Consider the following 288,358-nt stretch of genomic DNA (forward strand, 5'->3'; position numbering starts at 1 on the left):
AAAAATAAATTAGTTCAAATAAATTAGACAATCCTTATTGTATGGAAAGCTCTAGAGCCTTTTGTCCAAAATTTTTACTGCTTAGTGTTCAGTGGCTCTCACTGAATGCAGTCATCATGAACCGCTATATATTTTCATCATATACCCTTGAATGATAAGAAGCCTATGTAGCCAGGGAAACCATGTAGTCCAAGTCTATTTATAAAAAGTGGCATTCAAAGGGCTGATGGTAATGTTCACTTTACTTTTCAGGGCTGAGATACCACTCTGATTTCTAGTTTGGTGAAAAGAGTATCTTTGCTGATACTACAGCTTTGTTTCTCTGGTGTATTTGCTATTTTGTTCTGGTACTGTGACCATACCTTCAAGTCTTTCTTCCCCTCACCTTCAACACTTTAGCTGGTAGTTCTTCTCCTCACTCACCTTGTATGCTACCTCTCTAGAGATGGCTATCCAATCCCCTCCTCTGCACATAAGCCCTTTGCCATCTCCACCTTAGCTTTCTTACCTTCCCTCTCTTAGGTCTGGGAGATATTTGTAGAGGAATGTCAGTGTAGTGAAAGATTTAAAATCAATCAATACCACTACGTAGCTGTGAGTTTAGCAGTACTTCACCTGATTAAAGCGTACTTGGAAAAAAAGAGGAGAGGAGAGGAGAGGAGAGGAGAGGAGAGGAGAGGAGAGGAGAGGAGAGGAGAGGAGAGGAGAGGAGAGGAGAGGAGAGGAGAGGAGAGGAGAGGAGAGGAGAGGAGAGGAGAGGAGAGGAGAGGAGAGGAGAGGAGAGGAGAGGAGAGGAGAGGAGAGGAGAGGAGAGGAGAGGAGAGGAGAGGAGAGAAGAGAAGAGAAGAGAAGAGAAGAGAAGAGAAGAGAAGAGAAGAGAAGAGAAGAGAAGAGAAGAGAAGAGAAGAGAAGAGAAGAGAAGAGAAGAGAAGAGAAGAGAAGAGAAGAGAAGAGAAGAGAAGAGAAGAGAAGAGAAGAGAGAAGAGAGAAGAGAGAAGAGAGAAGAGAGAAGAGAGAAGAGAGAAGAGAAGAGAAGAGAAGAGAAGAGAACGCTTATATGAAATTAAAATTATTTAAAGGTGTTTTATTAGATGTAGCCACCAGTTAAGGGAGCTTAGCTGCAGATTCACTTAATTGCATGGGTGTATCTTTTGATGCAGTGATTAAACCTTACTCCTGAACCTCATTCCCCCACTTCCCTGAATTTCCACCCTGAATATCTCCTGTTAATCACTTCTTAAAGTTGGTAACAGTGTTCAACTCTTCTTTAGGAAACGCTGCTTCTCATCAGTGATGAAAATGAGCAAAATTGCAAGGGCATAAAGAGGACAAAAACTTGATGGATATTTTTTACATGGAAAAAATTTTCTGTCACACCATTCTCACCCCCTCCTACACTGTCTTTTGAAGGCTGACAGTCCTTTCATATACTGCACTTAGAAATCATTTCTGGCCAATCAAAGTGACAATGACAAAAAAGCTCTTCACTTCAAGATACATCAGTCATCTGCATTGTTCCTGGCTGGGTAAGAATCTGAACATGGAAGATACGAACTTGAAAACTGTTTCTGGATTAGTGTTAGCCCTTAGTAGAACTTTAGGATTCTGGGAAAAAAGGAAGGAGAAGAGAAAAAAAGAAAAAAACAACCCCAACATCAAAATCAAAGAATTGCTGAATTTGAACAGTCAGGTTTGCGGAACTGACCGAATACATTGAAAACACTGCTGTGATTACCATGCTGGGACTGGATGTTTCTGCCAGCTGCTGCACTAACTTTCAGAGTGCTGCTGACTGTACTGCAGGAGGAGGGAAATTGCTAAGCAGAACCATAATCCCTGTACAGTGCTGTCCTTTGCATTGGCCTGTGCATGCTTCACCACTGGTATTATTCATGGCAGAAATAGCTGGAAGTAGATATTGCATTATGGCCCCAAATAGAAATGAATTGTTGGGGTTTTAGGACACTTAGCCAAAGTGCTTTTTTTTTGTGTGAATTAACAATCGAACAGAAAGAGAGATGCTCGGAAATCTGATGGGTCATGTGGTGTGTGATAAATTGACAAAGTGTTTTCTGTAAGCATCATGACCACCTTTCAGATGACAGTATCTTCATGCCACATAATGTACTCAGTATGGGCAATGGTTTGTGTCCATGAATTGGTCAGCTATGAATCATTTACATCTTAATAAGCATTATGTTAATCACTTTTCTTATTTTAATACAAAATTTGAATAAATCCTCTATTTGCTGTGTTCTAGGCTTTCACAATCCGGGTTTATGAGCAGATGATGGCTGTTATATACTGTGAAATGAGATCACAGGACAAAAATAGAAGAAAAATATAGACAGACATTTCTGTGAAACTGAAATTAATCTTTCTGCTGAAATCGGGTTACGGACTTCTTAACTATTTGACACACATTTATTCCAATTAATTTCAATTACGCAAAAACAAATGTAAATGAATATTGAAACATCGATAAAGGAACCGTACTCGTTGTCTGTGATCACTAGGCATGATTTTCATCTAAGGTGATTAGTGGAACTTGTAGACAGTCCACTAAAAATTGCAAATTATCTCTCCTAAACAATCAGTTACATTGGGTAGGCTTCATAATATGACAGTCCTTAAATAGATTAATATGCTTTGAATTTTCTAATGAATGTTGGCATGTACATGTTACTTTTGTTAAGACAGTTAATAATGCATAAGAATGGAGAGTCTGCTGTTTCAGTTCTGAACTCTTTCACTATTTTATGTTCCAGAAAGATTCACACACTAAAATCTTTAGAAATATTTACTTCTCCTCTTGTTTTCTGGAGGATCCCTTGCTAATTTCTGTATTGTGTTCTTCTGTGAATTAGGACCTGCTAGTGACAGAAACAAACAATCTGGATCACAGCCCATTTAGACAGTTATCTGTCCTTTCCATCAGAGGAAATCTGCATCATCCTTTGGATATATTGTTTTTTGGATATATTGTATCTTGTTACATTGCCTGTTCTCTATAGTAAAGACGGTGCCAATAATTCATAAGAATGTGTGGGGAAATGTATGCTATAGTATTCATGCAAAAAGAAAAAAAAAGGTGTGTTCTATAGGTCTGAGTCAGATACTTTGTTAACATCAAAATGTCAGTTTGGGATATGGCTGTACTTCAGATTTCAGTGTAGCTAATATAGATAGAACGAGCTTTTTTACTGAGCTTACCCAGCTGCTGGTTTGCCGTTTAACATTGTCAGCACAGAACTGAAGAAGAGTTAATTTATGCTGCTAAGTGATGTTATTGACTATTACTTTCGGATGCTACATTTTAAGAGGCTTGAGAATTTTATTTAGTAGTAGTAGTAGTAGTAGTAATTATTAGTATTAGTATTTTATTTGACATTATATTTGACATATTATTTGACAGTACTTAGGATCATGATGTTTCATTGTAACGGAAGTAGGTAAAGAGCAGAGTTGAAGCAGGGGAGAGAAACGAGAATGCAGAACTACTGACTTAGTGATACATACCTAAACAAACTTACATGTCCCTAAGCATAGATGTGTTTTAAACAAAATTAGAAACACATGTATATATTACATTTTCAGTCCAGGATCAGAGCATTTAGTCCAACAACTCTGAGTTGGTTCCTGTTAAAGTCTTTCATTCAGAAAAGATAGAAGCAAATGAAAATAAGAGACTTGTCCAAACATAAAATATTTTGAACATAGGTGAAGTAAAGAATAATTTCTTCATCCCTACAGCCAGTCATCATGTTTCTTAAATCAACATGTTTTATCTGCCCCAACATTTCTTTTGTCTGTTTAATTATTTGGCCTATTGTAACACTGACCAAAATAGTCTGGTGAAATCACACTTAACTGTTTATTTCATTTTATTCAGGCAATAAGAAAAAACTTACCATAAATGCTGTTGATGAGGCTGGAGGATATCCTCTGTCCCAGATCTCCAACAACTTCAAAACCACTATTTCTGGATTGCTTCTTCCTCTAAAATTAGCCTTGAAAACATCTGATTCAGCACATCTGGAGAGGGAACCTATGTGTTTAATTTTGTTGCTTACAATTAACACAAATATGACCTTCCTGTAGAAACCTTCAAAAGCATCTGTATTTCTGCACTAAATATATGTATGAAAAGTAGGCATTTAGAGGGACTTCCTCCACTGTGCACCCAATAATAGTGCTTCATAGGTGTCTAAATTAAATAGATCTTTTCCCATCCAAGTATAAGGTTATAGGATAAGCCAGGGATCTGCCTTTCCCTACTCATTTCAATGAGAAATGTTTCTCTCTAATGCACCACCCACAGCAATAATTGTAAATGTGCTTTCTTATTCTGGTCTAGACTTTTTAATTTCATGTTTTCCTCTCTGTTCTGCTTATGAAGGTCAGCGGAGCCGGCATACTTTTTTTTTTCTTTTTTTATATCTTTCTCTGGTAACTTGTCAAATTCATATACTTCATGCTTGCATCCAGTTTTTCTATCTTTCAGTTTATTTCCTGTCCTGCCAACAGCATTTTATTTCTGTGGAGCCATAAGCCAATGTGATGGTAGTTAATGCTGAGTTTAGCTCGTTTCTAACTCCACATGAAAAATGCTTCCTTCATCTCTCATTTAAATATTTTTTTGTCCTCTGTTTTTAACAGTGGAATCTAACAGATTCAGTGTTGCTTCTTGTGATCCATGTAAAAAGGCACATTTTATAGCTGGATAGTAGTTGACCCTCAGTACCTTTGGATTTATCCCTTCTGAAAGCTTTTCATTGTTCTGTTAGTTTTTTATTATCATTTTTAGCCAGTACATTCTACATCATGATCTTTATGGTAAACAGTATCCTAGTAACAGAAGTAATTGGCTGTTGAACTCAGAAAAAAATATTAGCTTGCATTGTATTACAACAAAGAGCAAGGCTGGAGGCAAGCTTACAAATATCTGATGGACACAGCCTGAAATTATGGAATGGGAAAGGTTGGAAACACCTGGCATTTAAAACATATACAAGATTTTTGTTTTAGAGAAAATTAAAAATATTGACAGTAAGAGTAAAATATTATACATGAATCAGTCTGTGTATCTTCTGTTGCAGAAGGGTCTTACTCAGCAAAGTTCCTGGACGTCGTGGGATGATGAAGACAGCTAAATTGCAAGCCCATGTTCAAATGTCTTGCTGAACTAGGATCTTTCTGCTCGTATTCTTACTAGATATGTACTTAGTCATGTGATAATACAGAATATTAAGAACTAAAATCCATTAAGGTGCTGCCACTAGTTATATACCCAATATAATGCAGGGTAAACATTTTTAACTTAAGAAACAAGCTCTAAAAAATGCTTAGCAGATGGAGCCCTAAAGTAATTTTTCAGGCATAATTCCAAGCAGTTTATTTGTTTGCTTGGCTAAGAAGTATTTCTGAAGATACAAGAAGATGGAAAATGTATGATATGCATATAACAATGTAAACTTTTTAACACGGCAGGTAAACATTCACTATAGTAGAGATTGACAGTTGTATATTAAATGTCATGACTTTTTTCCAAAAGTTGAGCAGTATTCTTCAAGTCCAGTTCTTTCAACACAATCATAATTGATGTTAACAGAAAATGTAAATTGGAAAAGATCTTAATTTACTGTTGGTAAAACTCTATTCTAATTGAAATATCTCACCCTAGTAAAATAATTAAAATGTTGATGTACAAAATGATTAATATGACCTTAAAAACAAATTTCTTGACCTTGTATAATGATGACACTTCTTTTAAATACTTTCAATAGGATATTTCGTCACTGATTTGCAGAGCATGGTGGAGACAAAAAGAACTGAAGGTCAGAACCAAAAAATAAGCAAACAAACAAGCAAACAAACAAGCTTAGCCTTTAAAAAAGTGCTTTAAATGAAATTCAGGCACTTAGTTGTAAAATTCTGATTGTGAAAATCTCCATTTGGGTACTGTTGAAAGCATTTAAATTTCATACATGCCTCACTTTTCAAAGAAGATTTTAAAGATTCCAGGAGACAGAAGTGGGATTCAACTCCCTAAACTCAGATGTCTTGAGATTTATGCTGTTTATAGTGGTTATCCTATGCTTTTTTTTTTTAACTATGAAAAAGCAAAAAAAGAATATTCTTAGGCATGACTGATATAAACTTTATGCAGCCATACAAGCTAGGCTAGACACATCTTGTTTTTCTCTCCCCTAGGTAGAAATGGGGGCGAGCTCAGCTCTAGATATCTTCATTGTAGGTGTGTGAACTTAAATAAGATAAATCTCAGACCTACAACTGTACTGCTGCCTACAGTGATTTCTAAGTCCTTCTGGAGCCAGGGAATACATCCTCCCTACGATGTCTAAGGACTCTGATCCTACTTTCAGAGCACTCCTGGCGATGCAAGAAGAGGTTCTTCCTGCACAAGCACAGCTTTCTTTCAAACCCTGGGATCAAAGAAGACAGATAATTCTTTTGAGCCTTCCCTCCTCGACATTTTTCTAGATAGGACATACAGTTAAAACAAAGCATCCCTAAGCAGCTGGCTGGGTGTGAGAAGAGGGTGGGCAAGGAGAAGCACAACATACTTTCTGCCCTTGTGCACAAGCTTTGCTGCTCTGCAGGAAAGACTCCTAGACCTACTGGGTCAGGGAGTGAGTAATGGTGACAGAAAGTGACTTTATAGCCATAAGGTATGTCTCTCTCTGCTCCAGAGGCAATCTGTGTACTTCATGTGACTAAAAATACTTAATCAATCTTGAAGTTTTGTAGCAAAGCTGTCATCACAACCCAGGTGAGTGCCCTTACTGCTAGGGAATATTACCCTCTTCCTGATTCCCTGGATTTAAAATTGTTTGCTACTCAGTGGTACAGTTTCAACCAGAAGATGAAGAGTGATTTTTTTTTTATTCCCAGCCTGTATACTTTCCTACATCTTGATTTCATCCCTCAGCCTCCTGATAAAATTCTTGCCTCCTCTAAACTGGCTTGTAGATGCACGCTCTGATGAACTTCACAGCCTTCTTTTTTTAATAAATAAATAAATAAATAAATAGGCACCATGCAAGGTTATCTATTCCCATTTGGTCCACGGACTCTGTACCTTCTCCCCTAGCAGAGCAAGGCCAGCCAGTATGGAATGAGATTGTGGCTGGGGCCCACAGACGGTTTCAGAAGGTGGAAAGCAAGCCTAAGGCCCCAGTTTGTAAACCTACTCTGCATCCCCTAAAAGGTATCCTTATTCTAACTCTTTCCTGACTATATAAGCCTTTGGCTTTGCCAGGCTATTAACATCTTTGTCAGGGACATGGACAGTGCACCCTCAGCAACTGTGTGGTTGACACCAAGCTGAGTGGTGTGGTTGGTACTCTAGAGGGAAGGTATTCCATCCGGAGGGACCTTGACAGGCCAGAGACATGGTCCCATACAAACTTCATGAAGTTCAACAAGGCCACATGCAAGGTCCTGCACCTGGGTCAGGGTAATCCCAAACATAGATACAGGCTGGGCGATGAGTGAATTGAGAGCAGCCCTGCGGAGAAAGACTTGAGGATACGGGTAGATGAAAAACTGAATATGAGCTGGCAATGTGCGCTTGCAGCCCAGAAAGCCAATCACCTCCTGGGCTGCATCAAAAGAAGTATGGCCAGCAGGGCAAGGGAGGTGATGCTCCCCCTCTACTCTACTCTGGTGAGACCCCACCTGGAGTACTGCATCCAGCTCTGGAGCCCTCAGCATAAGAAAGACATGGACCTACTTGAGCAGGTCCAAAGGAGGGCCACGAAGATGATCAGTGGGCTGAGTACCTCCCCAGTGAGGACAGGCTGAGAGAGTTGGGGTGGCTTAGCCTAGAGAAGAGAAGGCTCCAGGGAGACCTTATAGTGGCCTACCAGTACTTAAAGGGGGCCTACAGGAAAGATGGGGAGGGACTCTTTATCAGGGAGTGTGGTGATAGGAAAAGGGGTAACGGTTTTGAACTGAAAGACAGTAGATTTAGATTAGATATGAGGAAGAAATTCTTTACTATGAGGGTGGCGAGGCACTGGAACATGTTGCCCAGAGAAGTTGTGGATGGCCCATCCCTGGAAGTGTTCCAGGCCAGGTTGAATGGGGCTTTGAGCAACCTGATCTAGTGGAAGGTGTCCCTGCCCATGGCAGGGGGGGTGGAACTAGATGATCTTCAAGGTCCCTTCCAACCCAAACCGTTCTATGATTCTGTGAGTCTATGATTCTACAAAACCTGAAGGTTCAGTACCCTGAGAATCAATTGGATAAAAGTTTAAGCCACAACTTATGTTAGAGGGTTGGTGCCTTATGACTCTCTCTGTACTGATCAGCAGAGATTTACTGTTAGCAAGATTTCAATGAACAGCAAAAATTCTGCTCCAGTTTTCATTACTTTCAAGACAGAAGAGGAACTTTGGCTTAATCAGACACAATTCCTCAGGAGGCTCCTACAGCATTGCTGCCTTTCTACAGATTTACCTGACAGTTTTATGGATGCAAACCCTTTCTTTACATGAAAAGAGATTGTTATACTGTTAGATCAAGGTGATCATCCATTAAGATCCAGACTCTGGCTTTAATCTCTGTAAAAAGAGATGTAAAAAGGTGTAACAACGTTTCATGCAAAGAAAGGATTTACATTCATAAAACAGTCTTAGGTAAATCTGTAGAAAGGCAGCAATGCTGTCTGCATTGCAAAGTGAAACTGTGAATCTTTCATTGCAGTGAAACTGCATTCCAAGATGGGTCTGGAGAGCAAAAAGGAGAAACACAGGAGATACCTGAATCTGAGTTTAGGTTTAAAATGTGAAAATGGCATCCCTCTACATAGTCTGGTACTGAGTGTTTAAAAACTGATGGGCAAAACTAAGTGTCTGCAGCTGCACATTAATGCAGCTGCCTGAGCTCTAGCAAAACACTTTTATCATTGTCATTAATTTCCAGAAAGGGCAGAATGCCATCTAGCTGCTAGGGATGGGCTCTCGCGATTGAATCTTGTTGAAAGATAGATAATCAAAGAAGGTTGTCATTCAGTAGCATAAATCTTAGTATCAGAGAGGATTTCCCTTTATTTTTAGTAAGTATCATAGGGAAGAAGGATGGGGCACAAAGCAGCTCCTTTTGCAGAATACTATGCTTTTTAAAAGCTTGGTGAGTGATGACATATCACTGGATGACTGTGCTTTTCATGTGTATCAGACAGGCAGGTGTTAGGATCTAAAATTCCGATTCTAACAATCTCCCTGGAGCTTAAACAGTTATCCAGACAGTGGCATTAATCAGTTACTTCCCAATGCATTATATATGACAGTGTAAGGTTGACAATTACACACCAATCAGCACATTTGCCTAAACCTGAATATTTTGTCTGTTTGGCAGGAGGAAGTATAACATAAAAGATAAAAATAAGGAAAAAATTAAAGAAGTTCTCACACATGGTACAAATTTCTAGTATTCTTTCTATCACTACCAGCACAGGCAAACCATTTTTAAAGTTGTTTTTTTTTTTTTTCTTCATAGCTTGTTTTTTCATTTGTGAGCAATGAAGAACATACTAAACCAAAGTTATCCTCTTGCAGCCCAACTTGAGTCCATAAGGCTTTTGAGATGTTTTGTGTCTAATCTTTTTTAACAAATATTGCTACCCAAAGCAACTTCATATCAAATTGTCTTAAAATAAGTGTCACAATGAAGAGTTCTGTCTTATAATTTCAACTACTTCACAGTATTTTTCACATAAATAAGGTACAATAAAATATTATCTGCATACTAAAGCATAAAAAGGCTTTATTATTTGATAACTGTAGAATAAATAATGTTGGAGGGGTACTTGTAACTGAGCTGACCATATATGCTGAATTTGTTCTCTTCAAATATAGTTTTCTTTTTCAAGGAAAATACCTGTGGCACCATTCTTTTATAGATAAGACTAACGTTAATCTACATAAGGAACCTAGCATGATTTATATTAAAGGAATGTTTTTTAAGTATTCAGGAGATGCTGTACAAGCATTGCAAAGCCTATAATCCATATCCTGCAAGGTCTGCAATGTTTCATAACTTTGACAGTACAATTAGAGATGTGAGGATAATCAAGTCAGTTTTTATCTTACTAGCCAGCATAGTGTAAGCTTCAGTGGTAGTCTGGAATTCAGCATCTTGCCATATGCATAAGAAACCTTCAGTTGCTGAACCTTTTGTTGGCGCAAGCTCATGCTCTCAGTACTGAACTAGCAGGTTAAGCTATTGTGAGTAGTCTTAAGAACAATTTGCAACATCCTTTGTTTGCTGTACAGGTGAAGTTTTAGGCAGATTCTTATTGTTTTTGACATAAATAAAAGCTACCAAGAACACCAAAATGTTTTGGAAAAGCCATGGTGTTTCCTGGACTCCCTGAATTATTTCCAGTTTTAGCAGCCTGCAAAACTGGACTTCCTGAATTATTTGCAGGTTTAGCAGCCTGTAAAACTGGTAGTCCCTAGAGCCTGGCTCAGGTCTTCTAGTCTTCCAGGGAACAAAATGCATGACTGTTGCTGTCTTAGACCCAGAGTTTCAGATTAAGATCTGTCACTTCCTGAATGATGATTCAGGAGTAGCCTGTTTAGTCTGTTTACTCAGAGGCAAGGGGTCCTGCATCCTGTGGGCCCCCAGCAAATTTCCACCTGAAGTCTGACACTGAAGGATACTGCTGCAGAATACACTGCAGTCCAGTTGGCCGCAGAGGTGTCCTCATTCCTCCTGGTCACCTGCAGTCCCTGACAGACCCAGAGGAACCAGCATTTCATACGCCTCTGTCTTCAGGTTGGAGATAACCCCTGGAAACCATTTGCTCCCTGGTGGTTCCCAGTGCAGAGTTTTGCTATGCCAGCCTTTCCGCCTGCCCACACGGCCGGCCACTCTGCTCGTAGTGTACTCGGGAAGGATGGACTCCTCTTGAAAGTGAGCTCCTCAACCATATTTTGGATGGTACGCAGGCAATGCCAGACGAAAGAGAATGACAGAGAAGATGAAAAAGCCTATCTAATGCACAGAACTATCATGTCCTAATGTAAGTAAAAAACCCCTATGTTTTAATATATGTACTCTATTAGAACATAGGATTTTTGTAGCTATGCTTGCCCACTTTTTTTTCTTTTTCCATTTATTCCTCTATCAGGTGATATCTTATGTGAAATTTTCTACATTGTCCACACATCTGAACACCCAGATCTCACATTACTACAGTGTGAAACAAGCTGTTGCTGGCAAGTGATGACTCTTACTGAGCTGTGAAGGAGAGGGACCATACTCACTCAGTTCTCTGCAAACTTTCAGTTGGATTTCAGTAAGCTGACACCTATCTCCAAAGGCTCATATTTCCCCTTTTCTTTTTCTTTTGTTTTCTTTTTCTGACACAGTAATTTGAGGCAAGTCAGGACATCTTAATTTTTAAGAGCCAGGAACCTGTGACATCCAGTCCCTGAGGGGAAAATACTATTTAAATAATTCCATGTAGTCTCCCATGTCTGCTAAAAGAGAGAATAAATGTAATTAGAAAAATGCAACTATCTTTCCCTGAATCCCCAGTGTGCATCTTCTTTAGCCCTCTGTTCGCTCTCCTCCAGGCCCCGATCCCACATGTGCTAAACAGTAAGCACAGAACTTATCTGCAAACCTGAAGTTAAGGGTATCTTATACCTCCTAGTATAGTGGGATCTTATACATCCTAGTTTTCCAGCTCTTAAACTATACCTTCTGTAGAGAAGGTGCCTTCTTGACTAGAAAGCGCACCTTTACCAGCTTACCACTTTCAGCATTTTTTGTTCTTTCAGTATTCCCAACAGTTAGAGAAATACTGTTACCCTTCTTTGGGCACAGAGGAGGAACTGAGAAACAGAGTTAAATGACTTGCTCTGGGCCATACAGGGACTCTGTGACTAACTAGGATTTGATACTGTTAAATAATTCTGTAGAGGAATACACTTTCCTCTGAAGCTTAACTCCCAGTTTCAGCTGACATATTCTACAAACAGGCACCATGTTACAATACCGATGCTCGTTAAATGATAGATTGAAAGTCAGTCTCAAAGTACCAGAGCAGCACATTCTTCTTGAGCCTTCCTTGTTAATAAATTGTGAATCACAAATATCCCGTCAATAACCTGTTGTGAAAAACAAAACTTTTCCTTGTTGGATCAGGCAGTGCCATTACAAAAATGGTATATTGTGCTTCTCAATTTATTTTGCAGATAAACAAGACTACTTTAATTACCATGATCTGATGTGACATCTCCAGAACAGAAGGTACAGTACTGAAAGGTATAATATATTTGCAATACAGGGATGGCTTATTTTAGGCATTAAATGAAATGGCATTAACATAGAGTATAAAAAATACTGCCCTATTCTTAATAGAATCTTTCTTGAGGGAACAATTTTAAAAATGGATTTCAGATTTTACTGCTTAAGTCAAAATATTAAATGTTGCACTAAATTATATTTTGGAAAATGTGAAGCTTGTGCCACAAACAAGAAATAACTTTTATTATTCAGGGTGTCTTGGGTGTGTTTTAATTTCTTAGATTTCATAATGCAAAGTTAATCCTTGCCAGACCTTAAATAAGTAGGAGGTTAGCAGAGTCATGGAGCCCTAAAAGTCAAATCTTTTCACAGACCACTTTTCATTTTCTGATTGATTAGGCCAAAATAGCCATTGTGATCAATATAACAAGCAAATAGGAGGACTGAGTGGCAAAGAAATAGGTGAAAAAGTATTTATTTGAGGTGTGTGGACATTTTAAGAAAGGAGATTAGAGAGATGGAACCAAAGCCAAGGAGGGTATAAAAGAAAGGCCATATTCAGGCAAGAAGAAATCAGAGCAGTAGAAAAATTATCATTTTTGATACCTCAGTCAGGCAGCACAGAACAGCTGCTGTGCCTAACAGAACAAACAATTCTTGCACCTGCAGAAAGAAAAGAAATAATGGGAACATAGCATCTTCCTAATGAAAAGAAGTTGATGTGGATGTCCTTGATAATATAAATTGAGGTCCCTGTTAAGGTCACAGCCCAGCAACTGTGGGAACAAAACAGATCCAATGACACAAAAGACCTTGTCTGAGTTACTGCTGTATACCTAACACACAACATATTTTCTCCCATACCCATCAGCAGGAATATTTGCTTGAAAAGTTTTGTGTAAGCTGCAGCAGAGCTGTGGGAGCTGGAGAGAACATCCCCCTGTACCGCGGTGCTTAGTGCCAGGGCAGCTGGAACCCTGGCTGCAGCCTGGGCTGCCTACCCGCTGCAAGGGGAGGCACGGAGGCACCAGCGCCATGACCCAAGGGGTTTTTGGGCCACGTGGTGAGGACCAAAAATTTGGGATGCATGGATCCTGCCACGATGTCGAGAGGCAGCCACTGATCACTGCAGAACAGTACTTGTATTCAAACTGCAGGCATCTTTCTACCTAAGTTTATGTATGTAGTACATTCAGTAATTAAGTAAAGCAAAGAGGGAATTATGCCACATGAATGGCCATCTGACAGATTTCCAGGTACAATATAAACAGTCCTGAGTGGTGGAAATACCTGAACAGACTAACTTTATCAGCATACACAGGACTTTGCTACCTACAGACAGCTTGCAGAGCACATACTTAAGATACACAATCATGAACACAAGGTGAAACGTCAAAAATAGGACTTCAAGGAAAGACCACAACATTTCCCAGGACAGGCATCTGGATATTGTTGACAATGAAATTTTGAATGAAACTGCAGCAGAAAAATCAAATAAAGCCTAGGTTTTACAGACAGAGAAAAATACCATATATCACAATATATTTTTATAGGACAGGCTTCAATAGTTCCCAAGAACCAGGTCACAACCTTAATGTTGGCTGACTGAAGCTATTGCATTACTATTGTCACAGATCACTTTTGCATTAGTGATGTGCTTATACCACCAAACAGATTTTAAAACATTATAATGTTGGAATTAACTAGCATTTTCTGATAAGGAGCAAGTCACCTTCTATTATCAGGCATCAAATCATTTTAGTATTTTGCTGATATGTTTTCCTCTGGTACAATCTGCCAAAGAAAATAGCTTGCCTGCCTGTAGAGTGGAAAGAAAATGTGACTGAATAAGATGCAGATAAAAATGGATACAGAAATTAGCCCTGAAGTACTCTAGATTTCCCAAGGCCTTGCTAAAAACTCAGAGACAGTTATATTTGGCTTCAAGTGCTCAAGCCCAATTTTTTTCTCAGAAAATGGTAGATCCTATTCAGAGAGTTTAAATGATGGCAAAGATATTTAAAGGAAGACCAAATTTTGTTTATTTGTGATGTGCACTACATTCATCAGTGGTAGAATAGGTATGGTAGATAGATAGATAAAGATATCTTTGTAGTATCATGTGAATTTGGAACTCAGATATCAAGTATGGACCAAATATTTCATTTTAGCAATCATTCATATGACTGTACGGGTGTGTCTGTATCAGGGATTGAAGGATTTGTGGGTTTTGGGGGGTTATGAATTTGGCTTGCATATATATATATATGGAGACTTATGGTACACACTCAAGTATATGACTGGTGCACTTGAAGTGGCTTCCTTTTGAAACAAAGGTTGCTGCCATGCAATAGGCAGCTAGGGAGCACCATTTTAATGTGGACGCAAGGTCTTCTGCTACATAGCTCTCTACATTTTTATGGCACATGCAATGTTAGATTGTTGGCAATCTGTTTATTATTTCATATCCGTGATGCTTGTTGATAGAGATGCTGTTACAGGTCTGCTTCTTACCTATCTGTGAGTTATCAAATTATAGTCACAGGTAGACGTCTCCACTATTATCTCTCTATTTTTAATTACTCAGTGCTATGTCCTACTAACGGTGGGTAATACTTAGCAAAAAGGACAGGAAAGTGTGCATTTAGTGGTTGTAATTGACAGAAACTGTAGGTAAATTCCTTGCTGTGTAAGAAAAAATCTGAAGCTGAAGATGTAGAAAATGATCTCATCTAGAAAATGCCTACAGCCTACCCATTTGTAGATGAGGACGGCAACATGTGCTTCATACTGATCCTTGTATTATAAAGACAGAAAAGGTGTGTCTTGCCCTCCTTCTCTTGGCACATTTTCTTGACCAAAATTATCTTCTACTGCAATGATGTATTTAAAGCCAGGTCCTCCTATATAACAAAATCTTCTGAAGGCTAGTACTGCGGTGGTTCAAGTCAGCTACCTACACTCTCTTGTTCCAGTTTCTGAAAGGGAATTGCAGCTTGTTTATCCTGGGTGCACCTCTGACAGACTCCCTTCTGAGTCATAGTCACAGTAACAAGACTGAAAGAGAGATGAGCAGCATGGCTGGAGCCATGGTTTCCAGAGAAGGTTGTCCCACGACAGCTGGTCAGGGACAGCATGCAGGGATCTGGTGTGATTGTCTACTGCTAGGTGTATGACCCTGAGGATTTCATAGAAATGGCTCTCCGTTTCTGGAGTCAGCGGGACTCTCTCTTCAGGGTCTCTGGAAAGATCGAAGAGCAGTGGGGGATCATGCCGTGTGATGAATCCTCCATGGCAGAAGCAAACATGAGAATCGTAGCAACCATTGGAGTCTTCAGGACTGAAGTTTGGAGTGAAGAAGAAGACTTTCCAGACAGATTCGCCTGCAAATTACAGACACAAAACAACTGGTGATAAAATGACAAACTAAAAGTCCCCCAGTCTTATGAAACTCTAATTTACACCATGGGAAATCAGTCTTTTGGTACAACCTCACCCTGTACAGGAACTGCAGTATACTGAAAGAGTAAAGCAAAATTGAGCAAAACAAAAATAAGCAAAACATGGCGATTTTCATACTACACATATTTATGAAATAATTATGATCATTTCATTTCCTTGGAAGAATTCTGATTAACTAAATCATAGAAAACTTAAAAGAACTTTGCGTCTTTACATAAACAGTGCTAAGAAGATTTGCATAAATATTTACTAAGCCATTGTACTGTCTTCTTCAAGACTTATTAAAATGTACCTTTGCCCCTTGACCATATCTAGACACCGTTGGATCATGTCTGCTTCTCATTTTGCTAATCAGAATAATTTCATCTTTACCTTTTTCTCTCTTCCTCTCTCTGTTGTATTAACCCATTGCCCTCTGCCACATGCTTTCATTGCAAAAACCTGGAGACAAAGTTTCTCGTTTTATTAAATGTGATGACATGAAAAGGTATAATGGATGCTAAATTCCTGTCTTAGGCCTCTAGATGTTTTTTTCAAAAATAAACAACTGTTACGGTAGTACAATTTGTAGGTGACATTCTGCTTTGTAAAATGGGAACCAAAGGTCTCCATTGGTCATTTTCTCTCAGCTTAAATTGCTGTGTACAGAAACTGAACTGTCTGCAGTAGTGTAACTTCGTCAGTATTTTCACTGTTTAAAAATACTAATTATTTCCTGGATTAAGAATAAACAGATATCAGTTGGTTCCTTCAGAGAAGCACTCTTGAACAGAAGGTACACTGGAGAATCTGAAAATACTTAACAAGAAAGGAGTAAACGAAAAATGGCTACTGTTTTCCTCAAGTATCACAGAACAGACAGGGAAGGCAGGAACAGACAGGCACTTCCAGGGAAGCACACCATCCTCCTACAGCCAGGGAAGCATGCAGTTCTCCAGAAATGGACCAAAGAATAATTAATTAGAGTCAAATTCTGTACTTTATTCTTAATAAAAGTAGGATACTACACAGCTGAGGTCTGTGATGTCAGACTACCTACCCACTTGAGTCTATACAGACATCAGAAATACATATACATCAGTAATTTGCATTCCTCAGCACCCTGTTGTGAAAAACATCTTTTGTATCACCTCATTTTTTTAAATACTGGGGGAAAAACTCTTTTTGGTATTTTGTTGAATCTTGTTAAGTTCACAGAAAGCTTGTTAATCTAGTAAGAGTTTGTCCCAGATTTATGTGTGCTACAGTGGTTGATATTCATTAATCAATTAATCAATTCAACAGAAAGGAAAGCACTAGAAAATGCGAGGAGAGCAGAGATGAACTGTTAGATGCCATGCTGTAACTACCTCACACTCAATTTTTAAAGATAAAAACAGGTTTAAAGAAAGAAATGTTTCAGCGGACTGAAGAGTCACAGGCTGCAGTTCTAGTCTATAGCATGAATTTAAAGGACAGTAGGTGACCTTAAGATTCTTTACAACTTCTTCTATCCCACAGCATTTTTCACATTATAAGAGATTTTACATTTAGGAACCAATTCAACAACAGAGCCTGGAGACTTCCAGTTCACTTAGTCTGCACTTAAATCAGAGTCGGAGGGGTGATGCTTATTATACACATTAGACTGGGAGAACCCTCTGAATGCTGCTTGGAAGTCAGCAAAGGGGAAGGAGCTTTAAAGGCTGAGAGTGACTTGCTGCCACAGACAATAGGACGTGGCAGGCTTTAAAAGGCTCTGGCTGTGACAGCAGCAGTGACATAGTCTTACTGGGGAAGGGAAGGGAAGGGAAGGGAAGGGAAGGGAAGGGAAGGGAAGGGAAGGGAAGGGAAGGGAAGGGAAGGGAAGGGAAGGGAAGGGAAGGGAAGGGAAGGGAAGGGAAGGGAAGGGAAGGGAAGGGAAGGGAAGGGAAGGGAAGGGAAGGGAAGGGAAGGGAAGGGAAGGGAAGGGAAGGGAAAGCAAGGCAGCATTCCTTCATCTACCTTTCCAATAACATTTGGAAAGGTTGGTTTGATACTTGAATTCTTTGCTGTTTTCTCAGAATTAAAATAAACAAACAAATTCTAACACTCCCCCTTAAATTTCTTTGAACTTATGCATGGAACATTTCCCAGAGCAGAAATATACCTCTCATTTACTGAGATTTAGAATTTATATTCTGGGAAGGTATGTAATTCTATACTAAGCATTCCTTCAGGCTCTTTAAAAGTGTTTAATTGGCAAGATGGACAATGAAGAACAGAAAAAGCCAAAGGGCTTTATTAATCAGTGCACCATATGCCTTTGTAGACCATGCAACATTTGCCCCACCTGAGAATTTGATTCAGGGCACTATAGCACCTTGATATAAGAAGAGCAGAAAAAATTAATATAGCTATTAAAATGTCAACTAAAAGAAATTCCAGTAAGGCCATGCACATGAGAACTTTGTGGTCAGGTTGTCTGACCACACATCTATCTTTGATGGTACACTTGTGCTGAATGAGATTGAAAAGAAATTTTCAGCCAATTTTTTTTGGTGTTGGGCATTGTAGCATCTGGCCAGTTCAAGGGCTTACAGATAACAATATAAAGTTGGGGATTCTGAATTAATGCAAGTCAGTACAAGCAGCTCATATAGGTAAGACATGGGGAAAAGAAAGAAATAAGGAAGTTGTACCATGATTTTTTTTCCCCACAGAATAAAGAATTGTTCAGGTGTGCCTATATACAGAGCATATGACGTTGCAAAATCATGCATGGGGTTGGGGACAGGGCATGTGTGACATCACATCATGTCTGAATCACATCACCAGTGTTTTGAAGAGCTGATGCTAGTTTATCAGCTATGTTGCTACATAATGTCATGATTATACCATGCAAAACACTGAGCTCCGGGAGAGCAAAGTCTGTTATTGTGCAATGTTCATCTGTTGCACTGCAGCGATGTTTCAGCGAGGATCTGGAACTTCATGTGGTGCTGGAGGAACAGCAGCGCAGAATTTAACCGCCAATTTCCTAAGCACTATAAAAACTAAAGCATATCTGTCAGTGTCTGTGGCGGTGGAGCAGCCAGCGTAATATACTAAGAGACATAAAGAGCTGTCAGACTTCTACTCTGTAAAGCTGATGAACTGTATAAGGCTTAATATTAAAAAGAGAGATCTCTCTCCCAGTCTTTCTCAGCTGATATAAAATCTCATTTTGTCAGAGGGTTAACTACAAGGATCAAATTAATCTCTCGGTAATTAACGATACCTTTGTTCTGCAAAGCATCTGGATAGTAAACTCTCTTTTTATGTAAAGGTAACTACATGTCTCTTCCTCAGTGAAGTTGGTAGTAAAATTGTCAGGGCTCCCCCACAGTAAAGTATATCAGGTTCCTTCTAAAACAGCAGGCAAACCCTAGGATTGCAGCACCCTTCAAGATCCTTTCCCAATGCTTCACAGCTACTTTATTTTGCGCCCATTTCTCCTGCAATTCTCCAGCTCTCTGAATTGTCCAACAATTTCACCTATTCACCTCTCAGAATACCCCTTTCCTTTTCACATTAAGAAAAACAAAACCTACAGAAGTTGCACATATAAATAGTCTCAAATTAAAATAGGTTGCAATCAGTTCAAGCAAATCTGCCATTAACGTAATTGTTCAGAGTTCGATCTCCCTGTCAGACTCCTCTTCTGTCTTATTATCCTTCAGCCATCTATTTATCCGCTCATACTCATACAGACAACCGTAGCTCCAACAGACAGGTAACAGCCGTGAGATTAAATAAAAGTCTCTCAGGAAGATATATTAATATTTCCAAGATGAAGTGACACACTGGATATGGATGTCATTTCTGTGATAATAGCACTGTTCTTAATCACTGATGGCTAAATGGTGTTTTTGATAAGCAGTCCTTGAAGTGAATAGAAGCTATTGCTGTGTTATTGCCTGTACCTCATTTTTACTGCATTTAATCTATGACAGTAGCTTTATAGGATTGCTGCTACTGTCATCTCCTTTGTTCATATCATTTTGTTTCTTCTTTCTGTAGAAGAACAAGTTAAACAAGTCTGTTCTTCACTGTAAACCGGGGAGCTGGTCTCTCCTTGACTTCAGATGCCTTTGAGTATAACCCTTTGAGCATAGCGTACCAGTGTAAATTGCCCACAGACTTTTCCTGTATCTCAAGTGTGCTCTGCAGCCGTTGTCAGCTCCCACGCTCTAACTCACGCCAGCTCTTCCACGTTTCTACAGAGTAGCAGATGAAAGCTGCAACTCACTTGAAAATTACATTCTTCAGATAATTGTTGTTATTGTTAGATCGAATCCTTTCTTCCTGCTTCCTATACCTTTAGAGTCATTTAGAATTGTTAGGTTTTCTGCTAATGTTATATAAAATAGGTATCACACATGTGCATGTATTCAGCTCTTCAATAATTTAACAATTTAGAAAAGGTTTTGGCTGCTAAATTATTGTAGAACTATATATAGCACATAGAGAATACTCTTTTGTTACTATAAAGAAAAGATACATATTTTTATGAGTATGTGCATTCCTCAAACAGCTGATAAAAATCTGCTATTTGAGTTAAAAAATTTGTAACTTTATTGTTCCTCCAGTGAAAATTTGTATTTTTTAGATACTTGTTTTAAGTATCTGGGTATGTTACAACATTATACTGTTATACCACTCAAAAGACAGCACATTATATCCCAATGTAGGTAGAGAATAACTGAGTGCTAGTCAAAGACATAATGTTAGTTTATGAGAATCAGTTGTTGCTAGAAGAGACTTGTGTAAAAAACTGTGCAGAACATAAAGTATTTGAGGTAAAAACATGAAAAAACCCAGTAGTAGCAGTGATGTTAAAATCTTAAGGATAGAAACTGCAGTGTTAAGTATCCTCTAAAACAGAAAGGATTGCACATTGGTGGATACCTAATAATCATACTGAACCACTGCTGGAGGAAAAATACAAGACAGAGTGAAACCATGCTCAGGCTGCTGAAGTCAAGACAGAAGTCTCACGGCTGAGCTCATTATCTAGAGTAAGTTCTGTGGTACGAGAAGCTTCCACTGAGTTCTGTTCAAAAGTCAAGATTATGTGCTGAATGGTAGCAGCTGACAAAGAATTATTTTCCTGAATTCTTCATCATCATTTTCAAAAAGAATTGATTGATCGTTTACAGTGTTTTCTTTTCTTGTTGAAGAAACTCCCAAATGGGAAGAATCTGTGGGTATAGAAACTATGCTGCTAAAATAGGAAGTGCTATAATGCAATGTCATGCCTCATGTTTGGAAGTCTTAGTTAACAGCAACATGGAATAATACATGTTGCCCTGGAAAAAAGTTCCATCCATTGTAATTTGATGCACATAATCCAGACACCTGCTAAAGATTTGTTTGAAGAATCTATTTACTTGCTGAATGGTCCATGTAATTTTCAGTTCATGCAAGCAGCAGTTGATGGCATGCTGAAGGCAGAAGATAATGGTACAAAAAAAATTACTGGTCATTTCCAACCTATATTCAAAAGTCCTTGAAAACAGAAAAGGCTTATTTTATTGCTTGTGAGAGAAATAGTATTGGTTTGCATGTACTGGTTTCCCACTGGAGTCAGTAAGAGGTAGAGTTAAGAACCGAGAGCACAACACACTTAAGAATGTAACAAAGCATAGACACTTTGCCAAAGATGACAAAACCCAAAGAGAAACCTATTCAGAATTGTGGTTTGTCTTTTGTGCTTTCTGTCCTTCAAAAAGGTTTTATTAACAGAAAATAAATTGAGGACAATCATTACTCTCCTACATAAAGTGGATGCAATCATTCTGAGCGAAATGAACAGATCTGCAAGATTCAGACAGCAATTTTCCTGATACCGAGCAGACGTACGAGACAAAGATGCAAAGGAAGCCCTAAGCACTTCTGTAAATATTTTCAGACAAGTTTGAACCAACCAAAACCAAAACCATCCCCAGGAATTTGTTTATAAATTATTTTCTCCAGACATTTTTCAAAATTTGGATGTAAAAAAACCCCTTTGACACAGAATGCTAATGAAGTATTCCAAATCATTAATCTGAAAACTGATAGCATGTTTAACCTTTAAATAGCAAGAAGAATAACTAAAAACAAAGAAATAACTATGCAAAGTTACTATAAAAGTGAAAAGTAGAAATTTTGTAAATGCAGTAGCCTGGAATTTTGTGCACTGCCAAAGAATACTGAATATTCATTTGTTTTATTTTAAAAAGTTGAGGACAAAGGTGAATTATGCTTCCTTCCAGCTGTCTCAGATAGTTGATTTTTTTTTTTTTTTTACTTTTAAAAAGCTACTAGGATATTTAGGAAACCTTCTGAAAAAATATTTTTGTTTTATTTTGAAAAGTGAATCAGTTAAGCACAAATGACAACATAGAGGAAAAAAAATTGAGTTAAAGAAAGCAACCATTTCTAAGTGATATGGTGCAGAAATCTCAGTATCAGTCAGCCCTAAATATTAAAAAAAAAATTCTGAATGACTGAATTTGTTTTTTATTGGAAAGACTATAGTACCTGTAGTTTAGCATCTGAAATATATGACAATAGTTTTTGTCCCACTATTAGAAAATGTATGTCTTTGCCAGAATCTGAAACTAGCAAAAGGTTACAAATGGTGTTAAACTTCGGGGTGAATAGCTGAAAGTAAATAGGAATTTGTGTCCTTTGCTTTTATTAGAAAGAAAAGTTGGAAAAATTGTGCAGGTATTAAGCCAATTAGAACTACAAAAAAGGATATTACCTGATAGCTTGTGGGTGTTCTAATACCCAGTGTTTCAGCTGGAAATTGAGTCTTGGGGGGCATAGAAAAGTTTAAACCTATTTCATTAAGTTCTTACTAGACTATCATTTGGAGCCAATACATTTGAAGAAATGGAAAGCAGAAGTTTACTGACGGTCTGTGATGCAGAATAATGTGACTAACAAGCATATGTTCAAACAGTGCAAAAATCCCTCAAAATCCTGGATTAAACCTAAACACCAAAAGTACATATCACAGGATTTTCTCTTAAAGATGATCAGCAGGGACTCTTATATAAATTTATTCCTAAGAAAATTTCTAGAAGTTTACTTTCTGTTTTCACACGGACCTGTTCAAGGTTAAGTTATTTTGGGGAAATCCAGCAGTTTGCCAGTGTGGACCTCTGTGCAAAAACCAAACTTCATTTCACAGTTCTCCAGTCAGCACGAATGCTTAAGTTTGAAGAGAAGAGTTTTGGGAAAGCAATGGGAATATTTTCTTGTCTTGATGGTATGCAAGATGGTGCAGAGATCTTCAGCTATTCTCCAGATGACAGTAAGCGATGGAAAAAGGAAAGAACCTTGACTCTCTCCTAATTCCCAGCTTTAAGGAATGCATGTGTGTAGCATAGTGAAAAACAGGCTTTACCCTTCTGAAGTACTATAACCTGATAAATCTTCTTCCTACTAAAAACAAGAACAGAGAAGGGTCTCCTGGGGCTGCAGATGAGATGAATACATTTTAACTGTTCCTTATATAGGACTTAAATGGAGAGGTCAGTATTGTTTTGATGAAAGGTTACTTCAGATCTGTCAATACAAAATCATTTTGGCTACTAAACTCTGTTCAGTCATGCATGAAGTAAACAAAATAATCAAAGGGTTTTTACGGTTTTGTTTGTTTGTTTGAGTTTTTTGGGGCATTTTTTGTTTGCTTTTTGTTGTTTTTGTTTTTGTTTTTTTAATAAGGAGTGGTTCACTGGATTGGTGTAAAAGAGGTTTGGCTTGTGCATTCCATACTGCACACATTCCTGCCCCTTAACCAACTAGACTAGGAAGTTGGGCTTATGTTCTTATTATGATTAGGAATAGGGTAAATATTTTAGAAGAAGGTCAGGATTTCCCCCCCCCCCCCCCCTTTATTTGTCTCCGTCTCCCAGAGTAAGTAGGGGAATGCTGGTAGGGAGTGGAGCACTGCAAGTCCCAGGGTATAAAGAGCTCTGCCTGAGCCTAACAGTAACTCTGCTGCCACTGTCACAGAGCAGAGCAAAGACAAGAAAATACTGTAACAGTATTTGTCATGCTTGTCAGGAGAAACACTTTCTTACCTAAAATATTGTTCGCAGAAATGTGTAACAGTCGATTAGGTCAACTTTCTTGAGCTTGATATAAACAGTTTCATGATGTCTGTTCAAGCTAGAAATGATCTTCTCCCCTTCGGCAGTTATGTTATTTCACACTTACCAAGTAATATGCCCATACTGTGTCACCCAAATTCAGCTGCAGCTGCTCTGATATGAGGATCAAGATAGCAAATTAAAATACTTAATGAGATAGTTTAGGTAAATGACACTTGATGCTTGTTCTGCTTCCTCCAGCTGTTGTGGTTGAAACACTGAACACAAACTAGGGATTTGGGAGACCATTTGGGATGCCTCCATGAAATGGGCAAGATCAGCTAGATAGAGAAAAAAAAAAGAAACAAGGGGGCAAACAAAGATTGAAGATGATGCTCGCAAAGCAAGTTAGGAAGCAGGGGAAACAAAATATCTTCAATAATCAAGTAGATGAAAAGATCGTAATGGACTTCAGCAAGAAACAGTAATAAGTGACTCAGTCGTTTGATACAGTGCAAAAAGGTATATCTTCTTGCTATTATCAAAGAAGAAAACCAGGAGCAAAGAAAGAAGCCAAAAAGAACTTAAGAAACAAAAAAAAACCCCAAAAACCACTTGTAAGATAAGAGACTTCTCTAGAGAGAACAGTGGAAGTGAAGGAACTTGTGAGACTAAACAGAAAAGGCAAATGACAGGAAAACCCTCATGAGGGTCAGAGTTTATTAGTTTCTGCAGTTGCAGAAGGGAAAGACTCACACAACGGTTTGATCAATTAAGAGGATCAAAAGAAGTTTCACTATCAGTGAGAATAGAAGCTCAGAAATGGGGAGGGAAAGAGGAATAAACGGATGGGAAAAGGTTGAAAACAGGGTAAAAGGACATAGTTCAGAGGGGAGAAAGGGGCTGCTCTTTGTCCAACAAAAATGTGATGTAAGTAAACTGAAGACTCATGAGTTATTACTGAAGGAAAAGTGAATTTTCTCCCGCAACCTACATATTCTGAATTAGATACTTGATGCTATTTAGGTCTTTCATGGGATTGGGTAGGTGAACCAGTGAAGAACAGACATAAATCCACATCATGCTGACACTTCAGTGTTTTTCATGCATGGTGACCCTCAAAACCAGAAAAGTGGTCTGCAGTATTTGCCTTCTACTGTTGAGGAAACCTCAAGAAAAAACTTTGCTGTAGACTATAACATGCAAATGTGTAAATATCAGTAAAAGATATGTCTATGTATCTATGGAAACTCGTTACTTACTGTTACAAATTTCTGTGCAATTTCTTTGATAGACTGCATCGCCACTGCATGTTGCTATTAAGACAAAGGCTGGTGACAAAGAATGTGATTTAATGAGACAATGAAGTTGCTAAAGTGATTTTGGGGAAGGGCATCTATGCCTCCACATTAAGAGCTGCCCCAATCACCGACAACATTTACCTGTAAGAAAGAATAAAAAGATTCTCAGAGAGCTGATAGCTAACAGACAAGGTAAATGACTGTTTTAGTCTTGTGTTAAAAGGAAAATTGAACAAGCTAAGCAAGCGGCATTTTCTTAATTAGATTTTTAAGATCTTTATACCAGTGTAACTCAAATCAAGATCTGTCTCTCATCCATGTTTTTCTTTTCTGACCATTCTTGTCAGTTCTTTCATGACACTGATGCATGGATAAAATGCTGTTCTGTACTATAAAACCAAGTCACTCTTTGTATTTTACTACTCAGTTTAACTTGGCTATCTTATTTATTGCATATTTGTAGACATGCCCTTATCTGAACCTCTGGATGAGGAACAGGCTGAGGTACTCAATGCCTTCTTTGCCTCAGTCTTTAACAGGCAGACCAGTTATCCTCAGGATACTCAGCCCCCTGAGCTGGAAGACAGGGACGGCAAGCAGGATGAACCCCCCAAAATCCAAGAGGAAGCAGTCAATGACCTGCTACGCCACCTGGATCCTCACAAGTCTATGGGGCCGGATGGGATCCACCCGAGAGTGCTGAGGGAGCTGGCGGAGGTGCTCGCCAAGCCACTCTCCATCATTTATCAGCAGTCCTGGTTAACGGGGGAGGTCCCGGACGACTGGAGGCTTGCCAATGTGACGCCCATCTACAAGAAGGGCCGGAAGGAGGATCCGGGGAACTACAGGCCTGTCAGCCTGACCTCGGTGCCGGGGAAGATTATGGAGCGGTTCATCTTGAGGGCGCTCACAAGGCATGAGCGGGACAACCAGGGGATCAGGCCCAGCCAGCACGGGTTCACGAGAGGCAGGTCCTGCTTGACCAACCTGATCTCGTTCTATGACCAGGTGACCCGCCTAGTGGATGAGGGAAAGGCTGTGGATGTGGTCTACCTGGACTTCAGTAAGGCCTTTGACACCGTCTCCCACAGCATTCTCCTAGAGAAGCTGGCGGCTCACGGCTTAGACAGGTGTACTCTGTGCTGGGTAAAAACTGGCTGGACGGCCGGGCGCAGAGAGTTGTGGTGAATGGAGTTACATCCAGTTGGTGGCCGGTCACGAGCGGTGTTCCCCAGGGCACAGTTTTGGGGCCGGTCTTGTTCAAGGTCTTTATCAATGATCTGGATGAGGGGATCGAGTGCACCCTCAGTAAGTTTGCAGACGACACCAAGTTGGGCGGGAGCGTTGATCTGCTGGAGGGTAGGAAGGCTCTGCAGAGGGACCTGGACAGGCTGGATCGATGGGCCCAGGCCAACGGTATGAAGTTCAACAAGGCCAAGTGCCGGGTCCTGCGCTTTGGCCACAACAACCCCATGCAGCGCTACAGGCTTGGGGAAGAGTGGCTGGAAAGCTGCCTGTCGGAAAAGGACCTGGGGGTGCTGGTCGACAGCCGGCTGAACATGAGCCGGCAGTGTGCCCAGGTGGCCAAGAAGGCCACTGGCATCCTGTATCAGAAATCGTGTGGCCAGCAGGAGTAGGGAAGTGATCGTGCCCCTGTACTCGGCACTGGTGAGGCCGCACCTCAAATACTGTGTTCAGTTTTGCGCCCCTCACTACAAGAAGGACGTTGAGGTGCTGGAGTCCCTCCAAAGAAGAGTAACGAGGCTGGTGAGGGGTCTGGAGAACAAGTCTTATGAGGAGCGGCTGAGGGAACTGGGGTTGTTTAGCCTGGAGAAAAGGAGGCTGAGGGGAGACCTCATTGCTCTCTACAACTCCCTGCAAGGAGGTTGTAGTGAGGTGGGTGTTGGTCTTTTCTCCGAAGTAACAAGCGATGGGACGAGAGGAAATGGCCTCAAGTTGCGGCAGGGGAGGTTTAGATTGGATGTGAGGAAAAATGTCTTTACTGAAAGAGTGGTTAAACATTGGAAGAGGCTGCCCAGGGAAGTGGTTGAGTCCCCATCCCTGGAAGTATTTAAAAGACATGTAGATGAGGCGCTTAGGGACATGGTTTAGTGTGTGGTGGTGTTGGGTCGACGGTTGGACTCAATGATCTTAGAGCTCTTTTCCAACCTCAATGATTCTATGATACTATGATTCTATGATTCTCTGCTGATTTAAAAGAAAAATGACACTAAATGACATGATCCTAAAATTCCCAGTCAACTTCAAGAGACTCCCATAGCGTCATTCCTGACAGTTAGCAAATATTAATGTTTTTCACATTGTGAAAAAGGTGGCAAGGCATTTCTAATTTTAAATTCAAGGTACTAAGTAAGATTTACTGCTCATCACTATGCTGCTACTTGGTATGCAATTTGACAATCTGATCACCTCACCTAACTTTGGATCACTGCAATGTGGAGGTCTTTATGTAAGCTAGTTACCAGCCTAGCTTACTGATCTGCTTCTTACCTTTGTTAGAAGTCTGCTTTAGGGTGAGAAGAATTCTGCTTGTTTCTCTTTTGATGACAGTGATTAGCTCAGGTTAGCTCAGCTGTAGGTGTTTACACAGTAGACATCTACATGTTGTCATCACCATCCTCAGAATTTGATACAAATCTGAGGTGTCAAGAGCCTTGAGGGCACTGAAGAGCCTCACTGGCCCCACCCAGCCCTAGGGTGGACCCCCATCCACGCACCCTGCCTATGGACCAGGATTCCCATTTCATCTCAGCCCAAGGCCATCAGTCCCTGCCTGAGTCATGCTGCAGGAGTGCCAGTTCCCAGCCCTGTGTCTGGATGGCCCTAGGTTGTAGCCTTTCTTCCAGCTCTGTCTGTGCTCCCATCTCCTCCTAGAATCATAGAATCATTGAGGTTGGAAAAGACCTCTAAGATCATCGAGTCCAACCATCAACCCAACACCACCATGCCCACTAAACCATGTCCCTAAGCGCCTCATCTACTCGTCTTTTAAATACCTCCAGGGATGGGGACTCAACCACTTCCCTGGGCAGCCTCTTCCAATGTTTAACCACTCTTTCAGTAAAGAAATTTTTCCTCACATCCAATCTAAACCTCCCCTGCCGCAACTTGAGGCCATTTCCTCTCGTCCCATCGCTTGTTACTTGGGAGGAGAGACCGACACCCACCTCGCTACAACCTCCTTGCAGGGAGTTGTAGAGAGCAATGAGGTCTCCCCTCAGCCTCCTTTTCTCCAGGCTAAACAACCCCAGTTCCCTCAGCCGCTCCTCATAGGACTTGTTCTCCAGACCCCTCACCAGCCTCGTTGCCCTTCTCTGGACACGATCCAGCACCTCAACGTCCTTCTTGTAGTGAGGGGCCCAAAACTGAACACAGGATTCGAGGTGCGGCCTCACCAGTGCCGAGTACAGGGGCACGATCACTTCCCTACTCCTGCTGGCCACACGATTTCTGATACAGGCCAGGATGCCATTGGCCTTCTTGGCCACCTGGGCACACTGCCGGCTCATGTTCAGCCGGCTGTCGACCAGCACCCCCAGGTCCTTTTCCGACAGGCAGCTTTCCAGCCACTCTTCCCCAAGCCTGTAGCGCTGCATGGGGTTGTTGTGGCCAAAGCGCAGGACCCGGCACTTGGCCTTGTTGAACTTCATACCGTTGGCCTGGGCCCATCGATCCAGCCTGTCCAGGTCCCTCTGCAGAGCCTTCCTACCCTCCAGCAGATCAACGCTCCCGCCCAACTTGGTGTCGTCTGCAAACTTACTGAGGGTGCACTCGATCCCCTCATCCAGATCATTGATAAAGACCTTGAACAAGACCGGCCCCAAAACTGTGCCCTGGGGAACACCGCTCGTGACCGGCCACCAACTGGATGTAACTCCATTCACCACAACTCTCTGCGCCCGGCCGTCCAGCCAGTTTTTACCCAGCACAGAGTACACCTGTCTAAGCCGTGAGCCGCCAGCTTCTCTAGGAGAATGCTGTGGGAGACGGTGTCAAAGGCCTTACTGAAGTCCAGGTAGACCACATCCACAGCCTTTCCCTCATCCACTAGGCAGGTCACCTGGTCATAGAACGAGATCAGGTTGGTCAAGCAGGACCTGCCTCTCGTGAACCCGTGCTGGCTGGGCCTGATCCCCTGGTTGTCCCGCTCATGCCTTGTGAGCGCCCTCAAGATGAACCGCTCCATAATCTTCCCCGGCACCGAGGTCAGGCTGACAGGCCTGTAGTTCCCCGGATCCTCCTTCCGGCCCTTCTTGTAGATGGGCGTCACATTGGCAAGCCTCCAGTCGTCCGGGACCTCCCCCGTTAACCAGGACTGCTGATAAATGATGGAGAGTGGCTTGGCGAGCACCTCCGCCAGCTCCCTCAGCACTCTCGGGTGGATCCCATCCGGCCCCATAGACTTGTGAGGATCCAGGTGGCGTAGCAGGTCATTGACTGCTTCCTCTTGGATTATGGGGGCTTCATCCTGCTCGCCGTCCCCGTCTTCCAGCTCGGGGGGCCGAGTATCCTGAGGATAACTGGTCTGCCTGTTAAAGACTGAGGCAAAGAAGGCATTGAGTACCTCAGCCTTTTCCTCATCCTCAGTGACAATGTTCCCCCCCGCATCCAATAAAGGATGGAGATTTTCCTTGGCTCTCTTCTTGTCATTAATATATTTGTAAAAACTTTTTTTGTTGTCTTTAACGACAGCGGCCAGATTGCGTTCTAGCTGGGCTTTAGCTCCTGCTCCTGACTGGACTCCCTGGATGGGCCCTGAACCTGAATCACCACGTTGCCTAGCTAGGGGCTATTGGTGGACCCTGTTATCAGCACTCAGCTCTGCTCGGGTGCTGGAAGAAGTTGCTCTGTCAGTAAAGGCACTGCCAGTTCTCAGGTCACTTACAGTTCTGTTGGAGGCACTTTTAGAGTGAATCATCACCCCAAGATAGAGAGTCTAACTTCTTGTCTCTCCAGCATTCTCTAGTCCATCTTTAATTTTGCTTTCTAAGATCAAATAATTATCTACAAGGTGCTGCTGTTTATGAAAGATCCCACAGTGTTCATAGATAGTGCATTAGTATTCATTAGATAGTGCATTAAACATCTCCTCCTCTCAAATATATGTAAAACATACATATTTAACTGATGTGGCCAGAAAATACAGGGAGAGGTTTGTCTTCCTTGTTCGTACACATTACTTCTGTATACTTTTTTAAGTCTTACTCATCCTTAATGATCATTCAGTAACCTTTGAAATACAGTCACGAGCCACAGTACATCTGCATTGACTCTGCTTATGTGATGCCTGTCTCTCTCTCATATTAATGTACGCAGTTTCCTCTGTTCCAGTTGTAGCAAATAAGAACAAAAGCTCATTTCAGATATTTCAAATGAATTTTCTTTTTGTCATCTAATTCATCCCCCTGCCACTGCACGATTGTTCCCTACGATGTATTTTTTAAGAGTCCTCTTGATGGATGGTGTCTTCTATTGTAACTTTTGTGCTACTATCATTCATTTCTTTTATTGCGGAAGACAAAGACATTTTATTGGCACACTCCTTTCACTTAGTGTTTTATCTACTAAGTTTTTCAAATACAAATCCTTCACGAACTTTTGCTGGAGTTTAAATAAAGATTTTGGTGCAGATGATTGTCTCAGAGTTCATTTGGTTTACCCTATCCTTCAATTGCCTGTTGCCTTGTCTATTCTAAATTCCATTTCTACAGCTTTTGTAGAGTTGTGGTGCACCAAAGTGAATGTTAAAATCCCTGTGAATTTACTGAGAGGATGATTTCATCCTGTTTGCCTTCAGTTCAACAAAGTATTTCTACCTTAGCTTAAGAATACAAATAACAACTTCAAGCTTAAATTTAGCAAAGTACAGTGTAAACTCTGACTGAAGCTGCTGTGTGCTCAACTAATTGTTTAAGCAAGGATCTACATATGCTCCTCAGCTTCCATCCTACTTCAAACTATTTGAGAAAAAAAAATTGAGTAAATTATTTTTTCAGCAATCTGTGCTGTTGCTTAATAAAACAGTTAATAAAACCTGTTTTATTTTTTTGCTACACTGATACTGATGGATACACCGTGAGTGATTTATTTAATGTTGTCTCAAGGTCTATAGGGAGAAGAAACCTGAATCAAGTTTTACCAAGTCTATGACAAGTGTCCTGTTCACTGGACAACTCTACCTTGTAGAAAAATCAATGTTCAGCATTCAGATCTTGCCTCCCTGAAGATTAAACTCATGTCTGCTTAGCAACATCCTCTAACTCCAAACATAAATTCCTCAGTTACTCAAGTTCCCATTGGTAAAATCTTGTTGCCTTTTCTTCTCCTGGCATATACATGGATATGAATACATGACATACTACCTAGTATATGCAGGTGAGTCCAGGTGTTTTTGAGCTATGTGGTGCATGAACTTGGGTGCAGTATTTGAATAAAGCCCTTCCCACCTCTTGGGCCTGCTGGAGAGATTCAGCAGCATAGAAAAGTCCTACAGAACGTCCAGAGTGCTCAGCTGAGATGTAATCAGCCCTGGAGTGAGTTCACCTCAAACTTGAAGAAAGCAGCAATGGAGCTAGGAAACTCCAGCCATTGTCCTTCATTCCCTGCATTATATCTCCTTATACTTTTATGTGTAAAAAAGACAAAATTGCTAGGACTTCAGGCCGTGTTTCATTTCTCTCCTAAAAATGACTATAATCCAGATCCTAACTTAAAACTTCTAGCCAATCATTTTCATGGGCCATGAAGGGTGGGGGTTTTTTGTTTTGTTTTCTTTTTTCCCCATGATACATGAGTGGCAAAATGAATTCTGACTATTTTTTCCCTCCAATCTCTGAAGCACAGTTGAAGGAGCATAGATAGACCGGTGCTGTGAATGAGGTAGTAAGGACAATATTTCTTCTCTTTGGCTTGATCTCCTATTTTTAACTAACTATAATTCAATGTAACAATTCTAGCATGCCTCAAAGTATCTTTGAAGAGGGCACTTATGTCACAAACTTAATCCAACATTTATTATTATTTATCACGGCACTACAAGATCCAGGCTCTGTTACACATGACAGTTTCAAAGATGAGTTAAACAAAGACAGCCTCATCCTTGAGCATGAAATCCTACATCTTTTTACTGGTCTAAGAGTGTGTTCCTGTAGATTATGGTTTCATTTAAGGGCTTTAACCCATTATTTAAGGAAGTAATATAAATAAATGGAATATAAAACAGCTTGCAGTCTAAAGTAATACAGTTACTCATTGTACTTCCTTGAAACTACTGAAAATGCTTTTGGCATTACATGACAAGATATAAATTCTATATGTGCCTTCACTCCCCACTGCAGTTAAGAGTGATGACAGCACTCAAAGGATATTGTGAAATACAAACATCTGCATACTGGTAGTTGTTTTTTGGCTTTTTGGAGCTTACATTCAATTTTCAATTCATAGTTCTGCAAACTCAGTCTTCATCTCTCGATTTTAGCTTGTTTCTTTGTCAAAATACTCTTTAAAGATCTGTGACAATAGTAACGGTAACAGAAAACACCAGGAAATGTTTTCCTATTGTATCCACTACCGTAGCTCCTTCTTCTATGCATTTTTATGCTATTCTCCACAAGGCAAGTAACCATACACAGATTCCTCATCTGTTGCAATGGAAAAGAAAATGGATTACATAAATGATTTTCAGTTGTAAACCAGGTTTGTTTTAGCATTCAGCAGTGGTTTGCAGTACTCCATTCTGCTTCATACTATAGTGCATTGCACACTGACAGACATTTACCACAACCTCAGTCTAGTGATTAATTAAAACATACAAATTCAAGCAAAGTTTACAGGGTTGCTTAACTTTCTCTTACACTTCCAAAGATGTCTCTAACTGGCTGGCATTCATGCTGAACATGCCCAAGCTTAAACTCTGTTTCTTTACTAATACTGAGTCGGTATTCCTAACCAAGGTCTTGGCACTTAGGCTGTGTAGATATAAAAAGGAACCTGAAATTCAGTTAGGATTAGAGATTAGGAAATCTCCCAAGCAACCTGCATTCAAATTGAAGTCAGGCCAGGCAGATGGACTTGGTAAACAATTTTGCTATCACCTTTTCCTCCCCACCTTCACTTTGAAATGTTTTCCTGTCTTGCTGAATCTCACAGGTCTGTCTAGTTTTACCTTCAGAACTTTGGATCACTACTTTCTTCTTGTCTATCTAACATAAAAAGACCAAAAACTTAAATGTAAAAAAGGTTGTCTGCTTCCACAACCACCTTCCCAAGAACAGACCAAAGTTTGTCAGAGGAGGAATAATATGCCCCTGTACAGACATATTACACAGCCATGCGGATCCTTGGATGACCAAGAACACAGGTAGTTTAAGCCTTCCTAAAGATGTTCCTCTCCCTGCCTGAGACATAATGTGTTCTCATACACCTTTCCAAATAGGTAGCAACCGAAATACCAAATCTAAAAATGAATAGTGGTAAGGATATATCTGAAGTCAATTTAGTCCACAAAGTGAACAAATTGCTTGAAATTGGTTAGGAAAGACCAAGTATAAATGTCATGGGAACTTTTCTTGTGTGTCTAGGCAGACACTGCATTGATGGGCTCAGCCAAGCACTGAGGTTCACATGTCGATGAGGCACAAACTTGTTGCTGACTCTTTCATGCCACGGCAATAACACAGAATTATCAAGCTTGACAACATGAAGAAATGTTTAGCGGGGAATACTCAGGCTGTTGTGCATGTAGACACTGTTCTTCTTAGTTGTAATCATTTGCCAACATCTTAAGTTTGAGGAGTATCCACTAATAGAATAATCCTTTGCAGCATTCAAATAATTTACACTTAATTTTCTCACTTGATTACAAGATAACAATTTATAAACTTTTTCAAGTTTAAGCTATGTTAAAGAGACATGGTAATATGTTGACTGTTGCATATTTTCTATCTTCAAAATATGAACACTTCTCATGATTACTTATAATTGGATTAAATGCTTTGAAAGATACGTACTTAAAAATATTCTGTGAAATACGAGTAGTATATTTACTTTTCTTTAGTTCAACCTGCTAGTTGCTAAACTTTCAAATATACCTCTCAGAACCTAGTTCTATTTTTTTTTTTTTTGGCCAAAAATCAGTATGTCATAACTATTTAAAAGCACTGGCAGAAATTAAAGCACTTCCTAACTGGAGACCTGAAATATTTTGGCATATGAAAGGGGGAAAAAAAGAGGCCTTTGATAATGCTTAGGAGCTACAGGTATTGTATAATCTGTTTAGTATGAGGTTCCAAAATCCAGTTAAAGCATTTCTCAGCACCTTTTCTTGATTATTACAGCCTCATTGTGAACACCAGCACAGTTTTCTAAGACAGCCTTTTGTTGCCACTACATAGTCCTGGTGTTTTGAGCTACTTGGCATTCTTGAGATCACCAGAACTTCTAAATGACCTAGCAGCTCTGCTAGGGCAGAGCTGAATGAACTGAAGTGGATGAACGAACAACCTGTATTCTTGTACAATATTTTGCAATTCCCAGTTACTTTTCTATCCACTGACTGATTATGTTTCCATTGACCATGAAACTAAACTGAGCTATTTGTGTTCAGTACTTACTCTTGTGCTAAGATAAGCCTAATAACGCACTTTGCAAGATTTTCAGAAGGATAAACCTGCAAACTGTCAAAGTATGATATTCAATAGAATAATTTTAGTTGTAAAAAAACCTGTAAATGTTGCTAATTTTGATAAACCCAAATGTCATAATCCAAATATTTCAAGTATCATAATCCATTTTTCACAATATTTCTACAGCTAAAGATAAACTAAATATTACAAACTTTTTTTCCATACTAAAAAGATAAAAATAGAGAATGAAAATCAAAATAATGTATGTAGTCTCAAAGTTTTCCTTCAAAGTTTAAAAGTGACCATTGTAAATAGGACTCCAAAGAGAATTCTATGTGCTTTCTATATTTGTTTAAAAAAAAAGTCAGCTATTCAAACTCTCAATTTCAGTATGACACAACAGCTACATCTTCTTCTCTCCCTCAGTCGCTTGATTCTAACCTTGGTCTTCTTATGCTGACCAGCTCTGTTAGGATGAATTCTTCCAGATGATACTTAGGTTTTTTTAGCAAATTCCAAGCTTTTATGGCAAAACTTCCCTCTCACAGCACAATTCAAACCATCTTCATTTCTGTGAAACGTGTTTCTCCTCATACTTATGCATAAGCTCATGCCTTCATGTCATACATACAAATAGTCCTTACTGATGGAACTGATTTTCTCTGGAAGAAAAAGTTTTGTTTCTCTTTGGCTTTCTTCTAAGTTGCTTTTTGAAAACTGACCTGAACACTCATGGGCTGCAGTTGATTCTGAATCATAAAGATATATCCTCTTACAGCCTCTGACTACAGCTGAAAATTGGCTTTAGTAGCAATTGTATTGTTTTCAGAATCCAAAAATCTTTGTCAACTATAAATACTACAAGTAATTTACCACTGTCAGTATCATCCTCTATAGGTGCAACTCATAACTTTAAACTTTTATATAATACTTCTGAATCAAAATTAAGTTTGGGGATTAGGCTTTGAGAAATCAGACAATAAAAACATGATATCGTATAGTGCATCTGATGCAGATAAAAAATGGAAGGGGCTTTCATGCAAAAAGCATTGCTTTAGCTTCTAAGTTAGGTATGCTGCATAAAACAGAGAGGGAAGTGCTACAACAAATTCCATTTTTATATAAATGCCTTAGTATCTACAGTCTACATACTGTAGGCAGGAATTGCATTTTCCCTTAATACAACATAACCATGTCTAGGACAAAAAAGTAACAGCTGATTAAAAGCAAACAGCAATGTAGTTGCAACAAATCCACATTTGCTAGGCTGAATGTTGGGATAATTTGAGAGATGAAGAACAGAAGTAAAGAAAGGGCATGAAAGTGCCTCTATGACCAGCTGTACGAAAAAGAGTGGACCAAGACCCTAGTTGGACTAAAGATTTGCAGTTCTAAGACGTCGTGGCCATGAGGAACTAATGAGTCCTAATTTTAATGTTTTCCACAGTGTTCTAGAATTGGAGAAAAATGTATTCAAAAGAAACTCCACAGAGTGTTGAGACACCATTTTTAGAGAATAAGTAATTCTTCACTCAGGTTTCTTTACTCACAATGTCTTGTCTAGCATTTCTACCTCACACTTTTGTAGTGCTAGCCTCAAAATCTTCATGGGGCCATTTATACTTTGCTATTCCCTCTCTCTACTTAACTTTGTATATATGTATCATGGTAGTGCTTTAGCAGCTCCACCAAATGATTAATTAACAGTGCTGGCTTTTGGAAGATATAAAGTATTTAGAGTTTGGAATCGGGGGGGGGGGGGGGGGGGGGGGGAGGGGAGGACACTTTGTCTGTTCAGAAAAAAAAAGAAAAAGGTGTGAATCAACTCAAACCTTCCAAAATGACAATTCTATAAGGAACGGCTGGAGTAGAGAATTACATTTGGTTTGGAATCAGCAGCAGCACAGTAGATCAAGACATTGTTGAGCCCAAACTATAAAGCTTTGCTGGCTGAGTAGTTTTGCTATCAAGGATATGAACTGGTGCTAAGGTAACTATAATGCTTTTAGGACTGAGATTCAGTCTCCATTTGTCACTGAACAGGACTATGTGGATGGATCAGAGCTACGGACTGAAAACCTGCCTGTACATCATCCTATGACATTGAAGAGAGCCCAGATAATATAATTAAGTTAATCTTGAAGACTCTACTGAGTCTTGAAGACTCTACTCTTCTCACTGAGCAAGTGAGATGATTGAGAAGCTTGCTTCTGTGATATAATATCATTTAAAAATTAATGTACAACAGACAAGTAACAGGTTGTAAATGAAAAATTAGCACACACTTGGTAATGACAAAATTATCTTATGGATGACCAACATTTCCTAATACTAAAAAGGTCAGCCTTTCTTTATTGCACTAGTGCTAATTCTAAGTGCTAAAGTATCATGATCTTTATGGGATTTTGATGGTCCTGTTGACTTTTAATGTTGTGACTGCACCATGATTTCTAAGTTACCCCTCCTCCTAAGAATGGTAAAAATCTGTTTTGCTTTAAAATGCCAATGTTGAAGAGGAGTGAGTGAGTGAGTGAGTGAGTGAGTCTCACAAATGTTTGCATTAGTCCCCCACATCTAGGAGACCGCAGAGTCAATAAAAAGTAAATGCATTATATTTATTATTATGCTGAATATGACTGTACTGCAGCTGAAGAATTATTTTCAATAAATTTTTGGGTAAAACTTTGAATAAATTTGAAAAGTGTCACAATCTGTAGGAACTTGTTCTATACTACTTCATGGACTTTGCATTTCTACTAAGAAGTCATTGAAAGAACTATGACAAAAAACTACTGGTGAAATACAGTCTCTTTCAGTTTCAAAAAGCTTTTACACAAATCCATCTACAAAATTTCCCTACTAAGAACAACAAAACAAGAAACAAATTTAAAAAGCTGGATTTTTTTCTTCCTTTTAGCTTTAGGAAACTCTGGATGTCTTAACAAAAGATACTTGAAAAATGTAATGCATTATGTATCCTGTAATAGTATAATTTATAGTTTGAGATCACATAAAAAGCTCTGAAATCAACAGAAAGGTTGATTGTTTGTACTGGGATGTGAGCTTTTCTCAGGCTGAGAACATTTACACTGATTATTGAATATTTCTGATTGTGTTGTCTTTCCAAAGTACTGATCAGGACTTGCATTCAGAAGCAACTACACAGTACAGAGTGCACATCATCCACAGATGCACACTGGCCTCCAGCCTAATACTGTCCAAGTGCACCCACCCTCCAAGCACCCACTGTTTTCTTCTATAATTATTTCTTCTGCCTGCCATGGCAAGATCTTTTATGGCATACTGAGAAGTCATCTTGCTCTTGACAGTCAGGTTTCCAGGGAATTTCTCTAATAAACAAATACTTTGTCTTATTTTCTAGGAGTAATAGGATGTCAGAGGCTGTGGCACACAGAATACTCCATGTGGGTTGTGCATGCATTAACTACTTCCCTTGAAGAACATTGCCTGAGACAACATATGCCATTTGAATCTGATTTTAAAAATAGGGTGAATCAGCACTATGATCTGAATGTAACACGCAGAATGCTGCAGGCTCATATCCAACACTAAACTAAAGATATTTTTGGAAGTGTAATGCTCCAGAAATTGTTAAAGACCCACTTTTTACGTTACTTGGTAAGCTGAAATTCATTTTTGAAAGTTGCAGTGCATTTTTATCTACTCTTTTATGTAGTTGTTGTTATTTATATTTGTTTTGACTACTGTTAACTATAAATAGATAAAAAAATATCAGACAGTTGTTCTAACTCAGATAATTTTTTTCTATTTAAGCGTTAGCTGTGCATTATACAGAAAAAAAATGCGTAAGATTTTTCTTTTGTACTGTCACAAGTGTATGACACAATATCTGACAGGAAGCCATTCAAGCTGAAGTTTAAATAATACTGAATTAGCTACTTTAAATGCCTTTGCCTTTATATGATCACTGAAACCTGTCAACCTTTCTCTGTTCACTCTGTTCACTAAGAACATTACTAATAACTTGGATTCAATAGACGAGTATGTTATGGTTGCTATTTTTATATGAAGAAAAAGCACTATGATATGATCACTGAAAGTCTGTGTGTATAATGTCAAAGGACATTTACCACGGTCTTTCACTGGGGCAATGACTGTCTGACACAAAAGTGTTCCTACATCAATTTTACTATGACTAAAGTCTATTCTTTCCAGCTAGAAAGCAAAAATTGTTGTGATAATAGGAAAATCTTACTCCTTCAAATTTTTATCCTTTCTTTCTTATCCTCTCTCATCTGTTCTTTTCTGAGAAAAGATATGAGGTTGGTACGATAAGATTTGATTAAAAAAAGATATTTCTTTTTAAGAAAACAAAATGTTTCCTTGACAGCAGTTATAGTCACATGGTAGTATTATCTCTCCTTTTGAAGATGCTGTACAAAAGAAGGTGGTTCTGGATCAAACTTCTATTAAATTTACCTTCTTTTGTATTGTTAAGCAATGAAAGGAAGTAACTATAACTGCTGGCATTCTCAGGGTCAATGTGAATTCTTAATAATCTGTAACAGCATCCTCTAAGTCCTTTGTTCACCACAGAGAAAGCAAGTAAACCATAAATGGAAAAAGCTCCTCAGGGAAGCAAGCAAAAGAATAGGAAAAAGTGTATGGGTTCTGCCAATGAGTCTACTGTGTATGACAAGCACATCCCGCAGTTTATATAGGAAGTTACCATAGCATTCTTTCATCGTATGGCAAAGAACTCAATGAAAAAATTATTTTCCTATTACTAAGAAAGTAATGAGAAGGAGGGTGGGAAACCCACTTACGAGGCTTCAGAGAATGTGTGAATTGAAATTTCTTGTTTATATTAGAGAAAGTAGAATAAATATTTAGAGGTATCTCTAACATGCCAAATATTTAGCAATATCTCTAATATTTTCTATTTTAGAGAAAACAGAACTGTTAATTTACTTCATGGATGTCTGAATGATTATGTTTCTTAAATGCTCTAAGAGGACTGAATAAGAAAGGGCTGGAACTTTCAAATAGAAGCATATTGTCACCACTTACACTCCAAAATATCTCTCACATACAAATTAATGCATTTCCATTTGCTACTGACAACCCCTAGCCTCACCTACCCTCACACTGAGAACTTGACTGTAGAAAAAAAAGAATTTTAAACTGGTTCTGTAGAGCTTCACAGAGGTTTCCCATTTTTGCTACCTGCCTAGACTCTGTCTCCTGCCCCCTCTCTTTCTCAGGACAATATTGTGTTCACAAGTTAATGTTCTTTAAGTATATGAATTCCGTTTACAGTTTTTAACTATTAAGACTCAACGTGATATTACCAAAAATGAAGCTAAGAATGGCATTGTAAATAATGCAAGCCCTCTTAATTAATAAGGCAACCCTTATTACCCCTTAAAGTATGCATATCATAGTCCTTTCGAGAAGTAAGGAAAAGTACAAGGTATTCCTCTTGTTATTTTCATTTCTTCAGAAATAGGTGTTATTTTAATTCCATTTCACAAGAAAGGTTATACCTGTCCAAACCAGAAGTAGTAGCAAAATACTGTGAGGATTATTATTTCTTTATAGTACAGACTGTATCGCATTACATTTTTCAATGTTTATTACACAGGTTTACAATTAATTTCCTCCTTATCAAATGAAAATTTTGTGCACAACCAGAGGAGCCTGAAAGATGCAGTAGTTCCATTCAACTGTAGATTTGCTCTATATCTGATGAATTCTCTCCTTATAATTAAGTTGTCATAGCAATGGATTTTTAATAGTACTGATTCATATGCCAGTAATGTTCTGGAGACGGAGCTCTTGATAGTTTTTTAGTATTCAGTTATGCTAAATTATAACTTTAGCAAATACACAAGTACTGGTCTACTTGCACTAGCAGAACATGTGATCAGACTTAAATTAGGCCAAAGCATAATCGGACATACACAACTAACAGAAAACTACATAAAACTTTGGGTGGCTCAGCTCAAGACAGAAAAGGCAAATCCTACACCTGCCTTGTTTTAAATGTAAATGTTTCATGATTAAAAACCCCTAAATTATTACAACTTACTAGGCAGAAAGAAAAGTTTTGGTTTGGTTCCCCCCCCCCCAAAGGTATTGCTTCCGTATATTGGTACATATATGGTACACCAGGCAGCCGTGGAGAATAAGCATTGAAAATGAGAAATTGCAGTACTTTTTGCTGACTCTGTTTTAGCATGTCTTCCTCTCTATATTTTTAGCAGATCAATTAAATTACACATATTTACAAGGTTTCAAAATAACAGGAAATCATCCTCCAAGGACTAGGACTGTATGTCTTGGCTGTTTCCAAGGCACTTATAGCAAGTGTCAGCATGCACGACTCTGTGAGAGCAAGATATGAATCATGAGCAAAGAAAATTGCCTGATATTTCATTCCTTTTTTAATTCAGAATGTGAAGAATAATGTGCATTATTTTTTAATATCAGGCAAAATATAAGTGAATCAAGGAGAGATGAAGAAGAAAATGGTGTTAGTTTATTTTCTGTGGCTGGGAAAGAGAAGGAGGGCAGAGAAAGATTCTTTTCCTCATGTCTCTCTGGAAAGGATAAGGCTTAAATTTTGAAGTGTTGGTTGAGAAGAGTATTACGTAGCACACATCCTCTAAATGCTCCTTCAAAGGGCAGATGAAGGGGAAAGTATATTGTGAATGCAGTAACTGACCTAACTAATATGTCTTAATGAAGATGTGTATTGATTTGGTTATGAGGAATGCTTAGCCTCTAAATATATAAATGTAAAATGGTAATTGTTCACCCTGAAGTTTCTGACCTTCCCTGGATAATGTGAGAAACACACCTGCTTAAGTCAGACTTCAGAAGCTTGCAAGCAAGGGAAAGGTGTGCAAGTACTATAAATTTCACATACGCTAAATTTACCTGTTTCATATATATAGCTTAAGAGTCAAAAATTAAACCAAAACCCCCTTTTTTTTTTCAGACTGAAGCACAGTGGAAATCTAACAGTGGCAAAGATAAAGTTACTAAGGGAACTGTGGAGTGATGGAGGCAAGAAGGTACCAAATGATTAAGCAGAATTTTTGCTTCCCTTTCACTTCCTGGTATATGCATTTTTCCTTAGGATCAAAGTTAATTCTACACTTTGAGTATCTAGGTAAAAAAGTGGAATACACAAGCTGAAGCTGACATACAAACTAAGACTTCCCAGAAAATAAATGTAGTAAGAAATATAGGAATATATGCACCTTTACCCTTTATTTAGAATGGATTGTACTTTAGTTAATAAATAAATAAATAAATAACATTTTCCTTAGCAGTTGTAAGCTTTCTCTTCTATGAATTTCTGGCTGTTGCTGCTTTCTTCTTCAAAAAATGCAACTTCAAAATTAATAGAAATCACACATTTAATGAAGGGATCAGCAGTTTTTAATGTAGTCTCAGACTAGTTGCACAATTGGGTCCTTTTAATAAGGGCCCATCACCAGAGCAGTGCAGAAGACGCTGAACATAGCTGGGGTTATTAATTTCACACTCTCGAGGCTCAGGTCTAGTGAGAGGCAGAGCTGGGCAGCATTTGGCCCGTACGTACAGGCATAATCTGCAGGTAGCATGTTTTTACACAGTTCCAAAGTAGTTGTGGTCACACTAAACTAGTTAACTATCTGGGGAACACAGATCAAGAACAACATAAGTCTTTCCTGGTCTAAAAGATCATTTACAGTACACAGAAAGAAACAACTGTTCCTGATGACATTTTTTTCAGTAATTTCCTGATTTTTCTTAGACAAAGAATATCACCTCTTCAAGACTATCCTTAAGAATATTAAGTATCTGATTCTGGCAGTCCTCTGTGAATTGAGTGCTATTTGCCTGACTACAGTCATTGGCAAGGTGCAACTAAAAGATGAGAGATGCTACAGCCATTTCTGGATACTGGAAAATGTTTGTGCTCATGGAGGTGTGTGGTACTTATTTAGGCCATGAAGTGTGTTAGACATGGAATACATGTTGAGATAGGAATGGTGATCAGTTTATACCCAAACCCTGAAGACTTACAGCCTTGTAACTGATAGTAGTAGCATGCTGAGGTTAAGTGAAAGTTGCACAATTTTCTAGCTTTCCAGTCTGTCTGTAATGAACATGGCCTCATTCACCTTCTTGGATGTATTCCTAAGTATAGGGAATGAACTGTTGCTATAGGATACTTCTAATCTAGTTCTTTGCTGCTAGGCAAAAGCTCTGCAACATTTTGAATTAAATGTTTGAAATAATTGCTTTTCCAGAAAAACAAAAAAAAAACAAAAAAAACCAAACCAAAACATTGCTTTATATTTCTGCTTTACTTGTGTTCATTTTCATATACTAAAATATCACTTAACAGTAGCAGAAATAGTAACTGTGGATGGACTCTGAGATTGGCTGTAAAGATCGAGTTGTGGTGGGAGGCTAGAAGACAATAATACTCTAACTAGTAATACACTTTGAATTTATCAGTTGCTTCATACAGAGCTGCCGAGATATCAGAAGAAAAAACAGCCATACTCATTTTTCCACAAGTACCCACAGCAATGCTGATAGTATCAGGTGCGTACAGCTGTAATGCAAGTATATTTATCTCTATACAACAATAACACATGGGAGAGAGATAAACAGGGGCAAACCTCTAGCTGACTGCAACAAATATCTTTACAAATATGATTGCATTATCTACATGGAAAAGGCATTTTTGAAGACCTGGGACTGGATGAGTAAGAAAGAAGCAGGCATTGAGCACTCCCAGGGGACCGGTACAAAAGAGAGTAGAGAGGAGTATCTGGCTGTTGCCTACTCTTACACTACAATGTAAGCTGACAAGGTAGTATTTAAAAAACGCTTCCATACAAAAATCAGCCCAGTGTTATGAAAATGTTATTGACAGGTTCTGCGTGGGCTTTCTGTTTTGATTGCCTTGGAGGAAAGATAAAGGGAGAATCACAGTCTACATTTTTGCCCCTCAAGTAAATACAATAGACTAGCCCCTCATCATTGCTCCCTTTCATTTCCCATTAAATTCACCTTCAGTGAATAACAAAGCTGACCCTTTCCTCAGACAAGGGGTACTTCATCTTGCAAAGGTGTATGTTTGAGAAAAACAGCTTCTCTGCCTGCTTGGATTCTTCTCTCCTCATCATGACACAGAATAATCTCATCCAACCTCAGATCCAAAATGGCACTCAATAGCTACATCTTCCAATTGCTTGGTTCTTCCTTATGATTATTTATCAAATGCAAGATATACAGGCAAAGTAGTGGTAAATAAATGTTATATGTAATACTTTCCTTTTTCCTAGTTTAAAGACCAAGACAGGTAGAGAGTGAGCCTACAGGTGACCAAGAAGACAAAGTTTCCAACTCGTTTTAAGTTTGCACATTAAGTACCAAGCAAGTCCTTTCCCAAGGTACTTAAACCAAAAAGTGCTACGCCAAAGCCTGTCCTGGATCATCATTTTGAAGCTGTAACACAAGTCGTCACTTTGAGTGCCAACAGAGATGAGACAAATGTGTGTTTGACTTCATTCAGCAGAGATTTTTAAAGAAAGGGAAATACGCTTTGGTTAATGTGGAAGTTACTACCAGAAACAGCAAGTTGTTAGTTAAAAAGGAGCAGATAATGGGAAATGCTTTTTTCCTTGGCCTACAAAGTGGAATTATATCGCTGATAAAAAGCATGAAAAGGGACAGTTTAATACCGTATTTATTTATTGGATAGTTATGACTTTGACTCAGTGATTCTTCTATACTTTGCTAGCTAACAAAAATGGCCAGGCTGACGTCATACTTGTGCTGTTACTCAGCAAGCCATGCTATTACCTCTACATTTTTAGGAAGATGTAACAGTTAACCTTGAATACTTCATTCCGTAACATAGACTATCTCTCAGGGAAGTTTAAAAAAAATAGTTTCAGATACCATAGATCTCAGTATTGTATTGATATGGAACATTAGGGCATAGCAACAAACTAATGTCGAACAGTAAAATGGTGAATAGGAGCATTCTAGCAAAAAGAAAAGTAAAAAGAAGGAAAAAGGCTAGATATTGTAAACAATTTATTTGTTACTATAGCCCAAGGCTTTTTCCTGATTCTTTTCAAGCTGCAATAAAAATGATATGAAATATTTAAAATGTGAACAGGCAAGTTTACTTACTGTTTCCTGGATGCCAGCGCACTGCATTTAAATATGCATTACAATAATGGAAGAGAAATTCATGCTTGGATCGGGTAACTTTTCCTTGAAGTAAGGGCATCAGGTCATGTCCATCAATAATTCTGAGTAAGAAAGCATTTCAAAATCAGAAGAATAACCCAAACCTCACTTTACTCAGAAGATATTATAACTCTGCATTTCCGCTCCTTAAAAAAATAAATCTTCCTGTTATGATCTGAATTGCCACTTCCAGTTGGTCAATTTGGAGAAAAAAATTCAGGTGCTCTTCCCCTTTGATTTTTACATTATTTAAGGAAACATTAATTTTATATTTTGCCATTAGGAACAGTTGCTTCCTCAACCCATTTTATCTTTTTTCTATTTTTTTTTTTCTGAGAAAGTGACCAGACATATGTGAGTAAATTGCTACAACACAGTCTTCCAGGTATACAAACACATATACCTGCTCAAGCTCTTTGGGAGTAGGCTGGCTGAAGTAACCCTAAACCAAGAAATATACGCTGTGCTATGCTAGCATCCCCAGAAGTAATGGTAAGAACTTGTTGTGGTTTAACCCGGCAGGCAGCTTAACACCACACAGCCATTTGCTCACTCCCCGCCAGTGGGATGGGGGAGACAATCGGAAAAAAGGTAAAACTCATGGGTATAGGATAAAGACAATTTAATAGGACAGAAAAGGAAGGAATACTACTACTACTACTACTACTACTACTGATAAAAGAATATACAAAATAAGCGATGCACAATGCAATTGCTCACCACCCACCGACCGATGACCAGCCTGTTCCCGAGCAGCAGTCACCACCCCCTGGCCAACTCCCCCCAGTTTATATACTGAGCATGACGTCACATGGTATGGAATATCCCTTTGGCCAGTTTGGGTCAGCTGTCCTGGCTGTGCCCCCTCCCACCTTCTCGCTGGCAGGGCATAAAAGACTGTAAAGTCCTTGACTAGTGTAAGCACTGCTCAGCAACAACTAAAACATCGGTGTGTTATCAACATTATTCTCGTCCTAAATCCAAAACACAGCACTGTACCAGCTACTAGAAAGAAAATTAACTCTATCCCAGCTAAAACCAGGACAGAACTCTGTCCAGCAAATTATGCATGCCAGAATTTAACACACAACTAGTCATTTCAAAATTGAAAATGAACTATGTTTAAATGTGTGTTTATCAACAACACACACATACACGCATATATAAAATCTCTAAATGCTGCTGGACAATTTTGATCATGCTTTGAAGGAGTCAGTCAATTTACATCAAAATGGAGTTATAAAATAAGCAAGGCATCTAAATGTTTCCATAAATTAAGCCTTTGAATTGCTGGAATCAGCTGGTGGGGGAGAAATCACAATCTGCATTTTTGACCTGGTGTGAATTACAAATTTTACAAGAAGTTTTATAGGAAATTACTTTTTGCTGATATATAGACTAGCAAGTAATTATTTTTTAAGCATTTTGAGCAACATCTCACAAAAACTCTTTTGAAATTTTTAAACCCTTTAATGTCTATGTTAATTTTCATTACCACGTAAACCCCTTTTCACATTAGTGTAACTATTACAAGACAGGTACTATCTTCACTTTTTTAAGCCACGAGCTACATATGACTAAGAAATTCTTGGCAGCAATTGGATGCAACAGTACCATTCTGAGTAGGATTCTTCTCAAAGGATGGGCAGGAAAACATACCGGAATTCCTAAAGTAATGTTGTCCGACAACTCTGCTTTCTGAGTGCATCCCTGTCTGGGGGGGTCTGTTGAATTAGGGTCTTTCCCACTCTCAAATTGTTATGTTTTCTTGCTTGAGTACGGCACTCTTGTCTCGCCCCTGCAGGTTTGCCCACTATCAAGCTGAGAGCAGGACAGGTGCATGTCTATTGTACACTTTCTGTTCTACAGCCTGTTGATGGAGAAAAGGGTGTCTCCAGTAATATGTCCACTACTCTGGCATTCCCACGTCTGCTGGTTTCAGGAGGGGTATATCAGCCTCTTCTTTCTGATGACATTTTTCTTCTGTAACTAGGAGCACCTCCTCCTTCCCTTTTTAACCTGCTCCCTCCTCGTGACTGAATCCTAATTGTAGTCATTTCTCTTATTTCTCAGGAAGAATTCAGTGGAGTGATAGGAATTCAGCTGCTGTACCTGAGATGCTTCAAGCTAGTCCATGGCATCCCATTCTGACCTACCATGAAGCAGCAATTATGGCACCTAATCTACACAGAAGAATCAGAGTGGAACAACTTGCAAGTGGAGGTTACATGAGTATATTGGGATTTCTATCAAAGAGATCAAAATAAAACATCAGTGCTTAGTCTTCACTCAAGCAATATGAAAACAAAGTGCATACTATCAGCCCACATTAAGAACAATCTGAACTGCTTAGGTTCGGCAGATACTGCTTGTACGGGATCTCTCAGGACCAGTCTGACTAATTTTTCATGTCTTACACATGTCCTGACCTGCCATTTCCTTCAAGCACTCAATGAGTCATCATTAGCAGAGTGTCTCTGCTCACCACTGGTTTTCCTCATGTGGATTCTGGATGCTTTGTGCTCAAAAGCTGTTTGTGTATGATAGATGTGGTCAAAGCATATACATATCAGCAGGTTTCTCCACTTACTGGATTTGGATGGCAACAGAGTTTAGGTGGAGGCACCTTGCTGCTGAGACTTGGGTATCTCCTGAACAAGACAAAGCACAGGGATGTAGGAGTGTCAATAAAGCATCTTATGAATTTTAGAAGTCCAGTAGTTTTTTTTTATCAGGCTGCAAAACTGTGTAAGGGATTATTCCCACTAACTTGGTAGAGAACAGAAAAATCCTGTGAGAAAAGCCTAGCTGGCATTTTGATGTGTTTTGTTATACTAAGCAGGCCAAGGTTGAGCTCGTAAAGTTTAAAATAATTTGCACTTGCAGTTTCTTTTTCTACCACATTCACTCAAGCAGAACAGAGCCCTTTTTGATACATTTATTTTTGCTTTTAGTAAATAATTCTAGGCCATGATTTGACAGTACGTTGCTCTTGGTGGTATTCTTTTACCATCATGTTGCTTGGTGCTTGTTCTGCAAGTTAAGCTGTATTTACATGCAATGTTTCTGTAAAATATATCAGTATGTTAATATGAAAAGAGGCAACATACTACTGTAAGTAATGACAAAAAAGTGCTTTTAAAATGTATTTTTTTCTTTTCATTCTCACCTCTATCTTAATAGACATCACCAGAATGTATAAAACGCTCATGAGACTTTCTCTAAGACAGAGATAACTACAGAGCATACCTGTCAGAGGGTAACTGTGCCTCGGCAAGTTTGACTATGGTAGGAAATATATCCATGTTACTTGTTGGCTCATCAATATAGGCACCAGCTTGTATGACTCCAGGCCAACGGAGAAGCCCTGGCACACGAATACCTCCTTCCCAGTTCATTGATTTTCCACCTGAAAAATGAAAGTTTTGCTTGCCAAAAAATCTATTTCTTCTCAGAAAAATACCCCCCCAACATTCAATTCCAAATATTAAACATTCTGTCTAGCTAGAATCTTTTCATTAAATGCTTTTATTTTATTTTTAATTTGCTAGGTTTAGATTTTCCACCTACAATCAGTACCTTTCTTATAGTAAATCTACTGTTATGTATTAGACAGACCTTATAAAATGTATTTAGTTTACAAAAAAAAATTAAATAACAGCTGCAGGAGATAAAAAGGCACCTTGCTGGAATCTTCGTATAGAATTTGGTCTAGATAGTGTGCCACATAGGTATGTGAAGATATAACCAAAAAACAGGAATAAAAAATAAATTGATGTATGCCTATATGTCTGAGGTATGAACCCAGAGAAGACATATATTTTATTAAAAATGGTGCTTAATGACTTTAGATAGAAGAAAGTCCTAATTTAACTATGTTATTGAATTCTCCAATTCAATGCATTACGAAGAAATTCGCTACAGTGATGGTAGATCTCAGGACGTTGTGAAGACCTTCTCAACTTCTAAACCAGCACAGCTGCATCAAATACAGTATCAACTGATTGCATTCAACATTACATTGCATTTCCTTTGTTTCTACAATATCCATCACTGCCCAGTACTCCCAACATCTTTGGAGAAGGGCAATGTGTTTATTCTAGGACAACATTTCTACCATTATTTAATATATGATTGACAAAACTCTATATGAAGAGCTATCACAAGTACTATTATTAATTCTGACACAGTCATGTGACTATATACAGCACTTCAGGTTGATCATTGAAATTAATATATCACTTGGAAAAAAATATTTCTGGTAAATGCATGGGTTTTGGACGTGGTTAAGCATGGTCTGGGCCAGGAATTTACAACTAAATTGAGATCGTTTTATATAATAGAAATGTCTGAAAGAAGAGGAACATATGTGTTGAACCCCCGCCACTAACTGAATCCAACAGTAATTCATGGTTCAAACAAAAATACTATAAGCCTATTTTTCCTGTATCTTACTTTTTCAAGTGAAAAAAAAAAAACCACAAAAGAACAAAATATTACAACAAAGTACATAATAGTTCTGTCTTCTCAGCCTCTTAGACCTTCAAAGCACCACACAGATTTTAACATCTTTATTGTCAAGACCAGGCCTTGCCATACATACTATCTTACTGACTCCTCAATGATCTTTTCTATTTCAGCATCAGGGGATTCAGAATCCACCTGTTTTTCTACAGGTTTTTCACTGCTCAATAAGGTTTTCTACAGGTTTTTCACTGTTCATAAAGGTAACTGGCAACTTCAAGAGAGAAAACTATCTTTTGCATAGAACTTTACCCATTATACACATATACAGTCTTGTAGCTGAAAAAACTTTAGGTCATGATTCTTTGTTATACCAGATTTTTTTCTTACTTTTTTTTCATGGGTTTTATCAGAATTCATAATATTGAATAGTCAAGGACACATGATTATCTAGTCTGACATCAGAAAACTTAGACTTTCTAATATCCAACATTACATCAAGCAACAATCTTTGCTTAAGTTGTTGTTGGAAAGCAGTGCTGAGTTCAGAGCTCCACAAGACTATCCATCCTTTAAAGCAGTCTTAAAGATTTACTCTTGTCACTGTGTCAAATGTGATTCCATTCTCACCGTAACGCACGTGGCTACCTAGTCTAAAACTCAGGAATGAGATGCATGGATTATTTTTATTCACATTCTTGTAAAAAATACGATTTTCAAAACAGAAATCTAAAGAAAATGTAGGTTTAAGTTTATAAAGGTGTTATTTAGTGAGGTTTAAAGCACCTGTCATTAAAGCACATCACAGTGTTCACCCAACAGTATGCGGATGGCACGTTAATACGGTTAGTTCGACACCAGTGTAGATATCAATAGACTGTGTGCATCTTCTGTAGAAAAGGTGACTCTATCCATGTACAACAGTCAGTAGGATTTTAAAAGTTTGGTGGGGATTATGTGTTACCTAGCAGGAAAAGTGTCAAGATTAATATCCTGGGTTATGGTTCACAGAAAATCCTGTTGAGTGGGAGTAGTTAAATCTGATTAAAAATCCAGGAAAAGTGTAAGGACATAAAATTACAGATATCCTCAAATTAAGATATTTTTCAGTGAACAATTATGCCAGGGAGATGATTTAGTTCATGAGCCGGATCCTAGTTCTGTGTAAACATCACAACAGCTTGTTGGCTGGACAGTATGGACAGATAGAAAACTCTAAGAGCTGGTCTATACCATACGTAGCTTTAAGTGTAAGGTTCCTTTTATTTCTGTATATCTGTCTGAACCTAGTAACAGTGCTAGCTAGATTGGATTGTTTAAATAAATTCTCGATTTACTGTTGCCTCCTGTGTAATCTGAAGAGAGAGCAATTTCAAGGTAAGTGGTGAATCCCATTCCTACACGTGTTGCAATTCTTAAAACCTAGATATTGGATCACTTTCACAGCTCATAGGTTCCCAGTACAATTTTCTTGAATCACTACAGAACAGGACAGAAAACTTGCACATTACCCAAGCACAAAGGGAGCACTCGGTAAACTCTGCCTCCCTGCTGTGAGGTATAAAAAGCAAAATGGACTCCACAGCAGGGCTATCTCCTCACTTATGTCTATGAAGAAGTGACTGCTGTTTTCCTTTCAAAAGACTAATTGTAGCACAATTTTTTGATATCTCTGGAGGTTAGGAATAGCAGGGAACCAGAGCAGGAATTACAGGTCATTGCAGAAGACTGTCTTCTATTATCTATGCCTACGTGGTGTTCATCTTTATTAGAACTGTGTTTAGTGACATCACTAGAGTTGCTTAATGCCATTATACAATTACAAATCCCTTGATATATATTGTCTTTAAAGCTCTAGCTGTTAAACATCGTTCAAGCTATCTGCATTCTTTTTTCCTTAAAAAATAAATCAAGGTTTCACTACTAATGCTTGAAACATGAAGCAAACATCCAAATGGCTAAAATATTTGAAGGAAAATAAAAAATCCATAAAAGGTCATTATTTAAAAATAAAATCTCTTGCTATTTCAGGATCTGACTCATTAGTTTTGCATTTTGCTTGGAGCTGACAACACTGAAACAGAGAAAAAGTAGTAACCTAGTAGTCTGTATGCCTGGCAAACCCTAGGCAGCCTAGACATATATTATTTTTGTTCTCTTAAATTCTTCTAACAATGTTTTTAAAACAGCATAAAACACCCCAGGCTGTATTTTCATGCTTAGCTATCTATGCTTTCTGAGTAGTTGCACCCTTCAATGTTACATTGAACAATAGCCTACATTCACCTCTTCTGAAAAATCTGCAGGAGCAGGCAAAGTACAGACATAACTCTCTGCAGTCATCCACAACATGATGTCAAATTTCCATTTTAACCTCATTTCAAATCTTAGCTAAAATAATATTTTTTTTTCTCCCTCTGATTTAAATTGACTGCTATTACCTAACTCTGGGAACAAAGCTTTTACAAAAGATGATATATAAAAGAGAACTCTGCGGTATATCATTATTAATATTTTGAATGATGAAAACCATTTAAAAAACTTTCTTAGATCACTTGGTTGATAAACATACTACCCTTTCCTTCCTCCTTATATTCTTCTAAAAACAAAGCTTCCAAACCCAATTTATTCTCTTGAATGATAGAAAAATACAAGGAAATTAATTACTCTACCCATCTGTAGTGGACTTTATGCTACAAATATTGACAATCAAAACTGGTTACTATTACTAAGGTATTGCTTACCTTATAAAGCAAACAGTTTCTTTTCAATGGCAAGCCCATTCTTTATTTTACTGATTTTTAATCTGTTTCATGTACTGCTTTTGTTAATTTTCAACCTGAGCTGTTTTTGTACAGGTGAATCTAATAGATATTTCTCATTTGAACATCTTCTCATCTGATCTTTCTTCCAAACAAATGAAATTGTCTCTCAGGATATTTTCTGTTTCCGTCAAAATTATAAGATGGGTTGATTATTTAAAAATCTGGATCACTTCAGAGAGAATATAAAAATACAGTACATTTGGAAAAAAGGTCAATTCTTGCTCTCATTAAAGTCAAAAGTGAAACTCCAACTAATATCACTAAATATGCAATAGTATAGTTCCTGAGGCCAAAGTAATGGTCAGTTTGATTTCTCCGTGGCTTACAGATGGGAGAAGGTTTACTAATACCTTCAAGAAACACTGCTGAATGAACTTATCACTGCAGTATATGAAACTGTATAAAAATAATAAATTTCAATAAGATATTAGATAATTGATTTTTCCAGTCCTTATTTAGGTCTCACAGATTTGCAGTAGATATGATTTAAAAAATCAGCATCTAAGTCCTTAAGAAACATTCATTTATTATTTTTCATGGATATTAACAAAGTAACTATGAATATATCTATTTCTAAGGCACAAAGCACTCAAAATGAATGCTGTTTAAATGGTTTGCCATTAACAGTGTTTGACTCCATTTCCACTAGCAGCATAACTCATGACCCACTCTAGCAGCATGACAGTAGCCAAGTGCTTGTATGCATTGTGCTAAATGCTTCATAAATACAAAGACTGTTCCTAATGTGCCGGTCCAAGGTACAGTCAAAATATATTTAGCTACGTGTCCAAAAGAAGCTGACAGTAAGAGCAGAGCATTAAGAGATGCAAGGAGACTCCATAGAAAATCCCATATGTAACAGAGTGGGATAGAGGTCAACAAGTGATAATGAGGGAGGACTTCCACTGTCTGCATATGTACTGGTGAAACAGCATAATGAGAAAAAGTGTAGAGAAAAGTTTTTAATGCCTTCACTGTTTACTGTTACAAAGTATGCAACAGGAGAGACATATTTTATAACACACAGAAGCTAATTCAAGAAACTAGTCATTAAGCAAGTAAATAAAAATTACCACAAAAATAATTAGATTCAATATCTCAGAGTAGTGAAGAAGAATATAATGGCATCCTTTAGACCAGTCATCTTAAGCTGCTTGTTTATTCAATGGAGAGGATATTCTATTCATCTGTTTATTCTAGTCATCGTATTCTAAAGTAGAGATCTAAATATTTCAGAAAATCTAACCTTATTTCTGTTCCTAAAGGAAAGCTAAGGTGACTAGCTCCAATGGACACACTTAAATTGCAGATGTCATACTAATGAGAAAGATAGTGAAAAACACCTAAGAAGAAGTCAGTGCAGGTATCGTGGATATCACATACAAAAAGAATACCTCAAAGTTCCATACCTTTTAACAGAGAAATGTCACAGAACTGGGGGGGGGGGGGAGGGAATGCTAGAAAAATTACATAGAAATTTTTAAGAAGAGACTTCAGTAAAACACAATAGTTTCCATATTTCAATCTGAAAATGTTAATATTAACAGGATTAAAAGGACCATAATTTATATGTTATAAGTCATAATAACTTGTATGTTATAAATAACTTAGAGGTTATAAACTATATATAGTTTATAAACTATATATAGTTTATATAGACTATAAACTTATATGTCAATATGTCAATATATGAAAAAGCATTCCGTGATCTGGTACGAACGATAAAGAGCTAAATAGGAAAATACATAGAAACAATGATTTTTCAAAAAAATGTATCATGATCTGGAAGTTTCCAAAGGAACTAACAGGCCCAAATGACTCAAAGGACCCATTGGTCCAATAGGTCCACAGGAACTACTAGGTTTCTGAGAGAAACTGATGATTTCTCTGATCAGTTTCTGATCAAAACACTAAGTAGCCAGGAAAAAAATATATTATCATCTATGCACCCAGGAGTCATTCAGGAGTTCAGGTAAGAAGGTGTTGAGTTGTTGGGAAGAAATTCTTACTAAAATAGACACTTTTTTTGTTTTAGAGTCTGTATCTAGATTTAAGCCTTTGAAAGATCTTTGACAAGGACCTTCAGGAAAAGTTTCTGGAACATTAATCATGGGTTAGGAGACAAAAGGTTGTCATGAATCAAAACCTGACTAACAGGCAGGAAACAAAGATAAAACAAACAGCCTACAACACTTTCCAAAAAAGTCAATAGTAAGCTACCTTGACGCTACTCTGTATTAAGTCCCTTGTTATTTTATTATATTTACTTCAATTTTGGAAAGGAGGTGAGCTGTGGAATTGAAAAATCCATGTATGACACAAAGTATCACAGGTTGATCAAATTCAGAAGAAAAGATAATGGACTTCACACCAAGTTGGATGAACAGGAAACAAGATGCAAGTTCAAATTCTGTAAAAATATTTGCAGTACAATGAACATTAGAGATAAAAATAACTGAACTAGGGTCTGCAGTCTTAATTATTCATACCGTAACCTTCACTGCATACTAAAGAAAAAGGACCTATGCAGAGACTAATGCTTAATGCACATCTGTAATCAGTAAGATACAAAGACAACAGGCAGTCTATAGGATGAAATGGATAATATTAAAAAGTGAGTATATAAACAGGCAGTGATACTTCATGACAAAGCCCAAAAGGCAATACTTGTAGGGACATTTTAAAAGAATATATTGCACAATTAGAAATTGTTCACAGAAGAAAATAACAAGAAATTAGGGACAAGGAAAAACTCATCAGTGAAGAATGATGAGAGAGACTGATGAGACAATTCTTTTCTGAATGAGGTATTAAAGGGAAAGAGGCACAATAAAAGCATACAAAACAAAGTTAAGCCAGGGAAGGTATAATAAGTTTTCCCTCCTTCATCCTCTATCAGTGAGGAAACAGTACTAAACTTCAAGATGTTCCACGAAATTTGCAACTGTCCCATTTCAAAATAGTCAATGAAAGCACCGTGTTCTCATTGCCAAAGAATTTAGGCTATGCTAAGAATTTAGAAAGACTCAAAGTGGGATTCTATCTTTATATGATGAAAATTTATATAACTAATGCTAAAACTCTTTGTAGAATCTAAATTGTCAGGATTCACATGTTAAACCAAGGTCATACTATCTAGGATTAGGAGTAGATTTTCTTAGGGATCTTCTTTATTCACTACACAGCTCCTGCATCTTCCTCCAAGGCTTCTGATCCTGACAACTGTCAGAAAAAGGCCATTGGAAAGAGACGCTGTGATTTTGATCCATCACTTCAATATTACTATATAATGTCTTCTAAAAAAGGATACTGAAGAGATAAACCAGACTGTGTATGACAGCATCTCGTTGAACACTATGTTAGCTCTGGTTTCTAATTTCAAGGGCTATCCAAATTTATGGTGACTGTTCCACAGTCAGAATCCAGAGTAATAAAACCTTCAAATAGCAATTTCCCCTTTTTGCATTCAGTCTTGCAGCGCTAGTCTAACTCTCCAAACTCCTCTTAAATTTTATTATTGGTGCTCATTTGGCTGGATATCAAGACAAATTAGTGAGTTCGAGTTGAGGAGATTTGTTGAGAGCTTTTGATTTTAGGGCAGAACCAATTATTGCTGAGCATACTGCTCCAGCTCTGACAAGAGGGTTAAGTGGCTTGATTCATATTTGCATTCACGCAGCACTCATGTACAAAAAGGTAAGTAGTGGAGATTGTTTAGCAGAGACAGGGAGAAAGGACGTGCATGTCTCCCAGTTTTGTAAACTACTCATCAGATGAAGCAAATTGCTAGTGCATGCACACATGAGCACAAGCAGCATAAAGATCGTCCTTTCGCTTTTTTAGGCACATTGCTACATCAGTGCCTGAGACTTAGGGCTTCACAGGTCTGGTTTTCATTAAATCTGCCAGAGATGTATGGACTGCTAACACTTTTTGTTGTACATGACTGTTAATATGAATAGAGTCTTATGCATGAAAATTCCTAATTATGCAAATAATTGATCAGTTCCACTTCAGCCCTTTTGAAAATGATGCATAATATACCTGTTAAATTGAGGACTGATATGGAAATGGAGAGAGTGGAAGATAAAGCAGAATTCATTGTATTTTAAAATGGTAAAAGTATATTTAACTGATTGCGTGGGTCGTTTAATTTCTTTTTATTTTATTAAGAAGGTTTCTCATACAATAATTATTTTGTTTCTTATATAGTGATTATTTTCTATCCCATAGTATATTACAACATTTGCCAGCATAGCATAGGTGGTAACTGTAAACGACACAACTCATCTTAAAAATAAGAAGCCCCATCACTCCCCAAGTAACCCTATCAATCAGATTTTTTATTAATTCAGGTAAGATCTATTTCAAATTGTTCTCTATTCTGTAAGTATGAATAAAAAATTTTGCAAGGCTTGATAGAAAAGAGTCCATTTAATCAAAGTTCCTCAGGAAGGCATATTCCCCAGTGTATTTGTCTTTTTTTCCCTCCTCATCATTTATCCTGTATCTTATGTCTGGCATTCTAGAAGGCAAACATTTTTCAGAGCTTCTAAAACACCTCAGGCTATGCCTACAGCTACAGATATGTAACCATATGGTTCCTTAATTACTTAAATCACTATGTAAGGCCTATGTGCTAATGTTCAAGACACATTTCACTCTGGTGTTAGCCCAAGGGGACCCATCTGATAGCTTGTAACCTCATGACTTTGGCATTGCTTGCTTTGCTTGTGTAGCATTTCCTTCGTAACTCTCTTAAAATATAAGGGTCATTTCTCAGACAGATACCTGCTGACTAAAAACTGTGGAGTCTTCTTGCTTGAAAACCTCACTGTATTGTTACTGCTCACTGTATATGTCTAGCTTTGTTCCTTTTTGCAGTTTTGCAGATGATACAAAACTGGGAGGAGTGGCTGATCCACTGATGGTTGTGCTACCATCCAGAGGGACCTCGACAGGCTGGAGAAATGCTCCAAAAGGAACCTCATGAAGTTCAGCAAAGGGAAATACCAAGTCCTGCATCTGCAGAGGAATAACCTCTAGCACCAGCAAAGACTGGGTGCTGACTGGCTGGAAAGCAGCTCTGCAGAGAAGGACCTGGTGGTCCTGGTGGACAACTAGCTGAACATGAGCCAGCAATGTGCCCTTGTGGCAAGGAAGGCCAACAACATCCTGGGCTGCATTAGGAAGAACGTTTCAAGCACATCGAGGGAGGTGATCCTTATTTTCTGCTCAGCACTGGTGAGACACACCTGGAGTGCTGGGTCCAAGTGCAGAGCTCCCCAGTACAAGAGAGACATGGACATACTAGAGTGAGTTCAAAGGAGGGCCATGAAAATGCTTAAGCAGTTGGAGCATTCGACATATGAGGAGAGGCTGAGAGAGCTGGGACTGTTCAGCCTGGAGAAGAGAAGGCTCAGTGGGATCTTACCCATCTGTATGGATAGATGGATTTACCTGAGTAAAAGGACAGAGCCAGGCTCTTTTCAGTGGTGCCCAGTGACAGGACAAGAGGCAATGGGCACAAACTGAAACAGAAAACTCAATTTAAACATAAGAAAAAGCTTTTTTTACAGTGAGTGTGATCAAACACTGGAGCAAGTTGCCCAGAGAGGCTGTGGAGTCTCCATCATTGGAGATTTTCACAACGTGACTGGACACAGCCCTAAGCAACCTGCTCTAGCTGACCCTGCTCTGCAGGGGCTAGGACTACAGACCTTGGGAGGTGCTTCCAGACTCAACTACTACGTGATTTTGTAGTTCTGCAATACTACTTTTTTAAAAAAATCATACCTAAAGGCAATTTACTTCTTCCTCTCTACAAATAAAAGTTTCAAGTTTGGTAAAAGACTTTCTAAAAACTGCTGGATTTCTTTGATCTTGTCCCCTGAAATATGAGGGGGGAAAAAATTACACAGCCACTTCCTAGTGAAAGAATAAAAATAACTTCATCTCTCGTAAAAGGACAAGAATATTCACTGCATTTCATTCAAAATAATAGAACCAAGCATTCCAACCCTATTTCAATAAGATTGAAGATTATTAAAAACATTTTGACATTCATTTACCTGATGCTGTGTGTCCACCACTTGCACACTGGAAAACACTGTTTTCTGTAGTTTGTCAGAGGGAATCCTTTCTTTCATATTTGACAATGTTGTCTATGAGCAGTCTGTGACTGAATAATCATAATCTTCGATTATGACCAATCCGTGACTGAATGTTATAGCCATGCTATCAAGCAGAATTCCTCCATCTCCACATCCTTCATTCTCTCATCCTATTATCCTATTTCCTCTTCTTGTTCTGCCTTTCTCAAAAATACATTGCTGACAATAATTATGTTCATCCCCATGTTGGAACCATGTTCTCAAAGGTATCCAGTGGTGTATTACATTCCTGCTGACCAAAGGGATCACCATGCCAGGGATATGGGAACGGACAAAATGAAGAAGGCTGTTTGCTAAGTTGGAATTTTTCTTTCTACAAGATCAACATATTGCAACAAAAGCAGTACCTTTCAGTATTGTTGTGTGATATCACCAGGATAAAATGTATTACAATAAAGTAGACTTTAAACATGTTAAGCCTTCACAGAATAAACAGATTTTGGAGTATTAATCTCCTCAAGACCTGCACTAAAAGAATACAACTAAACTCTGTCCTTTCAACTAAAGTCTCTCCATTTCCACATCAGTCTTCAATTCAGTAAGTGTGTTATGCATTATTTTCAAAACTTTCTTCTCCAATTCAGTATTTTCTGCTTGAAATCTTGTCCTCTTCTGGCTGTTGTTGAACTTGTGCATCCCAAACTCAATTCAACTAATTTTTCTTTTTTCAACCTAAGTTTCCTTTTCTACTTTTTCTGTAATGAATACACTGGACTCTGTTACTGGCTCCCCCACCACCACCATATCCTATCTTCGTGTGTTCCCACTCACTCCATGGTGTTTAGCTCCTATTTATGATTCCTAATGGCTCACAAGCTACCTTTTTTACCTTTCTATTCTGCTATCCAGCCATTATAGTAAAGTACTATGAACTGACATCCTTCCAAAACTGTATCTCTGCCCAGTTCAAGAGTACATTTGCTAGTCTTAAAACTCCACAGAGCCCTGGCTGAGTATGTACTCTGGTTGAGCTGCTGTATTTGACAAGTAAACCCCTTATATTTACTGCCTATGTTTGAATTTAGAATGACAGTTATGAGAAGTTTACTATTAAGGAATCAAGTTTTGACCTTCTTGGCCACAGAGTACGTTACAGTTTTGGAGCAAAAACAAGGAGATGATAGTTTCTGCCACAGTTTTCAAGAATCATCAGAGAATGTTCACCTTTATATATGCCATTGTATCCTCCGTGGACTTCTCCAGAACTGGAGATTTCTTCAACATGAGCCCCTTGGTCAGACGTAAAGTATACAAGAGTTTTATCACTCAGATTATATTTCTCCAGCACATCCAGAATCTGCCCTAAAAAAAAAAAAAGAAAAACACAGAAAAAAAGAACAGCTTTAATGTCTTCAGGTGGCTTTTTTCATTAACCTTGGCACGTGCAAATATTTTTGTCCTTTTGCCTTTTCAAGATCGCTTTCCATCTAAACATTATTATACATAGCAATTGGCACTGTGCAGCATACAGTAGGGGACAATTGCACAAAGCTTGTTGCAATCAGGACCATGGTTCGATTGCTGCAGGGTTTCTTGAAATACAAAATGAGAAGATTTGTGCACATCAGAGAAAAGGGCTAACCCACAGAGAGCCAGTGACCTTTGGAAGCAGTTGCTCTCAATCAAGGAAACCCCTCAGCAAGAAGATTCAAACCGCTGAGGATATCTGAAAGTCTCAGCATGCAGAATAGAGCTAAGAGTTTGGGGGTAAAGCTTTGCTGCCTAGCAACCTATAGAGGCAGCATGGCAAAAATCTCAGTGTGATGTTAGAATAAGACATTCTAAGAAAAAAAAGGAAGTTAATGTATGGAGTGCCTCTGGAGACCACACAGTTTCATTATCAAACCTACTAATTAGTCCCTAATTTCTCATCATATAAGAACAGACATTGACTAAACTCAAAATGTGCAAGGTAATAAACACACACACGTGCACATATTTAAAAGAAGAACACGGATATGCTCTGAAACTCCAAGGCACTGTGGGCTCACATTTATTTTTCACAAAGGGCTCCTCACACTACCTTGGCACTGTGGAGAGCCTTGCAGTGCACATAAATTACATTTAAACTTATTTAGACTGAGTTCTTTAAAGAGGGTTTCTGTATGAATGAGAGTGAAGTCGCTCTTTGTAACTTGCTCCAGTGAATTTTATACTGATCAGGAATCTAAAATTATTGGTCCTGGAAACCGAACAAAGTATAAGAATATACTTCTTCACATCAGCCTGCAAATGAACTTTAACCTTGTCCTTTAGGGATCCCAGAGCATATAAAGATAATTCTGTCTTCACAACCTTTTTATCTTTATTCTTTTTACTTAAACATCCAAGAATGGTCCAAGTTGAATGTTAATTTTGATTTGCTCACCTGTCCACTAAGAATTAATTCATCAGCTGATGCCCAATTATTGTGTCAAAGAGGATGAGATAAGAACTTTGAAATACAGAGCCTTCTTTAATGATTTTCAGATCATCATTTCTGTTACTATGCTCTTTTTTCTGGATAAGTAGCTACCTTACCTTATTGCTACTATTTCTACTTGTCTTTTAATGTTATAGCATTCTAAAATTCCCTTGTTAAGAAGGTTGACTGTTTTCATTTCTCATCAGCTCAAATGACTGGGTCATGAATAAAGGAGCATCGGCAGTTAAATAAGTGATACCTGTCGGTCTTATTTGTAAACTAGGAGCAAAGAATAAATGTGAGAGTAGGAGAATTTATTTATGTAAATTTTGAAACCTTGTGGGAGTTGAAATTTCCCAACAGAGCTGAGGAAAATCTGTTACAAAGGCTGACATTTTAAAGTTGGTGGGTTGAGGGAAAATCATGCAGATCCATCTGACAAGCCATCCCTCTTGCTGCAGCAGGTGGACTTAGTGCCAGGAAAAAAAGAGGCAATTTCCCATTGGCTTCTGAGATTGTTTGGAGAATGTACTTGCTAAGTAATTATAATATGCCTTGGAAAGGTGGCAATGATGATAAAAAAGTGGAGTATATAGATAAATTAGGACATTATGTGTGGGTATTCAGCCACATGACCTCCAGAGTTCCCTTCCAACCTGTATCAATCTATGGTTTTATGATTCTATGATAATAATAATAAATAGGATTGCACAAAGAAATATATGTGCAATGACATGCAGAAATGAATTTTTTTTTTACCTACACAGTTTTGCTTGATGAAATTGGATTTTCAAATTCATCCTGTATATAAAACAAATGAAAATAAAACAAGAATCCCACTCAGTACATGACATTAAATGATCTCCGGTGATCAGAGATATCTGCTGTCATTCAGTAATGGCCATTTTGATTTCCTAATTAATCTGGGAAAAAATGAGAAGCAGTGAAAAATGTCTCGCTATCACAATTAATTAAATAAAGCAGTCATCATCATGATGACTTTTTCTTTTTCCCAAAACAAGGTTGAATAGCTTGACTTGGCCTGAAAAAAAAAAAAATTCTGACACTCAAATGTTCCCCATTTCAGAAAAAAACACCCCAATAAAATGCATAGAAAGTCTCATCCAAAGCTTGTTGAACTCAATGGTAAAACTTCCATTTCCTTCATTTGGATTATGAAACACAAAGAGGATTGGCTACATTAGGGTTAATTAACAAATGCTAAAATGACAATTTATTTTAACAAAAACATTTTCCAGTACAGATGGACTAATAGTGGTAATTCAAATAACACTGTTGTCAGAGAATGGCAATCACAATGCACTCACAGAAATGAAGCAAAACTTCCATTTCTATTTTCATCTTGAACACTGACACCTTCTAGAATGAAAATTATAAATAAGCAAAAAAGTGTGTGCTACGAGGAGATAAGCCCCAATAAAGTGCATTTGAATGATGTGGCTACTGTTAACACAAGCAATACATTCACTTATTAGCGTTTCTAAATGGTAAACAATACAGAAGAAAAATGCAAAGAATGTGTTGTGGATCTCTATGAACAGATATCTTTCAACATGGAATATTATATTAATTTTGGAAGCAAATACTACAAAGTAGGCAAAATACATCCTTTACTGTTTTCTTATAACAATTTAATTTCTTTTTTACTCTAACTCCTCCACTCTTATTATTTCTGTAGATTTCACAGAGACTTTAAATTAAGTTAAAATTGATGTATAAACATTCCCAGGCAATGCCAGTTAATGAACAAGGAGGGGTTTCATCTAACCTATTTTAGTTGCCTATTTTGGAAGAGGTGAATCACAACTGCAAAAAGGCCTTTTTTACCTGTTGGCTAAAAAAGAGAAGACAGGCAACTAGCTTAAAAATAAATACCTTCATATTAGACATCAAGGACAGTAAGATGAATCCTACCCAAAGTGCTAGACATGCAACTACCTGAGCAACACACTTTAATGAGTGTTCTGAACAGATAAATGACGTCTGAGTAAGAGAAGATGGTAAAATTGTATTGCTTCACCCATAAAATATGATTGGAAGGGTATCATATGTCATGTGCTCTTGAATTACAAGAATGGGGCTTCAGCTGGCTTAGTATCCCATTTGAGTCCCATTGCTGGTTGCAGAAAGCAATAAAAAATTTAAAAGACTTTTTGGATGTAAAGCTTTTATACAGAATATGAAACTGTAGGATAAATAAGCCAAAACACTGGGAAAACTGTAGCTCTGTTCAAGCAACAATAGCTTGCTATCCCCAGTGTAGGAAATGATCAATAAAAATGGAAGGATTCTTGACTGAAAAGACTCACTTGAAAGCCATGTTCTAAAAAATTAACAGCTGTACTGATCTCTGTGGATGCTACCGTATACATTTTTTCTGATTTGAACAGAACAGATTTGGAAAGACAACATTTCTGAACAACAAAATCAATCTAAGACTGAACGAGCTGCATAATTTCTGAAGCTACTTAGCAACTAGAATTTCAAATCAAGTTTCTCCTACTATTGCCATTCTAGGAATGTATACCCCAACGTAGGTGGCTAACATTGTAGCAGACAAAGGCATTAGATCATTCAACAGTTTTCCTTCATTTCTATTTTTTAAGATACAAAAGAGATTAAGGGCAGCATTAAGATGTTACTTGTTTTAATTAGTATGTCAATGTTCCAAAATTTAAGTAAAGTTTCCTCCAAAATATAGAGGACTGTTCTCTACATTCTGTTCTCCACTCTTGCTTCAAGCTATGTTAAATTATAGAGTTGTTTCATTCTTAAAGTGAAAATGCCAGTTTCAATGGAGTGATAGCCGTGTGAAAGCAGTAAGAGCAATTGACTCTGTTCTTTAGAAGGAAACTGAGTGCGCCATGCCACTATTCAACTTGTCTAACATAGCATGAACGGTAGCTGAACCAGCCTCTCTAATGCTGAACATAATTTCTTGGAGTTTTGAACCATGTAAAACTCCTACTGTACTCATCTACATTAAGATATAGAGTTTATAGAAAATGACTATTCATTTGAAAACGAGGTACAAACATTGAAAAACAATAACGTGTTTAAAAATGTGTTAGTGATTTGGAAAATTGTTCAAAGGTTTAGTCAAGCAAGCATATGAACAAATGCATTTGATTCATAAATTAGCTTACTGTCATTTGAAGTCAATAGGACAGAAATGTTATTTGTATTAATTTGAAATAATTTAGAGTCTTGCTGAAATTATGAATAAAAAGCTCTAGAATACAGAATACCTCTGTGTAATCTAGGCATTAGGACAAAACAGTCTCTCTATTAGTGAGGAAAGCTTTAAAGCAGTTTGCCAGATTTGAGGAAACAACAGGATTCAGAAGGAGGGTTAAGGATCTGTCTCAGGGCAAGACAGTTGACGATAAAGGGAATTCCTGTAAATATAACATTCTTTTCCCACTCCAGCAGACTTTCACATACCTCTGTCGTATCCAGAAGGTTACAGTAAGCTTGAGACAATTATTGGACAAAGAGTGATCTGGGAAGATGAGCCATCACATCTCTGCCTAGAAGAGGCAGTTTGTTTTTTTGTTTTTTTCGTTTTTTTTTTTTTTTTTTTTTATTTGCTGTTTCAGAATTCCCTACTGATACTAATGTGGGTTTTTTTAATAGCATCATTAACCAGAATCACAACTAACTTGTAGTCAACTGAAGGGGTTCACCTCTTGTGAGTGGCAAGCCAGGAGTGCTTTGAATACACACATAAACTCCTACAAATTAACCCTACATGCATAAGTATGTGGAAGCCCATACTTCCCCCAGAAAAGATATTGATGCCATTCAACTTTATAGCCATTACACAGTAAACCTCTTGGGACCCTCTTCCTACTACAGGGGTTAAATTAAGGTAATTCCACAGTCCATCATCTCTTCAAGGCTCAAAGGCTAAGATTTTCACCTTATGAAAACTTAATGTTGCAACTTCTGCACACCATCATTCACAAGCTAACAATCATTTTAATCTCTATGTTGATTTTGTGTGATGAAAAAAGATTCTTCACTTTTTAATGCACTGATCTGATTACAAAATCCACTGATTAAAACCTTAAAAACAGGCTTAGTAACTAAGACCAAGACACCCCTATCTTAATTTTAGCTTTTGTATATTTCAGGTTATAAATGTGCAAATGTTTCTGTGGTATGCTCAGAGCCATCCAGTTTCCCCTTGATAAATATGTAAATCAGTTTGTCTCTGTGGTGGGGAAGTAATTATCACTTTCAGACTTAGTCATTGAGCACAACACTTGAGGTAAAGATGGAAAATAATAAAACCATTGACAGCAACACAAGAAGTGGCTGCACATATGGTGAACAGTACATAAACTCTGCACGCAACATGTTTAACATTCAGAGCTAGAACACAACCACTGGAAAGTGGAAATTCTGGGACGAAGCAATAGATTGATGTTACGGCACATTATCTAGCCAGTCAACAGAACACATCCACCTAAGAAGAGGAGTGATTCTACACAGAGGAAGCATTAGCATATGAGCCTCAAAGGTGAGAGTGAACACTAGTTAATATAACTGTTTCACTAGCACATAAAATAAATGCATAACTAATTACAAAATATGTAATAACTCATTCAGGAAGAAAGTGGAGTGTAGATTCAGTGGAAAGTCTTGAATCAGTCCTACTGTGCTACCACTAGTTTTAAAGTTGTGCTGTGGAAACAGCCCATACAATGAAGTTTTCACCAAAGTACAAAGCTGGAGTCTCAAATGTACTAAGTTCCTACTACGATAGCTTAGTGGGATCTTCAATGTCAACAGGACATTCTGCCAAACAAGTAGCGTCTGGTTCTGAGAAAGCACATCTATATTAGTGTTTTAATTTGGATCAGGAGTGCACATTCACAGTAAACCCAGTCATGGCCACTTAATATATTTCTGTTTGCACAGCAAAGTCCTCTTGGATTTCGTGACCTGGATTCCTTTCAGATTAAACTAAACTCGAGGATGGACTCCGGGAATGCACCTAAGGCACTCGCACTACGGATGGGCATTCAGTCTACGGGACTGTCGCGGATGGAGTGAGACTGCACTTCACTCGTAAGAAAGAAGCAACAATACTTTATTGATAGGAAACAGTGAGTTAAAGTGTGAATTAACAAAGTTCAATGGTAAATGCGACAGTGAACAAGATTCGATGGCAAGGTACACTTGATTATTTACTGCATAGAGGACAGGGTCAGACAAAACTGTCAGGGATACCCTCCCATTGAGTCATGAGGTTCAGAAAGGACCCCCTTGCTTTCTAAACTTCTCAGAGAGGAGTTTAGGTGCGGCTGGATCCAATCCTAGTCCCAGACTTGGTCAACAGTTTATGTCTAAAGGATTATATATGTGCAATCAATCCTTTATATCACTTAGCTAAGATTTCAAAGTTTAGCATGCTATTAGTCACTTACCGAGTATCTGTTGGGGCAAGGAATCTCTCAACCTCGAGGAGTAACCTTGAGAGGCGTCCCTACTCAAGGGGAGATCCAGCCGTGCAGCCCGCTGCCATGCAGCAGCGCTCAACGGACCCTGGGCTTTCCACTATTTATAGAATAAGATGATTGACTTATAGTCATATTTGCATATCAGCAAGTCATTTGACTCACTGCTCCAGGCAGCCCTTGGCTACTGTGTTGCCATCCCTCCCCCAAGTCCAGCATAAGCTGGATGCAGCCACGACGACCCCCACTGGTGGTCATTGCTTACGCAGGGCAGGGGGAGCGCACCGCCACAGGGACCACAGTGGAGCTGGTCTGAAGCAGATTTCCTGTCTCTGCTGGTGTGCTGATAGTCTCTCTCCAGCTTGGAAGACGGTTCAGACCTGCCACTGCTGGCAGTTCAAAACATGGTCGCACTGATGAATCCTACACGGAAACTGTGGTGCTAGCACAGTCAAGCTCCACCTGTGCATATTCTAGATACATAGAGGGTGGGATTTACATACAGTGTGCACATCTACATCTGATATAGTTACTATAAACATTTTTTAAAGTCAATGAAGCAAAAGAAGCATTTTCATATGCAGGTCATCTATCTTAAGGTGAATGAATTTGGCCGCAAAAATTCTGATTTCTTTTCACAATGAGGTAAGGTGAGGTAATTGCCCCAGATTTAACTACCTACAATTATGATTCAAATCAGTAGTTATTAGGCCCAGATAGTCTGTAGAACATCAAACACTTTTCTGTTGGATTCCCCTAGACTCAGGGTGAGACATGTAAAATCAGTGTAAGGGCTAGGAGAAGGGCAGTCTTTTTTTAAAAAAAAAACAGGGCAGCTTTGGTGTGGGGTAAGCTAAGCTATCAGTATGAATTTGCTTTCTGTTCGGATTTGGATTGCCATGTAATTGTAAACTTGTAATTGGCTTGTGATTGTTTATATAGTCTTATAAGTATAATGTGTCTTTCAGACCCTCAGGATAAAGTTTCAGCGTAGTGCACAGCAGATTAGGCATGCACTGCTTAGCAGCTATGAATAAATCAACCAAATTTTGACTTATAATTATGCATAAGTTTTTCCTAGAGAGAAGTAACACATCTCTTATTTTTCTTATTCATATAGGGTTCAAATTATTTTGTAAATGTGAAAGTTGGAATGATACTTTACATGTGAACAAATACACGTGCATGATAAAGCTCAGAGATAAGATACCGCCATGAAAGTTGTGAAGACCTGTAAGTATAGCTGCAATATAGACAACGCAGGATGGAAAAGTTTTCATATTTACATCGGTCCTACAACACTAATGATGGATCATTACAGGTCAAAAGTGTAACTATTTGGTGGCTATCTCCTTATTAGTATTTAAATTAGCTAAGAAATGCATTGCTTGAAATTCACTTTTAGACCTTACATCTGTTGAACATAAAGCTATGTATTACTAATGTAAATCTTAATTTTTAGCCTGCTTAAAATGCTAAAATATGAGAGGTGGTCATGCAATTTTAGGAAGGTCCATCGCATTTGCATTTTGCATGACAGCTATGATAACTTTTTCAGTAAATTTGCATCTTTATTCTGCACACATCTGAGAATAAGACGCCATTTCACACATACAACTAAGATACATAATGCAAAAGACGCTGTCTCATTCCCCACTTCAGATCTCCCATTTTTTCTTTCAAATGTTGGAAGAGATTTGTTTAGGTAGGACCTAGGCAAACTGTAATGACAACCAAAGGATGTTATTCATTTTTTAATTAGACGGGCAGGTGAAGTTAAGGCTTCAGCTATTTTATCATTCCAATATATGCCAATGGTGATTGATTCAGTAATTGTGGGGTGATAAAAGAAACTCTTCTCTATATCTTCAAAGGCTTAAACATTTATTAACATCAGAGTCAGTTTTAAACTGAATATGTATATGCTCTTAGATCCAAATGTATAATGCCAAAATTTTGCCAGATTAAAGTATGAAGAATTATGAAGAATTTAAAACAGGGCAAGTAATTTAACCCCACATTTCAATCCTCTGCACTTTTCTGAAAATTTCAAAGTATTTGTCAGTGTGTTTGTTTCATTTTTATAACTTTTATTAAATAAAATTGGAACTGTGATAAAATTGGCTGATATTAGAGCCTAAACATTTCTTGTCTTTCAACAGCCAAACTTTTTAATCTTTTCTGAATTTGGGAGCAGGTTTTAAACATTTGCTATAAATCATATGCCATAAAGTTAAGAGGAGTTTTATCAAGATTGAATTAATATTCCTCATGAAATCTTAATTCTTTTCATTTCCTAGCTTTCTGATTTTAATTGTGCAAATCTAATCTTACAGGAAAGTAGCTGTGCATTAACCCACCGCCAAAACAGAAGATGCCTTTTTTTCCCCTTGACATGACCATCACCATGCACACTTGCTAATTCACCTACCTCTCTAATTGCTTTTGGGCAACTCAGTGGCTTTTGTGCCTAAGTACTGCTAGACACTTGAAGCCTACTGTGGAATCACCATCTCCAAACCATGCTAGCTGTGAATGAATCTCTGTACAGACACTGTTAATACCAATAAGAAAGCAAGCCTGACTGTGAAAGTTGTCCTCAAGGGAATTTTCCACTAATGAATCTAAACTCTGGTCTGTCTTCTCTAGATGACATTCTGAACTTAGGAAAAAACAACAAATAAATTGAAGGCCACAAATCTTTCTTTATGATTCAGCTTTTTTTTCAACTTACTCTCCTTCTTTCTCCCTCCCCCCCCCCCCCCCCCCCCCCCCCCCCCCCGGTATGTGCGTGTGTTCAGTATGACAGCATCTATGCTGATTTAAACTCCAGAGGATCCTTTCAGAAGGGAAGGCAAATAATTTTTCAGGTCATCCTCATTGGTCATAGATGACTAGCTTAGAAGATTGCTCACTAGCTTATGAAATGGGACTTTGATCCCTTAATTCATCTAAGTGCTCTTGAAAAAATATTCCCAGCCTATTCAAAAAGAGCTTTTGTTGAAGTTTCAGAGTAGTATTCAGTAGCACAGCAGATGTCTACAAGAAAAAAAAAAAAAAAATCTGCCTTTTTCTGGTTCAAGGCCTGGAAAGAGAAATATGTCACTCTCATCTTAAATTGGTTTGAAAACACTTGAGGTCTCTGCTTAGGCCAAGATGTATTTGATGCCCCCAAGACATGGTGGGGGCATGAGATCATGGAGGGCTCTGAGATCATCAGGCCCATTTCTTTGCCTTTTCTCTACCTAATTCTTACTCATGAATAAAGCAAATATGTGACGTGTTAAATTACTAATATAGTTACTAATCTGACTTTACAAAGGTTCAACAATATGAATGCTATGTGTCGTTTTGTTTGTAACGGGAAGTTACAAAAATGGACATTTGAGACTTTCCTGTGTGAAGGCAAGACAGATTTCTGGAATGGCTCTGCTTTGCATACAAGGATCACAGTGAGATATGGTTTTTAGGATAAATCTGAAGGCTAAATTTGAGATAAGGATGGATCATTCACGTAGCAACACCACAGATCAGCTTAAATATTAACACAGGTACAAGGAACAAATTAATCTAACTGTAAATAGATAGTATTTGGGGAAGAGTTATTGCCAAGGTAAACTCCCCAAAGCACAGATGGCAAATAACCACTGGAAGGCCCCAACTAGCACGTTCTTACTTATGGGACTAGCACTATTCCTACGGATAGAGAGACAGGTACAGGGTTAGCCCCTCCCTATTAACATATTTTTTTAAAGGACTAGTTCTTTCTGAACCTATAACAACAAATCTATGGAAGTTGTACATAGATAGACATCCTTGAACAGGAAAGGTTTGAAATCTCCACATTTCACATGAATAGTTCTGTAACAGACTGGTGTTTCAGTGTCACATACAGAGAGAAGTAAGTACAGAACAGCAAAGAGATTTCTGCTCTTGAAGGCGCTGGAAAAGCACAGCTAGCTACACTCAGCAACTGACTGTATCGTTATCAAGATTCAACAATTAAATACAACAACAGTAGGATAGAACATTTGCATACGTTTCCTGAGAGTGTATTTATTATATCCATGCCTCTTATTTAAAACAATTACTTTCTACTCTCGTACTGTGTATTCCTAAATTTAATATAGAACAAGGGAAGTAATTAAATGTCACATCAGAAAATCAGTTTACATTCTGAGAGAAATGTGATCTTATTCTCTAGTACTTTTTGCCAAGGAAGTCCTCAAAGCTCTTTTTAACTCGGCCATCTACTTTTTATGAGCAGCATTTGGGGTTATCGCAACAACTAGTTGATGAACTACAACAGAATCACACAAAAGTTGAAATGTGAATGGACTGAGAAATTTGGGATATGGGGCTTGACTACCTTAGCTCTAAATTGGCAAGAATATTTAGGATATGTCCCGTATAAATGTTTTAGTTTTTTTTTTAAGGACAACAGCCAACGTTGTGCCCTATTAAAATAATACTGGTAAAAAAGCCATCATAGCAGCACTTTGCCCATAACACCATGCTAAGATGTTCAGACTTTGTCCTGTAGGATGTGCTGTGGTGGATACAAAGGAACTTACAGTATATTTTGCTCTGTCCTGAACCACATCTTTTTATGTTGTTGGAAACTCTGGCCCCAGTCAGGACTTTATGAGACAGATGGGACATTTCAGCCCACTTTCAGCTGCACAGACATCATCCTTACCTTTGGCTTTGGTTTTCCCTCTACTTTCCTGCTAATGGGCATTTGACACTTGTATGGTGTTGCTCCCTGCCTCCAAGCTTCTGGCAGCCACCTCTGCTTTCCTCCTCTGCTGTGCCAGCTATTGTTAGCCACATACTTAGCACTGTCTTGCACATATGAGAAAGGTGGACCATTTGTTTACTATCTTTCTGACATTATGGTTAAACTTTGAAACTAAGTATACACTTCTTCTATTACATGGTTTTCACTTTTTTTTCCTTTTTATTAAAAATAAATCAACAGAAAATACAAATTGTTTGGAAGGTTGTGATGCCATTCTTTTCAAAGAATAGCAACCTTTTCATACAGCATCCATAGCTGTTGACGTCGTCAGCCCAGTTCTACTGACTTCAGTGCAGTTACATCATCCTATGCAAACAGAAGACCTATCCCAGTATGGTTGAAAAGAACAGATATTTATCAGGGTATTTTTCACCTTGCTTAGTCGAGTGACTGCTTTCTTCTTTTCCAGCCAAGTCCCTAAAAAAGTCTCTTTTTAAAAAACAAAAGTAGTTTGAGGGACCTGGGTATCTGCCAACTAGAAACACTTCTATATTGCTACATAAAGATCCTGATCTTCTTAATTTAATCTCATTCTCTTTTGGATTTAGGAAGATAACTTTTTCAACTCTTAGGGAAGAATAACTAATACATGAGTTGCATGGAACTGAGAAATGTTTATGTATAAAAGGAAAGTTTAAATTAAATAAAAAAAGTTCTGTTAGCTCATCTAAAAAGAAACACCTTCCAAAATGAGGTGTAATATTAAAGTATGTCAAATTGATATCACCCTTTTTATCTCAATTGTATGACACTTTTGTTCCGCCTTCTTAAAACCTAGTCTTTCCAGAACTGCTTAAATAATGATGTTCCAATAAGCTATTATCAATAGGGACTGATCATTGTAGGAGATACCAAGTAATGAAAAGCAGCCAAGTGGAGGGAAAAAATACAGTGTAATCTCCTGTGACAATCCATTGCGAAGAACTAGCAAAGAAAAACAGCAAAGAAAAAAAAAAAAGAATAAATTATCTGCTTGTGGCATATGAGGAGCTGACAAGAAAAGAAGACCAGATTCAACTCTTAGATGAAAGTGCACCTCTCTCACATCAGGAAAGCAAAAATTTATTTAAAGGAAGATAAAACTACTATTGCAGATATGGAAATACATTAAAGTTATCCTGACTAATTAGTTCGATGGGACTGTTCATATCAATATGGGAGAGAGGAACCTGGTGCTAAGGCTCTGTTTTTGGACCACTGCATCATAACCATATTGCTATATGTATACTACTGGATGGGCCAAGATCTCTTTTGAAATCTAGGGAAAGAAAAGAATCTACCAAAAGGGAAACAAGTCTCATCTTCAGAGATGGTAACAGACCTACCACAGACATTTTGTTAAAATCCATTTCCTGGCTGCCACTGAAGTAGCTCAATTATGTATGAAAAGTTTAATAAACAGAACAACCCTGTTTTCAAACATCAGTTATCAAAGCTTCTGATATCGTCAAGGTATTATATTTTTTTATCTCTTGTTTCTGTTTTAAGGAAAATGCTATTTACTGTTTAACACCCATAACAAACTTTTGAAAGCATTCATTAAAGGTTTCTTATCTATCCAAGTTGTCAGCAAGAAATTGAATCACAGACTTCCTTAGCTGACAAAAGAAATTCTAACTTTAGATTTACAAACTTCAGAGGTAAGGAGTACCAGAATTTTACAACATGATCATCTGAAAAAAATGTAATGACAATGGCTTCTTTATACTTTTTGACATTACACGTTATTAAATGTTTCTGAAAGTTTCAGTATGATGTGATGATTTTACAAAGATCATAGAATCATAGAATCACAGAACTGTTAGGGTTGGAAGGGACCTTCAAAGATCATCTAGTCCAACCCCCCTACCTTGGGGAGGGACATATGTCACTAGATCAGGTTACTCAAAGCCCTGTCCAACCTGTCCTTGAACACTGCCAATGATGGGGCATCCATAACTTCTCTGGGCAACCTAGTCCAGTGCCTCACCACCCTATTGTAAAAAATTTCTTCCTTATGTCCAATCTAAACCTACCCTCTTGCTGTTTAAAACCATTACCCCTTGTCCTATCGCAACAGGCCCTGCTAAAAACTGTCCCCATCTTTCTTCTAAGCCCCCTTCAGGTATTGGAAGGCTACAGTTAAGGTCTCCACGGAACCTTCTCTTCTCCAGGCTAAACAATCCCAACTCCCTCAGCCTTTCTTCACAGGAGAGGTGTTTCATCCCCCTGATCGTTTTTATGGCCCTCCTCTGGACCTGCTCCAACAGGTCCATGTCTTTCTTGTGCTAAGGGCTCCAGAGCTGGACGCAGTACTCCAGGTGGGGTCTCACCAGAGCAGAGTAGAGGGGCAGAATCACCTCCCTCCACCTGCTGGACACCCTTCTTTTTTATGCAGCCCACGATACAGCTGGCTTTCTGGGCTGCAAGTGCAATTTGCCAGCTCATGTCCAGCTTTTCATCCACCAGTACCCCCAAGTCCTTCTCGGCAGGGCTGCTCTCAATCCCTTCATCCCCCAGCCTGTATTGATACCGGGGGTTGCCCCAACCCGGGGGCAGGACCTTGCATTTGGCCTTGTTGAACCTCATGAGGTTCACATGGGCCCACTTCTAAAGCTTGTCCAGGTCCCTCTCGATGGCATCCCATCCCTCAGGCATGTCAACTGCACCACTCAGCTTGGTGTCATCTGCAAAGTTGCTGAGGGTGCACTTGATCCCACAGTCTATGTCATTGATGAAGATATTAAACAGTATCGGTCCCAATACGGACCCCTGCGGGATGCCATTTGTCATCAATCTCCATCTGGACGTTGAGCCATTGACCATTCCTCATCTACTGAACAGCCCACCCATCAAACCCATCTCTCGCCAATTTTGAGAGAAGGATGTTGTGGGGGACTGTGTCAAAGGCCTCACAGAAGTCCAGACAGATGACATCCATAGCTCTTCCCTTGCCCACTGATGCAGTCACTCCATCATAGAAGGCTGCTAGGTTGGTCAGGCAGGACTTGCCCTTGGTGAAGCCATGCTGGCTGTCTCGAATCTCCTCCCTGTCCTCCATGTGCCTTAGCATAGCTTCCAGGAAGATCTGTTCCGTGATCTTCCCAGCCACAGAGGTGAGGCTGACAGGTCAGTAGTTCCCAGGGTCATCCTTTCTACCCCTTTTAAAAATGAGTGCAATGTTTCCCTTTTTCCAGTCACCAGGGACTTCACCTGACTGCCATGACTTTTCAAATATCATGGAGAGTGCCTTGGCAATTACATCAGCCAATTCCCTCAGGACTCTGGGATGCATCTCATCAGGTCCCATAGACTTATGTATGTTCAGGTTCCTCAGGTGGTCACAAACCTGATCTTCTCTTACAGTGGGAGGGACTTTGCTCCCCCAGTCCCTGTCTTGAGGACCATCTGCAAGGAAGAGAGGTGTTCCAGCCCTCTGACCATTTTCGTGACCCTCCTCTGGACCCGCTCCAACAGGTCCCTGTCTTTCTTGTACTGGGGGCCCCAGAGCTGGACGCAGTACTCCAGGTGGGGTCTCACCAGAGCAGAGTAGAGGGGCAGAATCACCTCCCTCGACCTGCTGGCTACGCTTCTTTTGACACAGCCCAGGATACGATTGGCCTTCTGGGCTGCGAGCGCACATTGCTGGCTCATGTCCAGCTTTTCATCCAGCAAATTGAACAGATAAATTACATCTGTTTGAATTGTAAACAAAGAAAAAAACTTATTCATTTATTACTTGCTTAATGTGTGCTCTGCTGTTTTGTGGTGCCAAAATCAACTGTACTCTGGATTAGAAGCACTTTGATACCTTTCACACAGCCATATACTATTCACACACACAGCTATACTTTTCACATTGCCAAAAATAGTATCTTCCATGACTTTGCTAGAAATGCTGAGACATCCTGAGCTACTAATTTACTTCAAACATCTGGCATTAAGTTATCTTTGGCTTTGCAGGAAGACAAAATTCATATTGCTTTTCTGGGCCAGGCCATTCTTTAAGATTAAAGCACATTTACATTTGTATTATTTCTTGTTTGCCTGCTTGGTTTTGAAATTCTAGTCTGATTCAGAAATAGAAGTAAAATCAATTTCTAACCCACGAATATCTCATCCACTGAAATATAAGAGCCTAAAGAGCCTAAATCCTTTATCCTCATAACACAGAAATGGCAGCAATACTTTAAAACCATGTAAACTGAAGCATCTAAGGGCCAAGTTAATCACACATAATTTTAGGCAAACTAAGTGTGACATTACAGATGAGTCCATCTAGTAGTTTGCTAAAAGGGTGCTTGCTGAAAAAGAATGATGCTTCTCCTCTTTCTCCTCCTTTCTGCTTTCCCTGGAAGCTGGTTAGGAAAAAGGAGGTAAGGGAGGGAATGGTGCTCTGCCTCCCCTCTTGTGGTAGCAGCAAGCTGCAAGATCCACTGAAGCTGTGGAATAGAACTTCATGCTGGTCTAAGGTAGGGATTTGATTACCCTGGAGTCTCTCTCTCATCATCTCAAGCAAGCAACTCAGCCTTTAGGGGTCAGGTGTTCCTTTGGATATTGAGCTTACTACTGTAACATAAAACCTGTTGGGTGTTCTCAGGGTTACTACAATGTGCTCTTCATGAGGAAATGTTATAAAGAAACTTCCATGGGTGGACAGGGAGAGGGAATGATTTAAAAAGAGAAGTGTGTATAAAAAATACAAGAACTAAGCCAAAAGAAAGAGAAAACAAAAAGAAAGCATTCAAAATAGTAAAAAATACCCTGAGTACACTAAATGAAATATGCACCCCCCCCCCCAAAACAGTAACATTAAAAAATAACAGGTAGGAAAGCATAATAAAGATTCAGTATCAGTTTTTCTTAAACAGCACCCTAAATTGAAACATAAATGCCTTATTTTACAATCAAGTAGTGAGGGAAAAAGCTGGAGAACAGAAAAGTTATCACTTTACCAGCCTGCTTTTCAGTAATCACAGCATCATTACTCTAGTGCTTTCCCTAACCTTAAAAATTTCATTATTTAGCTCATTATTATATTTCATTATTATACAGAAAGTGATAAAAAAACTTTCTGTAATGCAAAATACACAACTGGTTTCTAGAAGAATAATGGTCTTTGGTAGTATTACCAGCCTGCCTATTATATAGTGTAGTTGTTTTAGCAGTCAGATGTACAATTGAAAAAAAAAAGAAACAGCTATAGTCAATAAAAAGGCAGTTCTACCAACCTCATCAATAAGAGCTTATTACCACCTGGAATTTGAGCCTTGTGATTCAGCAGTTTGAAATTTCTGCATGGCAATTCACTAATAGGAACCAGCCTGTTGTTGAACAATAGTTTACAACACAGAATTGACGTTGTCATAAGCTTTATTGTATGATTATTGTTTTCATTGAGAATTAGTTCCCCTCTTTTTTAACAGTATGGTCTCAAAATAATTAACATACATTTCAAAAGAAGCATGAAAAAGTTTCATGTCTCTCTCCAAGAAACAGCAGCAATGATTTTAAAAGAACCTCTAGGATTCTCAGTATCATCACTGAAACTGAAATGCACATGGTCAGTTTTAGTTTTTTTCTACAGTTAAATTGAGATGCAGCCAGCTATGAATAAATGGTAAAAGGCTGGAAGACATTTCCTGAATCATCACAGAAACTGTTCATACCATTATAGTTCACATGTTGGTGAAGGCATTTAACTATCCTTAAAAAATATCACTTAATCCCCAAGACCAGAAGAAAACCTGAGTTCCTGAGTCTAGGTGCACATTCTAACCATTTCCCACCTTCAACGTGGATCAAGACCTGGAACGATAAATGACTTGCTTTCCCACCTTCCCCATTCCCATGCCAGCTGAATTGAAGGCCTAATGCTTTGCTATAGGTCTAGAGCTGGATCAGTGGGTGACTGGCAGCAAAGCTATAACTCAGTAGGTAAATCTGAACTTCACCTCTGTGCCTCAGTTTTTCTTCTGAGAAACAGATTAATGAGATCCCCCTATCTTACAAAGATTTTGTGAAAATGCTTATTTGTGAATCTGTTATATACTCTAGCGAAGTAGTACCACAGAAAAGATGAGAGATGTCAAAGAAATCTGTCTTCAAAACAGAACTTCAATAGTGTGTGTTAAATAAAACATGAGAATTCATATTTAACAATGACGAATACAGCTACTGTTGAGTAGCTGCTCATTAAGAAGGCACTCTGTGATGAGGAGACAGGGTTCCAATGGGAAAAGAAATGGCATGTAAACATATGCTTAAAAACTGTACCATAAGACACAAGCATAGGAAGACTGATTTTTCTTATCTTTGAGTATTTGACTTCATAGTCTTACAATATTCACTCGTGCCTTCTGCATGTTTGTATGAATGTGTAATTATTCACAGACTGTATCAGTTATATTAAGGTACTGGGTAATCCACTACAAAACTATCTGAAGGTACAAGGAAGGGAGGTGGGTGGGAAGGTTTAAACGCCCAGATTAAAAATCCTTAATATCTTTAGTTTCTCTGCTCCTTTGTTTCATGTTTAGGCTTCTTTCATAGAGATGTAACTTCTGCCAGCAACATCCTTCACCTACTAGCTCAGTTGCATCCTTTATCAAAACCATGAGTACAAGCTTTATAAATACCTACACAGATATTGCTTTCAGTGTCCAAGTGTTGAAGAAAAAGGATGGCAAAATCATGTTCATAAGTCAGTGCTGAAGGTTTCAGGTTCACAACAGGGACACTTTCACCAACGCGAGCAAAGGGAGCTGCAAATCATGTCTCTCTCTGCCATCCTGATCCCTTGCTCTGGGTGACTGACTTACTAAATTCCTGTAGAGTTTCTCTGGGACAGAGCAAATGCAATTCCTCTTAACAGCTTCACAGTATCTGTGCTAAAAACGTTGCTATGCAGAGGCACTCCACCAGCAAAATCTTTAGTAGTTTCCTTTAAACTGCTTTCCCAGTCTGTATTTTGGAGATTATCTACAATTTGGATAAAGTTAGCCCCGTTCAGTTTCCTCATTGCAACCTTCATCCAAGTATACATAGAAATCACTGTATTCCTGCAGGCCAGTTTTGGCTTAAATCTTTACTGTGTTCTTAATCCCACTGACAATGACTTTCCCCACCCACCTTAAGCAAGGAGCAAAATCCAGCCATGCCATTTATATGTGAAATTAAACTTTAGGGGCAAAGGTTAGACAAAAGTTTGGTAGTGCATTTCATTACAGAACTTCCTATCCTCACTGCTTGGAGAGTCGTTGGGATTCTCTTATCCCTCGCTTATCTAAAACAAGCATTGAGCTTTCTCCTACTAATGGAAATTAGCTTGTCTCAAGAGCAATGCTAATTTGTTCACTGATTAGAGCATTTTGATCACAATGTTAGATGTAATTTTACTGTTTCTGTATTAGACCCAATTTTCAGAGGTTCATAGATAATAGAAAGCCTTCAAAATTTTGAAAGTTATATGATTACATTTTTGTAAAGTAAAATGCACAGTGCACTAACATATCTTGTGCTGACAATTTAACTCCTGCAATATCAGGTGCAAATGAAATCTGTTCAGCAGCTGGCAGCAAATTTTGAACAACACAGCACTACTACCACAAGCTGCATTACACTGAAGTTTTCCATCACGGAATGTGCGTTACTAAGACATTATTTAAACTTGACTGATTAAAAAATGCTATAGGAATGGCTGCTTAAGATGTGCTTTGTAACCTTGTAAATAATGTTTTGAGAAGGAGCTTTGCTGTGTACAAAGATGTAATATAGAAAAAAGAAACTGTACTTAAAGAGGATTAGGTAGCTCAGGAGGCTTATCATAGTGGAAGTGGGAGTCTTTCATCACTTAGTCACCTCTTAAATTCAGTCCTGTTCAGTAGCGACTGAAAGTCATTGCTGCTTAGTGCCACATGAAATGAGTTTGGGTTTTAGCCCAGACCATAACTGGAAAGCATCCACATCATAAAAGGCAGAACGACAAATGTCTTTAATCTGCACCCTTATTGACAATTCTCCCACATCTGACCTAAAGAGCGAATGTGCTTCAAGAGCTTAACTACTGTCTTAGCTGAAGAAGTAGTTTTTTCATGTCAGGGTAAGCACAGGGTGGCAGAACAGGGTGGGAAAATGCTGTTCTCATCACAGAGTACCTTTATCGGCTGAATACCTTCTTCCTCAGAGATGCTGGCTGAACATCTTTCATGATAACAAAAACGGCTTAAAAATAAACTTTCTGGACTTGAGACATATACCAGTATAAATTCAGGAAAGCAAGGTCAAGGAATGCACCACTTGCATCAGGCATCACTCTCCAGATTTTTAGTTCCATCTTTAGGTTTTCAGGCTCATCTAAGTTTATGTCACATTCATAATAGCTGGATAAAATGATCTGAGCCCGATTATCTGCCACTTCTGATAATGTGGCATCATTCTGCTTTGCTTATCTTTTAAATCAACTTTACACTGTTACAAATGACTACATCAGGTGAAAAGCAAGGATAAATTAGGCTTATCTCTGCATACAAGATTTTTTTCTGAAAAAAAAAAAAATTAAGGATAGCTCACTCATTTTTTACTCAAAGCAATAGGAATTTAGTTTTTTTTCCTTTCATATTATTAATGTTTATTTTGATTTTTAGCATAATTCAGAATTCTCAGAAAATTTGTGGTACATTTTTAGATTGATCCTAATAGAGTAGGATTCTAAATAGAGGTTGAAAGCATACATACACTGTAAAGTAGAATAAAGATGTAAGAATTCACAATAACAGCTGCTAACAATTATATGTAAAAGAAGAGACACAGATTTCAGATGAAACTTACCAATACTGTGCTGTTTCCTAGAAGGAGAATAGTTACTGCTTAATACAGGAAAGAAGATTAAAAAACCCCAAAACATCTAGGAATAAAATTTCAGGGCAGAATAACTTAAAATAAATATTAAAACTATATTTTAATTACTTTTTAATTAAAAATAATAAGTCAAGTTTAAGAACTTATAGGCTTGTAAGTTTAAAATAATCATTTTAAAATGAGAAAGAAAATGATTTTACTAAGAAACTGAAGACAGATCACATGCTATTATGAAGGCATACAAAAACTGAGAAATTGGGGGAATTTAACATGCTTCAGAACCTCAAGAATTCTTTGGCTGTAACATTTAGACCCTTCTTTTTGTTTTGTGAATGCTTTAGACTATGATACCTTCATCAGAGCAAAAATTGTACTAAAAGTCTGGTGGGCATAGTTCAGTTTTCTGTCTCCTAAATATTTTACAGTTTTCCAAAAGTAGCTTTCATATTGTTTTTGAAAACATTTTTTCATCTATTACTAAAGCAGTGGTACATCTATTACTAAAACAGAGAAAAAAGCCATAGGGGTCAATAAAAATGTTTTATATTAAATTGGAATGGTTTCCACTTAGACCCTTGATTCGCATCACTCCAGAGTTGAACAGAAGTTAAAAGTAGATGACATGATTAATCCACATACATTGCGTATTATCTGTTTAACCATGCACACATTCATCAGATAAAAGGCATATAAGCATTTAGTTTTTATCATCACATTTAGGCACTGTAGGAATTAAGAGCCACAGCATAATCCTGCACATATGCATTGATATAATCTCTTTTACAACACTGGGAAATCTAATTACGGAACAAGTAAACTAGATGTTTCCACAAAGGTCTGGAGTTGACTTGGTGGAGCTTTTGCTCTTCCCTTCCTCTTTGAAAGCGCTGTGTGAAAGATACACGTTTAGAGATAATTTTTAATCATGATAACAGCTGAATCAAAGAAAAACCGTGTGAAAAGTGGTCTGATTTTCAGTTAGTCCTACTAGATTGTAACCTAGCTGGCCTTTCTCAATGAACTATACTTTACTTCTGCCTTGCTGTATTTCATTATAGGCCACATATTGCCCCACAGAGTTGTGTAGCAGAGTGTCACAAATGCTTTGACAAGTCATAAATGTTTCTCAGGTAAGGCTCAATTTATTCAGATATCCAAGGTTTTAATTATGTAAGTACTTTCAGTTAAAAAAAGTTAAGCACTGCATTTCCTTCTAAGGAAAACCTATTTAAGATATCATTAGCATCCTCAAAATTTGTCATCACTGTAGTAACACAGAATCACAGAACTCTTTGGGTTGGAAGAGATCTTCAAAAATCATTCAACCGCTCTGCCATGGGCAGGGGAATCTTTCACTAGACCAGGTTGCTCAAAGCCCCGTCCAACCTGACCTTGAACACTTCCAGGGATGGGGCATCCACTACGTCTCTGGGCAACCTGGTCCAGTGTCTCACCACCCTCATTGGAAAAAATTTCTTCCTTATGTCTAGTCTAAATCTACCCTCTTTCAGTTTAAAGCCATTCCCCCTTGTCCTGTCACTACAGGCCCTGCTAACAAGTCTCCATCTTTCTTATAAGCCCCCTTTATATATTGAAAGGCTGCAGTAAGGTCTCCCCGGAGCCTTCTCTTCTTCAGGCTAAACAACCCCAACTCTCTCAACCTTTCTTCAAAGGAGAAGTGTTTCATTCCTTTGATCATTTTTGTGGCCCTCCTCTGGACTTGCTCTAACAGGTCCATGTCTTCCTTGTGCTGGGGACCCCAGAGCTGGATGCAGTACCCAGGTGGGGTCTCACAAGAGAGAAGCAGAGGAGGAAAGTATCATGAAAGTATCTTGCTTCTGTTTGCTTCAGTGACGAGTTCCTTGGTTCCTCTAGACTGACTTTTAGAGGTTATGTCTGATTTTGTTTCAAAATATGAATTGACTTTCGTGAATAGCTTTTTTCTTTTCTTCAGCATCTGACAGGCTCACAGAATGGTTGAGGTTGGAAGGGACCTCTGGAAGTCATCTTGTCCAACCCCCCCTGCTCAAGCAGGGACACTTGGAGCCCAGGACCCTATCCAGATGGCTTTTGAATATCTCCAAGAAGAGCTACTCCACCACCTCTCAGGGAAACCTGTGCCACTGCTTGGTCACCCTCAGAGTAAAAAAGTTTTTCCTGGTGTTCAGAGGGAACCTCCTGTGTTTCAGTTTGTGCCCATTGCCTCTTGTCACTGGGCATCAATGAGAAGAGCCTGGCCCCATTCTCTTTGCACCCTCCCTTCAGATATTTACATACATTAATAAGATCCTCCCTCAGCCTTCTCTTCTCCAGGCTGAACAGAGCTCTAGTCCCAGTTCTCTCAGCCTTTCCTCATAGGAGAGATGCTCCAGTCCCTTAATCATCTTCTTGACCCTTTGCTGGACACTGTCCAGTAGCTCCATATCCCTCTTGTACTGGGGAGATATGGAGTTACTCTCTTCACATATAACGCTACCAAACCTTTTAAGATATTTCAAACACAAGTTACATGTAAGATGCATTGGGATTTATTTCCATTCCTTTTCTTCTACTTAACTAACATCAGATGATGGTAATATTTTCTTGGCATAACTTGATAGGTCAAAAGATAATGGCAGAGAGGCAGTTAAGTTTTTTTCAGCTTGCAGGGCATTCACATAATAAAGATATTCAGACAAGGCCCCCACTCTGCAGTTACCTAGCTTGTGCCAGACTACAATTTCTGAGACTTTTTTACACTTAAGCCATTCAGTTGTGATTGCTCCACAAAGGATTAAGAACTGATATGTAGTTTTGCTACTGTTAACAGAACAATAAACAGCCATTTGCAAAAGTGGTGTTGAATTAGTTTGTCTTCACACAGCTTGCAGGCAAGTCTACAGGGGGCTCCAAAACTCTTTGCAGTGATCTGTTTTGGATTAAATTAGTGTAATGCAATTTACAGCAAAAACAATTTCTGAACATATCCATTTCTCTTCCTATACTCAATCAGGAATGAAGGAATGAAAGAAGAGAAGAAGGGAGGAGGGAAGAAAAGGATAATATTGCATTCATTCATTCATCATTTCTTTTTCCACTTTTAGACTGTAAGATTATTTCATCTGCTCTCATATGAATTATAATTAATAGCATTAATAAGGTGCTTAGCCTACATTGAAAGAAAATTAATGTTATTAGCCAGAGAATAACTCTCTAAGGCATGTCACATGCAGTGATATTATAACTGTGAATGCTTTAAACATTGAATTCTGTTATACACACATCAGTATGCAAAAGCAGTAGACACACATGGTCCCAAAGCTTATCCAGAGACTTTGTATTTCATATTTTTGACAAGAACTGTTATCATACTCTTCAGTATTGGTTTAACAAGTCACAAACATGAAAGATTCAAAGGAGTATTTTATTCATGTGTCTTACAGGTTTTTCTCCTTCTAGCATGAAGATTGCCTTATAATTGAATTATTGTCCAATTAGGTAATTGATTCTCAATAAATAAACAAATGAAAATGGAGACTTGTCTTCTATTTAGAATTCTCAGTCTGAGTGAACTTCTCTGTCTTACTAGAAAGGCTATTGCTTTTTCTCTTGCAAATGGCAGCTAAAGTCTTCTTTCTGATTCCAGCTGATCTCTCAAATCAGGAACAATATTTCATTTGCATTTCATGGTCCAATCTTGATACAATTTTTTCATCACTGGTACCTGACAGTCCGAACTTCTACTTTGAACTTCTCTCCTACTCTTTTTTTTTTTTTTTTCATCCACAAGGGTTTTCCACAATATTTCCCACTCAGCAGATAACACATTGTAAGTTTCTTTTAAAATTGAGTTGAAGTTGGTGTTTCTTTTCCTACCAGATGCCAAATATTTCTGATGTTGTACTATAATGCAGTTTTCCATACACTCATTTTTAATTCCTATGCTTGTGTTGTCTTTAATTAGAAGCTTTTACAGCATGTTGTTATATCTGGGCTATTTTGTTCTTATTGCCCTTGCAAGTTACATTCATCTATGCATAAATACTAATTTCTGTCTAGTGAATGATAAAACCTCCCTTTGTGGAAAGCTTATAGTTTTCACTTTTTCAGCTTTTCCAGACAATTTTGTTTGACTTTTCTACTGTAACATCTTCAGAGGCATTCCAAGAAAATACTGGTTACTGACATCAGCAGTACAGTGAATAAATCTACTTTGTCTGACACAGTTGATGCATTAAGACTGGAATTTTCAGTGGAGGTTAATGGAAATAAGTACTCCCTTCAATTGAAAAAAAAAAAAAAAAAAAAAAAAAGCTATATTATTCCTCCAGACTCCTTTGGAAATGTCAGCCATAACTTTTTTTCATCATTCTAATAATGGAGGAGAAAGTAACCGAGGAACTAAACACATTTTCTACCTCGGAGCAAATACGCAATCTGTCAACAGAGGAGTCTTACAAGACATAAGCAAAACCAAGTAACCAGACCCCCCAACTGAAACAAAATTTGATGCTTGTATACTAGTTTATGACAGATGAGGATCTGTTTCCTGATTGATTAAGCTAGCTCCGCTGCCCCTGATGCTCCTGCAATGGATTGTAAAGGACAATACATGAGGAAACTCATGTGTCTCCTCTCTGAGTTTGTTCAAAATTACTATGTTATCACCACTAAATTTGTATCTCTGATTTATCCCAAGCTTTTTTAATAATATGCTTCTGTCCTACAGTTTGGTTTGTTTGACACATCTCCTAAGAGCTCATTCTGGAAGAGAGCAGTGGTTTTCAATCTGTTATCACCTCTGCATCATTAAATAGTCTGAAACAGCAGCACGTCAGCTGCCTTGGTTTCCAACTTGCTGTTTAAACCCCAGAGCCACGCTCCTGAAGGAGACAGCAAAACGTAATGGCAGCAGCAAATGACCAATTAGGTTGGGATAAGCTAAATATCATGGAACAGAAAAAGAAATAGTCAAATCAAACGCAGATGGTAAGACCAGCTAATGCTCAGTAGCTTACTACAATGCGGATGCAAACAGAAATGACAACACATGCATACTTTTATCTAATGCAGGCACTTCGTTGACCAAATGCTGGTGGCCACTGACAGAAGTGATAAAGATTCAGGGTGTAATACAACTGGAATAAAAGCCACTCTCTCTTCACAAAACCTGATTTACAAAAGAGTTTTTTCTGTTATCTTCCACATTGAAAACCTTTCATACTAAGTGTATCACAGTTTCCCGCAAGGGTTTTCCCCATTTTTGCAAATACTGCACTAAATACATTATGAATCACTAAATGTACTGTGCTGCTGTTTGTCCCCTACCTTCTGCAACTAGACCTCTTGATGCAAAATATGCAAAAAAATATACATGATGCTTAACTACACATGCTTGCATAGTTTAAAAATATATATGCACCAAAGCTGAATATCTATTTACAGCAACTTAATAAGGAAGCAACATTTTCTTGAAGAAAGCCACTTTGCACTGGGCTGTACTGAGAACAGAATCGACTTGGGGTATGTAATGTGAGCTCATCTTTAGCTCCTAATACTGCTGTTCTCCAATATGATTATTTTAAGATCTGAACTGTTAGTTGTTTTCACAGGTGATTACATCTGGAATCAGAGATTCATTCCAATACATCTAGAGATAAGGAAAGCCTGTTGAAAGATGTAACTGCTTTCTAGCCTCAGAGAGAATGGAAGGCTCTGAAGGGCAAATTGTTTGGTTTTGACTATTCTTCATGAACAGAAGTGGACCTCACCTGAGTGACTTCATTAATTCAGAGAACTCACTAAAATAATCAGCAAATTACTTTTGCTAACAGTGCATATTGTAGTCATTTTATTTATTATATCAATATCATGTGGTCACTTTTCGAGTTAGTATATTGTTTTATGAGGACAACCTGCAGAGGCCAGATGGCACCCAGAAGCTCATGGGGTTGGATTCAACTACTCTGCTTCAAATGTCCACAGTTAAGGTGTCCATATCTCTGCTAAGTCCATACTGTACAGACTACCTTCATAGTCAAAGAGAACAGGCATTTATAGGACACAATAAATTTGGTCATAAAGTAGATATTACAAGAGGTCAGATTATTGTGCCTTTCTTTCCCCTAAGTATAAAGGACAAGTATGTCGGATATACTGTAGACATCTAAATTACAGAAGTCTGCATTTGGTGGACATGAATGCAAGTCTTCCATGAATTCCCTCCATTGATGTTAGAAGCACATGTAACATACCTACACTCCAGTCCATTTCCTCCACTGCATCCCCATATAAACCATGCTTGCTTTTTCCTCTGAAACTTTCTGAAGCATATAGAGCGGTATGGACATGAAGATAAGACAGGACAAGAAGAAATGGTGCATCAGTATTCCTGGAAAAAGAACAAAATAAAACAAACCCCCAAACCCTTAGTATATTTTATAGCAAAATTTCTACAAAGAAATCTTTTTACAGTAGAGCTCAAAAAAACCCCAAAAAACAACCTCACTAAAAAAGAGGAAAAAGAATACTATAACTGATTACAGGGTAATCTGGAGCACACACACACAGAGTAAAAATGCAATTCTTAACTGTATACTGAATTGAAAGCAAAAATAAACTACAAAATCTAACTAATTACTGTTTGCTATATATATTGAAGGAGGACTTGTTCAAAGCCAGGAACCTAGAAATTTCTGGCTACAAGCACCTCTCTTCATTTTACAAGTATGTATTTAAAGCCTGAATAAAACTGCTGTTCAAAAACATACTTTCAGAACTACATATATATGTGAAACACAATTGCCTTCCTCACAAGGTCATATGGAAGCTGATCAACTAGACTATTATGAGGACCAGGGTCAAACATACCGTAATATCACTGACTATGTCAAACCAAGTATACTAGTACTTTTCCTCCTTCTTTATCCTGGACTAAGGTATATGACCAAATCTTCTCCTGCCATTTAATGCTCTGTGTGTGTATGCATGTGATCAGTACACAACTCTACAAGTATGTTGTACCAAAGAATAAGTAATCTCAAAGTACATACTAATATAAAGAAATATTTTTCCTTGCACAGTAATGAACAGTCTCCATTGTCTTCAGTCTATTTCCTGAACTGATACAAAAGAAAGAGTGCAATAAATAGACTCTTTGTAAATTTTGCTGTTCATGCGATCCGTCAACACGATATTATGATCAGTTCCAGCAGGTTGTAAAAGCACAGTTCAAGTAAGAACTTTTTCTTATGCATTATTTATAGAACTTTACTTAAAATTGTGCAGTACTAGCCAAATTTACTGCTATATGCTCTAACAGCATTTGTAGTACATTACGCATATTGTAAACTTCAGTTGAATCACAAAAGCACTACCCAGAAAACTTGTCTGGATCTCACCTTAAAGCACACAGATAATTACAGAGTATTTCTGGCTTTATTTACCATATTTTCCCTCGCCAATCTGTGGTGGATAATACCTGTGATTCACGTCAACATCAAAGGGAGACTATAGATTTCCTCATGCAGCTGATTCACCCACCCTTTAAAGGTGGATGCACATACTGTTTCTTTAAAATGAAAAAAAATTCTAACCTTTAGAACCTGAAAACAAAGTCTCTTAAAAAACCGATTAACATTATATCAATACTTTACTCTTAATGAAAAATAACTAGGTTTAATCTAGTATATTTATGATCCATTTTTCCTCTCTCCTTGGTTGGATCTGTTTTTGCACAAGTCACATGCTTAAAGCTTTTTTTTTTACTGGCATAGGCAGCAGTACATAAACAAAAAATGGGAAAATTTTATCCAGATTACTCGCTTGATAAGTGTGTTTCTGACTGGGACTTTTTCTTCCTAAAAAGTTTCTACTTTTTTAAAAAAATGACAGAATAAATAGAACATTTTTCATGTGGAAAATGGAAAAAAAAAAAAATTTGAATTCCCTTCAAATATTTGTGCATGCATCCTGTATTATCTTAGTATTATAAAGTACAGATTAAAAAAAAAAAAAAACAATATTTTTCATAAAAGATAAACTTTCCATGAAGTTGTGTTTGTTGCTATTTGAGAGGTCATATATGTGAGAACCTTTCATTACTGTAGCAACAAATAACACAAGACTTCTGAGTCAATTAAAAAGACTGAAAATGTCAGCACTTCAAGAAAAAAAAAGTACACTTTTAAGTTTAATATTTCATATGTATATTAATGTAACACTGACCTTTCATTAAAGAACATTTCTGCAAGGCAGCTGATTTTTGTTTTACAACCTGCATTTTTTACTGCATGGGATTATCTTTGACTTCTTCCTTAAACACAGTTCACTGAATTGAGAGTAATATACAAATTCTAGGGTAAACCACCACAAAAATCTACTTTATACTTATAATGGTGCAGGCACAATTTACTTTTCATGCAGACTGCCTTGTTCTAATGTCACAGAGATAGTGCATACTTCTAAATGTATATCTGTATTGCTAAAAGTGAGTATCAAAAGCCTCCACTTTAAATGTTATTTTCAAGAGATAATAACACAGGTCTGGGTTTTTGCTTTTAAATTGAACTGACACAAAGATCTAACTTTCATGAAGAGTCATCGAATCAATGATTGATATGGAAGGGCACTACATCATTCTCTCTTTGCAACTCAAATTGACAGGTTCTGATTGACAGCTCACTGTCAGGTGGAGAAGTGTCTCACCTATTAATATCCTATAAAAGATCACAGGCAGCTATTTATCCCCTGCCAAAACTCTTTGAGGAGAATCATAACTGATTACTTTTACCATGACCTTGAAAATGGAATGACAATATCAGCTAGTAGGCAGGAGAGAAATTTGACAGTAACAGCTTAACTCCTGAACCACTTCAGTAAACAGCTCCTTCAAAAACATATTGCCACTATCTTTTACACAGTTCAAACACAGGGAACTTCAGTTTCAAAAGATCTGAGATTCACTTACTCAAATACAGTAAACATTTTTATCTTAACATGAATCACAGAGTCTTTTCAATTTACTGAATAGCCAGAGAGATTACACATATCTGACATAAGACATCCTTTAATGTGTGCTTAACTGATCTTGAAAACATCTAAAAGCATCACGTTGCTGGTGACTCCTCTGCATATTGCATAGTACTAGATTCTTCTTTTTTAGTGCGAGGAGTCTTTACGTTACTCAAGCATTCAGTTCAGGCTGGAGCTGTAAAACACAGCTTTAAAGTGGGTGAGAGTGCAAGTTACAACTAATCTGACTCTGTGCTTCACACATGGGTCTTTTCTCTTTTTTCCTGCAATTTTGCTCTAAATACTTGCATTGAAAACTCCTTAGGTACTTTTGTTTGTTTTTGTGTGCATTGATGTTAATCTGAGACCGCTGCAGCAGAGCAACAGGTGGGGCTCTGAATTTGTTGGCCTGTGGTTGTCAAATCAAACTGAGATTTCAGGTATGATTCTGTACTGGAAACGAAATGGGAACATGACATGACAGGGCTCCATTTTACTTTTTCACAATACATTCTAAATTAACCTTTAATATGATGGACAGTACAATTTTTCTGAACAACTTTTTTTTTTGCTAGGTGTGAAATTATCCTCACATTCTGCCATAAAGTACATATTTTTAACCCGTTAGACCACTACACCCCCTATACCAGTGGAGGTACTATGATTCACAGCAGCTGACTATGAAAGCAGATAAACTTGGCTTTGCCTGAGCTGGACAAACACTGTGCTGTGTTAAAATTGGGTTAACAATTATTTCTGTAATCCCCAAAGTCTTATAAATTACAGCTAATTCACCCATAAGACTGAAATAGCCTGCGAAGAACTATTTTAAATAGATATAGGGGTAAAATATATTACCTCTTATAAGAATAAGTACACATGATTTAATAAGACTTATTCAATGAGAATATGTCATTTTCACATAGCCACAGTACACCAGAGTCACAGCTAAGATGAAAGAAAACAAAAATGTTCCAGTATATAATCTGAAGATACATTTTCAGCACAAATGTGTAATAGTGTGTCGATGCAGGCAGATGCAAACCTAACTTTTCCTTTCCTGTAACTCTCCTTTTACTAAAAACATTCTCCTTATTCAATATCCCCCCAGTGGATAAATTCATTCAATGCTTATTCCCCACGGCTCCCTCCTCTACTTCCAGATTAGATCACCAATTAGACAGTGCTCTTTGTGACTGGAGTGGCTGAATGCACTTCATTAAGCCCTGTTCCTGCAGAAGAAAAAGGTATACCTTGGCTTAGTTGTATCAAAGCAGGACTTTGTCCTACTACCCAGATTTCGTTTTGCTCTGACCGCTAACAGTGCTAAAATCCTTGTTAGCATGAAAGAATTCATGAATGAATATTTCTGTACCACTCTCTTAAAAGACACACCTTAAAACACAAATCTCATATTTTCAAAGTTTTTCAAAACCAGAAAAGAGAACTCCAGACCATGTGGGGGTAACTTATCAAAACCAGAAAAGGTGTTGAAAATGGAATGAGAAAGGGGGGGGGGGGGGGAAGTAAAAATATGGAAAATCTGACTCTTTCTAGAAGATATTAAAAGTAGGACGTGTTACTACTATATCTGTATTTTTGAAATGATTCTTCCATGCAAATAGCCAAGATACTTTTGACATCCCTAATTTCATGCCTATTTCTTCCTTTAAATGCTTAAAGTACACAACTCATACGTTTTTATTTCCTTTGTATATAACCTTTTTTCTCCCCTTCAGAAAGTACATTCTTGTAAGCATGGGGGAAAAAAAGAAATTTCTCACCTACTACAAATTATTAAGTTTACATTACTAAATCCCTCTCCCCCACAAAACTTTGGAGCCCAGTATACTGATATACTGCTTTTTAGAAGTGTTCCATTTAAAATGCAGTCTGTCACTCACTGCAGAACTAGTTAGGTCCTTAATCATTCTTAAATGACTTAAATGACTAAAATCTTCCATTTTCAGATGGCCTTAAAGTATATGAATAAATGTTTTAGCTCTTCTGTTCAAAAGGAACAAGCAGAGGGCTGAGAAAAAGGGATGAAGATCCAGTAGAGTTGTTATGATTTATAATTTACTACCCTTTTTTAATATATGTGCACATATACATTGTGTATACAAAGATACACAAACTCCTCTCTATAATTTGTATTTTGCTGTAAACTATAAGGAATCTTCTTGTAGGATTCATAAAAACACTTGATTTCAGAACTCTAACTCCAGTACAACATGCCAACTGCCTGATCTTAAGACCTAGTGATATATGGAAAACCTCTAAACCACAGCCTGCTAGATTACATGAAAGTAAATTTGAATGTGTGTTGTAACAGTGTTTCAAGGACTGAAGTAGAATAGATAAAAAGAAAATAAAAAATGTATTAACAGACATTACAAAATTTTGATTATGGCTATGCAATCTATGACTGAAAAAATAAATCTGCATGAAAATTGTTCAACATCATCTTCATGACAGCTTTTGAATATAACCATGTTTGTATGCAAATACTGTTTTCCAGAAGTTAGATTTCATTAGGATTTTTTTTTTAAATATTATTATTGTGATCAGCTATCCAAAATTGTCAGAGAGGTATTCTGTATCATAGAGTAGTACTTTTGTGTTGTTAATTTCTGATACGTTAAAAACAGGTCTCTGGCATTTTCCAAATTTGGATTGTCTGTGCAGTTGGTCATTAAAGGACATGCTGAAGACACGAGTGACAACCACATTGAGCTTAACATGAAATAATTAGCATCCATTTGACTTTCAAATATATTGTAATGTCTAGAGAGTGTTCTGATAGGTTTACACTATGTACACACAGTTGCTCTTGGGAAAAAGTAATTACAATTAATGTACACTGAGCAGACCTGCCCACTTACAATTAGGGTGACCAACTAAATTAGTATGTGTTTTCACACACTGGATCTGACACTTGTATATTGTATATATTCTTCTCCAGTGCCATTTCTGAGCATTGAGTATTGTATTTGCTCTCTTTCAATCTACCTAGGAACAAATGAAAACAGTAATACACATATCCTAGACTAAGGAAGAACAAATACAATATCAGCTCTCCAAAAACCAGACCAAAGTAAGTATAACAGCACATAGCTATATGCTGTGAAGAAATTATAAGAAGACTTGACAAATACAAAATCTAATAATTATATACATGGTAAGAAGTCATAAAGCTGACAATATGACCGTGAAATAGCTAGAAAAGAGAATAATGTCAGGAAGTCCATTGCCTGAACTCTGAAGAACTTATAAAGGTAATATAGGTAATAGGTATAATAAACTTACTTAGATAAAACATTTATGTTGTAATTGTTTTATATATATAACTATATATGCATTCATAGGTATTTTATATATATAGCATAAAAGGGCTATATAGGAAGTACCAGTGCTGTTGAAGATTGGAGCTTCATTATATATTTATTGTAAAGATAATTAACCAATTAAAACATGCATGATAGCTGATGATTTGTAGTTTGATGATAAAATGTATTAAGAACCAGTGAAGGCGAATGACTGAATTCTTCAGAGTCAACAATTCAGGATTGTTTGAACTCTGGTATACTTGTACACAGGGATTACTGGTGTACAGGACTGAGCTTGTTACTTACTGTATTATTTAAACAAAAGAAGCCTGTATGGCAAAGCAAGTGTTGAGTCAAACGTGTGGCTAAAGGAGGGTTGAGGGAGCCTGCTCGCTGAAAGAAGTGGAACCACAAGAATGCCGTGGAGCTTCCAAAAACCTGATGGCCCTTCACTTATGAGTGCCAGATGTCTGCCTGCTGCTGCAACCTGGTTGCCTTTTGACGGCCATTCCCCTACAAATGGCCAAAGTCAGTACATTAGTCATAAAAGCAATGGTCTGCTGGTGTACTGGAGTTGACAGGTATGAACTATATAATGTCAGAACCAGTGTGTCAAAGCAAATATTGATTTTGTCGCTCACGCTATTATATGGGACAGATCAGTTCAGTGAATATTAATCTAATTACTCCTATCCCCAGGAGCAAGTTTTATGGTCATATACTTTGCATGTGAATTCACTACAGGGCACAGTTAAGATTGCTCGAATGCCCTAATTGCTTCTCAATGCCTTAATGTGCTTGGATATTCTTTAATTTAACATTGACTCTGAATTGTCTGGGTTATAATTCTTACTATAATTGCAGCATTCCTGGTACAAAGTTTATTGTAAATTACAAATATGTGCTTGACTTCAATTTAACATCACTTTTGTCTGGAAACTACATTGAGAACTGAGGCCAAGTGCCCAGCTGATGTGAAGCCACTTACCTCCAGCTGAGTCAACAAAGCTATGCTGACTTAGATGATATATTGTCTTCCCAGCTCTAAACACTGACTAAGCTATACAGTAACACTGTGGATGTTATGAATATTAATAAAGTTAAAAGAGTTACTAGTTTTCTAGCATTGATTTCCAATCTTGAACTCAGCTGTTTTGGGGCTACCATTTTATTGTCATTGCATTGAAATCAATGAAACATTCAGAGATATCCAAAACATTACAAATCACTACAGGCACATTACCTGCTTGTAAATCACGGAAGAATCAGCCAACATATAGTTAATGTACTCAAGAGTCTTTTAAAATCACCAAATGCTTGGTCACTAAGCAAATAACTTCTCAACAATTTTCAAAGGGCGGTATGTGTGTGTGTTTGTAGTAAACAAAGTACTTCACTGTTAAATTAGAATGCAGATGAGAAGGTATCTTTATACCTATCACCATTGCCAAGAGGAAATAAAGATGGTTTAGTTTGTTTATTTATAAATACTCATGAGAATGTTGATTGTTGGGAAGACTTACTTACTTAAAGAAATTTGATATAAAAACCATTTTATTTTGGTATGATGAGTAGAGATGGCTACATCAAATATTTATAATGATAAAAATGATAAAAAAAATGCAGTATGAGTTCAAGATTTTAGATAAACATTTTTTCTTGCTAACAGTCTTGATGACTACTACTGCATGCACTCATTAAATCTAGCAAATTTAGCCTCTGATTCCTTGGTATAAGTTTTCATTCAGCAGTGACTCCATGTGAATATATTCACAGTAACCACCTGGTACATACTTTTTAGAATAGTAATTAAGGGACTTCTTATGTCTTAGAACAAGTTTTTGCTTTTGATTAACTATTTATCGAAATGGTGCAACCTGTTTCAAAATTGACCGAGAAAAATACTTTGGCATATTTTTCAAGAAGTTAAACGGATTAAATATTTTTGCCGCAAATATACTGATTTATATTTCAGAATATATAAATGTATACTGTTATGATTTGATCCTATTAAAAGCCCTGTAGTGACAATTATGCCAAAGTAGCTAACTTTGCAAAAATGAAGAATGACTTAGGATGATTTTGTACATCCAATGTTTAGGTGACCCAATGTGATGGCTGTTCAAAAAAACATTTATTTCCTAACTTCTGTAAATCAAATCTTTTCAAAATGAATCTGGCATAAAAGTGGAGGCATCTAAAAGGACAGTAACTTAAAAAATTGCCCTTATGAATGCCATTTTATGGATGCATCAAATCAATGATTAAGAACAGTTTCCAATTCCAGAAAAGTCATGGAATAGAATCATAGAATCATAGAATCATTAAGGTTGGAAAAGACCTCTAAGATCATCGAGTCCAACCATCAACCCAACACCACCATGCCTACTAAACCATGTCCCTAAGCGCCTCATCTACTCGTCTTTTAAATACCTCCAGGGATGGGGACTCAACCACTTCCCTGGGCAGCCTCTTCCAATGTTTAACCACTCTTTCAGTAAAGACATTTTTCCTCACATCCAATCTAAACCTCCCCTGCCGCAACTTGAGGCCATTTCCTCTCGTCCCATCGCTTGTTACTTGGGAGAAGAGACCGACACCCACCTCGCTACAACCTCCTTTCAGGGAGTTGTAGAGAGCGATGAGGTCTCCCCTCAGCCTCCTTTTCTGCAGGCTAAACAACCCCAGTTCCCTCAGCCGCTCCTCATAGGACTTGTTCTCCAGACCCCTCACCAGCCTCGCTGCCCTTCTCTGGACACGCTCCAGCACCTCAACGTCCTTCTTGTAGTGAGGGGCCCAAAACTGAACACAGGATTCGAGGTGCGGCCTCACCAGGGCCGAGTACAGGGGCACGATCACTTCCCTACTCCTGCTGACCACACGATTTCTGATACAGGCCAGGATGCCATTGGCCTTCTTGGCCACCTGGGCACACTGCCGGCTCATGTTCAGCCGGCTGTCAACCAGCACCCCCAGGTCCTTTTCCGACAGGCAGCTTTCCAGCCACTCTGACTCTGTATTGTGCTTTCACATAATTAAGTCACACCACAAAAGATTTTTCATATTTCAAGTTACATGAAATCCTAAATAATGACAGTCCTAAAAAAGCTACATTTTTTTTGAAAAAAATTTCTGAAACATGTAAACATAAATAGTTTTTAATTTTTTCAGAGAAAATAATGACATACCTGATAGAAAAAAACAGTCACTCTCACTAATAAGATTAACTTCAGTCATCTTTTAAAGGAAAAAAATGATGATAATATGTAATTACATATTCCTCATGCCCACCAGTTCACATCTTTTTTCTACTTTTTCGGAAACATCATCATTGTGAAATGCCAGCATTAACATAGCTAGAAACCTACCTTCCTATAAGCTGCACGGCTTCCTTTGTCAGTCTCTGAGTAAGGTTCTCATAGGATAGCGGTTGCTGGATAATCTGATGGTCCCTCATTAAGAAGCAGTTCAGGTGTCGAAAATGATAAAAGAAAAAGATCAAAACCGCAAGTGAAATAGCGGTTATTAACAAGCAGTAAGCCAATGCTTGGAAAGGTACTTTGAGGAGACCAATGTACTGTACTATTGCCAAAGAGACCAGGGTGATTCCAGCAATTTGGATTGGGATGACAAGGGATTTCTGGACCCCTTTTAAAAACACGCTGCCTTGGCCAGGTTTGCAGTCTCTAAAATTGGTCACGGTAAGCCCATAAAAGTAATCAAATCCATGACTGAGGGGGTGGTGACAGAAGTCATTACTACTTTCACAGTTCATCCCAAGATGCCACTTTCCTACAAAGAGAGAAGGACAGGGAGTATTTTTTGGTTAAATCATCAAACTTATAATGTGCACTATTCCAAACTGTTACTATCTGACTGATATCCTCCACCCCCAGGATTTATTGTGCGGATCCCTATTTTCTACCTAATCTTTCTTTATGCCTTCATCAAGGACTTTGTTTCATGTCTGCCTCTTCGTTTTAGTTAGAAATAGTTTGGCACACCTCCTGATGGAGACCATTAATTTCTGAGTGGGCTAGCAGGTCACTGAAGAACAACAGAGCCCTAACAGATAGTTAACTTTGAAAATGAAGCCTTTGTGCATGTGTAGTCATAAGAAAATACTGTTTTGTAGCAGCTACTGCCAATACGGAGTTATGAAATATCCTTTCTGAAATTTTTCTGGCAAATCATTCACATTTGACTAGTTTTTTTTTTTTTAAAAAAAAGAAGAAAACAGTAACAAACAGGAAATAAATCAAGAACAGTGAAATTACCAAGGCATTTATTATTTAAATGATTGCAAAATCTCTGAAATTGCCAAACTCCCTCACTGTATACTTATATATAGTGAGGGAAATTATTTTTTAATTTATATATACTTTTTATATATATAAATTAAAAAAGAAACAACAGTAACAAGTAAATTACCACCAAATACTATCTCTCACAGCATTTCGTCTCAGTAGGAAATCATTCTAATTCTGCAATAACGTTGGACACTGACTGACACAAGAAAACAGTAAGTCTGATTTGCATTATAGTAGCATAATCTATGTTCATGCTGATTACAGTAAGTATTTAGATAATTCATTCTGTGACTCAGGTACAACCCCTTACCATATGCTTATGCATCAGTTAGTGCAACAGGCCTAACTGGTAGCTGTTATTTAAATTCAAATGCATAATTAAAAAAAATTCAAATTCAGTTAAGCCTATTGACATAAATTATGGCTAGAGCTATGCTCTTTGGTCTCAGCAAGGAAACGTGTTGAATATTTGACAAAATGTGTCACCCTTGACAAAACAGATGACAATATATATTGCTGGGCCAAATTTTATTTATTTTTTCTGAATCAAATACCTAAACATGACCAGCATAATTCAGGGGTTGTGATCTTAAAAGAAACAAACAAAAAAACCCGCAAACCCAGCAAGTCCTTAACCCCATAACCTAGCCCAAAGAAATTTGAAATATTTTGCTCTAGAGACTTCAGGATACACATGGTAGAAAGTACATGAAAGGCATAAAGCATATACAGAATTTTCCCCTTTCCCGAACCGTCCCAGCTTTTACACATCTGTAAGAAAGAGTCCTGATGCAGGCAGTCCTGAGCATCTCCTGGGTCTAAAGAGCAGCATATCCATCCTGCACTGCTGCCTTTGGCTATGACAAATGCGGGTACTGCAGTACCAAAGAGGGTGAAGATGGGGGTCAGTTCTGATTTTTTGAAATAGTACCTAGCAAGTGAGCTCGATGTCATTATTTCTCTTTCACAAATGACAGAACTAAGGTATGGGTTGGCAATGTCTAAGTTCATCCGTCAGCAAAGGTGGAGAAAAATACTACAGAAATCATGAGCCTAATTGAATGCTCACTTGAGAGTCCAGTTCTCCTCGTACATCTCTTGATGGTCTTAGGTTAGAAATACCTTCTGTATATCATAGAAGCAGGTATGAAGGCATTTTCAGGTCTGCTGATGTGTCAGTGGAATGGAGGCCTCTACAGCTTTCTCATCCCATCAGAAGTTTTCCCACCTACTGTCAGATGGCTCCCCTCACCCGAGGCAGTATTCTGCTTTCCGTGGGCAGAATGGCTCTACTAACTACTTTTGACATGGTCCAGTGAACATTATTGTGGCCGATTACAAAAATAGCAATGCAGACCACTGTACTGATTTTTTAGATGTTATAATGGTGCCATAAAGGGCTAGCTAAGACTGCAACTCTGAATTTCATTCACAGGAAGAAAAGACACAGATTTTGGAAAATAAATGCTTCAATGTTTTCTCTTAGGTTTACATGACTGTCTTTATGGAATAATCATAAAGCCAGATGTGTAGCAAGGTCAGCATGAAACAACTCTCATCAAGTTAAGTAATTGAAATAAAGGTAGAGGCTTATAATCACAAATATAAATGATCTTAAAGCTTTAATTTTTAATTTTTTGCTGTTATTTGTCAATCTCAAAGCACCTATAATTCAGTAAAAAAATATGAAAAAGAAACCCAAACAAGTTAAATATACTTTCAAGGTCATTTATTATGATATAAAGAAGTTCGTTTAAACTGGATCTCAATAAAACTAGACATTGCAAGCCAGGACAGAAGAATCTTGCAACAACAAATTAGACAGGGGAAAATATAGGACCTATTTTTATCACAAGGGTTTTAGCAAGCACAACAAATTGTTCAATGTCAAGATGAACTTGCGCCTCAAAAAAAGATTTGTTCAGAAGCAACTTAAGCCAAACAAAGCAGAGATCAGGTTAGCTGGGAAAAGCAACAGAAGCACAGAAAGACACAATTGCCATTCTCAAATGGCTGACGAGGTAAGTTTGATAGGTCCTGCGCTACTCTGAAAAACCAAGTGATGACTGGGTCCACAATACATGTTTTGTTTCATTCCTTGTGACAATAACCGCTGCCTTGAGCTAGCATTTTAACAGATTATTGTAATGTGCTTTACACTCTGGGGCCTTTCTGAATCTGAGAGCAGTGCAAAATGCTCTCACCTCTTTGCGAAGTGAAGCTTCGTAGTACGAACACTTCACACAAGCACCATACACATTTCAGCAGACTCTACCAAGCTTTTGAGTGAAATTTATGCTGTTAATTGTAAATTACGAGTACCTTAATAGTTTGAGACTTAGGCTTTTTTCCCTCTCCTTCTGCCACAATTAAGATTTCTGCAGAGCAAAAGCAATGCAATGAAAGGCAAGTGGAAATGAGAGGCAAGTCCTATTCAGCCAAGAAACTTCTTCTGGGACTCAGTTTTTCAGAACCCAGAAAGCTAGAAAAATCCATGTTTTTCCCTCTACTTTCTCCTCAGACAGTTGAAAAGGGAGCAATCTGAAAACTGAGTTATATATACTGATATATTTCTTTTGGTATGATTTTGTGCTCTAAATGGTAAGATGCAAGATGCAGAGCAAGATGCAAACAAATATTTTATGTGCTCAAAGAAATATATGTATAAGATATACATAGCAATAATAATATAAAGTACATATGCATATATTATTAATACAATCAGATTTTAAGCTGTTCTATTAATAACTCTTCTATTAAACCTACTTCATAGACTCAGCCAATCTTGTGTTTCTCACTACTGTGATCGTGTGTCCAAATATTACAACAACTTGTTCTGGAGGAAAGATACAAGTCCCAGTTTATCCATTAGTATTTTAAACTTTGGAGATGAGCTACATAGGTGGATTTTAAACTTCTCTAGATAGTAGACAACACACTTGGATAACAGTACTGAGGAAAAGTTGACCTTTACTCAACTGTAATTGAGTACAGCAGTAGTTAAAATAATACCCATCTACTTTCAGTGGAATTTTTGCATTATGAATAGCTATTTCCTACAAAACATCAACATTTCTTGCTACTCTCCAGGATCCTCAACTGGTGAAATATTACATATTCAATGCATCTGCCTTTTTTGAGAAAACTTGGTTTTGTTGCAGATCTTCTGACTGTGTCTCTTCCTGCCAGATCTATTGGATGTCACCTTCTTTGTGTCACAGGGGAAAAAAAATGAGGTAAAAAAGTGTACCTGTAAAATAGATTTATAGCTGAAATATATTTAGGGACGTATCAAGCAAGAGGAAGCATATATTCAGAGGAGGGGAAAAAAATTAAAAGGAAAGGAAAATGCATTTAGGAAAGAAAAAAATGTCCTTAGAGACTAAAGGGGAAAGAAACTTGGCAAAAAAAAGAAGTGACAGTACAGGCTTGAGGAACTGAAAGGCTTCAAATTACCCTTATGCCAATCCATCACTGGTGCGGGATTTGACAATTAATTGTTTGGGAACTGCTGAGTTGGACTGAACCAAGCAAAGACTCCATGACCTAGACCAATATGATGTGATAAGAATACCAGCAGAGGCAGCAAATGGGCTGGTTGGGAATCAGAGTCTGTCTATCTAGTCTTCAAATCTACATAATTTTTCTTTTTGTCATTTACATATACTTTATCCTTTATTTTAATGCACTTCTTGATTTTTGGAAGCCTTCATTATACACTAAGGATATGATAATATTACATCTTATGGTTTCATAGCTATCATTCAGGCCACTTGGAAGAATTGTTCATTAAGCATCATGGAGATAACTTCTGGAGATCTAAGTGGCAAGCTGTCATGTTGCAGTGAAAGCAGTTAAAAAAAAGAATATTAACTAGGTCAGCCCCAGAAAATGAGTTGTATTACAGTGCTTGTTACAAACAGAAAAATGATTTTTTTTTGCATCTTTAGTTGAATATGGAGCAATAGGAATTAACTCCATGATGAACATGATGAATTATGAATGGTCTTTTTGCACTACGGTTCAAATGCACCTGCACTAAATATACTTCTGTTAAGATTTTCTTGTTTTCTGTCAGAACATGAAGGCATTTTATACTTATAAGACTGTAGTATAGCTAAGTAGGATTTTTAAGTTAGGAACATCAACATTAGTTATCTACGTAATATGGATATTTTCTGAACAGCGGTGTGAATTGTTAGCCTTGCTAAACAGCCTGATTTTTAAACAAAATTACTCTGAAAATTGCGAGCTTTTGTTACATTTAAAAACCAAATTGGGTGCATCCAGCTTCTAAAAGAATGTAGTAACATTCCAGTATGATGTTCTCTAAACAACTACTTCCTGGCAATTTCAGTACGGAAACGTACATTATGTAATACAAGTTGTACTTCACAAAAATCTTCTAAAATATAAGCAGTGTGGAATAAGTCAGTGGCCAAATTAGGAAAAAAAATCACGTTATTTAAATGCTATACCTTTATGATATTCATTCCAATTCTGTTTAATATTCATCTGGTGGGATTCCTTTTACCCATTACAGGGTATTTATGCTGCAGTTAGGTGTCTGAACTATCTTCATAATGAGAGAGAAACACATTTTTGTATTAAACATCTACCACAGGATGAGACAAATTTACTAGAAATGCCCATTTCTGTCTGATGACTAAGAAGAGAATCCAGACGGTTAGCCCAGGTACTACATTATCTACTTTATGGATATTTGAAAACTGGTGAAATGAATCCCACCACTGTGCTGACTTGTGCCCTGCGATCCATCCCTCATTGTCTCTCTGTTGTAATCAAACTCCTCTTTATACTGAAAACTTTTCAAGAGCTTGACTAATTTTCAATTTGTTCATGTTTCTTCAGTACCTTGCACAATGAGACTATAACTACGCAAGTGAATCAGACATACTTACCTGATCAGTGTTTCACATATGCATGGGAATGTGCTCAGCTTTGTGCCAGCAAAATAAACTCATTATGCTGTGGGGGAAAAAGCTTAATGCATACCTTTAATAGCCTATATGGAAAGCTAATGTTCTTTTGATTGAAATTAATTAAAAATAATGCTGTGTATGTATGCAATTTTACCTATTAGAGCTGTTGCATAACCTCTCTGCTTCAGGAGTTTGGAAAAAGTTATTTCTTCAGAAGGAAGTCCCCCAGAAGAGGCGGAAAATAAGAAGACACCAACTCGTGAGAAGGCGGCCATTCCTAAGTACAATGAAAATGAATGAGACTTGGATAATATAATGAAACAATTTCCATTCATTCTTTCTGCATGCACTTTTTTACTTTAGGTGGTGTCACTTAAATGACATATTACCACCAGATGCTAAACATTGCAAGTGGCAGATACAATCATCCATTTAGTTGAGTGAGGTCTTTTCTGTATTGACACCAGAAATTGAGAAGTGGAGAAAAAATTTTCTGCTTATAACTGCGGGGCCAGCCATCACATAAACAGCTGCAGCCCCTTCTGTAGATGTTCTAAGGTATAACATATCTGAAAGAAGTTGAGCTTGCATAATTTATTTTTCTTGTACACAGAGAAGGAATGGAGCGAGGTCACTCCCAAGTTCTACTCTCAGAACTTCCGCTTTCCTCATACGTGGTTTTCTACAAGCCTCTAAGGTTATTTGAGAGAAGGGAGTTGAAGTAGGGCAGTCTTACAGCTGGGCATGTAAATATCATTAAGTCAAAAAAGAGCAAGAGAGAGTCTGATTCTGGAAACAGAGTGCGTAGGGCACTCAGCTTTGATGGGAGAGGACCAGTGCTCCAATGGCACGAAGACACATCATTCAATGCACGCAGAATGCATTAAAGCAGCATCAGGTATCAGCTAACAAGACAACATCTAAATAAGGCACAGTAATTTCTATATACTGAGAGTCTGAGGAACACAAACTTGAGCTTATAAACTACTCTCAGGATGAGGAACTTGAGAGCTCAGGTTCATGAAAATTAGATTACTAGGATTCCAGATGAGAGCTGGCTCCGAGTATAGACAGACAGAACACAGAACATCTACGCAAATCTGTGCAGACTTCTCCAGGAAGTCTGAATTATGCAAATGGATGATTGCAGTGCCAAAGTTACATGACTGATGTAGACAACCGGAATCTTCCCTCAGGTATCCCTTGTGGTTAGATGAGAAAAAGACTCGTTAGACTGGTTTATTAGAGAGCTCAACCTACCCCTCAAATGTTGACTTCAGTTTTTCACCCCAGCTAGCTTTACTGATCAACAGTTTAGGTAGTTTTAGTCATCTATACATATCTATACTTTATTTATTATATATTTATTTATATTTATTTTTATGTACTTTGATCTCTTGTAACTGAAATCAGTGTAATTCCCTTAAGTTACCAGAATGAAAGTACAGAACCATGATTTTGCGGGTTTTTTTTCATCATTACCTTTCTATGAGTTTGTGTCTCATCAAATACTGCATTTTGGAATAGTTTTCTTCAGCTCTATTAGCAGGAGTTTTAAATTTCTAACATTTTATTCCACAGCGTGATTCTAGTATCTTCTATAATAATCCTTTACTAGTTCTTCACTGATGTTTGGAAGTAGTCCATACTTAGCAATTTCATAATTTAATTAAGACAATGTTCAATTTTTGCACCTACATGGAAATGATTAAGTATGACTGAGAGCAGATCAGTTAAGAAAAAAATCATTTCAAATGCTGAATGTGATGGATCGTAATGGAAAGTGACCTGTGGCTTTACCTACAGTAAATATTAATAGCAATATAGCTGTAACAGGTATATAAAATTTTCCTTTGCAGCTGAATGTAATGGAAAATTTAGCAAGTTATATTAGCTGGCACTTTTGCAGAAGCTTGTTACTTGATTTGAATGAGCACGAACATATCAAGTAGGCTCCAGAGTCTTGCTTTGCCTTCATTCCCAGAAGCAAGGACAGGATGTTTTATCACTAATGAACAAGTGATCTTATTAATGTATAATGATCCTTGCTAAAAATGATGTTAAAGGAATGTTAAAGTTGCATGTCTAAGCACTGAAGGGCTCAGTTCCAGCACACTAAAATAAACAGACTGGATCCCTACTGACTCAAATGGGCTTTGGATCAGGTATTTTAAAAGTAAGAGAAGCTATTAAATGCATGTATTCATAGGATACTTAACACTGTGTATGGGTAGACATGGAACAAAAATACTTAGAAAGAAAGGAGATTTTTTGCTTTGTTCTTCCCAGCTTTAAGGGCTGCTGGAATACCTTAACGAACTGTCTTTCCCCCCCCTCCCCTGAAAAAATAACAATTTGTCTAAACCAAAAGGTTTTGTAGAAACAGAAATGTCTGAGCAGAAGGATTCACACTGGCTTCTTCCACTGTGTCTTTCTAGATGCATCTCTGTGATGTTCAACACCCAGGCTGCCCACCAACATCCTGGGAGCGGCCTGAATGCAGCTGGGGAGGCAGGCAAAGAGCCCACGGTCATTTGGACAGTGGAGGAAGTCGATGGAATTTGTCTGCTCCTTACATTAAATAACCACAATCAGATTTTTTCCTCAGTATTTAAAAAAAAATCTTTTTCTCAATTAAAAAAACCCCAACTTTATTTTTGTGTTAACTCTTCTGAAACATGAAAATTTCATAGAATCATAGAATATGGAAGATTTCAAATGTTGATCAACTCTGCTGAGCTTGTTTAGTCACTGAAATGAATACCTAACCCAGTAATGATAAAAATATCAAGAAAGGCCAGAATAAAAATTGCATACAGTTTACTGCACATAAAATATGATATTTATATATAAATAAAGTAATGGGATTTTACCTGATCTGATAGGATATCGCCCTGTCAGGAAAGCTGCCCTGCTTGGAGTACAAAGTGGGGATGCTGCTATGTGCTGAGTAAGTGTCACTCCTTCCTCTGCTAGCTTGTCAATATTAGGGGTTCTAGAAAAACATAAGCAGGAAAAAAAATAAAAGAAGACACAGAGATGATTATTTGGAAATGGACGTGGTGAGAGCAAGGCATCCGAGGCAAAAACTATCAGGAAAATCAAATTAAGACTTACTGTATGCAAATTATCCAAACCATGGTGGTGTTGCAATTCTAAACACTGTCGTGTCAAATATTTTTACATTAGGTGTCAACACTGAACTGAGACACTGTGGCATTGTGCCAAAAATCTCTTTCCCCACTTTCATCTACTCATCATGGTCAGTACTACACTGTGACACCTGGACGTGTTGTACTGCAACCCTTTTTAATGCATTCCTTGATCCAGAACTGTAACTTTGCTACTTACATGGCCTTTCTGCTTCAGCAATGGGGAGAGGAGAGACTGGAGAAAGGTTGTGCTTCCTTACCCCCTACTTGGTGTCACTTCTCTCTTTCCCCAGCAAAAGTTTTTTCAGGTAGGGGTAATGTTGTGTGGTGGTATCAGTTATTAGGAGAGATTCAAACAGTCATGACTCTGTGTTAGGCTCTATATTAATGATGTTTACATGTCTGACATGACTATGTCTGCAACACTAGACCCAGGAGCACATCCAAGTTTCCATATCTGCATGGGAAACTTGTCTGTGACCTGGCTCATCATGCAGATGAAAATTGGTTCCTGGAGGAAGAAGTCATGTGCCCTTGGTTCTACAGAAAGAAAACTAGGAATACAGACTGGTCAGGAACTGCAGCACGCTCCAATAGGTCCCTGACCTGGGATATTAATGACCATGACCTCAAGGCACACTAGTGCTCCCATCATCTAAGTCTGAAGAGTCAGAAACATTAATTATCCTCAGCCTTCTTTGCTATCTATAACATCACCTACTGATAACTAGCAGTATGGTGGAATTTCTTCGTACTCCAAAGATCTAATTCTGAATTGTCACATGAGAGAACATAGATCTTGGAGGAATTCTGGTCTTGGGAGGGGAGTGATCCAAGCAACAGTGTTGTATATTTTTTTTCCTGTTTAAAACTAGAAGCCGTAACTTGAGTGATTTTTGTTGAGTTTGAGTTATGAGGAGTTTTTACTTCCAACAAACTTCAGCAGGAGCAAGAGTATTTAACATTTGACAGGACGGTGCTTTTAGTCTGAGTGTTGTATTTAACTTGATCAAAGACTTTGCACCACTGAAACACAATGACTACGTACAACCTGTGCTGTTTACACAGCCATCATACCTAAGCTGGTAGTAAGGATCATACTGGGGAACACTGCTGAATTACTCAGATATATTAACATTTATTTTAATGAATTTATTGACTGAAGCATGAAGATAAATGAAGGAAAAAATCAGCACTTTATTTCCAGTTGGTTAGTGACAAGCGTGTCTCAAATCACGAGTGCTTCAAAATATGCTTTATTCATAGTATTTCTGTCATGTATATTTTGAAAAAAAATTGTTGATTATACTTTGCTTCTCTAGACCTACTCTTATTTGGTTGGTTGCTCAATTCTCTCTTTATGATGCAACTTTTCAGCAGGATAAATACCTCAGAAAAGTCTTTTTTTCTTATTAAGAAAAGAAAACAAAGATCGACTATTCTGTTCTCTGGAAAGGTGGTTAACTTTGGTTACTTATAAAGAATCTAATCAAATCTCTGAATGTTTTGGTGTTTTTAACTTTACAAATCTAAAAAACTAAAATATAAAAAACTAAATTTAAAAAAAAATAACTAAATAAAAAAAAAAAATAAAGCTATGACTCTCCCAAATGTATCATCATACCTTAAGGTTCTGTTCCCATAACATCCAAGGTCTCCAATACCAAGATCATCAGCCATCAGTAAAATGACATTGGGATTTGAAGCATGGTGGGTATCGACACTGTTTATGGCACACTGGCAAATTATTACAAATAAAAGGAGTCTCATCTTCTTCCTGGTGTGTAAGAACAGGTGGAAAACATAATAGATAAAGACCTTTTTTTTCATTTGACTGTTAATTTAATCTAAACCTATTATTGCCCCGGATTGTATAGTAGAAGAGAAAAAGAAAATTAGATTGTATGTTTTTATTTGACTTTTTTTTCTCAAGAGGCTTATTATTTTCTCTGTCATATTTTTTAAAAATAAACATGCATCTTTTAGTACATAGCTAATCTTTCCTTCCACACCTTTACACAGATGAAGCCTTTAAATAATGACAAACAAAGAACCAGTGACAACCTTAGTGACAATACTTTTGCATACACAGATGCACTACACAGCAGTAAATCATAAGAGCAAATAAGGCTTTTTTTTTTTTCTTTAGCTATAAATTTGATTTGAGGAACACAGAAACTAAAATCATTTAAGACCAAAATTTCCAAGGTTCATTGCAGAAAAAAAGTTCATCAATTCTGCTACTGAAGTATTTTCAGCATTTTCTCTTCAGCAAGGGAAAAAAAAAAAAATCTGCTGGAGTTTCTTGACAGGAATGAGTATTATGGCAAAGGGGATGAAGAGATGCACTGCCAAATTATTGAAAGGAATGTTTAAGAAAAAGCTCTTTATAAACTTTTTAAATATCAGGGCCTATAGCAAAATTATGTAAAAATATTTGATATCCTATCACAATGTTCTATAAACAAAGCTCATGCTATATCCAACTTAAAACAGGAAGAACAATGTATTGTACACAATACTACACACCACTATATGCTTTTATGACAAAAGTACAGTCTATTGCAGATGTGCATGCTATGAATACTATTTTACCTAAACAGCAACTTGTCATATCTCTGTTTTAAACTGCATTGACTATGCCCTGGCTGAAATTGAGTGTCTCTAGGCTGTGATGGACTGTGCCAGGTATACACATCAAAAAACGAACAGAGACTGTCTCTCTTTTGCCCCTAGTAATACTCCCACCTTTTCTGGATGCAGGCAGCCTTTTTCAAATGCAGATGAGACATGAGTCACACCTGCACTCTGGATGTGCAGGTGTCTTGCTGGGACAAGAAGGAAAGCGGAGGAAACCAAGACTGAGGTAGAAATTTGAAAGTGAAAGAGTAGGCAAAGGAACTAGAAACAAGAACTTCCAGAGAGAATGGGGACAGCAGGTCAAGAAAGAAAAAACTTGTAAATCAGCGAGTTATGGTAGATAAAAGTAGCTGGAGAGAAGATAAAGAAGCCAGAACTGGAAGAGCTGGTACAAAGAGACTAGACATCAAGAAACACAGATTCTTAAATCAGTGAGGTGTGGTGGGTAAAAGTATCTGTAGCAAAGACGAAGTAGTCAGAACTGGAAGAGCTTGCACTGACTTGAATAAAGAGCAAGAAGGGAAGCTTGAGACCCAGTTGGAATGAGAATTGAAATGGTAGAGGGTTTAAGAAACTGGAAGGGATAGTATGACAGTGAATAGGAAAACAAATCAAGGAAAAGAGGTGAGAGAACTGGGAGTGTCTGGGATGAAAGAACTGAGGAGTTATGATTAAGGAAGATGAAGGGAACTGATTGGAAAGAAGAGCCTGCGCAGATAAGACATGGGACTGACACAAGCTAGTACAGATCAAGATAGTGGGGATCAACCAAGACAGACTGGGACTTCTGATTCCCAACCTTCATTATTGCCATTCTGTCAGAAAGTACAGGTGCAAAGAGGATTTAAACTCTTTCAGTGCTTGTTCACATACAGATAAAACACTAATAATAATATTAGCTGATTTTTACTGCTTAACATACACTTTATGACCCATTGACCTCACTTTGATGACAACAGTTCTGGTTTAGACTTCAGCTGACAACACCTGAAGATCCCAGCCTTATTACTGTGGCAACAGATCATTACCTGGTTTACCTCATGGGAAGGAAACTACTTCATTTCAGACATGAAAAATACATACACAAACTTTAAGAATGCACTGGGTTTGGCTGGGAGAGTTAATTTTCTTCACAGCAGCTAGTATGGGGCTGTGTTTTGGATTTGTGCTGAAAACAGTGTGGATAACACAGGGATGTTTTTGTTACTGCTGAGCAGTGCTTGTACAGAGTCAAGGCCTTCTCTGCTTCTCACCCCACCCCACCAGCGAGTAGACTGGAGGTGCACAAGAAGCTGGGCGGGGAAGACGACCAGCCTGGCTGAACAGGGAGCTCTTGCTGGGACTCAGGAAAAAAAGGAGAGTTTACCACTTGTGGAAGAAGGGGCAGGCGACTCAAGAAGAGTACAGGGATCTCGTTAGGTTGTGCAGAGAGGAAATGAGAAAGGCAAAAGCCCAGCTAGAACGCAATCTGGCCGCTGTCGTTAAAGACAACAAAAAAAGTTTTTACAAATATATTAATGACAAGAAGAGAGCCAAGGAGAATCTCCATCCTTTATTGGATGCGGGGGGGAACATTGTCACCGAGGATGAGGAAAAGGCTGAGGTACTCAATGCCTTCTTTGCCTCAGTCTTTAACAGGCAGACCAGTTATCCTCAGGGTACTTGGCCCCCCGAGCTGGAAGACAGGGACGGCGAGCAGGATGAACCCCCCATAATCCAAGAGGAAGCAGTCAATGACCTGCTACGCCACCTGGATGCTCACAAGTCTATGGGGCCGGATGGGATCCACCCAAGAGTGCTGAGGGAGCTGGTAGAGGAGCTCACTAAGCCACCCTCCATCATTTATCAGCAGTCCTGGTTAACAGGGGAGGTCCCGGATGACTGGAGGCTTGCCAATGTGATGCCCATCTACAAGAAGGGCTGGAAGGAGGATCCGGGGAACTACAGGCCTGTCAGCCTGACCTCGGTGCCGGGGAAGATTATGGAGCGGTTCATCTTGAGGGCGCTCACAAGGCATGAGCGGGACAACCAGGGGATCAGGCCCAGACAGCACGGGTTCATGAGAGGCAGGTCCTGCTTGACCAACCTGATCTCCTTCTATGACCAGGTGACCCACCTAGTGGGTGAGGGAAAGGCTGTGGATGTGGTCTACCTGGACTTCAGCAAGGCCTTTGACACCGTCTCCCACAGCATTCTCCTAGAGAAGCTGGCGGCTCATGGCTTAGACAGGTGGACTCTGCGCTGGGTCAAAAACTGGCTGGACGGCCGGGCCCAGAGAGTTGTGGTGAATGGAGTTACATCCAGCTGGCGGCCGGTCACGAGCGGTGTTCCCCAGGGCTCAGTACTGGGGCCGGTCTTGTTCAATCTCTTTATCAATGATCTGGATGAGGGGATTGAGTGCACCCTCAGTAAGTTTGCAGGCGACACCAAGTTGGGCGGGAGCGTTGATCTACTCGAGGGTAGGAAGGCTCTGCAGAGGGACCTGGACAGGCTGGATCGATGGGCCGAGGCCAACTGTATGAGGTTCAACAAGGCCAAGTGCCGGGTCCTGCACTTTGGCCACAACAACCCCATGCAGCGCTACAGGCTTGGGGAAGAGTGGCTGGAAAGCTGCCCAGCAGAGAAGGACCTGGGGGTGTTGGTCGACAGCCGGCTGAACATGAGCCGGCAGTGTGCCCAGGCGGCCAAGAAGGCCAATGGCATCCTGGCCTGTATCAGTAATCGTGTGGCCAGCAGGAGTAGGGAAGTGATGGTGCCCCTGTACTCAGCACTGGTGAGGCCGCACCTCGAATACTGTGTTCAGTTTTGGGCCCCTCACTACAAGAAGGACGTTGAGGTGCTGGAGCGTGTCCAGAGAAGGGCAACGAGGCTGGTGAGGGGTCTGGAGAGCAAGTCCTGTGGGGAGCAGCTGAGGGAACTGGGGTTGTTTAGCCTGCAGAAAAGGAGGCTGAGGGGAGACCTCATCGCTCTCTACAACTCCCTGAAAGGAGGTTGTAGCGAGGTGGGTGTCGGTCTCTTCTCCCAAGTAACAAGCGATGGGACGAGAGGAAATGGCCTCAAGTTACGCCAGGGGAGGTTTAGCTTGGACGTGAGGAAAAATGTCTTTACTGAAAGAGTGGTTAAACATTGGAAGAGGCTGCCCAGGGAAGTGGTTGAGTCCCCATCCCTGGAGGTATTTAAAAGATGAGTAGATGAGGCGCTTAGGGACATGGTTTAGTGTGTGGTGGTGTTGGGTTGACGGTTGGACTCGATGATCTTAGAGGTCTTTTCCAACCTCAATGATTCTATGATTCTATGACACAGCCAGAACAGTTGACCCCAACGGACTAAAGGGATATTCCATACCATACGACGTCATGCTCAGCATATAAACCTGGGGGAAGAAGGAGGAAGGGGGGGACATTCAGAGTGGTGGTGTTTGTCTTCCCAAGTAACCGTTACGCGTGATGGAGCCCTGCTTTCCTGGAGATGGCTGAACACCTGCCTGCCGATGGGAAGCAGTGAATGAATTCCTTGTTTTGCTTTGCTTGCACGCGCAGCTTTTGCTTTACTTATTAAACTGTTTTTATCTCAACCCACAAGTTTTCTCACCTTTAGTCTTCCGATTCTCTCCCCCATCCCATGACGGGGGGAGTGAGTGAGCGGCTGGGTGGTGCTTAGTTGTCAGCTGGGGTTAAACCATGACAAACCAAGACTGAAACACTAACCACGTTCTGCTTGGTGGGATGCACCTAACCAACGCTTCATCAAATTACCATACTAATGAAGCTGTGTAGCACCTGCCACAGTGCAGGCTTTTAATCTGTGCAGTAGCTTTACCTTTCTTCCCTGAAAGGATAAACAAGTGTGAATTGCTTCCCATGCATTGCAAGAGAACAACTAACACACTGACCCATAGGATAGGAGCAACCTGCTGCTGTATCTTACGTTCCTACTCCACTGTTCAGACTGCGAGGGTCTCAAGGACCATGGTAATAGGGATGTTGAAACAGGTGACATATATGTTGGTGACATTATATATAGAGTCGCATGGATGCTCACAGGACGTGCACATTTATTTCACAGAATTACTGAGTGCCCTCAATTTTGCTGTAAGCTTCTGTGGCAGGTGCACCTGCCCTGATAAAGACTGGGGGCATTAAGACCACTGGGTCCTTACTTTTTGCACCCTTACTTTCCCACCCGTACAGTGGCGAGTGCTGACCATCACGTACACACTTTGGGCCAGTAATAATGGTCACGTATACACCTCAGGCAAGGAGTAAGAAAGTCAAGGCTCTCAGCCAATTAGAACTGACCACAGATCAGATTCAACTAGGGTATAAATGGAGCCCCGCGGAGTGCAAGTTGAGTCGGTCCTCCTCGGAGCAGCAGGTCTGCAGTCGGGGACTCTCAGCTTGGGTCAGGATGCTGCCCAAGGAAACTCCTCGAGGTTGAGAGCCCTCATCTTATAGGTGAGTGACTGTGCACATTTTGGATCCTCATTTCTAAAGCTGGCTGTGCAGTACTAATTACTTGTACACCATCCTGAACCTGTGGTTTACTGATGTTGTCGGAGTGTTGACGCCTCATTTCTAGCTAGTTTTCTCTTAAACAATTTTGGTTTAAATAAAGTTTATTTTTGAAAAATCACCTGCCTAATTTGATTTCGTAAGCCTCTGCGATAGCTTCACATTGTCTGAATAAAACCTATAAATATACACTCCTGCCACTAATAAAACCGTCATTTTAAAGGCACAAAGCTAACTGTTTTGCAAGTTTTACAAACAGTAATTCCAAGATTTAACTCAACTGGTCCAAGCAAAACATTGTGTTTTAATTCGAAGGTGTGGAGCTATGGAGAGTAGTCTTTTTGAATATGTGTAGGGTCTTTAGCCACTAATGAACAGAGCAAATTAATTTTCCTTTTACTGAGCAAAGTTACTGTTGGAAACCACAGTAGTAGCTGTATTTTATTTTCCAGAATGAAAGAAATCTAAAAAATGAGTGGAATATCTTAGAAATTAACTGACTATAATTTATCTGAATTTTAAAACAATTTCTTCTGTGTAGAGACAAGATCAGCAGGAAAATAACCTACTCAACAGAATACCTAAGAAAATTAGTCACCTTGGTCAATGTTTAAAATCTTCTGCGCTATATGTTATATAGCCTCTTCATATAATATTTTTAAAGAAATCTACACAGCAAAATTAACAATAGCTGTGCCCAGTATCAACTGGATCATTGCAAAGGCTGAAAATCTCTTATTGTCTGGATCTATTCCTGGAGAAGTCAGCCTCATTTAGTACCTTCATTTCTCATTTTGCAAATCAACAAAAAAAAAAGTTATTCATAGAATGGTTTGGGTTGGAAGGGACCTTAAAGATCATCTAGTTCCACCCCCCCTGCCATGGACCACTACCCCAGGTTGCTCAAAGCCCCATCCAACCTGGCCTTGAACACTTCCAGGGAAGGGCCATCCACAACTTCTCTGGGCAACCTGTTCCAGTGCCTCGCCAACCTCATAGTGAAGAATTTCTTCCTTATAGCTAATCTAAATCTACCCTCTTTCAGTTTAAAGCCATTACCCCTTGTCCTATCACTACACGCCCTTGTAAAATGTCCCTCTCCAGCTTTCTTGTAGGCCCCCTTCAGGTACTGGAAGGCTGCTATAAGGTCTCCCTGGAGCCTTCTCTTCTCCAACCTGAAGAGCCCAAACTCTCTCAGCCTGTCTTCATAGGAGAGGTGCTCCAGCCCTCTGATCATCTTTGTGGCCCTCCTCTGGACCTGCTCTAACAGGTCCATGTCCTTCTTATGCTGGGGGCCCCAGAGCTGGACACAGTACTCCAGGTGGGGTCTCACCAGAGCAGAGTAGAGGGGCAGAATCACCTCCCTCAACCTGCTGCTCATGCTTCTTTTGATGCAGCCCAGGATATAGTTGGCTTTCTGGGCTGCAAGCACACATTGCCAGCTTTTGTTGAGCTTCTCATCAACCAACACCCCCAAGTTGTTCTCCTCAGGGCTGCTCTCAATCCATTCTCTGCACTGCCTGTGTTTGTGCTTGGGATTGCCCCAACCCACGGGCAGGAGCTTGCACTTAGCCTTGTTGAACTTTATGACATTCACATGGGCCCACCTCTCAAGCCTGTCAAGGCCCCTCTGGATGGCATCCCTTCCCTCCAGCATGTTGACCGCACCACACAGCTTGGTGTCATTGGCAAACTTGCTGAGGGTGCACTCAATCCCACTGTCTATGTCGCCGAGAAAGATGTTAAACAGTGCCGATCCCAATACCAACCCCTGAGGAATGCCACTCATCCACTGGTCTCTACTTGGACATCGAGCCGTTGACTGCAACTCTTTCAGTGTATCTCATCAGGTCCCATGGACTTGTGCACCTTCAGGTTCCTTAGAAGGTCTCGAACCTGATCTCCTACAGTGGGCAGCTTTTCATTCTCCCAGTCTCTGTCTTTGCCTCCTGTGACTTGGGTGGTGTGGCTTGAGCACCTGCTGGTGAAGACTAAGGCAAAAAAGTCATTGAGGACCTCCGCCTTCTCCATATCCTGGGTAACCAGGTCTCCCGTTTCATTCCAGAGAGGGCCCACATTTTCCCTTGTCTTCCTTTTATCACCAACGTACCTATAGAATCTTTTCTTGTTGCCCTTGATGTCCCTGGCCAGATTTAATTCTATCAGGGCTTTAGCTTTCCTAACCTGATCCCTGGCTGCTCCGACAATTTCTCTGTATTCCTCCCAGGCTACCTGTCCTTGCTTCCACCTTCTGTAGGCTTCCTTTTTGTGTTTGAGTTTGTCCAGGAGCTCCTTGTTCATCCATGAAGGCCTCCTGGTTTTTTTGCCTGACTTCCTCTTTGTTGGGATGCATCGCTCCTGAGCTTGGAGGAGGTGATCCTTGAATATTACCCAGCTTTCTTGGGCCCCTCTTCCCTCCAGGGCTTTGTCCCATGGCACTCTACCAAGCAGGTCCCTGAAGAGGCCAAAGTCCGCTGTCCAGAAGTCCAGGGTAGTGAGCTTGCTGTGCGCCCTCCTCGGTGCCCTCAGGATCTTGAACTCCACCATCTTTTGGTCACTGCAGCCCAGGCTGCCCTTGAGCTTCACATTCCCCACCAGGGCCTCCTTGCTGGTGAGAACAAGGTCCAGCATAGCACCTCTCCTCGTTGGCTCCTCTACCACTTGGAGAAGGAAGTTATCATCGATGCATTCCAGGAACCTCCTGGATTGCTTATGCCCTGCTGTGTTGTCCCTCCAACAGATATCAGGGTGGTTGAAGTCCCCCATGAGGACCAGGGCTTGTGAGCGTGAGGCTGCTCCTCTCTGTCTATAGAGGGCCTCATCCGCTTGGTCTTCCTGGTCAGGTAGCCTGTAGCAGACCCCCACCGTAATGTCACCTGTCCTTGCCCTCCCTTTAATCCTGACCCACAAGCCCTTGGTCAGCTCCTCATCCATCCCCAGGCAGAGCTCCATGCACTCCAGCTGGTCATTGACATAGAGGGTGACACCCCCTCCTTGTCTCCCCTGCCTGTCCTTCCTAAAAAGCCTGTATCCCTCCATCCCAACACTCCAGTCATAGGAGCCATCCTACCACGTCTCCGTGATGCCAATAAGGTTGTAGTCCTGCAGGCGTGCGCACGTCTCTAACTGCTCTTGTTTATTCCCCATGCTACGTGCGTTTGCATAGAGGCATTTAAGTTGGGCCCCCGATGAAGCTGTCTTACTGGCTGGAGTTCCTTTGTGCTGCTCTTCAGGCGCTCTCCTGCTGACCTGTGTTCCGTCTCCAGGCTCTGGGCATCTATTGCTGGCCCTGGCATCAAACTGGTAGGAGTGGGATGGATTGAGGTTCCCCTTCCCCAGCATCTCTAGTTTAAAGCCCTCTTCACCAGCTCAGCAAGCCTATGACCGAAGATGCTCTTCCCCTTCTCTGACAGATGGACCCCGTCAGCCCCTAGCAGACCAGGTTTCTCAAAGCGAGTCCCATGGTCTAAGTAGCCGAATGCCTGGCTGTGACACCAGTCCCGTAACCATTTGTTGACTCGCCAGATTCGACTGGCCGTTTCAAACCCCTTCCCTTTGACCGGCAGGATTGATGAAAGAACTACCTGTGCTCCCGAGTCCCTTACCACCACTCCCAGGGCTCTGTAGTCCTTCTTGATAGTCCTCAGACTGTTCCTGGCTGTGTCACTGGTGCCCACATGAAACAGCAGCAGCGGATAATAGTCAGTGGACTGTACGAGGCTTGGTAGTCTCTTGGTGATACATCCCTGATACGAGCCCCCGGTAAGCAGCACACCTCTCTAGAGAGTACGTCAGGTCGGCAATGTTATTGAAAGATGTTATTGAAAGAAATGTTATTGAAAGATGTCTCTGATACAATATTTCTGGATACTCCTTCAGACTGAAGGAGTATCTGTAGACACACTCCTGCATTGGGCTACTTGCCTCCACTTGATACCATGTCCCTGAAGTGAAATCAACAAGGAAACAGGGAAAAAAAAATAATTCAAACAATTCTGATTTCTCTGGTGTACTCTTTCTGCAGCAGACTTTCATGCATCCTGAAGGGATGTGCTTGGAAAGCAAGAAAAATTGGATAGATGAAATTGAGTGGAACAGACAACAGCAAAGAATTACGGAGGAGTAAAGAGGGAAGGACGTGAGAAGAGTGAAGGTCTGAGAATGCTGAGGCTCGCCTGTGTCACACCAGGATTTTTAATGGTGAAAAGACAGGCATGTGCAGACCTAACATGAAAATGATTGCACCAAATCAGATGAAGCTTTCCCTTAACTTAGTATTTGGTCTCCAAAAGCAGCCAATCCAAATGCTTAAGGAAAGAATACAAGAAACTTGGCAAGTATATGCTTTTACTACTGTGCCCTTCTAGCTTTTGGCAGTCAGTATTTATGGTATTTTAGACAGGAGAGCACTGTATTCAATAGGTCCCCATGGATCTTTTTACCTTCATGAATTGTTTTAGTCCATTTTGAACCAAGTAACTTTTTTTTTTTTTGCATTGTCCCAATTTTCTTTATTTTTGTTTTACTTCTACAACATCCTTTAGATGTTCCTGCAGTAGGCTTCAGCTTTGAAGGCCTATGTTCTAGATTCAGATGGCAACATTTTTCCTTAACTGCGTGTAGGACACATAAGTGCAATTTTTAATCCCTGCTTCACTTTTCCTGTGGTATAATAGGAATAATAGTACCTCCTTCCCCAGGTGGCTGTTGAGTAGATTTAAGAAGGTGCTTGATTTCCTACAAGAGCCACATAAGAATTCGAATTTCATACATGCTATTTCAAACTACAATACTTTAATCATCATATATGAACATATATACATGCATACATACATAGATGTGTTGATATACACGTCTGCACGTGCATGTGGGTGTATATACACACATATCCTACTTTTTCTACGTATCTCCAAATTACATTATTGGGATTCTAATATATATATTTTTTATTTGTATTAAAACAACTTAAGTATAAATATGTCAGGACAAAAGGATGAAAACAAATAATAGATATAATCCACGATTTGTTGATATTTCATATGAATTTACCAAACACTTCTTTTAAGTTTTAGTTTTCTACATTAAAAAATGTTGGCAGATCATACAGAAGCCGAAGAGTTATTTCCCCCCCCCCGCCCCCAGGCTAATTGGCTCAAGATATGGCTAGTTGTTTCATCCTTATCCTGATTACTACAGACACATGCATCCCTTACAAGAATGATGGTATGAAACTCTTTCAAAGCCCCCTTCCCAACTGAATCATCCCAGCATTTTTATTGTTTGATTAAGCAATTTATCTCTAATCTACTCTTTTAATATAACAGAACCCTTTGAGAAAATGCTTAATATACTTTATCCTTGAAGGTATAGTATTTGCTGATGAAATAAGCAACATGGAAAGATATTCACCTCATTAAAAAATGCTGTGCTATCCCTAAGCGGTAAGCAAAAGAAAAGAAAAAAAGAAGATTTTACCTTGCTTAACTGAATGTCAGAACTCCAAAAATTTCCCTAAGAGTCATAAAAATCACACTGTAAACAAACTAGAAGACAACCCTGCCCTCCATAAGATTCTGCAAAGAGAAATTTCCTCAGTTTCATGAGAAACAAAAAAGTAAGTTTTTAAATTGTAACAAATGGTAAAGTAATATTATATACTATTAATAATTTTCTGATATCCGCTTAAGATTCATTCAAATCTCTCAATTAATTCCTCTCTTACAAGTCAGTCATATCTGTTGCATCTTTTATGTCATATGACCATGAAAAGAGAAGTAAAACCATACACTTTTGGCCTGGTCCTAATGCCAATTCATTTAGACAAACATTACTTTGCATTTGCAACAAGCTAAGACCATGCAAAAAGTCAGTTATGGCATCCTAATTGATGACTGGTAACTCAATCTCAGTAATATTATTGCTTCTAATATTTATTTTTATAGTGTAAACTCACTATTTCTTAATGCTGATTTTTCAATATTTTGCTATTTCTCCTCCTTCCTGGTAAGATACCTTCTCAGAATCCTCTCCAGTCCCGAGAGCCAGACGTGCTCCTCCCATTTCCTCAGGTCCAGGCACATTTGACGTGCTTATTAGTTGTTGTTTTTTTTTTTTTTTTCTGGAAAAGCCTAAGTGACACAGGAATATTCCATCCTACCTATTGGTTAGGCACTTCAAATTCAGTGCCAGATTAGGACGACTATTTGTTTTCCAGGTTGGAACTGATTTGCATTCAGCCCTCTCACGGCGTGGGCAGAGAGGGCTGGGTCTGTCTGTATCTGTAAACTGATATCTGTGCTAGTAAAAAAGCTGGAATTCTTTTCTGAAAAGTGCCATTAGATTTCAATATGCATCTTGAGGTAACTACGTACATAAATGAAAATCTGTATTTAATTTATTAAAGGTTTTCTCATTCTAAGACAGAAATTTCACTTAACATGAGCTGGGAAAAGCAGCAGAACAAATAATCATGTTTCTTGTTCAAGCATGATTAATAACGGGGTCTGAATCAAACGGAGATGAAGCCACACAGCCTCCATCAGATATAAGTTCAATTTAAGTATCTTTTTAAAATGGTCTCTCAAGAATTTGCTAGATTCATCTCAACTAAATTACAGAACTTAATGGCAGTATGAATAAATAATAAACATTATTTCTGGTAGTATATTATAACCTGAATGGAAGATAAGATTATCTTTTGTGATAGAATCCCATTATTTTATTTGTAATAAAAACTCTGTATAATTACATACACATATTAGAGCATATACTCTTTTCCATGATTACTGTTTCACAATATTCCTTCTGTTAGCTAAATGCTCATTAGAAATTTAATTTTGAATATGGGCTCTGGTCAGCAATATAGCAAAGGAGAATCATAAGATAACACAGGTAGTCATCCTAATTACCAGTTATGCACCACACTGAAAGAGAAAAATCTTTTCATTTAAAAAAAAAAAATCGTAACTACTAGTGACTATGTCATGTCCCTTCCTTGAAACCACAGACAAGTGTTCTAAACAATTAAGAGAAATCTTTCAGATTCAGTAATTGCACATTATTAAAATGTGTGAGCATGTATGAAGGATGCAGCTCCGCTCTGTCTTTACAGTTCACCACTTCACAAGGATTTTAGGTCTGTTTCTCTCTGCATACATTTTGTGTTTAGCGTAAATATATAAAAAAATTACCATTAGATGTTGATGGAACAGAAAGATGAGATGGATGAAAAAGCTTCATTTCTGAAATCCTTATCAACCTCAGTAAATATTACATGACACTGACTGACAATGTGTAAAACTGTTGACATATGCTATTATTAAGTATCCGTTTTAACGTGCATGCCTGTTAGAGTAAGAACTTTACAACGCTATATTAACCAATGTAATATGACACTTGCTTACATACTTTGAGGGCTTAGCTAAACCCATCCATGATATCTAGCTTAATTAATAGTTTTGAAAGCCGTCGAGTAAGGGTTTTTCTTAATATACCAGAGCTAGATGATGTGTGAAATGATTATTTTTGATATTGCCTTTTTCAAGAGTGTCAAATGAACATGAGGAACAAGAAATTGTGTGACTAAAACTACTTCTGTTTTTATGATAAGAAGCAGATAAAGACTGTACAGCTCTGCAGGACTGTGAGTCTTACACGTGGAATTAACAGAAGAGTTTCATTAAGTCCATTTGAATTGCACCAACATATAGACCATAGCTTCATCTCATTGACTGGTTACAGTCTCCTCACCTTTACCCAACTGTAGCCAAACTGGTCTCTTCTGAGTTTCCATTCATATTCAAAGTAATAGTCCACAAAAATGTTTAAAAAGGAAAAAAACAAGTCTAATTATATGTAACATTGGACTAAGACACTAAACACCAATACACTGCCTTCACAGGGATAGCGCACAGATGTGAAGGTTGGTATGTAAGTCCTGCTGTAAGTCTTTGGAGGGACAGTAAGACAAATGACCAACCACTTAACACTAGATTTTAATTTCATCCAATTTGAAAGCAGTTTCTAAGCCTTTTTCACTGAAATGGTAGTTTTTAAATGCCTATTAGAGGAAAACATGAAACCTAACAAGAGGGAAAAAACCAACTAACCTCAAAACCCCCCAAAAAACATCTTTCTCCCCTGAGTTACTCACTGGCATCCTCTGGAGTCTGTCAAGATCAAAGCTTTGGATTTTATAACATAATATTCCTCTATCTACAACCACTTTTCTAGTCAGAGTTGTTTACCAGAGAAATTGCAGTGAAATGGCCAGTTAATTTTTCTTAGCTACATAAAGCTAGCAAGTAGCACATCAATAAAATGATCCAGTATGTTATACTATTTCCAAAAGGATGTTTCATTTAAAGAAAAGAGAAGTTGCATTTACATTAATTTGCTCTCAAAGTGTGGGATTATTATTTTTAAAACAGCTCTATTGTTATTTATACTTGTATTATGGTAACACTCAAGGGCTCTCAGTACAGCTGATTGTACCAGATACAAAAATTGAGAAAAGGCTGCATTCAGCCAATATTAATTTTACCCATGTAGAAGTAAAATGCCTAGATGGCCCATATCAACTAGGCACTCATGGTGCAAACCAATCCATCTGAATTTATTAATCTTCAAGTTATGCATTTAGTCTGAGCTAATTATCTAGGCTTCCTCTCTAATTAATAGGAAGAGACAGGCACCTTAAGAGGATGATTCATCTCTTAAGATTGCTATAATGAAATGTTGGAAGTGATGCTCGTGATCTTTTTCCGCAGACTAGAAAGAGAGCCTAAACACCTAGTTTAGACTAGATGTATACAAAAGGAATAAAGTTACATGAAATAAATCCTACCTTGATGGTGGACTGGACTATTACTTACGTCCCACCTTTGTGTTCTTTCCCAGAAACACTATTAGAAAGAACATGTATTAGAAAAAGTATTAGAGTGTAAGAAAAAACCACACCTCCCATGTTTATCAAAACAAAATTTCACTTGTATCTGCATTTGGATTATCTCAGTTTACCAAGCTACTGAAACCAACACCACTTTTTCATGGTAATGTTTTGGATGTAGGTGTCAATGTGTTGGCAGCGGGGGGCTGCAGGGGAGGCCTCTGCGAGAAGAGACCAGGGACAGCCCTGTGCCAAACACAGTCAGTTCCAGCCAGGTCTGCAATGGACCCACTACAGGACACAGCTGAGCCCATCAGCCAAGCTGGGGGCACCTTGGGGAAACGTATTTAAGAAAGGGCAAAAAACGCTGGGGGGAAGGAACACAGAGAGAAGGGCGGTGGAGGGCAGAGAGAGAGAGAGGAGGAGGAGGAGGGAACAAGGCCAGAGCAGTAGGAGGTGCTCCAGACTGGAGCAGGTACGTGCCCAAAGGGACTGTGGCCTGTGAAGGGCCTACACCAGAGGATAGGAAAAAAGTGAGCAACAAGGAGTGGCAGAGGGAAACGGCTAAGCGCTGACTTCGTCCTCCTGTGCCACCCATTGCTGAAGGGACTGAGTGCAACCCGCAGCAGTAAGTCAGCAGGAGGAGACGTCTGGAGTGAAGGTGTGGAGACTAGGAAGGTGGAAGAGAAGAATCTGAAGTTGATGTGGGGAAAGTGGGAGGGAAGGTGTTTTTCCTGCATGTTTAAATGTTTGTCCTTTTTTGTTGTTTCGCGATACTCCAATCAGCAATTAAACATTTATGCTACCTGGCAATAAATTAAGTTAAATTCCCCAAGTTGTTTTGCCCACGACAGTACTTGGTAAGTGATTTCCCTGTCTTTATTTCAACCCATGAGTCTTCTCACTCCTGTTCCTCCTATCTTCTCCCCCATCTCACTGGGGGGGGGAGGAAGTGAGCGAGCATCTGTGTGGGTGCTTGGTTGTTAGCCAGGGCCAACCCACCACATCTCAGACGAAAAGGGATGAATGGATCCAATGGCAAATTACTTTCATTGATTACCATTAGCCAAAAGTTTCTTTTCTGTGATCCAATCCATCTAGATTCTAAGAGTGAACCTTTTACCAGGGAGAGAAATGACAAAGCTTTTTAAGTAAAAAAAAAGTTCAGTCTGAGATCAACTGACTTACAGTGTTGCTAGTGTAAGCAGGAGGCTCACAAGACATAAATGAATAGCTTCTCCTTCCTCTTAATTTGCACAAGTAAGAGACATTTAAAATAAACAAGTGTAGCTGCTTATTGAAGACCAAGTTCCTTCTCTACAGTTTCTAAAACAAAGGAAAATCTGGCTTATGTTACTTCTGTCATACAACTAATATTCAGGGAATTTTTGACAAAAATCTTTCTAGTGGGGGAAAAAAAAGAAATTTTAAAGCAAAAAAAGTTTTTTAAAATAGAGCAATTTAAAAAAATAAGTTGTTCTCCTTTACTTTTACACCTAGCAACATAGCCTGCTTAGCATTTACAAGGTGAATCCAAAGCACTTCTGTTGTTCTTTTGGGCCAGGAGGTATTTTTACTACTTTTTTTTGAACAGGGTTAAAAGATTAAACCCCAAACCACCCATTTTTTATGACCTAATGCAAAATTAGAACAAAGAGAATAGAATTATGCATTCATAATTTTTATTTTTCCCCAATTAAGGCAGAGATACTCCACTAACATTATTCATTGTAAACACTAAAAGTACAAAATAGCTTTAAAATCAAATACAATTATTGGAAAACAGATTTGAAAAACAAATCATGAAATTAGGAGGTCTTATAAACCAGGAAAATATTTACCCTGGAAAGAACACTTGTACAGTTAGGAAGAGAAGGATTATGAGCTGCATAGGGGCTATATAGCTGCCTGATTGCAAACTACATAGATCAGAATCTTCTAAAAAAATGTGCAAGCCAAAGGGCAAAGACATTTACAAAATAAGGCGTATGTGTTAGCGAACTTTTTATCCCAATTCCAAAGATTTTTTCATTTACTAATTTCAGTAAGCATACTAAGGAAAAACTGATTACTCCCCCATCAAGAAAAAAAATAAAAATAAAAACTGTGAATATACTTAGCTTGGCGAAATATTTGAGGGATAGAACTTAAACGTCATAGGATTAGGCAACAATTAGAATGAAAGTCTTAAAATGAAGGATATCTGAAACAGCAAATAATTCTAAGAGTAAAAATATCTGCCTACAATACAAGAGGAGTCTAAGTGGGTCCTTAGAGTCTGACAGAAAAAAAAAAAAATCTTGAACAAACAGCATAGAAATGCATATATTGTATTACAGCAATACAGGAAAAACAGCAGTTTAAGCCATAAGGTATCCAGGTTCTTTCTGCCCTGTGTGAGTTGAAAACTCTTGCTCCTTCCCTCCCCTTTCTTTTCTCTAGTTTGTTCTTTCATAGGGACTCTAGGAAATTTGTAAGTTCTTGCTGTTAAAACAGAACACCATCCCTTCGCACATAGGAGCTAAGAGGCAAAATCCCAACACGACAAAATGAAAATTATCATTAGCTCAAGACTATTCACTTAATTTTCACCTTATTTTGTATGACATGTTAAGAGCATAAATAAATACAAAAAGTATTCCAAAAAGGCATTTTTTTCCATTTTCTTGTGGTACACATTTTCTTGTGGTACACCAGTATTAACTTCCTTTTAACATTTGAACAGTTTCTCAATAATAGCTCCAGGGGTCTCATTAACTTTTGGCCTGGACTGGAGCATGCTGCAAGTATGTTTGAAGCGAATAACATGCTTTTTCAAGTGTATCAGAATGTCTTTAAATAAGTTTTTAAGAACGGACATTTTCTTTAGCTCTGTGCCTTTAGGTACAACACAACCTTATGCTTTTAAAGCACGGATTCTGTTCATCAGTGAAAAAGAACATATCGCCCCCTCTGTCCAACATGCATTTCTCAGGACTAATACTTTACTGCTATTATTAGGCAGCTGCTATAATAAACAACATATCCAGTTGTCTACTATAACAACTTATATGAACTGGAGACATGATGCTTCTTACGCAGCTAAGAGTAACTTTTGTAAATGACTAATCCATGTCAACAGCTTCTAATTTTCTTCATCATAGTTGCCAGTTCTGTCAGCAGTGCAGAATATAAACATTAACAGAAAAAGAGGATAAAGTAGCCTTGTAGCTTATTGACTTTGACTTCTAATTAAATAAATTAAATTAATTTAAATAAATAAATAAATTTTGTAACACTAGGGATTCCTGCAGAAAGCATGTTCACATACACCACCATACAACCACCAATCTGGCTAGTTTAAGACAATGTCAGAGGAAAACAGGTCTGTCTGAGCTCTGTACCCTAAGATTTCCTCATGAGTATGGCTGATCAACTGATTCTTTAGCATGGTAGAAAAAAAGAAGAGGCCATTTTTACACCATTACCTTTTAATTTAAAACATTTGTCCAGGATGCAGAAAATCTGAGGTCACTATCATTGTGAATCTGAAGCAGTTCAAACTTGTATGTTCACAGCCCAGAGTGCCACAGCCACAATTTTTGTTAAGCACTTCTTAACAGTTCATCTCAAATGTCCTGTCTTCCTCCTATCCCTATTCTTACCCTAAACTTCTCGCCCTAAACTAATTTTATTTAATTCCTCCTCATCCCCAAGCTTCCTCTCATACAATCAAGAAGCCACCCCACAAACTCTTCTGCAACCCTAATCTTTCTAAACCATACCCTACCATTCCAAATCCCTTCCTACTCAAGAATCCCATATTAATGTGCCATTGATCTAAACTCAGACTGAATACCTCTTGGATGCAGCTGCTCGACTCCTCCAATTCTGCTTGCGCGGGTACTGCTATTATCACTACCACTCTACCATTACTACTCTTGATGCTGCTGTGTCTCGCTGCTTGCCTCCTCCATGTCTTCTCTCCCCACAACATAGGCCCTTCCACCGGCCAGCAGTATACAGCGCTTGCTGTTGGTTACTGTGGCTCTCCTGGTATTAAAGCAGCCTCAGCTGCTGGTCTGACAGGGATTTAACACAGGTCTGCACTTAACTAAAATCCACCCAGAGAGCCCCCTAAGGGCAGAAGCAAAAAATATGTTTGTGAGAAAACAGGATGTATGGAATCCGTATTATTAACGAGTCATTACAAAACTGCATAGCAAGCAATCTGTGTGGATTCTGTTCAAGACTTGTTTGGGTTAAATAGGCTTCTCCTCTTTCATCTTCCTTCTTCTTGTCTCAGCATGGTTGCCAGAATGCCTTTCTGTTTAAGCCTGGCAGATACAACCTGTTCAGAAGTGATGCTTTTTCCTTACCTTTTCTCTTTCTTTATTATTGCTTGCCATACTCTCTCTCACAGTGATTCCTCTTACAGATACTGTCCCCTCAGTAGCTGTGTTTACCCCCAGTTAGCAGGTTGGATGTGTATGAGATTACAAAGGAAGAGATTACATTTATTTAATATCACTTAAAAAGTTACAGTTAAGTCTTGCAGGCTTCCACCTTTGAATCAAAGGGATTTTGTCAGATTACATACACTGCACACAAACTAGAGTCACTTCAAAACTACAAGCTTATTTCAGAAGCTAACCCGCTCCAAAACTATTTAAGAATTCATTTCCATTTGATTCCTGAAACAGAGTCCATAATCAAAATTACATACACTTTTAACATTACTTTTTAAACAACCAGAGCTTAAGTGATAAGAAAAAAACCACTCTTGCACAGCTGGAAAATGTCCTAGTTCACAAACACCCTGCTTTCTTTTTAGTTCAAAACGCTTTCACAATTCAAGTAAAGCTTATGCTCTTCTTAACCCGTTGTAGGCGGAGGATGTTCTACCCCATTGAAATACCCAATAAAGAAGTGCATTTTGTTACAAAATAATTTGCCACTATAGTTGATAGTATCTTACAGGCTAGAGTAGACACTATTAGCGTCCCTTTTTTCTTTCTTATATGAAATACATTGCATTAAGTTAATGAGGAAAAGACAACACTGCATGTTATTACTTCTCATAATTGCTAATTTCCTGCCATGAACAATTTGCTTTGAGCTGTGAAAGAATATAAATTCCAACTATATGTGACCTCAATGTTTACAATGAAACTATATATAAATGATAGACTTTGGAGTAGGAGGGACATTTTACATTGCAGCACAGAATTGTTTCAGTTTCTGCTTCTAGTTTTCAAACAAGATGGCTGCACACTTATTATCAGTAAATGGGTACAAAGTCCAGTCACATGAACTGAAACAGAAGGGTGGAGGGGAAGAAAGAAGGACAACACTGAAAAAGACAACTTCTTAGTATACAACATCAGTAATATTTCTTAATAAGAAACTACTTCAGTAGTAGGAAACAATCTCAACATGTTTTCATAACGCATATATACACACGCCTAACCAAGACACTTGTTTTAGTTTGTTGCTGAAGATCTCCTGTTAGGCTTTTCAAATGCTAGTGACTTTGCATCATATTTTTGGAAAACAACTGCAGTGCCAGAATCTCAGGTACATTTCTGCCTTCGCTACACATGGTAAGCGTTCCTGCAGAATATCTACATAGCAACTTCTGAGAAACCACATTAAAACACCTTTTTCAGTATAATCTCAGATCAGCGGTTTTCAAACTTTTCCATATGAGACACAGAACTATTTAGAAATTCTCTCTACATAAATACTGTACACCATAGCCCATCGTGGTTTGCTCACTAAGCAGTCTCTTAGAAACTGTATGTGACCCCAGAAAACGACTGCTCCCAGGAAGTCCAAGGATCCCAATACGAAAAAAACATTCATTAAACTTTGCAAAATGCTAGCTAGTTTATGTATTATTCTCCTCCCTCCACCCCAATTTATGTATTTTTCATAAGGAAACTTGATCAGGAAGAGAAAGACAGATGTCCAAAGATGTGTGACAACTGATGCCAATGAAACATAACAGAATCCAAGACCTGCATTCTACACATAAAATTTTACTTTTCTTCCAGGCAAAATACTGAAGCTAACAATGACTGGGAGAATCAAACTAAACTAATGTTTTTGAACAGCTGTCTAAATGCAAACTTTAAATTATGTTTTTCTGTGGTTCAAGAAATCAGTACAGCTTGTTCAGAGCTCTTCTCCTGAATTTTTCTTTAAACCTTTGAAAAACTGCACCTACTGTCTTGAAGAAAGCATTAACAAGTGAAAATAAAGACAATTTTAAAAAATCTTCTCAACCTCCCTAAAATAACCAGATAGTTTTTAATCTCTTTGATAGTCATGTTTTCAGATAAGACACATTTTATAAGGTATGGAGAAAAAATCCTTCATATAGACATAGGAAGCAGTATGAGAGATACAACAGATGAGATGCAACATCCATTGGCAAAACACAAGAATATTTGTACTTCACCAAGTTTCTTATGTACACACACTGCAATTCTTCAGAGATGTATAACAATAACTATTTACTTACAATAAATTTTATTAAAACAAATTATTAAGCAACATTAATTCAAAAACTTGTGATCATGTAAATTAGAAGAAAGTAGTGATAAAACAAGGATACGCATGCCAAAGTATAGATGGATTGAATGAAAAGCAGACTTGTCTGTGCTAATTAACGTGACAATTCAAGGCATTTGATATGGAAAACCAAAATGCAGCATAAAAAGATCTATCCATTCTAACTAAAACAGTATGCAAAAAAATTACGATGCGTTAACGAGTGAAAAAACAAGCATCCTCTCCTATCCAAACCTGAGCACTGAATGAAGACTGAATGGAGGGTTTTTCTTTGTTTGGGTTTCTTCTCCATGTTTGATTAGAAATCACCAAAGGGTGCTAAAGTGACAGTTACTCAACGACTTCAAAGCGTAAGTAGGACTGAAAACTGAAATGCTAACAGGGAGGCTGCATTTAGGCTATGGTAAATAAGGTGACCCAGTAATGTATTCTCCAATGATATGGAACAGATCTATGTTGTCTAACGGATTTTATTATCTGTTTTGACCATTAGGTGTTTTTGTGGTTTGTTTTTTTGGGTTGGTTCCCCCCCCCCAGATGGATATGAACAGAGAGTCTAACTTCATTTTTTCTTTCATGAATCATTAGAAACATTGTTTTTTAAGACACTTTGGTCTTCTGGTCACCACGTGGGAGACAGTATCTACTTATTTATATATGAACATTCATATGTATAACAGAGTTCAACTCATCAAATTGGTAAAGGAAATTATTTTTTAAGTAGTGTTTGGGAGAAAAGGAGATAGAAGGATGCATGACTGGATTTATTGGAATCTAGTGGAAGGGCAGAGCTGCAGTGAGGCAGACCTTTTGTTTCAGTTCATCAAAACATCTCTGCCAAAGCTTTAAAAGTTTAGAATCGAACTTAACCACACCACTAATTGTTCATCTACCAGGTACAGTACATACATCTTTGTAAAAACAAAACATGATAAAGAACACTGCTGTCTTAGACTGACTGAATGTTGGTGCACATCTAAATGCTTATGCTTCCACATAAATCTGCTAATACAAACTTGCATTTAACAGGGATTCAAAAGGAATACACCAATAACAAGAGCTAAAAATGGAACAAAGGATATCTGTTAATTTATCATAGTAAGACCCAAGGAACTTAGCTAATTTCAGAAGATATTTTTGAGTGTCACACATATCCAGAATTAAAAGATACATCTCTGCTGTTCCTAGGGACTTTCTACATACAAATTGGATTATTGGATGCTAGAGGATATTTATTCTGCTACAAATCTTCAGTGAAAAAATATGTTTAAACTTCATTCGTTCTTCAGCTTAGTCCAAAAACACCAGTGACAAGTTTCACCCTAAAAATTCTGTAGCCATGTAGTTATCCTGAAGGATGTAGGAGAACCATTATATGAACTTGTGAAATCTGTGGATTGCAGAGGACTTCGTGCAGTTCTGAGGAAGTCACAATGGCTTTTATGTATGGAACTCAGTGACATGGTCTAATGATTTTGGTATTTTTTCTTCATGGCTGTGCTTAACTTTCATTAAGACTTACATATAGGAATTTAGCTCGATGAACATATGCCACGTAAGAATAAAGATCCTGGTTCTGTAGTTGCTATAGCCATAGTTTCTGACTCTCAAATACTACTTGTCTAAACTACCTCAAGTCACACACAGAACAGGATCTTTAAGGAAAGATGGGCTTGAACAGACAGGAAAAATACATTTCATTGGATCTACTACATAATGCATTTTATTATATTTGCTGGATGTCATGAAGTTGGAAAAAGCAGATGAACTTGCAGGTCCCCACCCTTTGTAGGTCCTTCAAGAAGCAACAATAACCCAGCTAAATATATTTAAAAATTGAAAAGGTGGGCAAGGGTTTACTATATTTCTACCAACTTTAAAAAGCTTTAGTGCAGACACCAGCCCGGAAGACGCTGGTAGAGATTTAGTGACAAGAGTGCCATCTACTGAGTGAAGCTCTATGCTTCCTGAAGCACGTAGGCTTTCCTCTGAGCTCTGCAACTCAAGAATACAGCCTAACCCTACGTCATTTCATGACCACAACACAAGGTGGCTAGTCTCTGGATGGCACATCCTACTTAATTAGGATATACAGCCATCTTAATATTAGAAGTCTTGTTAATAGCTTTTGGAAAATTGCATTAGTCTTATTTTTCCAGATGAGAGCATAATTGTTGGCCTAAAAAAAGAAAAGTCAGTGAAAAAAAGATTACGGAGCCAGGTTGTCAAACGTGGTCATTAATATAATACTCATTCCCTATTGCTTGTAGCAGCCACTGGTTTAAGTGACACATGCAACATTTTTGAAACAGTGATACAACAATTCATTCTGTAACACAGCTTCTTGCAGATAGCTGCCTCATCAGGCTTGCAAGGTAATCGACTATTTTTCATACTTAAAAATGCAGAAAAATCTTTCAAACTGTATGAAGAAGTATTAAGCTCTTCATGGGCTAGATGTGTTGCCACTGATCTCTTTCAGTGAAGTATAATACTGACTATTCTTAATTAATGAGGATACAGCTAGAAGTGATCCATAAAGAAAATTTTAAATTGGACAAGTGGCAACGAAAGTTTTCAGCTTTTGGCTTGGTACAAAATGGGGAACAACCTGACTAAGCAGCGGTAGTAAAAAATATTTGTAAGAAATACAATCATTCATTACTGAACAAAATAAAACTATGGCAAAAAATGGTAATTCTTATATTAATTCAAAGGAATTCTGTATCTGGGACTAAGAAGGCAGTCTACTAGTAGAAGATGGCCTGTCTATTTGTCACTTATAAAACCCACAGCTACAAACCCACAGAAAAACTAGAATCCTGAAGAGCAATCAAAATGCTAAAAGCTTCAGAAAGCATAAATTATGAGGAAAGGTTAAAGGAATGAAGTTTATTAAAAAAAAAAAAAAAAAAGTAGAGTAGAGGAAGAACATGGGATATCCTAGCAGAGCAAAAGATTCACTGAAAGGTTTAGAAAATTTTAGGCATAACGTCTGGACAGACATTTTAAGCATATACAATTCTGTCTCAATGCAAAGAATTCATCAAGATCTTGAACATCTCTTCTGCTCTTACCTATATGTAAGCACATGAAATGGAAATCTAAGAATCTTTCAATTCTGCAGTGTCACTGTGAGCGATCATTCATCTTACAGAACCCAAGATGAAATAAATGTTTAAGATGCACTTAGTAGGTGGAGCTAGCTGGCTTCAGAGAAAAAAATAATTAAAAAAAATCAGATTCTCACTGGCTTGACAGCACTGGGACTACAATGCTTCCTTGTAGGTATCCCTAATATCTACTGTATCAGAATTTAAGAGTGGTGTTTCTTGTTTTACAAATGTTTTATGAAAACAAGTATCTGTTACTGATCTTCTGCTAAGGACATTTTAGTTCAAAGTATAAAATAAGAAATAAGGCTACGTTATTTTCTCATATATTTTGTTACAACACACTGAACCTAATTCCTCAAGGCATGTAAACATATGCTTAAAGTAGGTGGACAACCTAAGGAAGGGACTACTTCCTCACCCAAAAATTAGTCAGTGCCCTACAGACTAGTGCTCACTAAGCATATTTGATATTGGCTGTCCGCAACTGTATACTACAAGTGCGTGTTTGCACACGTAGGGAGGAAGAGAGGGCAGTAGCTTCAGGAGGGAAGAGAGGAATTCCCAAAAGGGAATTATGACTTGGTTGGGAGGTACACTAACTCCTGCAGCCAAGGAAGAGTCCTAACTCCCCTAGTCAAGAACAGCCTATATAGCTAATATAACTCAGCTGCAATAGTGACTAAAGAAGCAGCTGGCTAACTCTGCTTGGCACTGCCCCCTCTCCTCTTCCTTTCCCACCATTTCTGCTTCATGATCAGAGTTGCAACGTCGTATGTTCCAGTACAATGTTATGGCTTCTCTGGCTAGATAGATCTAGACACCCAAGACTGCTAGAAGCACTGCAAAAACCCAAAAGGTTGTGGTACTGTACAACAGCTGCCCTCCAACAGTCTCCCTGCACTACTCAGGCTGACAGCATGTTTACCCTGATCATGTAGACATTCTGGGCTGAGTGTCAGCGAGCTCATTTATCTCTGCTTGACTCTCTGGGTAGATACAAAACTGTAAGTGCATGCACCCATAAAGCAGGCAGAATGTCTGAGCTCCGGAGATTCAACTCTCCAGCTTGTTGCATGCTGAGAGGGGAATACACATATAAAATCTGAATCTGGAGCATTACAGATCAGTGGCTCAGAGACCTTGTGACCCAGAGAATCACAATTCCTCCTCTCTCTTTTCCATCTGAAAATATAATTACTGCAGCCTTTGAAGAGGTTGAGCTTAGGAACATGAGACTGAAAGGGACCACTGAAAGGGTGACTACATTCAGTTCCACCCTTATTGCCAGCAACCAAGTGATAGATATCTTGCTCAGGAAGATTGACAGAATGTGTATTCCACATGACACTACAAATACAAAATTTTTCCTATAATCTGTAACAATCAAACTGTAGTAAAATGAAAAAAACATAGCCATAAAATTCACATGCAAACAAGAAAGAAAACCAAAAGCATAACCAGTATTTTAGGCTCCTGCAATAATGGAAAGTTAGATAAAGAAATAAGTTGCAAATGATCCTACAGAGGAAGCCCCTATCACACAGGAAAAGCAAAACAAGATACAACACTTCAGATCTTATCTGGGAATGCAATCCCTTCTGCCCTAATCTTTGATAGTTTAAGGCTAAGCAGGACCCACCCGTTAAGCACTTCAGGATTTCAATTACAATGGCACTGCTTAACCACCTGAACACTTTGCCTGTGTGCAGCCAGTACTTTACTGGAAGACCAAAAATGATGTTAAAAAGCTAATTCACAAGCCATAGAGGAGAGAAAATGATTCTCACTGACTTTAATGGAAACAAAAAAAGGTCCTGAAGCACGGCAGTAAACCTTTATTTCCCAGCTTCAGAAACCGTTCATTCTGTTGTACAATCCCATCAATAAATACAGCAATTGACATCTAAAAATATCTTAGATCCCTTATTCCCTCGTGTGCTTGCTTGGCTTTTGTAGAATTTCACCCCTCATTGCTGCTTAAGAACCTTTTTATAGTGCCTCATCTAAATTTATAGATTACCAGCATGTATCTTCTTCACTTTGTTCTCTTGAAGCATAACACATCCTCTTTCTTGCCTTTGTAACTAACTCCTTGTAATTGGTGGCAAATATCAAAATCCAGAAAATGGATGGCTCTCCCCCCCTACTTGCTTGGCTGTAAGAAGATCCGTATGATTCATTAAAGGGGATATACTCCCTTTTGACTTATGTAATCAATAAAACATGACTTAGATCAGCAGGTTTATGGTATTATTTCATTGCCTTAAGACATGTGCTCATTTTCCCTTTTGCAACCATAAAAACATGAACTGAAACAGTAAAATTCATTTAATTCATATTCTTAGGGTGAAAAGCTCATTTGGTGACATTCAGCACTAGGAGGGGTTTCATTTTCTGAGGGCTTACAGGCTTCACTATAGCAACTGTTGTGAATCTCAGCTGATACCTGAATTAAATTACATTTAACTCTAAGTTATTCTGAGTAATTTGTTACTAGTAGTGGGTTTAACAGCTATTCATGTAAATCATTGTAAAAGCTTTTAAATTACTGGATTTATTCAAGTCTTTAGATTCTTTTTCAATATTAAAACCAAAATGGATTATAATCTGTTTATCCTCTTTGCCGAGGCGCCTGCAGAACAAGAAAAATAAAGTCAGTCATTTCTGTGTGAAACACATAGCGCATGATGCTCCTATCAATGGTATAAAAATATGTAAGTGAATCCATGTTTCGAGCACAATATGAAGTAGTGAAATAGGAAACTGCAATTTTTGAGTCGAGTGTATTACCTAAGAAAACACTTAAGCTTATCTTCTGGAGCTTTTACTCTCCAGGAAAAGAACTTAGCATGTAACTTTCAGTGATGCGGAAAAGGTTATAGCTTCAAGGTAAAGAAAACTCAAACAAACATATAAAGGTTAAAAAAAAGTTATGAGGACTGTGTATGTAAAACATTGTGTTGCATACTTAATAACCCCATGGATACGCACCTGAGTATTTGCACCTTATCTCACAGGCAAGAACAATAAGAACAAAGTTATTTTAACATATTATTACAAAGCCAGAGAAAATAGACTTCTTTGCGGTAAGAAGGACTACCTATAGACAGCTAATTTACAGTTGTTCAAAAACCTAGACATCCAGCATGTGTATGTACCATGTAACACCATAAAATTTAGAACTCGGCAAAGATTTATTCATCTGCTTTGGTATGTGCTCAGATAGCAGGTTAAATTAATTAAAAAACGTACATGAAGTTAACTGTGTTCTTCAGACTTTGCAGGATTCAAGTCTACTTGCATGATTACATCTCAGTAACCCAAGATCACCCTTCTCAATAAGCAGACATCAGGTTCGTAGGCATATAGTTAACTACTGGTTTTCATGGTTACTGTACCTCCACCACAGTATGCTTCCCACAACTCAAAAGTTATTAAAATAAAGTCCTCATCATTTGAAACAGGCTTAAAATAAATAATTTAAAAAAAAGTAGCAAATAAAAAAAAAAAATCAATTGCACAATTCTCAATCTCAACTTTTCCCTCCTTCTTAAAAAAAAACCACCCAAATACTACTGCTGAGATGTTTGAGACAAATATTTAAGACAGGTCGAATAAAACTTAGATCAGCATTTTCATTTACTTGTGCATCTAGAAAACTATGGCCCACCATGAATTAAAAGTTCTGCTTGGACTTTCATCCCATTTAATTCTGTTAGTAAGAAGACTTAGTCATGCTGAATAAACCTAAACATTTGTCTATATTGGGAAGATTTTCCTCTGTTTGAATGTAGCTTTGAAGCATCAAGTAAGCTAACATTACACTGATTATCACTGATAAGCCAGAGCAGAGCAAAGCAAATTGAGGTCATCAGCATGTCAGGTAACCTGACTGTCTTGAAATGTGCACAGTAAGATTTGTAACACAGACCACTTAACCCTAAGAAGGTTCATCTTGTGTATTATGCTTTAATTTTGTGGGGTTTTTTCATAAAGGTTGTCTTTAGGATTTATTTCCACTTTAAATACTCCAAAGTTTTGCATAAGCCTTATGTTTTCTGAGATGAACTGGTGGTTTACACGCTAAAAAGAGTAAGTATCTCCCCGTTTGAGGAGGGTGGAGGAGGTGGAGTTGTGATCAAAATACTTACGCTTTTCTCTAATTAGAACAATGAATCAAGATACCTAACTGATGTAGCTTTTTCTTGTTAACAAGTACAGGTGTCACTATGCCAGCAAATACAATTAAAGACAGATTTTTTTAGAATATTTGATAATTAGAAAGTGGATAAATCCACCTCAGGTACAACTGCCGTACAACCTCATTACTCACCCTCTTGAAATTTTTGCCACAACAGAATACACTCTTACAGCAGAAACACATTCTTTCTTAGAACAGCAGAATATTACTATTATAAATATTGAAATTACTATAATGATTTTTTTTTCCCTTTTAACAGATTAACACTTTTTTCGACATACTGTGTTTAGGATTTGACCTTTCTTTTGATTCTAGCTATGCTCCCACCTAAGTGAACTACTAAGGAAACTAACACATTTTCTGTCTGAAGCAAAGTTGGAACATTGACTTGTTGCACAATGTTTACTGCAGAAACAAAACAGCTGTGGGCATTCTTAACACTCACATTGTAAGGTTACAAGGAAAAATTTGATCTGGAAGCACAGGACCCATTTTTTTAAATCTATGCAAGAGCTAACAGATGCATGTCATGACCACACATGACGTTTTTAAAAGACATTTAAGGCACTGCGCACAGTCTTTTTCCTAGCCTCCACAGGCAGAGCCTAAGCAGCATTATCAAACATAATCATTAAAAAATGTGACAAGTTAAAAAAAAAACAGAAAACCAACCCAAAAGTCAAAAAACTTTGTTTGAAAGTCAAGTTTTATTACTAAAAAGGTAAAGGCCAAGGATGTTTTATTTGTCTTCTTATTTCCAAGACAGGAGAAGGTATGAGGACTTTGTATTTCTCACAAATGTAGGGTGAGGGTTCTTGTAAGGGATAGGTTTTGAGGGTAGGCGAGATGCGTAGGGGGACTAAATTAAAAATCAAATATGACTGTACGACACCTACAGTTAGGGCTTTAAAAACCACCACTAACTTGCTAAAATAGTGGAGTATTGCCAATTCAAATGAAGGTACCGTCAGAAAAAAAATGAATTGCTGAGAGGCCTACCTACAGACAAAAGAGACAGGACTTCCCTTACGCAAAGCCGCAGCTAACCACTGCCTTCACACAGAGCTGCAAAGCAGCAGCAATCTTCAAGCCCGTATGTCACCTTGGGAGCCTGATACAGCTCTTTTCATGTCTGCTTCTGCAACTTGTATGTCAACGATCTGGATGCCCAACGGCGAGTTACCTGCATGAAAAAATAAGAAAGGGAAGACTGATGAGGAACGTTACCTCCTTCCCTCACAACTGCCCAGTCAAAATCGGATGGCGTGTCCGCGCAGGAAGATTTTGCTTCGTCTCAAGAACACTGGCTTGTTTCTTGAACTTGACAATTTCTTGAACGTTTCAGAAAAAAACAACCCACCCATAACAATTAACTATTCCCGCACTCAGCAACCCTTGAGAGATGGGTTCACACACCATTACTTTACTCTTTCCTCACGGTTTTACACAGATTTGCGCCTGTTTATGGCTCAAATTACGATCCAGCAGTAACACTACCCTTGCAAATCTCTACATAGGCACGCAAAAGCTTTGCGAGGAAACGCTGTCTAAACCGTCAAAACGCAAGCAACTCCCCAGTCTCTCCCGTAAGCAGTACCAAGCGGGATTCAAAAAGGAAAGTCCTCCACGAGAAGAGCCCCGCTAAGAGAAGTGGACTTCGTTTTAAAAAAAGAACGACAAGCCGACCAACCAACAAACGCTCCTCCGCCCCGCGGGCTGACGGCCACCCCCGCGCGGCAGCCGACGGCCCGCCCGACGGCGCTCCCGGCACCAACACCCGCTCCGGCCCCCCCCGCGCCGCGCCGCGCCCGGCCCGGCCTTGCCCCGCGGCGGCACCGCTCCCCCTTGGCTCCTGCCGCCGCGGCGGAGCGCGCTTGCGCCGTTGCCACGCGGGCCGCCGGCTGCTCTGGCCTCGCCATGTCCGCTTCCTCCTCCGCGGCCGCGCTGCGGCCGGTCACTCACCTGATCTTTGACATGGACGGCCTCCTGCTGGGTGTGTAGCCTTCGCCCCTCTCCCCTGCCGCGGCCTGGTCCCCGCCCCGCGCTGGCTGGTCCCACAGCACCGCGAGGCTCGGCCCGGCCGTCCGGGCGACAAGGGGCCGTAGCTGGCGGCGGGCACCCCCTCCCCTCCGCCGAGGCGCCTCCTGAGGCCAGGGGGAGCGGAGCGGGCCGGGCGGCCTGCCCCCTGCGGCCGCTCCTCCACGGTCGCCTCGCTCCGGGCGGGCAGCCAGGGCGCCCCGGGCGGCGTTGCTTAAACCCGGCTGAAGGGATTAAAGCGACAGGAAACGATTTATTTCCTTCTCCTCCTCCCGCCACCCTCTGCCTTTCGTGGGCAAATTTCGCCTGAATTAAAAGATCCGGGGCTAAGATTGAAAAGGGCGCTTACCCTTAACGGTGGAGGACTGAACGAGGTTAGGGTGGCTGTGGGGAGGGAGGTGGGGGGTAAATTGGGGTTAAAAGCTAGGAAAAGCGGGTGTGGAGAACGGGTTTCCCGTTTGCAGACCCGGAGGAGCCGAAGGGCCGTGACGCTGCCCCGGCGCCTGGAGGTCTGCAGGAGGCGGCCGAGAACGGCAAGTCCCTTACCCTGGGGGTTGCTTGTGCTGTGCAGGGTACAGGAGAGCATTTTTAAGCATTTAGAGTTTCAGTCTCCAACTGAAAAGTCTGGAAAGCACTGTGATAGTCATCTCCCAATTTTTGTATCGGTAGACTTTCAGGTTTGCAGGGTTACTCTGAAATCTGTCGGTCCCTCATGCTACAGCTAGATTGGATCTTGAGGTTTGAATAGTCAGTATGACTAGAACAGTATTTAAGTCTGCTCTTAACTATTTGCTGAATCAGGGCCTTCTGCCGCATGTCTCCTGTAGAATAATGGAGTATTTTTGTATGTGACTTGGTTTTTGAAATAGTCTATTTGGATAATCGCACATGAAGCAGCTTTGGATGTGGGTGAATTCTTAAAAGGCGTGAGCTTGAGGCATGTGCCTGCCTTCTGCAAAACCCAAATTGTTGCAGTTTCTGGAAAGACCACTGTGAAGTCTAATGAGTTAACTCTGTTCCCAAGAAATGTGCACTTTTCCCTCCTTCACGCCTATAACAGGTGAAGGCAATTCAGTTATCGTGGTTTAAAACAAAAACGACTTTACTCACACTATCATGAATAATTTCAAGCATTTTAGAGCCTTTGGTTTCTGTTTGTTTCATCTGCGCTCTCAATATGCTACGCAAAACAGTGATTAAGTGAGTTATTTCAGTTTCATTTTCAGTTTCACTACTGGAGTCTCAAATAGCCTGGGGTTGTGGGGTTTTTTGTTTTTTTTTTTTAATCCAGAATCAATTATTTTAATTTCATTCTTATTTAGAAGTTTCAGGAAAGCTTTTTTAGTTACTGCTTCTTTTTAGCATAATTTGGAAATCTGCTTTACAGAGGATACTCATCTGTGCAGGACAGTCTAGGTAAGCAGTATAAATATGTAGGCATTGATATGGATACGTAAGGTTTCTGTATCAGTTTTAAGTGAATTTATTATGCACAGGTATTTACAGGATAGGTGCTTTAGCTTTGGACAGTATTCTAGGAACTAAAGACATTTTTCTCAGATGCTATCCTGTCTATATTTAGAAATTGCCTTTCTATAACATTCCAAACAGGCAAAACCAATACAAATTGAGCTTCTGTGTCATGTTTAGTTCTCCAAACTCCTGGGGTTCATACAGTGAAGAAGCATTAAAAATACTCTGGATTATGAACTGTACCTCATACTGGGAAAGTAATTATAAAGGATCCATAATTCTTGGACGTAAGTCTGCCAAGATTGAGACACTCAAGGTATAAACCTACTCCTTGCTGTTATTAAATTTATCTGTTGTAAAGTACAGCTCCAGAGAAATACTTTGTCACTTTCTGGATTCAAATAAAATAGCAGACATAAATTATGGCATTTTGTGTGCTTATATATAAAATATACTTACATGAAGAGTTTATGCATGCTGGTATAATTTATTTTTATCACTATATATGAGGCATCCCTTGCACTGATAAATATTCTTTGTGTAGTGTTTCCATTCCCCTAGTTACTGTTATGCTACAAAGTGGATGTGATTTCTTCTATTTAAAAAAGTTGCATAGCAAGAATGTGTTGTATTTCGGTAATCTTTCAGCTGTGATGAAAGCCATAATTATGTATAAAATTAAACCGAATATACTCTTAAGTGTCTTCTAGTACAGAGGCATAAAAGGGACACCACCTTGACGATTTTCATAACTTACACTTCCTTTCAGAGGACTTGTAGTATGTTTCAGCCTCTAAATACTTTGAGTTCTGTCACAACTTTTAACATAGTTTTTGGTGAACCTCTTTGTTTCATGATGAGTTGTGACCCTTAGGAGGCAAAAAGGCAGTCAGGAGACTGCTTGGACTTCCCCAAGATTCCTAAATGTTTCAAGAAATTTGGAATAATTTTGGGGAAGGAATGAAATAAGGGGGACACAGGTTAGATGCTTTCTGCCCAACCCGTCTGCTGTAAATCTTCTGAATGAGACAAATGGTTATATTGATGTAAACCTACATGAGAAATAAGATCCTTGTCTTTAATTTTCTTACGAAAATTTTCATGTGTCATAGTGCTTATCGAAGATGATAAAATGAATTACGTACATATTTCTAGAAGCTATAGAAATCTGCATAAAATTACTTCTTTTGAAAGAGCACAAACAAAATTTTCGGTATTGGATATCTGTAACTACACTTTTGTAACTTTTTAAAGTACCTCCATAGCTGGTTGCATTTTTCAGAATCTGAAGCTTTAGGTATTGCAATAATTTTCACAATGAGGTAGTATGTGAAAATGTATGTGACTGGTTTTGGAAGTTTTCATCTAAACCTTGCCGATTTTATAGAACAAATATTAATTGATCTATAAATAATGAAAAATTGAACATTAAATTGATCTAATGTCATGTGCCGTGAACTTGCTTTCTATAGCTCACATACTTGCTTCTAATTAAAGAAGATAGGATATCTTCTGATAGGAAGATCTGCAAAATATTCCTGAAGACTTCATAACTGTGAGTGTAAAATCCTTAAGTGAGGTCTCAGGCACTTATAAGGTTCTTGACTTTGGAAACAATCCAAGTGTTACCTTATAGAACCTGCATTCATATACTTTGGTGGCTCACACTAGGCTATGTGAAAGTGCTGCTGAGCCTGACCTTATGTGACTTTATCTCCCCCATCTCTTTAAAATAATTGAGACTGATTAAGTTGTCCTTGAGTCCCACCTTGATATATCAGCTTACCTTCAATAGGGAAGTTCTTGCCCCTGAACTGCCAGTGGAAGTACTTCATTCGGAGTCCTTCTGTATTATTATTTGAAGTGTTATCTAACACCCTTTTTTCAGCACTTATAATCAATGGGGTTCACCCTTCTTCTGGAGTTTTTCTCCTTTTGGATTACCTTCTCTTTCCCTTTGAGCTGTTGGATGAAATCTTAGTTTTTTTGTCTGTTACTCTGGTTGCCAGGAAATTAGCACACTGGAAAATAGTGCTCTCATTTAATAAGCAAAATATGTGAACAGCACCTCTAGCCAGCTTGTTATTTAAGAGGTAAAATTAATTGAAGGACTTTTTTTTTGTAGGAAACTCCAGCTGTAATAGAAAAAACAGCCTTTGTGCTAGTGTACTACAGTTACATCCTGCTTTATTATACATATGCAGCAAGATTTAGTTAACGTAGTTTATAAGTGGTGCTCACTTCACTGTGTAGTATAAACCAGAGGAAAAGGAATAACTAGATTTTAATTTTTGGTGTACTGCTGCACTTTTTACATTTATTTATTTATTTTTCAAACCAACACTTTATAGTGTTAAATTTCTACTTGTTTTCCTACAGCAAATCCTAACAATAAATGCTCAGAACTTGTACAGTAGATTGCTTTTTCTTAAAATGCTTTAGTCTTTTTCTACAGAAGACTACCATTCTAACCGCTAGTATGTAGTATCATTAAAACTATTAAACTTATGTGTACACTTATCCGACGCACACAGTACAGGGTTAGCTAGCTAAAATAAAAAATAAAAAAACAGAAGCTAGAAATCTTTGATACCTAAATAAATGCTTTTGTTATAGTTGTACTGTTTAATATCTGATCCTGGCATTTTAGCATATTGTAAAAACATACAAAACCAACACTGAAGGTACAGAAGGAAAAATCTATTGAATTTGTACAAAATATACAACTACAGTAATGCCCCCTAGGATCTATCTTCTCAACTTACTGCATAGGTTGTATTTTGAGCTATGACAAGTGGTTTTGTTATGTAATTGTAGCCAATAGCTGCCCCACCACCAGAACACAGATAGGATTGAATGTTGCCTTTGTTGATCTGTGCCTATACTTGTAGGGGGCTGAAAATATTTTGAATTAGAAATTATATTCTGTACAAGCTTGTGTGTATAACATTAACCTTTCCTAACTGACAAGTGAACTTAGGAAAACTGCTGCAAAGATAAGATGTTTCTCAGCATTGTGCTTAAAGCTGAACTAAAGCTTCAACATGCAGAGAACATGACGCTTTAGTATAGAAAGGTTAGTCATGTATTTATTTTTGTTTAAATTTTTGTCAGAAGTAGTGACCGTTTTATGTAAATTATTATCCTTGCCGGTGTCCCTTAGTGTTGTGAAACAGCATCTTTCCATAAGATAAGTCAGCATATTCAAGTAGATTTAAAGAGAGATGGTTTCTAAAGCAGCTTAGTTTTGCAAGATACTTTCACCATAACTCAAAGTCATGTTGGACTGTACAGGCACAGGTATGCCAGCTTGTTCTGACCATTCGCAGAGGGGCAAGAAGTAGTTTAGGCAACTGGGATCAGAAGTTGCTGCTTTTGCAGCTGCTGTCTCCTTTGTGTGGAGAAGACTGCTGGTTCTTGTGTGCCACTTCTAAGCAACTCCTGCATGCCTCATCATACAGGTAATCTCCGGTCTATAGTAGAGAACAAATTAGCTTGCAGTTAAATCCATTGCAGTGTTGTGAAATTCAGAAGAGTTTTGGCATATTTTCTTTCTCCCCAGTGTTACCTACCCATTGTCACAAGGTCAGAAGTCAAAAATGTACTCTTACTTTCATTTCATTGCACAAGTTGCCTAGGAGATTGCTGTTACAAGAAAACTGGTAAGAGTTCTATGCTGGAGTTTGCTTATGTGTATGCTGTCCTTTATTTTACAGTGTGAATGGGAGGTTAAAACAGCTTCCTATTTCTTCTGCATTAGAACAAATAGCACCAATTCAGCTAAACATCAGTCCTCTCTAGATTGTCCTCTATTATGGCTTAAGTGCAGGAATTAATTTTTTTAGGCTATAAATTGGCAATCTTGTAAGCCCATTTTCTGCTTCTAGGTAGTGGAAACTTACTTTCTTGTCATTCTCCATTTCCATCTGATTTTGGGGATCAAAGGAGGAAACAAAGATACTGTCTTGCCCCTATGTTCTGTACTTGTATCTTGTTGCAAAAACAAGGAGATTAAGGATGTTATTAGATTAAAATACCTCATAGATGCTTCATGAGCAAATTTTGGAGATAATTTGCTCCAAAAATTTGGAGCTAAAAAAGCTCCTCATTAAGAATTAACTAACCATAAATAGAGTAAATGAGGTTTGTCATATGCTTGAAAGCTAACATTTTAATTTAACAGCAAGGAAAATTTTGGCAAGGATATAACAAACGTACTTACCTATTTGCAGATTGTCCACATGGTTGCCTGTTGTTTGTGGTTAGAATAATCCAGAATCGGAGCTTTGAACTAAGCATCTGTAGAACAGGTATTTTTTTCATTCCTGTAATGGTTACCACATTTCAAAATGTCATGGGCAGCATTAGCAATGATCTTTTTTTCTCCCTGGGAAATTAACAGAGGAATGCTCCCAAGTTGAAAGATCCATGATTTGATTTTAATATTGCACATAAATTACACACAAATGCAATGCATTTTTGGTGCTTATTTATTTATTAGTTGCACCACACCCAAAGCATTTGGTTTTAAAAGAAAAAAAACCCCACATGCTAAATAAATGAATCCCAAGATTTCAGATTTCCACTGTTAATAATGGGGCTTTCGTTTACTGACTATTACACACATTCAATTGTATAGAGGGCCTTTAGCAAGTGGAGAGGTATGTTTTGAAGGTGCTGGGAGTCTAAAGGTTCTGTTTAGTGATTTTAAAGATGAACACAGCAGTTTGACCATTTATAAAAATTAGTCTCTTTCTGTGCCTAAATGCAGATTTTCCAATCTGTAGACGATAAGGTTTTATATTTGTTGGCTACGTACACAGTTTTGTGTATGAAGTTCCAATTATTTTGCTTTGAATGTAAATAATAAGGTGTCATAATGGAACAGAATTTCACACAAAGAAACGGTGCATAGAGTTTTCCCTTATAATAACACTATTTCCAGCTGCTGCATTCCAATTTTCTTTTTACTTAAGAAGAAAAGCAACATTAACAACCCTGGATGATTTATTCTGCATACTGGCAGTAGTTCCACTGTATGCCATCTTGGGCCCAACTCTGCAGCTCTTGTTCTGAGTAGTTGTAATTCATTCATGTAGCCTTGTGAGTTCGCTAATTAAACTCTTGAGAGTGGAATTTTTAAGGACACCTTAATTTGCTGGGTAGGACAGTTTACCAGCAAAATTCTGTTCTGTGAGTTCTGCTGGTGTTTTTTCTCCAAGAGACAATCGTATTTTTGAATACTGGCATTTATACTTCTAATGTTGGGGGGGAGGGGTGTTGGTTGTTATTATTTTTAACCCATTTTTTACTTCTTTTATTTATTTATTTATTTTATTGGCAATAGACCTTAATGGTGATGATAATTTTCACAGCATGATCATTGCTCTTTTAAAGACCAGGAACTATGTTAACTAACAACACAAAAGCAATTAAGCTAAATATCTTCTCCCTTCCAACTTGATATCTATTGCTTTCATTATGGACAACTGATTTTCTTTTGCACAATGTAGAGACTGCTAGTGATTGTTGCTGCTTCTGTTATGTGTTTCTGTACCTCTCTGTATTGATCCTAATTTCTTTCACAAGACTGCCGAGGAGTATTTAACCAAGATCGTTTTTGTATCTTTTAATGGTTCTGACAGAGCCTCCTGACCTTGATTTATCCTTTTTCTCCGCCTTAATAATAAAACCAGTGTTCTGACCCAAAGTCCATTGAGGTACTGCCAACCACTATCAAGATTTTTATATATCTTGCTTTTGACTTCCTTTCCTTCAATAACCAGTAAGGAATGCTTGTCTCTGTTTCTTGTGGCTCTTTTTTGATGGCTGACAACTTTTTTTTTTTTGATATTTTGCTTCTTGAAGGGTTGCACACCTATTGACAGTATCAATGTTTGCTGTCTCTATGTATGCTTTCTGTTCTTGTGCAGCTTTTAATAATTTTTAATTCCTCTTATAATAAATCCTATTTTCCGTAGTAGTTTGGCAATAAATCTGGTGCTGTAATTTGGAAAAACTTGCATCTAAATGGACACTGCTCTTTCCCAAGTATGGTTTTGCTGTTGTTATATATAATAGCTGGTTTCTTTTTAAAATGTATTCTTACTTTTCTTCCTCCTTCCGTTTTGAGGCATATGAAGTCTTTTTGTAAAAGTTGTCAAATAAGTCCTATTTCTAGTAGACTGTGTGTCTCTGATGAAACAGGTTTATTTCTAGTTCTTGAAAGCTTTTCTTTGGGTACCAGTTATGTATCAGCACTCCATATATTACTTTTTCCCTCTGCTGTTAATTTTCGCCTCTGCTGTGCCTGTGTGTGTTTCTTTTGGGCAAGTTTCACGTTCAGTTTGTCTCAGGATAAGACAACTGAGAGGAAAGTCCAATTTATTATTTGTCAGCCCAGTCTTTCTATCTAACATCCTTAGGAATTTACTCATAACCTTTGTCATTGTATAATATGTACGTCTTTATACAGTGTCTCGTTCTCCCAGCTCAGTAATACACGTTCTCTGACCTGGTGTAATAGTTCCCGCAGCCCCTGTGTAACCTTTGCTCTCCGAAGGATAGATATGTGCTAGTCCTTTGCATCAGTCCTGTGCTTGTGGGTGCTGAACTGATTTGGTTTGCTGCCAAACAGCTCAGCCCTCTTGTTCACCCCTGGGCATTGATTGGCTGCTGTGCATAAATATTAGTTCACTCAGGTTCTCTTTCACAGTGTTGCCGTATACTGCAAATTGCCCACTCATGTTAGGGCATCTTTTTGAACATTATGTCTTTAAAATTGTGTTCTGCTTTAATCGGTCCATTTGGGTGTAATGTAAACTGTGACAGAGTATGTATTCAAGCTAATAGACCCTTATTTGATTACTGACCAGTCATGAGAAGAAGTGTCTTTGTTAGATTGGGATGTTTTATGAGTTTGACCCTGGTACTGTTCATTTGGTAACATTTCTGAGGAAGAGGAAAAAATTTGCACTAACGCTGGAAGAAGAATGGAATGAAAGATAGTATGTGTTTAATGAAAAAAAAAATGGGATTATAGTGTATCAGAAGGGCTGAAGTGGGAGAAATTAATGGGTTTAAGGTGGAGCATGAGTACACTGAGACATAATTTCATTTGAATAAACTGTTCAGTGGTAAAGATTTTTTTTTGTTTTTGTAATTTACATACAGAAAGCTCCTTTGACTCATCTCTTCAGGGCAAAAGAGTAGACCCATGTAAGTCTGTAAAGTGACATCACCTTGGATAATGTCATCATTCTGCTACAAGACCGTCACTGCAAAAAGTTAAACCATGTGAAATAATGGATCTTTTTTATGCTAGGACTGAATCCCCTCTGTAGCATTATATTATTATTGGACTAACAAAACATTCTTTGCTTTGTGGGTCAGGGGAGATGGAGCCACAAAGAGTGTATCACAATGCAATACATTTCTAGTCTTTAAAAATTAAAAACAGTGTTTTGTGGGGAACATATTTCAGGAAAATGAAAATATTTGGGCCACTAAGGTATTGTAGTATATTGAATTGTTACTCCGCTGCCTAATAACTTGCATTGTTATTATTGTAGTAGATCATATGTTTGTGATATTTACCCTTCTCCCATTTTTAATTTGAACGTCTTCATTTTCCATGAATGAAGACATCTAAGAGTAAAGAGCAAGAAGTAGCATTGCTATTCTGGTTTTGTGTGTTCTAGAACTTTTTAAGTGGCAGTTGATTGCAAATTGTACAGTGTTGCAAAATTTAGTTTCTGAAAATGTCTGACTCACCGTTGACTTTGCATAGTTTACTGTTTATCATGGCTTTGCCTTTTTCAAAAAGGAGGTGAACTATTCCCCTTCCCTCTTTTGGAACTTGTTACAGAGGGCAGGTAATTAGTGTGTGCACTTGGAAACACTGTAGAATAACAAGATAAAACTGAAGTTCTAGGTTCTAAGGGTTAAGTTTAAAAAAAAAAAAAGTTTTGCATCTTTGTACCACTTGCTGTACTATGCCAGTTCTACCATTTTTTTTTTTCATTAAAAAACCCCTAGAGTTCTCTCTTACAGATTAAAAAACAAAAAAGGTTTTGGTTTCACCTGCTAATTGTATTCAAAGTTTTAAAGAACTTCTGACATGTTTTTTAGCTGCCTATTACCTGAATCTTCATGCCTTTAGAAACAGCTGCATCTCCTAAAAACTTCACACTATACCACTGCAGAATTTCTGGGTGGCTGTGATCTGTCACAGACAACCTCCCCTGTCCAGGCTGGTCCCTGAACTGCCGTGAGGAGAGCTTTCTGGAGTCTGCTGTAGCACCGTTACTGCTGTCCAGACCATCCTTTTCCTATGGAAAGAAGGATGGTGGAGAGAGGAGGCAGTCTACACATATGTTGGGACAAGATTTGAAATAACATATGGCCTGAGTGCTTCTGTGTCCCAAGGTTTAGAAATAGCCTATGATTTCCAAAATGTATACGTTGGACCTACAGAAGTAACTGTACTTACTAATGGCAGTGTTAACAACATGTAAGAGTATATCCCAATGCTTATGTGTATATGCAAATATACTTTGTATAGCAGTCTTTATGTGGCATCTTGGTCTCTGAGAAAACTTCTGAATTTTGATGGCATCTTGGGAAGTGTCATAGCAGTAGGAATTTTCTTCTTTTATGTTTATTTTTGTTGTTAAGGTTTTTCTAATACTATGCTCTAAATTCTGCAGTTATCATTCCCTGGGTATCATTCCTTGGATATGTTATGTTAGTATTGCTTTTATCTCAAATATATTTCATAAATAGGAGAAAGTCTGTGAAGTGTTCATCATAGTATTAGGCTTTCTGTATATGCTATTTTTTTTTCTGGGTATCTGTTTATTTTACAGACTTCAGAGTCTTTCAAATAATATTCTTTCAGTTTGGAAATTTCCAGTGCTCTACAAACCCCTGCAATTCCTGGATAAAGCTTTAGAGATACAGGGGATGTCTTTTCATGTGGGTGTATGTGTCCAAAAGGACAGGATTTCTTCCATTTAAAGTAACTATTAAGATAATGAGCGGCTTTTCAGTAACTCTGAAGTTGTCAAAAGAAAAATGCCTTAAAAACATGTCAAAATTTCATTGAAGTCTTTGCATAATGGAGAGTTAACAATAAAACTGGATTATATGGTTTATGAATTAACTAGGCCTTGTTTTTCCTTAATCAAAGCTCTTGGCTTTAGGAGTTGGCATTTCAGGATCTGTAGCTGGTACCTGTCTGCATTATACTGGTTAAAGCTGCTCTCTACATAAATCTTTCTATGTTTCCCCCCGCCTCTCCCCCAGGCAGTAATACAAGATTAAATTGTGTGCTAGCATGTTTTTTCTCTCCTCATTGCCCTGGTTAATTGAGAAATGGCTGTATGTTCGTAGAAGTTTCTACTAAGAGAGGAAAAGAAAAGCCATATTCTAAGATTTATAGCAAAACCATGGAAGTTATTCCCCTCTTCATCCATTCCCTTTTCTAATACTGTAGTTCAACGTAGAATAGATTCGTGTTTTCTTTTTCTTCCTTCTGTTATAATTGCAGCTTTCAGGGGACTAAAACAAATACTCCTGTTTGACCCAAATGTTTCTGTATTTGTATATAAAGGAAAGGAAGGCAGAATACTTTTTTTCCTATGTGTACTCTTCAGTAGATATTTAGTTACCTTTCTCTTCATAGTATCTTGCATACTGAAATTGTGAGCTTCAGTTCTCTGCTTTATATTTTAATTGTATGTACAAGAAATTATGTTTCATTGATGTTCTAACATTATTCCTAAGTATATCTCAAAAGAGTTAACATAAGAAAAATACTTTCAGTACCCATTCATTCTTTCTGGGTTGGATCCTACATTTACCTTTCTTCTCTCCTCCTATTACTTTAAAGCAGTCGTCTGGTGCTGTGGATGAAAAACAGACTTGCTTTTGAAAAAAAATACTGTAAGTTTAGGCCCAACTGAGATTTGATCTGATTCTCCTAGAAATTGTTCTCACTAAAGTCGTGAAATCCTCATCTTACCTGAGTCGTCTTGGCTTGGCAGCTGATTTGATAGTGCTCATCAATAACTTTTCCCCAAAACCTTGTTCTTTCATGCCATTCTTTTTTTAAAGATGAGCGCAGCATGGAAATACATCATTCAGAAAGATTATATTTATACTCATGAGTGGTTACAAGGTGCCCAATACATAGGTGTTGTACCATATCAGAAGTGTAATAAGGTGTACCTTACAGATACCACTCTTTCCATGGATAGAACTAAAGGAGTTGACACAGATGTTATAAAGGCCTATGGTTCTGTTGAAATAACAGTACCTACGCCTTTCCTCCAACCTATGAAAGTTTTTATCGATAGTATAGACCCAGAAGCATAAATCAAATATTCAATAAAATAGTTTACAAAGATCAATGATTACAGGTGTTGTATAACTGTACTTAATGGTAGTCTAAGTTTGAAAAATGTATTACCCACTTGAATTGTCTATAATGGAGCCTTTGAGACAATTATAGACTACCAAGGAAATTATTTTTTTCACAGTCATGATGATGCATTTTAATGGCTTCAGTACTGACAATGTAGATGCTTCCCAGTTCCAATTCAAGACCTACTTAAGCTCCTCTGACGCTCCATGGGAGGGAGTTAAATTCTCAAGAGACATGCTAGATTTTCTATAATTAATAATAATAAGGTAGAGGGTACTGTTAGAAGAAATCCCTTTCCTGAAGAAAACAGCTTTAGTTCTTGTATAATTTCATTTTATTTATTTGTTACCGGCAAAGTTTTAAAGCTCTAGAAAATATAAGTTCGTAACAGAAATAACGACAGACTGACAGCCCTGTAGCAACACTGCCACGAACTGTGTCAACCTAACACAAGAAAAAAACCTCCAACCTCTTCGTTTATGACAAGCTCAGTGACTAAAGCTGCCCTTTACACTTTAGAGGGTAGACTGCAGCCATGTTCAACAGTGTTCAGCTCTGTTTTCTTTGATTGCAACATCTCGTACGATTTGATTCTTACATTAATCGTTAGATTTGCTCTTCAGACAACAGAAAAAACCAAAAGGCTCTTCAGCTTGTTTATGGAATATCAAATTTGCATTTTTGTGCAAAATCTTAAGTCTTTTTGAAAACTACTGTCCAGAGGCTATTAGAAAGATGTGGCCTATGGTGCGTTTGGCTCTTTTCAGCTGTTTAATTATTACTGCAACTTGTGTACCTTCTAATTCTTTTTTCCTTACATTTAGGAAACACATAAGTTACCCTGTTTAACTGGATATGCAGCTTTAACTATATGCCTAGGACATGGTAGTCCTTCTAAAAGTTTCAAAACATAAGGGTCAAAAGGTATAGCCTTAGGACTTAATCTTTTTGTCTACAAGTCATTTAAGTTCAAGTGGCTCAGTTCAGTGTATTCAATAAATGAAGCAGACACTTTTTATTTTGCTGATTGTAAGCTTGATTTTAGATCAAACAAAAGTAAGTTACCAGAATGGGGTCAGGGAAGCTATTTATTGAATAGTGTCTCTTACAAATGGCATTTTTCAGACTTATTTCATATTCAGGTGTTAGTAACTTCTGCTTCATTCTAGATTTTGTGTGTCAGATCTGTTTGGATACTGCTGAATACGGCTGTTCATAATCGTTTTCATAGTTACTATATATAGTTGCATAAGTCATGCTTATATTAACGGTTTCTAGCTATTATTTTTGCCACACCTTGTCAGGTGTTAATCAGAGAGACTAATTTTTTTCCTAATTTCCTTAAACTTCTCGCCCCTTTCTAACTATGAAGCTGCCTGCCAATGCACCTTCAAAAACAATTTTCCCATTTACAAGCAGAATGATAGCAAATTGTTGCTATGGAGCAAAGAAATTTTTGTTGTAAATCTAATTTCAGGTTAGTTACTGTGGAATTGGAAATGCATACCTTACCTAACATATTTATATTCAGAAACTGTGAGCTTGATTGTCTCTTGCTTGTACCATTGTGACTTAATTGATTTCAATAGATTTGTACCTAATTCTGAGTAGTGAGAGAAAGGCTACTGGAGGTTTGTTGTTGGTTTGTTTTTTTTTTCCTTCTTTAGTTTTTGGTTGGAGGGAAGGAAGTTGGGGCTATTTTTGGAAATAAAGTAAAAACCCTCCTCTTATCTGCTTGTTGAGCGTGTACTTTGCCAGCCTGTCCTTTGCAAGTGCTGTTGCAGTAGAACTAAGCACACCCCAGTGAAGTAACTCCTGTGTCAGGCTTATTAAATTCCAACCGCAGGAGAGTGAAGCTGCTTGTGTCTCAAGATGTAAACTTTGACCTCGGCTTGCAGAACTGAGGTAGAAAGGAAGAAAGATTGAATGAAAATGGAATGACTCCTAGTTCGGTTCACAATATCTGTTTTATTTTTAACACATTAATCATATGGAAGAATGAAATGATGGACTAAAGTTGCTTGCACTCTTTGAGTCTCTGAACACGTATTTTTTATTTCATTTAGTAGGATACACAGCAGTGTTTCTTGTAACTCTAAGCTGTCACACTCAAAACAGAATTGCAACATAACATTTCCATTATGTCCAGAACCACTCTAGCAAAATAAGATTCAGCCTCTCCCCTTTGAGATAGCTGAAAATATAACCTTAATAGCTACCATCAGAGAGTCTTCTTCCAACTTTCTATTTCTCCTGTAGTCCTCATGTGAATTGGGTTCACTGATGTGTTAGTGAGATTCTCTGTCTGAACCTTTTTGTAATCACTGTATTCTTCCAGGATTGTAGTGTGGATAAGTTTTATGTCTTTTTGTAAAACATCCCTGGTACTGTTTTGGGTTTTTTTCCTCTGTTTTAAACAAGAGATAGTAAAGTTTAGGTTAAGTGGATTTTGATGTTTGAAGACGTTATGCTAGTTTGGAATTGTCATAATGTGCTAAAATAATACTAGGTCAGTTTGATCCAAGCGCAGGACTTAAGAGGCGGATCTGTTCTCAGTCACCTCCTCCCTGCCAAGGAATGCCACTCTTGGAGAAGCTTTAAAAGCTAAAATGTTTTACTTGAAAGTTGGGACTGGGTCCAGTACATCCACCTTTAGGTACCTGATGTATGCCAAATTTTTAAGTGTTCTCTATAGCACTTCTACTAAAATAAAATCATTTTTGTGTGCAGTGAAGAGATTGATGCTTTTTTTTTTCCAGATGGAGGTCCCTGGGATGGTTTCAAACTGAAGTGGTTTGAAACACTTTCACAGGTATTTTGCATCAATTGTTTAATTTTGAACTGTCTCCTCCACGTCTTACAGGAACTGTAGTTGATGCCTCATATTTGCATTTGTTTTTCAGGCTTCCTAATCAGTCTGCATCTGCCGTGTTAAGTAGAGACTTTGTATGATGGGAGGTAGAGTACTTGGGCAGATCACACAACCTTGTATAACAATTTTCACAACGGAAGCCTAGCTCAAAATATGCTGATAAGATTTTCCAGTTGATAAAGGCTAACATATTCTCTATTTTTAGTGTGATTGTAGATACTATTATTACTAGGTAGACTACATCTTGTATGCAGAGAGACCAAAGATTTTCAGCAAAATTTCAAATAAGTACTGGGAGGAAAACTATATAGTTCTTCAGCAGCAGGACTGAGAATTAGTGTGTAAATACTCGTGTAGAAAATAAAAGGAATCCTATTAACAACTGTTATTGCATACTGAACTCTGTAAGTGGCAGTTTATTGGGGAATATTAATACAAAGATCTAGTACTGATACAGTCTGACTGCAGTTGAGTAGCAGACTGGCTTCTTTTCTTGGGAACAGGAAAAGTTCCTTTTGCGGTACGAGGTGTCCTCAGCACACAGCATCTGCTGTTCAGCTGCTGGAGTGCAAATGGTGTTTGAGCTCAGAAACAGAAAAGCATTGTGGGCTGGATGGTGCTTTGAGCAACCTAATCTAGTGAAAGATGTCCCTTCCCATGGCAGGGGGGTTGGACTAGATGTTCTTTAAAGGACCCTTCCAACCCAAACCATTCTATGATTTAGGTACCTATCTCAGTGGGTTCAATGGGGCTTAGTTAAAAGCTTCTATGGCCAAGTGTAAGTTTTTATTTCACCATGCCAATTATAAGCAAGCTGATTATAGTCTAAAACAAATTACAGTCTTCCAGTAGTTCTGTGCTTCTACCCATGGTGTTAGGAAACAAAAAGAGCTTGTGTACTGTCAGTCGTGATAGTCCACTAACTTTGAGTGTTCCCACTCTGGGCTGCAGGCTGTATTTGACCAAGGAGTCAGTGAGGACCTGCCTCTGGCTTACCGCCGAGTCTGGAGGTAGGACAACTCTTGCTGTTGCCACGTGAGGTTTTTCAGTGCTCTGTGAGAATAGCCCTCTATGTTGATCCTCAGCCCCAGGTGGGAGGCGAGGGCTGTGGTCATGCGACTTCAGAGGAGCCTGTGGCTTGTCTGGGTAGAAGTCTACACTTAACACGTGGTGTTGGAAGTCCCTTAAATTGGTATCTATACCATGGTTTTGAGGTTTCATCTACAGTTTTCAAACAAACAGTGATTACAGCTCATAAAACATAATTTTCAGTTTGGTGTATCACGCTTGCCTCATGAATCTCAAAGGTCTGATTCTTTTTTGTATTTTAGATTCTAGTTAGGATTAGGAGTTCTTGGTATGTGACTATTAAAGAGATACTGTGATCAGGTCTTGCAGTATTTCTGACACTTTCCTCTTGACTGTAGGTGGTCAGCCATGATAAAATGTCCTCTCTCTTGGAAAATCATGCGCATTGCTGATGTTTGGTTTTCTCCTCTTAGTGTTACCACCACAGAGAAGTTGCTCCATCAGCAGATTTACTTCAAAAATTTTAGGCACTCTTGAGTGGACGGAAGAGATTAGCTTTATTAATCTGTAGTTCTTTACACTTCCTTTGTGGTAGTATGTTTGACACATGGCTGCAATTAAGTTTAGAACATTGTCCAAGGCCACACTGGAAAAATAATGTTTTTCTTTTCTATTAAAGTCACTCTGTCTTTTGAAATTTTTCCACTGTTTAGGAAATGGACTTTTTGGATGGCATTACAGAAAGTGATTTAGAAACAACTAACACTGAAAGTCAAACAACTTGAATTCGCAACTCGCCTAAGTCTTTACATATATGTAGTCTCCTGGGCAAGCAAAAGCTTTCTTAGAAAAAGGAAATCGGTGTTAGATGAGAACTGTGGCATGCTGAAGAGAATTTTCTCTTTGGTCTCATTTTGTTGTGTTTTTTTTTTTTTTTTTTGAGGGAGGAATAAAGTTTTCTGACTCTTTTTTCCCCTCTCTTGACTGTTCTTTTTTCCATTGTTGCTGGTTTAGGTTGTGGGTTAAACAGAACAGCTCTGGGATGTCTGTTCAGGGAAGGTTATGTTTCTTATTGCTTTTCCTGGAGAAAGTATATCTTAGTTAAGAAGATGTATTTGGTTATTCTTCTGCTGACTGATAACATAGTGACCCTTTTTGGTGTCATCTACCTCGTGTGTGGTAGTTTTATCCAAGTGCCTTGGAACATCTCATTTCAAAACAACTTTTTAAACCCTGTTTTGCATTCCTCAGATCAGTGAACTGCTGCCATGCATTGTCAGCAACATATCAGGAAGAAGAGATACCCCCTTGGTGAACGGCTAACTTCCTTGTGAATGTGCTCTAAGCTGTTCTTCCCCAAGCTAGTAATTGCTCCTCTGGATGAGAACAGTCCTTGTGTAATACTGTCGCCTTGTTATAGTAGCTCATATGCTAATGACAGTGTAACTGTTACCTGACTTGGCCTTGTCACACACGTTTTAAGAAGCTACGTCTCTGTTAGCCATAGGTTTTGGCCCAACAAGCTGGATTGTGCAGGCACCATATCAACTGCTGTTTGCATAGTTCTCTTTTTAATGGTTAAGGGCCTGCGTGAATGCCTAAGAAAGCGTATCAGGCAGTTTCTATGAATCAATAGCTTTTCTGTTTTTAAACTAATGAGATGCTGTCACATAGTTGATATTTAATAAGTACGGTTTTAGAATGTTTTGAATTAAGTCATATATATTGCCTGCTATTTCAAAGTTGGGTTCCCTCATGCTCTGGAATTGAAAGACAGACTTCTCTTTACTTCTTCATGTGTTACTTTGTATTGGAGGTGGAGTATTTGTTTACAGCTGCACATCAGAAGAGTGTTTGCATGGTTTATTCGTGAACTGTTTCTTTCACTTCCCTGTGGCATAAAAAAGAAGGATAAGGTGCATATGTGAATACAAGATAGCGTTAAGATATGTCTGCTGTATTAATGTAAATGAAAAGCCTTTTGAATTTGTTCAGAAGCTTCTTCCCCTCCTCATAGAAGTAAAATGTTTCTGTGCATATAAAATGAGAAATTGGCTTCCTCTGTAGCTGCCATTGAAGAATTCTCCCAGTAATATAAGCCCAGAGGGGCAAATATGTGATACTCATTTGGGAACAGTTCTATGTGACTATTATTTTTTGGGCACCAAACTTACTTTCTTTTTAAGCCTGTTAGCAATAACTTGAATTCATAGTAGGATGTCTCGTATCAGAGAAGGGCAAACAGACTGACAGCACTTTGAGTGAGTTAGCCAGTGGCAGTGTGTTTCGCTGGACTTAGTGAAGTAATCACCGTGTAGCATATTCGTATATCTTGGAGTGTACTTATATTAATATTCTAGTACAGCAGAAGAAAAGAAATGGATTTGCAAAAATTAAAGCTCCAGAACAGACTTCTACCTGCTCCCTACTAAAATGAATAATGGATCATTTCAGTGATTTTTTCTAAGTGCTAATCAAAAATATAATGATTTGCAAATCATTGCTCAATTAACTTGGAAGCACTAATTTTAATTTTCAGCAATTATGGTAATTATTTGTTCTTTATCTTTGGAAGTTATGGTTTATCAATCACGTAAAATGGTTTACCCAATAACTTGCTCTTTATAACTAGCTTACAATTTTGAAGTAGCCATTATTTTGTGCTTGCTATTTATTTTAATAGAGGCTTTACTTTCCTTTAACTTCCAGGTAACAATAAGATGAACTTAAATGGTACTGGTTATGAGAGTAGATCAGCTGAAAGATACAAGACATGAATACTGCAGCAGCATTTCCTTTGGTTTGATGGGCCAGACTGCCTTTAGGTTCAGCCCACCTGGTTGGGTATATCAGCACCACATGCCTTGAAATTTAGGCATGGCTCAAATATTTGGTTGAGCATGCATAAAAGCAGTGCTTATTTCCTCCTATGACAGTGACTGAAGTGGGTGTCTGTAAGGTGATAAATTTAGATTTAGTTTTTCTTTGTAAGCAAGTTCGTTTGGAAGGAATGGGGGGAATATTACAGCAAAGAATAGAACATTCCTGTTCCTCATCTCCTCAGGAGGCCTTCTTTGCTAAGGGGTTTGAACTGACATCCTTTTAATGAGCCCTTAAGTCAACAGGCTCCAGGTTGATTTGTATTCACTGGCTAGCACTCATCTGAGTTTTATTCTTTAAAAGGCAGCTTTTGCCTTTGAAACACAATACTATATATATACACACACACTATATATATGTATATATAAAAATATCTTTATATGCTTTATATATATATACAAGCATATAAATGGTTTTTATGTATATATGTGTCTGTATATATATATATATAACATAATAGCATACAAAAATCTCATGGGATGTTAGAGAAGTAGGCTCAGGCCCTAAGGGTAGCTTGAAAGGCTGAGTCTCATTTTTTGGACTAGTGCTGTAACACTTAGGCTATTGTGCAAAAAGTAATTTCTATTGCCTGCCTTCCTCATCCCCACTATTGCTAAGCTGCTGTAAGTGATTTTGAGGTCAGCTATTAAACTGCTGTTTTTTTCTCCTCTTAGCCATCATGAGTAACCATAGTCATGCATTTTTAAAATATCTTTCACAGCAGTGAAATTGTGAATGGAGGGATGTTGGGAGGGAACTGCAAGACTCACCTTTGGCCACAAATTGCAAGATAGTTGTCTACTAAAAGTAGATAGTTTATTTAAAAAAAAAAAAATCTTCACATTCTCCTTTCCTTTTTTTCTGATTGTTTTGGTAACTTAGGAGCCTTGAGCTCTAATTCTTCAGTGGTTCTGGGTGGTTTAAACTAATTTTTGCAATTTCAGACCTGTTCCAGTGACAGTTGTATAGCTGCTAGTCTTTTGCATTGCTTATACTGGTTTTGTCTGTCTTGTTTGACTGCTGACATCTTAAGGGGAAACTCTCAGATTCCCACTGAAAGAAATGGTAGGATAGAAAAAGAATGAGGAAGGAGTTATGCACTATGCTTTATTCAGTGGCATGGTCTATTGCTCCCTCAGTGACTGGTTTTTATAATGCTGTTGTATTTTTATGTTTCAGCAGTTTGTCATAATGTATTATTTCTTCTTAATTTTTTTGAGATGGAGCTGCAATTGATAATCTGCGGATAGTAATACCTTGAATTGTTCTTTGGGTGGAGAGGATGTTTCTTGTTCCATTCTAAGTGTGCTGTTTAGAGTCCATTGGTTTCCCACTCTTTTCTTCTTTACTGCTTACCAAAACCACCAGCAGGATCTTGCAAGTTTTGTGGATAGTTATGGGGGTTTTATCTTGGCAGTGGTGTTTCCTAAACTCTGTGATAGTCCACATAACATTTGGAAATGTGGTGAATGTACCACTGTTTGATGTTCATATCCTCAGTTACATGGATATTTCAAGAATTGGTTCACTTCTGTAATCGAAGAAGCTAAGAGCATGTACTGCCTGTGGGGAGAGGTGGTGTAGAGTGGCAGGCTTGATGATGGATCTCTTTAGAGCACAGAGCCTTACTGAGAGATGTCCGTTCCCTGGCTTTCATGCAGTGCTGCAGCATTTGTTATACTCCTGAGTCTCACAGACTTGACACAACTGGTCAGTGAGCTGATCAGCTGCATCTTTTGTATGCTGGAGAGAGAGGGAAGGGAACCGTGAGTTCATGATTTTGCAGATGTTGAAGTAGGTGGGCATGAAGCTTAGAGGACGATTGACTGAGTTCTGCATGTGATATTCAAGACTTGACAAAGTTAGTCTTTCTGATGGGAAATCCGTCACTACTTTGTTTTTGCCATTACTGTGTTTAAGTCCTGCGTTCTTTAACACTGTTCAGTTGATACAGTGGGAGAATAAACACACAAAGGCCTGTGTTACACTTAAATCCAGAAATGAGAGAAAATGTAAAAGTCATTACTATAACTCCATGAGTAGAAGAAACATCTAATACTCTCTGGAATGTTGATTGCCCCCACCATTTCAACAATTGCATAGATTTGTTTGCAAGTTAACACTTTATACTGTGCTAAATGCCACCAATTGAGTTGCAAAAAGCAAAGCAAACATTTCCACTTCTATAATTATGTTCTGGTTTATAATTATATTTATCTCTTGTACCCCAAATGAGCATTTCAGTAATTTGTATGGCTTCTTACACTGTTGCATACCCTGAAGAGGTTAAAGGAATATTGTGAAAGACTGATAGGAAGGCAAAATCAGTCATCTGGGTGTTCATTCAGTATTGATGGTGACGAAATCTAAGGAGATTCTCTCAATCTTGGGCCAAAATCTTGGTAAAAATGACTAATTGTGTTTGAATATGGCTAAATTGAATATTGGAAATGGTTCTCTTCTACATATGGACAGAAATCTGCCTCAGGTATGGACACAAGAAACCTATTGCTTGAATTAAAATTTTTCCTTTTAACCATGTCTCTATTCCCCATCAAAATAAAAATCTTGCAGAGTTTAGGTGTCCAGGATCTGATTTTGACTTACTGGAATATATTGAATATATACAATTAAAATTCTGTTCAGACTCCTAGCAGAAGGATAAATCATAGGTGTATTTCATCTGGGAAGCTTGATGCAAAGATGGGATGGGTTATTCAAACAAAGAAGAACTCGGAACCAATGGTTAAGATGAGCTATGGCTAAGATGAGTTTTCATGCCTACTAACCTCGTCTCCTTGATAAACTAGAGATTATTTTAGAATTACAATAAAATAATTTTAATAAATTCGGAAGGTGTATAACCTTCTAAAAAAAATCCAAGTTCCATATTCATTCATGAAGTCATAATCTTCTGTTTTAGGCTGTCTTCATGCGTAAGTAAGTGATTGACAAAGCTGAGGTTTAGATACTGCATGCTTGCTGATGCTTGCTGTAGCCCCCAACCTAGGTAGATCTGCACTTCTAATTCTGACTCTGCAGTGATTTGAGCAGAACATACACTCCAGTTATGCACTGTGGTCTGATGCCAAGTGACCTCTAGGTTTTTTCTGAATACGTGTCAGCAGATTTTTGTGCCAGATCACAAATTGAGTAATCTAGTGCCTCTGTCATTCTTGTAACTTTATTTGTATTTATTATGACTGGCTTTTACACACTGTAAACAGCACCAGTGGAGTTGACTGTGCTTTTTATATGGAAGAAGGGTTGCTATAAAAATGACTAGAAGATGATATGATATGTGGCTAGGGAATGAATATCACTCACTCCCAGTGAAATGTAGTGAGTGGATGGACAGTACGTCGTGGTGATAATGTCCATGTAAAAGATATATCAAGGGATGAGAGCTAGAATGATGATGAGTATTTTGAAAGGCCGAAGAGAATGAAGCTGAGGTTGTACATTTACTGCAAATTGCAGGAACGACGAAGTCTTGCTTTTTCTTCCCCCTGTTAGAACAGGCCACTGCCACCTGTGTCCCGCTGTGTTCTCAGCTTGTATTCCTGATGGGAGCTAGCAGTTGGGCTGGATTCACTTGCTGAAATGTATGTGTCTATTACCACTTGGGATGCTGTAGGGCATCCGGCTGCTCATGCGGTAAGGTGTGAGTCTCGCCCAGATTACTTTTTTTAATGGCAGCTGTGTGTGGATGTCTTGGACATACCAGGGTGTCTAAGATACCAGTAGATGCCTATAATTAGGCACTTGAATTGAACTTCTAATTCCTTTTGCTTGTTTTATTTCATTGATATGTTATATTTATGTGTGTACATGAGATTTAATTTCTTACTGTATCGCTGATTTATAGTGGTTTGAAGTTATGATTCTTTGCTATACTTAAACTCTGATCAATCAGTTGTGCTGTGGTTTATTTCTTGTTACAATGGCGAAAAAGCTAGCCTACCTCGTATTTGTTAAGCAGTTTTTTTGAGATTCCTCCATTTCCATGGGAATAAGAAATCTGAAGTTGTATCGTTATTTGGTATTTATTTACTGCTGTCTAATTATAAGGGGGACATATAGATTTTCCTTTGTCTTCAATCAAAAGGAACGTATGTCCTTATCTGTTATATATGTATATAGGAAGTGCAGCTTTTTCAGCAGTAGTCTCCTCAGATTCCGACTGGATATTTTGCAGTGTGTGTGTGTGTGTGCTCATATGAGTAATTTTTTTCCCCAGATTTCAGTTTTTATTCATGTGCTGTAGTGAAACATGTCTATTCGAGCCAGTAAAATGTACACATCTGTGCTTTTGTCATCCAATCATGAAAATTAAAATCACATTGTTTCTCAAGAATTATGAATACGTAGAATCTTACAAGAGGTCATGAATCTTGAGATGATGATAATTTTCATTGCAACCAAGTTTATGTCCAGGGTCCACATGCTATGACTTCAGGCAGAGTGAAAGTGATCTCTTTGAAAGACAAGTTGGAGGTTTTGTAAGCCAATTCTTTTGATGGATAATTAACGAGGAGAGGGAAGGAAAGAAGGCTTTCTGACATCCTGCTTGTTTAAGCATTTATGTTGCTTTAAACACTTGAGTACTATGTGAGACTAACTTACATTTAAATTAAATGTAGGCAGTGGTCAGTTGTGGTGTGTTGACCAGTTTGGGGTTTTGTTTGTTTGTTTGTTTTGTGGTTTTTTTTGTTTCTCAGCACTGAGAAAAATAAATTCTAACACAATAAGAATAGGGTAACAATTAACTGTTTTAATAGATTTTACTCAAACTTGTTCATGAGTGTTCTTCAGTTGGCAAACTGCAACATTGCATAACAGATTATTTTTAGGTCTACAATAGGGACATTATTAAGCATTTCTTTTAGAAGAAAAATAAAATTCTGTTCACAAGTCTGGTATGTGATATTTACAAAGCAGGAGGCTATTAAATTGAGTATCTTTAGCTATACAGTTGAGTCTTTCACTTTCAAATAGATTAACATGTAATTATTGTAGAGACCTGTAGGAAAATTTTCATGTTCTACAATTATACTTTTTGATTCCTTGTTTTGTTCTATTTCTGCTTAGTTTGCTATGTATTACTTAATAGGATGAGGATTAATTTTCAGTTTCAATTTTAAATTTAGGGTAAGAATTTTATGTCCTTCACCTGGTGAGTCTGAGATACAGAAGAAAAATTAGTGTATGAGAAAAAAAGGAAAGAGAGAACTGTGAAATTTTAAACACTGTATTCTTAATTCACCTTCTCATCCCGCAGAGAGTACCACCTGGCAGTATCAAGCAAACTGGGGGATTTTTTTGTTGTTGTTTTTTTCCTTCCTGCTGTTAGCCAGCTTAACACTTTTCAAAGCCTAGTTGCTTGTCTTTCTGCTGTGATACCTTTCCTGTGTGTTTTATGGGTCTCCGGGATTACTCCTAACTTTTTTCCATAAGTGTTGTTGTTTAAGAAGCATTTGCAAAGAGTAGTTCAGGTGCTTTTTTTTTTTCTTTCATTTTTAAGCTGAGAGGTTTTTGTGAACCATTTGCTGCCCTGTTAAGCAGTCCAGACAAGTACACTGGGTCTTTAGCTGATTTTTTGGCTCAGCATTCCTTCTAGTTACTGAAGGGGAGCATGAAGAAGAGTGTTCTGGCAGGCGGCAGAGCGTGTCTTCTGCACTGCTGTGTGTTCACATGATGGTAGGTGCGATGATGGGAAACGGCCCCTATGTTTCGCATTTGATTTCAGATCGGAATCATCTGCTGATCTCGGGACAAGCAGATTACTGTGGTTAAGCGGCGAGCGTTTGTCAGACTGCAGGGAAGATCTTCACGTATATTGTAGTCGTGGGCTCTGCTCTTCTTTCTTCAGTCTGTCTTCTTCATAGTATCTGTGTTAAAGCTTAAAGTTTAAACTCTGTCGCATATTTCTTATATATTCAGAAAGTGAGGCAATGTCTGCATGAGTAATTTCACTATTTTATTATCCCTATAAAAATATTTTTACATGGCAAAGGACATGTTGATAAGTGAAGTCCTTAATTTCTCTAAATAAATCTCATAAGAGCAACTACTTTCTTTCCTCGCTTTTGCCTTTCATTGCTAAAGTGATAATAATAAACATACCTTTAGAGATACAGAAGGCAAAGACATGCATGAGAAGGAAATTAAAGCATGGTTAACAGCAGTAGCTGGCATTTCAAAGGAGACTACTTAAAAAGATAAACAGACTGGTAGAAAAGCCACTGTTCAAGATCTTTGCTGAAGTGAAGCCAAGAGTTGAAAGGACTTTTCTTCCCCGTTTTAGTGTTAAATTAAATGTTATTGACCTTCTTTTTCAAAGATTTGTCTGGGGGTAAAGACAGGAAGAATTGTTTGTATTTTAAAAAAAAATAATTGTTTGAAAACTAAAACCACTTTTGACACAGAAGCTGATAGTTTCACTGGCAAAATTCAGCCTGAAGTTTACTCTTGCAAGAAACCCCCCTGGAAATACAAGTGGGTGTGTTCTGCTTGAGTAATCACATGTAAATGCAGAGGTGCCAGCAGCACTATAATAATGACTGTAGTGTCTTTGAAGGCACTCTGAAGCTTCTGTTCAAAGACACACATAATTAAATCTTTTTTTTTTCCAGTTTACATGGAATATGTAATTACATCCCCCAAGTACCAGATTTCCTTCCTTTCTTTTCTTTCTCATGCAAAGAATAAATAGAGTATTTTAATTAAGACACTGCTTGCTAACCTGTATAGTAAAGAAAAGTGATGAAAGAGCAGGTCCAGATAGTTCTTTGTTGTGACTCTCAGTAATCTTTTCTTAACAGAGAAGTGACAGCTTGAAAAACCTAGGTACTTCTGAGGTGATTTTAGAAGTCTGGCTTCCCTTCTGCAAATAAAGGGAGGCAGTTTTGTCCACTTTGATATGTCCTCTGGCTCCCAGTAGTTCACTCTGTGACCATTTATGTGGTCCTCGTTGTAAGATTGGCTGCTCAGCTAGCTGTACATGGTTTTAATCTTTTTTTTTAATTTTTTTTGGCAGATACTGAGCATCTCTATACAATAGTGTTCGAAGAGATCTGTGGGCGTTTTGGAAAGACCTACACCTGGGATGTGAAATCCTTGGTTATGGGTAAAAAAGCCCTAGAAGGGGCACAGATTATTCGAGATGTTCTAGATCTTCCCATAACCAAAGAAGAGTTATTACATGAAAGTAAAATGAAGCAGGAGAAGATATTCCCGACTGCTGAATTGATGCCAGGTATGTTTTTCTTCAGTATTTAGAAACTGTTTATGGAATTACTTAAATGCTAACCAAGGTAGAAGTTTTTAATCTGCCTTCCACAAAAACAGTTTCTCTTACAGATTCAGTTTCATCACTCTTGTTTTAGCAAGTTTTACTCAAATCTACCTGTTATTTACCTGTTAAAGGGTACCGAAACCTTTTTTTCTTGTTTACTTGGAGAACAGGGTTTTTTTCTACATGTTTTAAAAGAAGAAAAAAGACTAGGTAAATGTGCATGAATTCTGTTTTGTAAACCAGACATTCTTTGTAATTGTTGTTGGCGGCTGTGTAGCTCAGCAAGTTAATTTTCTCCAGCTATGAGCATAGTCCGACTTTGTTAAGCACAAATACACTTTTAAATGTGCAGGCAAATGTATGAGCTCATGGATTCTTTCAGCTGGGACTCATCTCACCTAACCTGAACATTGAAACTTAAGCATGGTGTTTGAGCCAGCTGTGTGTCAATGGAGAGGGAGGGTTTCTCAGGTTATCCTAAGACAGGTAAGTACCATCACCTTCTGAAGATACATGTCTTTTACCAGTGATTGTGCAGGAAGCGCGAATGAGTAGCTTAAACCAGGTACCTCAAGATAAGTGAGAGGATGAATCTTACCTGTGGTGTGAACTCATACTTTTATATTCCATTACATTTACACCTGGAATGCTTAGAGAAGAATCCTCAGCCATGCAAGACAAGCAATACCTGAAGCTAGGATTGCTGTTAACTTGTTGTACAATGTTAAACTTCCTGGAGCAAATATCAATAATTTATGAAGGAAAAAAAAACCCAAAAAACAGGAGGAGGGAGGAGAGGGGGAGGAATAAAAAAAAGTATTAAAAGTGAAGTAACTACATATCGCTATAACAAGTCTGTTACAATTTTTTCTCTTTAAATGTATACTTGTTTGTTCTGATAATCTCTACAGTGCATTAATGCTGTTTTAATTTTTAGATGCTTTTTTATACCTAGTTTCATAATGCATTAAGAGGATGAAAGTTAAAAATAAGTGATATGTTAGGAATAAATAACAAGCAGCAAAAATAAAAGGTGTAATTTTTTTAGGCAGCTTAGAAACTTGAGTATTTTGTGCAGCCAACTTATTTAGTTACCTCTCTGATGTCTTTTATATGCAAGATTTTTCAAATTGCATCTTTCTCACCTATAGATCCACCTATAACTGTAAACCTAGTTAAACTCTCCAGGAAAACAAGAAAGATGGAGGGGTGTCTTTTTCATTTTTCATGTCAGACTTCTGGGACTAACTTTGCGGCTATGTCTTTTGCAAGACAAACAAAAAAGCCCTAGTCTGGTCTTAGAAAATGCCAGATGGACAGACTGGTGAAATGTTAGGAGGCACAGAGAAGAGTCACTGTAATGTAACAGCACAGGTAATAGATGCCATTAAGTGGATATTCTGTGCCTGCTGAGGATTGTGATAATGTGGCTGAGCTGGCTTGAAGAGAGTTGCAGAGAGGTGATGGAACAGATTAGCTGAAGGAAACATGAAGTTTTGCACTGTTCCTGCCTTCAGAAAGTTAATTCTGGGCTTGCTGAAGCTGGGCTATTACAGATGAAACAAGCAAAATTCTTACTGGGACAAGCAAGTAAACATTTTTATCATCACCAGAATTGTTCAACTGATTATCTTTTCAGCTCAACTAAATACATGTGATAACCTTGTTCAGGCTATTTTCTAAAGCAGAATTGACATGAATTTAAATACTTCATGCTCACTGGCCATTGTGGGGAGCAAAGGCAGCCTTGGTCACTGAAGTAGTGGGATCTGTACTTTACTTGGTAGCAGCGTATGAGATACAAGCTGAATTGCCATGAATTTTGAGAAAACCAGGTTGATGTCAGCTAATCATCTAGAAAGAAGTGGCTCCAGCTACTTACTATTTAGTTTCTTTAAGGACTGACCTGTTCTTCAATCTGATAACCAGATTTTTTTAGTCTTGATACTTTTCTTCTGTCCTTTTGTATCTTCTGAGGATATTTATTAATGTAATACTTGTGGATTTATTCTACAGCCTCTTAATGTTCTTTAAGTAAGAATGGACTTCATGCAGGTGGTGTGTAAGATGTAAGACTGTGGTGACATTTTGAGTTTACAATGTTCTCTGACTAAACTGATCTTTCAGATAGTTACAGGTAAATACAGGAAAGTGAAAGTTAATTGTCATATTTGTTAATGGCATAAGATGACTCTGATGTGCTGAGTCTCTGGCCACCTTTTGACAGTTAATAGGCAGGTGAGGTTCTATTTTTCAATCATTTTCTACAGTTTTTACAAAAAATAAGGTTCAAGTTTGGTTTGGTGGAGAGCAGTGCTGAATGATGACCAACGATGTTTGAAAAAGTGACTCAAGCAAAGCAGCACTTGTTTCTGGACATAGTGAGCTATGCACATGTTTTTGCCAGCGATGATAACTCTGTTAATTCCCTAATCAAGTGATTGACAGGTATGTCAGTGATGGTTAAGGATGGTGTGGAAGTTGTATGAATATATGATTGGCAAAGCAGTTCTTTGCCTGACAGGCTATATCACAGCCATGGAACGTAATGTACAACAGTTCTAACACATTAGTGGTTGAAGATGGAATTTTGACTATTTCAGTATGGCTGAGCTGACTGACAAGCTTCAATACATCAGGCTATGGTCAAAATACAGATTTCATCTATGAAGAGGATATATCCATTTCTAATATGGAATTTTCTGGTAACTATTTAAGAGTTTTTCACAGTTAGATTTATTTTTTTGTTCTGAAAGAATCTTAGGGAAGGCTAGTTTTGATTCAGTGGAGAAAGGAATTAATCCAAGACAATGTTGACAAAATGACAGGGCTGCCACTTGTGCTGCTTTTCTAAATATTTCTGTCAGAGTACAGACGTTGTTATCTGCAAGAGTAACATAGTAGGCTTTCTGTTTCTGCAAATGCAGTACTACGTTGCAGGGAAGTGGATCGTCAGAAGAATAAGGAGTGACAAGTGGAGCAGAAGAAAACTATGCATATGTACGTTTACTTATACATGTATAGGTGTGCTTTTGCTTAACATAAACCCAGAATATACACAGAGCCAGAAAAACCTAACTCCAAGTTACATAGCTGCCAGTAGTTTTTAGAATCATGCCAGGGTTATGAAATTAAAGCCATTATTTCATAGCAGTCTCTATTTTTTGGGTCATCATCATCACAAAGCACAGATCCTTAAGGATTGTGTGGTTGTGTATACCTTTCAGATGTTTTCCATTCCTGGGTCGTTTTCATGATAATTGGGATTTCTTTGTTGCAGCTCCTGTTCAGCCAGTGCAGAAGGTGATCTGCAAACTATTTTCTAGTTCAGGTACAGTTGACTATCTCTTGCAGGCATGAGGAGGTAATTTCATAGCTCAGTTTTAGTACCAAGTGAAGCCAGTCAGAAATCACAAAAAGAGAAGAAAGAAAAACAGTTCAAGTTCCAATGGCAACTCACTCTAAAGTCATACATATTTTTTTTTCTTGAACAGTTCCATTCAATCAGCAGTTAGTTTGCTTAGCTATTGTTTCCTTGATTCATGTTGTGCCCTTAACAGTTAAACAGACTTCCTACCACATTGTCTTTTCTTTTCCTTGCTATTATTGTTTTAATGGTAGGAAACTCTAGTGAGTCCATGCTGGGCTCAGTGAGTCTGTAACCCCTAGAGATCAGTCAATTAGCTGCAAACTCGGAATGATGCTGTCTGTTTGGCTAGTTTCAAACATTTGGCTTTTGCATTAAGTCCTAAAGGATTGCAACCCAAAGATGCTTTTACCAGGAAGTCAGCAACACAGTTGACAGAGGTTCTGAATTGTGTAAAATTTAGCACTTACATTTTTTCCATGGCCATGCATGTGTCAGTATGTCCAGACTAAAATGAGATTATGGATTTGGTGAACAAGGAGTCTCTGCCACCAGAAGGATCTTTGGTACTTTCAGAGAGCAATAAGATGAGAAGATAAAATTCTTTATTAATAGCCAATTACCTTCCAAATTAAGGAGTAGGTTATTAGTTTCCACCTCCACTTTTCTAGCGCAGTGAAAGGATAACATACCATTGCAGATAGCATTTTTAAACAGTGTCTCAGAACAAAAAAGAAACAGGTGGATCTGAGAGTTATGTTTCCATAGTCTCATTAGATTCAGAAATAGAATAGAATAGACTATTTCAGTTGGAAGGGACCTACAATGATCATCTAGTCCAACTGCCTGACTTCAGGGCTGACCAGGTTAAAGCATTCATGGCAACTGCACCAAGCGGGGATAGCGCCACCTCTGTCACACTGTCACCTTCACAGCAGCAATGCTGACTTCACTTGAGGTTTGCGAGCAAGTATAGATAATAAATAGCACTGTGCTGATGGGCTTGCAACTGTTGTAGCACACCAGACTACATAAAAAATATTTCTTAATCAGTTTGTGACTTAAGTGAACAGACAGCTGCTTCTTGTTCTAAGTGCGATTATTTAATTTTTTTTCTTTGGGTGCTTTTAGTGTTCAGAGGCTGCTGAGGTTTTTACCGTAGATTTGCTTTTATGAACTTAAAGGATTATCATTGAACTGGCTAGAAATCCGGTCAACTTGCAAAGCTCTGAGTGGTAATGTTAGCTTTTCTTTGATTAAAAAGAGTGATGAAATCTTGGAAGAGCTTTAAGTTTGGTCTGATATCACATTGAACGTAGGGAACTGTAAATGATTTGAAAAAGAGGAGCAGTCTTTTCATACAGAGGCTATATTTATCCTTAAGATTTCCATTTGTACACAACTGAACATAAATCATCAAGACATGCATAATGCATGTACACAGTTAATTTAAACAAAGCATGGAGCACTTTGGTTTCCTTTAGTCTTTTTCTCAGCAGTAAATCTTTTCTTCCAAATACACACTGAATGCTCTCGGACAGCTTGTTTTGTGTAACGTTACACCAAAATGAAGTGGTCTTGAATATGGGTGTCTAAAGAGCCTTGATTTTGGTGCCCCAGAGGTCAGGTGTCCTCTGTTCTCATGCCGTTAGTGTGAGTCGAAAGCTAACTGTATCTATGCAGTGGTGAATAAAGAGCAACGCTGTGATAGATGTATACAAAGATCTTCTTAGAGGTAGTGCTGAAAGTCTCCAAAAGAGTGTGAAGTTGTATTTGGGCTCATAATTTGTGTGCAAGCTATGCGAAGAAAGAGCATGGTGACCAGTATAGTTCTTCCAACAAAAATTTCAGTGCACGGGGCAAAAGTCTGTTGATCAAGACAGCGTTCTCTAAAAAAGTCTGTAGTCATTCTTCTGCAGAATATGCTGCATCTCAGCTAAAAGACTTAGCAAGTATAATTATATTAGCACGGGCTACGTAGTGTAGATGAGCTCTAAAAGTATAGCAGGGAAAAAGAAACAAAACATGCACATATACTAATGAAGAAAAAGGGAAGCAGGATAAAAAGAGGTAGTAGATTAAACGACTAGTCAAACATGATACAAAAAGGAAAACAGAAATGAATATTTTTTGGATGAGACTAAGTAGCTCATATTAAATAAATAAATAAACTACTGTCCCCTTCCCCCCCACCTCCCCTCCCCGAAAACTCAAGCATATACAGATACAACAAAATATACATAGGGAAAGATTTGGTTGCCCATGAAATACAGGGTTTTTTCTCTATTAAAAAGAACTTTCTGGCATGTTTCAATACCCCACCCCATTTTTCCAAAGAAGCACATTTCTTATCAAAAAGGTTCAGGAAAGAATCGTTCCTTTGGCTTACAATTACAGTTGACAATAAAATAAATGTGACTAGTAGTACTCATGATTAAATTGTCAAATGAGAGTGGCCTGTGTAGCTTATTGAAGTGAGGAGAATGAGTATCTTTTCAACAATTAAAATTAACTGGAGACCAAATTACATATTGCGATTACAAAATACAAAAAATAAGAATAGCACAGGAATTTAACTGGATAAATAATCAAATAACCAGTAACTAACTGGGGACGGATGTAAGACAATTTAATAAGTAAAATGTCTAAAATAACTCACTTTTTCTAAAGTATTTCTGTAGTCCACAAAACTATGTCAAAGGATACACAGCAGTTGTAGATAGCAGTAATGTTGTTACTATAATCGTAATGATTTGAGGCCTATGTGAGAGAAGGTTTTAAATGAGAAGTAATATCTTCATTAAACTAACTGAACTGTGGAGAAGCTTTTGGGCATAGAAAGTCATCTTCATATCAGTTTTAAAATACCCATTTGCTATTTTGGGTTTTTTTTGGGAGTTCACAAGTGTTTGCTTTCTAAAAAAGCAACTATGAAGAGGAAGACACAAAATAATAATTTTAAGTCTATCCGAAGCTTTTATCATTTCCGTACACATAGCCTTTAGCTTTCTGTAATAGTTTAGCTTGAACTTTCACTTGAATCTGAAAATGAACAGGCAGAATCTATGGAAACTCCACAATATAACCTGATTTCATTGGCTACTTGATGCTTGCATTTAATTAGTATAAGGCATATGCTGTATTTATGGTGTTTTGTTTGTTTTGGGGTGGGTTTTTTCATTATTTACTATCTTGAACCGAAGTAATCCTACGTTATACTATTTCTCTGATTATTAGATGTCCGACACTAATTGTTTGAATAAGGACAACACTCATTTGGAAGAATATGAGGTATTAATGTATATGATGTCTCTCTGTTCCAGCTTGCTCAAAATGTTCTTAAATTGGTTAACACCGTAGCTAAATTAGTTGGAAACTATAAAGGAATGTTATCTATGATGGTTGATGCAGAACTGAAACCCCTGTGAGCTGATTGGGTTTTGTTTGAGGGTGGGAAAAATGGGGATGTGTCTGCTAAATGTTCTTCCTAGCAGAACATGTTAGCTTTCAAATAACAAATTTAAAAAAAGACATCACACACACACACACACAGAGTCTTCTCTATTGCCCACTGATTTCCTGTTTCTCTTCCTGGGATTGCATAATGGTTAAAATATTATTAACTAGAAATTAGATGTGATTAGTACCTAAGTGGCACCCAAGGAAGTACTAAAGAGATGCAAGAGAGGTATGGTACACTGTGACGTTCATGAAAGGATTTGCCACCGAAAATGCCACTGTTTGTTTATTTGAGGCCTTCTCAGCCAGGCAGGAGCTCCTGTAATGTAATTTTGAAGCTTAATTTTCTTAGGATACTAACTTCTTGTGGTCCTGTTTACAATGTATGCTTTTGCTTAAGAGGAGGCCTTGGGGAGTTCCATTCATTTTTGTAAGGGCTTTTTCTTACATAGCTTATGCTCATCTTTCTAGGATTGAAACAGACATTAGAGAAGACAGTGGGACTGTCTGTGTAGGCCTCAGCATTTATGTGACCTTCTTCCTGCACTCTGTGCTGGCAGTACACAAGCCAGCTGTATTCCTGAAGCCGTAAGACTGTAGGACTTTGCCCATGCTTATAAGACCATCAAACAGTGGATTTTCAGGTTAAGGTACTGGCAGAGCTTAGTGTGTGATTGTCTGCCTGATGGTGTAGTTATGCCTTCAATTGAATTGACTGCAGAAATATGAACATGAGAAATCATTCAACTGGTGAACAGAGGAAACTGAAATTATGGTTCAGTCCTGAAGTGGCATGAATAATCCTCTTCCCTACCTCAGATGTTTGCCCAGTTTGTGATGGAGATCACTTTCTTTTCTATCTGAAAAGCATTCTTATAGTCTACTGTAACACATTCATAGAAACTTCACTTTAGGAAAAGAGAAAAGAAAAAATGCTTTGTAAGACAAAAGTTTGGTTGGAATCTTGTATTAGAAAAAAAAATACAAGAGCTTTTTATTATCTCCTTATTTTTCTGGAGGCATTTCACAAGAAATAGGTCTGAATCTGAAGTTCCAGAAGTGATAAAAGTTAAGAACAGTGTTCTGTTCAGTGGTAGACAAACAGAAGAAAAGGGATGATACGAAAATTTGAAAGTATATCAAATAAAACATAACAAAAATGTATGTGTTGTTCACCGTTCTGAAGTATTCTGTATGACACAGAGCTCATGCTTGTATAAAGCTAAAAGGAAAATAAAAATTCCCTTTGTTTTCCATCAATTTCAATTAGCTCTCAGGAGTTATGTCTTGTTAATTTTCACTTCATAATGTATAAAATGTGATAACTGAAAAAAAATCATGTAGAAAACAGTGTTGTAATAGCATATGAATGATTAGATGGGGACTACTGTTAGATCATTTTAGTGTAGCATTATTTGGTTTCCTGAACTCTTGTTGTACATGTTTGTATTAGTCAATGAAAAGGAAAATGCAACAGTTAGCCCAAGGGTTTTGTTGTTCGGTATAAGTCTTAATTTTAGTTTGTCAATTGATCCAATGTATTAGTCACCGTGGTTTCAGCTGAATCTAAAGAGAACAAACACCACATTGGAAGTCTAATGGAGGAATAATACTTCCTTTTTTAAAAAAAGGAATTATATGTATATATTATATATGTTTTTCTGCAACTTTCACAACAAAGGTGCTGATCTCTTGAAAATGCACCTGTGGTCTCAGAAGAAATAACTCCTTTCTGTTGGTTTAGTTGGTTTTCTTTTTCTTTTCCCAAAGTTGTTAACTTCATTGACATTTGTGATTATTCGGGTTGTAAAGATGCTGACATTTAAAGTTGATCCTTTTTCTTTTCAGCTTCTGTAACTAAACTTGGCTTACAATTCTTTTCACATATTTTTCACCGGTGTTTAACTATTACATTTAGAATATCGTAAGCATCTGTGTCTGTTCTAAAAATATTTAGAGATAGAGGAAAGAAACAGTATTTACCTTTTTTGATTGTTTGAAAGAGTACATTTGGAAATAAAACATAGCAATATGGGATATTTATTCCTGATTTTTTTTATGATTACCTGAAGAATTGATGTTGTACTGCCTAAGATTGTTATTGCATGTGTACCACATTAGGAATGTATCCTTATGCTGGAAAAACAGAGATCCTTATTTCTTTTGATTTTTCTTTTTTTTTTTTAATCAAAGATGCTAAAAGAAAAAAAAAAAGAACTTGCTGCATGTGGCTAAGTTTTCGGTAGGAGGGGTGGAGGATGGTCCCAGGAAGCCTAGCAGATAGGTCCCTCTTTGATGGATGGGCCTCTATCGCTTACATGGTAGCTACAAGTAAGTTAGAAGTTAGCGAGTTCACAGGAAATTTCACCATACTTCTTCCTAGCCATTGAGTTTTTAACTGGTTGTTTTTGATGTAACTGAAGGTTTCATTTGACTGAAAAATCTATGTAGTGATCGGGGATATAATGATAAAGTATATGCCACAGGAAGTTTCTTACAGATCTTTAAAGCGGTTTCCCACTTCCCTTCTGTTGATGTTTTCTGTAAAAAAAGCACAAGAAAGATACTAAGAAAGATATTATCTTCCTAATGAAGAATTATATGCTGAATTAGTACAATAATTGTGTCAGTAATTTGATGTGGTGGCAAAGTGTCTAAAGCTATACTGGTGGTAATTGATGCAAACAAAAATGAATTTTGTTGATCTATAGCTTTTACAAAGAAATAACAAACCTGGAATGAAAATATTTTTCAGCTGCTACTGTCTTGAGCTTGTTAAGTTATGCTTGCTATTCTTCCATATGCAATTTAATTTTTTTCCACAAAGCTGATTTTCCCCTTGTATTTTTTTTCTACTATATCTTGCTATGTTTACACATATGCAAATAATAATTTTTTACATGGCATATTTTTATTAAAGTGCATTTTCTGAATAATGTAAATCTTTGCCCTCTGGAGCTATTAAGGACAGCTGCATTTTAGCTCCCTTGTAGCGAGGGAAGCCAAAAAGAGAAAGTCAACACACACGCACACATTTACACACTGAAATCATGACATGTGCTGGGGGAATATAAGAGAGAATCCTGAAGAAATAACCTTTCTGCAACAGTGCTTTTCTATGGCTGGCTACCTTCGATAGAAACGTAGAATAAACATAGCCTGTGACAGATGAACTGAAGCTGTGATGCAGTGGGACTGAAGAAAATTAGCTATTTGAAAAGAGCACAACTTTAGAGAAAACTAACTATATCATAGCAAGGGCATAGGAGATAGGAAAAGTCTTCTTACTTGTGTAATCATTAGACTTTTTCTTTATATTACTACACAGACGATATGCCAGCCTTGCTAAATGTTGCAGATTATTTAGAATAAATTTCTTTGAATGAATGCATTTTATTTTAAAAAGCAGAGACATTTAGGCTACTGCTTTACATTAAGAGATCTTAGTATTTCCATTAATTTAATATGGACTTAGCTTCACATGTTTCAGGATGAAGACATGACTATACTTGGGAAAAATGTATTGCAGATAAGATTGTTGTTTATAGAATTGTCAAAATGGAGTAATGGAGCAGAAAGGCTGGATCACATGGGAAATGCAAATCGGAGATGCTGGGGTGGCAAAGGAAAGGATTAAATGGACATGTGGAGTAACAATGTTTTGAGGGAGCAGGGACCAGACATAAGTATGACAGTGAATCAGGAGGAAGGGAATGAGATTACTTTAGTACAGCCAGGCATGAAAAAGTAGGATAAAAATTCATGCAGTTGGAAGATGAAAACAAAGAATTGTTCTCAAGTTGGTTCAAGGAGCCAAAAGTCAACTGGAGGCTTATCTACCTGAAACTAATATCCTGTGTCCAGCACAGTTTCGATTTATGCCAAGAAGCAGAGCTGAAATGATTTTACAGATATGGAGGGATTTTTTTCTTGTGACTTGGTAAAGACCAGATGTCCACTCTCGTTCACCATTAGGCACTGCTATTTGTTTTGTCTGGGAGAGGTATGCAGCATTTAGAATGCTGCAGCGAAGAAGCATTGAAACCTCTGCATAGGAAACGCAAAACTTGCACCGAATAATGAAGTATGTTTCCCTCTTAAACATTGAGTGCTGTGTTTTCACTTTTCCCTGCATTAACCTTCCGTAGCAGACTGGATCAGATTGAAATTTCTACCTATTAGGCTTGAGGTGTTCATTACTCTGGGTTCACAGCATCAATAGATAAAGCTCTGGTATTGACAACTGTGACTGACAGCTCCCCTTCTCTGCCCAGTGTTACTTGCTTTAATAATTGCAAAAGAGAGAAACTGAGCTGTCTTAGGGGCTGGTTTAAGCCAGTTGGATACCTGCTTCAGAAATTAAAACGATACCATTCAGTGAGAAGAGTATATTTCTTTCACTTTGATTCCCCCCCCCCCCCCCCTCCAGGAGCATAACTCTGTATAAAAGAAAATGTTCCCATGTGCTTTTCTCTCACTTACAGAAAGTTTGAAATAATGAACATACATAATGTTGGGGACATTGCTTAATGAGCTTCTAGTGGGTGTACTTATGCAGTGGTTAACGGGGGAGGTCCCGGATGACTGGAGGCTTGCCAATGTGATGCCCATCTACAAGAAGGGCCAGAAGGAGGATCCGGGGAACTACAGGCCTGTCAGCCTGACCTCGGTGCCGGGGAAGATTAGGGAGCGGTTCATCTTGAGGGCGCTCACAAGGCATGAGCGGGACAACCAGGGGATCAGGCCCAGCCAGCACGGGTTCATGAGAGGCAGGTCCTGCTTGACCAACCTGATCTCCTTCTATGACCAGGTGACCCGCCTAGTGGATGAGGGAAAGGCTGTGGATGTGGTCCGCCTGGACTTCAGTAAGGCCTTTGACACCGTCTCCCACAGCATTCTCCTCGAGAAGCTGGCGGCTCACGGCTTAGACAGGTGTACTCTGTGCTGGGTCAAAAACTGGCTGGACGGCCGGGCCCAGAGAGTTGTGGTGAATGGAGTTACATCCAGTTGGCGGCCGGTCACGAGCGGTGTTCCCCAGGGCTCAGTTTTGGGGCCGGTCTTGTTCAATCTCTTTATCGATGATCTGGATGAGGGAATTGAGTGCACCCTCAGTAAGTTTGCAGGCGACACCAAGTTGGGTGGGAGTGTTGATCTGCTCGAGGGTAGGAAGGCTCTGCAGAGGGACCTGGACAGGCTGGATCGATGGGCCGAGGCCAACTGTATGAGGTTCAACAAGGCCAAGTGCCGGGTCCTGCACTTCGGCCACAACAACCCCATGCAGCGCTTCAGGCTTGGGGAAGAGTGGCTGGAAAGCTGCCTGGTGGAAAAGGACCTGGGGGTGTTGGTCGACAGCCGGCTGAACATGAGCCGGGAGTGTGCCCAGGCGGCCAAGAAGGCCAATGGCATCCTGGCCTGTATCAGAAATCGTGTGGCCAGCAGGAGTAGGGAAGTGATCGTGCCCCTGTACTTGGCACTGGTAAGGCCACACCTCAAATCCTGTGTTCAGTTTTGGGCCCCTTACTCCAAGAAGGACGTTGAGGTGCTGGAGCATGTCCAGAGAAGGGCAACGAGGCTGGTGAGGGGTCTGGAGAACAAGTCCTGTGGGAAGCAGCTGAGGGAACTGGGGTTGTTTAGCCTGGAGAAAAGGAGGCTGAGGGGAGACCTCATCGCTCTCTACAACTCCCTGCAAGGAGGTTGTAGCGAGGTGGGTGTCGGTCTCTTCTCCCAAGTAACTAGCGATAGGACGAGAGGACATGGCCTCAAGTTGCGCCAGGGGAGGTTTAGATTGGACCTGAACAAAAATGTCTTTACTGCAAGAGTGGTTAAACATAGGAAGAGGCTGCCCAGGGAAGTGGTTGAGTCCCCATCCCTGGAGGTATTTAAAAGATGTGTAGATGCGGCGTTTAGGGACATGGTTTAGTGGGCATGGTGGTGTTGGGTGGATGGTTGGACTCGATGACCTTAGAGGTCTTTCCCAACCTTAACGATTCTAAGATTCTGTGATTCTATGATGGTGAACCCATTTTTGGCATGTTTTGAGACAAGCATCATTTGATGACAGAACAAGTATCTACCTTGAAGAGTGTTCCATGATTTTTGTGTGGAGAAGGAACGTTTCAGATAGAGCAAGAATTTTCTTCTACACTAACTGATTGAAATAGGTTGTTATAGTCAGTAGAACAACATTGTTGAAATACTGCTAAATATATTGTAAGTAGGTATAAATATTAATACATATACCTACATATATGCATATATAAAAAATAAAATGTATGTATTTGTCTTGCAGGGGTTGATAAGCTGATCCGTCATTTACACAAACACAACATACCCATAGCTGTTGCCACCAGCTCAGCTGAAGTGACATTTCAGATGAAAACAGCCAGACACAAAGACTTCTTTGGTCTTTTTCATCATATTGTATTGGGAGATGACCCCAAGGTGAAGTGTGGCAAGCCACAGCCTGATGCATTTCTGGTTTGTGCAAACAGATTTCACCCTCCTGCACCTCCAGAGAAGGTAAGAAGGGGAGGGAACAAATTAACTGAAAAGTTAGGAATATTTTGTTTGGGCTATATATGGATTTTTTTTTTTAATGTGATAAATACTTAGATTAAGATTTAATATAAACATTATAAAAATCAGCAACCTCTGTTTTCAAAGGTGTTTATACTGTTGAAAAAAGAGATTGCTGGAAAGCAGCATTTCCCCCACTACCTGTAATGTTTGTAATGCAGATTGCTCTGATTTACTACATGGTAGTGTGCAGTAACAGGAAAGTGTAATGCTTTTCCGCTCCGTGCATAAATCTGCAAACTTAACTTCACTACTCAAAGTTTGGAAACTGTTATTTAAACATAGATCAGTTTATTTTTCATACATTCATGGCTGATTTACCTCTTAAGTGTCTAAACATTAAAGATACTTCTTTGTAAAGAGTGCATATATTTTTCCTAAGCCATCTCTTTCCTCTTGCATTCTAAATCTCTGGGATCATAATTCTTGTTTTCTGATTTAAAACCGATCAGTTTGAGCAATCTTTCTCAAATAGTAGAGGTGTTTATTTTCTCTCTCTGATATATAACTTTCCAAACTTGATTCTGAAATAGAAATCTGTAGGGAGAGTATTTGAAAGATAAATTGAGAGTTAGTTAAAATAATGTCTTCGCTTTTATTTTAAATTAAATTGCCTTTCTCCTTAAAATATTTTTCTTACTTCTTATCTATCCTGAGTGGAACGTAAGTTCTGAAGTTTTGGAGTTTCATTACTGCAGAAAAATGTATTACATAATAATTTTTAAGGAACAACTTTAGCTTGATTAGACTGTGATTACTGTTTTCTCAGTAGTATTATTGAGGAAAAAATGGTTACATGGAATACATACAGAATGATTAGCTGAGATTCTTCAGCCTTTCATACTTCAAGTTCTCACCCAGAGTCTAAATGGTATTTGCTTTGCCTGGGAATACGAAGTGAAATGTTTGATGCAATGTGGCATACTATGAACAGTGTTAACCAAACTGGTTTTGGTTTTGTTTGTTTTTTGGGTTTTTTTGTTTGTTGCGAGTTCCCTTGACATTCTGTGTATGTGCATCAACTTCATTTGGAAACTTAGATATTCAGAAAAGATACACCAAGTGTACATAATCACGTTCATGCAGATGGGGGATGTATGGAGATGTGAGGTACTTGTGTGAGTAGGCCTTGTATGTATGGTATGTTCCAAATGTTGAAGAAACTGAGCAGCAAGGCTGTAAATCTCACCTTAGAGTCAAGTAGTTATGAATTTTGAACACGGTAATACTCAATTGAGAGCAAACATTGGGAAGCAGGTTTTGCAGGGAGTAAGAGGGGAGTTGAAAACAAGCTTAAACCAGAGCTTAATGTTGCTTTCATATAACATTACACTTTCTTGCTTAACTGTATGTCTAGGGAACAAAAAATCAGGGTATGTTCCTGTAATGTTATATGGTGTGTTTTTTGTGAAACAGGATGAGGTGTTTTCAGTTGGATGGAGGTGTGGCTGTAAGCTGTTCTGTAATTCTGAAAGTAAAAGAGCATAAAGTATTGAGAATTTATATAAAGCTGGGTCATAACTGGTATTGTATCTGAAGGAGAGGTAAGGAAATTGAATGTCAGCTGTGTTAATGACAAATTAAACTATTATTTCATTTGAGGAGCCTCATAGTAATATCCAGAGGGATAGCTTTCCCAAAGCTCTTAGTTTATTTGGCTCTGTTTCAGGAAAGTCACAAGGTGTTAGTAATTAAAAAGGACAAAAACATTAAAAAAACCCAAACCAAAACCAAACAACAACCAATAAAACAGTGACACTGTTGTAGATATTTTTATTTATTCATCAGTAAAGTAGCCTTAGCTGTCTTAACAATGAAAAAATACTTGAAGATAATAGTAGCATCTGCATTACACTTAATAATTTTAAACTTTAAAGGTATGTTAGACAATTTCAGAGTGTTCATCATAGTTTTGTATAGGTATTTTCTTTAACCTTTGAAGAAGAGCATAAATGTTTGAACCCGTGGTTTTCCTTTATATGAAGTTTAACAGCATGCAGAGTTCCCTTAGTGCAGGTAATTCAGCTGAACTTTTTTTTGTTGCATCTACAAAAGTCATAAATGTCGAAGTGTGGGAATTTAGCACAAGCACAGACCTCCCAAGAAAAAGAAAATCAAAACAGTACATGAGAAACTGTCTGAAACATTCATGACCAATTGCAGTGTAGTGATGACATCTGCAGTGTTTAGTCCCAAGCGGTGAACTAATACAGCTACAGGTCTGGATTTCATGCGGGAAATCAGTAACATGCAAGTTTGCAGCAAAATATCAGGAGGTATAGGCAATGTTTGCATAAGCAAGTAATTGGACTCAAGAGGAACAGATAATCAGAGCAATGTATTTGGTGCTTAGGCTCATACATCTATATGTGATTTGAATGTTTTCCGTTGGATTAGATTTACTCTGATCCCTGGCTGAAAGCTGTATAAGGTTCTTTGGAGCTTTATGTCCGCTTAAGCATTGGAGAATGCTTGGTATGCAGGTACGTGGAGAGGACTTCCACATTAGCATCCTGCTAAAGCGACCTAGTACACACCAAAACTACTTAGTAGCAACTGGCAACTGTCAGATTTGCTTCAAAACTTCACTGCTGCTCCAAGCGAAAAATACAATGTAGCCATAGAAGGCCAAATCCAGAATTTAGTTGTACTGGCATACCAGCCTGTGACTGTTGCTGTGCAGGCATACTTCTACAAGTAGGCAGTTCTAAAATTATATAAAAATGGATATGATGTCTACTTTACTATCATTGAAGGATGTCATAATTGTCTGTCTGGGAATTTCTTAAATGTTGACCTTTTGGTTTGCAGTCTTTGGTTAACTAGGAACTTAATAAGCATAATGATGAAACCATAGCACAGGAATTTCAAACAAGATACACCCTGCATATTCAACCTAGGTCTTAGTATCTTGTGATCCATTAAGTTTCATATGAACTTCTAACACTAGTAACAATGCACTGTCATGTGAGTAATTAATTAAATCAGGTAATCAAAATGTGATCTGCAGATTAAATACTAGAAACTTTGTCTTTTATTAAAATTGAATTTTTTCTTTTAAATATATGCCAAATTCTGCTCTCAAATACACAGATGCAACTCGTAAGAAAACCAGCTGCAGTTGTACATATGTAGAAACAATATGTCTTTGAATATTGTAGAAATTTCAGGCCAGTGTTCAAAACACTGTGTTCCTTTCCATACATTTTATTTGGACAATTGAAAAAAAAAAGTTTCAAAGTATTGTTTTTGTTTGGTTTTTCTTATTATTTTCCTACCTTTATATGATCATAATTTGGAAAATAAGTTGATTCCTATTTTTCTAGAATTAGTTACTTAGTATTTTACTATGTTTCAAATTTTTACAATGGGAATTCCTTTTAGGGGAACCTCTAAAATGTGCTGCAGAGGCAAAATCGGAGTTTCATTGACGACACTACTGTGAAATTTGATAAATTCAGCTATATGTGTCAAGGGATGTCAAAGACAATAAGAAGGGCTTCTTTAAGTACATAGGAGACAAAAGGAAGACTAGGGAACATGTGGGCCCATTGCTGAATGAGATGGGGGACTTGGTTACACAGGACATGAAAAAGGCTGAAGTACTGAATGTAGCAAGTCAGGAATCAAGGTCCCAGAGACCAGGGTGTAGGATTGGAGCAAGGAAGATATACCCTTGTGCTGTGGTTTAACTCAGCCGGCAGCTGAACACCACACAGCCGTTCGCTCACTCCCCGCCTCTCTGCAGTGGGATGGGGGAGAGAATCGGGGGAAAAAACTGAAATTCGTGGGTCGAGATAAAGACCGTTTAATAGAACAGAAAAAGAAGGGAAAATAATAATGATAAAATACAAAATAAGTGATGCACAATGCAATTGCTCACCGCCTGCTGACCAATGCCCAGCCAGTTCCCAAGCACTGGTTGCTGCACCCCTGGCCAACTCCCCCCAGTTTATATACTGAGCATGACGTCACATGGTATGGAATATCCCTTTGGCCAGTTTGCGTCAACTGTCCTGGCTGTGCCCCATCCCACCTTCTTGTGCACCTGGCAGTGTAGTTCCACGTAGCATCAGTTACATGATGTGTACAGGGGATCCTCCCTCTGAACATCAGCCCAGCACCGGCAGTCAGGGTGCCAGGAGGAGCTGTGCTTCAGTACCAATCACTTCCAAAGCAGCTCGAACCCCTTCATATGCTGCCAATATGTTTTGCAGTTGGAGTGTAGTGGGCCTTGGGTCCTCTGGATCCCCGACTCCAAAACCCTAGGGGTCGACCTCGAGTCTCCCCTGGTGCTTTCTGCCAGAGGCCCCAGGTAGGGCTGTTCTCCCCGGCTGCGGTGTAGAGCACAGTTTTTACCTCTTGTCCTGCCCGGACTGGCCCCAGGGCTACTGCATGAACTATCTCCTCTTTAATTTGTTCAAAGGCTTGTCGTTGCTCAGGGCCCCATTTAAAATCGTTCTTCTTCCAGGTCACTTGGTAGAGAGGGTTTACAATCAGACTGTAATTTGGAATACGCATTCTCCAAAAACCCACAACGCCTAAGAAAGCTTGTGTTTCCTTTTTGCTGGTTGGTGGAGACATGGCTGTTATTTTGTTGATCACATCCGTTGGGATCTGGCAATGTCCATCTTGCCATTTGATTCCTAAAAACTGCATCTCCTGTGCAGGTCCTTTGACCTTGCTTTGTTTTATGGCAAAACCGGCCTTCAGCAGGATTTGGACTATTTTCTCAAAAACTTCTGCTGCTGTGTTGCCCCATACGACAATGTCATCCATGTATTGCAGGTGATCTGGAGCTCCACCCTGTTCCAGTGCAGTCTGGATCAGTCCATGGCAAATGGTGGGGCTGCGTTTCCACCCCTGGGGCAGTCGGTTCCACGTGTACTGGACGCCCCTCCAAGTAGAAAGCAAACTGTGGCCTGCAGTCTGCTGCCAAAGGGACTGAGAAAAACGCATTAGCGACATCAGTTGTGGCATACCACTTGGCTGCCTTTGACTCCAGTTTGTATTGAAGTTCTAGCATGTCTGGCACGGCAGTACTCGGCAGTGGCGCGACTTCATTCAGGCCACGATAGTCTACTGTTAGTCTCCACTCTCCATTAGACTTCCGCACTGGCCATATGGGACTGTTAAAGGGTGAGCGAGTCTTGCTGATCACTCCTTGGCTCTCCAGTCGACGAATCAGCTCATGGATGGGAATCAGGGAGTCTCGGTTGGTGCGATATTGCCACCGGTGCACCGTGGTGGTGGCAATCGGCAGCTGTTGTTCTTTGACCCTCAGCAACCCCACAACAGAAGGATTCTCCGAGAGACTGGCCAGGGCGGACAGCTGTTTAGTTTCCTCCGCCTCCAGGGCAGCTATACCAAAAGCCCACCGGTACCCTTTTGGGTCCTTGAAATACCCTCTCCTGAGGTAGTCTATGCCAAGGATGCACGGAGCCTCTGGGCCAGTCACAATGGGCTGCTTCTGCCACTCATTCCCAGTTAGGCTCACTTCAGCCTCCAATACAGTCAGCTGTTGGGATCCCCCCCGTCACCCCAGAAATACAGATGGGTTCTGCCCCTTTGGAGCTTGATGGCATTAGGGTACACTGTGCACCGGTGTCCACTAGAGCCTTGTACTCCTGTGGGTCCGATGTGCCAGGCCACCGAATCCACACAGTCCAGTAAACCCAGTTGTCCCTTTCCTCCCCGTGGCTGGAGGCAGGGCCCCTCTAATCCTCATCACAGTATCTGTTACTCATTTCTTGTAAATGCAATCAAAAGTCCCTTTATTAAGATCTGGAAGTAAAATCAGCCCTTCTACTCTGTCTGGGGAACTGCTCAGTGGAGACTGGAGCAGCAATTTTCCTGGATGATCCCCCTTTTGTGACTGTTTTTCCTTGCAACTCATGTACCCGTGGCTCTAGGGCTGAGGTAGATTTTCCATCCCACTTCCTCATGTCCTCTCCATGGTCACGCAAGTAAAACCACAGGGTGGCCCGTGGTGTGTATCCACTATATCCTCCCTCTTGAGCAGAGGGATGCTTACTCCTAATGGCTGAGGTACTGGTCTGTACAGGTGGGGAGTAGGACATACCCTCTTTGAATCGCTGGAACTCCTGGGACACTTTTTCGGACAGTTTCTCCACAGTTGAGATGCAGGCCCACAGGGAGGAAGAGAGACTTTCTTCATATTGCCGGAGCTGGCCAGCCGATTCACGCACCCTTTGTCTCTCTCCATCTTTCCAGGTCATTACTGCCAATGAGTTGGCATATGACAATGGTGCGCTCCGTACGAACTTCTGCCACATGGGTCATGTGCACCTGAGTTCATCTGGACCTTTGGATAACTGTTCATTGTTTAGGTCATCATAAATCACCTCCAGCACAGCTAATTCCATCAGGTACTGGATACCTCTCTCCATGGTGGTCCACTTGCCTGGGCGATACATAACATCTTCCTTGAAGGGCTACCTTTCCTTCATGCCTGACAGGAGTCGCCTCCAGAGGCTGAGGGCTTATGTCCCTTTTCCAATCGCTTTGTCAATGCCCCCTTCCCTGGAAAGGGATCGCAGCTGCTTGGCTTCCCTGCCCTCTAATTCCAGGCTACTGGCCCCATTATCCCAGCATCAGAGCAGCTGGGTGACAATGTGCTCGCCTGGACGACGACTGAAATCTTTTTGCATGTCTTGCAGCTCACTCAGGGATAGGGATCGGGTGGTTACCATCTCATTTATGGGTTCTGCCTTTTACTCCTCCTGTTCTCATGATGTCCCTGGTTCAGTTTCATCCCTTACTAAACGAGCTGATTTTCTTGTGTATTTCTTCTTGTGTATAGGGGCGACTGATACCGGCACGGGTTGGTTCTCTGGTTCAGCCACAGTACCTGAGGTTTGAGTACGCAGGGGTTTGAGTAGCCACAATGCCTGTCGCAGGGGTTGATCTCTGGATGGTATTCTTAAATAATTGTTTAACCTGAAACAAGGCCTGAACCACATTCAGGAGACAGAGCAATAGGACCATGCTGGTTTGAACATCCCAAGGATATTCAGAATTCTCAAGAGCTGTTGTAACTAGCCTGAAGGAGAAAGGGAAGGTGAAGGAGTGGGGCGAAGTGTGTGTGTCCCCCTATCTCCCCCATAGATTGGTTCCTCAAGGAGAAAAGGTAAATGCTGTAATTATTAATAGTTTCCAAAAAGTGGCTCTTGGGGTACGGACATGACGGCAATGCCGAGTAGAAATATGGAAGTAGAAATACAAAATTAGTCTCACAACCAAAAATTTTATGACATCATAAACCAGTAGTGTTACACAGTGCGGCAAAATGATATCCTTGATCCAGCTCCCTGAGGTGATAGACAGCACAACAGGGAACATACACAGCAAATAAGGTGTTACATAACACAACTTTGAGAGCAAGCACGTCAACTTTGAGAGTAAATTAATCAACATTGTGAACAGTGACTATTAAACCAACATGATGAATGCTTATAACAAATTTGCCTTAACACACTCTGGTCAGATCTGTCGTTACCTCAACCCTTCGTGCCCTATGTTGGGTGCCAAAAGGACTGTTGTGGTTTAACCTGGCACGCAGCTAAACACCACACAGCTGCTCACTCACTCCCCCCACCCTGGGGGGATGGGGGAGAGAATTGGAAGAGTAAAAGTGAGAAAACTCATGGGTTGAGGTAAGAACAGTTTAATAATTGACAGAAAGTAAAAGAGTAATAATAATGATAATAATGAAAATAACAGGATATACAAAGCAAGTGATGCACAATGCAGTTGCACACCACCCACCGACCGACGCCCAGCCAGTCCCCAAGCAGTGGCCCCTCCGGCCAGCTTTCCCCCAGTTTGTGTACTGAGCATGACATCACATGGTATGGAATATCCCTGTGGCCAGTTTGGGTCAGCTGTCCTGGCTGTGCCCCCTCCCAGCTTCTTGTGCACCTCCAGCCTTCTCAGTTGGTAGAGCATGGGAAGCTGTAAAGTCCTTGACTAGTGTAAGCACTGCTTGGCAACAACTAAAACATCGTTGTGTTATCAACATTATTCTCATCCTAAATCCAAAACACAGCACTGTATCAGCTACTAGGAAGGAAATTAACTCTATCCCAGCCAAAACCAGGACAGTATCCACCCCTTATTCTGTACCATCTACATCATGCCCAGGTCCCCGACTTTCCAATACATTCCCATTAATCACCACCCCTTTTCCTGTCTTTTGATATATACACACACAGGCCCCGTAATCTATGGGCCATCCCTCTAAAATGTTCGCTGAGTTCATTTGGTCCATGACTTTGAGCTCCATCTGTTATAATAATCTTTCAGGGCAGAAAAGATGGAGATGGTATGCGGTGTTGGATTGTTTCATGTTGAAGTCGGTTCTGGTACCATCATCACTGTGCTTTGCTCGGTTTCATTGAAGTTCATTCTTCATTAATCTGGGTGATTCTTATTGTAATACCATTGATATGGCCTATAATATTATGTAGCAATTAACATCATACAGTTCAAATCATTGGCTATTCTCACCCAAAATCAAATCCCCTTGAGGTACACATCAGACTTCCCCATCCTCCCCCATCACCCACCAAGTGCACCCAGGTCCTTCAGGAAAAGCAATCCCACAGATGGGTTTGCCTTTGCCCGAGGCAGGAATAACCCAGACTGTCTTCCCCAGCGTATTTTTTATGTGCACTACAGGGACTTTATCCCCTTCTACAGTACCTAAAAGTTTTGACTGGGCAGGGCCAGCTTGATTGGCAAATCAAGGTCCCTTCCAACCTCAATCATCCTGTGATTCGGTGATACACTTCACAGATTTGATCTGGGGGAAAAAAAAAAGGAAACAAAAGTACTTTCGCTAAACAACATTTTTGTGTTCCTTTTTGATTTAAAGGGCTCAAATTCTTTAAAATCATGCTTTTGGAATTTATAAATATTAGAATATTAATTTTTGCTCTAAAAGAGTTCATAAAAACCTTGCTGTTTGTGTTTCTGTGTGTATTTGTATATATGTTGATACATATATATCAACTATAACTTTTCAATGTTATCCTGAAGTGATTTTATTTCATAGTAACAAAAGTGTTATGCTACTAAATTTATTACAAATATGGCTCTAACTCAGAGGGTTTCAGACATTCCCATGCAAACATTTATACATACTTCCAATATACTCATGTCATTAAAAACACATGAATTAATTATTTATCTACTTGAGGATGTGGCAAGTCAAGGCCTTTCTTTCCAGTATTTTGGTTGTTTTGCCTATAGCTTTTCTGTGAAATAAAGGACCTTACTTGTAGTGTAACTTAAAAACAAACAAATACCATTTATATCTGCTGTTTAAAAATAGGAAAAGGTTGTAGTAATACAAATGGTCATAACTCTTTTATGAAGAATCAATCTGTTCTATTTAAAAAGTTCCAAGTGATGTAAATCATTGCCTTAATTTAAAACACTATTTCTTTGCAGTTTCTTCCATTTGTAATTAATTAATTGATCCCATAGTTATGAATAATCTCTGTACCAATTCTAGTGAGAGCTCATTAAAATTTTTCAGACTGATTAAATGGCATTAGGATTTATGAGTCTCACTGGACTTTTTATGTCATAGAAAAGAGAAGTTCAAAGAGAAATTTTCTGAGACTTTTTTGCTATGAAAGATGTAGTGAAAGAGTAATAGAGATTCAGAACATTATGACCATTTTGTAATTTTAGTCTATATCGTACAAGGAAAACAGAGGGTGAAGAAAGCTGATTTAGCACTTAACGTGACCATCATTATTGTGAGCTTGTGTAAAAAGGATGCCCAAATCTATTTTTTATTTCTTATGTCCCCTCTTTTTTTTCCTTTTTCTACTTCCCGCCCCCCCCCCTTCAGCTGCACCACTTTTAGTGTATGCATGTAGCGTGTGTATTTCACTTACTATGGTTTTCAGATTAACAGTTACTTTATTAGTGATGTGTCTGTTATTCCTTATGTATAATGTACCTGGAGGTTGAATTTATTAGGAGTACAAAGGCATGAACAGCCATTCTAGGTGGTGTATTGAGCTGTAAATTGAAATCCTTGCTGTTGAAATCACGTATTTTAGTCATCATAAATCTGCCCCTTTTCCGTTTTATTAATAAATTGACTTACACTCTTTCCTGAATGTTTACAATTCACAAATCAGACATCTTATTTTAGAATAACAAAAGCATTAAGTGTAAAAATACATAGACATTTTTCAACTTAGTTCAAACCTACATCAATGGCTGTCTTTTCAACCGTGGCTCTAGTCTGTCCTTTTGAATAGGCGTACATTCCCAACTTTTCCTCAGCTGAAACGCTCTTCTAAACAGCTGTTCATGGTATAAACCATTTTGATTTACCCATTCTCTGCTGTCTTACCTTCTTGGACTCACAATTTTTACCAGTTATTTTAGCACATTGCTACGTATTTGCTTCTCCCAGTGGTATAGCCTGCGATCGTAATGGTCATAGTACACCTGACTTTTAAAGCGTTAGGCTGCATTCAGTGGGACACATGAAGTAGAGTTTGTAGTAGATCACTGTTGTTCATGTACACTGCAGTCTGTACAGAAGCAGATACAGCACGTGCCAGCAGCCACTTACTGCGTGAAGGGGGATTGGTGTTGCTCTGTAACTCTTTCTAGCTGCCAGTGCATTTAAAGGTAGAAGGCAGAATTTGGGCTTTCTTTTCGGAAACCACTTGACTTTCTTGTCTGTACTGATGTAATTACAGTTCATTAATTAATTCAAATTAGGCAGTTGATGGGATAGAGCCAATAAAGAACTTCTTGTGTCATCTGATTTGTTGGTGCCAACTCCTGTGTAGCCAGGCGGTTAGTACACTGACTGAAGGTCCGAGGTGTTTGAGTGTTTCTGGTGTGTGTGTCTTCTTGTTGGGCTTTTTTGGCAATAATTTCCTCACTGCTTGCACAGAGTGCCCCTTTGGAGTCCCTTATTTGCAAGGTTGTGCTCCCTCAGTGTTCCCATTAGCCTCGCATCCTGTGCTGCACAGTAGCCAACTTCCAAACAGAGCAGAGAAGACTCTCCCTTGGCAACAGTGTGTTGTGTGGTGGGGACGGTGCTCCCTGGGAGGTGACGGAACTGCTGAGCAACGGGTTCAGTGCCACGAGAGCTTGAAACCGTTCATCCTGCATACACACGGCGTGCTTAAGTTTGCAGCACAAGCAGAGTACACTCCCTTGATGAGTTTAGATTACATACAGCAGATTTTACTGTTACTATACGTGGGGTGATTGGGAGGTGAATAAAGTATGTTACATCATTTGTGTACCCAGATTAGTTTAGTTGTTACATGCAGACATACCCTTAAGTGTTGAGAGTGGATAGCAAGTGAAATCTGAAAGGATTCATATATTGGCTTGAGTACAGGACATTTCCACTTGTCTGCCTTCTAACCAAGGTGAAGTGCTAAATTCAGTGGGAACCTCCCTTTCTGACTTTATAGGTTTTTGAGAAATGAGGTTTTTGCTTTCATGTGTGCATCCAAAATGGCCCAATCTCAACAGCTTGTGTCTATTTCTCAGGAACTAAACATCTCTTGCAGTTAATCTTTTGTAAAGCGTAATTGGAAAAGTAGTCCTAGCACACTCCTAAAATGTCAAGAAAAAATGACTCCATAGAGAACATAACAGCAATCTGGGACTTCTGTTTTCTTTTTAAAGCAGATCAGAAGAGAGGGTTGTCCTTATCTTGTCCACTGTGTGGAATACTTCCTCAAAAAATTGGGGAAAACAGCTTTTTGAGCACTCTTCGGCCTGAGGAGTTCAGTCTTCCAGTTTTTGGGTTTCCTTGGGGATAGTTCTAGTTACCACACGGTACACCAGCTGTTTGCTCAGGAAGGTTCTTGACTAGAACTTTTTCCTGAATTCATAAAGCCTTTACTTTTCTTGCTCTGCAGTGTGACTGAAGACTTACTTCTAGATGACAAGTTGTGATTTGAGTATTTAGTATGTGTTGCTGGTCTAGGTCTTGAATTCCTGCTACTGTGGGGCACCGCAAAACAATGAACAGCAGAACTGTTCCCCCCCTTGCTGGAGAAGCTATTGATTTCAGACAGACACTGGAGAAATTTAAAGGAATAAATTATTAATAAATTATACCTTTAAATTGCCTATTAGGCAATTAAAAGTAAGTAGGTATTGAACAATGTAGAGTTTTATGTGTTAAGACCTCCATCTTGAAATACTGCTAGAAGCTTACAGCTTGGGATGCAAAGATCACAGCACTCTATGGAATGTACTTTTTACGTGATATGTCGCTGGACAGTCTGATGGCTGAATCCTGCACCTTCCTCAGCCTCTAAATAGTCTAAGCATAATAGCCCTTATTTGTGTCTCCCAGGCTGGATGATGAAGCCTGTGATTACGAAGCTCAGCTTCCAGCTTCATAACTGTAATGGACATGGCTGTAGAGAAGAATGTGAGAAATTTCATTACATCTAGCAATCCAGGACTTCTGAAGATCTGCTGTACACATGCACCTTTTCCCTAAATCCATAATAGGCCACTATTTTATATTTACAAGACAATTAAAGGAAGGAGACAGTTACAAAGTTGTTTGTTTTGTTTTGTCTTCAATTATCATGCTCTCAGTTCACATGGTTGATTTTCTTCCTCGCTCTTCTCCTGAGGCATGTGTGCTTGTGTGCGCGCACCGCCCCCCCCATGCTGGCAGTCTTTATTATATATTTGTGGAAGAAAAATGAGATGTTGCATGGCTTGAAAGTAATTTAGCTCTTAAGTGTTCCAGACATTGTCCTTGTTACTGCAGTGCATGTTTATTTATGAATGTATTTGTCTTATGGAGATGAAAAGAGTCATTGAAATTCCATGCAAAAAATAACCTGGTCAAGGTTTGCTTTCACTTAATGTATCTGATTGGAAGAGGAAAGAAGGATTATAATTGGTTCTTAGTCTTTGGGGTACCCTACTTGGGGGGTGGAGAGGCAGGAATAATTTTTTTTTCCTTGCATTTGTCTTGATAATGTATCAAGTAGCTGCTAAGGGACTTGATGAAATGTAATGCAGAATAATAAATTATGTTCTGCAGCCTTCTTTGCTTCTACGTGAGGTGAGTGTGTAAGCACAAAAAGACTGGTACACCTCCAAATTCTAAAAGCATTATATTCAGATTAGCAGGTCACTGGAGATGCGTTGCTAATTGTTTTTGGGAACTCATTACGGGTATTATCACATATTAATTATGCATGGTAAGTAGTAAAAAAGGGGGGGGGGAATCCTTCTTCTATGATAAATTGCTCACTGAGTTATCTTTTCTTTCTTTCAAGACCTTGAGCACTTTTTGGAGATGCTAAACAAAGCAGTCATTGAATAATTAGATTTTAATTAACACGAATTTTCACAAAAAATGTTTTCAATGTCTTTTGGGTTATAGCAAGCATGAATAAGTCCTCTTTCAAAAAGATCTAGTGCACTGATCCTCTCTGTATCTCAAGTTACCTTTATAATCACCACAGAGCTTGTTGTAACAACGCTTTTCAACAGTTTCAGGACAAAGAACGAAGACTGAAACAAGGAGTTGCATTGTTAGTGGTATTTTTTGGTTGCTTCTTTGTGAATTATTGTCATGGGGAGACCTCCGGTAACCTTTGAAAGACTAAGGTCAACTATTTGTTGTTTTAATGCACTAAGGCTGGGGGAGGGAGAGTTCATTTGTTTTCTTATTTTCTTTTTGTTTAAGTTACTTGCTCTTTGTGAAGATGTGGTTGTAGGTAATTTTCAGAGAGCTGGTATTCGTGGCAGGGTTCTGCTTATTCTGTTGCGTGGTAAAGAATTTGTAAGAGTGTTTTTTTGGCACAGTTGCAGGAAACCTACATACAGGACCATCAATTAACACTGACAAATTATTTATAGTCTAAACAGGGCAAAGCATTTTGCTCAGGCTGATTGCTGTACCACAAAATAAGTGCACTTACAAGATGATTACAAAGTATACTCCATAAAGCAATGTTTGAGAATTTTTTTTTTGTTATTATTGTGATAGACTGGTTGTATAAAGATAAAAGACCTTGTAGCACAGAAAAGAGCTGCAGAAGTGACAGCTTCATCTGCTAAAAAAGGATGCTTAACATTTCCATTCCAGCATCTCTTTATCTTAGAATAATAGCGTGATTCAAAGCCAAGAAGGAAATGGTTCAAGTTAAGCTTCAGTAAGACTTGAAGTGATTCTGATTTAAAGTAGAAAACATTTCCAAGCAGCGGTAGAAATGCTGTCGTCCTATTCCATCGAAGAAAGCTTTTCTTTTTTGTCTAAATAGTATTGAATATAGGAATTGCTGTTCATGCTCAGATTCAATGTCTATCTTATTTGGTACCATCTCTGATGACAGCTAATACCAGAGGCTTAATAATCCCCTTTAACTAGAGGGAGTTAATTTATCCATTTAAATTCTGTTGCTCCCATATGAACTAATTGAAGGCTCTCTTTTAACAAAACAAAACAAAAACCAACAAAAAAGGGCTTTAGTAACCCTTTCACAATATTTGGGTTTTTTTCTTGATGCTGATGACTACCTGGGACAATTGATTCTGTAAGTCTTTTGCATATGTTCTGAATTTCTCACCTTTTAACTTCTTTGAATGTCAGCTTTTTTATGTTATGAGTGAGAAAGGTAAGAAGTAATTGATCTGCCACTCAGAATTTTAAGTACTACTCATCACATTCCTTTTTATTTCTTGCTCCATAAGTAAAACGCTTTACAGTCTGTTCAGACTGTATATGGGAGGGTTTTTTGGGGGGTGGGGAGTGGCGGTGGGTGGTTTTTATTTTTTTTTTTTCCTCATATGCATTCTGATTTAATTTCTTCAGACCTTTCCTATCAAAAACATTTTAACATAGAATAATGTCTGTGGTGTACACTACATAGAGTATTCCAGATGAGACAGCATTATATATGTCTATGAATATATACAATATCACCCAAGTTCTGAGTTTTCACTGAGCTGTCTACAGTGATGTCCAGTACTTAAACTGAATGTTACAAGATGTACGTCATTTATTTTTTTCCAGCTAATGTGTATTGCTTACATTTCTTGACCATTTTATTTCATTTGACACTTGACTGCCCAGTAGACTACCTTGTCACTCCAAGTTACATACAGATGTTTCTTCTCCCAGCTAACCTACACAACTTTGTGTCATCAGCAGATTTTACCAAGTATAGAGGTAAGGATTACTAGTTAATAATTCCCTGAGTAACACCAGAATTCTTTTAAAATGTATCTACAACCTTTCTAAAATAGCATGGTAATGAGAAATGGTTTTTAATGTTAGTAACTCCTTCATTTTATAGTTTAGTTGCTTCAAAGCCTCAGGGTGTTGCTGACTAGCAAAGACTAGCTGATGAGATTTCATCCATTACTGAAAATATCTTCTGTTACAGAACATGTTTTCCTCCATTAGGAAATTGTCCTCTTTCTCCTGAACAGATACTTGGTCACAGTCATCCATTCAGTTGCTGCCTCCAGAACACATTATTGCATCCAGCAGCTTCAGACTAAAGAGTGGAAACATTAGAGGTTGCAGCCTATTGTCCTGAGCGTCAAAGCTATTACAGACTCAAAATATTACTGATTCAAAAAAAGTGCCATGGGCAAAAAGCGTAATAGTATGTAACTTGTCTTACTGCTTCCCACTTTCAATAACACAGTTATCCCAAGAGAATGCCAACAGAACCTTTTATTCTACAAAGAATGATCATGTATCTTAGGTAGAATGCATTTGCAGTTTTAAGATTAGCTATGATATATCCCTTGAATATATCTCTGCTTTCAGTTGTGAGTTTTTAACTTTTCAGGCTGAAAATTTTCATTGAGAAGATTTTTTTTTCCTTAAACTTCAGCAAAAAGTGTTTGCAATTATTTTAATGTTTTCCTCAGAAGATAATATTTTCTAATTGTAGCAATAACTAGTACAATGGTCATATGATAACTTCCGTGAAGAGTTATATTGTGTAGAGCAGATATTTGAAGTTTGGGAAGCCAGGAGTCTCCTGCAGTCAGGTGTTCTAGGAGTCAGGAATAATGCTATGACTCTACCATATTATGACCATTACTAGACCTGGGAACGCTCCTGAGTTTCCTGATGTTTGTGTGCCATGGCTGCTGACTGTGTACATCATATTTATATTTAAGTACACGTTAAACCCTGAGGGGAAGAAAAAGCATCAAATCCATGTACTCTGGATGATAGGCATGGAGCCTGCTCTGGACAACTGTCAGAGCACTGAAATATGTATAAACATCTAAGACTATAAGAAATACAGATGTAGCTTGTGGAAACTAATTACACCCCCCACACACACACTGATTGGCATTTATGTAATGAACGTTGTGGCTTTTTCAGTGAACAAGGTTCCAAGTTCCTATTTTAGATGACAAGCAAGTATTGTCCCTCAATTTTCCTCAGAGTCAAAGAGTTGACAGAGGTCATTTCTGATAGAATTGAGAAGTGAATCAGCCAGCTCTGCATTAGCTTTCAGCTGTGTTCTCTGCTGCCCTGGTCCAGCAAGGAGCAGAAGTGGTTTAAGCAAGACAAATTTCAGTTAATAGCTCAGCAATAAGAAGGGGAGGAAGAAGAGAATGTATCAATGATTCCTGAAAGAGTGTATTTTTAAAGATACTGCTGAAGAAGGATGAAGAGTGTAAGCATGGAGATTGTACAAGGCACAGAGGTCAGCATGATGTAAGACATGCAGCTGAAAGTGCAAGAAAGAGATAAAGAACGCAATTAAGTAAAAGGATAGATGATGTCTAGGGAGTAGAAGGAAATAAAAGCAAGACATACAGTAATTGTGGGCAAGACAATATAGGGTCTTGCAGGTGAAAATGAAAACTTGAATTTGTGACTGCATTAAGTAGTCTATACAGTTTCATTATAAATTATGAAGAGTTAACAGTGTGCGGTAGCCCATTTGTCCTTAACGCTTTCCCATTTTTTAGGGAGTGTAGATGAAGAGTGAGGAAACAGGAGATAAGTTAATGATGTATATACTGAAATAGTAAAAGCATTTACTTTTTTGAGGCTAAGCATTCTGTCTCAAGAGGATTGGTAGATGATGTGACAGGGCTAACATTACAGCAAAAACTCTTCAAACATTTAGGATGCTACATGTCTAAATTTAAAATCTTGTTAAGATAGTGGAAAGAGTCAGCTGCAAATGTGTGCTTTGGCATGTCTCTCAAAGTAAAGAGGTTTTCTTTAGAAACACTGATGTTGGAGTTTCATCTTCTATTCTGTCTTGCATTAACTAGTAATTCTAAGGCATTTGGACAATTTATTACTATCCCTTTCTCCCGTCACCTGATTTTTTTTCTTATCGTCTTAGCAATCGGTTGAAGAGCAAGTATGCTTGAAAGATGATGGTTGACTTTGAGTAGGCTGGTGGAAGACTGTTTTACTGATATCTTACTATTTACAGGTCTTCTTTACAGCTGTGGTGTTAATACATGACAGCCTTAAATTTCTTTAAGATGATTAATATTCAGTGAAACAACTTTCTTCTTGTTTCTCTGATTTTTTGGGAACTGATTTTATTTTAATAATACAGTGTTAATGAACGATGAATAAAACGTTCCATAAGTCGATTATTCAGAAAAGGCCTTCAGTGTAGTCTCTCTCAGAAATTTTGAAATGTATCCATTCCTTGCAGGAGCAATTCCGTCTCACCAGCTTTCACACCATTTTTAAAAATCTGTGAATTGAGTCCTTAGCCTCTCTGTCTGAGTTGAGTATGTGATCTGGCTTTGTGTAAAGTGATTACTAGTAAGAGCTTCAGGCTCAACGTCAGTCCAAGGATGAAGAAATCCATCACAGAATGCTGTATTTTAATAAAAGGATTTCAGTTACTTGGCAGTATGAAGACATAATAATGCTTGTGACATGCTGTGCTGTATTGCTTTAGGATCAGACTGAACATTGGAATAATAGCAGCATCGAGAAGAAAGAAAAGATAGGATGTCTGATTTGAGCATCTCTTTTTCTCCTATTGATTTCTATATTTAGCATAGTGTATGGTATGCCAGGCCCTAGTTACAAAGACCTGTGAAAGAAACTACTTGGATTCCTGGTCTTGCATGTTAGGAATCAAGCAGCATTTGATACGTAAACTTGCGTAGAATTGGATAGATCCTAAGGAAGATCCGCCACAGGATGCAGCGGTTAGGTTGTGTGGTAAAAGCTTGTCTGCAGAGCCACGAAAGAGCTCAGAGAGGCGATGGCAGGTGAAGGATCCCAAATCACACCCTGCCGGGCTGCTCCCGGGCTCACCATAGGAGCCATCAGCCCATCAGAGGCCCATTTCCACAAGGCCAGGGGAGCACAGAGTCCTGAAGGCAGACGGGAGCCCAGATTAAGGACTCAGAGGGAGGGACAGCCTGTCCGGGCCCTCCCAGGACTGTCCCAGGAGATCCATCAAGGTGAATCATCCAGCCATGAGACCCATCAAGGTGAATCAATGCTGGATCCCCTTTTGGACTGAGGGCAGATGCTGCCTGGGGCATGGCACACAGTATGAGATGCAGGGGAAGAGCATTTTGGGATTGCTCAGGATTTATTACAGGGAAATAGAGGGATATGGGGATAAAAAGGGCTGGATGTGTATAAATGACACGCTTGTCTGGCCATGGCCTGCTCCTGACCAGCACAGTCTGTCCTATCTTACCAAATTCTACTTCTAACTCTTTTCCTGGCTGAAGGGCATCTGTTCTGTATGTCTGTGTGTGTGGCCAGCAACTGGAGTCAGACCCCGGGCAGAGGCCCATGTGTCTGCGGCGCCAGTGGCTGGAGCAAGCGAGGGTCTGAGTGCTAGCAGCTGGGCGAAACCAAGTGCCAGCCCCCGGCATGGGACTGCAGGTCACAGGTGCCCGGCCCATGCATCTGCAGTGCCAGTAGCCAGACTGAGTGCTGGCAAGTGTGTGAGCGCTAGTAAAGAGCCAGCTGAACGAGCCTGTGGGTTCATGTGAGTGCTTAGTGTAACTGCGTTGATCTGTGTGGCTAGCCATATATGTATATATTTATGTATGTGTTTGTGTGCATGTGCCTGCTGGGGATACATGCTCAGCCTCGCTACTGTTTGGACCAGGGGGCATGGAGCTGCGGCTGCCTCCCCTCTGTCAGGCTACCACATTAGGCCCTATTCCCAAACAGCAGTAACCCGTTCCCTAGGATCACGTTTCTCTCCATAAAAGGAGACTAGATAACCAGTTCAGGTGTAGATGTTCCAGGTAGGTATCTTAGTCCTTCTGTTTCAGTCTCCTAATAAAACCACTCCTTTCTAAACATCTCTCAGAGCCGTTTGAGCTCTTCCACCCTACTTTCCTAGTAGTTTCCTAGTAGATCCTACAGTAGATCTACAGTATCATATCTTCTCCCATATATTTACATAACATATTTACAAATATGTTAATGACAAAAAGAGAGCCAAGGAGAATCTCCATCCTTTATTGGATGCGGGGGGGGAACATTGTCACCGAGGATGACGAAAAGGCTGAGGTACTTAATGCCTTCTTTGCCTCAGTCTTTAACAGGCAGACCAGTTATCCTCAGGATACGCAGCCCCCTGAGCTGGAAGATGGGGATGGCGAGCAGGATGAACCCCCCATAATCCAAGAGGAAGCAGTCAACAACCTGCTACGCCACCTGGACACTCACAAGTCTATGGGGCTGGATGGGATCCACCCGAGAGTGCTGAGGGAGCTGGTGGAGGAGCTCGCCAAGCCACTCTCCATCATTTATCAGCAGTCCTGGTTAACGGGGGAGGTCCCGGATGACTGGAGGCTTGCCAGTGTGACGCCCGTCTACAAGAAGGGCCGGAAGGAGGATCTGGGGAACTACAGGCCTGTCAGCCTGACCTTGGTGCCGGGGAAGATTATGGAGCGGTTCATCTTGAGGGCGCTCACAAGGCATGAGCGGGACAACCAGGGGATCAGGCCCAGCCAGCACGGATTCATGAGAGGCAGGTCCTGCTTGACCAACCTGATCTCCTTCTATGACCAGGTGACCCGCCTAGTGGGTGAGGGAAAGGCTGTGGATGTGGTCTACCTGGACTTCAGTAAGGCCTTTGACACCGTCTCCCACAGCATTCTCCTCAAGAAGCTGGCGGCTCACGGCTTAGACAGGTGGACTCTGCGCTGGGTCAAAAACTGGCTGGACGGCCGGGCCCAGAGAGTTGTGGTGAATGGAGTTAACTCCAGTTGGCGGCCGGTCACGAGCGGTGTTCCCCAGGGCTCAGTTTTGGGGCCGGTCTTGTTCAATCTCTTTATCGATGATCTGGATGAGGGGATCGAGTGCACCCTCAGTAAGTTTGCAGATGACACCAAGTTGGGCGGGAGTGTTGATCTGCTGGAGGGTAGGAAGGCTCTGCAGAGGGACCTGGACAGGCTGGATCGATGGGCCCAGGCCAACTGTATGAGGTTCAACAAGGCCAAGTGCCGGGTCCTGCACTTGGGTCACAACAACCCCATGCAACGCTACAGGCTTGGGGAAGAGTGGCTGGAAAGCTGCCTGTCGGAAAAGGACCTGGGGGTGTTGGTCGACAGCCGGCTGAACATGAGCCAGCAGTGTGCCCAGGTGGCCAAGAAGGCCAATGGCATCCTGGCCTGTATCAGAAATAGTGTGGCCAGCAGGAGTAGGGAAGTGATCGTGCCCCTGTACTCGGCACTGGTGAGGCCGCACCTCAAACACTGTGTTCAGTTTTGGGCCCCTCACTACAGGAAAGACGTTGAGGTGCTGGAGCGTGTCCAGAGAAGGGCAACGAGGCTGGTGAAGGGTCTAGAGAACAAGTCCTATGAGGAGCGGCTGAGGGAACTGGGGTTGTTTAGCCTGGAGAAAAGGAGGCTGAGGGGAGACCTCATCACTCTCTACAACTCCCTGAAAGGAGGTTGTAGTGAGGTGGGTGTTGGTCTCTTCTCCCAAGTAACAAGCGATAGGAGGAGACAAAATGGCCTCAAGTTGCGCCAGGGGAGGTTTAGCTTGGACGTGAACAAAAATGTCTTTACTGCAAGAGTGGTTAAACATTGGAAGAGGCTGCCCAGGGAAGTGGTTGAGTCCCCATCCCTGGAGGTATTTAAAAGATGTGTAGATGCGGCGTTTAGGGACATGGTTTAGTGGGCATGGTGGTGTTGGTTTGATGGTTGGACTCGATCTTAGAGGTCTTTTCCAAACTTAATGATTCTATGATTCTATTATAGTTATGAGTGGCAGGGTGTGTGGGATACCATGGGCAAAAGGAAAGCGTAAGGAAAACCCACCTCAGTCCTAGAGGCACGGGTACATGAGTTGCAAGGGAAAACAATCACAAAAGGGGGTTCGTCCAGGAAAATTGCTGCTCCAGTTTCCCATGAGCAGTTCCCCAGACAGAGTAGAAGGGCTGATTTTACTTCCAGATCTTAATAAAGGGACTTTTGATTGCATTTACAAGAAATGAGTAACAGATACTGTGATGAGGATTAGAGGGGCCCTGCCTCCAGCCACGGGGAGGAAAGGGACAACTGGGTTTACTGGACTGTGTGGATTCGGTGGCCTGGCACATCGGACCCACAGGAGTACAAGGCTCTAGTGGACACCGGTGCACAGTGTACCCTAATGCCATCAAGCTCCAAAGGGGCAGAACCCATCTGTATTTCTGGGGTGACGGGGGGGATCCCAACAGCTGACTGTATTGGAGGCTGAAGTGAGCCTAACTGGGAATGAGTGGCAGAAGCAGCCCATTGTGACTGGCCCAGAGGCTCCGTGCATCCTTGGCATAGACTACCTCAGGAGAGGGTATTTCAAGGACCCAAAAGGGTACCGGTGGGCTTTTGGTATAGCTGCCCTGGAGGCGGAGGAAACTAAACAGCTGTCCGCCCTGGCCAGTCTCTCGGAGAATCCTTCTGTTGTGGGGTTGCTGAGGGTCAAAGAACAACAGCTGCCGATTGCCACCACCACGGTGCACCGGTGGCAATATCGCACCAACCGAGACTCCCTGATTCCCATCCATGAGCTGATTCGTCGACTGGAGAGCCAAGGAGTGATCAGCAAGACTCGCTCACCCTTTAACAGTCCCATATGGCCAGTGCGGAAGTCTAATGGAGAGTGGAGACTAACAGTAGACTATCGTGGCCTGAATGAAGTCGCGCCACTGCCGAGTACTGCCGTGCCAGACATGCTAGAACTTCAATACAAACTGGAGTCAAAGGCAGCCAAGTGGTATGCCACAACTGATGTCGCTAATGCGTTTTTCTCAGTCCCTTTGGCAGCAGACTGCAGGCCACAGTTTGCTTTCTACTTGGAGGGGCGTCCAGTACACGTGGAACCGACTGCCCCAGGGGTGGAAACGCAGCCCCACCATTTGCCATGGACTGATCCAGACTGCACTGGAACAGGGTGGAGCTCCAGATCACCTGCAATACATGGATGACATTGTCGTATGGGGCAACACAGCAGCAGAAATTTTTGAGAAAATAGTCCAAATCCTTCTGAAGGCTGGTTTTGCCATAAAACAAAGCAAGGTCAAAGGACCTGCACAGGAGATGCAGTTTTTAGGAATAAAATGGCAAGATGGACGTCGTCAGATCCCAATGGATGTGATCAACAAAATAACAGCCATGTCTCCACCAACCAGCAAAAAGGAAACACAAGCTTTCTTAGGCGTTGTGGGTTTTTGGAGAATGCGTATTCCAAATTACAGTCTGATTGTAAACCCTCTCTACCAAGTGACCTGGAAGAAGAACGATTTTAAATGGGGCCCTGAGCAACGACAAGCCTTTGAACAAATTAAAGAGGAGATAGTTCATGCAGTAGCCCTGGGGCCAGTCCGGGCAGGACAAGAGGTAAAAACTGTGCTCTACACCGCAGCCGGGGAGAACAGCCCTACCTGGGGCCTCTGGCAGAAAGCACCAGGGGAGACTCGAGGTTGACCCCTAGGGTTTTGGAGTTGGGGATCCAGAGGACCCGAGACCCGCTATACTCCAACTGAAAAACATATTGGCAGCATATGAAGGGGTTTGAGCTGCTTTGGAAGTGATTGGTACTGAAGCGCAGCTCCTCCTGGCACCCCGACTGCCGGTGCTGGGCTGGATGTTCAGAGGGAGGGTCCCCTGTACACATCATGCAACTGATGCTACGTGGAGTAAGTGGGTTGCACTGATCAGACAATGGGCTCGAATAGGAAACCCCAGTCGCCCAGGAATCTTGGAAGCAATCATGGACTGACCAGAAGGCAAAGATTTCGGAATATCACCAGAGGTGGAGGTGATGCATGCTGAAGTGGCCCCACTGTATAATGAACTACCAGAAAATGAGAAGCAATATGCCCTGTTCACTGATGGGTCCTGTCGTATTGTGGGAAAGCTTCAGAGGTGGAAGGCTGCTGTGTGGAGTCCTATATGACAAGTTGCAGAAACTGCTGAAGGAGAAGGTGAATCAAGCCAATTTGCAGAAGTAAAGGCCATCCAGCTGGCTTTAGACATTGCTGACCGAGAAAAGTGGCCAGTGCTCTATCTCTATACTGACTCATGGATGGTGGCAAATGCCCTGTGGGGGTGGTTGCAGCAATGGAAGCAGAGCAACTGGCAGTGCAGAGGCAAACCCATCTGGGCTGCCGCATTGTGGCAAGATATTGCTGCCCGGGTGGAGAACCTGGTTGTAAAAGTCCGTCACGTAGATGCTCATGTACCCAAGAGTCGGGCCACTGAAGAACATCAAAATAACCAGCAGGTGGATCAGGCTGCTAAGATTGAAGTGGCTCAGGTGGATCTGGACTGGCAACATCAGGGTGAATTATTTCTAGCTCGGTGGGCCCATGACACCTCAGGCCACCAAGGAAGAGATGCAACGTATAGATGGGCTCATGATCAAGGGGTGGACTTGACCATGGACACTATTGCACAGGTTATCCATGAATGTGAAACATGTGCTGCAATCAAGCAAGCCAAGCAGTTAAGGCCTCTCTGGTATGGAGGGCGATGGCTGAAATATAAATCTGGGGAGGCCTGGCAGATGGATTATATCACACTCCCACAAACCTGCCAAGGCAAGCGCCATGTGCTTACAATGGTGGAGGCAACCACCAGATGGCTGGAAACATATCCCGTGCCCCATGCCACCGCCCGGAACACTATCCTGGGCCTTGAAAAGCAAGTCCTATGGCGACATGGCACCCCAGAAAGAATTGAGTCAGACAATGGGACTCATTTCCGAAACAACCTCATAGACACCTGGGCCAAAGAGCACGGCACTGAGTGGGTGTGTCACATCCCCTACCATGCACCAGCCTCCGGGAAAATCGAACGATACAATGGACTGTTAAAGACTACACTGAGAGCAATGGGTGGCGGGACATTCAACCATTGGGACACACATTTAGCAAAGGCCACCTGGTTAGTCAACACGAGGGGATCTGCCAATCGAGCAGGCCCTGCCCAGTCAAAACTTCTACGTACCGTAGAAGGGGATAAATTCCCTGGAGTGCACATACGAAAATGTGTTGGGGAAGACAGTCTGGGTTATTCCTGCCTCGGGCAAAGGCAAACCCATCTGTGGGATTGCTTTTGCTGAAGGACCTGGGTACACTTGGCGGGTGATGTGGGAGGATGGGGAATTCCGATGTGTACCTCAAGGGGATTTGATTTTGGGTGAGAATAGCCAATGATTTGAACTGTATGATGTTAATTGCTATATAGTACTGTATGTCATTGCTACTATGGTTGTTATATGCCATATCAACAGTATTACAGTAAGAATCACCCAGATTAATGAAGAATGAACTTTGATGAAAACTGAGCAAAATGCAGCGATGATAGAACCGGACAAGCACAGCGGTGATGGGACCAGAACTGACTTCAGCATGTAACAGTCCACCACCACACACCATCTCTCCTGCCCTGAAGGGCTGTTATGACAGATGGAGCCCAAAGTCATGGAGTAAATGAACTCAATGAACATTTTATAGGGATGGCCCATAGACGAAGAGAATGATATCTGTGTGTATCTATCAAAAGACAGGAAAAGTGGTGGTAATTAATTGGGATGTATTGGAAAGTGGGTGACCTGGGCATGACGTAGACGGTATAGAATAAGGGGTGGATATTGTCCTGGTTTCGGCAGGGATAGAGTTAATTTTGTTCCTAGTAGCTGGTACAGTGCTGTGTTTTGGATTTAGGATGAGAATAATGTTGATAACAGAGCGATGTTTTAGTTGTTGCTGAGCAGTGCTTACACTAGTCAAGGACTTTTCAGCTTCCCATGCTCTACCGACTGAGAAGGCTGGAGGTGCACAAGAAGCTGGGAGGGGGCACAGCCAGGACAGCTGACCCAAACTGGCCACAGGGATATTCCATACCATGTGACATGCTCAGTCATGACATAAACTGGGGGAAAGCTGGCCGGGGGGCCACTGCTCAGGGACGGGCTGGGCATCGGTCCGCAGGTGTTGTGCAGTTGCATCATGCATCACTTGCTTTGTATATTCTGTTATTTTCATTATCATCATTATTATTACTCTTTTACTTTCTGTCAATTATTAAACTGTTCTTACCTCAACCCATGAGTTTTCTCACTTTTACTCTTCCAGTTCTCTTCCCCCATCTCACCAGGGCAGGGGGAGCGAGTGAGCAGCTGTGTGGTGCTCAGTTGCCATCTGAGGTTAAACCATGACACTCGTCCATATTGCCCAAATGTGGGGGCTGTTCTACATCATCTCATGGGCCGAGGCCATCCTCCTTTCAGTATCGTGACCACCTTTAATTTAAAATGTTTCTCATTTCTGTGCCTCTATTTGATTTAGTTTGATATAAGTTACTGGCACCAAAGATTTTTTTCAGTAGAGGTAGGCACTGTAAAAGTTTGAATTCTAACTTTAGGCTTGTTACATCTTTGTGTAAATATGTTTTTGAATACTTCTTTCTGTTTCACTTAGAATTTCGTTCTCTACCATGCCTTCCTTTTTGCTTCAAGGAGAAGAAGAGGGACAGATTATTTAAGGAGAATCTGGATTTTCTGTTTACAGAGCAATAAATGTTCTGAAATGAACTGCAATTGTATGTGTTGTAAAATCTGTTTTGTTTGACAGGTTAATAAATCTCAGTTGAAAGTCTGAATGACTAGAGATATTAAAAGCTTGTGCTGCCTGACAAACAAACCAGCCACCTTTTTGCATTTCTTTATGAATACAGCAAAGGGCTCAGTACTATTCGAGTTGACTGTGGTGCTCATTTTATTTGCAAATGCCTTTATTTATGGGTCTTCTGCGTAGTTTGTATTTTTTTTTTTTGAGAGTGTAACAAAAATCACCATAATTGGCAAAAAGTTAAAAATGCCATGGTTCTTCCACAAGTACACATGTTCATGGTGCAGACAATGTAGTGACAAACCTTCTGTTGGCTTGATAAGCTGTTGCTAGTATCAATAAGTTTATGAATTTTAGAGAATTTAAATCTGTGTTTTTTGAAACCTACACCTATGTTGATCTTGTGGATTCATCTGTTTTGTCACTTTCATGCACAGATGTGTGAGACAAATCTACCGTATACTCCAACTGCAAAAACAGTCGACTAGGATATTTTTTGATAAAAGGCTTGGGAAGCAGTATCGTAAAAGTATTTAGTGCTTGGCTATTGATGTCATGATTAATTTAAAAAGTGGAAAATTATTTTTTAGTTGTTTAGAAACAGATTTTTAGTAGAATGCAGAAGGACACTGGGATGAATAAAAAGAAAAATATGTCTTAATTTTTCCTATGTGCCTTCTTCAGTTTCAGCAACAGTTTCTGGGGTGGAAGGAATTGGAGAAAACAATAGGAAATTGGGTACAAATATCAGTGGTACACTGTATTGTGTCTGATACATAAATTCAGTCATGTTGGAGATACTTTAGTCTCTATCAGCAGTGTCACATGGAAGCGTGGGATATGAATTACTGCTTATTTTGCTAAATCTGTTAGGAAGTTTAGCAAGGACCTCACCCACTGCATTTTCCAATTAGATATTCAGACAGGCAAAGTGTCATTGCATATATTTGAATTAGATTGAACATTTAATGACAATGAAATACCAGCTAATGCAGAATTTAAGACTACCAACTTTGGTTTGTCAGTGCTTTCCCAAAACATGTTTGATGCTGTGCTGGTGGTACTTTTATACTGAATTGAAGAACATTTTTAGTTTCTGCCAAATCCCCATCATCCTGGGGGTTTGGTTTAGTCCTGACAAAGTATCGTGGAAGTTGCCTTTTTCTCCCCAGCCCTTCCTGAGTTACTGTTCTTGACATTGTACTGCATTTGATGTTAGCTTTATAAATGCATGCAGTTTTATATCTGTGTATATAGAGATATATATCTGTGTAGACATATATGCAGATACATATTTTGAACTATATATATCACATATATGCATTTGTATATAACAAATGTGTCAAATCCAGGCACCTGATAGCAGCAAAGCTGCTGCAGCTCCATGACCACAAATCCAGCCAGTAGCGAGGCTGAGAACCTATTTCCAGTAGTCACACAAGCACACACAGCGTATACGATACACATATATGCAGGTACATGTGCCAGCCCTGGCACAGCAGAAATGCTCGGCACTCACACAAGCACAGAGAGCACCAACGGCCCCATCCTGTTCCCCTCTCTGGCTGATGAGGGTGAAAGTCTGTTAGTGCAAAATATATACATATGTGCAATGAGGGTCCCTCCAGCAGCTGGATTTAGGGACTCAGCTGGCCCCGGATCCCAGTCTCCCCAAGTTGTTGGCACCTGGAGGCATGAGCCCTCAAGGCCACAGCCCCACTCTAGCCCTCAGCGCAGATCCTTTTCCCCTTCCCGTTCCTATTGCCCACACCCACACAGTGGATGGCTTAGGCACAGCCCATCCAGTGGTCCTGGATCCTTGTGCACCTTCCACAGAGGGTCTCTCGTGCACACACACACGGGTCTCCTGGACAGCCCCAGACGCCATGGTCTCTACAGCAGCTGGCCAAGGCTACCCTATGGCTATCCTGTCCCTCCAGGAGCCAGCGCTGCCTGTGCTCTCGCCTGTAGAGATACATCTGGCTCTGAGGCCACTTCACCTACTTGCCAACTAGTCTAGCATGCTCTTCACTAGCGCTCGCACGCTCACTTGCACACCCACCCTTGCTGTAGGTGCTACATGGTGGGCACGTGGGACCCCTGGTCCCATGGCAGGGCCGGCACTGAGACTTCCACACGTGTGCATGCACAATAGTAAGCCGTTGCCCAGGAAAACCATCAGAAATGGAGTTTAATTAGAGAAGACAGGACAGGCTGCGCTGGCTGGCACAGGCACAGCCAGGCACGTGGACTGATGACCCTGCTCACACCCCAACAGCCCCTTCTGTCCCCCATTCCCACGGGGCGCCCCAACCTGTGGAGCCTCTCCTGCTGGCATATCTGGGTGGGTCTGAACCTGCCCCGGGGCCCCTGGGGGCTCCCCTGGCACCAGGAGTGGCTGGGCCAGGGGCCTCCGCTGCCCTCGCAAGGCTGCTGGGGCTGCCCCTGGGCCTCCTGCCCCATCAGGCAGCACAGGGATAAGCTTCTAGCAGGCTGATGGCTGCTGTGGTGGGCCTGGGAGCAGCCGGGCAGGGTGTGATTCAGGCTCCCCCACCTGCCCTTGTTGTTCCTGCCGTGCTTCTGCATGCAAAGACGAGCACTTCTATCGCATAAACTAATGTGTGTGTATATGTGTGTGCATATATATATATGTATTTCTACATATGAGAATGTACAGATCCCTCTCTGTAGAAATGCACTTGGCAATTTTAACTGCTAATGCTCCATAGATGCTCTTTGGACTTATTAGTAATGTGATGTTTAATAACCACAAAAGATCTGGAAGGAAAGATTCTTATTAATTAAAAACTGTCTAGCTAAGCTGTGCTCCTTTTCTCCAAGGAGGGTAGTTAGGAAGGCATCCAAAGCAGGGAGAAAAACTTTTTTAGTTGATAGGGAAGTAGGAGAACACATGGGAGTGAAGAACCTCGGCTGGCAGCCTGCAGTACTGCCACTGCTAAACACAAGAACATCTGATCGAGAAAAGCATTTAGAGTGTCATGGGCAATGTCTTTGCTCTCCACCTAGATGCAAGATGCTGGTAATCTGAAGAAGCTCAAAATTACAAATGTCACTTGATTTTGTAAGATTGTCTTCCTGTTTCTTTTGGTTACAAAGTTAAAACTTGACCTGGTTCAGATTATAATAACAGTAGTTCTAGATAGAGTAATTGTTTCTTTCTGGTTTGAACCCATTATCTCTTGATATGCCATAGAACTACTTGTTAAATTACTACTTCACTTGTCAATGGGGAGACTGTTTTGTATGGCTTTGAAAGTATTGAAGTATTTTATCTGCAGATGCAGGATCAATGGAGAAAATAGAAGTTCTAGTGTCTTTTCTCACATTGTTTTCCTTGCTAAGACTAGAACTTAAAAACCTTTGAAGAATATGAAACAGATGTGTTTAGCTACACCATCAAGACCTGCAAACCCCGAACATATATCCCCAAGACAATCTTTATGTATGGATGAGAAATTTCAGTCCTCACTCTTTAGACATATTTGCCATCTGATTTATAAATTTTCTGTATTCAATAATGAATCTTACCTGTATCTCACTAGAAGTAGTTGAAATCAATTAGCAAAGTTTTTAAATATAGAGAGAAAACACTACAACTTCTAATCAGAAAAAAATGGGGGAAAAATTACTTGAGCTATTTCCTGTATACTGAATCATAGTGTTTGAGATTCTCTTTTGCTTCTTCACCTCACAGCCTGTCCTTTTTTTTTGTAGTCACAGCATATTTTACCTGGTAGCCAGAACATATCCTTCAGTGGATTGTGTGGCAGTGATACTTTGTCACCTTGACATACCTGCTGCAGTCTGGTTTCCCCAGGGAATCCTTATATACTGTCTGGGAGCTGAAACTTCCAAGTTATCAGCAAAATGCTGCTCATAGCACTCAGCTGCCTGTCAGTTTACCCAGATTCTTGGCAATACCTGTGGCAGCATCTATTTCTGAACTGATCATGTTGCTGTATTAGAGGTGGTTTCTTTCAGGTCATGTGTTGTGATGGTTAGAGCAAGGTAAAATCACTGTTTGCAGTATGCCATGGTAGTCTTACTAATACGTAAATACACATAATTTGATTTTAAAAAGAAGAAAAGAGGGGTGGCCTGTGCTTAGGCAGAGACGACTTAGTTTTTTTCCCAAAATAAGTATGTGTTATAAGCACATTAACTCTCATTCAGGTGCTTGTTTGTAAGTTGACTGCAAGCATTTGTAGAGAAAGCAATTTGCCTTTGACTTAATTGTGAAGAAATGTGTTTATATCAGTATTGGGGTGACTGAGACACTTCCTAATGGAGTGTTTTCTATTCTCATTATAAGTTCTCTAATGGTCACTTAGCAATATGTTTTGTCTGTATTTTTTGCACATTTGTCATTCAAACCTTTAAATTTAGAAGTTCCATTACAGTGCCATCTGTCTCTGCACCAGTGAGTGTGGCTGCACACTTCTGAACAGGAAAGAAAAGCAAATCCATTTCATACTCTCAGAAAAAAAGGTAATTATGATGGCTGGGGGACACCAAGTTGACCATGAGCCAGCAATGTGCCATTGCGGCAAAGGCGGCTGATGATGAGGAGTGTTGCCAGCAGGTTGAGGGAGGTGATCCTGCCCCTCTACTCAGCACTGGTGAGGCCATACCTGGAGTACTGTGTCCAGTTCTGGGCTCCCCAGTATGAGAGACACATGGAGCTACTGGAGGGAGCCCAGCAAAGGGCCACAGAGATGGCTAAGGGACTGGAGCATCTGTCGTGTGAGGAAAGGCTGAGCGAGCTGGGACTGTTCAGCTTAGAGAAGAGAAGGCTCAGGGGGATCTTATTAATGTATGTAAATACCTGAAGGGAGGGTGCAAAGAGGACAGAGCGAGGCTCTTTTCAGTGGTGTCCAGTGACAGGACCAGAGGCAATGGGCACAAACTGAAACACAGGAGGTTCCCTCTGAACATGAGGAAACACTTTTTTACCATGAGGGTGACCGAGCACTGGCACAGGTTGCCCAGAGAGGTGGTGGAGTCTCCCTCCTTGGAGATACTCAATCACTGTCTGGACCTGGTCCTGGGCAACTGGCTGTAGGTGTCCCTGCTTGAGCAGGGGGGTGGACCAGGTGACCTCCGGAGCTCCCTTCCAACCTCAGTCATCCTGGGATCCTGTGATTCTGTGAGTCCATACGAGATTTATGTAGCATTTGCTTATTTGCTGTGTGAGTGTGTATGTGTATTATGTGTGGGCATCTGTAATCCATAACACAGTAGCACAAAAACATGGCAGCAAGCTTTAGAGCAACGTTCCAACAGTCACAGAGAAATGGACACGTTTAGTTTAAATGGGAAATCAACCCTCATCCATTTTCCAAAGACTCACTGAAGGTCAGCAAATGCAGGATACTTCAGATCAGTGGATTCGTTAGGTAAGTGGTGATTCTTATTTTTAATATAAAATCATTATTGTGTTGGATGAGCAAGTAGTTTTCACTTAAGCATATGGCCTGTTGCAATGTTTTGAGGACTTTGCCCATGAGAGGTCAATTTACAGGCAGATAGGTGGTAGTTTTCCTTTTAAATTAGTCTGCCATCTGTCAGCTTTATACCCTGTTGACATCTGAACATTATTTCTGATTGGAATATACAGATGAGAGGTTTTTTAAATAAAAATGATATTAAGAAAAAGCTGATGAGAACCCAGATAATGATAAACTTGTTTCTTTGAACAACTGAGTGCCTGAAACTAGTAGCATTCTCTTATCTGGTAGAGCTGGTCTAGTAGAAAAATAGGCACAGCTGGATAACTGTGGGTCATCAATGCATTTTAAAAAAAAGTGTTTCTGTGCAGTATTTTAAATAGCTAGATGATATTATTAGGGGAATTTTGACAGGAGTGTTGCAACAGGAGATTAAGACGTAAACAACTTTCTACATATTAATTAATTTTAAGAGTGTGTTAATGTTCATATTTATAGAAATATTTGAATTTGGAGTTTACAGTGGAAATAAATTTTTTAGAGTAGTAGTCTGTTTTAATGATTGATTCACATAAAACTGCTTGATATTCACTGGTTTTCCATCTTACAGTTTTCATAGCTTGAAATACCTGGATAATTATTGTTTCCCTAAAATAAACAAAGCAAGCTGATAAAAACAAGCTAGAAATTAATATGAAAGAAATTACTTCTCTACTGAACTCTTAAAAAAATAACTTCGACATTTTCTTTTTAACTTTCCTCTTATTCTTAATACATTATTTTTACCAATAATAATTGTATTGATCTAGTAGATCTTGCTGTGCACTTAAAGTTAATCCCTCATTCAGGGTTAGGAGAGTGCTCTCCATTGAATTAATTATTTCTCATAATAAATAGTTCAAAAGAGGTATAGCATACATAGTATATGTAGAAATATGGTGTTTATTATTAATTCTGTTACTTTTGGTGGTAGATTTCGTGTTCTTTAGAAATACTGTATTTAGCACACAGAAATACTTTCTCAGGTAGAGAAAATGTTATAAGAAACTTTGAGTTCTGAGTTGTGTTTGCCTGCACAGTCAAAGCAGCTTTGCCAACTAAGAGGCTGAGAAATCACCTTTTGAAATCATGAGGGCAGTTACTTAAATAGATCTGATTAACGATGTAGTGAGGCCTTTCATTTCAGATGTGATATTTTTAGATTGCTATGGCAAAATAAATTGTGGAATTGTGATGTTCATAACCGTAATCCCATGCCCACATTTGGGCTTGTGTTGAAAGAGCAGGTTCTGCAAAACTTTGCACAGCCGTTTTGTGGTTTTACACATACGGTCTGCTTTAGGCAAATGCAAGGCATGCCAGGAATAAGACTAGTTTGAAAGGATGAACCTCTCTATGATTTAAACACTGCCCAAAAAGGAGGATTTATATTCCTCTTCAGTCTTCCTGCTCACTCCCAGCTGTTACGTGGTTGTTCTCCAGTTTATGAGCCTAATGGAATAGTTTTCTATTAGGATACAGAGCTGATTCACAGAAGGGCACGCAAACACAACACCCATCATTAGGAGACAGATGAAAGCATACACCGGTTAACAGGAGACTAAAAGAGAAGGAAGAAGCAACCATTCATTGGCAGCAAACCATTAGTTTTGAAACAGCAGATTAGCCAGCAAACCGGCTACTTTTGAAACTACGTCCTAGGAACAGGTTAGGAGCCTGATTAGGAGGAAATTGTCTAATTTGGTCACTTTTGCTTTTGTCTTAAACATGTACATGGAATTTAATCTAATGGCATATGGTGGAAATACATTAAATTGAAGCCTATATTATCCTTGCATAGCTGTAACAGACTAATTTTATAACAGTTACTGTTAATACCATTGCTATTTTACAGGTTCATATTTTAGTGGAAATAGTACTTTGAATATCAGTGAGTTCAAAAGAAAACATTGAAGTAATTCTGTTTTAGCAAATGTCCCCCAAAATGACCCAGAGTCAAACCTTCATACTACTGTGTTTCAAAATCTGAAGCTTTACAGTTTTGTCTCTCTTTATGATGTTAATTTATTTCCTTTTTCAAAATAGCGTGTTTATTTCAGATTCTAATGGTTCTTCCTAGTGCTGATTATCTTAAGTTTATTCCTCTTAATGTCTTCCATTTCTTTAACCCTCTTATGAGGTGTAACTCTCTCCAAGATGCTACATTTTTAAAGAGATTTTGGGTGTTGTTCTTAGTTTTGATTTGTACTGGAGTAAAACGAGCTTTTAATTTCCTGCTTTCATTCTCTTGTTTTTCGTGAAGCCGGTACTATTAAGTTATTCTTCCAAGCAATGTCATAATTTTTTTTTTTTTTCTTTTAAAAGTTACAAAAGCCAATTTCCAACAGAAGTTCTTTAAGATTCAGTTCAGGTGTTTACCCAAATTCAACAAATTAGGAGTTAGTATTTTTTCCAACTTACTTTTGTACTTTGTTGTCCACCTTCCTCTTAGAAAATCTATATTGATGTCCTGGTTTCGGCAGGGATAGAGTTAATTTCTTTTCTAGTAGCTGGTACAGTGTTTTGGATTTAGGATGAGAACAAAGTTGATAACGCACCGATGTTTTAGTTGTTGCTAGGTAGTGCTTACACTAGCCAAGGACTTTTCAGCTTCCCATGTTCTACCGACTGAGAAGGCTGAAGGTGCACAAGAAGCTGGGAGGGGGCACAGCCAAACTGGCCAAAGGGACATTCCATACCATGTGACGTCATGCTCAGTACATAAACTGGGGAAAGCTGGCCGGGGGGGGCCGCTGCTCGGGGACTGGCTGGGCATCGGTTGGCAGGTGGTGAGCAATTGTACTGTGCATCACTTGCTTTGTGTATTATTATTATTATTATTATCATATTATTATTATTATCATTTTATTTCAATTATTAAACTGTTTTTATCTCAACCCACGAGTTTTTCTAACTTGTGCTCTTCCAATTCTCTCCCCCATCCCACCGGGTGGGGGGGGGAGTGAGCGAGCGGCTGCGTGGTGCTTAGTTGCCGACTGAAGTTAAACCACGACAGTCCTTTTTGGCGCCCAACGTGGGGCTCGAAGGGTTTGAGATAATAACAGGTTAACCGGAGTGTATTAAAGAACTTATATCTGTTAGTAGTTGTGGGTCACAATGTTGGTTTCTCTGTTCTCGATATTGATTTGTATAATCTGCATCGTGCTCTTTTTCCTGCTGTACATGTTAAAGATTGGTGTTGGGTTTTGCAGTTTGCTGTGGTCTGCAGTGAATAGTAATGTCTCGCTTGTGAGGTTTGTTTTTAGAACATTGACCTTGACGTTAGTGTGGTATGTAAACTTCGCAATGAAGCCGTTACTGTACCACGGAGATCATTTCGTGGAGACAACTAGCAATTGCAGTAACTTTTCTGAGAGTTTTTTTACGGAGGAAATACAGAATGGCAGGGTCACTACCTTCTTCTATAATGTTTCCTCCTTCATTACAGTAATTTTTCAGTATTTTGAACATCCTTGGGCAGTTAAGATACTTCTATTAATACTTCTTGGGAATACTGTTTCGGTTTTGTCTAAAGTTGGTAAGCAATTTAAGAATATCATCCAGAGATCTGCCCCAAGGCTGAATAATTATGAGTGGCAGGGTGTGTGGGACAAGATGGGCAAGTACCTAGGCCAATGGGCACCCCCAGTGTTTTGGAACTTCACCCCTGAGCAAGTGCAGAATCCTGAAAAGTTAGTAGAATATTTGGAAAAAGTATGCTGTCACCCTGGCAACTCCAGAGAGATGCAGATCATTGCAACGTGCTGGGGCCTGGCCCATGCCTACCAAGCCCTGTTCAACACCATTCAGTGCCCTCAAAGGGAAGGGAAGGTCTCTGGCTCTGACAGTAAAACGACACGCACTGCGGCCACTCAGACCCGGGCAATGTGCCCTGCGGCCACTCCGACCCCAGCGACAGGCCGTGCAGCCACTCAGACCCCGGCAACAGGCCCTGCGGCCACTCAAACCCGGGCAACACGCACTACGGCCACTCCAACCCCAGTGACATGCACTGCAGCCACTCAGACCCCGGCGACATGCACTGCGGCCACTCAGACCCCAGCGACAGGCCCTGCGGCCACTCAGACTCCGGTGACATGCACTTGCACTGCAGTCACTCAGACCCCGGCAACAGGCCCTGCGGCTACTCGGACTCCGGTGACATGCACTTGCACTGCGGCCACTCCAACCCCGGCGACATGCACTGCGACCACTCCAACCCCGGCAACAGGCCCTGTGGCTGAACCAAAGAACCAGCCTGTGCCGGTATCAGTCACCCCTGTACACAAGAAGAAATTTTGGAAGCGGAAGTCGGCTCGTTTAGTAAGGGAGGAAGAAGCTTCTTCTAAAAGGGAACCGGAGGAAGAACTGTACGAGTACCCTGGAGAAGGGCCATCACGAGAACGGGAGGAGGAGACCCGGCCGCTGATCGGGGAGGAGGAAGAGGAAGAACTCATAAACGAGGCAGTGACCACCCGATCTCTATCCCTGAGTGAGCTGCGAGATATACGAAAAGATTTCAGCCGTCGTCCAGGTGAGCATATTGTCACCTGGCTGCTCCGATGCTGGGATAATGGGGCCAGTAGCCTGGAATTAGAGGGTAGGGAAGCCAAGCAGCTGGGATCCCTTTCTAGGGAAGGGGGCATTGATAAAGCAATTGGAAAAGGGACACGTATCCTCATCCTTTGGAGGCGACTCTTGTCAAGCGTGAAGGAAAGGTATCCCTTTAAGGAAGATGTCATATGTCGCCCAAGCAAGTGGGCCACCATGGAGAAGGGTATCCAGTTTCTGAGAGAATTAGCTGTGCTGGAGGTGATTTATGGTGACCTGAACAATAAACAACTATCCAAAGATCCAGACGAAGTCAAGTGCACACGACCCATGTGGCGGAAGTTTATAAGGAGCGCACCATCGTCATACGCCAATTCATTGGCAGTGATGACCTGGAAAGATGGAGAGGAACAAACAGTGGATGAATTGGCTAGTCAACTCCGGCAATACGAGGAAAGTCTTTCTTCCTCCATCGTCTCGGCTGTGGAGAAACTGTCCGAAAAACTGTCCCGGGAGATCCAGCAACTCAGAGAGGATAGGTCCTACTCCTCACCTGTACGGACCAGTATCTCGGCTATTAGAAGTAAGTGTTCTTTTGCTCAAGAGAGAGGATATAAAGGGTACACACCACGGGGCACCCTATGGTTTTATCTGCGTGACCACGGAGAGGACATGAGGAAGTGGGATGGGAAACCTACCGCAGCCCTAGGGGCACGGGTACGCGAATTGCAAGGGAAAACAATCACAGAAAGAGGTTCTTCCAGGAAAATTGCTGCTCCAGTTTCCAGCGGGCAGTTCCCCAGACAGAGTAGAAGGGCTGATCTTACTCTTGATCTTAATGAAGAAACTTCTGACCCGTACGTACAAGAAATGAGAAATGAGTACTGTGATGAGGATTAGAGGGGCCCTGCCTCCAGCCAGGGGGAGGAAAGGGACAACCGGGTTTACTGGACTGTGTGGATTCGGTGGCCTGGCACGTCAGACCCACAGAAGTATAAGGCTCTGGTAGACACCGGTGCACAGTGTACCCTAATGCCATCAAGCTATATAGGGGCAGAACCCATCTGTATTTCTGGGGTGACGGGGGGATCCCAACAGCTAACTGTATTGGAAGCCGAAGTGAGTTTAACTGGGAACGGGTCGCAGAAGCACCCCATTGTGACTGGCCCAGATGCTCCGTGCATCCTTGGCATAGACTACCTCAGGAGAGGGTATTTCAAGGACCCAAAAGGGTACCGGTGGGCTTTTGGTATAGCTGCCTTGGAGATGGAGGAAATTAAACAGCTGTCCACCTTGCCTGGTCTTTCGGAGGACCCCTCTGTTGTGGGGTTGCTGAAGGTCGAAGACCAACAAGTGCCAATTGCTACCACCACAGTGCACCGGCGGCAATATCGCACCAACCGAGACTCCCTGATTCCCATCCATAAGCTGATTCATTGACTGGAGAGCCAAGGAGTGATCAGCAAGACCCGCTCACCCTTTAACAGTCCCATATGGCCGGTGCGGAAGTCTAATGGAGAGTGGAGACTAACAGGAGACTATCGTGGCCTAAATGAAGTCACGCCACCGCTGAGTGCTGCTGTGCCAGACATGCTAGAACTTCAATACGAACTGGAGTCAAAGTCAGCCAAGTGGTATGCCACAACTGATGTCGCTAATGCGTTTTTCTCAATCCCTTTGGCAGCGGAGTGCAGGCCACAGTTTGCTTTCACTTGGAGGGGTGTCCAGTACACCTGGAACCGACTGCCCCAGGGGTGGAAACACAGCCCTACCATTTGCCATGGACTAATCCAGACTGCACTGGAACAGGGTGGAGCTCCAGAACACCTGCAATACATTGATGATATCATCGTGTGGGGCAACACAGCAGGAGAAGTTTTTGAAAAAGGGAAGGAAATAGTCCAAATCCTTCTGAAGGCCGGTTTTGCTATAAAACAAAGTAAGGTCAAGGGACCTGCACAGGAGATCCAATTTTTAGGAATAAAATGGCAAGATGGATGTCATCAGATCCCAACGGATGTGATCAACAAAATAACAGCCATGTCTCCACCAACTAGCAAAAAGGAAACACAAGCTTTCTTAGGCGTCGTGGGTTTTTGGAGAATGCACATTCCAAATTACAGTCTGATTGTAAACCCTCTCTATCAAGTGACCCGGAAGAAGAACGATTTCAAATGGGGCCCTGAGCAACGACAAGCTTTTGAACAAATTAAACGGGAGATAGTTCATGCAGTAGCCCTGGGGCCAGTCCGGGCAGGGCAAGAGGTAAAAAATGTGCTCTATACCGCAGCCAGGGAGAACGGCCCTACCTGGAGCCTCTGGCAGAAAGCACCAGGGGAGACTCGAGGTCGACCCCTAGGGTTTTGGAGTTGGGGATACAGAGGATCCGAGGCCCGCTATACTCCAACTGAAAAAGAGATATTAGCAGCATATGAAGGGGTTCGAGCTGCTTTGGAAGTGATTGGTACTGAAGCACAGCTCCTCCTGGCACCCCGACTGCCGGTGCTGGGCTGGATGTTCAGAGGGAGGGTCCCCTGTACACATCATGCAACTGATGCTACATGGAGTAAGTGGGTCGCACTGATCACACAACGGGCTCGAATAGGAAACCCCAGTCGCCCAGGAATCCTGGAAGTGATCATGGATTGGCCAGAGGGCAAAGATTTTGGAATATTGCCAGAGGAGGAGGTAACGCGTGCTGAAGAGGCCCCACTGTATAATGAACTACCAGAAAATGAGAAGCAATATGCCCTGTTCACTGATGGGTCCTGTCGTCTTGTGGGAAAGCATCGGAGGTGGAAAGCTGCTGTATGGAGTCCTATGCGACAAGTTGTAGAAACTGCTGAAGGAGAAGGTGAATCGAGCCAATTTGCAGAAGTAAAGGCCATCCAGCTGGCTTTAGACATTGCTGACCGAGAAAAGTGGCCAGTGCTCTATCTCTATACTGACTCATGGATGGTGGCAAATGCCCTGTGGGGGTGGTTGCAGCAATGGAAGCAGAGCAACTGGCAGTGCAGAGGCAAACCCATCTGGGCTGCCGCATTGTGGCAAGATATTGCTGCCCGGGTGGAGAACCTGGTTGTAAAAGTCCGTCACGTAGATGCTCACGTACCCAAGAGTCGGGCCACTGAAGAACACCAAAACAACCAGCAGGTGGATCAGGCTGCTAAGATTGAAGTGGCTCAGGTGGATCTGGACTGGCAACATCAGGGTGAATTATTTCTAGCTCGGTGGGCCCATGACACCTCAGGCCACCAAGGAAGAGATGCAACATACAGATGGGCTCGTGATCGAGGGGTGGACTTGACCATGGACACTATAGCCCAGGTTATCCATGAATGTGAAACATGTGCTGCAATCAAACAAGCCAAGCGGTTAAAGCCTTTTTGGTATGGAGGACGATGGCTGAAATATAAATATGGGGAGGCCTGGCAGATCGATTATATCACACTCCCACAAACCCGCCAAGGCAAGCGCCATGTGCTTACAATGGTGGAGGCAACCACCGGATGGCTGGAAACATATCCCGTGCCCCATGCCACCGCCCGGAACACTATCCTGGGCCTTGAAAAGCAAGTCCTATGGCGACATGGCACCCCAGAAAGAATTGAGTCAGACAATGGAACTCATTTCCGAAACAACCTCATAGACACCTGGGCCAAAGAGCACGGCACTGAGTGGGTGTGTCACATCCCCTACCATGCACCAGCCTCCGAGAAAATCGAACGATACAATGGACTGTTAAAGACTACACTGAGAGCAATGGGTGGCGGGACGTTCAAACATTGGGATACGCATTTAGCAAAGGCCACCTGGTTAGTCAACACGAGGGGATCTGCCAATCGAGCTGGCCCTGCCCAGTCAGAACTTTTACGTACTGTAGATGGGAATAAAGTTCCTGTAGTGCACATAAAAAATATGCTGGGGAAGACAGTCTGGGTTATTCCTGCCTCGGGCAGAGGCAGACCCATCCGTGGGATTGCTTTTGCTCAAGGACCTGGGTGCACTTGGTGGATAATGCGGGAGGATGGGGAAGTCCGATGTGTACCTCAAGGGGATTTGATTTTGGGTGAGAATAGCCAATGATCTGAATTATGTGATGTTAAGTACTAATTATAGTTATAATAGTTATACTAATAATACACAGATATACTAATAATACTAATAATATTATATGCCATACTAATGTTATTACAATAAGAATCACCCAGACTAATGAAGAATAACTTCAGTGAAACCAAGCAAAGCACAGTGATGATGGTACCAGAACTGACTTCAACATGGAACAATCCAACACCACATACCATCTCCATTTTTCCTGCCCTGAAAGATTATTATGACAGATGGAGCCCGAAGTCATGGACTAAATGAACTCACCGAACATTTTAGAGGGATGGCCCACAGACGAAGGGAATGATATCTCTGTGTGTGTGTGTATATATATATATATATATATATATAAAGGGGTGGTGATTAATGAAAATGTACTGGAAAATATGAGACTTGAGCATGACGCAGATGGTATAGAATAAGGGGTGGATATTGTCCTGGTTTCGGCAGGGATAGAGTTAATTTCCTTTCTAGTAGCTGGTACAGTGTTTTGGATTTAGGATGAGAACAAAGTTGATAACACACCGATGTTTTAGTTGTTGCTAGGTAATGCTTACACTAGCCAAGGACTTTTCAGCTTCCCATGTTCTACCGACTGAGAAGGCTGAAGGTGCACAAGAAGCTGGGAGGGGGCACAGCCAAACTGGCCAAAGGGACATTCCATACCATGTGACGTCATGCTCAGTACATAAACTGGGGAAAGCTGGCCGGGGGGGGCCGCTGCTCGGGGACTGGCTGGGCATCGGTCGGCGGGTGGTGAGCAATTGTACTGTGCATCACTTGCTTTGTGTATTATTATTATTATTATTATCATATTATTATTATTATCATTTTATTTCAATTATTAAACTGTTTTTATCTCAACCCACGAGTTTTTCTAACTTGTGCTCTTCCAATTCTCTCCCCCATCCCACCGGGTGGGGGGGGGAGTGAGCGAGCGGCTGCGTGGTGCTTAGTTGCCGACTGAAGTTAAACCACGACAATTGAGAACAGAGAATTGCCATTTTTAATACAAGTATTTGTTTCCTGTAGTTGAAATATGTAGAAAATTATAATTAGAATTTTGTTAGTGTTTTGATTTTCTTACTTAAAGGTGCTAGTTTGTGGCATCGTGCTTGGAGTTTTATGCTATTAATCTTAAATATTCTCTGAAAGATAACTTTCAGCTGTTTGAAGTTTGAAAGAAAACCGCTTTTCTTCCTGATCATGAAGAATTAAAGTGTAACACAGCTACTTCTCACCAAGTCACTCCAGACCGGTGACACTGTGACATGTACGGTTCAATGAGAAGCTTGTACTGAATAGAAAAAAAAAATACCTTTTCCATGACTTTTTTTCACTCCCAATGAAAAGCTGTTTAAAGGTGAATGCCTCTTCTCACCCTTTCTTTCTTTACTGAAGAAATTAGGAAATTACTTTATGTCTGAAGCATACGTGGGTTGTTATTAACATTTCTGTCAAAGATTATACAATAATTAAGTTGATGTTTAGACCAGATTAAGGTACATTTCAGTACGCAGGCTGGTCTTTCTGTACGGGAAAATAACACTGGTCAAGGAGACATTATAGAGCAAAAAGAAACTATTGCCAAAAAATTATGCCACTTGAAAAAATTGGATTGCTCCATGAGAATCAGCTGCCTTCTGCAGCACCTGCTGAGTTGGTTATAGGCAACTGGTGGTTGGTGGTAACCAACTCTGCATGGTTATAGGCAAGTGGTTGTGTCCAGTTACACAAAACAGGCAGGGTACCTGCCATCGTGAGCCTGCTGTGCTGGGCCTGCGCCTTTGTAGACATTCCCTGTGGCAAAAAGTTCATTGCATTTATTCAGGAAATACTTTGATACCTACTTCCAGTTTCAGTTTGAGACTTAGAATTTGGATTCATCAAAACAGCTCCTCGTATGGATGTACCTGGTTCGTATCTCTGATGTGTTTGCTCATGAGATGGGGCCAGCCTCTTCTCCAAGGTGCAGAGTGATCATGCAGTAGGCAACAGGCACAAGCTGGAACACAAGAAACTCCTGCTCGATGCTCAGAAAACCATTTTCACCATAAGGCTGGGAAAATATGGGAACAGGTTGCCCAGGAGGTATGTGGAATCTGCATCCTTGAAGATACTCAAAGCTTACCTGGTCAAGGCCCTGAGCAGCCTGCTCTGGCTGGATGTGCGTTGAGTAGGGGTGTTTCTAAATGGCCTCCAGGGATCCCCTCCAGTGTAAATTATCCTACGGTTCTGAGCTCTACATGCAAGGTGCAGTTACTTGAATGTGTTGTGCATTGCATGTCACGAAAGTCAGTGGTTTTAGTAAAGGTACTTCTGTGTGGAAGGGAAGGCAGCACAAATTAACTATTTCATTGCACAGAGTTCCTTTTTAGGCCACTTTTAGAAATAAGTGGCATAAAACCCCAGCACATTACGCAGTATGAGTAGCCTCAGTAGAGAGCATCTTGAGTATTTGCCTTGTGTTCTCCATAAAAGAACAATACTCTTCTATGGCTAATCCAAGCTTCAGTTGATTGAGTTAGATTTCTGCTGCTGGGATAATTGGACACTGTTTCAGAAACGCCTGGGAATTTCTTGAGGCCTGTAACACAAGTTGCCATACAAAGTTCCCAGTGTGCTGTCCTCTAAACACACAGTCCTCTGTGAAAAGAGTGCTCCAGCCATCCGGAATGATCAGAGTAACCCCGCATGTAAATGTGACCTTCTCCCTGCCTCACAGAGCCGCTGTGTCTGGCTCCAACTGTCACTCACAGAAGCACTTTCTTTCACTTGATAGAGTCTTGAAAACAAGCAAGAAATTTGAAATTTCTCCTCCTTTTTCCCCATCCAAACTGTTTTACTCCTTCTGGCCCACCTTAACCCAACGCCCTGTGAACTGGTTTGTGAGACAGTAACTGCTGGTGTGGGCTGAAATGTAAAGTGGCATTTATGCAAGAACTGGAAATGCAGAGTGATCTGATTATGTGCAGATGTAACACACTTCCTTTTTCTTTTTCATTTTTTTATAATTATGCTAATGATTTTTGGTTTTATCGTGTAAGTCTTCTGGTAAATATTTTGATTCTTGTACTGGTCTGCAACGTTCTCTTAGTAGTGAGTTAATAAAAATCTGAATTAAAAAGCATATGTGTGTATAAACAGTTCTTAATATGAATCATTGAATCATAAAGAATGGTGGCTAGTAGTTAGTATTCTGGATACTCTGATGCTTAATTCATTTGATTATAAGTTTCCAGCTTGTTTGTTCATTTGTTATAGCGTTTAAAAACATCTTGGCTTACTCCTCATTTTCCTTAATGGAACTAAGTCGTGGGACTGTAAGCTGCATGACTTTCTTAAACAGCATATTTAATACGATTCTGTTATCCCTGGCTAGTCAAATTGGCATATGTCCTTAAAATAAAATGAAGTGTAATTCATTATTGCTACTGACACTTTTCCCAGCTATTTCTGGAAAGAGTGTAAGTCCAAAGATTAGGAGAGAAACATTAATCAAGTTATTTCATATTGTTTTTTGTTAATTCTTCAGAGAGTTAACACAGTGGGAGGCCAAAATTGCAAATACTGTAGCTGCTTAAAATGCATTTATTCAATAATGTTTAAGTAACTGTGGTGGTAAATAGGTCACCCAGAAATACATTTTCCCCTTGTTCCTAGACACTTTGTATATCAAAGCGTAGGAAAAAAGAAAACACAATTACCTAAAAAATAGCCCAGCATCTGTACTATGACATGTTAGTGAAGTTGTTGTTGTTTCTTCTCTCTTTTTGTGAATTTCCACCACCTGCCATAAATGATAAACAGCATCTTTTCAGCATCTCAACATTTTGTAAGGGATATAGATGGGTCTGTGTTGGATTCTGAATTACATTATGGTTCTTGAAAATTCCTGGGTCACTCACACTAGTAACACAGTTGGTCAGTAGTGGAATTATTTTGAAAATCTGAAAAAATTGAGTCAGCAAGGAAAAAGAGATAAAAGTTGTTGGAACAAAACAAAAACCATGATTGCAGTAGTACTATCTTTCAGACTGATAATTTATTTCTTAGATACTACTTAGGTTTGAATTATGACCACAGAGTATGAGCTAGTTTTTCACAATGAGGAAAGTAGAAATACTTTTGGAAGTGAACAGTCAACAAGTTACCTGTAGAAATGAAAGGCCTGACTGCCTTCTGGTTCGCAGAGATGAACAGCGTCGTTCTGAAATCAACGTGAGCTGGCTGTATTTGATGGATTTCTTCCTGCAGCCTGTTTTGGGGCTCACTTTGATGCCCATTGAAATCAACAGGGACTTTTTTAGTGATATGATGGAATTTGAATTAGGCCTTAAATGCTTATAGAAGACTGCGTTGTGCATGTATATGTAAATTAATGTATAAGGTTACCAAATGTTTCCAGAGTGCAAATTTTACAAATAACACGTCACGCTTTTGACCAGTTGATTTGATCATGAAGGAGAAAAATCAATGATAAATACAGAAGTAACACAAGTATAATATGCAATCCATTAGAAGCCCCAAACATAATATGTCACATTCTGATACCAAATGTTTCTGTGTCATTTGAGGACAGAAGTTACAATAATCTTTCACTGTCTCTTCTCACCAAGAACAGAAAGAAGCTGGTCCTGTTCAGAAGTTCGAGAATGAACATAGGGATAACCTCTCAGAGTTCTTACCAACCCTTTTTGAAACTGTGATTTGAAACCTCAAAATTTCACTGTTTTCCCTTTTTGCTTTCATTCAGCAGGAGGGAAGAATAAAATTAATTATTATTCTTTATTTTTTAACCACTTTTGTCCCCAAAATGCCTTTCGTGTTTTTTTTTTTAAATCAGAGTACGTACATGCAGTGGTTTTGAAATGGGGTTTTATGTATGGTGGGAGAGTCATTCTGTCAGTAGTTTCTCAGAAGGCAGGGTAGTTTTAACTTAGTTCTGCGTAAGACTCAATAGGACTGAAATTTTTTTAAGTATATTTTGGCAGTGAAAGACTTAACCATGTTGGCTTCAGTTTGAACAGATCACAAGGTAAATGTTACAGTGATAACAGAAAAAAAAAGAAAGCTAAAGTTTATTATTTTCTCATTAATTCTATAGTAGCTGTTTCCCACAGAGCATATGGGGAATACAATGTAAAAATAATAATACATTAGAAGAAAATTTTTAGGGAAGAAAAGGAAGGAGTTAACAAATACTCAGTTCCTTTTCTTCTCACTCTTTTTACCAAAGGGAATGAAGTATTTGATACTCTAATGTCCTGGTTTCGGCTGGGATAGAGTTAATTTTCTTCCTAGTAGTTGGTACAGTGCTGTGTTTTGGATTTGGGATGAGAATGTTGATAACACACCGATGTTTTAGTTGTTGCTGAGCAGTGCTTACACTAGTCAAGGACTTTTCAGCTTCCCATGCTCTACCGACTGAGAAGGCTTGAGGGGCACAAGAAGCTGGGAGGGGGCACAGCCAGGACAGCTGACCCAAACTGGCCAAAGGGATATTCCATACCATGTGATGTCATGCTCAGTATATAAACTGGGGGAAAGCTGGCCGGGGGGGCCACTGCTGGGGGACTGGCTGGTCATTGGTCGGTGGGTGGTGAGCAATTGCATTGTGCATCACTTGCTTTGTATATTCTTTTTTATTATTATTGTTATTATTATTATTATTATTATATTTTATTTTATTTTATTTCCATTACTAAACTGTTTTTGTCTCAACCCACGGGTTTTCTCACTTTTACTGTTCCAATTCTCTTCCCCATCCCACCACGGGGGCAGAATGAGCGAGCGGCTGTATGGTACTCAGTTGCCAGCTGAGGTTAAACCACAACATCTTACTAGTAAGACTCTGGTTCAAAGACAAAGTGCTAAAATGTGTGGTTTAGTCCCCGTGTCTGCAAATGTTTCCACTGAGATTAAGGGCCTAACCAGACCAGACCAGAACCAGCAAACAGAAGATTTTTCTAATACAGTATGAAAGAATTTGAGGCTATAGTTACCCATTTTAAAGAAGATGAAAGTTTTCTTTTCATTATTTCTTTATAGAACAATATATGGTAGTGTTCGATAAGCACTCCCCGTGCATATATATTATCTTCACAGGTTTTTCAAAATCTTAATTTCAAACCTGATTTTAATCTTTTATCCTTCCGGACTTCTTGGTTATCGCTAATAGCAGTAACACTTATGGATATCCCTGTTAGTTACATAAATATTCCATCCAGACATTTACAGTATATAGGTTGGAGAGGGCCTGCTGTGCATACCAAGAGCCTAAGTAACACGCTTTTCTTATATTATTAAATTTCATGTAGGAAGATGAGGTAATGAGGTGCTGCAGTGATTTTATTATTTCTTCCTTTGGTTAAGTGATTAATTTTTCTTTTTTTTTTTTTTTTTTAGATTCATAGACTGAAATATAAATTAGTATGCTTTACTACTTCACTTTTTTAAGCATCTAGTTCATTCCAAAGTGAAAACTGTCCTATATTAGTATGACCTTTTGAGAGGTCTCATAGCAGTAGTATTGATCAGTGACACAAGTTTTAGAAATAACACAGAGAAGCAGCCAGAATCTCAGCTGAAGTCTGTATAAATCTCATCTGTCTCTCTCAGCTGGAGTGATGCTGATGTCGCAATACTTACGCAAAATAGGGAAGAACTTGACTGCTTTCATATCTCTAAATTTAGTATGTGGGTGGGCCAGGAGAGTGAACAGTTTGTAACATCTCTGTGCAGCAAAGTTAATAAATCCATTTTGTACGTGAACCTCTGTAAACCTTTCGTCATCCATTTAAAAATGTTGCTGTGCTGTTGACAATAAGTGTCAGTAGCAAGAAAGACTGGAGGAAGACCTAGTACACTTATTTCCTGTAACAATGAAGCCACTGTAATTATGGGTCATTTGCCTGGCTTCTTTGGTAATTAAGAGTTTTAATTGCTTCTAGTTCCGGGGAATTAGTTAAGCTTTTCGTTATGCATATTGCCTTTCATAATCATCGGTTCCTCTCGTACAGTAAGCTTAGTGACATCATGGAAGTCAATCAGGTCTTTCAAGGCAGAGCAGTGAAGTACATTTCTTTGTATGGGCTAGATTAGAAAAGGTTTCTGAAAGGCCTTGATAATGCTATTCTGTGCAACATTTAAGCTTACTCTTCACAAGGCAAAGCCTGTCAGGGTTTCATTTACTGTCCTCAGAGTCTTCAGAGTACTTAGGGTCACAAACTAAGGTATTGTTAAGAACAAAACCTATAGGCAGAACAATGCTTCCGTTCTAATAGCAATTGTTCCAAGCTTTGCAGAATCAGCTGGTTACATATTTGTAGTTAGTAATAATGATAATGATCAACATTTGAAAATACCACATTGTTCAAACTGGAATTCAGTGACTGTATAAAGGAAATGAGCACAACAGAGATTGGCTCACTAAAAATCATTAACTAAGTTTTACTTTATTACATGCAAGGTAGAAAGCACCCCTTACTTTCTCTTGGCAGACTCCAAGTGGTTGCTGACATGTTGACGGGCAAGAACCAATATTTTAAAAAGAAAAGAAAGCAGAAAGAAAAGTTTCATTCCCTCTTCCTCTTCCACAGTGTCTGGTACAGATGGGTATATATAGTGCAGACATTTAATACATCTTGCAAAAATGTTTTCTTTTAACATAATAAAGTTTTTGCGGGTTGCAGCTCTTAGAGCAAAGCTAGAACAGACAAATGTTGTGCATCCGTAATCTTCCCTGGTGAAATAGTTGTGTGTTAGAGAGCCTAAAAGATGCAGTATGCTGTATGTTCTCCCAGTGTGTCATATCTGGATTCAGTCAAAAGTTAAACTAAGTTTAGCAAATCATTAATCTTACCCATTCGGTATTAGTTGCCACAGTCTATTGTGTTGTGAAGAAAAGGATAAGAAAACCCATCCTGGGTATGTAGGAAGGGATTTGGTAGATCAATAATGACTGTAGAGAAGGGCTTAATGCATGAGAGAGAAATTTGTGATAAGGCAGAGTTGCACTGTCTAAAGGGGGTGGGGAAAATTGCACTAACTATCCCAACATCTGTGTTGAGTTACTGAAATTACTTGTGACAGTAATTTTGGTAGTAGTAGTAGTAGTAGCAGTGCTAATAATATTGAAGATAAATGCAGTCCGAATTGCAGAAGTGTTAGAAACCACTTGTCAGTGTAGGTCAGAATTTTTCGGATGGTTGGATGCCAAAGGTTGCTTTGGATTCTCTGTGACCAAAAATTCAAACTCAAGACTGGGTAATGTCAGGAAGAGATGCTTTATTATATACATTCTGGAATGAACTCCAGAAGCATTATCTTTTATTATATAAAAGTTCAGATTAGATGATTTGTTATATATTTATGTTATATATTTACTATTCAATATTCTGATGTTGTTACAGAATTCACATAAATAATGTACTGATTATTTTTAACAACTTTGCTTCCAAACTGCGATCTTGAATGATTGTGACTATTGTAAGACACGGAACTTTTACCTGACTAAACTTGTCTCTTCTCTAAAAGTAACCTTCCAATATAATTGCTGATTTCCTTTCTCACGGTTGCTTTGGAAGAATTAAGCAAATAGAGTGTGAATTCAACAGCATTCTTCTGACAAGTGACTTCTGTCTTACTCTCCACTCATCCAAAGTCCTAATATTGACCTATGTAGTGTAGTCTTCCCCCTCTTGTGTATGTAAGAAATACCACACCTGCAAGGGAAAGCACTGCTTTTGCCATTTTGCAGGTTGTAAAGTTGGTCTTGAAGAGTTAAATTGCCTGATTATAAAGGTATTTAAGCACTTGCTTAACTTTACATTAAGCTTGTGCTTAAACCCATCCTTATAAAACAAATCACTTATGAACATCTGGATAACCAGTTGCTGGGATTTAAGTATGCATGTTGATGTTTTTTTGAATTGAAATGATTTTAAGGTTAATTACCATGCAGATGTTTGAATTGAGAGGTTTGCTCTTGTTCTAATTAGGGATGTGTAAGCTAGGAATTGAATTTAGCTTTCCTACTAAGTTTTATTTGGGATCATTCTCTCTTTTAAAACAAAAGAGTTCACAGTAACATTATTCTTTAATTTTTCCCCTCACCTCCTTGTTCCTCAGTGTCTTGTGTTTGAAGATTCACCACTTGGAGTCAAAGGAGCCCTGGCAGCAGGAATGCAAGTGGTTATGATTCCGGATGAAAAATTAAATCCAGATCTTAAAAAGGAAGCAACACTACTGCTGAACTCCATGGAGGATTTCAAACCAGAACTGTTTGGTTTACCAGCATATGATTAATGCCTAGTGTCTATCAACATGCACTTGACTGAGATCGGGAAAGTGGAATGAAATTTTGTTATGGTTTTATGACTGGTTTGCATCTTTTCCTCTCTTCCTCAAAACTAGAGCACAAAAATCCTGTTAACACCAAGTCTTCCACACAGTACCTTTCAAAGTTGACTGGAACGTTTATGATTTGTCCTCATGATAAATGCTAAATTAAAGCAGCATTTCGTCTTGTGAAGTGAATCCAGCCTTGTTCTCTGCACATCATAATGTTTTCTGGGAATATTATGAAACTATTTAGACAATTTATTGTAACTGCATTGGAAGCTTCTTGTTCTGTTTCCACTTGAATGACTTACTGTTTAGATCTTAACCAGAAATCTGTTCTGGATTGGCTTTTATCCCATTACATTGTTTTCGATACAGTTATCGCTATCAACATGTTTATCCATTTCCTCATCCTGTACTTTCCCATCTATTCTATTCCCCTTTGTATCGTGTTGTCTTTTTTTTTTTTTGCAGTTATTTGCAGGGTTTTTGTTGTACTTTCTGTGTTTTCTTATTTTGTTTTCTTCTTGGAGGTTGAATGAGACGGCTTCCAGAGGTCCCTTACAATCTCTGTTATTCTATAATTCTGTCATTATCTTTTTTGGCATAGTGATCGCCTGCTAGGAGCTGTACAAGGTTATATGATCCTACAGTTTAACCAAAATGCTTTGCATCTTCCTTCTTTCATTTCCTTATATTCTCTTTTTCCATGTTGCCATGTAGTCTTCCCTTTCATTCTTGTGAAATGAATCCATCCTGTCTCCCTGCTTCAATTCTGATAAAGTTAATGGCCTTAACTCCTTCGTATCCAAATACCTTTCTGTAGGCCATCCTTACTTTTCCATTGTTACCTCTTTCTTGAGCCCTTTTTTTGCCAAGTTCCCGACAGAGGGTTTTGCTATCTGTTTTTAAAATACAGAAATTGTAGGTTTGGTTTATTTAAATACTTAAAATACATTTTCCTGGATACCGTAATTTCCACAAAATTACGTTGTCATCTGTTTCTGGCATCTCATCAGGACAAGGGTAAGGGTCTCATTAGAAAGTGCTAGACAGGTAGACAGGTTTTGGTGGAATCCACAAGTACATGTATGACATGGTGGAAGCAATGTCTTTTACTTTGTTTAAAGAAAGCTATATTATGTAGGGTTTATGACTTTTATAAAATGATTGTATTCAGCATTTAAAAAACTAGATTTCTAATTGAGTGTCCATAAGGTACTCCAAAATCTTGGTAAAAGATCAAACTCCATTAAGACAAGGAGTGTGAAATATGTCAAAGAAGAGAATTTCCATGTATTATGAGAAGACTTCTCTGACCTCATTTGTTTTTAATATCATCTGTTTATCTATGATCTTCCTCACAAAAATCTTTTCTAGGCATTTCTGGTGTTTAACTGGTTTAGGTTTAAGGTTTTTTCATCAGGAGCAAAAATTAAAGAATCATAGACCCTTCAGTATTCAGGGTGAGTTTCCTTACATTTTTTTCCTCCTGGATTTAAAAAAAAAAACAAACTTTTACATCTTTTATGTAAACTGTTATTATTTTCTGTTACTGTTGTCTGTTCATACCTCAAAAAATTAAGAAAATTTTATTCCATGTGGTCAGTCAAATATGACCTAGATGGTACCAGAAGATTTTTAGTACATACGGTGTAATGGTTTGCAGTTAAATGCTTTTCATCTAAGGATCTGGAAGCATTTTTTTTTTAAAAGAGTAAATATTGTTTCAGTGTAGGTATTTTGCATATTATGTTATTTCTTCAGGCCCATGGATATTGCAGTCGTTAGTGTTTGTACAGTGACAACAACCCATCCCATCCAATATGAATTCCATTTCTGGTCTTTCCAGACAAGATAACAGAAATATTGCTGTATAATTCCTCCTTTGACTTATGTTACGTAACCCAAAGTGTTACTGTAGAGGAATAATTCTGAGCTTTCAAGTGTAAAACAGGTGCCTGTTGGGATCCCCTTCGTTCATAATTACTGAATTCCAACAGGGAAGTTACTAGGTAGAACAAGCTTTAATAAGCTGTAATTAATAACTTTTTCAAAGTTTTGCATATATTTAATTTAACTGGGGAGTTTTAAAAAAAATAAAAATGAAGCACGTCTCATTTACAGTTTTTTTCGAAGGAACTGTCATCAAAGTCTTGAATTTTCTTTTTAAAGATGTAGAGACGTTAATAAATACATCACTGACAAAATCAGAATTACTTCATCATGACCATCATGATGAGATCAGCATATCCTGCAATTCTAATTTAATAGCCTTATCTTTTGCTGAGAATTAATAGTCAGAAAACTATCACTTCTATACTCAACAGTAAATCCTGTCTCATACAATTATTTTTCCCTGCATTTAGTATCCCACCTGACAGTTGTCAGTGAGATTCTTGCTCCAAACTGAAATCTGTGAACCTGAGCCATATGGTATAACCTTCCCCTCCTTTTAGTAACATTCCCTTCCATGTACTTTACTGCTTGCTGTTGGCCAACTTCCTGGTCCTGTGCTGAACCATTTGACTGTTACTAAGCTAAGTATCAGCGTTGTGGTTAGCTTTTCTCTTGACTGAATGAGAAATCAAAAGAGTACACAAAATTCAATTCTTCATCCATGGTAATCTTAAAAATCCTGTCATCTCTATCTCAGCAAGCAGACTTCAATCCCAACAAATACTTAAGTGCATGCTTAATTCATTTTTATTAAGCATAGAAAGTAAGCACCAGCTTAATTTTAAGCATGTGTTTAGTTTTATTTGGCTTAATGTAGAACATGTGCTTCAGGCATATCCTGAGAAGAATTCCAGCCTCCACAAAATAAAGGCAAAACTTCATGACCAAATTCTTACCATTGGAAAATAGGATAAGTGCAGCAAGGTGGAGCTAAATTCAGCCATGAAAATATGTTTAAAAAAAAAAAAAAAAGGCAAGTTAGTGATGTATAGCATTATATTGGAACTTAAACTCCCTTCTGCCTCACAAGTGAACTAGGCTTTACATTTTACTGGGACTCCAATGGGATTAATCTTGGTAGAATTTCCAGGTTGCAAAGATACACATAAACAGGAGTTTCATCAAATATATTAAGGTGAAAATTCATTGAATTGGAACAGGATTAATTTCAAAATGCAGTCTGACTTCTGTGAAGCTTGGCATTTGCCTTCTACAAATAAAGGTCAGAAAAAGCTGAGATGTTCATTCCTCATTTGGATTAGATGTCTTTCTAAAGAATGCTGTAGTTAAACCATAGAAACCTCTGCCCAGAATCAAGTTCATGTAGCATATATTCCAAAAAAATGTCTTCAGCAGAAGCCAAACTAGATAAATTAGAAAAAATTGCAAGAAATTTCACAGTAAGAAGAAATGAAATTATTTTCCACTGCATTAAAATTCATCCATATCTTTAACAATTAGAGAATGAAGCTTGAAATTTTCTGCTTTATTACTAGCTCTAGATACTGGTTATCCATACAGAAATCCACTTTTTTTTTTTAAATCTTGATAAATTTAGACACCAAAAACACTAGCTAGGCACTAAATTCCACAATTCCATAGGCCATATGAAAAATTTATTTGTTTCTAATATTTTAATATTAGAATAATATTAAAAATTAAAATGAAAAAATAGAAACCTTTTTTCCCTAATTAATTTGTTTCCATTTATTTGTTTCTAATTTACCACTTTGTAACTTCACTGAACTTCCTGTGTTTTGACATTGAGAGGGTAGAACTGTTTTTTTGCCAAATTAGTGGAAATAAATGGAAAGACTGGACTGGAGGAAAAGGAGCTATCTTGGAACACTTCTCTGTCCCAAGAGAAACATGACTTTCATCAACGTGTCATCAACACTTCATGTTAACCTTCCCTTTGGCTGACACTTCACAAGTTGTGGGTCTAATCGCCTTATTAAAGTGGAGAACAGGAGGACGAGAACTCAAACTAAAGCCCATACCAGAACTTCCAAGAGCTGAGGAGCCTGCCCCAGCAGCAGGGCTCACCGAGTGTGCCAGTGGCTGTGTCTGCACCAGGTAGCTCAGTGCAACAAAAATAATAGATTTTAGAGGGCAGGGGGTAGCATGAGAAAGGCTGTTGGTCTCTTCTGTTCTTCAGCCCTTTGACCTATGGGCTCTAAGCCATCATACTCAAAATGTTAGGAGTTGGCTCACTTTCATGATTAAAACAAGCCTCAGCGGGGAGAAAGCATTTCAGCCCTCGGCCCTCTCTGCAGCTCTTTCCCCAGAATATCTGCAATGTGAAACTGGAACATGAAGCGAAATATTAACAGGATCATTGTCAATATCCAAGGTTCCTTTGATTTAAAAAATAGCAGAGAGGGCATTATTTAATGGAGAAAAACAAAATGGTAGAAGGAAGGAGCTGGAAACAAGGAAGCAACCTGTGATATAAACCATTAGAACCAAACACTCCAAAGAAATGAAGGAAAAGGAAACAGAAGAGTCTAGTCTTCCACTTGTCCTTAGCGATAATGTAAAACCAGTAATTACGGAGGGAAAATCTTTGCATTAACAGAAGGAAAACCCAGGTCAAAAAGATATTAAAAGACACTGTGTTATGAGGCACTAAGATTTATAGAGAGAAGAGTCAACCTCCTAAAGCACGTTTCTTAAAACCAAGGTCGAAAGAAAATGAAGCAGTTGGAATCCAGAGTCAAAGAAGATGTGTAAATCGCCTTTGACGAGCATCAGAACACAAATAAATGTAGAAAATATATCAGTAGATGCTTCAGTTCAGATGCTGGTAAGATTGTGAAATCGTTTCAGTTTTGACTTCAAAATTTTGGATTTGTTGAACAACTACAAAATGGAAAAGTATGTGGTCAGCTTGAAGACAACTGAAAAAAACTGCTGCATACCATTTTTCTCCTTCTTTAGCTCAAACTGTGTATTGATGGAGTGAATTCTTCATTTCTTTGAAGTCAACACCACCCCTATGGCAACTAGAGCAATTTGCTCATAGAAGGGGATATTGGAAATGGGCTTTTAACTGTCTTTCGTCCATGATATCACGGTTACTTTAAAAAAGTGTATTGTGGTGGTGTCATTTACTCCTCATTTCACAAAGAGCAATAACACTATATAGCCAGCAACTCCTCCTCATTTAGAGAACTTTGGAAGTTGGAGAACAGAGGTTTAATTTGTAGATTTGACAAAGCAATTGCCACTGTATCTTCTGGATGTCTTGCTACTAATTTAATTGATTACTACTACCTACATACCTAGGGTGTGGGCAACGTGTCTAATAGTAAGAGTATCCAATCCAAATCACTATGTGACTGCAAGTAAAACTGCTCACTTTTACACTCAAATGTGATAAAGAATTAGGAACTTCAAACTAGAGGTTCATTGTCCAGATCATCCTCCTACTTTCTGTCAAAAGGAAGTGTTTAGTAGGGGATCATGTAGATCTACAACCGATAGTCAGAAAAACACACTCGCCATGGGCTTCTCATACAAAGATGCAGCTTGTTTTGGGAGGAATGTAAATATGATAGTTCCACGAAATAGTTTTATTCCTAATGACTTTTTCCAAAAGCAGGGTAGAAATGTGCAGGGGCAAGAGGAAGACACACACATATCAACCATTCTGAGCGTCCTTTGATTATCCCAAGAAAAGGAGAGGAGTTCTTCTAGCTGTTAACCAAAGTATGGCTTTTGCGTAACAAATTCAGATACAAGAATTTTATCTCAGTTCTCACAGTTTTCTCTATCGCATGTGAACCTTAGAGGTAAACAAAAATATGTGAAATGCAGTTAGGCTTCAGTTGCAGAAAATTCTCCGTATACATTGGCAGAAATGCAAACAAGCATCTCTATGACATACCAGTACAACTGCTGTTCTCAGTGGTTGCCCCAGCTGCAGCTTTTCATGCTCTTTAGTTAGTCATCTGAGACACTCAGTACCTCAAGCACTGAACCATGGTAGGTAAGCTCAAGAAAGAGAAGGTAAGTGCTACGCTGGGGGGAGGGGAAGGAATGCTTTCCCTTTTCAGAGAATGCTTTCCCTTTTCAGAAAATGCTGAAAATCATTCAATAGTGTTGTACCTTGTGAAATGTCTTTTTGCTGTAGCAGAATGTAATTTCAGCAAACAGTAGTTTTATCACATAGAAATATTTCACACATTTAACCTGCTGCAGAATATCCCCAGACATGGATGTCATAAGCGAGTTTTAAGTATGGAGAGTGCAGTTTTCATTGCAGTACCAAAAAAGGGGGAGGAATGTGTTACACAAGGTGGGAGAAACCAAGTCTTAATCTTTGCTAAAATACCATCTTGATTTAAAAATTGTGAAGACTGCAAACTGTAACGAATCATTTTATTACTGTGTCTTCATTGCTTGGATATGATCCAGAAGTGTTATATTTTACCTAAAAAATTGGAAAGCTGATTAAGTCGAAATGGATTTCCTGGTGGCCTGTGACTGCAGCCTTGTAAACTTATCGATTATGGCCCTCAACATTGTTCTTATTGATGGTTGCATCTGAAACATTGTAAAAACCATGGCATTCACTTTCTTCAGACCAAACACATTAGGAAAGTGACTTTATGTTTTTCAGTGCAATATGAGGCAGGAAAACATGTTGGATTTTTCCTTTCTCTAAAACAAATGTTACTGTAAGGAAATTTATTAATCATATAATTTCATCCTGTCATATTTCCTTAGCCTATGTTATATAACTCTCTTTAGTAATGATTTTATCAAAGTTACAGAGCATATAACGTAACTGAAATTTGTGGCTGGAAATGAATTTATTTGTCTGGAGTGTACTAAATGCATTCCATGGCTATCTTATCAAATTATCGTTAATTTTTTGTGCGTATGGCTGAAGGAAGGTGGTTTGTGAAATTGTATATGGGGCATAGGTCCTTTCAGCTCTGATTTTCTAGTAAAGACTCAAGTGTATTAGGAACAGCTTGTAAACCTCTTCTGATATGAAGGACTTTTTGACATCTGGATGAAAGGAGCTGGTGCACAGCTGTCATCTGCACTTCTTAAAACCATTGCTGTGTCTGATAGGAAATTAATACTCCTTATAAACTTAGCAGAGAGTGCTTTATCTTTAGTGAAGTTCACACCTGTGTGAAATTTTGCTGAAGGGAAGTGAACAGCTAAATCTAGCTCTACAAAGGAAGGGAGGAAGGGAGGAAGGAAGCAGCAGAACGTCGCCCTGCCCACTGAGTTGACTCCAAGCCTTCTCAGTCAAGTGAACCATCGGTTTGGACGTGGAAGACATTTATGATTATGAGATCTGTTTGGCTCTTCTCCTTCCAAGCTGAGACTCCATGGGCTTTAAAAATACAGGACATTTCTCAATGACATTTACGTAGATTACCAACCTTCCCCAGGAAATGGAAGTAAACCCTTACCACCATAAATTCTGCTTTAAAGAGAGAGACTGCTTAAAGGACTAAACATTTACTATGAGCACCCCGCAGGGAGGTTTACATTCCCTTTTCCAGTGATACTGAACCACGTGTAGACTACCTAGTCTGATGTCTACCTCTATGCTTCTATGGTAGTATCAGTACCCAATCTAGCTATTCTGTAGATAATCTGGACGTGCATTATATGAGCTTCTAATTGCTAGAATGACCACACCAAAGATTGCACATTAGGAGGGTATATCTGTGAGTGATTACGTACTGAGTATCTGAGATATCCTCTCACAAATGTGATGGGGACCATCCATCCATCGGGAACTATCATAGTTATTTGTTCTAATCTGCCTATGATTTTTATACAACTCCCTGCATTCTTAGTTCAATAATTTACAAACCTTTCTGCTTACACCCTTCCTTCCATTAAGCCGTCTGAAGTTACTACCACAGTACTGGCCTTGTTGGTTGTTAAGATGTCTTTTTCACAAGAGTATGAGTTTTTTTGGTTTGGGATGGGTTTTTTTGGTTGGTTGGTTGGTTGATTTTTGGTGTTTTTTTTTTTTTTAATAAGAGCTAAGTTACTGCAGAACAAAGTAGTCACTTCAGAGAAGAGCTAGTAGAATGTATTTTCTCAGACATGCTGTTTCTAAGCCCCTGTTAGGGGCAAGTGAACATTAGAGACTAGACAAACCTCTGACCCCAGGAGGGTTGGGTTTTACTGAAAGACTTCCAACACTGCTTTGCACTGAATTTGTTCTATAGCTAAATGTCCAATCCACTTTGTGCCGTGACAGTAGGCAAACTTCATCAACAATTGATGTAAATTAACAAGTACTGTAGAATTGTTCGTATAATTCTATAGAAATTTTAAAAACTACTGCAGACTATGATGATTTATGACAAATCATGATACTGTCTTCCTACCTGGTTCAGTGGTAGTGATAAGACTAAAAGGGTGCCACACACACTTCTTGTTTGACTGTGATGGCTGGAACGAAAGAAGAATATCTCTCATGAGAGGTACAGGTAATTGCAGCTCATAAAATCCTCTGTTAAATGGGCTACACATCACACAAGTATATGCAGGCAATTTCCTTTTAGCCCATCTCCTTCTCTCCCCTGTTACCTTCTCCTTCCCCTCCCCCTGCTACATATAAACATTTGGGTTTAGCATGTGCTAAAAGTTAAATGCAAGGATTAAAATTTGTTTTAAATTCCTAACAGTAGCTCAATACTTTTGACATGATTGAACACTATGGCTCGTATGAATTCGTCTTTGAAGGTAAGAAGTCGTCAACTTATATGTGACTCCAATACTAGTCATTAAATGCCATCTTCCCTTCTGGGTTCCACAGCTGAGGTGTCATTCTTGGTACTGTATTTTTCAGTTCTGTTAGGTTTACATCAAAAGTATTAAGATAAATGCTCTCCTCAAATGTATGGATGTTCATCTGGATAAATATCCCACCTGCCTTGATAATTAAAAAAACCTTAAACTATTCTTGCCAAATTATTTTTTAATATTTGAGGTTTGTACCTGCATAAAAAGCAAAAATCTATTGTTCTTATCTGTTTTATTCAGTAACTCATCTCTTTGTAAGTAAAATATCCAAAGAAATGTCTGATAAAATTTTAGACAATCCATTCAAGACTAAAGATTCCAAGAATTCCAAGTAACCACAGTTTTTTGCACTTATGCATTAGACAGAGACCTTGTCTTTGATATCAGATTCTGACCTAAAAGGTACCCAGGGAAAACACAAGCAGTTTCAAATGTGAAAAGGGAGAAAGTGCATTCTACTAATTAAATGAAAAACAACCTGAGATTTATTTGTCAAAAGGTAAAATTTGTCACCTCATCAAGGTGTCTTTTGGGGAAACACTGCCTAGATCTTTGTTTTACAGTGAATCTCATCCTCAGATTTCTTAGTTTACAGCCCAGCGTGCTGGCACAGTTATCCCTAGTGATCTGAACACAAATCACTTTTGATGTTGAAGATTGAAACTGATACAGTGGGACTCCTGGAAATACAAAGCCAACCCATTGTGGGGGCCACACTTGCCATGTGCAGTCAGGGTGAATAGACTATCGTATGCTAGAAGAGCTTCTACATGATAAAATAGCTGCCATTAGTCATGTTCTCTGAAGGGAAAGACAGGAAAAAGGTGTCAACAACTATGAGCAAAATGTGCGTACAACCAGTGATCGACTGGTCACTGCAGAGTGGCCAGATCGCTGAATCCCCTTCGGTATCAGTAGCCACCTTCAGTGCACAGAGCTCCTTGCGCTGGAAGAGCAGAACTGTCTGTGTATCCAAAATGCTTGAAGTAAGAATTGTCACCATTACAGAGTTATACCCCTTCTAAAGTCCAAAGCATAGCCATGAACTCTTTGATTATAGTTCACTAATGCTAACATGATACTTTTCCCCACCTGTACTTGCAGGTTTTTTTGGAAGTGCATGTAAACTGGTTGAGTTATTCAGCTCCTTTGGTTGTACGATTGCACAGCTGATTACAGATGTAAACAATTAGCAGACATGAGCTTTGCAGATGCAATTAATCACAAAACAAACACAAAAAATACAATTCTGTGTCATAAAAGTTAAAAACTTGTAAGCCAGAATGCAAACAGGGATTTGAAATATTGGGAAAATATTAGTGATGCGTATGGATTTTTTAACAGGAAATTTGCTTTAATATTATTATATAATATTTTAAGTAAACAGTTTGTAATTGGTTTTTTATAAGACCATTGCTGTCAGGAATATTGTAACTATAACTGCACAACTTAATCACCATTTAAAGGAAAATGTCAAATTTACCCAAATGCTCTATTTTACCCATATTCCAAATAATTTCATTTTTTAATTATAGCTGTAAATTTTACAAAGACAAACTTCTGATTAAGATTAAAAACTAATATAAAATAAATAAAACCTGCAACAGCAAACAAAAAATGGCTCCGAAATCTAGAATACATGTAAATCCCTAGCTGTGCATTTTCTTTACAAAGAAGAGAGACATCTCTTTTATCCCTTTTTTCTTTATGCCTCTTTCTCTTTTATCCCTTCAGATATGGAGCTTAGTCACCCAGGATTACTATGTGTACTTCCTCTGATCAACACAATAAGAAGTTAGCATCTCAGAATAATAAAAAGTATTAAAGACTGAGGAAAAAACTCTTTGCCTACGTAAAGCCAAGGTAACGGGAAGCAATGCAGTTGAGCTGTCTTTCCACACTGTGGATAAGAGTAATGCATGCATACTTCAGGTCTAGGGTGGATGGAGAAGGGTTAAGATACCCATCAAGTGGATTGTGTTTAGATTGTTGATTCAGCTTCTTTTTCACTTTTGTTCTAGTGCAAATGTGACCAACCACAATGTAAAGGTAAAGAAATAGTGAAGTGAGCTGAATGTAATTGCAACCCTTCAGCTGCTTAGTGAAATTAATGTTTCTGTGCCTTTCCCTGCTATGTGTTGGCTGTGGGCTGATGTGACTGTGGAGCTTCAGGAGGCCTCCTGGCAATGCTCCCATCCGTGCCCATCATGGCAAAGATGTTTCAACACACTGTCGTAAGTCATGGACCCAAAGCTTCCAGGGTAGCAATTTGGCAAAGAAAATATGATGTGGCTAATTTTCTGTTTAGGACATGGCTTCTTTGTGTTTGAACTTGGAATAAAATAAAATATAATGAATCCACAATGATTATCATTGGACAAAGTAAAGGGTTTCCTTCAGTATTTCTGTTCTCTTTTGGGAAACATCCAGATAATATAGTCCCATCACAGTCAATGATAAAAAAATTTCCATTACAAAAGTTACTCTGAAGGATGTTAAGCTCTCCCTCTCACTTGGATGTACCATCAGCATGTCTATGTAATTTGCATCAGAGAATTATAACAGAAATGTCAGAGGAGTTCTCTACACTGTCAAGGTTGATTTTCAAAGGTATTGCAACATGGAGGACATTTAGGAAACATCTGGAAGAAAAATGAATGTTGTGCCTATATTTAAAAAAGAATAAATAGAATAACCTACTTAGTTATAAGCTTGTCATCATAAAATCAGTCTGAGGAAAAACAGTGAAACACCTAATATGGGACTAAGTTTATAAAGAATTAAAAAGACAGTAATTTAATTCATGTAAATCAACACAGGTTTCTGGAAAATAGATCTTGTCAAAGTAACTTGAGGGCTTTTTTGACGTATACAAATTTGACTTGTAAAGGTATTGTTGCTGTAATATTCTTGGATTTCTATTCTGACCTGATATGACACAGTATCTTGATAAATAATGTGAAACGATAAAAAAAATCTGCATGCTATACATAAAGTCTATTAAAAGTTATCTAAATAATAGCTCAGTGTAATTATAAGCAGCACTCATTGTTAAGTGGCTACAGAGGTTGATTCACAGGGATCAGTTTTTGGCTCTAAGCTATTTAACGAGGTTATGAATGTCTTGGGGGAAAATAATTACTGATACATTCTTCAAATGACGCACAAATTACAGAAGGAGGGAACAAGCAGGTGGAGGCAGAAGAATGACTGGATGCTGGTCAAGAAAAATCTTCACAGGTTACTGACTGTGCCTCTCAGCAAAGTGTTTATTAATGCAGTCCATTCCCACAGGAACTCAGTCCTGGTAAGCCATGGACCCAAAAATACTCGGGATCACACTGGATGGGTCCCCAGGAAATGAGTCTCCGGTGCAGCAGCAGACATATCGGTTATGAGTTGCCAAATCTTGCAGTGGGGAGGCAGCTGCAGCTCCATGACCCCAGGTCCAACCAGCAGTGAGGCTGAGCACGTATTCCCAGCAGGTACATGCCCACAGAGCACACGTGTGCACCACATACATTGCTCAGTATAGTATAGTTCAGTAAATTGCCAGCCACACAGGTAACACAGACACACACAGCACTCGCACAAACACAAGCAGCACCAAGGCACTCACCTTCTCCCCCTCTCTGCCCGAGCAGGGTGAATTTGGCTACTGAGAATATATATGTACATATGTGCAATGTGGATCCCCCCAGCAGCTGGGCTCAGCCAGCCAGTCTGCCCAGAAGAGTTTTTATCACACAGCCGAACAGTATCTGCACTCTGGGACCCAGCAACACATTAATCTTCAAGCCAGAACTGGGAACACACCATCTACCCCTCCATGTGCCCCTGTTTCCAGCAGAGGCATTCTTGGCCCCCAGGCTGGAAGACACTTGCCACGCTGGCTCCCCCGGTCCAGAAGGGCACCCGTGCTCGAGGGGGGCTCCCTTGTGCACCCCTGCCTTGCATGAGAGGCAGAGCCGCCGTGAGCAGAAAGGCTGAAGCCAGCCTTGCACACATGCCCGGAGAAATGTCAAGCAGGAGCAGAGTAGCCTCTGGGTTCGGTACTGGTGCCACCGCTATGAAAAAGGAAACTTTGAGAAGCTCTTCAGTTTAGCAGGGTTTTCATAACAGAAGTCTTAAATTTGAAGCTAGATAAGATTAGAAAGTAAAGTAGGCATGTTTGGAACAGGATGTTGTTCCTAGGACAACTTGTCAATCGATGTATTGAATTCACTATTTCTCGAAATGTTGAAATCAGAACTAGGAAGTTTTTTGGTTTGTTTTTCTTTTTTTTTTTAATTTATGCTTAATTCATGCAAGACCTAATTCAGGGAAATATTTCATTGTCTGTCAAAGAGTAGGTCAGATCTGAAGATCATAATAATTTTACTTTGCCTTATAATCTATGAAAATGGGCTTTAGGAGCTGTTTAGTTCTTGCTGAAAAATGTTCCCGGTCTTTCATCCCGTTGAAACATTGAGTTGAAACATCCTTTTACATCATGTCCAGATCTGCTAAGTGAAGTTTTTTTACTAACAAAAGCCAGCCAGACATAATCTTTCATGCATTTTTAGTACCAGATATATGAATTAATCTCAAAAACAATTCAGCAATTTTTTTTTTTAAATAGTATAGCTATTGGGACAACCATCATTCTTTATGGGCATTAGAGACACATGGCTGTATTGTGAAATTTTCACTATAAAATACAATCTCACTTTTCCAAATTAGATTCAGCTTGAAATCTCTTAAGGTAGAAAGGTATAATATGTAAAACATAGTAACTTAGGAAATGCCTTGACAATGAATTTTCATGGGTTTGGGTTTTGTGGATTGTTTTTGTCCAAACAGGAATTTCAGAAATGCCGCTGCTCATAAGGATGCTGAGAACAGTGGTGGCAATATAGCCACCAACTTTGCCTCCCTCAAGAAAAGACAAACCATCATTTTTTCAGTTTGGAGAAAGAAATAATAAGGTAAATGAAAGGGTCACCCCCATAGTGATGTCATGCGAGCACTGACATAAAAGCTCTATGAAATTATTAATCCTTCTGCAGTTGCTTTTAATAGGATACTAACAAAAACCAAAAAGCATGACCAGGGGGAGGGGAGGCAAGGATTCAAGGGGTATTTTTCTTATTTTGTTTAAAAAAAATCTCCCAAAACTTTTCCTTATTTCTATTAAAGTACATATAATTTAAAAAATGCATTAGATGGTCATACCAAAGTTGATGAGAAGGGGAAAATAATCTCTCTAGCTCATCTGTAATGATATTTAAAAGTTTGATGGATGAGGACTACTGTTGCTAAACATTATCAAATTCACCATGTCATATTCAAATTAATCAGGTTGATATACCATTATTTTAAATAGTTCATAATTCAACATAAGAAATACTATGTATGTACTCAGGGGAAAAAAAAAAAAGAGTTTGTGACCTTTGGAAGAAGGGGCAGGCAACTCAGGAGGACTATGAGGATGTCATGAGGTTATGCAGGGAGAAAATTAGAAGGGCCAACGCCCAACTAGAACTTAATCTGGCTACTGCCATAAAAGACAATAAAAGATGTTTCTATAAATACATTAGCAACAAAAGGAGGGCTAAGGAGAATCTCCGTCCTTTATTGGATGCAGGGGGAAACAGTGACAAAGGATGAGGAAAAGGCTGAGCTACTTAATGCTGCCTTTGCCTCAGTCTTTAATAGTAAGACCAGTTGTTCTCAGGGTACCCAACCCCCTGAGCTGGAAGACAGGGATGGGGAGCAGAATGAAGCCCCCATAATCCAAGGGGAAGTGGTTAGTGACCTGCTACACCACTTAGACACACACAAGTCTATGTGGCTGGATGGGATCCATCCAAGGGTACTGAGGGGGCTGGTGGAAGTGCTCACCAAACCACTTTCCATCATTTACAGCAGTCCTGGTTAACAGGGGAGGTCCCAGTAGACTGGAGGTTAGTAAATGTGACGTCCATCTGCAAGAAGGGCCGGAAGGAGGATCTGGGGAACTACAGGCCTGTCAGTCTGTCCTCAGTGCCAGGGAAGGTTATGGAGCAGATCATCTTGAGTGCCATCACGCAGCATGTACAGGACAACCAGGTGACCAGGACCAGACAGCATGGGTTTATGAAAGGGAGGTCCTGCTTGACCAACCTGATCTCCTTCTATGACCAGGTGACCCGCCTAGTGGATGAGGGAAAGGCTGTGGATGTGGTCTGCCTGGACTTCAGTAAGGCCTTTGACACCGTTTCCCACAGCATTCTCCTCAAGAAGCTGGCGGCTCACGGCTTAGACAGGTGTACTCTGCGCTGGGTCAAAAACTGGCTGGATGACCGGGCCCAGAGAGTTGTGGTGAATGGAGTTACATCCAGCTGGCGGCCGGTCACGAGCGGTGTTCCCCAGGGCTCAGTTTTGGGGCCAGTCTTGTTCAATCTCTTTATCGATGATCTGGATGAGGGGATCAAGTGCACCCTCAGTAAGTTTGCAGACGACACCAAGTTGGGCGGGAGCGTTGATCTGCTGGAGGGTAGGAAGGCTCTGCAGAGGGACCTGGACAGGCTGGATCGATGGGCCCAGGCCAACTGTATGAGGTTCAACAAGGCCAAGTGCCGGGTCCTGCACTTCGGCCACAACAACCCCATGCAGCGCTACAGGCTTGGGGAAGAGTGGCTGGAAAGCTGCCTGGTGGAAAAGGACCTGGGGGTGTTGGTCGACAGCTGGCTGAACATGAGCCGGCAGTGTGCCCAGGCGGCCAAGAAGGCCAATGGCATCCTGGCCTGTATCAGAAATCGTGTGGCCAGCAGGAGTAGGGAAGTGATCGTGCCCCTGTACTCGGCACTGGTGAGGCCGCACCTCGAATACTGTGTTCAGTTTTGGGCCCCTCACTACAAGAAGGACGTTGAGGTGCTGGAGCGTGTCCAGAGAAGGGCAACGAAGCTGGTGAAGGGTCTAGAGAACAAGTCTTCTGAGGAGCGGCTGAGGGAACTGGGGTTGTTTAGCCTGGAGAAAAGGAGGCTGAGGGGAGACCTCATCGCTCTCTACAACTCCCTGAAAGGAGGTTGTAGCGAGGTGGGTGTCAGTCTCTTCTCCCAAGTAACAAGCGATAGGACGAGAGGAAATGGCCTCAAGTTGCGCCAGGGGAGGTTTAGATTGGACGTGAGGAAAAATTTCTTTACTGAAAGAGTGGTGAAACATTGGAAGAGGCTGCCCAGGGAAGTGGTTGAGTCCCCATCCCTGGAAGTATTTAAAAGATGTGTAGATGTGGCGCTTGGGGACATGGTTTAGTGGTGGAGCTGGCAGTGTTTGGCTTACGGTGGACTTGATGATCTTGATGATTTTAGAGGTCTTTTCCAACCTAAATGATTCTATGATTCTATCTTCTATGTATATATGTGTACATTACATACATGTATGTGTTCATAATATACCCGTTTTTGCATGCAAAAGAATGAAAAAACAATTATTTAACATGCCAAAGTAAACATTTCCTTCCACCTGGTTTTGAGTGCTAAAGACATTGACTTGAAAGAATGGAAAAACTGTAGAGGGCAAAACAGATTATCTAGCAGAATAGCTCTAGACTGCTAGACCAAAATGACCTTTTGATATAAAAGATGCCTCCCTCCCCACCTTCCCCAGATCTAAAAGATTTTAAGAGAATCACCTCTACTAACTTCTTTGTGCTACAGTGACATTTCTCTTTTATTCCATCATGCATGTATTATGTCCTCGAGTACGTACCTGCCTCATGTATTTTAATCTCTATATTGTGCTAATAGTGTAGCACAGATTTCCATAGAGAAAGTCATACTCCTCCGAAGGGCTACGACCTCCAAAATATTCTACTGAGGGATTTTTCTCCTCATTTTGATAACATAGAAAGTATTGTTTCTGCCTTCACCAGTAGAAACGGAAAATGTAATCTTCTCTAGTGGATGTTCTAAGATCTACAGTTTTTCAGATGCTTGAATTTGCAGTTTGAATTTTCATAGATCCAAGACAGTTACAGGGTATTCATTGTTGGCCGCTCCCTAAGCTGAGAGATCTGAGATCTGAAGCTGTGTGTTGGGAATCATGTAAGTTACTCTACAGAGGCGTGAGGACCCAGGCCATACCTTTGCTTGGTAGGAGCTTTATCAACTCACTGCTCTGGGTTTATTTCGTTCTCTGTGCTATACAAAAAATGGCCACAGACTGCTGTCAAATATCTCTCTTTAGAGGCTTTTAGTACTCATAATCACAGTGTTAATTTGGCAACAAATCTCCTTACATTTGCCTCTTGTTTATTATTCCCTTTCCCTACAAACATAATTTTGCTGATGCTCTTAGAGCATCCTAGTGACACCGCCACTAGATTCACCCTTGCTGCTGAGGGGTATAGATCCTGATACCTCTGATTTAATTAAACCTTCAGTTAAATCTCTACTAGTTAGACAGTGCTTCAGTGATTAAAATCATTTTATCAGATCCTCATGTCACATCTCCTAAGCAAACACACACCCCTTTATTGGAATACTATTCATTTTTTAAAAGTGAAGAAAGAGGAAAAAGAAGATCAATGTTATCATTGAAAGATATTGCAGCTGATATGGCTATCATAATTTTGTACTCTTTAAATGAGTCATGAAAGTTAGCATCCTAAATTTTGATTGTTTTTTATCTGGACAATTATACAGGTACTTTATGAAAGAAACAATGCAGATTTACAATCAAACATACTTTATTGTAATTTTATGAGCTTGAGTTTATAGTATCCTGCCCATTAAGCATTTAATTCTTCAGTGTTTCCTTAGGAAAGAGACGAGATGGCCAAATTTGGTTGAAGACGTAGACATTGCAAGAGGAAAAAAAAACCTGCTGTGAAACTTTTTTTATAATGTAAAAAGGATAAACCAGTGTTTGAGGTTTTCTTAAGATAAAAATTTCCTTTTAGAATTTACAGCAAAAACTTAACTAAGGCATGAAAACTTTAAAAAGTAATTTGACTGGAAAGCTAAATGAAATTAGTTTTTCAATACACCAAAGCTTAGAGAAGTAAAAAAATATAAATCTAAAATAAATTATAAGAGTATATTGGATTTGGAAAAGATCTGGGAAAATATATTCTCCAATGCATAAAAGGGAAGACTTCTGTTGGTAGTTCTTGCTAGCAGAATGTCTTGTTGGTGAGACAGATCAGGATACATGCTTTTGTACACTACTCGCCTTTAATGATAGGTTTTTTAGTTTTCATGCTCCTTTTTCCCTCCACCACATGTCTGGAGCTAAAGTCAGGCACTAGACAAGTGTGCAGCTCCATAGACTTGCCAATAATGTTTTGTATCCTTAACTTTGTACATTTTATGCATTTGTGAGGACAGTAGTTACGAATCAGCTAACCATTGCTTGAGAAAGCAAGAATAATTTTCAATACATAGTTAATTCTTTTTGACCTGAAAATTAATGCAATTGATTCACTTAAGAACCTCATGCCTGCTGAGGGTTTTGTACCTGTAAGTTTTCAGGCACTACTTAGGCTTTTTTGTTGGGCTAATCCGTGGATGAGGAGGTACAGCTTCCTCTGAGGTTAGAACTTGCCATTCCTAAGGGAGGTATTTTTAAGGTACGCTTTTCGAAGTATCACTCTTCCATAAAGACAGATGTTCTCCCTGTCACTTTTTAGAGAAAGCAGCTCATCTCCACCTTTCTCTTTACTTTGCAGGAACAATGATTCAAGAAGGCAGCGGAAGTGTAAATTATAATACACCCACTGATGTAGTCCTTGTAACTGAGCTGCTCTGTCTTGGCCTACATTAGCTGTACGTGAGATCTGCAACTTTTTCATCAAGTGATTAACAGTAACATTGTAGCTAAGCTGACAAAAATTCTCGTATGTATTCGATTTTTAAGCAATGAGAAAAACTGAAGGAAATGAGCCAACACACTTTGGAAGTTCACAGCAATATCCTCTTTTTGTATCTTAGCATCGGGGCTCATTTTACTCTGCAAAATCTGTACAAGAAGCACATTCCATTGCTGGGAATAAGACAAAAGCCTCTGAAGTGTTGATACAACCGGAGTATGCCATACAGGATGTACAAACTCTGCATTTAAACAATGTACACTGAGGGAGTCAGGGCACACTTATAAATTAGGCTTATAAAGTATTCATCAGATCACTTTTGTGCATTGAACTGATGCATATGCACTATACATTTGCTTTTCCTTCTACATGTCTCTCTCTTGATCCTTCCACATGCAATTCATGCAAGCTTAGTCTCTCAAGTTCAGTTAGAATCAGTGGACAAATCTGGAGATAAGAAGGCTGCAAGCTACATTTCCGTGTATGCCTGTGATTTCAGTATATGCCTGTGACTCTGAAGGTTCAAAAATGTAATTGTTTACAAACTTCATATATCCACTATGGCATTCTTGTGATTTACGCTAGCTGAGGATAATGTCCATGTGAGTCTATCTCACAAAGAGCAGTGCAGACAAACTGAAAGGACTAAAAGATTGCAAATGACACAAATTTAAAATAATTATAGTTTTGGTCTAATGACCATGAAGTTAAAAAAGTAAAATAGAAACACAAGTATATGTATTTTTTCTGACATGTTTTTTGTTTCCCTCCTCACCTCGTCCTCCTATTTTCACATCCTCTCTGGAAAATGATTGGCAGATTTCACAACAAAGGACAGATAAACCTAAGATGGTTCCTTCCACTCTGTTTCAGAAACCTTCTTTCTTTGACAGAGAATTTAAGGAATCAAGGTAATTGCTTCCACTCAAGAGATTCTAATCCAATTTAAGAAGAAAAATTGAGTGAAGTGTGTGAGATGAAAGTGGAACAAAAAGGTTATCTTACATATTGTGACCAGGACTGAAATAAAAAAAATAGTAAGTTATACTTACCGTGGTTATGCTGATTTAATTATCCAAAGAAACCTACTTTCTAATTCTAGTCAATAGCTACAGTTTTAACGTGAGGTTTTATCCATAAATATATCTCTAAAAAGAAAAGCAAAATCGCTGATTAGGATAGCTACACATACTTATAAAACAAGTTGTATTTCCAATATATTGTCTTTAGGAATTGCCGCTTTCCTGTCCATTACATGTATGCATCACATGCATGTGCGTGTGTCAAGGAAGCAAAAGTATCACTGGCCGAAGTGCAAGAGGTATTACAGTTATGATAACTGATAGCAATCATGCATACATTTCAGTTCAAGGGAAATACAGAGAGATGCAACTGAATGAAATATTACTTGCATACAAAACAAATGCACAATAGTACTAAAAACTTGACTGTTATTACAAAAATCATGAAAAATAAAATTCTCAATAGAAACATATAACACACTGTCTATAAAGCAATGTATGGTCATGCACTGAATATTAACATCTCAATCTGAGAAGCAGGGAAAAATTATGTAACAATAAATAAGTACATATTTTACTAAACAGTGAGGAACCCATCAGCTTTTGCATTAGCCCAGAGGTCATGCAAGAAGTGTGAAGCTAGTAAAGATTATCTCCATTGGGATTGAAAAGAAAACAAACCAAAACCAAACCCACCTGTAAAGGAGTCGAAGTAGTTCTTGTTCACTGTACACCTGTGATAAGAGCTCTATTAGACAAAATAAATTACATGCTACCAAGAGAATGTCTTCCTGCTCTGAAGACATAAGGGACATTTCAGTTCTGCTTGTGTGCTTGTATGGATGAGAGAAAGAGGGCGGGCATGACTCATCCTGACAAACAAAACCTATTCCCAGAATAAATGTGCAGACCCTAAAAATATCAAGGCAAACAAACAAAACGTGTAAAAGAGAAAAAGGAGAAAACATCTTATGTAAATAAAGGAGGTGAAAGAACAGATACCTATCTGAGATATCAGTTAAACATAAAATAATGCACTGGTATGCAAGCAGGGAAAAGCAATCATTCAAAGCTTAATGTCTTATGCCATTAATATCATGTATGCATAAGTTGTCTCTTACAATATTGCTTCTAAAAATACCACATTTTTGTCTTCCACAATTTACAAGAAGAAGTGCACTTCACAACCATTAACCACATCTCATTTTTGTGATAGATTCTCAGTTGATATAAACCACTGTGACTTCATCAGTGCCAATGGAGCTTTTTTTAATTAATTTAAACTCTTCATCTTTTCCTTAGATGTTCTGTGCAATGTAGAATTTTGTGCAATTAACAATGTTATTGAACATAAAATGTTTTTAGTATTCATTAAAATCCAAATAATATTCAAAACAAATAAGGTTCCACAATCACAATATCTAAACACGTCTATTTTACAGTTGTATGACCACCCGTGGAAAAGGTGGTGAAGCACTGGTAGAGGTTGCCCAGAGAGGTGGTGGATGCCCCATCCCTGGAAACATTCAAGGTGAGGTTGGAGGGGGCTCTGAGCCACCTGATCTAGTTGAAGATGTCCCTGCCCATGGCAGGTGGGTTGGACTAGATGACCTTTAGAGGTCCCTTCCAACCCGAACTATTCTATGATTCTGTGATTCTATGATTCTATAATTCTATTTCTCTCTCTGGTATAACTCCCTGCAGGCAATGTATTACAATATCTATTTTTCATCCAACAACATTCCTCAGTTCTTAGGCTGGCCAGAGGATCATTAGTGGGGAGAAAAATTCATCTATCACAGACATAATACAGTATTTATATCTCATAAATCCTTGATTAGTTTAGAAGACCCAAAATCCTCTAGGGACTGTAGCAAATTCAAAAGCTGTTCCTAAATGATGGAGTAGACACTTGCGTTTCTGACCTGCCTAGCTACTAGGTAATAAAAAAAAAAAAAATGCAGGCAGACAACAGTTTGTTATATGGAACATATATTTGCCTACTCAACATCAGGGCTAGCACGCACCCAGACTTTGTACCTACAGTTTGCAAAATGTAATGCACTAGATGTCAGTTGGTGCAAATTGGCATAATACTGCCAAGTCAGCACCTAGAGAATCTAGTTGGTTGCTGTTACAGGGTTTTGTGTGAGGACTAAGGTCTTGAAATCACTGAAAAATAGTGATTTTTTTAAAGATTAAGAGGGATCTTCCTCTGTCTCTTGTTCTTCGGCAGTGCTTCAGGACATTTGAAAATGGCTCTGACAGTAAGAGAATGGAAAATGTAGATAGGTAGAGACAATATACTAACTTTTTTTTTTTTCCCCCTGCATTGATAGTGATGCTGATCTCTACTTTTTGGAGACAACTAGCATTTAGCAGCTCATTGGAAGATGGCCAAAGAATATTTCAGTTTGATTTATTGTTTTAGAAGCAATGTCTTGGAATACAAATCTGATTTGGCTCTCAGATTAGGAGAGTAGTACTATGTGAAAATGTTAATTAGGCTCCTAGTGGCCACTTAACATAGCAGTCTTCAGTTTCAAAGAGCAGCCCTTGATGTGCCACAAGGAGCTGCACCATCTCACAGTGGTACCGTTCCTCTGAGATTTCCAGTAGCAAAATTATTTTAGAAGATGACTAAAAATATGTTACTCTCCTAATATTAATTTTCCATGTAAGCAGTTGCTGTAGTTGCCATAGGAATGTTATATAATTGCATATTGATGGTGGGGTGGCTTATGTGATTGAATAGGAAGAAGTCAACATTATGAAGTATTCAGAGGGCCTTTGGCAGACTTAAAGGAATTTTTCAAGCATGATATGGAACTGCTTGGAACAGAATAGAAATGGCTAGTAATGGTCTCGAAATTTAGTTATTGCACAGGTATACGTAATGCGCAATCTCCTTATTGTAATGCATAATCTTCTTTTCTCCTGAAAAAGAAATAAGCATCTCCCTATACTTGCATCCAGTTGTCACAGGCAACCTTGGGAGTGCTGTTATGTTCCCATTATGCTGACTATACTGTGCCTTTTTGGCATGTAACTCATGTAGTCAAGCTGCCCTGGGTTGTTTGTGAAATGCTGTGAATGTGGAAACGTGACTGATTTGACAGATTTCAGAGTGCACTAAAGGATTTGGGATGTGAATGCAACGTCACCTTTTTAACAAAATACCATGAAGACAGGGTCAAGCAGTAAATGCTTGCTGGGTAGCTTAGAGGAGAGTCCCGAGACTCAGTTATTGGGATAGAATTCCAAAAATATGGACCCAGCCTCAGGTCCTGCTGTGAACCTCCTTTTCATCTGGTCTGAGTACTGAAAATCTGTGACTGCTGAATTCTGTGATGCTGGAAATAGGCGTTTGCAGATGGACAAGGATGTATCCCTGCTTCTGCAACAGGAAGTATGGAAATCTGAGCCAAAAGAAAGATGTGAGTGATCCCAGGCCACCAAAGATGAGAGAAGTTGAAGGAAAATTAGATTTGTGGCTCATTTTCCTAGTGACTGTAACTGTACTAATATAAAAAAACCCTGGCCACATCCTGTTCTGTGGCCTTGGCGCAGCACAGTTTATGTCTGTGCGACTAAACTCTCGTCTTTCCACAGGTCTGTTATTTGCACATTGGGAAGTGTCTCTGGCTTGTGCTATCTCGTGAACAGGGTTCGGGCGGGGGTTATTTGGCACAAGCCACGGCCATGCCCGAAAGCAAACTAACCCCTGGATAGGGGAGATGCTCTTACGCGTGTCCTTCAGACTGTTCCTTAGCCAGATTTAATTTGCTAGTATAGATGTAACTAACAATGAACTGTGGTGTCAGTGAGTTTCACCAATACACTGAGGGACTGGACTTCTCAAGGAAGAGCAAAACATAGGAACAGCAGGAATGATTTTTTTTTTTTTTTTTTTTTTTTTTTTTTGGTGATTATACCTTTATGTCTCAGCTTTTCATACCAGAGCAGATGCTGACATGCTGGGCTGACTGCAGCTCAGTATTGCCAACATCAGCTCTACCTGTTGAATCCTCTCAGTGGACCCTGCCTTTGGGCCAGGGAACGGGATAGATGACATCCAAATATCTTTCTTTACATGTTTTCTACAAATCTAAATAAACTACTGCTCCTGCCTAGGACACCTTGAGTGGATCCTGAGCAATGCCTTAGTTCTCTGCACAGTTGCATATGGTGTAACAGGACATAGAATCACGACCGCAACATGAAAAGTTTTGCTGCCAGGATCCTGGCCTCCTTGTTCTTTTGAGCATCCCTCCTCCCCACCGCAGGCAGTTTTCCATTGCCACTGCTTCGTCGTTACCTCAGCACACTGGACCCACCAGACCCCCAGGTTAAAAGGAGATGACAAGGTTTAGCTGAATGAAAGCTTGGTTTTCAGGTTCAACAGTTCATTCACTGGCTGTATGCTGAAAAGTCCCCTTCCTCCCTCACTTTCCCCAAGCGAGTTTGGATGGACAGTTGTTGAGAGATGATCAGTATGCTGCCACTTTCTCAGCTTGGCTTTTCTGACCGGAACAACCGATTTTGACTGCAAACAGAATTGCAATGCCAGAGTTAACATTGCTTGTGCCACCAGCTCAATAAATAGAGCAAAGAAACCCTGGCACAATGCACAGCACAGAACTGGAGCAAAGTCACTGCTAGCTAATAACTCCAGTAATGGAAAATACGCTAATGATTTCTGGGTCTGTGGGGTTTTCCACAGGCTCTCTTCCAGATGCTGGAATCCCAAGGATGATGCATGCAAGATCTCAATGTCTTTGTGAAAAAAACTGTGTGGATTTTTATGATATTAGTTTCCGATAGATACCCTGTCTCACAATTTCTTATGGGTGATGCTTGTTTTAGATGGCATCTGTTGTATCTGTTTATCCATGCCTTGCATGTATTTTAAACTACTATTGTGCAGAATCATCCATATAGAATAAGTGCTGTAGTCCAAGAAAGTCAATGTGGAAACAATAAAAGTAAAATCACCTTCAAAGGAGAAAAATGTCCAGTTTTTAATACTTTGGGCAGTAAGACTGATGGTTACATAAGGTCCCAAAAGTGTCTCTTGAGTCTTCTTAAAACAGTATCTATATTCTCATAGTGTATATATATTTTTAAAGAAACCTCTCTGAAGATGCCAGGGAATAAAATACATCTATTTTATTATTTCATTGCTTTGAAATACTGTTCTTAAAGTACCAAAAAAGGAAAAAAAAAAAACAACCCAAACCAACAACACCTCCACAACAGAGTTACATTGTACAGTTCTCTTATTTGAACATATGAACAAGGGAGAAATCTTTAGTGTTTCACCTGATTTATGGCTGACACATTTTAATGTCTGCTTTCAGGTAAGAAAATGATATGGAGCTTTGTCATACTAGCAGCATCGATAAGGTACAAGCAAGTATGGGATAGATGTAAACAAAGAAGATTATGTCCTCTAAATATTTCAATGTATTTGTTTCTTTTGCTGTTTTCCAAACTCTAAGGTTCACTGTTGACAAAGTGACTGAAAGGTTGTAAATAAATAATTTCATTTGCATGCAAAATATGTCTCTGCTACAGTAGTAGGAGAGCTCAGTGCAGTATACCAGTACATTTTGCAGGCAGAAAACTGAGAATTACAAACCTGAGAATTTAGAATTTTATAATTAGTTTTTAATTTCTCAGAATAAAATATATTCACAAATTATTCACAATTTGAATTACTTATATGGAAAAAAAAATTCTTGCAAAGTCATGTTTGGGCTTTTTTTTTGTTATTGAGCTTTTTCTTCTGCATTCAAATATAATTCAGTATCTGCTACCTGCAAGTCTAAAAGTATCCCTACTGGAACTTTTTTTTTTTTTTAAATTAGTGAAGGCAAAATGCGTAAGGTTTGTGTGACGAATTAAACCTAAAAGCTAAATATTAAATTCTAAATTAATCATATTATTCTTCTATGCAATCTAATATCTTTCTGCAATGGAGATGAATTTTTGATTCTCTTGGGAAACATAGGTAATTAGCAGGGGGAAAAAAAAAAATCCTAGAAAATGACCATAGCTATCTCCGTACCCTGGAGACTCATTGCAGAACACAGAGACATTCATCCTAAATTCAGTTATTTGAAATGCATAGAGATATTGATCAACACCATTTATTAGTGATATCTGCTTTTTATCAATTGTTTATGTAATATCATAGATATGTATTGGGGCTTTACAGAGAACTAACTGTGCTTGTTACTTCTTTGGTTGTCCAAAATACACTGTGTATTTGTGATGTTAGGACAGCCCATAAAAGACAGATTATGAAGTACTTACGGAAAAAACATATCAGAGCAATTGGCAGCAATTAACCCTTTTGCTAACAAAGACGTGAAGGAGACTGAAATGGACTCTGTTTAAAAATAACAAAAAAAAAAAATTTCTTTGTCTGGGAATAAGGCTTCTGACAAATCATTAAGAAGGAATGTACATAACTAATACCTACAGTATATTAGTCTGTTGAATCAGTTTGCAATGTTCAGGCACACCCTTGCATCTGTGGGTGAATAAACATCAAATTATTACTCCGTTTTGTTAAGTCCTCATCTATGTTTTTAAATCACATGTGGTAATAAGATTTTCTGCATGGCTGCATTCTTCCCTTAATCAACTCTGAATTTTGCTAGGATATTCTGTCTTCCCTCATGTGCCTGAAAACTTCAGAAGCCAGATGTGAATTACATTTTTAAGTAGTATCTCATACCATAAAGATATCAAACCTCAGATAAGGTGGTGGGAGAAAAGCTACCTCCTACTGGACTAAGCATTCATGTTATTGAAAAATTTAACTGCATCTTTCACATGTGGCTTTGAAGGACGTAAGACTGATGTACAGGAATTAATATTTTTGTTTAATGCAAATGCTTGTTTTGAAGCAAAATATTTGGTAGTATTTAGACTATCATCTTTGAACAGTCATAATTTCTTGGTTTTGTTTGTTTGTTTCAAAGTATTTAAATACAACTTCTCTGGTAGAATTTTTAAACAACTATAAAACTTTAGCTTTATATACCTATAGGGAAAAAATAATTCTTATTTCCCTCCCTTCTGCCAGAAGATAGTTCAATTTTCCTTGCTTGTTAGTTACTAGTGGAATGAGAAAATAACAGAAAAAAAAAGATTTTCTCCATGGAAATGAACAGATGTTATTCTTAAAAGTATTATGAAGTTTTGCATTTCTCATTGAAAAAGAAAATTAGTGGGAAAATTGATTAAAACAAAAAAGAAGTGTTGCCACAGACTTGTAAAATAAAACAAACTAGTGGAAAATCACATTAAAATTCCAGTTAGAGACTGCCTAGGGGAAGAGAGAAATTCCAAGAAGTATTTGAGAGATCACAGTCTTCACCCTGCATCTGAGAAAGGCACAGTGCTCAAATTGTGTGATTTACAAGCTCACTATGGGGAACAAACAGGGTTATAATGGAAGATGACTTACTAATAATATTTAATTGAGGTTCAGTCAACAGACAATTCATCTTTTCTGTGAATACAGGCAACAAGTTGAATGAGAATGAATGGAGATTCATCATTAAAAAAATACTTCCCCTTTCACTATGACAACTAAAAAAAACTCAGAACATTGCAGCCAGCTATTTTCTTCAGATTTGCTTATTTTATTTGGCTTTCATATCTCGTTACCTTCAAGTACTTTGGAACAGTATTTTCCCTTCCTGCTGCTTTTGCATTCCTGGAATATTTCCAATAAAAGTTTTCCCTCCTGCTCTCATGCTAATTAATACATGGCAGAGTACTATATTGTGCAGTGTATATGCACATTACTGCTGCTAGCATTTAGCTACTTCTCTCAGTAATTAGCATGAGAGGATGAAAGGAGACTTTTTTCGCTAATGAATGCTCATACGGCACTTCGAACATGTAAGGCCCTATAGAAAGATGAAGTGCAATGTTTCCGGTTCTTTCCCTCAAGCTTTGAGTCCATGTTTGGCTGGCTTCATCTTTTCTCCTGTGGCTAAAACCTTTCATTTACATATTGAATTTCAGTGATGTTAAATGATAAAATTAAAAGATTGAGAATATGGAAAGATTACAGTTCGTATTCACAGGATACACCTACATGAAAAAGCAACAATGCTATTACACATTTCCAGTTTATACTAAAATAGCTTGTGAGGGGAGCAACAACTAATCCTAGTACTAGGTAGAATAAATAAAAACCACAAGTCTTTTAAGTATAATAAATAAAATCACAAGTATTTTAAGTAGAAAAAAATAAAAAATGCAAGATTTTTGCCTGTTTAAATACGTTTAAATTATTGCCTAGACCTGAGCTGGTGTAATTTGATGATACTCTTCTGATATCAAGCTGAGTTGATGAACTCAGCTTGTATAGATGAAATGCTGTGCAGTTGCCTGTGTGCATTTTTATAAGACTTGTTTAAATGTGATGGGGAAAAGTGCAAGTTTTTCTGCAGAAAATTATTTTTTCAAAATTCAAAAGCAATTAGGATTTCTTCCTGCTCAGCTGAAGACATTTCATGTTCCAAAGAGTGCTGAGCATTTTTCTGGTGTAAAAATATACTCTTTTTTTTTTTTCTTGGTTTGGACACCCAAAAGTAGCTGTACCTTTTTTTTTCATAGTTTCCTTCTCTCCTGTAGTTTACAGTAGTTGTCTCAGAGGATCTTGTTTCTTTATTAAATTTGTCCTAACTGTTTTTTCTGCAGAACTGAAAATTTAGGCTCTGTATACAGTTTCTTTTCCAAAACAATAAAAGAATGATGGATGTTAAAACATAGGCACAGTTCCTTAAAATGTAATAGTTGTGGCACAATAAAAGGAAAGTTGGATCTATGATAGGACAGAAACTTAAACGAGCAGTTTTCTGTCTGAGAAGAAAATGTCACAGAGACTGTTTTTCAAGAAAATGTAGTGAAATAAATAAGTTCAGTTTCTTTTGTTTTCATGCATTTTTGTTGCAAAATAAGAAATTTGAGCATTTCAGCAGTATGCACCTGTGAAAAAAAAATCAAAACAGATTTAAAAAAATCTTATTCCATGTTCCAATACTGTGATTTAAAAGAAATTATTTATTCAGAAGTGGATTTTGGTACAGGACTACCTACTTCCTTATAGTTATACTTGCCAATGTGATAAGGTAAAACATTTAAAGTACTCATAAATTATCATAGCAATAATAATACCTGTCAGCCTACATTGCCTAGGTTCAGAGTTCTCTTGAACTCAAAATACTTGTGCATGTCTACTTTCAGTATTGTTTCACTAACTTCTCTGAATGCTGGTGTTCTCAGTGGTGTTCCGCGTGACATAAGCATTCTGCCAAATTTATTGGCATCCTGACTTTCCAAATACAGAGTTTTCTGTTCCTGACGTAATGAAAAAACATTAATTTTTACCGAATAGCACATTTAGGCAATTTCTCAGTCTCACAGAATTCCACTCTACAGCTCCTCTGAACACTCAGCATGAGTAAGCTCTTAGAATACCCAGATCAATCGGGATGCTTTAATTGCAGAATATCTCCATCATTTTTAATGCAAGAAAATGAAAATTGAATACAATATTCCACATGAGGTTTTAGTAGTCTTTTGTAAGAGGAGAAAGGAGAATTGACACTGACTTCAGTTTATGCAATGTATAGCTGAATAGTTTCAGTTATTTTCTCTGGTTTGGACAGTTTGGGGAAAATATCGTAGTTCATATATCCATGGAAGACACTAACATTCTTCCTTACATTTGTGGTATTCTACTGATGTGCTCATGTTTGAGATAATATGTATTTTCTTTTCATTTTTTTACCTTGCAATTATTGTAATGCTGACTTCCATAAGCCTCATACTTAGCAATATCACCTGAATATTGTCTCTTTCTTTCGTTACGTTGACTAGACTTCCTTTCCTGAATACTCATTCCTACCTGAAGGAACTGAGCTAGAAAGATGAGATGATTCTAACCTCACCACTGTCGCATTCTCCTGAGAGCCATTTCCTACTCAGATTTTAATTTTTTTTAATTGTTTTCCCTGAATTTATGATTATTTCTTTCAGCTTTTGCCTTCTAACAGTCATTCCCCCTATCTTCTCATTCAGCAGCCTAGTTTTAGGCAATTAATACAACTAACATGAGTTGTAGTATAGGTCTTCTGGAAGAACTCAGCCTTATATATATCAGGAGAGTAGACTGCAAACTTTTTCATTGCCCTTGTATTATAAATATTTTGGAATCTGGCTAAAACAACATTGTGATCTCAATAGGGAATATTTTATAAGTATTAGTAAAGTAGCTAATCAATTTTTTTTCTTTGATTCATAGAAACGTAAAAAGAGGCAGCACCAACACTTTCTTGGACAAAATGATAACAACTTCTTCTGAGCTAGCAAGATCAGCTGAGTTGTCTTATTACATGACTAAGCTGATATAGGGAAGTTTTATTGCTCAATTTCTATTCAGTTCAGTCTAAGCAATGCATTAATAAACTGTTTCCAAGATTTATAGGTGGATATGACATGCTTTTTTTCTGTGACCATGAAGCTCTGCTCTTCTGCTTTATCTCGGGGGATCTTTCTAAGTCATTGTCTTCTGCTGGACCCTTGCATTTGTAAGAACCTCTGGGTTTTTTGCTGAAGCTGGATTGTTTTGGTCCTTTCATTATGGAAGACTCATAGTTTCTTCTCTATCTGCATTTTCTTTCTGTGTCTCTGAGAGCTTCCGCATGACCCACGATTTAAATAAGAATTGCATGCAGTTCTAAAGCTTCTTTATTTCCTTCTTGGATATGTCCTTCAGGTTTTGTTGATACCCTTCTGGCTACGTGATGTTCTGGCTACATAATTCCTCCTCGGGTAATGTTTCAAGGCTGACATCTTTTGTTCTGTAGTTTTCATAGGGTTTTAAAATAGTTTTCTGAGGCTTTTTCACTGAATCCAACATTTTCTTTACATTAAGATTCACTTTAATGCTTCTAATATACTAGTAACTAGTAAGTGTTGCCTCCAAATTTACCTTTATCATCTGTATGCTTTATTTTAATATTTTTATTTAGAAACTTTCTATGTATTAGTGATTACCAGTAGCTGATCTAGCAGAAACCTGGTTTAACATATTGGCTTCATTATTACTGCTGTGTCAAGAATAGCTAAGCAAGATAGGAGGAATTTTCTATAAGCCTAATAGCTCCCAGATTGCTTGATAAACTGAATGTTGTGAACCTGAAAAATCATCACGGGCTTGTGGGAAAAACAACATTAAACAGAAAAGTAAATTTTATCTGTTAAGTACAAACCTTCCTAAACAAGAAAAGCATAGAAATGGAAAAAACAAAACAAAAAACAACCCTCACCTCAAAAGATCATTTATCTCCTTGTTTAGAGACAATTCAAGTACAGCCAGGCTGTCCCTGACAGAAGCTTGTATGACTTCTTTTAAATCTCGAAATTACACTGTTTCTGCAGCCTATTAAACAGCCTGTTCTGACTTTTAACTATCCTTATAGTTAGAAGCGTGTTTTCCTGATCTATCCAAAATTTTCTTTGCTGTAAATTAGGCTGAATACTTAATGTACTGCGCTCAGGGGACATAAAGAACAATTGATCATGCTCATTAATAGCAACCTCTTATATTGGAAAATTCAGCCTCAGTCTTTTCTAATCAGAGGCAAATTCCTTTAACCTGTCTTCACATTCAAATTTTCCAATTTTTTTTGTGATTTTGATGGTGTCATTTTGATTCTAAATTTTTCCTAAGTGCCATTGTGAAATCAATGTAAAATACCCAGCAGAGGCCTTTCCATTGCCACTAGTGCTCATTAGCTACCTCTTAGTGCAATCTCGCTCTCCTTTTCTTGTCTGCCTAGTAAGTACTGCCTGTTTGGTATTATCATTAGTATCAGGACTTTACAACTGATGATCACGGCAAACTGCAGGGATCATTTTGAACTCTGAGGCTGTCTTCCAAAGGGCCTGAGTCCCCTTCCTGACCAATGTCATTTTAACATTTTCTCATCACTTTATTCCACTATCCTGGTTATAAATGAAAATACTGAGCACTACCAGACTTAGAAAAGAAAGTATATCCATAGTCCTGCAGTAGCTAGATTCTGCTCTGGCACTTGGCTACTGATAGTTACCACTTTTAGTAGATGCCATACTTGTTCTTAGCTAATTTCATCTACTTTCCCCCTTGCTTATGAGAACACTATAATTGTATCAAAAAAAAAAAAAAGAAAAAAAAAAAGATACAACTTGAAGTTTTACTGCTTCTTTCCTTCCCCTTATCATAGAAGTGCATTGAGTTGCTACACATTGCTTAGAAAATGACCTTTTACTAGGATATCAATGGGGATCCTCCTCAAGGCACCTTCTGCAGGCACCTGAGGTGTCACCTGGTCTGCATGAATTCTCAAAGACAAGCCATAACATTCAGCGCTTGCTTTAAGTTTTTCTTAGACCACATTTCATCGTGCAATATCCTCACTGCTCTGTTAGATAAAATACATTAAAAACTCAGTCTGTACTCTTTTGCATTCTTCTGCAATAACTAAAAGGGAGAAGAAAACCCTTTCCAGCAGTAACAAACACACTTGGAAATTGTTAGTATTATTACAATACTAGGTCGATATTAACTTGTACAATGAGTATAGCGAAAATAACTTATTGTTTGGAGGGAAGCAGTATCTTAGACTACTTACTAAAATAAGGTGTTGTTGGATGGAGAGATGTCATTCCCATCTGAGAAGGACTATCATCTGTATGATAGGCCTCTGCAACTAGCTCAATAACTTCCCTGCATCCTACTTGATACGTAAGCAGAAACTGCATACCACTTAGGTTTCTCAGGGCCTTCCCAGGTGTTAACCAGTGAAAGAAAAACAAGCCTACGTGTGCTGAGGAATTCTGTAATGATTTCTCGCAGACTGCTGGCAGACTCATGCAAAATTTATGAACGGACATTGCCTGTAGGAACATGATAGGTACATAAAAGGATTTCTGAAGTAATTTCTGAGTTAGATCTCTTTCCTATACTATGAATACCTGTCTAGGTTCCCACTCCATTAAGCAGTTAGAGTAAGTCCAGATCACCAAGGTACCCTAAGGCACCCTCCTGATTAGAGTTTTGGGCTTGTTTATAAAAAGTTTGTCTCATCACCATGCTCTTCTTGAATGAGTTGCTGATTTTTTTGGCAGATAGCTTCGACCTAGGCAGTGTCTTTTATCACGGTTTCTGACATACCAAACAACCCTATGAAAGGAAAACAGAAACTGGCTTTCAAGTGATAGTACATAAAATGTATTTTACTATCAGATCATGGCTAGAGGTAACATTTAAAGATGTTCCTTTGTCAGGTCAGCTCCAGGCAGTTTTCAAATATATTCTAAGAGGTACCTTGTTCTGGATAAACATTTTTTTAAGGCTGCATTTAAATTAGTCACCTGGGTCAAACCCATTTACAATAATAAATATAGATATAGTTGCTGACTGTACAGGTAATAAGTGATTTACATGTTTTGGGGATACACTGATTTAGCGGTGTATTTGTTTGTATTTGCTAAGTATTACACTTAGCAAACCTGAAGAAAGGTAGAAAGTAAAACAATGTAGACCATAAAAACATATAAACTAAATGTCTAGAGATCCATTCACTGCCTTTTAAAAAAAGGATGCAAAATATGATCAGATCAGAGAAGGTACCTTTTTGCAGACGCTGTGTGGGAGCATAAATAACCATGCAAAAATGCAGAGTAATGCTGAATCAGCATACCCATGGTTAGCAACCAAACATGGAAGAAAGTCTAGGATATGATGTGCTCTGGTACATTATTCAGATTATATTCAAATCTGTTTATTTGTCACAACTTATGAAGGCTGCTGACTGGTCTGGTGCCTGGCTGAGCTCAGCACATAGCTGACGAGGAGTTAATTGAAACTAAATCCAAGTAAGAAAGAGGTTATGCCTGCAGGCAGAAGAAAACCCCTAGGGAGCTTTCCATCATATTCACTTCTTCATTTGAAGACATGTCGCACAAATCATCGAAACAGCCTTTGGTTTCTAGACTCCCCTCTGAACCTCGGCTTATAAATAGCAACCTATACATGAACACCAGGACTAAGACTCACTTTTTTTTTGGTGATGAAATGACCTTAATCATGTATACCTTCCTTATCTCATGAATTAATTATCATGATGAAGCTTTCTGAAGCCTGAATACAGTAAGTGCCTACACCCACTGTTCTGCTCTTGGCACTAGCTCCTTATAGAAAGAACACTGAGTCACAGTTAATGTTTCACCTAGTCTTTTCCAGTCTCTGACTGAGCAGGGCCAGGGTTACTCTGACCTTCAGAATGTAACTACCTAACTCCATGAGAAAGGAGGTGAGTCATCATATTTTTGGAGATTAGAATAAAATAATGGAATTCACTGCTTTGAGAAACTGAGAAAGACCATAAGATTCGCCACTTTCCAGTCCAAATGCAAAGCCCAGTACTTTGAGGTTTCCTATGATAAAACAAGTTGAAGCTATATCAATATTTAAGTAAAAATGACCTAAAAATATCAGATTTTATATATGTTAATTTTATACAGGAAAATAATAGAATTTTTTTTCCCTCTGGAAAATGATGACTACTGGTGTTATAAGTTAAGTTTGTGGTAAAAGTTTTCAGGAAGACCTAAGAAGAATGAAAGAGAAAAAAAAAGGCCAGTTCAGGTTCACTCCAAACTACGTTTCTTGATCATCAACTCATTTAAAAGCTAATGATTTATAGCACTTTTTTTTTCACCCTAGGCATTTCTAGCAAAAGCAAAAGTTTAGGTCCGCATGGTTAAGTTTTAATGCTATAGACCTCATGCCACACCAGAAATATGGAGCTGATCTCCCTTTCCACTTCCGACCAAGTGGTTATCCTATTGGAATGGGATATTGGAGACCCAGTACAAAGCCTACTGTCTTGTCTCTAAAGCCGCCTTCTTCCTTACAGCAACTACCAACTGGGCTGTAAGAGATACTGAGTTGTTTGCACAGCTTATGTTGAAACTGATTTACTTCATATAAAATTGTTTATAGACTAATATTAAAAGAAATCATTGAAACAGTGAGAAAAATTGTCAAAGGACCTCTTTTGAATTAGGTAAGTGAAGAAGATGAGACTAGATTGCTAATTAGGTTTCCTAGGGATACTTCTGTTCATCAAAGTAATTTCATTTCTACATGAATGAAAAACAGTGTTTTGGAACTACCAGAATGAACTATTTAAATATTTCATTTTTTACCCTTTTATCGTTAGTCATCCAAAACTATTGCTTGAATTTCTCATAACCAGCAGTGTTTTGGTTTGGTTTGGTTTTTTTTAACCAGTTTTCCAATATAAGCTCTGTCAACAAATAATTTGCCGATGACTATACTCAAGGGGCTCCTGAGTCTCAGTTCTAGTGGTTCTTCAGGGAGATCTTCAATACTTCTGAGGTGAGGACTTCCAAAATGCTACCCCAACCACTGTTTTCTACTGTGGAAGAGGTAAGTTAGCACCCCTGGTATTACGATGTCAAGATCAGAAAAAGACAGCAAAATTTTGCTTCACTCATTTTCCAGCCATTTTTCTCCTCTGAAAAAATGAAGATCATAATGAGTAAATAGCCAGTTTTACTTAAAAAGCATTGTCCAGACTGTTATGTATCTTGATTTAGCGGCTCCAGGAACCTAAAATAGCTATAGGTAGATTTCAGTTTTATTTATTGTCTGTCTGCCCCCAAAGCAGAGTTATTAAGGAAGGAATAACTCACAAGACCATCCACATACTTTCTCACATATCACGTGAGGCCATAAAGGAATGAGAGGAGAGCTTGTGGCCATATTTTCACCAGCATCTTTTCAGAAACCTGAGGAAGTTAATGGACAAGGGAAGAAATGTCAATTTCCCAAGTGGAAAGGAAGCTTAACTTAAAAGGGGGCAAAAAGAAATGCTTTTAACTTTATCCTCACTGGAATCTGTGGAAGTCATGGAAACACTTGTGAGTAAAACCCTGCTCTTGCCCCCAGAAACAGAAGAGAGCTGTGGGAAGCATGCCTGGGACATGAAGGCCCCAGTGCTCACTTCAACCATAAATAGTCAATTAATATTCTTGGCAGCAATGTGGTGGTTGTTCCCTCTTGTTAGCCTTTTAAACCAGACTTTGGGCAGGGGGGAAAAAAAAAAAAGAAAAGAAAAGAAATAGGTCTGAGCCATTGCTAGAGACCAAAATTCCAGCTTTTCAGGGAAGGAGAATACCCTGAAATGGGAAAAGCGCTGAATGCCATCAGCTTCAGGAAGCAGAGTTTTGTTAAAGCAGTTTGTATATAGTAGTTAGTTCTGTAAAGGTTAACCAGCTCCCCTTCAACCTCTCTCTCTAGCTATTGCAAGAGTCAGTGTTCAGGTCACCTGTTTCTCTCTCAGTCTTGCTGAATCAGTGACCCACAAACCTAACACATCCTCCAGGGTAAAAAATGCATAAGCTTGTTCTTTAATGCATATCCTTAGGGTACATGCTTATTTTAAATCTCTCCGCTGCCTATTAACATTAGCAAAGATTGCTATAGCTTTCCCCATTAAAAAAAAAAAAAGGGAAGAAGAAAAATTGGACTAGAGTTGAGTGTAATGAAGACTTTATTATCCTGACACAGCAAAGTGTCCTTTTTGCTATTTTTGCTTTAAAGAGTATAATCATGTGCAAGTGAAAGCATACAGATAATTAATGCAGCTTTAATAACGTTTTAATTTATTGCGAAGGTAAAATCTCACTGTATGCTCTGGGAATACCCACAACATACCCTGAGTTTGAAAGGTTTGGGACAGTTCTTGTGTTGGAATAGTTTACACTGGTTTCATAATGTCAAGAATCCCAACCATTCTGTGATTTCTTTTTTAAACTCACAATCTATTTTATTAATTACCCTGTTTTAATTTCTTTGATATCCTACATGAGTGTATGGTACTAAGAAGCATGCCAAATAACTTTCAAGTCAATTTTAGATGTTCTGCTTTGGAACTTACAATTTTCTGATGTTATCAGTCTTTAGCGAGTCTACTCTTCCATTCACCAAATCATTCTTTTGAGTCATCATATCAAGTATATAACGGCAGTGAACAATCATTAAAGAATTCTGTGCAGTGCTTGAAGATGACTGTGTGTCTTTAGAGACTTATATATCCCCAGGTCCTGTCATTTTCAGGAGAGACTGTTGCTGTTTCAAAGTCACTGATTTGTACTTTCTGCCTGACTTAATTCGTATGGAGACACTCACACACACAATAAAACTTTTTCTGAGGACAAAACAAAAACAGGGAAACGAATCTTATGTCCAAATACCTTAAAATCCAAGTAGCTCACAAAGCTCATTTCATTTTGACACAAAGAAAGGCATCATGCTAAGTCAACTGAAGTATAAGATTTATTGATGCCATTTTCTGCCAGCTCCAGGTAAATAGTACTGATCTACTTTTGAACTTAATCCTTGTCCTGTTTATATTTTTTCACGTTAAAGATTACAATTGACTTACAGGTAGACTCTTTGGTTGCCAGAATTTAATAGCTGAGAGTGCTATTAAACACAACATTAACAACCAAACTGTGTCTGGTCCACTTTGTCACCCCTCCACTCCCTCTTCTGATATTCTCTGTCTCTTTAAATCAATATATTTTCATCCAGTTTTGAGGCAAAGTGTGTTTCAATTTGTTGCCAATGTTGCAAATAATTTTAAAAGAGGAATTCATTGATCACATTATACACTGAAACAATGGTGCTTAATCAGATGAGATACAATTATCAGGTATTTAGTAAATTGAGAGCTTTCTACTCTCTAATTTAACCAGTTCCCAGTTGAAAAAAACTAGATTCCTAAAGGAGTTTTAAATATCCAGGATTCATGGAGGACATCTGGTAAGTTAAGACTGTTTTAAGACTTGCTTGGAGAACAACATTTTCTTCTGATCCAAATCTCTCCTGGAAACTTATACATCCCATGACTTTATTAGTGTATAGCATTTCCTGAAATGTTTCTTGCTTGATATGAGGTATCTATTGATTGACTAGCAGTTCCTGAGTTTCATCAAGGAGTGATGTATTAAAATGCAAGGTTTAAATGAAAAGAAAAATTTTAATAACTTGCAAGTTTCTGCCACATCTGGATTCTTCATTGTGTATGTTGGAACCCGTAGCCGAATCAGAGTAGAAAAAATGTATGATTATGATTTCTTTTACAAAGGACAAACCTTTCTTTTAAACAAACAAAGCCCTTAAAACTGCAGATCTGTCAGAAAATAAGGTGCCTTGCTTTCTCTATTGCCTGTAAAGTGCCAGGAGAGTTTCAAACAAATAGCAATAAATGTGAAAAAGGGCCACCCTGTTCTCTTGACCTAACTGGAGTGCCACAATAGACTGCAGTATGTTTTAGTATCAGAATATACAAGTTTTATATTTGAATAGAGGGGGAGTACCTTTGAACCAAAAGATCTGTAGACCTACCTTAATTGCAAAACCAAATAGACTGCTAGAGACTTTTAAAACATTTCAAATACGTAGCTATTCCATTTGTCAGGCAGAATGCAATTTATGACCAATGGAGGTCACAGAGCACATTTCTGAACCGCGTTTTGGAGCATATTGAAACAAAGGTCTCGGGCATCAGAAACTTCAATGGACATGGTAATTTCCTGTGCTCCCAGATGAAGCTCAGGAATCCACTGAAACACATATCTGAAGAAAACGAGGAATCTAGGGGAAATAATATTGTAGGTTCAGGTCCTTGAAAGCATTTTGGCTTTGCAATGCCCAATTCCTAGGTCTCTTGTTGCCACAAGTGTCCTGGTTCAGCTGGGATAGAGTTAATTTCCTTCCTAGTAGCTGGTACAGGTGCTGTGTTTTGGATTTAGGATGAGAACAAAGTTGATAACACACCGATGGTTTAGTTGTTGTTAGGTAATGCTTACACTAGCCAAGGACTTTTCAGCTTCCCATGCTCTACTGACTGAGAAGGCTGGGGGTCCACAAGAAGGTGGGAGGGGGCACAGCCAGGACAGCTGACCCAAACTGGCCACAGGGACATTCCATACCATGTGACGTCATGCTCAGTACACAAACTGGGGGAAAGCTGGCCGGGGGGGCCGCTGCTCGGGGACTGGCTGGGCATCGGTGGGTGGGTGGTGTGCAATTGCATTGTGCATCACTTGCTTTGTATATTCTTTTATTATTATTGTTATTATTATTATTATTTTATTTTATTTCCATTATTCAACTGTTCTTATCTCAACCCATGAGTTTTCTCACTTTTACTCTTCTGTTTCTCTCCCCCATCCCACTGGAGCCAGCAGGGAGTGAGTGAGCAGCTGTGTGGTGCTCAGTTGCCAGCTGAGGTTAAACCACGACAACAAGGTACATGCCTTAGCCAAGATTTTTCAGAAGGCAACTGCCTTAGGCAAGCCAGGGTTGAACTGCAGGGAAAGAACAGGTCTGTCATTTGTCTAGCTCTGGTTAGGCAGGAATCCTCCCTTGTTTTCACAATTATAGTGGAAAATTGTTATGTTTTAGATACATAACTTTTCTGGGGTAATGCAATCAGATGTTTGGCAGTGCTTTAGGAATAGTCTATCTTTAGGTGTGTTCCATACCTGCTATTGATTCAGGCCACTGGCAAGAGTGATTTGGAAGATTGTCTAAGCTTCAGGTTGAGCTGAGCTCTGAGCAGCTTACTGACTTGAAGACAGCACTGACTTTGCCTATGTCTGGCAGCAGAAACATGACTTTAAGCAGATTACAGGGATTGTAGTAGAAACTTGATATTTAGATAGGCATATACCTGAGTATGTCTGAGATTTTAGCCCACAGGGAATATTTTTTCTAACTTGGTGCTTTTTGACACTTCTAGTGACTTGAGTGAGATTGCTGCGGAGTTTGTGAGATCGCTGCCTTATTCAGTGAATATGTTGACTTAATTAATTTACTCAGGGGACAACCAAATATTTTATAGATGAATTGGCTGCTTGTTTAACAGCCAATTCTGCTGTCTTTATTGTGAAGGATGCACCTTTCATGAAATATATACTTAACAGACCAAAATGGTCAAACCAATTTAGTACGCCAAAAGAATCCTTCTAATGCCACACATAAAAGGGAAGGGAAAAGGGAAGGGAAGGGAAGGGAAGGGAAGGGAAGGGAAGGGAAGGGAAGGGAAGGGAAGGGAAGAGGGAAAAGGTTGTGTGAAGTAGCTGTCATTGACTACCAACACCTGGGAGAAAAACAAGATGTTTTCAGAGTTGGCTGCTAAGCTTCAGGGACAGCTATCCAAAGACAAGGAACCCCACTGTAGTTCTTGATGTTAGCACAGTGCCATAACCCCTGAAGCCCAGGACATGGTTAGCTGGCTACACATCCCAAATGCAGCTTAAGATGAATGTTTGCACAAGTTTTGTGCCTAAGTGCACTTTTCAGTCAAAAAGGGCAGAAAAGAGACAATCGTGGGTTAGGTCGGTGATATCTTTCAAACACTTGGTTTCACGCTTAGATACCTAAGAAGTGAGGGAATATAACAGACATATCTATATACTCTGGAAAGAAGCCTCTAACTTTCTGCCTTTTAGAAATATGTTTCAGAAATATGCAAACAATTCCCATTGGATGCCAAGCTTTTCTCTGTCAGTTCAAGACTAAGGAGTTTTCTGTCTCATTTTTTCTCCAAGTGGGGGTTTGCTGACATACTCTATACAGGTGAGTTGTTTGCCTAATTAAGAATCTCATTTGGAGATCAAACATCTGCTTCCAGCTATTGTTTCTCCCCGGGGCCTGGGTTCACTTGGGTTTCTTTTGCCCTCCCTGAGGAACTTCAGTGGACTTATTGTTCAACAAGCAGCTGTATCTGTAATTCCAACAGGAATTTAGTCTAAGATTACTAAGTGTCAAAATATCATGCTAACGTACTTAGTGAAATACACAACTCTCAATTAAGCTCCTAGTATATACATGTAAGAGTGCAGCAAGGGCTGGCAGCTCCCTGAAGGACAGGGAGCCGGGGGCCAAGGGTGACCCCACCACAGACTGTGCCCTCTCCAAGGAGGGCAGACCCACAGGGCCTGCACAGGGTGAGCAGCACCGCATGCTGGTAACAGCCTCATTGACAACCCCAGGCACGGCAAGCGATGAGCCAGGGCCAGAGGCCAGCCAGGGGCACCAGCGAGGGGCAAAAGGAGGTAGGTGCCTGAGGAGGCACCCAGGAGATGAGCTACCTGCAGAGAAAAGCCAAGATCCTTCTGGGAGACAGGGCCAGAGAGAGGATTGGAGACCGGCATTCCAGCTATGTGGCTGGGGCAGAGACTGATGACCCCAGGGTGGGCTGAAACAGGGCTCCTGGGCCCATGGGCAGTGAGGTGGGGAGCAGGCAGGGCTGGGCAGGGACAATAACGCCTAGTAGTGCCCTCAGGGAGCTGATGATATATGTATAAAGATATATGTACAAGGTACACAGATGTATAGGGATATGCTTTACGATCACAGGAGGAGGCAGACACCTAGATATAAGGCTCAGGTAAATCCATATGCTCACTAGGGAGTCATCTAGGCTAATACTCTGAAATACCATGGACAGAATCTAACTGATTGATCCAATAACTTGACATCTAACTTTTAGAGAGAAGTCTTTCTGGCTGCTCCCTCTTTGGACACTGGATAGTCTTGCCAGATGTTTCTCCTAATTAAAAATTTGGTTTCCCATATTCTATTAATTTTAATCTTCATTTCAGCCATGTGAAACATGCTTTCATGCATGAGTTGACTCTATATGTCTCTTTAAGGTATATTATGGTGTGGCAAAGTCTCTCTTGTTAAACTTCTCTGCAGTGAGGAGGATGGTAATGAGGATCAGGAGCCCTGGTGATTGTGTTAATCATCTGTCCACAGAGTCATTGTTATTTTCTGGCAAAGCAAGTGTTTTAGCATGCATAAAGCAGACCAGAGTAAGAATAAATAAGTTGCTGCCTGTGCTGCCTTACCTACAAGGAAGGAGGATGTGAGAAACTGACGTAAAAATTCATATTCCAGATCAAAGATTAAAGAAAAGAATTTAATCTGATCTTCCATATTTCACATACAAACCCTAATTACTTATTGAGAAGTAGTTTCCTGGTATTATTTATGCAGAGTCAGAAGCTCTGAGCATGCCTACTGAATCAGAGTATGTAGGTAAGTGAAATAATAAGAATGGTCATTTTACAAATCAGTCTCAAACTTAGCTGTAAACTAAGCATAAAATCTGTTCAGTCATTCACTGCATGAACAGAAATTTAGGATTGTAGGTGGCAAATAAGTTGGATTTCGTAATTGTCAGTGGCACCTAACAAGACAAATACACATCCAAGTCCACTTTGCAAATCTTGCCCTTTGTGCCTTTCTAGTTCTTCAGCATTGCCAGTGAAACGGTAGCTACTGTCACCAATCCAATTTATAATCAATCTAGTGGTGTAGATTTGCTTGAATGAACAAGAAGGTTAGTTTTAATCTAAAGTGAGACTAAAAATAGCAGTGTAAGGTTGCTGCTAAATTGCCTCTGCAACTCCAATCAAATAAATGCAGTTAAAAAATCCCCAACTTTTTTAAAAAGACATTTGGAACCAGTTGGAGTGCACAGATGTTGAAGTCATACAATGCTGATCAGCTAGGATTTAGGCATTGAGGTTTAAAAGTATAAAACCCTTTTGCTCTGAGTGATTATTGAGCAGTGCATCTGGCTCCTGAAAGAAAAGTTAAGTTTTATATAGTATAAATGACAAAATGGATTGCTATTAATTAGCTGCATTATTACTGAAGAGGCTGTAGTTATAGGCTACAGTTCCTCTGTGCACTCTTCCAGACACACTAAAAATACAGAACAAATGCTACCATCTCTTCCCAAATAAATGACTCTCTGAATATATCGTAGCCAAAACAACTTCCTCACCTTGTCTGGAATTAGGAACTGATCCTATTTGACACACGGTTGAAGGGAAAACTGATATGGTTTTTCTTTAGATTTTCAAGGGCAACTACTGCAGCTCTTCACCTCTAAAATCAGTCTGAAGTGCATCATCAGGCACAGGAGGAGACAGAAGGGTGAATTCTTTTACATTTGTAATTTTTAAACTTCCTCCATCAGTCTCTGTTTTTCTGTTCCTTATGTATAGCGTTTCCTCTTTCCCATTCCTGAGAACAGAGTTATTTTGGGGGTCATTCTCTACTGAAGTTAATTTTATTAATTGCACAAATGGAAAAACAGTGTATACCTGAGTCAAGTCTTACAAAGATGGGGCACTTTTGGAGCTATTAGTGTCACAGGAATAAACAGACCAGCAGGTACTCTTCATTTTCTGTTCAGTCTTAACTTATTAATTATTCTTGTACTTAGAAAAAAGGAGTTATGTGCTATTAGAATTATGTTATTTGCTGATAAAGCCAGAGTGGAATCCTTGTTTCTAACAGCCTCTAATAGCTCTTTCTTCTACAAATGCATTTTTTAAAATTTATATACATTTTTGACATCCACATATTCCAATGGCTATGAGCTATATGCTTCTTGTGCCTTATAGGTATGTCCTACATCTGTTTCTGTTTGTTACTGTTCCAAAGATTTTTTACCTCTAATTAGGAAAACAAAACACCAAAACCCCCTGTATTTTGCTAATGAATCTTATCACTTCAGCCAGTGAGCTAATTAGAAACATTTGCAGAATACAGAATAGAATGCATACGGGTTTTTAAGCCATAATTTTATGGTTCTTTTAATAACAGACAGGAAAAATCTGCTTTTTCCTTTGGCAAATGGAAAAAGAAAAAAGGCAATCTTGTGAGCATTAAAATGCAAGGAAGAAAGAAAGTTTCAATGTGATGTAAAAACAGCTCACTACTTTCTGGGAAGTTTTTCATGAAGAAGAAGTGAAAATGCTAATTGAAAACTATTTTCTATTTTTCAGGAAGGAGGTGTCAGATTTTTTTGTAACTGTATTGGGTGTAGGTGTGCAGGTGTTGGTAGTAGAGGGGGGACTGCAGGGCTGACCTCTGTGAGAAAAGGCCAGGGGCTGCCCCATGCAGGATGCTCCAGCCAGTTCCATCAGTGATGCTGGTGGTATCTCCAGGAAAACTTATTTAAGAAAGGGCAAAACGCTGCATGGCAGTCTGTGAGAGAAAAGAGTGAGGAAAAAAAGGTGTGAGAAACATTCCTGCATACACCAAGGCCCGTGAAGAAGTAGGGGGAGGAGGTGCCTCAGACACCAGAGCTGAGATTTTCCTTCATCCCATGGGGAGGCTGAGGTGGAGCAGGCTGTCCCCCTACAGCCTGTGGAGGACCATGGTGAAGCAGATATCCACACTGCAGCCCGTGGAGGACCCCACACTGCAGCAGATGGATATTCCCTGAAGGAAGCTGAGGCCAGTGGACAGCCCACACTGGAGCAGGCTCCTGGCAGGAGCTCCAGCCTGTGGAGAGGTGCTCATGCAGGAGCAGGGGGAGAGTGTGAGGAAGAAAGAACGGGAAAGAGGAACTGTTATGATCTGACCATAACCCCCATTCCCCATGCCCCTTGCACTGCTCAGGACGGGTTGAGGTAGAAGAGTTGAGAATGAAGGAGTGAAGTTAAGCCTGGGAAGAAGGGGTGGAGGGAAAGTGTTTTAGTTTTTTTCTTTGTATCTCACCATCCATATCTATTTTATCTGTCAAGAAATTACATTTATTTTCCCCAAGTCAAGTCTGTTTTACCTGTGACACTAATTGATATAGGATCTCCCTGTCTTTGGCTCAACCGATGAGCTTTTTCATCTTATTTTCTCCCCCTGTCCTGTTGAAGTGAGAGAGTGGCTGGGTGGGTGTCTGGCAGTTGGCCAAGGTCAACCCACCATAGTAATAAAACTTAGTTTTTCAAAACTATGCAATGAAATTCTTGGAACAAAAATACCTTCATTTAGTTGAAAGCATAATTTTCTGTGAAGATGAGTTTTATTATTATTATGGGACACAATATTTTATATGAATTTTTATATCTAAAATTCTCATCCCGTTCAAATTTCTAATTGGAATAGTGCTATTTCCACCGCAGTGATCAAATCACAGGCACAGAATTTTTGAGCATTAATTTCTTGATGTAGATTTAAGCTTATATTCTGTGAGTATCTGTTTGTATTCATACAACCTTGTTCTCCTACTCTCTACATCCTCTGTGATACGGGGGTCTGCATGAGATGGCTGCTAACCCTGCCTAATCAAACTAATGAATTTGCTTAGTATGTGTTATCATTTTGAGAACTTTCTAAGACTGGTAGTGATGTTTAAGAGCTGTTATTTGGAAGCCATCCAAAGATATGATATCAGGAATATGCACTTTTGTTTAACTTACATATTTAAAAAAAAAAAAAAAGTTGTAGTCCTACTCTATGTTTTCTTTATACTACTTATACTGCTTTTGCTGTGTAAAGTGTGAAAAAAAAATAGTACATGGCAAAATTTGTAGTTACAGAAATGCCTGTCCTGACCAAAAAGTCACTCGTATCATCTTTCCCAAGGATAGCCCACAGTCTGGTGGTCCTTTGGGATTGCATGCTCTTCAGGCTGAACAAAACCTCATGCTGAAATTCTCCACATCCTGTGTGGGAAATATCTAACCACATCTAACCTCTCAGGCATCTCTCATGGGCTTCAGCAAAACTGACTTATCTGCGCACAGGAATACAGAGGTAAAAGCCTTTTTTCTCAGAGCACGGACACTCCCCTGAGTCTGCCTGGGGCACTGGTTCAGGGAACTTTAGGTTAATTTGTGGTGCCTAAAGAAATTAAGATCCACAAGATATGAACAGTCCTGGAAAATGGGAATAAATGGGGCCTAAGCCCTCATACAGCATAAGCATATGCTAAGTTTGGAGGTGTTGCATCACATTTCAGGTACTTATCTGTATCACTTGGGATCCAAGAGGCAATCTCAGCTTTATTTTATTTTACAGTGTTCCCAGAAAGTTGCCTTATAATTTTAATACTACATTTAATTTTGTCTCAAATGTTTTCTACTTTAAAAATCTTCAGTGCTTTCAGAAATGTCTTCCAATAATATTAGATACTCACACATTTGTCAGTATAGCCTCTCTTCTTTTACAAGAAAATCTATACAAAAGATTTTTATCCTAAGTGTGAAGCATAGGCAAAATTGTTTTAATCAATGTTTCCACCAAGGTAGAGTGGAGGCTGTTTGTCATTATAAATCATGAGGGGGCAGACTGTTTCCCAGTATTGAATGTTTGTCAGTATTTTCCATGAGAAGTCAGTGAGTCTTTAACACTGTAAAAATGGTTATAATTATGGCCAGGACTTAAGAACTGCATAGAACAAAGGGCAAAATTAATTTGCATGCAGTTCAGTTTGATTTGGTTTTCACTCACTTGTGTAAAACAACAAAAAAAGACATTTTATTATTTGTTCTAAGTGAGATTGCATAACACCCCATGTATGCTGCACGTAAAAATACAGGTTTGACCACCTGGAATCTATTTGTTAAATTGCCTTGTGAACCCTGGGGCAAGGCTGTGATTCCCTCGACAGACCTGTGCAGCAAAGAGGCTGAAGGAACCCGCTCTCTCCCTGCCAGACTGCCCTTAGTGCAGTTGCAGCACAAGCTGTGCAGAAAGCTGCTCCCCGGGGTGCTTATTGAGGTGGCGAGACTGTAGTTCCCTGCAGGTGCATTGGGAAGTAAGCGGTATCTTTGTTTCTGCTGAAACAGAAATAACTGGAAACTAAACTGATTTTGGTCACAAACTCGCTGCAGTTTGTTACAAACTGAAAATTGAGCCCTAAGCATTTGAAGAGTCAAATACTGACTTTGAAGTTAAAATCCTATTCAGATGAAAGACATCCACACCTCTGCAGGAGTTATATTGTTCAGTCTGTCTTGACTGCAGAGTGAACAAGACAGAAATCTATTGATTTAGGGAATGAAGGCTATTTCCACAGCCAAAGCGTGTGAGAATTTACTTTTACATGAAAGCTCTCATTCTGAGGAAAACAGCAAAATCTGTAAAAAGAGGTTTATGGAGTACATTGCTGTTGCCTTCAGTGAATATTGATTTGGTATTCAGTGCTTTAAAATATAGGGTTTGTATAGGCTGTTTCAAAGGGTTCCGTGAAAGGTGATTGAGAAAACTAAATTTATAAATGTGATGCAATTTATGGACAGAACTTCTGAAATTGTCTACAACTCCACTGAGGGAGGAAAAAAAGGAGGGTGAACCAGAAATCGATAGGGTGGAAAAACAGTTAATGGATCTTGAAACTGTGTTTAATTACCAGAATGAACAGCAATACAGAAGTTCCCTGCACTGCATTTTTATATGCTTCTTACTTGAAGTCTAAGAGGTAAATTATTTTTCCTCTTAACTAAGAGATAAACTTTACTTAACTTTACCGCTTTATTTAACTTTATCTCTTAACTAAGAGATAAAATATTTTGGTTGTGTCAGTTGTGGGGAGCCTGGAGAAGTTTACAAACCACATGTTAAAGAGAAATCCTGGTGTATATGGCCCATCTCATCCTGAGAAACTGGCACTTTCAAAGCCAAATCAAACACTCAGAAGCATTAGTCGTTATAAACAATTTTGGTCTTACTACTGGTTTCTTGCAATCTTAATGTTTTCTCCTCTAGGCATAGTTCATCAGAGCATGGAACAACAGTTTCTTAAACTCCGACACTTCTAATATTAGACAGTTGCATTTTCTGAACTAAAAGGAATTAAAAATATGGAATTCAGAAGTACATTCTGGAAAATTAAAAACATTTCATTTGGTTTTATAAAAAGGTTCCACTTAGGTATATTTAAAATAGGTTTGTTTTTGTGAGGCTGAAATGTTTTGTTTTCATTTTATTGACACAATGATTGCATTATATTAATATAGAAGTCAAAATGGTCTATTTCTTTGACCTTATTGAAATGAATCATTTGTACAGTTCTTCAATAGAAGTGTCAATTAAATGGATATTCTTGTGGAATTAATGGATTTTGCTGATATCCTGGTTTCGGCAGGGATAGAGTTAATTTCCTTCCTAGTAGCTGGTACAGTGCTGTGTTTTGGATTTAGGATGAGAACAATGTTGATAACACACCGATGTTTTAGTTGTTGCTAGGTAATGCTTACACTAGCCAAGGACTTTTTAGTTTTCCATGCTCTACCGACTCAGAAGGCTGGAGGTGCACAAGAAGCTGGGAGGGGGCACAGCCAAACTGGCCACAGGGACATTCCATACCATGTGACGTCATGCTCAGTATATAAACTGGGGAAAGCTGGGCGGGGGGGCTGCTGCTTGGGGACTGGCTGGGCATCGGTCGGTTGGTGGTAAGCAATTGTTTTTTATTTGCGTTCACTTGTCTTTCTTGGGTTTTATTTCTCTCTCTTTTTGTTATTTTCATTTTCATTACAAATTATTATTATTATTATTTTATTTTATTTCCATTATTCAACTGTTCTTATCTCAACCCATGAGTTTTCTCACTTTTACTGTTCCGATTCTCTCCCCTGTCCCGCCAGGGCCAGCGGGGAGTAAACGATCAGCTGTGTGGTGCTCAGTTGCTAGCTGGGGTTAAGCCATGACAGTCCATTTTGGCGCCCAACGTGGGGCTTGAAGTGTTGAGATAATGACAGATTTGACCAGAGCATATTAAAACAAATTTGTGATAAGCATTCATTATATTAGTTTAATAGTCACTGGTCACAATGTTGATTCATTTGCTCTCAGAGTTGTTCTGCTTGTTCTCAGAGTTGTGTTATGCAACACCTTACTTGCCGTATGCACTCCCTGTGGTGCTGTTTATCACTTCTGGGAGTTGGATTAAAGTTATCGCTTTGCTGTACTATGTAACACTGGCTTATGGTATGATAAAATTATTGGTCGTGAGATTGTACTCAGCACTGCCGTCATCCACATACTTTGGGAGCCATCTCTCGGAAACTATTAATAATTACACTTTTTACCTTTCCTCCTCAGAGAGCCAGTTTGTGGGGGAGACACCTTCCTACACCATCGCCTCCACCTCTAGGCTGATTACAACAGCTCTTCAGAATTTTGAATATCCTTGGGATATTCAAACCAGCATGTTCCTATTGCTATGTGTCATGAATGTGTTTCAGGCCTTGTTTAAGGTTAAACAACTATTTAAGAATACTACCCAGAGATCTGCCCCGAGGCTGGATAGTCGTGAGTGGCAGGGTGTGTGTGATAGTATGGGCCAGTGCCTAGGACGGTGGGCACCTCCAGTGTTTTGGAACTTCACCCCTGAACAAGTGCAGAATCCTGAGGAACTAGTAAAATATTTGGAAAAAGTATGCTGTCACCCTGGCAGTTCCAGAGAGACACAGATCACTGCAACATGCCGGGGCCTGGCCCATGCCTACCAAGCCCTGTTCAACACTATTCGGAACCCACAAGGGGAAGAGAAGGTCTCTGGATCTGATGACAAAACGACAGGCACTGCGGCTACTCCAATCCCGGCAACAGGCACTGCAGCTGAACCAGAGAACCAACCTGTGCTGGTATCAGTCGACCCTATACACAAGAAGAAATCTTGGAAATGAAAGTCAGCTCCTTTAGTAAGGGCTAAAGAAGCTCCTCCTAAGAGGGAGCAGGAGGAAGAAGCATACTGCCCCGCCAGCGAGGAGGCAGACTACTCTAAAACAGGGCCACCACAAGAACAGGAAGAGGAAGAATTCCCCACTTCCCCCTGAAGGAGAACTCAGCAGGACGGTTCCTCCTCTTCCTCAGAGGAGAGGAAGACCTCATAAACAAGACAGTAACCCCCCGATCTCTATCCCTGAGTGAGCTGCGAGATATGCAAAAAGATTTCAGCCATTGTCCAGGCAAGCACATTGTCACCTGGCTGCTCCGATGCTGGGATAATGGGGCCAGTAGCCTGGAATTAGAGGGCAGGGAAGCCAAGCAGCTGGGATCCCTTTCCAGGGAAGGGGGTATTGACAAAGCGATTGGAAAAGGGGCACAAGCCCTCAGCCTCTGGAGGCGACTCCTGTCAGGCAAGAAGGAAAGGGTATCCTTTCAAGGAAGATGTTATATGTCATTCAGGCAAGAGGACCACCATGGAGAAGGGTATCCAGTAGCTGAGGGAATTAGCTGTGCTGGAGGTGATTTATGATGACTTGAACAACAAGCAGTTATCCAAAGGTCCAGATGAAGTCAAGTGCACACGACCCATGTGGCGGAAGTTTGTATGGAGAGTATCATCGTCATATGCCAACTCATTGGCAGTAATGACCTGGAAAGACGGAGAGGAACAAACAGTGGATGAACTGGCTGGCCAACTCGGCAATATGAAGAATGTCTCTTTTCCTCCCAATGGGCTTGCATCTCAGCTGTGGAGAAACTGCCAGACATGTTAGCTGAGAAACTGTCCCTGGAGTTCCAGTGATTCAAAGAGGATATGTCCTATTCCCCACCTGCGCAGACCAGTATCGGTGTCCCTCTGCTCAGGAGAAAGGATATAGTGGATACACACCACGGGCCACCCTGTGGTTTTACTTGCGTGACCATGGAGAGGAAATGAGGAAGTGGGATGGAAAATCTACCTTGACCCTAGAGGCACGGGTACGTGAGTTGCAAGGGAAAACAAACAAAAAAGGGGGTTCTCCAAGAAATTTGCTGCTCTAATATCCTGGGAGCAGCTCCCCAGACAGAGTAGAAGGGCCGATCTTACTTCTGATCATAATGAAGAGACTTCTGATTTGTATTTACAACAAGTGAGTAACAGACACTGTGACCAGGACTAGAGGGGCCCTGCCTCCAGCCAGGGGGAGGAAAGGGACAACCGGGTTTACTGGACTGTGTGGATTCAGTGGCCTGGCACATCAGACCCACAGGAGTATAAGGCTCTAGTGGACACCGGTGCACAGTGTACCCTAATGCCATCAAGCTACAAAGGGGCAGAACCCATCTGTATTTCTGGGGTGATGGGGGGATCCCAACAGCTGACTGTATTGGAGGCTGAAGTGAGCCTAACTGGGAATGAGTGGCAGAAGCAGCCCATTGTGACTGGGCCAGAGGCTCCGTGCACCCTTGGCATAGACTACCTCAGAAGAGGGTATTTCAAGGACCCAAAAGGGTACTGGTGGGCTTTTGGTATAGCTGCCTTGGAGACGGAGGGAATTAAACAGCTGTCCACCTTGGCCAGTCTCTCGGAGGACCCTTCTGTTGTGGGGTTGCTGAGGGTGGAAGAACAACAGGTGCCAATTGCCACCACCACGGTGCACCGGTGGCAATATCGCACCAACCAAGACTCCCTGATTCCCATCCATGAGCTGATTCGTCGACTGGAGAGCCAAGGAGTGATCAGCAAGACTCGCTCACCCTTTAACAGTCCCATATGGCCAGTGCGGCAGTCTAATGGAGAGTGGAGACTAACAGTAGACTATCGTGGCCTGAATGAAGTCACGTCGCCACTGAGTGCTGCTGTGCCAGACATGCTAGAACTTCAATACGAACTGGAGTCAAAGGCAGCCAAGTGGTATGCCACAACTGATGTTGCTAATGCGTTTTTCTCAGTCCCTTTGGCAGCAGAGTGCAGGCCACAGTTTGCTTTCTACTTGGAGGGGCGTTCAGTACATGTGGAACCGACTGCCCCAGGGGTGGAAACACAGCCCCACCATTTGCCATGGACTGATCCAGACTGCACTGGAACAGGGTGGAGCTCCAGATCATCTGCAATACATGGATGACATTGTCGTATGGGGCAACACAGCAGCAGAAGTTTTTGAGAAAATAGTCCAAATCCTTCTGAAGGCCGGTTTTGCCATAAAACAAAGCAAGGTCAAGGGACCTGCACAGGAGATGCAGTTTTTAGGAATCAAATGGCAAGATGGACGTCGTCAGATCCCAACGGATGTGATCAACAAAATAACAGCCATGTCTCCACCAACCAGCAAAAAGGAAACACAAGCTTTCTTAGGCATTGTGGGTTTTTGGAGAATGCGTATTCCAAATTACAGTCTGATTGTAAGCCCTCTCTATCAAGTGACCCAGAAGAAGAACAATTTCAAATGAGGCCCTGAGCAATGACAAGCCTTTGAACAAATTAAATGGGAGATAGTTCATGCAGTAGCCCTTGGGCCAGGACAAGATGTAAAAAATGTGCTCTACACCGCAGCCGGGGAGAATGGCCCTACCTGGGGCCTCTGGCAGAAAGCACCAGGGGAGACTCGAGGTCGACCCCTAGGGTTTTGGAGTCGGGGATCCAGAGGATCTGAGGCCCGCTATACTCCAACTGAAAAAGATATTGTCAGCATATGAAGGGGTTCGAGCTGCTTCAGAAGTGGTTGGTACTGAAGCACAGCTCCTCCTGGCACCCTGACTGCCGGTGCTAGGCTGGATGTTCAGAGGGAGGGTCCCCTGTACCCATCATGCAACTGATGCTACATGGAGTAAGTGGGTTGCACTGATCAGACAATGGGCTCGAATAGGAAACCCCAGTCGCCCAGGAATCCTGGAAGTGATCATGGATTGGCCAGAGGGCAAAGATTTTGGAATATCGCCAGAGGAGGAGGTGACATGTCCTGAAGAGGCCCCACTGTATAATGAACTACCAGAAAATGAGAAGCAATATGCCCTGTTCACTGATGGGTCCTGTCGCATTGTGGGAAAGCATCGGAGGTGGAAAGCTGCTGTATGGAGTCCTATGCGACAAGTTGCAGAAACTGCTGAAGGAGAAGGTGAATCGAGCCAATTTGCAGAAGTAAAGGCCATCCAGCTGGCTTTAGACATTGCTGACCGAGAAAAGTGGCCAGTGCTCTATCTCTATACTGACTCATGGATGGTGGCAAATGCCCTGTGCGGGTGGTTGCAGCAATGGAAGCGGAGCAACTGGCAGTGCAGAGGCAAACCCATCTGGGCTGCCGCACTGTGGCAAGATACTGCTGCCCGGGTAGCAAACCTGGTTGTAGAAGTCCATCATGTAGATGCTCACATACCCAAGAGTCAGGCCACTGAAGAACATCAAAACAACCAGCAGGTGGATCAGGCTGCTAAGATAGAAGTGGCTCAGGTGGATCTGGACTGGCAACATCAGGGTGAATTATTTCTAGCTCGGTGGGCCCATGACACCTCAGGTCACCAAGGAAGAGATGCAACATACAGATGGGCTTGTGATCGAGGGGTGGACTTGACCATGGACACTATTGCGCAGGTTATCCATGAATGTGAAACATGTGCTGCAATCACGTGGTTAAAGACCCCCTGGTATGGGGGACAATGGCTGAAATATAAATATGGGGAGGCCTGGCAGATTGACTATATCACACTCCCACAAACCCGCCAAGGCAAGCGCCACGTGCTTACAATGGTGGAGGCAACCACCAGATGGCTGGAAACATATCCCGTGCCCCATGCCACCGCCCGGAACACTATCCTGGGCCTTGAAAAGCAAGTCCTATGGCGACATGGCACCCCAGAAAGAATTGAGTCAGACAACGGGACTCATTCCCGAAACAACCTCATAGACACCTGGGCCAAAGCGCACGGCATTGAGTGGGTGTGTCACATCCCCTATCATGCACCAGCCTCCGGGAAAATCAAACGATATAATGGACTGTTAAAGACTACGCTGAGAGCAATGGGTGGCGGGACGTTCAACCATTGGGACACACATTTAGCAAAGGCCACCTGGTTACTCAACACGAGGGGATCTGCCAATCGAGCTGGCCCTGCCCAGTCAAAACTTTTATCTACTGTAGATGGGGATAAATTCCCCGGAGTGCACATAAAAAAATGTGTTGGGGAAGACAGTCTGGGTTATTCCTGCCTCGGGCAAAGGCAAACCCATCCGTGGGAGGTGCACATGTTGGGTGATGTGGGAGGATGGGGAATTCCGATGTGTACCTCAAGGGGATTTGATTTTGGGTGAGAATAGCCAATGATTTGAACTGTATGATGTTAATTGCTATATAGTACTGTATGTCATTGCTACTATGGTTGTTATATGCCATATCAACAGTATTACAGTAAGAATCACCCAGATTAATGAAGAATGAACTTTGATGAAAACCGAGCAAAATGCAGCAATGATAGAACCGGACAAGCACAGCGGTGATGGGACCAGAACTGACTTCAGCGTGTAACAGTCCACCACCACACACCATCTCTCCTGCCCTGAAGGGCTGTTATGACAGATGGAGCCCAAAGTCATGGAGTGAATGAACTCAATGAACATTTTATAGGGATGGCCCATAGACGAAGAGAATGATATCTGTGTGTATCTATCAAAAGGCCGGAAAGTTGGTAGTGATTAATTGGGATGTATTGGAAAGTGTGGGACCTGGGCATGATGTAGACAGTATAGAATAAGGGGTGGATATTGTCCTGGTTTTGGCAGGGATAGAGTTAATTTTGTTCCTAGTAGCTGGTACAGTGCTGTGTTTTGGATTTAGGATGAGAATAATGTTGATAACACACCGATGTTTTAGTTGTTGCTAAGTAGTGCTTACACTAGTCAAGGACTTTTCAGCTTTTCATGCCCTGCCAGCGAGAAGCTGGGAGGGGGCACAGCCAGGACAACTGACCCAAACTGGCCAAAGGGATATTCCATACCTTATGATGTTCTGCTCAGTATATAAACTAGGGGAAGGCTGGCTGGGGGCCGCTACTCAGGCACAGGCTGGGCATCGGTCGGTTGGTGGTGAGCAATTGTTTTTCATCACTTGTCTTTCTTGGATTTTATTTCTCTCTCTTTTTGTTATTTTCCTTTTCATTACTCCTTCTTCTTCTTCTTCTTCTTCCTCTTCCTCTTCCTCTTCCTCTTCTTGTTCTATTATTTTATTTCAATTATTAAACTGTTCTTATTTCAACACATGAGTTTTCTCACTTCTACTCTTCTGATTCTCTCCCCCATCCCACCGGGGGTGGGGGGGAGTGAGCGAGCAGCTGTGTGGTGCTTAGTTGCTGGCTGGGGTTAAACCATGGCAGCTGAATTGGCATTTTCCAGTGGAAAATATTACAGCAGAAAAAATACCAGCCATTTCTTACTTCTGACCCATGCTATTTGTAAAATTGTGTGATGTCGGTTCAGTACATTGGTATCTCAGTAGCAGTTTATGCTAAATCCCCCAATGCAATATAGATGTGAACTATCATATTAAAAACTCCCTCTGCTCAAAAAAAACCCACCGTCCTCATTGCATCGAGGCTTTTGTCAAAATCTTGCGTTGGCTGATGAGCTAAACATCTTAATTTCAGATGTTGTGCTTAGTATATTATGACTCTTTATATTAGTGTAACCTTAGTTTAGTCAGGTGTAAAAGTGTACCCCAGCAGTCTTCAGGTAATCTGCACAGTGACTTTTTACTTCAGATATTATTAGACTTTAGACATTATTAGACATTTCCTTCTTTACTGTAGCTGGAATTAGGTAAATGTGGCTTTTATATTGTTACTTTGAATAATGGTCGGCCTTTCATCAACTGTTTAAAAATGTCATCTTAAATTAGATTACTGTTATTAAAGTGTTACTTACAGGCTAATTAAGAAAGGTTATTGTTAAGAGAATTGGTAATTTTTGGATTGCAAAATCAACCACATTTGAAAATAGCAACAAAATGTTATTTCTATACATTATATAAACTAAACACTATATAATGCAAATGTCCTCAAAGTTGTGTTATGAAATCATAGGATCATAGAATCATAGAATATCTTGAGTTGGAGGGGACCCATAAGGATGATTGAGTCCAACTCCCAATGTTTTCTCTTTACTATGTTTTTTGGGAAACAAAAAAAATTTTGGATTTCAACTTTAAATTATATTTTAATCTGAGACCTGGTAGCTGTTAAACTTGTATCCATCTTCATTTCTTCTTTTCTTTTTGGTTTTCAAATGAAAATCATAGAATCATAGAATCATTGAGGTTGGAAAAGACCTCTAAGATCATCGAGTCCAACCATCAACCCAACACCACCATGCCCACTAAACCATGTCCCTAAGCGCCTCATCTACTCGTCTTTTAAATACCTCCAGGGATGGGGACTCAACCACTTCCCTGGGCAGCCTCTTCCAACGTTTAACCACTCTTTCAGTAAAGACATTTTTCCTCACATCCAATCTAAACCTCCCCTGGCGCAACTTGAGGCCATTTCCTCTCGTCCTATCGCTTGTTACTTGGGAGAAGAGACCGACCCCCACCTCGCTACAACCTCCTTGCAGGGAGTTGTAGAGAGCGATGAGGTCTCCCCTCAGACTCCTTTTCTCCAGGCTAAACAACCCCAGTTCCCTCAGCCGCTCCTCATAGGACTTGTTCTCCAGACCCCTCACCAGCCTCGTTGCCCTTCTCTGGACATGCTCCAGCACCTCAACGTCCTTCTTGGAGTGAGGGGCCCAAAGCTGAACACAGTATTCGAGGTGTGGCCTCACCAGTGCCGAGTACAGGGGCACGATCATTTCCCTACTCCTGCTGGCCACACGATTTCTGATACAAGCCAGGATGCCAGTGGCCTTCTTGGCCACCTGGGCACACTGCCAGCTCATGTTCAGCCGGCTGTCGACCAGCACCCCCAGGTCCTTTTCCAACAGGCAGCTTTCCAGCCACTCTTCCCCAAGCCTGTAGCGTTGCATGGGGTTGTTGTGGCCGAAGTGCAGGACCCGGCACTTGGCCTTGTTGAACCTCATACAATTGGCCTCGGCCCATCGATCCAGCCTGTCCAGGTCCCTCTGCAGAGCCTTCCTACCCTCCAGCAGATCAACACTGCCACCCAACTTGGTGTCGTCTGCAAACTTACTGAGGGTGCACTCAATCCCCTCATCCAGATCATTGATAAAGCTATTAAACAAGACCGGCCCCAGTACTGAGCCCTGGGGAACACCGCTCGTGACCAGCTGCCAACTGGATATAACTCCATTCACCACAACTCCCTGGGCCCGGCATTAATTTAATTAATTTAATTCATTTAATTCATTTAAAGAATAAAAAAAATATTCTTTTCTGAATTAAAAATGCCTATTAGCCAAAAAGAAAGAACTAGTTCGCTGAAAACTCTATAACTTTAGCTAGAAATGTTGAAAAAATGTTTTCCAAATAATTTATGCAAAGAATTAATTACTTTTTATTTAAGAAACAAATTATCATGCTGTATTATGTATTTATTCCAAGTTCATCTACAGTACTGTAAAGTGACACCCAATTTTACCTATCTAGTAATCAGATATGATGATAGGATTTACTTATCAGTGGCATTCACCCAGCATTTTGCTCTATACAAGCCTTCTTCTGTATGAGGAAGCACTCAGTGGGAAGTTCTCAGAGTGTTTTCAGGCCATTCAGGGCCCTCCAGACTCCTAGCTCAGTGTCAGCACCACCAAAGCAAAGGAACACTGGGAGATGAATACTTTTGGAGCCACAGATCACTCAGAAAGCCTCAAACCCTTTGAATCCAGGCGCACAAGATTCAACTTAGTGACAAAAATTAGAAGCCTGAATAACCCTAATGCAGATCTGGGCTCTCACTGCTTCTACATTCCTTGTTGTACATCCAGGAACTGATACCTTGAAAATGCCAGAAATAGCCAGGACTGGCTTCATCCTAACCTCATGTTAAGACGAGATTTTACCCCACACTATCCTCCTTTATTTCTGTGATCTCATTTCCTCAGAAAATCTGCTCTGGACATGAGCTGCCACATTCAGGCTAGGTCTCTGCTCCGGAGGGCTGGAGGCATGCTCTGGAGAGACACTTCCCCTGTGTGTGTGTGCGAGGCACAGGCTCCCCATTTCTAGGCTATCTGCTGTCGACATGGAAATGGAGGCTAGAGCCAGCACAGCAAGGGGTTTCCAGCTGCCAGGCTCCCAGCTGTGCAGCCTTTAAAAGGCTCTGCACTGTGAAGCAAGGCAAAATAACAAACCAGGCAGGTTTGCTATAGAAAAGGGGTACAGGGAATAATCTTGAGCACACATGCACTGATTACCCACACAGCTCAGTTTTTAATTTGTTTCCTGTTTCCATTTAGGCTTGCTCTGACTAGATCTTGCTAATGCAATTCCTAGATGTGGTTCTGTGAGCTGTGCTCTGGGGGCCTACAGTCAGGTAGCAGCGAGAGCCAGCTGCTCTGCAAGGGAAAGGGAAGGGGGAGTCAAGGGTGGCAGCAAGGCAGATGGGGCAGCAGCCTCAGCAACAAGAGCCTACTTCCACGGTACCCATGCAGGAAAAGTAGGGCAATGAGAAACAGGGCCAGCCACCGTCCAGTGATTGCTGGACAAATCTGTAGCAACAAGGCAGGTCCGAGGATAAAGGATGTCGAGTTGGTGAGTCAGAGCAGGATTGGCAAGGTACAAACATATGTACAACTTAACTAAGGCAAGCACCAATGGCATGGGCCTGAGCTCAAATGCACCTCCTGAGCCAAGGTTCAGGGGCAGGCCCTGACGAGGCATGTCCGAGGACTTTCTGCCCTGTCTCCATCCCAGCAGTTTGATCCCAGGTTACCCAGCCAGGCTGCAGCAGAGCTGGCCTGAGTGCAGGCAGCCAGAGCCTGAGGAGAGGGAAGGGTGGCAGAGCCAGGTGCTGCGCTCTCGGCCTTGATACAGATCTCAAAAGGCAGTACCGACAAAACACCGCCGGTCTTGGCTTTTGCTCCCTTAGACAGTCCTCCAGCTCTCTCTTAACAGCTTTGTATGCTCAAGCAACCCATAGAGCCTCATGCCCCACATTTCCAGAAAAAATACTAATTTTGTCAAATAGACCACAAAAGACCCAGGGGAGATTCAAGGCGGAGTGCTTTTCAGTACACACATGGGCAATTTGCTTTACACAAGACTAGCTTTAACAAGCACGGATGGGAATCAGGTCTTGCCACTTGATTTCAGGATCATGGATCAGTCCTCTTCTATTTAGCAGAATTGGCTAGGTCTAGTTCTTTGGTGGTGCGGCACGTGAGCTGGCATGAAACCAGGAAAACCTTGCAATTAATTCTTCCTGTGCTCCTTTAGAAGGTTTTCGTAATTGATATTGTTTTGTTGAAATGTTTTAAATTAAAAAAATCTGATTCATCAGAAAATTCAGACCAGCTGAAATTTTTACTCTTTTAACAATTGCAGAACTTCAGTGAAATCTGAAATTAGTTGTTTATCTATCATTACATCAGCATGGTATAACTTCACTTAGCATGCACTTTCTTTAATTCATCTGCCTCTATGAGTTCACCAAGCTTCTTTTACATCCGTCTCCTGAGAAGAGCACATCTAAGCTGTTCTCCTTGTTGCAAGCCCAAAGACTTTATTGGTAATGGTATTGACAGTGTAATTCTATTCTTTTTACCAGCTTATGTCAGATAAATATGTGGATCATAAAGTGAAAACGTGAATTACTTGATGTGTATTACAAGGGCACTAGTCATTTTAATTACATTATTACATGTCTGGAACAGAACTACTTTCTGAGTGATGGGTACCCTTTTTTAAGGGTAAAATGGAAAGTTCCGTTTTCCAGGCCAGAGAAACCTGTTGCATTCCAGAATAGATTATCTTCAACTGAATGGAATAAGGCCATGTTTCTTTTTCCCTAATTCTTCAAGCAGCTTGTAATATTATGGGCACATAAAGTAGCAGTTCCTTCATATTTCTGACTGTGAGAACTCAAATTGTCTTTGATTTTCAGTTTGCAGTCTGTAAGAATATGATTGGAAGTAATTTGAGTTACAGTGATTAAGTGTTTTGAGTTGCCCAAACACAATAAAACAACAAAATAAATTTCTAAGATACATTCCTTCCTAAATGTCTGATCACTTTTAATGAAACATTTTGTCATCTGAGAAAGGCATCAACTTCAGGTACACATATGATTTATTTTCAGAAACATATGACGGTTGCATAAATAGGCTGAAATTCCTGTCTTCAACAATGACCATACTAAATACTGGGAAAATAGTGTAGTGAGTCATATAAGATCAGGGCAATCGGATGATAATATTTTACTGAGATATTCTCCCAGACTTCAGCAATTTGTAACAGGAGTGAGAGCATGTGCTTGAAGTGAGAGGTATTGGTTTTGTGTTTAATAGCCCTCATGGATTTTCTGCTGTCATAAAGATTTTGCTTCCACAACATCCTGTAGTAAAAATATAACTTAATTATTCATTGTGTGAAGAAATCATACTTTTTCTTGTTTTAAACCTGAAATAAAATGGTTTAATTTGATATTTATGGATCTTTGATTAGAAAAGACAGAAAACACTTATTCCCTGTTGACTGTTTTCTCTGTGCCACTCACCATACTATACTCTAAGTGCTCAGTATTGGTTTACTTCTATTCCCACTGAGACTACCAACAAAGGATTTGATGGAAGTAGAGTTAGGTCAAAATCAGGAACTTCTGAAATCTCAATTTTATTCTTAGTTCTTTTCTCTTCCCGCTTTTGAAGGATGTATACCTTCAAACTTCTTTTTCATTCTGTTTTCTTGCATACTAGCTCCCCTTCCCCTCTATTTTTTCTTCTTTAATGTTATGAATTAAGTTATGCTGCATACCATAAACATATATTGAAGTTTGGCAGATACAACCAGGGACCTCTTCAATTTCCCAGGAGAAAGTTGTACTGCGAACATAATAACCATGGCAATCAAAACCCTGCAGTCATTCCTTCTTATAAAGAACTCCATATGTTTGCCAGGTAACTTGGGACATATATAAAAGAAACACACAAAGTTTGTCTTTTGTATCTGCAGTGACCAATGATTTTCAAGATGACAGAGATTGTTCATTTCTGTCTAGTAGCAAACAAAAACAGTGGAATAAACTTGAAATTCCTGCTTCCTTTTCATATTTTACAAATGGCAGCCTGATCTCTTATTTAGTATATTAGACTTTGTCAGAAAAAATAAGGTATGTATTCAAAACAAAACCAAGAACAAAAAGATTAATGAAATCCCTTATATAATGACCATTAAAGCAATTTATTTTCCCCTGAGACCATTCAATTTACTTTCTAGTGATTTGGCTTGCCTCTGGTTAAAAGTTTTTCCAATCATCGCAAATTTAATCTAACACTTCAATGTTAGTTTAATCATTCATCAGTTAAAGATTATGAGCTACCTCCCCATTTAATGAATATCAAACACCACTTAGTCATTGAGTGATACTGCTTAAAGATTAGCATGTTTTTTCCTCTTGCAACTCCTCTAGAATGACGCCTTTCATGTTATCGCCGTTAACTGTAAAATCTTCAGTAATTAGTTGTCCTTTTAAGTAAGCTTGATTCAACTTCGACTCCACTGCTAACTTTTTCAGCTAGCTTTAAAAAAGTTAAAGGAAACTTTTCCTTCTTGGAAGCAAATAATTTATAAAATAAAGAATGTTAATTTGTCTTTTAACATGAATCAACAATATATGTGAGAGACATAAAAATCGGGACATAGAAAGAAATGAAACAGCAATATGAACCAGTCCAATGATATGGTTAATGATGCTGTAGGGATAGACTGTTCCTAGGTGCCTGTAGGAATATTTGGGTTTGTATTTCCCTTGCATGTTGATGAATTAGTTAAGTATGCATGCAGCTATGATAAGCATATGGCCTACCATTTTAACTAGCTGTGCAGGCAAAGCAAACAAGACTACATGCATTTAACAGTTAATGTGGGAAAAGGGAAGGAGATTTGCTATCGGATAGGCTTTAGTACATTAAAAGGGAGATCTTCGGAGTGTAGATAGCAGACAGCTGTCAGAGTGAACCATTTACAAATGCTGACTTGTGCTTTAGCAGTGATGAGCAGCTCCTGCTCTCACTATTGCATTGTAATTAGCACTCCCTGAAATAGTTCACCAGAGATTTGAAGACTGCCAACCTCTATACTTCTTGCCTTGGCCTAGTTTAGATAGCTTTTCAAGCCAATGATGGGGAGAGGTTAATGAAGAAGATTCTGCTCATTCGGAATGCTAGAAATATTAAGGGACTTCTTGTATTTTGTAGTACCCACTGTGTCTATGAAACAATGCATTCAGAGTTCTCTGTTTCAAAGAATGAACAATTTATGATGTTAAAAGCAAAAAAAGACCAAACCGAAAAAGTTGTTCTCCTGTCAACTCTTTCACTGACTATTGATTTAGTTGTTTCAGGGCAGGAGGCTTGGTTTATATGTGAAGTCCTGGTCTTTCAATGTGATGGATACGGTATAACCTTTCTCCAATACGGAGTCCCACTGGATTCTGTAAAAAAATAATTGCATGATGCAAACCATCTGTGTAGTTAAATAAAAACAAAGGACTGAGTGCAGTAAAAGATGTCAGCTAAAATCAAAGAATAAAGTTCTGGGATCTTCTAGGGACAAAATTGAAAACTAAGGAGGACTACATTTGTTCTATTCTTTGGCGTGTGGTTCTTCAGAGGGATGGAGGGTTTTCTGGAGGTTACAGTTCTCTTTGAAAATATTGAGAAAATTTCTCCATCTATTCAGCTGGGAAGATTACTTACAAATATAAGAAAATTATCTATCTTCCTCTTTGGATCATACATAAAGAAGACCTGAAATGTCCTGTTGGTTTCTGTTGATTCACCCTGTGTATTGGACGTACCCAGAATAACCATACCTCAGTGCCAGGGCCCCCTGAGGCTGGCGGCCTCCTGGGGGCCAGGAGCATTGGGGGCTCCCCATGGTGAGCCACCCACCTGTGCCACACCCAGCCAGGAGCAGGGCAGCCAGGGGGCACTGTGGCAGACCCAGCCCCAGGCATTGGGCACCTCCCTGGGGATGGGGACAGGCCAAGGCTGGGCCGGGACATGGGCCCATGGGTGGGCCTGGCTCGGCAGGGCCCATGGCCAGGCAGGGCAGGGCTGTGGGGAGCTGGAGACCGGCCCTGTTGCAGTCACTGGGGCAGGGGCTGATGGTCCCAGGGGGCTGATGTGGGGTCCTGGGCTGTCGGCAGGGTGGGGGGAGCCTGGGTAACTGGGCAGGGACAGATAGGGCTGGTGGCACCCTCAGGGATACAACAGTCTCCTTGTAACATAAACACAGGTTGAACCCAATTGAAAGAAGCAAAAATTTAACATCA

General features: G+C 39.4%; 2 protein-coding genes across 7 annotated transcripts; one reads left to right on the forward strand and one right to left on the reverse strand.

Annotated features, from left to right (window-relative positions):
* Positions 1-12,211: 12,211 nt before the first annotated feature.
* On the reverse strand, positions 12,212-137,069 carry STS (steroid sulfatase). Of its 4 annotated transcripts, none has more exons than XM_076357989.1 (12): positions 137,043-137,069; positions 136,619-136,917; positions 135,759-135,839; positions 106,371-106,523; positions 104,468-104,589; positions 101,749-101,871; positions 95,710-96,133; positions 86,255-86,391; positions 59,657-59,794; positions 48,280-48,439; positions 44,971-45,092; positions 12,212-15,668 (listed from the first exon to the last, which is right to left on the reverse strand). In XM_076357989.1, the coding sequence occupies exons 4-12, from the start codon at positions 106,514-106,516 to the stop codon at positions 15,286-15,288; spliced, it is 1,755 nt and encodes a 584-aa protein (XP_076214104.1). In that variant the 5' UTR covers positions 106,517-106,523; positions 135,759-135,839; positions 136,619-136,917; positions 137,043-137,069; the 3' UTR covers positions 12,212-15,285. The 4 variants fall into 4 exon arrangements, with proteins under 4 accessions (XP_076214104.1, XP_076214088.1, XP_076214096.1 ...); XM_076357973.1 differs by having other exon boundaries at positions 135,656-135,839; XM_076357981.1 differs by lacking the exons at positions 136,619-136,917; positions 137,043-137,069 and adding an exon at positions 136,254-136,296 and having other exon boundaries at positions 135,656-135,839.
* PUDP (pseudouridine 5'-phosphatase) lies at positions 136,541-225,882 on the forward strand. Of its 3 annotated transcripts, XM_076358025.1 has the most exons (5): positions 136,541-136,649; positions 162,413-162,631; positions 175,786-176,015; positions 182,307-182,461; positions 225,475-225,519. In XM_076358025.1, the coding sequence occupies exons 1-4, from the start codon at positions 136,574-136,576 to the stop codon at positions 182,430-182,432; spliced, it is 651 nt and encodes a 216-aa protein (XP_076214140.1). In that variant the 5' UTR covers positions 136,541-136,573; the 3' UTR covers positions 182,433-182,461; positions 225,475-225,519. The 3 variants fall into 3 exon arrangements, with proteins under 3 accessions (XP_076214140.1, XP_076214124.1, XP_076214132.1); XM_076358009.1 differs by lacking the exon at positions 182,307-182,461 and having other exon boundaries at positions 225,475-225,882; XM_076358017.1 differs by lacking the exons at positions 182,307-182,461; positions 225,475-225,519 and adding an exon at positions 202,025-202,184.
* Positions 225,883-288,358: the final 62,476 nt, after the last annotated feature.

The sequence above is a fragment of the Aptenodytes patagonicus genome, chromosome 1 (genome assembly GCF_965638725.1).
Source record: "Aptenodytes patagonicus chromosome 1, bAptPat1.pri.cur, whole genome shotgun sequence".
Classification (NCBI taxonomy): Eukaryota; Metazoa; Chordata; class Aves; order Sphenisciformes; family Spheniscidae; genus Aptenodytes; species Aptenodytes patagonicus.

Bases quoted from the DNA above. Each gene is read 5' to 3' on its own strand.
- PUDP (XM_076358009.1), top strand. From the start codon at position 136,574: ATGTCCGCTTCCTCCTCCGCGGCCGCGCTGCGGCCGGTCACTCACCTG. The intron at 136,650-162,412 runs GTGTGTAGCCTT...TTTTTTTGGCAG, and splicing joins CATGGACGGCCTCCTGCTGG to ATACTGAGCATCTCTATACA. The intron at 162,632-175,785 runs GTATGTTTTTCT...TTTGTCTTGCAG, and splicing joins GACTGCTGAATTGATGCCAG to GGGTTGATAAGCTGATCCGT.
- STS (XM_076357989.1), bottom strand. From the start codon at position 106,516: ATGAGACTCCTTTTATTTGTAATAATTTGCCAGTGTGCCATAAACAGT. The intron at 101,872-104,467 runs GTAAAATCCCAT...CATTGTACTTAG, and splicing joins GCGATATCCTATCAGATCAG to GAATGGCCGCCTTCTCACGA. The intron at 96,134-101,748 runs GTAAAATTGCAT...CTCTCTTTGTAG, and splicing joins TTATGCAACAGCTCTAATAG to GAAAGTGGCATCTTGGGATG.